Raw genomic sequence first — 233,455 nt, forward strand, 5'->3', positions numbered from 1 at the left:
TTTTTTTTTACCGAAGCACCGTCAGTTCCTTTGTATGTTTTCCTAGATATAGATATTGATACGGTACATAAAAAGTATATTCTCATGTGAGAATCAAACCTAGCACAATGATAGCCTATGCTGTTAATCAGAAATGAGCAGAATAATTATGGCGGCATCATCAGGTCCTCTTTAAGCTGGCCGATCCCAACTGATTTCAGCAATATATATTGGACGCGGAAACGGGGTGGCGTTTCAGAGAAAGACATACTTTAAAAGCAGCGGAGGATCGAGCACACTAGTTGGCCAGGTGAGTACTGGCCAAGTGAGTACTGGCGTCTTCTCTCTGTCCATAGCCAGTAACTAGTAGGTCTCCTGGGGAGCGGACAGGACGAAATCTCTTAAAGTATGTATGAGTCAAACCTACCGAGCCGGAATCATACTGCCCATGGATCGGCCAGCATGTATCAGCTGTCAGGTTCCCTTTAACATCGACTCGAGTGAATTTTTTTTAGCAGTAACGTTGCCCTGTATCTTTGTGATTATTAATAATGCAGGTTTGGCTTAAAGCGCATGGATGATAATGTGATTGCTAAAAGAATGAAATATGCTGTAAACTATAGAAGCGAGTCAGATGTTACTTTTAATGTCTTACAACAAAGGAGAACATAAAAGCGATTCATTAATGTTAATAATTAGGAGTCTGCAGCGTGAAATACCCAGTGGTGCAGCAGCTGTTGATACACTATATCTTACCAAGTGATAAGTCAGTGTTATGATATGATCAATGTGATCGGTGACATACATTAATTGCTCGTGTCATATAGGATGCTGTGGCTCATCCTTAATATAATATTCCAAATGTTCCAAATATTTGCAATGTCAATTAATGTTTCAAAATTAATAAGCACAAATTACCTTATTTTACGGATTATAAGACGCACTTTTTTTTACCTCAAACTTGGGGGAGAAATGTGGGGTGCGTCTTATAATGCGAATATATCTTACCGGTACCATTGCTGCAGGCTGGGGTGAGGGGGTGTCCGGCGGTGTTGCTGGGGTCTCCGATGCTGCAGGGGGCTCTTCTGACATTTTGTGAAAGGCCAGAGCCCCCCTGCAGTTCCGTGGTTTCCTGTGTGGGGCGGCGCATGCGCAGATGGAGATCTTGGCATCAAAATCTTGGGAGATGAGATTTCAGCGCTGAAATCTCATCTCCCAAGATCTTGATGCCAAGATCTTCATCTGCGCATGTGCCGCCCCCGGCGGCAATCTCATCTCGAAAGATCTTGATGCAGAGACCTCCTTCTGCGCATGCGCCATCCCCCAGCGGCCATTTTCCCGGAGTCCACCTCACAGAGAACCACGATACTGCTGGAGGCTCTGGCCTTCCTTTCACAAAATGTCGGCAGAGCCCCCCGCAGCGCCAGAGACCCTTGCAGCAGCAACGGAGACCCCAGCAGTAGCGTTGGACACACCCACAGCACCACCAGGCAACGCCTGACAGCCGCACAGCACCGGACACCTGCAGCGGCGCACTGCACAACGGACACCCCCTCATCTGAGCCTGCGGCATCGCCCCACTTCTGTCAGTGACCCTGGGACCCCGCTTCACCGCAGCTACCACCCCCGGTAAGCAATAAGATGCATGGATTATAAGAAGCACCAACATTTTATTTAAAAAAAATTTTCCTATTTTTCTCCTCAAAATTTGGGGTGCGTCTTATAATCAGGAGCGTCTTATAATCCGAAAAATACTGTAATCATTACATGTTCTTCAGTCCACTTTTTGCAGTATGGACGACCGCAGTAGTCTGCTGAAAGCAGCCACTGTCATTAAGAATGTCGCTGCTGCGAAGGGACATACTTGTTCTAGGTAGATGATAGATGTCAATTTCACATTTACATGAATGACAAGACCCAAGGATTCACAGCAGAACATTGCCCAGAATATTACACTTCCTCTGCCTCCAGCGCCACAGTTTTGGTGACAAGTTAGGACAACTGTTGGCCAACTTGGTAATGGGAAAAAGGATGGAGCCTCACATCCTAAAGTTGCTTAACTCACTGGGTAATGTATCATAACAGCAAACCCAGGGGAAGACAGCTAGGTAATTATTCTTCAGGGAATTCTAATTAAAATAAATGATTAAAAGTCCATGTCTATGGCTGCTCATACTTCATTTGGGGGTTATAAAAAAATTCTGATGGATTTGGCCCAATACAAGTTGGTGAAAACCTTTTAGACAAGGTTAAGAAGACCAAATAACAATTTACCAGACATTTTCTTCGCAGTTCGGCTCCACACTGTGTGCACTTGTTAATACAGCTCTCATGGCTCGGTTTGGGGATTCTATCCAGTGACCTGTTGCTTCGTGGTTGGTTCTTCTGTCTGTTGAGCTATTGCTCCTTTTCTTCCCTGTCCACATGCTGATTGTTCTTTTGTCCTTATTCTCTCTTCTTGGTTAGCTTCTTTCCAGATGTTTTCCATTTTTCACATTTTGGTGTGCTTTATGATGTTCTGGCTGGGGCTTTATATATTATCCCTTCACTGCACTTCCTTGCTGACTATACTTCAACGTGGATTTGTGCTAAGTGCCAGCCCTGTAGCAAAGGGATTTACTCTGCTAGACTTATACCACTTATATTCTTGCTGTGTGTCTGTTTAGCTAATTTCCCAGCACCTTTTCCTTTTACCACTTTAAGGTTTCAGTGAGGTTATTCTAGCTTCATTTATATTTTGGTTTTCCTTACTTTTCCTTATTTCCTTTTTATGAATATGCTTTAAAAGGGGATGTGCCATGAGCAAAAGTATATTTTAGTCAAAGATTAAAAAATGTTCCTGTGCTGAGATAATCTTAAAAAAGTGCCCCTATGTGATGGCTGTGTCTGACTATACCGTGCTGGAACATGGTCGGTTGGACCACACCTACTAGCCAGGGGAAAAAAGCATAAGACTATACAGACATTACATTACATTCTTTGAGGTAAAATATTGTTTAAAAACAGACCTGGGAATATTTTACTCACAAAAAGAAACAGCTGTGATCCCATGCTCTCATGTCTGTACACTCTCTTTTGCTTTCTCCCCTGCACAAGAGCTATGGTATGATTAGACCATGTCCCTGTACGGTCAGACACGACCATTACACAGTACACAGCAGGGGCACATTTATAAGATTATACCAGCACAGGAACATTTTTTTTATCACATCCAATTATGGAGTTTATTTTTATTCCAAGATCTGTTGATGAAAATATACTTTTGTTCTTGGCACAACCCTTTTAAGTTTCTCACCCCGGGTCTTCTTGTCCACCTGCACCTCTTCCTTTGCCATTGTTAGCAGTGTGTTGTGGCCACACCTCTGGTTCCTCAGGCGGCGTAAGACAAAGAAATCACTTGATGGCCTTTTAGGGAGTTAGGTCCGGGTTGGTGGTTTTAGTTGTACTTCTATGGCTTGACTACACTGTTGGGTGTAGGTGCAGTTTCTCTCTATAGTAAGTCTCCCCTACTCCATTTACCCGTGTGTGAGTGTGATATGTGCAAAACAGGAGCCCTCCAGGGTAAAGATGCGCCTGACAGAGTCAACATCTCCTACACAAAACTACTCCGAAAGCTGTGGACGGACTAGCTGTTATTAGTGATGAGCGAGTATATTTGTTGCTCGGGTTTCCACCGAGTATTTTGGCGTGCTTGAAGATTTAGTTTCTGTCGCGTCAGCTGCATGATTTATGGCTGCTGGACAGCCTGAATACATGTGGGAATTCCCTAACAAACAGGCATTCCTCACATGTATTCAGCCTGTCCAGCAGCCACAAATCATGCAGCTGCATCGACAGAAACTTAATCTCCGAGCACGCTAAAATACTTGGAGGCCACCCGAGCAAAAAGTATACTCGCTCATCATTAGCTGTTATCAAGGTTGTACTTAACTATCTCACTAATTAATGAAAAATCAAAATAATTGTAGGTAGGTTGACTAGTATACTGCCAGTTATAGTAGTCACCCAAGTAGGACTTTTCCACTAGTAGAAAAGTCTTGTCAATGTTGGATAGGGTCCAACATCAGCCCGAAAAAAGGGTGATGAGGAGTCTTTTAGCCCACAGTGAATGTAACTACTGAGTATACACAAGTTTTTTTTTAATTTACCTAATTTAAAATAATTTATTCAGGTAGGGGATCATCAAGGAGAAATATAGACTTAGGAATACACACCATCTACGATGTTTGCAAATTTAAGTATTCTGTAAAAACATATCGCTACCATTTAAGGCTATGTAAAACAAAAACCGCTGTGCACATGCTGCAGATTTTTCCGCGCAGATTTGGTGCGGATTTAAAACTGCAGCATGTCACTTCTTTTGTGCAGATCTGCAGCAATTTTACATCTGCTCCATTATAGAAATGCACAGGTGTAAAACTGCAGGAGAAATCCGCACAAAAACTGCACTAAATCTGCAGGTAAAACGCAGGTCATTTTACCTGCAGATTTAGCAAAATCTGCGAGGAAAATTCCACAGCAGAATCTGCAACGTGTGCACACAGCCTTATTTGCTGTTGAATAATTTATATGTTGTTCCAATAATTATGAATATGATTGATCACAATAATTACAGTGATTGAAATATGTACTGAACATTTCACCAACTTTCTAAGTAAATATATTTCTAAAAGGTGCTATTAACATGAAATTATCACCACATGTCAGTAACTCCTCATCCAATCCACACTGGCCAAGAAATCAAACTATAAATGTCCGTAAATTCAGTTATGTGTAATAATGAGAAATGACACCGGGAAAAACGTATTGAACACATGAAGAAAGAGGTGCAAAAATCCATGGAAAGTCATGACACCAACTGAAATCTATCAGTAATTAGAAAGTAATCCTTCCACTTAGTGAAAAATATCAGCTGGTTCAACTGATGGCCTAAAAAATGTGTCTCATTACCAAGGTGCCACACAAGAAACAACTCATGATGGGTTAAACCAGTGAACTGTCTCAAGTCCTTTGCAACCTTATTGTTGCAAAATATACTGACGGTTCCAGTGAGCACTGTTGGGGCCATAATCCAGAAGTGGAAAGAACCTCATTTCACCATAGACAGGCCATGACTAGGTGCTCCCCACAAGATTTCAGAGGCGTGAAAAGAAAAGAATCAGAATCCAAGTCTAATAGCCAAGGACCACCTATGGAGAGCTACACAGAAGGACCTTGGAATCAGTAGGTATAATTGTTTCAAAGAAAATGATAAGTAATGTACTCAACCTCCATGGCCTGTATGCACACTCAATATGCAAGACTCCATTGATGAACAAAAATCATATTCAAGCACATTTAAAATTTGCTCAGCAACATTTATACAAACCCATGAAATACTGGGAGAACATAGTCCGGTAGATGAGACCAAAATTTAACCCTTTGGATGCCAATGTACACAACATGTTTGGAGGCCAAAAGGCCCCTCATATCACCCCCAAAACACCATACGGCAGTGAAGTTTGAAAGTGGGAATATCATGATGCTGGGCTGTTTTTCAGCATACGGCACTGGAAAACTTCTTATAGTTGAAGAAAAGATGAATAAACCAATGTACCAAGACATTTTGGGTAAAAATCTACCAGGATGAGACAGATGAAACCAGGGTGGACATTTCAGCAAGACCATGATCCCAAACCCACGGCCAAGGAAATTCTCAATTGGTTTCAGAGAAAGAAAATAAAGCTGCTAGAATGGCCCAGCCAATCACCTTGCTGGGACCTTGAGCATGTGAAGAGTGTAGGTGTGGAAGAAGAGGCCATGATACCTGAGCAATGCGTGCGACTAGTTTATCCATACAGGAGGAGTTTTGAAGCTTCATCACCAACAAAGGCTTGTCTACAAAGTATTAAATATCAGTAAACATGTTCAATACGTTTTCCCTGTGTCATTTCTCATTATTACACATAACTTAATTTATGGACATCTATGGTTTGATTTCTTTGCTTGTGTGGATTGGATGGATTGTTACCAATGGCTGATGAGAATTGCAAGGCTGCTTTCTCCATGGATGCCTTACGATCGCGAGAAGATTAAAATCAAAAGGTCCATCAAAATATGTTCATCCATGAGGATGTGAGGACAACAGTCCATGACTTCAAGCTGAAAAGACATTGGGTAAAGCAACAAGACAATGATGCAAAACATAAGTAAATCAACTAAAGAATGGCTGAAACAAAAGAGTATTTGCATGGAGAAGTCAGAGTCCTGACCTTAACCCTACTAGGATGCTATGGAATGATCTGTAGACACCTGTTCATGCAAGGTATGGCAGAAACATTCTTCTTCGAGCTCCTTCGACACTTATTTGCAGCCTCAGCAAACATTTGATGGAGGGGATTGCAGCTAATTACTGATGATTAAATGCAATGGCTGACTTACTATTTTCGTCTTGCATTGTGGATGTGTTCAATAAAAGACAAACAGTGCAACTATTTATTGAATAGCTCACATACTGTTTTTCTATACCGGTGACTAAGGTGATAATCAGGCTACATTCTACTAGCAATCATTACAGCAATAGAGGAGTTCTGTGATGTAAATATGCAGGACTGGCAATGCACATCACCTTCTAAAGCCCCCGTTACACATAGCGATATCGCTAGCAATATCGCTGTAACGTCACCAATTTTGTGACGTGCCAGCGATATCGCTATGTCTGATACTTACCTCCGACAGGCTCCCCCGCTGCTCATCGCTGATCGCGCGAGAACGTCCTGGACCATTTCTCGTTGGGGGCTTCCTGTGGCGCCAACGAATGACGCGTGGACGCGGCCGGGAGGACGTCAGGATCGCCGCGTCTGACAGGTAAGTAGCGACCCCCGACCCCTACTATGTCACTGGTGAGATCTGCCTGTGTGGCAGCTCACTAGCGACCACTTAGCGATGCACCAGCGATCCATATCGTTGTTGGGATCGCTGGTGCATCGCTAAGTGTAACGATACCCATACCGATTTAACAAGCTGCACAGTTCGGGAGCTGATTGGCTAGTGACATCCAAAGGTCAGCAAAGAGGAATCTGGTTCCGTGAAGAGATTAGGGAAGTCATTCTCATTAGCATATAATGCATCGTTCAAGCACTAATTCTGACACATGCAATAACGTTCCACAGCTGTATACTTCTGGACTCTGTGTCGGACTGGACTGCCAAGGGCCCACCAGTAACCAACTCCCCTCTTTTCAGCTACATGCAAATGTGACATTATCCTCAATCACAAACTTTATATGAAGGTTCTGGGTAGATTGGTAAATGAATAAGATGCCGCCTTTGTCTGTAAATAAATTATTTTACTATATTGTGCCAAGTACTGCTCATATAAGAGGGGGCCCACCAGAGGATTCTCCTGTTCTCCTGTGGGCCAGTCCAAGCAGTCAACCCCAAATTTCACACGACCGTCTGTTCTCTTACTCATTTCCTTTCCCCAGCAGACATTTTTCTAAGCATCTTGTATTCTTTGCGTACTTGTCTGTAATTTTTATCAGTATATCATTGGATGTTTCTAGAATCTTATTGCACATGCCTATTTAGATATTATAATCTGATTGGTGTCATTATTTAAAACTAATGTTTTGCTTTTTTTTGCTTTGGGTTAGACAGTGTACACTCCCATTGTGGGTATATATACACTCACTGGCCACTTTATTAGGTACACCATGCTAGTAAGGGGTTGGACCCCCTTTTGCCTTCAGAACTGCCTCAATTCTTCGTGGCAGAGATTCAACAAGGTGCTGGAAGCATTCCTCAGAGATTTTGGACCATATTGACATGATGGCATCACACAGTTGGCGCAGATTTGTCGGCTGCACATCCCTGATGCGAATCTCCCGTTCCACCACATCCCAAAGATGCTCTATTGGATTGAGATCTGGTGACTGAGGAGGCCATTTGAGTACAGTAAACTCATTGTCATGTTCAAGAAACCAATCTGAGATGATTCGAGCTTTATGACATGGCGCATTATCCTGCTGAAAGTAGCCATCAGATGTTGGGTACATTGTGGTCATAAAGGGATGGACATGGTCAGCAACAATACTCAGGTAGGCTGTGGCATTGCAACGATGCTCAATTGGTACCAAGGGGCCCAAAGAGTGCCCAGAAAAAATTCCCCACACCATGACACCACCACCACCAGCCTGAACCATTGATACAAGGCAGGATGGATCCATGCTTTCATGTTGTTTACGCCAAATTCTGACCCTACCATCCGAATGTCGCAGCAGAAATCGAGACTCATCAGACCAGGCAACGTTTTTCCAATCTTCTACTGTCCAATTTCGATGAGCTTGTGCAAATTGTAGCCTCAGTTTCCTGTTCTTAGCTGAGAGGAGTGGTACCCAGTGTGGTCTTCTGCTGCTGTAGCCCATCTGCCTCAAAGTTCGACGCACTGTGCGTTCAGAGATGCTCTTCTGCCTACCTTGGTTGTAACGGGTGGCAATTTGAGTCACTGTTGCCTTTCTATCAGCTCGAACCAGTCTGCCCATTCTCCTCTGACCTCTGGCATCAACATGGCATTTCCGGCCACAGAACTGCCGCTCACTGGATTTTTTTTCTTTTTCGGACCATTCTCTGTAAACCCTAGAGATGGTTGTGCGTGAAAATCCCAGTAGATCAGCAGTTTCTGAAATTCTCAGACCAGCCCTTCTGGCACCAACAATCATGCCACGTTCAAAGGCACTCAAATCACCTTTCTTCCCCATACTGATGCTCGGTTTGAACTGCAGGAGATTGTCTTGACCATGTCTACATGCTTAAATGCACTGAGTTGCCGCCATGTGATTGGCTGATTAGAAATTAAGTCTTAACACACAGTTGGACAGGTGTACCTAATAAAGTGGCCAGTGAGTGTACAATCAACATCCAAATTGCAATTGCGCCAAAAATGAAAAGTTATGAAGGTATTTAAATCTCAGGATGGACAGATACGTTATTGAGGTGGAAATTCAGAAAAAAATGGAAGCAACATTTTCAGTATTGAATATGAGCGCCACATGCAGAAATACAGACATTTAAAGCCTTGGTATGACATATATGAGATTATTAATGGCTGTCAGAGGAAGGGTCTGTCACGCTGTATACATTTGGGTGCGTAAGTGTCTTTCGATCCTGACATTTCCATAACGCCACAACTTTTCCATCTTGGAGCTGCAATTTCAATATTGAGGAGTGTAGTTGAATAGACTCATTCTGGGGCCAAAACATTTGATGCAGAAGTTTAAAAAGGCAGCTCAGACCCTACTATTAAAAGTAGCACACAGTAGGTGATGGGGTAACAAAACTCCTACGATACAATGCAAAATAGAAAAAGACCCATGTATTGTGTTGATGAAAAAAAATATCCAATATTCTGTATTTTCAAACCCGTTAACATGTTTGCGAATGTAGATGTTTCATGATATGCCAAACACCACCATCTAGCGACTTTCATCCATACCACAAGCTTTGGCAAGCTAAGTGTTGCACATTTCTTGTATTAGGTTACCATCTAGTGGTCAGTTTTCATTATGCAATATAAAGTTACATGTTGGGGTATTATTACCAAAACCAAAAGAAAAAGGTGTTCTGGAATACTATGTTCGAGTCCCTGCGGTTGCATGTCTTATGTTACAGCTGTCGAACGGATACAGGGACTCCAACATATTTTTGGAGGATGTCAAAGACACTCGGTTAGCACCCGAGCATGCTGAGATAACATGTAAGGAGGATGGAAAGTGAAATCCCCCCATCAGTTCCATATTATGCAGTCTTATTATGAATCATTTCCATTACACTGATGTAGCAAATGTTAAATTGACACTTAAACACTTTGATACCATGGTGACATTTTCACTAAGATTAGCTTTGCCGCATCATTGTATTTTACGTTGAGTGTCAAGTTAATGTTTGCTACACCTGTGTGTTTCTTTAAGGGGTTTTGCAGCAAATATAACATATAGCTACAGTGAATGGCTGGTAATTAATAAGTTGGATAACTTACACTAGAGGCTGAAGCATTGGCTATGGACGCATTTGGCTCTTTCGGTCGTAGTTTATGGGAGAGTGCTGCCTAAATGTATGCGTTTCTCGGTCAAACAAAATCTCCAACTGTCAGAAATTTATGGCATTTATAGACAATCGGACAGTGTGATCGTACAAAATTATAATCCTCCCCTTAAGGGCTTTTGCACACAAAAATGTACACATTAGTGATGGGTGAGCATGCTCGGCCCTGCTCAATACTCGATTGAACATCAGGGCACTCAACCGAGTATCAAGCAGTGGCGAGTATCACGTGGTGTTTGGGTCCCTGTAAGCAGCTCATTTGAATCACCTGAGACGCGCGTCAGGGTATTCCTCTGTCAGCCAAATTCTTTGTGAGCTGTAGAATGAATGTGAAACTTCAGCATCTCTCTCACTTACGCTCTGCTTGTTACTCGAGTCAACAATGTCCGAGAGCAGGTGACTTGCTGAATAAGCATTTCAGTGCTTGATCATCACTACTACACATTTCTCACCTTGCCACAGTAATGGTTGCAAATGTATATGATTCAAGGGAGTCTGATGCTGGGGCCCCTACTGATCCCAAGAACAGTGGGAATGGAACTATAGCAAGCATGCCTGGCATAATTTCATTTACTTCTACGAGTCTATTTGGAGGAGTTCCCTTGTTTTTGTACGTAGGTGATAACAGGGGCGGACATATCATTGGTGCAACATGTGCAGCTGCACAGGTTCTCTACCCAGAACTATTGGACTACAAGAGGCCCATATGCTGGTCTTGCACAGTGGCCATTTTTTGTATGTGGCCAGCACTGAGTGATAAATGTAATTGTTGGGATAACATCTTTAAATATTATTAACCTGTTGCAGATTTTATCTTTCAGCAGAATCAGGACCATTCTGAAATTGTGTGAGAATTAACTGTTTTACTTGGGATGTAAATCAACCATTATCTACATTATCTCAACGTGGAGGACACAAAGCAAATCAGAGATGTCAAAAAAGGAACCTAGAGTAACTGCAAGCAATAAACAAGAGGGAGCGGTATAAGCCTGCAGCTGTTGTATACTCCAACAACTCCATAATTAGATCGCAGAGAGGTGATGGATTGTCAAAAGTAGTTATGTGTCCGTCATAATCACATAGAAGAACATTTGACACAAACGTTTAGGCCAGTTTACATATGTGAATTCATCAGATTTATTGGATGCAGGATTTATGAATTGACTACAGACAATGACAATCACTGTATGAAAAAGATATAAGACTAAAATATATCAGAACTTAAGATATTTGCTATAAACTTGTTCTTTTCTTGGTTAGGAATTGGATGTAAGGAGATAATATATAGCACGTCCCGTCATCAATCCTACAAAAAATGTACTTCTAGCTGGCAACAAAGAATAATTTTGGTTATGTTGCATAGCAGATGTATATAGAAAATGATGATCAGGTCATTGGAGTGAGGAAAACTAAACACGGTCAGCGGAGGAGTGGTTAATACTGAAAAAAGGCACATTGATACTAGAGTATTGAAATGCAGAGCATGCGGAGTCCACATATTAAATGTCAAAGGGGCTGTTCGATGACAATCGGTGGAGGTCCGACCACTGGGACTACATTAATCTGCAGAATAAGGAACAAAATGGAGCTGCCGGTTGGACGCGCCACTGTCGCTCCATTCATTTTTTAAGGGGCTGCTACAAAATGCCAAGTGTAGCATTCGACAGCCGCATATAATAATAATAATAATAATTTTATTTCTATAGTGCCAACATATTCCGCAGCACTTTACATTATAGAGGGGACTTCCACAGACCAAAGACAGCACAGCATAGCATAGCACTAAACACATAGATGAAAACAGATACCAATAGGAATGAGGGCCCTGCTCGCAAGCTTACAATCTATAAGGGAAAAGGGGAGACACGAAAGGTGGGTGGTAACAATTGCTTTTATTGTTTTTATTGTTTGGACCATCCCTAGTGTAAGAATCGGGTGTTCCTGTTGCTGCATGAACCAGTTAACAGTCTAAATATGTAACAGTACAGACACAGAGGGCTACTAAATGCAAAAAGCATGTGAGAACATGATGCGTGGAACCTGGTTATGGTAAAAAAATTTGAAATGAGCCACACAGGGATATTTAGGTTAATGCGTTGAGGCGGTAGGCCAGTCTGAACAAATGCGTTTTTAAGGCATGCTTAAAACTGTGGGGATTAATCGTACTAGCCTGGGTAGTGCATTCCAAAGAATTGGCGCGGCACGTGAAAAGTCTTGGAATCGGGAGTGGGAGGTTCTGATTAACGAGGATGTTAACCTCAGGTTATTGGCAGAATGGAGGGCACGGGTAGGGTGGTAGACTGAGACGAGGGACGAGATGTAGGGTGGTGCTGAGCCATGGAGTGCTTTGTGGGTGAGGGTAATAAGTTTATACTGAATGCTGGTGTGGATGGGTAGCCAGTGTAAGGACTGGCACAAGGTAGAGGCATCGGTATAACGATTGTTGAGGAATTTTATCCTAGCTGCAGCATTCAGGACGGATTGGAGAAGGGAGAGATTGTTAAGAGGGAGACCGATTAGTAGAGAGTTACGATAGTCCAGACGAGAATGCATAGAGAATGAATGGAGCGCAAGCCTTGCATTCAAACTTCTTATAGGGATAAACGATCTCAATCTTTGGATCAATGTGGGTCCCAGTGGTCGGACCACAACGATCAGTAAATTATCACTCGATAACCCCATTAATTCTTTAGGCAATGATCACATATCTTGTTTCACGTCTCTAATGTAAAGGTATATGCCACTTTAACAGTGGAATGCATGATACATTGGGCTCTATGTTAAAAATTGGGACATACATTTTTCTGAGTGGTGGCCAACAGTATAGGACTTCGCTTACAGATACAATTAAGAAGCATAGCTACATATACTTGGTAAGCAAACAAATACTCTTCTAGTGTCCATTGGAGTGGTAATAATTTACCATCCACACACGGTGTAAAAAGTTCGATATTTACAGTAATTCCAGTGGATTTCACTAGAGATGAGAGAATCTCTTGAAATTTGAATTTGGAATTTTTGCTCAAAAATTTGGTCTAGAAATTTATTTAATTTATTTTGCATTCAATTTATTTTATGAGATTCAAAAGACCCCAAAGCATACTAAACATAGGGTTGGAAGATGTTAAAAAATAATCATATATTACACTCACCTGGCCATCACCACTCCTACCACTCAAGCTTCCCCATTTGGTCCTCTGATCGCCACTTTCAGTCCTTCTGACACATACTGCTAGGACCCCGGCACATGACATGGTGGCTAGGCCGCATGCATATCCTAGACATCAATAATATGTATGCGGCCTAGTCAGCGTGATGCATGGCGGGAGAATGGAGGACTGGGCTGGATCTTGCCGTAGCAGGGCAGGTGACAATTGAGGGGAGTACGATATTTTATGTTTTAACTAAGTAATGACTGTAAAAAAAAATATTCAGGAAAATGGCAAACAGGTGGCCACTATTGTGCTGTAATCGAGCTAAGGGAGTTGCAAAAAAAAAAGAACAGTTATCACATTTTGCCAATTTTTGGGGTGAAATCTGTAGCAAATTAATTTAGCTTTGATATCTTTGCAATGCGTAATGTAAAATCTTAATATTAGGGCCCTATAGATATTGTCAGCACATGCTGAATAATATGCATGGGAGTATGTCTTAATACATGTCAAATGCTATGAAAGTAGCCTAGTACGGACCATTTTTCATCATCTGTGTCCTTTTTCTTTTACCATCCATGTGTCATCCATTTTTTTTCCTAATCATAAAAGGAAAATTGGGTGAAAGTTTCCTAAGTAGATATAAGCAAACCTGAATTGTTTGGGTTCTGGCTCAAGTTCAGGTACAGTTCTGGTATCCGAACCGAACTTTGGAATAAAGGTCGGGTCGGATACCAGAACCTAGACTTCCATGCGTCCACTCATCCCTATTCCTAAGCCCTCCCGAGCAACCGGTCAGTGAAAAATGGACACCACACACTAGCCTTCCATGTGCGGTTTATTTTTAATCACTGACCAACTGATTTGAATTGATGAGTTTTGCTGCAAAACAGACCAGAGTCGGACACACAATATTATATATATTATAATATAAGTATTTGATACGATGCCGATTTTGCAAGTTTTGCCACCTACAAAAAAAAATGGAGGAGATCTGTCATTTTTATCGTAGGTACACTTCACCTGTGAGAGACAGAATGTAAAAATAAAAAAAAACAGAAAATCCCATTGTATGATCTTTACATAATTAATTTGCATTTTATTACTGGAAATAAGTATTTGATCACCTACCAACCAGCAAGAATTCTGGCTCTCCCAGACCTGTTAGTTTTCCTTTAAGAAGCCTCCTACTTTGCGCTCATTACCTGTATTAATTGTACCTGTTTGAACTCGTTACCTGTATAAAAGATACCTGTCCACACACTCAATCACACTCCAACCTCTCCACCATGGCCAAGACCAAAGAGCTGTCTAAGGACACCAGAGACAAAACTATGACCTGCACAAGGCTGGGATGGGATACAGGACAATAGGCAAGCAGCTTGGTGGGAAGCCAACAACTGTTGGCACAATTATTAGAAAATGGAAGAAACACAAGATGACTGTCAATCTTCCTCGGTCTGGGGCTCCATGCATGATCTCCCTCATAGGGCAAGGATGAGTCTGAGAAAGGTCAGGAATCAGCCCAGAACTACATGGCAGGACCTGATCAATGACCAGAAGAGAGCTGGGAACACAGTCTCAAGCATTAACATTAGTAACATGCTATGCCATCATGAATTAAAATCCTGCTCATGCCAGCACATGTCCAGGCCCATTTGAAGTTCACAAAAGACCATCTGTATGATCCAGAGGAGCATGGGAGAAGATCATGTCCTCAGAGGAGACCAAAATATAACTTTTTGGAATCAACTCTACTCGCCATGCTTGGAGGAAGAAGAAGGATAAGTACAACTCCAAGAACACCAGCCAAACCATGAAGCATGGTGGGGAAATGTCATACTTTGGAGGTGCTTTTCTACAAAGGGAACAGGATGACTGCACTGTATTTAATGGAGGATGGATGGGGTCCTGTATCGCAAAATTTTGGGCAACAACCCCCTCCCCTCAGTAAGAGCACTGAAGATGGGTCGTGGCTGACAATGACCTGAAACACACAGCCAGGGCAACTAACGAGTGGCTCTGCAAGAAGCATCTCAAGGTCCTGGAGTGGCCTAGCCAGTGTCCAGACCTGAACCCAATAGAAAATCTTTAGATGGAGTTGAAATTCAATGTTGCCCAGCGACAGGCCCGAAACCTGAAAGATCTTCATGTGTGTGGATAAGTGGGCCAAAATCCCTGCTGCAGTATGTGCAAACCTGGTCAAGAACTACCGGAAACGTCTGACCTCTGTTACTGCAAACAAAGGTTTCTGCAGTTGTTTTTCTATTGTATCAAATAATCAATTTGCATTTTATTGCATGAAATATGTAAAACTCATGCAATGATTTTCTAGATTTTGTTTTTTAGATTCTGTCTCTCACAGGTGAAGTGTGCCTACGCTAAAAATTACAGATCTCTCCATTATTTGTAGGTGGGAAAACTTGTAAAATCGGCAGTGTATCAAATACTTATTATCCCCAGTGTGTATAAATATATATATACAGGATAGATAGATAGACTTATCTATCAAGATTGTCTAAAACAAAGACTGGTTTTATTACCCATACAACCAATCAGAGCTCAGCTTTCATTTTGGAAACACCCCTGGTAAAATGGAAGCTTTACTGCAATTGGTTGCTATGGTCGACACAGACATTTTTTCTTATAGACAGTGTCTGGATGGCGTTTGTGGTAAAAAATGGACAGCACACAGATGACAAACACTTATATGTGAGTAATGCCTAAAACAAGATGTTTTAAATGAGTCACGCATCTCTCAAAGTGCAGGACAGGTGATAATAAACACACTGCAGTGGGTATTAAAATTGGTGCCGAAAAAGTGAAGCATTTGCCCATAGCAACCAATTAGAAGGCAGCTCTCATTTTCCAGAGGCCTTTCTGAAAATGAAAGAAGCAATCTGATTGGAGGTGGCAGGAAACTGCTGCACTTACCTGCAAAATACAGTTCTTTATTTGTTAGCGTCACATATTACACTTTGTCTTTATTGCATGTCCAGTATTGTCTACTGAATGCTCAGTTTTGCTTATTTAACAGTCATGCAAAATAGGTTGTTGGTATACAGTTCACAATAATAGTCCGTTATATACATATAGATAATTTAATATTTGCCGTTTAGCAATATAAATTAATGGCTTCACGTACTATGCGAGATTAAAAAAAGGTGACCATTGCATACAACATGAGGTACAAAATCAAATCACAAAAAAAAATATCATATATCCACAATGGGAGTGACTTAATAAACGTAGTGCAATGAAAAGTGGAGTAGTTGCCGATAGCAACCAATGAAATCCCAATTCCAAAATGCCGTTTAAAATTGAAATCTAACTGGTTGCTATGAGCAACTAATCTAGTCTGCTTTACTTTTGAAAAGTGAGTACACCGGCCTCGTCCGGTCAAATAAATCTATGTCATCGTTCATGCCGTTTGAATAGTGAAATCAAAATCTGATGATAGATCCTCCTTAAAGGGGTTGTCCAGATCATATATTTGTTATTCCAAAAAGGCAGAGAAGGTAATAACATAACGAAATAATCAATTCTCACCCTATAAGCCACCATGGCTCCAATCCTGCCTCTGATAGTGTGAACATGTCCTTGTTGTGCGGCTGTGACTTCTGCCATTTGCTGTTATGTATGAACTCTCTACATTTATATACAGAATGCCTATATTCATGAAGGGTATAAAACAAACAAACACTACGTTAAACCATGGAGACTTAAAAATCACAAGTTTATGTATTTCTTTGCTCTTGTAGGCTGTCAGCTGAAGCACAGAAACTTAGGCCGGTTTCACATTTGCGTTACAGGCCGCAGCGCCGGCCTGCGCACGGCCGCCGCTAAGCCCCGCCCCCTGCCGCGCCTCCGGGCGCATGACGCTGCATGCGTCATGCGTCCCCTATCTTTATCACTGAGGACGTAGGCCGTGCGCGCGCCGAGTGCAACCAAATTGCAACAGGTTGCGTTTGGCGCTGGTCGGCGCACCATCAAAAGGACGCAGGCGCCGCCAAACGCATACTGCGCACGGCCTGCATCCTCAGTGATAAAGGTAGGGGACACATGACGCATGCAGCGTCATGCGCCCGGAAGCGCGGCAGGGGGCGGGGCTTAGCGGCGGCCCTGCGCAGGCCAGCGCTGCGGCCAGTAACGCAAATGTGAAACTGGCCTTAGAAATTGGAGTTAGGCTTCATTCACATGTCCACTTTTTCATGTATGAGAAAATTGGACTCATACTGATCAGACTCTGTTTAGAGTGTGGTCCGAGTGTCATGAGATTTTCTCGTACGTGGAGAAATAAAAATGAAAAAAAAATTCCACCTTCTTCATTCCAGTAGTTGTCATCCAAGTGCTGTCCAATTTTGTCCCAGACCCATTGATTTGCATTGCAGATTTAGATCAGACCCTCGGATCAAAATCAGAAATCTCTTCGATATAAACAATTTTCGCATACGAGTGCTCTCTGTGAACATCCAAATGAGGCCTTAGGGTTTTTCTTGCGCCTGGTAGTTTATTTCTCTAAATATTATCACATTCCCTGCTTTTTGGAAGAGAAAAAAAATGGATAATCCCTTTAAGTATAGCATACTATATGCAAAGTCAACTCTATCCTTAAGGGGGTTGTCCACTTTTGTGGACAATTTATTTTTCCCCGTTAAGTCTACGTATGAGAGGCAAATAGTGCAAAATTTTTAATGAAACCCAATTGTAAAAATTTTCTTTAGCCCCATAAGAAAAAAAAAATTGTCTCCAGAGGTGGACAACCCCTTTAAGAGCACAATAGATACTGTGCTTTTCGGCTAATAGTACCTAAAAAGGGTTATAATGGGCTCGTAAGTACATTTAGGAGGGCGCAAATCCCCACCGCCCACAAACATCCGTCTCTAGTGATGACAGCCCATCAGTCAAGGAGGAGGAAGGGCAAAATGTAGGGGGAGTGCCACACTCATGAATACAGCCCATTTCTAAATCTGCTATGGCCATGCACATCAGCCAAACCTTTGTTCAGCAAACTGTCTCCCATTTTCCCAAAGCAACTCCCCAAGAAACCTGAGCGCTCGGAGTTCATGGGTTTTCAATGGTCAGGGAGGAGAACGCCACAGCCAAACCTCTCAAAAGTTAAAATTCCCACTGCCTGATCTTTCTCTCTCCCAACATCATCCGTCAGGGAGAGTAGGGAGGCCCCCCAAACTCATCAGATTTTCGGCCAGTTGACCCAAAATTGGTGCATATGGCCAACTTTCATCTATCGAGTCAAGTGTATTCCTTTTTTTAGGTGCTACTAGCCAAAAGCATAAAATATCGTTTCGTTGTCTTATGGAACTTGGAATGTTTAGTTTATCTTGCGTCAACCGTTTGCATTCAGACCATACGTAGAGGTAGTTTTTTTTTTTCTTTTTATGTGAAGGTAATGAAACACCATCATGTATTTTTATTTAACCACTTTTTCATCCATCCCAGCAAATGCGTTACCGTACTAGCGACATCTAATTGTCGGAAATTTGGAATAAACATTTTGCAATAAAAAAAGGAATTAATGTTGGCATTAAAGACGTATGGGAAGGAGTCAGCTTCTCTTGGGCCGTCTGGATGGAAATTTGGATAGCCAAAAAACGGAGGCTGTCCCAGAGTGGCCTCATTGTCCATCATCTCTTTTCTATCCTATAGTCAGCCAATGTTTGAGCTGTAAGAAAGCACATAATATCAATTACTATGGATTAGTACATATTTTTTTTTTTACTAATTTCTAAATTTCATGGCAAGCAAGAATTTTAAGGGGACAACTTAAAGAGGTTGTGCACTACTTTTTCATTGATGACCTACCCTTAGAATAGGTCCTCAATGTCTGATGGGCCGGGGTCCGACACCTAGCATCATCTGTTATAGGTGGCGGCAACCACAGAGCGGAAATGCTCACTTGCTGAGCTGGCAGTCTTCTGATATTGGCCCCCAGCAGAGGTACTACACATTCACCTCCTGATTTGAATAGGAGGTGGATGTGTAATACCCGGCAGGCCATGACCACTACAAGAAGACGGCCAGCTACGCAAGTGAGTACTTCCGGCTGAAGGCCGTCACAAGCCGACACCGATAACAGCTGATTGGCGAGAGTGCCGGGTGTCAGACCATGACCGATCAGACATTGATGACCTATCCTAAAGATAGGTCATCAATGAAAAAGTAGCGGACAACCTCTTTAAGCTCAATTTTATAGAGATCAGTGGGAGACAGCACCCTTATCCTCAGTCATCATAACTTCTGTCATTTTACAATAACATTTAATTATCTAAAAGTCTACCAACTGTAGTGAGATGTGACTTATGCCGATGGGTGGAGTAAGGAGGCATGGATCAGTCTGCTACTTCTTATGGCCAAAATTCTGTGATGGCTTGGAAAAACTGGACCGGGGAGGGTAAGTAAAGCACAGCTTAATTTTTAGAACAAACTGCAGCTGTGGGACAAGGGTTGTCCAAAACCAGAAAAGACAATTAATTGTTCTATCTAAGAAACTGAGATGTGGAAAGGAGAAAAACCCACCTTAAACTGCCTGATGTCTCCTTGAGCAACAAGATGATATTCATTTTCTGGGGTGATGCAGTATGCAAGTCTCTAAAAATATTGAAGAACATATGATGACACTTATCGGCAACCGGTATGGGTACATATTCACATGCAATTCCGATAAAGATGGGTTCTTCATTCATGATCATCATCTCTTGGACAAAGTGAAGACCAGCTCTAAAGGCCTTTGTTGTCCTGCATTACTCTAACAAGCCATCAGTTTTAATAGTACTTGAGTAATACTTGAATTGCTACCAAATGAGAGAGAGGGCATGAGAGAGACAGTGCGAGAGAGAGTGCGAGAGAGAGAGCGCGCGAGAGAGAGCGTGAGAGAGAGAGCGCGAGAGAGAGCGCGAGAGAGAGCACACAAGAGAGCAAGAGCCAAACACAGAGAGAAAGCGCCAGAGAGACGGACACAGAGAGAGAGAGAGAAAGACACAGAGAGAGACAGAGAGACAGAGACACGGAGAAACAGAGAGATAGGGAGCTACACAGCCACAGAGACATAGACAGAGAGACACTGAGAAAAAGAGACAGAGACTCGGAGAGACAGAGAGAGAAGGAGACACAGCCACAGAGAGACAGAGGGAGAGAACCATTGGGCAGAAGCATTCAGCACCTGAATGGGTGCATATATAGTGGTGTATGGGCTCAAAAAGTCCACAGGGTCACTGATTAAGAGGTGCACACAACTTAATGAATTTGGTGCATCTTCTCAGTGTTGTGTGCCTCCGTGCACCATTCCAGAGAAGTTACACCATTCAGGGACTGGAGTAACAAATTTGTTGAATTTGACAGGCAGGTGTAGCCATACTCACATCATGATCTCCTGGCTCCTCCCCAGCTCTACTCATTTTGGCAAAGCTGCTTAAAACTGTTGTGAAAATGCCAAAAGTTGCAAAGATGTTGTGATTATATATAACATTTCACTTCAGCTTTCTTGTGACTCTCTTGGTGTGCGCACTCATGTGTAAGAGGGGTCTTTCTGCCTCATTATTTAAGAGATTAGTGGGGGTCTCAGGACCACATTTGTCATGAGAGGTCTTTCCTGTGGTGACATCAAACTTTAAAGGACATTAAGGAGGACAATCAGCACTCTAATCCAATCAAACGTACTGAAAACTTTCCAATGATATTCATTGGTTGAGTCACCCATGTAGTCCTCTTCAGTTTAATGCAGGCACAGGACTTAGGCCGGGTTCACACTTGCGTTTGCATGCTCTGCGTAGGGCTGTGTACTTCTTCCCTTAAGCTCCGCCTACTTCCGCATGCGTCCTGCGTACCTATCTTTAACATTGGTTACGCAGGGACATGCGTTGTATGCGGATGTGTCCACTTGCGTCGTTTTGATGTGCCCGACGAACGCACAGAAATGCAACATGCTGTGTTCGGCAGACACGTCAAAACAACGCATGCGGATGCATCCGCATACAATGCATGTCCCTGCATACCCAATCGTACCCAAAGTTAAAGATAGGTACACAGGATGCATGCGGAAGTAGGCGGAGCTTAAGGAAAGAAGTCCGCAGCTCCACGCTGCGGACTCAAATGTTAATATGAACCTAGCCTTTGCCTCTTGTTTTTCTGGCACAAAGTTTTTACCTCTGCTGTTTTGAAGCCTGACTGTGCTCCTGGTCTGAACCCTGGGTGATTATATGACCCTCTGACCCAGGATCACAATCGATTCTCCTATTCCTTAGTGAACTATATTGACCACCATTTTTCTAAGGCATTCTGTAATTGATGTTTATTATCACTTTGCTTAGGCCATAAGTGGATTACAAAGTCATACAAATGAAGTTTAAACTAAATTCTAAATAAATAACATTTAAAAAAAAACAAACACCTTTTTAGGTAACGTATCTTCTACACATGGTGTTTAATAGTTTACCTTTTTAAAAGACCCGCTCACTGTCAAAAATTTGTAGATAAAATAGATAGGCACTAATAACATTGATGATAAAGCAATAGCCCATCCAGTCCGATTAGCCCATGGAGGAAAGTGGTAATCATCGTAGTCCAGCGGTTTGTAGGTCACAATACTAGTAATCACGACAAACTTTCAGGAGAGATACAATAAGAGACATATGTTAATGGGACTATTCGTTATTGGGAAAATAAAACATCAGCAAACTCAATGTCGCACTTAATCTTTATTACGATAGCATGTTTCAGCTCTGGGGGTAACACCCTCCTCCTCTTAGGCTTCTTTCAGACATCAGTGAGAAAAAAATCACTGAGTTCACCGCAGTTTAGGGGTGAACTGACTTTTTCTCACTGTGTTGAGGTCACCAAAGTTCAGCAAGGCTGGAAACGCAGCCTCACTGACCAGCGCTAACCTCAATGATGTCAGAACTGGTCACTGATGCTGCCCTCGCAGCAGATCATTCCCCAGTGGTTCTCAGCCTGGAGTGTCGCATCTTGGCACTGTCCAGGTTGAAAACTATTTATTCCTCAGACAAGTATTACAGCGTGGGACACAACGACGGACAAGTGAGGGATTTTTTTTTTTATTTTTGTTTTATTACAGGAGACTCGGGATTCAAAGGAATGGGCATTAGACGAGTATATGTTATTTTTAAATAACAATAGAAAAAAGTGTTTTATTTCAAATAAAGGACTTTATACTTGCTGTGTCTTTATTTACCATGTAACTATAGGATCAGTAATGGATAAGCATCTTATTGACACCTCTTCACTTCTTAGCCGTGGGCTTGATGTCACCAGACATAACAAAGGAGACATCAACCCCACAAATATGAACCCCACTTGCCACCACTACAGGGCAAGTGGAAAGAGCAGGGCAAAGTGTCAGAAGTGGTGTATCTAATAGATGTTCATTTTCTGAGTGACTGCGGGCTGCTATTTTTAGGCTGTGGGGGAGGGTCAATATACATGGCCTCTTACTAGCCTGAGAATACCAGCCCCCAGCTTTAGCAAGGCTGGTTGTCAAAAATGGGGGACCTCACACCGTTTTTTACATTCTTTATTTAAATAATGTAAAAAATCAGAGTGGGGACCCCTCTATTCTTGATAACCAGCATTGCTGAAGCCAACAGCTGAGGGTTGCATTCCCCAGCTGTGAGTTTTGCCTGGCTGGTTATAGAAAATGCAGGGGAACCAATAACTTTTTTTAATAAATTTATTTATAGCGCAGATGCTGGCTGATGAATACTCCCATCAGCCACCACCCGCTCTCACTGTTATTAGTGGCAGCAGGTGTAGGCTGATGGGAGTAATAGTGCCATCAGTTGCCACCTGCTTTCTCTTATCACTTGAATATAACTCATCATTCTCCCCTGCTTGCGCTGATCGTCGACAGAGCAGGGGAGAATGATGAGAGCCAACTTCACCACCCGGCATCAGGGAACAGTGCTAACTGTACCACTGCTTCTCAGGTGCCGGTCTGTATGGTACAGATGTAGCATACGGTTACCATACGTGTTCCACAAGTACGACACACACAGAGACACGGCCACTGATATCTCTGGTACCATTTTTTTCAGTACTGGAAATATCAGGATGTGCAAAACAGACCTTACCACCAGTAGTCCCAGCATTGTTTTGCCCCTCACACACAAATAGTATGATTTACTTAGTGGGCTGCATAAAAAATACAACTGCTAACTAATGTGAATTGGCATTTCCTTTGCTACTATACCTGCCAGGAGGCTCATGCCAATGCTGCAGGGTTTTCATGTTCTGATGACCAGTACTGTCTTAGCTGTGACCTAGTACAGAACAGTAGTTCTGAGGAGATACAACTGCAGAAAAGCTAAAAGTTAAAACTTTTTTTTTATAAGGCAGAACTGGTCAAAGTTCATCCTGCAGGCCACTCATGGCCCTTTGGTTGCACCTGTGCAGCTTCCAAACCGAAACATCCAAAAGGCTAGATACGTTGATGTCCTGCACCATACGGTCACCCCCTGTGTCTCAATTTTAACAGTACCCTCAGGACACAGACACTGGCAAATACAATAATACATGAGTGAGCCAACAGCTCCTTGTGTGTTTGAGTCTGTAAGCTCAGCCGGTGTAAGGGGTGCACGGAGGCCAGTTTATGCCCCGCACTACTTGCCCACATTCCTTGTAAAACGGGTACATCCTATATGTCTTGTAATGTTGTTGTAATGTGAAGATATAGGGACAGTGTGAGACTTGGATCAGTAGGAAGAGCACAGTAGAATAGAATAGGGAATTAGTTGGACAAATAGGATTAGGATAGCTAGGAGTAGTTAGGGAGCTTCCTGAAGTTAGTCAGCGTGAGAACCGGGAACCAAGACAGGACAGTCATGCCGGGGAACGTTTAAGTCTAGGAGCCCAGCAGTCCAGGGCCTGGAGGCTGACAGTAACATGGTTGTGGAGGAATATCAGGGCAGTATAAGAATGGTAGCAGGTAACTTAGAGGGAACAACTCTTAACATCCGAGACCTACGGCCTGGAAAGGATTGGGATCGCCATCCTTTAACTTCGCCTTCGGAGAGGGAAGCGGGCAGGGAACTCCTGAAGCGGGTTAGTCTGACCAGTCAAGAAGCTGTGGTACTGGCGGATATGGTATGAAAATGGGACATTCCTGGAGGAATAAGGGACAGTACAGGGAACGGAATGGTAATATTCTGCAAGGAATCTTGTGCTGTTTCTGTGACTAAACTGGATGAGTTGAGTAAAGCTGTTTTGCTGAAAATGAACCTGGACTCTGACTATCATTGTGTAGTGCTGAAAGAAAAGGAGCCCCGGCCGTGTTTAGAGGACCCCAACTTGAAAGTGAGTGGACTGCATTGTGTTAATGTGGTGGGGAGCCAGGTTGTGCCAGAATTGCCACTACTAGTCACTACTACCGCCCTGGCCCCCATTTCACAGGCATGATGACGTCACTAAATCGTGCCAGCTGGATGGAGCTTCAGTACACAGTACGCACAGCAAAGCAGTGGAGTAACAGATATAGAGGAGTAGTATCTTTTTTTTTTTTAGTTCTCAGTCAGTATTTGTTTGGGGAAAGTGTGGAGTCTATCATACTTTATGGAAGGACTGAGTTGGGACATCATACTGTGTGGGGGACTATGAGGACCATTATATTGTGGGATGGATGTGGTGTGGATTGTGGGAGCCATTACATTGTGTGTGAGCCATGAAACTGTAGGGGGCATAGGGGATAATTGTCAGGGTAACGTCATATTGTGAGGGTCATAATACTGTGTGAGCAACTGTGAGGACATAATATTTTGTGGGAGCTGTAGGGTCCATTTTATTGCATGCGTGACGGACTGTGTTTGGGGGAGATGGAGTTTATTATACTGTGTGTGCGTGATGGCTGGGGGGGTCCGTCATACTGTGTATAGGGGGCTGTGCAGTCCACTATACGGTGTGTGTGGGGGAGCTAAATAACAGGCTAAATAATAGTAGCAATATGATATACTGTTTTTGATAAACTTTTTAAAAAGCAGAAAATGATATTTTTTTTCAATAAGGTAAGAAAAAGTTACAATAAGCCCTATCGTAATATGCATTAGCAGTAGCACTGCTTAAAATAGTTAAAGTGGTTGCCCACTACTAGGACAACCCCTTCCCAATCTTAAATTTTGCCTCCTTTAAAATAAAAACACATACTCACTTCTGGCGCCAGCGCTATCCCAGCGGTGTCAGCAATCACGTGAGGTTACTACATCACATGAGTCCTACGGCTAATCAGCATTGGCTTCACTGTTTATGGAGCACGCGCCAGGGCCGTGAGAATACTCCGTAAAAGGCCACTTCTTAAAGGGGGCAGTGTCACGGCAGCGGTGACCCGGTCCGTGGCCCTGGGCATCCAATAAAAGGGGAATATTTACAAGGGATGATAAAGTTTATAATAAAATGTTTGTGATGCCACCTGTGATTTCTGGTCAGAGGTGACCAGCGCAGCAGAGCAGATCCTCTGGGACTGGTGGTGATGCAGCATAGTTGGTATAGCTCTCCACAGGCAGAGCTTTGTCCCAGGGCAGTGGTGATAGCAAAGATGTTGTGTTTGGTGGTGGTAGATGTAGCAGAGTTGGGTAGGTGATGCAGGAAGAATTAAAGGGCACAGCTGGGTGCAGTTCCAAAAGTTTACTCACAGTTCTTATGGGCCCAAGTGCCCGCTTGGCGCTGTGTCCTCCAGGTGAGGGGTTCAGAAAACTCCCAGATAGATCAGGATCCACATTCCCAGGATTCCCTTCAGTGTGTCTTTTCGGGCCATCTCACTGTGCTGGTTTCTCGCCTATTCCTGCCCAACACCTCACAGTCAGTGTCCCGAGCCAGCAGCCTCGGACCTTGTTGGGTAACGTCCTCTCTGCATTCCCTTGCTCCTATATGGCTGCCTTTTCAGTGATGTAACTGTGGCTTGTGCTGAGACACCTACAGGTGCCTCTGCCTTCGGCTTGCTAGCTGAGCCTGATGATCACTCCACTAGCCTAGGGGTGCCGGTACCCCCACTGCGACCTGATCCCTCCACCCGACATTAGCAGGCATGGAACGAGCCCCATGGGCAGTATGATAACTGTGCCATGCCTCTAGGATCCCTTCCCTCTTCAGGGTGCTTCCTTCTGTCTGTTTCCTTCCCTGCAGCTCCTCCTGATGTGCAGCTGCTTCACACACGTCTATCCACTTCCTCCCCTCCTGGCGTTCTCCCCTTCACTCCACTCTCTTCTCCCACTCTTCTCCTACTAGCTCCATCCACCTCCCAACACCCCTTATTACCCAGGCAGGGATGAAATCCTCCTTCCGTAGCATACATCCAGATGCCCTGCTGCTATAGGGTGTGTGTTGGGTGCAGATGTTACAGTCCTGTGAGGTGCTCCCTCCTTAGTGGAGAGTGGGGTACCACACCTTTGGCTGTATTGAACCTCAACAGGAAGTCAGGGCTGTGGCATATCTCAGACTTCCGCTTGATGTTTGATTTGTACGAAGGAGTGGACAATGATGTCAGCACCAATTTGGCGCAGGGCTCATGTGACGCAACAACCTCACGTGAGCCCCGGAAATGCGAGTGCTGACACCGTTGGAACAGCGCCGGAGGCGAGTATAAGTGTTATCATTTTAACAGAGGCAAACATTAAGATTGAGAAGGGGTTGTCCTAGTAGTGGACAACCCCTTTAATTATGTTCAATATTAAGGCTGTGTGCACACACAGCGTTTTTTTAGCGTTTTTTTTTAGTGATGTAAATTAATAAAATAAGAAGAAGAATTAAGTTCAGTCTGTTGGTTCTCTTCACAACACTTACAGCCTCTCTGGTCTCCCCTTTGGAAAATTATTTGCCAACTCTTGTTATAAGGGGTTCTAAGACTCTAAAAGCTCTTTCTAGTCAATACTGCAACATTACTGTCATAATATACTGTATCTTAAAAAAAGAAAAACCCAGATACATCCGGGAAAAAGGAGTGTATATGTCAACAAGTAAAATAGACAAAATTTTATTAATAAATACGCAACACACAATAATCAATATATACGGAAAAAGTTAAAAAAAGATGCCTGTCAACATGGAGATGCAGCAGAAGATATAAGTTAGACAAAGTCATTTTATGATTAAATAATCAAGGTAAAGTATGCATATCGAGCTCTCATTGGTCCCGTGGAGACAATTCTGACTGCTAGCAGAAGGTAAAATTACTTTAAAAACAGGGATTGCAAAGCTATAAACTGGTTTGGCTATATGCCTTTTACTGCAAGAATTAGGAGTGTAAAAATCCACAGGATCATGAATAATTACAACTGCATGTATGTGTGGGTAGGGGTAAACTTGAAAATAAACAACAATAAGGTGCCTCAGTGCATTCGTTTACTACATTGAAACTGCATTCATTAGTATAAGAAGATTAAGATAGAATGATTGAACCCAGCTTCCAGATACATAACATGCACAGATTTGTAATATCATAGAGCGAGTAGTGAATATTTTTTTTTTACCAGATAGGAGGCAAGTGCTAGGTTACCACTGCTCTCCCACCCCAACGCGTGTTCTGCCTATTCTGCTTCACACCCCTGGGAGAAGAATGGGTGAAACGAGCCTGGGGGTTGAAGACATGTTCTGAGAAAATGCTGGCTGACGGACATGATAAAACCTCCACGTCAAGAGAGGGGGGCTCAGGCCACTCATCCGTTTTTGAAGACTAAAATGTGAAAAGGGTCCAAACCCTCCCTGATGGTATTGATATTTAGTTCTAGATACTCCTGCACCATCCTCTCCAGTCATTCACCACGTGTAAGACTTGGACTCTGTTGTTCTGGTGCACGAGCTGGTCTAAAAAATGTGTCAAAAGGACTCACAGAAATTTCTTCAGCCACTTACGTTACTGCTGCTTCTGTTAGTGGTTTGATGTTGATAAATTGACTTGCCGAAGGTTGTAAGTCTAGAGCTGCGATGCACACTGTGTGCCTTACTACGATCTTGGTGAAAACCACCCTTAGGCTATGTGTACACGTAGCAGAAAATTTATGCTTAAAAACCGGACTACCTTCGCAGAAACCGCGCGGTTTTTTCTGCGCTTTTTTTCTGCTTTTTTTTGGTTCCAGACCCATAGAAATGGCCAGAAATGCGGAAAAATGCGTGAAATTAATGAGCATGCAGCGTTTTTTACCGCAAAGCGGTTTTTCGTGGTAAAAAAACACATCAATATGCACAAAAAGTGCAAAATGCATAGAAATTAATGGGAAGCTTATTTTTAGCGTTTTTTTAGCGGATTTATTGGCAAATCCGCTAAAAAAAAACGCTAAAAAAATGCTGTGTGTGCACACAGCCTTAAGGTTTTGTAAAAGCATGTTTTGATACTCCAGCATTTGAGGGGCCCATTCCAGTGTGGGAAACATCTGACAAAATTTTGTCTTAACGTGGATCTAAGAGTGGCAACCCAGTAGTCAGCACCATTTCAAATCAGAACTGTATGAGGATCATGTTGCAGATAGTGCAGCAAGAAGACACTCATGTCGGGCATGCGGTTTCACATTTAGCAACTGAAAAAAAATAAGATTTACAAAGGTCTACTCATGCATGGAGCACTATAGAAGCAGTACACAACATACTTTTATGAAATGTACCCTGCTTTCTTGGTCTGTGGACTTCTATAATGGCATAAAAAATCTGTTGGGAGGTTGATTTCACAGCCACACATGACACTAGCTATCTAAACTATGTGACTAACATTTTAGCTAGTTAGCTAGGCGGTTGTTTCTATCAGCACCCAGGCCCAGCGTCAGGTACAGCCTCTCTGGGCTGTTATATTGACAAAATGGCCCTAAAACTAGCACGCCGCTCCACAGAGTTCTCCCCACCCACTACTGTCAAACATGTGCCCCACGCTCATCATACACCACCATTAAAGTGCTCAAAATACTTTAGTGGCAACGCAAATATTTTACTGCACTTTTTACCGAATGTTACAGATTTTATAAAAATTTGCTCTTGTTTCAGATCACATATCCGAATACGCCATATTCATGATGAAATTATGTTTGGTGATCTTTTTTAAAAATTATTAGCCCATCTCTACACAGCACCAACATTTACTGTCCCTTTAAGTGATTCCTACTCTTTACTGTATAGGGATAAATGGGATATTTGTACACATGTAAATAAATATAAAAATATGTGTTTGTTTGCAAGTGGTAGAGCAGGTGGCTCTGTAGTGCCCAGCATGTGTGAGGTAGCAAAGAGCCAAGAGCAGCAAACGCATGGCACCCTGCAGCGTGATACGGTGGTGCAGTCGACATAGGCAACCGGTCTCATATATGGACTGTTGAGATGCCCCGGAGTGTTCATTCTGTGAGTTGTTTGGACATTAAACGTTTCTGTGGTTCCTGACTATCTGTCACACTGCACCAACTCCGCTGTGCTGCACTATGATATATGCTGAAAAGAGAGAGGACAGCACCTCTAAAATCATATAGTGATCTAATGCCGCTAGGCGAAAATATATATAACTGAACATGAGGTTCTTATTTTAACATTCTGACCAGACTGTATGTAGCCTACTGTCACGTCATGGCAAACCTCATAGTGGATCCTACCACCCTAACGGAGGTTTTGTCGTGACATAGCAGTGGGCTTCATACAGTCTGATCAGAATGTTAAACTAAAAACCTCATGTTCAGTTATATATATTCTTGCCTAGCGGCATTAGATCATCGGCGCACGGCTCCGCTCCGTTGGGACGACAGGGACTCCTTTCTTTTGGTGTTGGTGCTGTGTGGCGGCCATTGTTGCTGTGGTTTTGTGCTTGTGGGGTGGCACGGTCTGGCGACACAGGGCCGTCTGCCCTGCTGGTGCATTGCCGCTGTGGCGGTGGTCGGTGCACAGCTCAGCTACATTAGGGCAATAAGGACCTACTATGAAGTTTGCCGTGAAGTGGCAGTGGGCTTCATAGAGTCTGATCACAATGTTAAACTAAGAACCTCGTGTTCAGTTATTTATAAATTTTTGCCTAGCACTGGCTAGCAGCATTAGAGCAACGTATGATTTTTGAAGGTGCGGTTCATGCTCTTTTTTTTTAGTGTACTACTACTAGTATATATATATATATATATATATATATATATACATACATACACATACATATATTTTATTAGTCGTGTGCTAAAATTTTAGGTAGACGTAGAAAACACCAAGGTTACTTACCGGTAGCCGGTTTTCCCGGAGTCCATGACGGCACACATGAGAGAGGGGATCTGCCCAGTCAGGACAGGAATCCTACTGAAGATAAAAGGGGCGGTACTTCTCCCTCGCTTCAGTTGGTTTACAGAGCATGAGAGGCCCCCCGGGTTAGTACAAATGGTAAAATTATCACCACATTATATCTAACTAAAAAAAAAAAGCACCCACACTATAGTGCACACCAAAGGAGTGATAAGGGGGGGAATATACAGGTACCGTCATGGGCTCTGGAAAAACCAGCTACCAGTAAGTAACCTTGGTGTTTTCCCGTCTCCCATGAGAGCACACATGAGAGACTTTTGTAGAATAAGACACCTTAGGGAGGGACCACCGCTTGAAGCACCCTTCTACCAAAGGTTAGGTCAGTAGAGGAAGATAGATCAAGTCGGTAGTGCATAAAAATGTTGAAGGTGAGGACAAAGTAGCGGCTTTACAAATCTGCTCAATCGATACCTCAGCCTTCTGTGCCCAGGAGGTAGCCACGGCTCTGGTGGAGTGAGCCTTGATGCCTTCTGGAACCGGAGCGCCACTTGCGGAGTAGGATAACATAATGGCCTCCCTGATCCATCTGGCAAAGGTACTCTTAGCTACCCCGTGCCCTTTTCTACTACCCTGAAAGGCTACAAAAAGGGACTGATCTTTCCTCCACTGACTAGTTACTGACATATATTGTACTATGGCTCTTCTTACATCTAATGTATGGAACTTTTGCTCCCCAGGGTTTCTAGGATTGTTACAGAAAGATGGCAAGGAGATCTCCTGAGTCCTATGAAACTTTTGGACTACCTTGGGGAGATAGGCCGGGTCTGGTCTTAGAACCACTCGGTCATCCAAGATCTGTGTATATGGAGGACATATAGCTAGAGCTTGTAGGTCGCTCACTCTTCGGGCTGATGTTAAGGCTACCAGTAAGACAGTTTTAAGTGTAAGTAGCTTTGGTGACAGCTCTAGTAGTGGTTCAAAGGGATCTTTAGTTAAGGCCTCTAAGGCTAGGTTGAGGTCACAGGGTGGTATCTTTGGGATAATGACCGGCCTTGACCTGCCACAGGACTTTATGAATTGGGACACCCACCTACTGGCTGCTAAGTTGCAGTTATATAGGGCCCCCAAAGCAGAGACTTGGACTTTGAGTGTGTTAGTGGCTAACCCCAGTTGCAGCCCCAACTGTAAGAATTCTAGCATAGGTCCCACTGGCGCTACATCCCCCAAGGGTTCCCCCAGGAAGTCTAGGAACTTTTTCCACGTTCTACCGTAGATTTGGGATGTTATAGGTTTCCTACTTTTCAACAGGGTGGAGACTAACCCTGGAGAGAATCCCTGGCGACTCAGTAGCACCCTCTCAAATTCCATTCTGCTAGATGGAAGCCTTTCACCTGAGAGTGGACCACTGGTCCCTGGGAAAGCAGGTCTGGAATCTCCGGTAATATCCATGGATCTGTCACCGACATGAGTCTCAGAAGGGAGAACCAAGGCCTCCTCGGCCAAAACGGAGCTATAAGAATTATTCTCGCTCGATCCTCCCTGATTTTCCTGACCACTACTGGGATCATTGTTATCGGGGGAAATGCATAGGCCAGGATGAACTTCCAGGGTATTTGTAGGCCATCTACTGCGAAGGAGTTTTCCCTTGGTTTTAGTGAGCAGAACTTCCTGACCTTCCGGTTGTGTGCGGTAGCGAACAGGTCTATTTCTGGTTTGCCCCAGGTCTGAACTATTTGTTGGAAGACTTGGGGGTTTAGGGACCATTCCCCTTGTCTTAGGTGCCTGCGACTCAAGAAGTCTGCCTGTATATTTTCTACCCCAATTATGTGCAGTGCTGTGATGGATAACAGATGTTGTTCTGCTAGCTGGAAGAGTAGATCCGATATTTGCATGAGGCCCCGAGATCTCGTTCCCCCCTGGTGATTGATGTAGGCTACTACTGCCTGATTGTCCGTCATGACTTGGGTCTGGCGACCCCGAAGTAAAGGAAGGAAATGTTTCACGGCTTTTTCCACTGCCCATAGTTCTTTTACATTTGAACCGTGATCCTTTTCTAGCGAGGACCAGGTCCCCTGTATTGAGTGGGATCTCAGGTGTGCTCCCCATCCTGTGGCACTCGCGTCTGTTGTAATGATGTCCTCGACTGGTTTTTGCCACGGGACACCAGCTGTTAGATTCTTTTCTACAGTCCACCAGAGCAGGGAATCTCTTACAGCCACTGAGAGACATAGTTTGCCTTCTAAATGTCCTTTTAATTGTTTCTGTGCTGACAGAACTTCCCACTGTAGTTGCCTTAAGTGGAACTGCACCCATGCTACTGCGGGTATGCATGATATCAACGAGCCTAAAAGGGACATTGCATTCCTTAGTGTCATATTTGGTCTTTGTATTGCTGTGCGAGCTAGGCCTTTTATCTTGGTCACTTTGCTCTCTGGTAGGAGGCAGCGTTGTTGCTCGGAGTCCAATATCAACCCTAGGAAGGATTGCTCTTTTACTGGGGTTATCCTTGACTTGGGGATGTTTACTATCCATCCTAGTCCTACTAGAATTGCTATCACTTCCTTCACTTGATGTGCGCAGTGGGACTCCGACCTCCCAATTACAAGAAAGTCGTCTAGGTATGGGACGATCACTATGTCCCTGGAACGAAGAAAAGACATTACTTCGGCCATCACTTTGGTGAATACTCTGGGGGCTGTAGATAGGCCAAATGGAAGGGCTGCGTATTGGTAGTGTTTCACCTGCCCCTGGACATAGAGCGCTACTCTCAAATATTTTTGATACTCCCGATGAATTGGGATGTGATAGTAGGCATCTTTTAAGTCTATCACTGCCATGAGGCAATGCTGGAACAGGATCTTTGTGGCCGTGTTGATTGACTCCATTTTGAAGGAGCAATTGTCTACCCACTGATTGAGTCTGCTCAGGTTGACAATGGTTCTCCAAGAGCCATCTGGTTTTTGTATTAAGAAGAGGGGGGAGTAGAACCCCCTTCCTTCTTCTTGCACTGGGACTTCCTGTAGGACTTGTTTTTTCACTAGTCCCAAGACTTCCGTCTCCAGGGCCAGCTGTTGCTCTTGGGCTTTCCTTCTGGGTGTCATTATGAAGGTATGCCTGGGCGGACGGATGAATTTTATTTTTAAACCGTCCTTTATTATGTTTATGTTTAGGACCCATGTACTGGGGGAGATATTTGCATAAGGCAGAAAAGGAAGAGAGAAAGCCTTCCCCCTACCTCCGGCCAGATGTCATTGGGGAGATTTTTTGGAGGAAGTGGAGGGCCCTTTAAACATATAGCAAGATCCTCTTCTTTCTTTAAAGTCCCAGCTTTTTCTATCTCCCGGGGGACGACCTCTGTTAAATCTCCTCCTCCGAAAGGGCTGCTTTTTAGGTTCTCCCGGAAATCGGGGAAAGCTTTTCTTCCTATCCCCCCGCATGTTCCAAAATCTCTTCTAGTTTTTTTCCGAAGAGGAATTGGCCATCGCATGGAATGGAACATAACCTATGTTTTGATGGTAAATCTCCGGGACACCCTTTAAGCCACAGGGCTCGTCTTGCTGCATTTGACAGGCTTGCTGCTCTAGCTGTCAATCTTGCGGAATCTGCAGAGGAATCCGCTAGGAAAGCTGCTGCTCCGTGTACCAGTGTCAGATTAGACAGAATTTCGTCCCTAGGAACTCTATTCCTGATCTGGTCTTCTATTTGTTGTAGCCAGACCATGAGGGCATGGGCGGTACAGGTACCAGCTATCGCTGGCTTTAATCCACCTGCCGAAGCTTCCCAGATATGTTTTAGGAAACCATCTACTTTTTTATCAAGCGGGTCTTTCAACATGCCCGAGTCCTCTAATGGTAGAGATACCTTTTTTGAGGATTTGGCTACGGCCCCATCAATTTTTGGGATTTTTCCCCAGGTCTCTGAATCCTTTTGTTCAAAAGGGTACCTTCTTTTTGATGTAGAAGGCAAGCCCCCTGACCTCTCAGGTTTTTTCCATTCCCTGTAAATTGGGGCCTTTATTTTATCATTTACAGGGAAGGTGTGTTTTTTCCTTTCCTCCAATCCTCCAAACATCATATCCTCCAAAGATTTAGGAGTCTTTTCCTCCTTAAGGCCTATTGTAGCCCTAATAGCTTTGACCAGCTTTTCCACATCCTCTGTTGGGAAACATGGACGGCCGCCTATATCGCTGTCCGAGGAGGATTCTGAGGACTGAGTAGAGGAAGAGGAGGTGGAGGGGGACAAGGATCTTTCCCGCCCCTTCTGCCCTGGCGAGGCCTCTGAATCAGAATCCCTTCTATGACCTCTTTTATCCTTCTTTTTAAGGGCTGCCTTTAGGGAACCTTTCACCTCATGCTGTATTAACGCCTTAAGGCTGGTTACCAAATCAGGGGTTTCCTCCTGTATAGTTTTATTTATACAGTCAGCGCAGAGGTCTTTCTGCCACTGATCTGCTAGCGGGTGTTTGCATAGGGCGCATTCTCTATTTTTGGTTTTGCTGCTGGCCTTCCTTGACCCCTAGTGATCAGAGAAAAAAGGAACCCCGTTACCAAAAGGGTGACCTTCACGTAGATCACTCACCACCGCAGTCAATCAGGGGTACTGATCTCGGAGGCTCCTCAGATGCACTCGTGACGTTTCTTCTGGACGTCTCAGAGTCATGCCGGTCACGTTTACGACTGCCGCTCCCACCACTCGAGCGACTGCTCCTGATATGCTGGCGGCCCGACCTGGCATCTGGCGAGAGCTCTTGCTGCTGCTGACGCTGCTGTCGCTGCCGCTGCTGCTGTCGCTGCTGACGCTGCTGCTCATCTTGCCCCACTTCCATCATGAAGCCTTGGGCATGAGTGCGTCTTCTGTGGTCATCCCCCTTATGTAAGGGAGATCCACTGCACTCTCCACCTCCTCCGGTTACCCCCACAGCCCCTCCCCCCCGCCATGCCGCCAGGATCTTATCTTGCCGGCCGGCGTTTTTCCCCATGGGCGCCGCCATCTTGGATCCTGGCGCCGCCTCCCGACGTCACGCGGGCACGCCCCTTCCCAGCGTGCCCTGCGAGTGACGTCAGAGGGGCGCGACACGGAAGCGGTCGCTCCTGACGCTGCTTTCTCCTCCAGGATGCGGCAGAGGGGGAGAGGGTGGCGCGGCAGCCACGGCAGAGCCAAAGGACCCCAGGCCGTGCTGCTTCTGCGCCCGCTCAGACGCTGAGCCCCCGGGGGACCCGCGGACGGCGCTTCCCTCTCCCGACGCACGGCGCCCAGGACCCTGCCTGTTCTTCCATGCCGGCACGAGAGAGGGGCATTTACGTGATCTTCAGTACATGGGTCCCTGTCAGGACAGGAAACCCAACTGAAGCGAGGGAGAGGTACCGCCCCTTTTATCTTCAGTAGGGTTCCTGTCCTGACTGGGCGGATCCCCTCTCTCTTGTGTGCCGTCATGGGAGACGGGAAAATACTATTATTTATATTATACTATCATTTATAGTATACTAGCTGAAGAGCCCAGCGCTACCCGGGCATAACTAACTACGGTTAGTTATAACAAATTATAATGATTATATATATATATATATATATATATATATATATATATATATATAGCTGAGTGTATAGCCCCACCTACTCCGCATAGCCACATTCACTATAATATCCCACATCATCCTGTCAGCCATAGCCACCGGACTACTACCCCTAATATCCCACATCATCCCATCACAGCCGCTGTATATGGACACGGGAGGGGGGATTCATTTCTGTCATGTGCTCTCTGCTCCTTTCTGGGGGGCAGACAATGGCTTGGAGCTTATGTTCCCAGGGATGCTAGATTTCTCTCACCATGTCAGTGTCTGCTGGGATGTTTTCTGGAGTGGGAAAACTGTTGCTCATAGCAACCAATCACAGCTCAGCTTCTTTTAAACAGCTCTGGTGAAATGAAAGATGCTTAGTGATTGGTTGCAAGGAAAACTGTTGCTCATAGCAACCAATCACAGCTCAGCTTCTTTTAAACAGCTCTGGTGAAATGAAAGATGCTACGTGATTTGTTGGCGATACACACATACATACATTTTTATATATAGAGATTTTTATAGTATATTTTGTTGCTAAGTGCACAAAAGAGAAATAATCAATTTTTCCTTTTGCCTTCATCAATTCTTCTAGATATATTTGCACACAGTTTTTGAAGGAACTTGGCAGTAAGGTTGTTCCAAATATCTTAACTAACCACAGATATTCCATATATATAAGTTTGCTCAAATTCTTCTGTGTCTTCATGCAATCCCACACACAATGATTTTGAGATTAGCTTTATGTCCTAAAAGTGTTTATCCACTACTAGGGCAGCCCCTTCTCAATCTGAATGTTTGCCCCTGTTAAAATAAAAACAATTATACTTGCCTTCTAATGCCCTTCCAGCGGTGTTGGCACTCATGTTCCTCGGGCTCATGGGAGGTTGCTACTTCACGTCAGCCCTGTGTCTAGTCACTGCCGGCTTCACTGTCCCCACCTTTGAACGTCAACAGGAAGTCAAGAATGCTGCCATTTCCAGACTTCCTGTTGATGCTCAATATGGCCATATGTGGGGATAGTGAAGCTGGGGCTAATTGAGTGCAGAACTCACATGACAATCTCACAAGTGCCCTTGGGATGCGAGTGCCGACACTGCAGGAACGGTGCTATATCTCGACATGTATACATGCAAGTATTTTTGTTTTAACGGGGGTAACTTTTCAGCTTGTTAAGGGGTTTTCTTAGTAGTAGACAACTCCTACAAGGACTCTCTAGTATAAAAAAGAACATGGAGTCCTGGAAGTGATGGTACGGTCCCACAGAGCCCTGATTCCACATCATCCAGTCTCTCTGGGATTAGCTGAAGAGACAGAAGGAGTTGCACAGACGACACCACAGAAGATCTGCGGTCAGTTCTCCATAATGTTTGGAACAATCTCCTTGCAGAGCTCCTTCAAAAATTGTGTGTAAGGTTACCGAGAAGAATTGATGAAGGAAAAGGGCAATCTTATATGTATTTTATGAATTCCATTTGCATTTTGATAAAATCGATAAAAAACTATTAATACTTTTATTTTTTCCCCACACCTGCCTAAAACTTTTGTAGTGTGACGTATATGAAAAATTTAAAACAAAAGCTGTAAGGATTAGAATCAGATTATATAATTTTATCCATCAGTTGACCAATCAGGTTAAGTAAAAAAAAAAAAAAAAGCAACAAAAAAAACCCTATGCTGCAACAAACACATTAATTTGGGCCCACGGTGTAAACTCCTATGTACCTAAAAGGTTAACAGAAGCAGTTTTACATATAAAACATGCACCATTTTCAACCTATTACTATTGCTTGCGGAAGATCACTAGGTTAAAAGCTACAATACTGAGCTCACGGTAGAATATATAGCTTTGGGCCACTCAACCTTGCATCGCTATGGAGCAAGATATCTGCATTACTTTAAAAAAAAAAAAAAAAATGATGTCTAAGGTCACCCTGCGAGAAGTGATACGAAATCTTTAAAATATCAAAAAGGCTAAATCTAATCCGGCAGGTGACCATTTGAGGTAATATTAGGGGGCACTCGTTGGTGGAGGTTATGGACGGAACAGTAATATGATTTTTTTCTTTTATCATTTTCTGTAAAATCTGCAGATGGGTACTTTTAAAATGAATCTGTCAGCAGGCTTTTGTCTGTAATCCGTGAGCAATACAATGTAAGGGCAAAGACCCTGATTACAGTGATGTGTCACTTACTGGGCAGTGTTTGCTGTTTCTATAAAATTAGTGTTTTATCAGAAGGAGATTATCACTAGAGGGACTAGGAAGGTGGCTTATGCCTCCTAGCCCAACCATGCCCCCACCACTGATTGGCAGCTTTCTCTGTATATTGACAGAAAAGCTGCCAATCGGTGTTGTGGGCGGGGTTTTACACAAAACTCTGCTAGATCTGCAGCAGAGCAAACTGGAATCTATCACAACTTCTGCACCCAGTGAACCAAGTGATACATCCTTAGAATCAGGGTCTCAGCCCCTACATCATGCTGCTGTCAGATTACATAGCAAAAACAAGGCAACAAATTCCCTTTAAATCAAAAAAGTATTCTGTAGACTATGTTATTTTTTTTTCAGTGCAAAGTAAAAATGTCAGTTTTTCCCAGTTCTTTACACCGGAATCTCAATAGTTGTAAACCTGTCGTGAGAATAACATCCCGTACAGTAGTTTCACATTAGCGTTTATGGCCGCAGCGTCGGCCTGCGCACGGCCGCCGCTAAGCCCCGTCCCCTGCCGCGCCTCCTCCGGTAGCTTCGCCTACCGGCGCATGACGCTGCATGCGTCCTGCGTCCCCTATCTTTATCACTGGGGACGCAGGCCGTGCGCAATATGCGTTTGGCGGCGCCTGCGTCCTTTTGACGGTGCGCCGAGCGCAACCAAATTGCAACAGGTTGCGTTTGGTGCTGGTCGGCGCACCGTCAAAAGGACGCAGGCGCCGCCAAAACACATACTGCGCATGGCCTGCGTCCTCAGTGATAAAGATAGGGGACGCATGACGCATGTAGCGTCATGCGCCCGGAGGCGGAGCTACCGGCGGAGGTGTGGCAGGGGGCGGGGCTTAGCAGCGGCCGTGCGCAGGCCGACGCTGCGGCCTTTAACGCACATGTGAAACCGGCCTTAGCAGGTGAAAATGGTGTTGGCACCAACCATGGCTGTTTAACCCCCTAGATGCTGCCGTCAATATTGATATCAGCATTAGGTGGTTAAAAGAATGTGAGGGCTCCCTCCTTAACCCTATCAGCACCCTGATATTGCAAATATGCGGTCTTGATGGTTGCAATGGAAACTCAAAGCCAAGTGATGGCCATAGAGTCTGCCAGCTATAGTGGCCTGTTCAGATGTTAGCAATGGTTTAGTGGTGAAAATTTGCTTTTTCTTTCCGGTTATTCCATTTTGCGTTAATTCCTGAAAAGGGTTAACAAACTACGTGACAGCAGTTTTAAAAATGTTGAAGGGTGCCGTTTCTGCATCTATTTGTTTTTTTTTTTCCAATTTATTGATCCCCAAAACTCACTGTAAAACTGAACAGGAAAAAAATATCAGTTTTGCAAATTTCCTTGAAAAAATGAAAAATTGAAGTTAAATTTTTAAAAACTTCTAACATCCTAACAAAATAAAAGAACATTTGACAAATGGTGTTGATTAGGGATGAGTGAGGGTGCTCGGATAAAATGTGATCTGAGCATGCTCGTGTGCTAATAGGGTATCTTCAGCGTGCTCGAGTAATATGTTCAAGTCCCCGAGGCTGCATGTCTCGCGTCTGTTCGACACATGCAGGGATTACCTAAGAGGAGATCCCTGCATTTGTTGCGGCTGTAGAACCACCGTAAAACCTGCAAAAGCGGGGACTTAAACATAGTATTCGAGCACGTCGAAGACACTCGGTTAGCACGCGAGCTCATCACTAGTGCCAATGTTCGATAGACATAGGGTAAATCCTATTTATTAACTTTTTTGTGGGGTATGACTATCTGGATTAAAGCTATAAAACTTCAAAGTTTGAAAATTGCTATTTTTCTTTACATTTTTGTCACAATTTTTGATATTTTCATAAATTAACGCAAAATATAATTGACCCAAGTTTAAAATTATAATAAAGTATAAGATGTCCCTCCCAAATAAAAAAAAAAATCGAGAAAAACAACAAAACAAAACACCGGGATATGTTGAAATATTTCAGAGTTATTGCCACATAAAGTGACATGTCAGATTCGAAAAATTTGACTTGGTCACTAAAGATTTTCTACTTAAATCTCTAAAAGCAGAAAACCCGTTAAGTGAACAAAAAAAAAACATGAAACTATACACTACAAAATAATTTAGGAAAATTATATGTAGGCAATGCTATTTTGTAATACATTAATAAACACAGAAAAATTTTAAAAAAAATATGGTGGGAAATTTATCAAAACTGGTGTTTTGTACAACAGCCTTGAACTAAAGCGTAGTAAAGTGCAGCAAATTAATTTGAGGCCCGAGTCTCAAATTTGACAAATCTTTGGGCTGTCTATTCTGTACACCAATGAAATATATGCCAGCCACAAGCTGCGGTAGATTTCGGCAACAATGTTTGCCATTTTTCTGCCATACATTATAATAAATCTGTCGTACAGCGGTAGACCATGTCCCTTTTGCTAAACCCTGTCCACGATTCGAAAAAGTGCTCAAAAGGTCAAAAAGTTACAAAATTTGCTGCGAACACCACCTGCGAAAAAATTTGCAAATTTTTTAATGCCAGTTTTCTGGCATATAGTCAATAGTCAGTGGTTTCTAATTTTTGCTTTACTGCAGACATATGGACATAAATCTCAGATGGAAAATTACTTCTTGGCTTTCGGTTCTACGGGATTGTGCTGTGGCTTTAGGCCTGGGTCAGACTTTCCAATGTGATGCGAGAATCTCTCACGAGTCTCTCGCATCAATACCCGGCACTCGGACCGGAGTGTGCGGCTGCATGTATTTTTACGCAGCCGCACACTCCGGTCACGAGTGCCGGCCGCAGTACCGGGTGTGATGCGAGAAACTTGCGCAAGTTTCTCGCATCACACTCGCAGGTCTGACCCCGGCCATAGTCTGTGACTTGTTTTCCACTGCCTAGAACAGTGACCTAAACACAAGAGCTGCAATCATCCTCGACTATCAATGGTGACATCCGGACTTATTTATGCTTAGGAGTTACCGTATTTTGCAAAATTTGTACAAATGGCCATTCTTGGGATTTTTTTGGGTGTTCCTAGATGGCTCTTAAAGGAATATGAGAGCCATTCCTGCCTTTGATGATGAGATGCCTGCTGAAATGTGATCTCCAGAGAACAGAACGTGTGACTATATGGTGAAGCTCAGTGTTCAAGTGAAAAATCCAAAATTTCAGGATTTGCGTCAAATTATGAAAAAAATAGACAATCCAACATATTAAACATTCATATTTTTTGACGAATGTTGTAGAATAAAGGGCAAAATAAATAGAAAATGGATCTAGAATTTCTCCTGATTATTGGTTTGTATTTATACTAACCAGGAGAAAAGCAGGACTGACAAATTTCCAGCATAGCCTCCAGTAAAGACCAGGCTTAAAACCAAGCATCCTGTAAATGTCATCACTAAAACGGTCCACACCTAAACAGAAGAGACAGTCATATCATAAGGTTACATTGCATTATGAAAAAAAAGCAAAAAAATGAATGAACGCATTTGGTTATGGCTCTGTTCTCACTTGTAGGGTCTGTTGTGCTTTTGAGTGTTTTGACAGCAAGAATCTACGCGGTAACATTTCTTTTTGTGGAGAGTGACATGCCAATGTGAGGAGACTTACAGGCCATGCATGCAAATTGCCTCTTCATAGAGGAAGAGGACTAGAACTCTAGTGCCACCTACTGGATGAAGCAATCCTAGAAGTCAATATTGCAATATGACATAGGGTAAAAGCCAAACCAGACACGCGTTTTGGGGAGACTGGTTAGAAAAGAAAAAAAATTATGTGGAAATATACTATACCGTAAAACCACGACACTCCAATGGCCTCTATTAAAACTGCAAACAAAATGGATGTCCCTGCAGCAAATGTATCCAGAAGGGTGACGACATAGATTCCACCCTGTAATTAGAGAGAAAATAAGTATACTGCACTTACTGTATATTGGGTATATAAGGATATATAAGGATCACCTTAATTAAAATATTGTTTTTAATTACTTTAATGACAGAAAATAGGTTTCATGACTTACATTAGTTATGCACAGCAAAGCAAAAAGGAACGTAATAAAAGCAACTAGCAAAGTAAACAGTTTCCGGTGCCTCTTCAAAATCGTAATATCATCTGCTAAGCCAGTGATCACTGCCTCCATACCGCCCATCTGCACCGCAAAGAAAAGGATGATTAACTTAGCATATCAAAGTGTCAAGTGTTCCTTAGCATATGTTCATTTTGTCAACTTTCCAACAATAGTGTCAATTGCTTTCCTTCCTTCAAGAAGAAAGCTAGACAACCCCTTACCGTTTGTCTATTAGTACATGGTGAGCTTCCCTGATCAGGAACCCCTAGGGTACTTCAAGATTCTACAGGCCTCCACTGAAAACGGATGGTCATCAAAGGCATCGTGTTATCAGAAAACAATTGTCTGAAGGTTTTTCTTATGTACATTATTTTTTGGTCTTTTTTTTAGTCCACATAGAAAAAAATTTATAACGTATTAACGTTTCCCCACTAGGCAGTAGAGCGTTGTGTAATGCCATTGTCAGTTTTTCTGTTTAGACTTGGACACAAAGAGCAGAGTCATCTCATTTTTCAGAATACGGGCAACAGTAATGATCGCTCTAGCGTTCTACTGGAAACCTAGATAAATGTAGGATACTGTAAGCATCAGTTGCAATAAGAACTGAACGCGTCATCAATTTTCTATGTAAATTTATTTAAAAGGTGGTATTAACATGAAATTCTCACCAGATGCCAGTAACAACCCATCCAAACCACACAGGCAAAATAATCACATCATAAGTTTTCGTAAATGAAGATATGTGCAATAATGAGAAATGACAGGGAAAAAGTATTGAACACTCTTACTGAAATTTAAGTAATACTTCGTACAAAAGCCTTTGTTGGTGATAACAACTACAAGACGCCTCCTGTTTGGAAAAACTAGTCGCAGGCATTGCTCAGGTATGATTTTGGGCCTTTCTTCCACACAAACATTCTTCAAATCCTGAAGGTTTTGTGGGCTCCTTCTATGAACTCTGAGCTTTAGATCCTTCCATTAATTTTTTATTGGATTCAGATCTGGTGATTGGCTGGGCCAGTCTAGTAGCTTTATTTTCTTTCTTTCTCTGAAACTAATTGAGCGTTTTCTTGGCTGTGGGTTTGGGATCATTGTCTTCCTGAAATGTCCACCCTCATTTCAGCTTCATCATCCTGGTAGATGCCAGATTGTTTTTTTTAAGAATGTCGGAGTACATTTTGTCCATGCATCCTTCATTCAAAGATATAAAGCTTGCCAGTATGGTATGCTGAAAAACAGCCCAATACTATGATGTTCCCAAACTTCACTGTTGGTATGGTGTTTTTGGGATGATATGCATTGCCTTTTGGCCTCCAAACTTGGTGTGTAATATGGTATCCAAAGACTTCAAATTTTGGAGTCTTGACTTTGGTGTCTTCTCCCAGTATTTCACAGGCTTGTCAAAATGTTGTTAAAGGGAATCTGTCACCCCTTTTTTGAGATATCATATAATGATATAATTCAATTGTGTGTCACATGAGGATTCCCTTAGTACTTTTGCTTCCCCCTGACCCCGCACCTTTCATGCATAAATACCTTTTTTATATCGGTTCAGATGTATGTAAACTGCCGCTGTCCGGTCCGCTGGGCGGGGCTTATTCAACTGCTCCCCCCCTCCCTGTCTTGCTCTATGCATTTCTTCTTGTGTAGAGCAAGACAGGGAGGGGGGAGCAGTTGAATAAGCCCCGCCCAGCGGACCGGACAGCGGCAGTTTACATACATCTGAACCGATATGAAAAAGGTATTTATGCATGAAAGGTGCAGGGTCAGGGGGAAGCAAAAGTACTAAGAGAATCCTTATGTGACACGCAATTGAATGATATCATTATATGATATCTCAAAAAAGGGGTGACAGATTCCCTTTAAGCAAACTTTAAACGCTCTTTGGAGTCTTGTGTGATAAGCATGCATACAGGCCATGGAAGTTAAGTACATTACCTACAATGTTCTTTGAAATAATTATACCTGTTGATTCCAGGTCTTTCTGTAGCTTTCCACAGGTGGTCATTGGCTTTTGGACAACTCTTTCAATCATTTTTTTCACTCCTCTGTGTGAAATCTGACAGGGAGCACCTGGTCATGGCCACTTTATAGTGAAACGATTTTCTTTACACTTCCAGATTATGGCCCCAACAGTGCTCACTGGAACCTTCAGTAGGTTAGAAATTCTTGTGTAATCACTGCTATAAGTATGTTTTTCAACAATAAGGTTGCAAAGGTCTTCAGAAAGTTCACTGGTTTTATCCATCATGAGATGCTTCTTGTGTGGCACCTTTTTAGACGGCCATCGGTTGAATCAGCTGATATTTTTCACTAAGTGATAGGACTGCTTTCTAATTACTAATAGATTTTATCAAGTGTCATGACTTTCCATGGATTTTTTGCACCTCTCTTTCTTCATGTGTTAAATACTTTATCCCTATTTAATTTCTTATTATTTCACAACTTAATTTATGGACATCTATGGCTTGATTTCTTTGTCTGGGTAGATTGGATGGGTTGTTACTGACAACTGGTGATAATTTCATGTCAATGGCACCTTTAGAAATATATTTACTTAGAAAATAGGTGATGTGTCCAATACTTATTTTACCCGCTGTAGACAGGCATGGCTCAGTATTCATCGCATCTATCACTACCTGTTGCCTGGGGAATGAGACTGTACACCATCATTTTCAAAACTCAGTAATAGCCTATGATATTTCTTTGGTAATTGAGCCTCATTTGAGTGTCCCTGAAGCACAAACAGGCAATAGAAGAAAGATAATCTCTCCAATATGGCAAGAGCAAGAAAGTTAAACTAAAATTCTAAATTAAAAATTTCAGGCCACACAATTCCTGAAAGTAATTGTAAGAACTTTTGGCCTTAAAAACAGGAATTTTTTATAATTCTCCCATTTTTGAGTTTGTCAATTTTCACAACTGTTTTGGAAATATTTGATTTGCAGCACATTTCAATACTGAAAAGCCTCCAATTGCCACAAGATGCAACATTCTGAGGTCTCCTAAGACATTATCCAACCTCTATGACACATATACAGCTGAAGTAATATCAAAGTGACCTCACTATAGAAACTAACAGTAACCTTAATAGGAACAAACAACCCAATTAATTAGTACAGCCCACAAACAGACATTTCATGTTTTTTTAATTAAAAAATGTTCCAAAAATGAAATTATCCCTCTTAGTCATTTGTGATCATGCAGATGAATCTGTGCATGACACTGACTCAAACTGATGGTGTCACTGTCAGAGGTAACATCCTGCTCCTATTGAGAATACATACACTATGTTTTGTAGAGTCAAGAAGAGTCCAATGAGCATTCAACCAACAGGTCCTTAAGGATTTGTGCAATTATAAAATGAACATTAAAATGATAACCGATAAAAATTAACTTCTCAGATATACTCACAGCACTGTCAATGCCAAGTGTAAGCAGCATAATGAAAAATACTATAGCCCAAACTGTTGATCCTCGGAGCGTAGATATAGCTTCTGGATATATAATAAATACAAGTCCTGGTCCTGAAAAAAAAGTAATAATTTCAAAGGCTTACAAATGTGGGAACAATTTAGTATATGGGGGAGTGGAGGTACAACCACACCAACCATTCAGATTCAGTGGGTCTTTGGTCAGATAGTGAATTAACTAGGACATGTTACTTGAAAATTTACACCCTCCCTTTTTGTGTCCTGAATGTAAATGTAGTCTACTTAACTAAGGGGTGTTAGCTGTAGAACTCCTTATTGAAATGGACAGCAGAAAAATAGAAAATCAACATGACCAAACGTGAAGACAGCATTACGGATGTTAAAACAGACCAAATTGCCAACTCTGTACAGATACATATCAGAACTTCCTCTCTGGGCAGACTAAGAACAAATTGATCTTTTAGATCCTCCAGCTAAGTATTTCATCTGTATAGCTTCCCATGGATGGGTCTCTCAGTCAGGGATCCTGTCCTGTTCTGCCCTTATTCACAATGACATAATCTGACATGGTAAGGTTTTAATACTGGAGACAGAAAAGGACTGTCCCGATGGGTACACCTTGTCTTGGTTGGATGGCTTTTACCCTTTTTGATCAAAGCCAAGAACTCGATATTATTTACATGCACTATTACCATTTCCTGACTTACCGTACTTGCTGTCGGGTATATACTCATTTTTTGAGTTTTTTTTCTTGGGTTTTGTCTATGAATTCGCCACAGTGTGAATGTGTTCTTACACTTCTTACCAGCTTATAGTCCAGCTCAGTATTTCTATTTTTCTTTTACATTTTTGAAGATATTCTTTTTGGAAATAAACTGATAAGTTTAGCGACTACCTTGCTGACAAACGCAACTGATTTTTTTTCCCTTATTTCTAAAAAACAAAACTGATATGTGTAAAAAATAAAAACAAAAAAAAAATGATAAGTATAAACCTATTTGACTGAGAAATAAAAATAATTTCATGAGAATGTGTAAAACTCTAAGGACTACTTGAACCAGTGTGGGACTGGAGTGCCAAGGGCCAACCAGTAACCAACTTCCCACTTTTCAGCAACATGTAAATGTGACATTATACTCAATTACAAATTTATATAACATGCAGTGTCAGGTTGGGGCAGTTATACTGGTTAAGATGGTACCTTGGTTGATGAAATCTGTCTTGTGGTTGTTGTTTAATCTTTATTTTCAGTTTTTAGTTAATGATATGCTCGTGTCCTAAGGCGGGGATCTGCATGTGGAGCTCTGATCATAATGCAGACTGCTGACAGGTCACTGATCGTTAAGTGACTTGCCCCCCTAGTTTGCATAATGAATATCTGTACATACGGTACTTAAAACCTTCTGCAGGCAGGCACCCGCCGTGGCACCTGCGCTGCAGCATAATCGCATGTTTCATGTCCCAATAATACATGTTCTTGATGTTATTCAGCTAGAAAAATAAAAAATTTTAACAGTATATATGAATCACTATGTACAGGCAAAGGCGGCATCTTATTCGCTTAAAGGGAACCTGTCAGCTGGAATGTGCTCAGTAACCTACACACAGTGTCGGGTCGGCGCCGTTATGCCGAATACAATGATACCTTGGTTAATGAAATCCTTCTTGTGGTTGTTGCTTAAACTTCATGTTCAGTTTTTAGTTAATGATATGCTCGTGCCGTGCCCCAGGGCGGGCCTGGAGTTGGGGGGTTTCATGTGGTTCTCTGCTTAGGTATTCATAATACAGACTGCTGACAGGTCACTGATTCCCAAGTGACTTGCCCCCTAGTTTGCATAATGAATATCTGTACATACTTAAAACCTTCTGCAGGCAGGCGCCAGCCGTGGCACCTGCTCTGCAGCATAATCTCAGGTTTCATGTCCCAATAATACATGTTCTTGATGTTATTCAGCTAGGAGAAAAAAAAATCAATTTGAAAATGGCACCCGCTGCGCCTGCGCAGTAGCTACTGCACGAGTGGCGCCATCTTGGAGGAGTATTTTTATTTTTCTGCTCCAGTAAGATGGCGCCGCCTGCGCAGTAGCAGCTATCATATCACAGCTATATACACACCGATAGCTGCTACTGTAGGCGACTCTGGTCAGTGGAATTGAGGTGACTCTTTCGGCAGTGTGATGTATGTGACTCTTTGGGCAGTGTGATATATATTATGGTGTATGTGGCTCTTTGTTCAGTATGATGTAGTTGACTCTTTGGTCAGTATGGTGAACGTGGCTCCCACATCGTACTGAACAAAGAGTCACCTACATCATACTGAACAAAGAGTCACCTACATCATTCTGACCAAAGAGTAATTTACATTATATTGATCAAAAAGTCACCTATATAAAAATTGACCAAAGAGTCACCAGGATCATACTGACCAAAGTCATTTATATCATACTGAACAAAGAGCCACAAACACCATACTGACCAAAGAATCACCTACATCATACTGACCAAAGAGTCACCTACATTATACTGACCAAAGAGTCACCTACATTATACTGACCAAAGAGTCCACCTACATCATAATGACCAAAAAGTCACCTACATCATACTGACCAAAGAGTCACCTATATCACTCTGACCAAAGAGTAATTTACATCATATTGATGAAAAAGATACCTATATAAATACCGACCAAAGAGTCACCAGGATCATACTGACCAAAGTCATTTATATCATACTGAGCAAAGAGCCACAAACACCATACCGATCAAAGAATCACCTACATCATACTGAACAAAGAGTGTACCTACATCATACTGACCAAAGAGTCACCTACATCATACTGAACAAAGAGTCACCTACATCATACTGACCAAAAAGTCACCTACATCATACAGACCAAAGAGTCCACCTACATCATACAGACCAAAGAGTCACCTACATTATACTGACCAAAGAGTCACCTACATTATACTGACCAAAGAGTCACCTACATTATACTGACCAAAGAGTCCACCTACATCATAATGACCAAAGAGTCCACCTACATCATAATGACCAAAGAGTCACCTACATTATACTGACCAAAGAGTCCACCTACATCATCCTGACCAAAGAGTCCACCTACATCATCCTGACCAAAGAGTCACCTACATCATCCTGACCAAAGAGTCACCTACATTATACTGACCAACGAGTATACCTACATTACACATAAATGAGTCAATTTCATCATTCTGGCCATAAATTTTACATATAGTAAGTGATATAAGTAGTGGATCAAAAATCAGGCCCTTTTGAGAAACTGATAATCACGTGTGACATGTATATATTTATTAAAAAATACATATTATACTAATGTGCTTTTAGAAGATCGTTGTAATGGATATAATAGTAAGCAGCACACCAAACAAGACAGGGAGGATGGAATATAACATTTTCTACACTGCATATATTATAAATCAATTTTAAGATTTGTGTATCTAACACAAAATGTATATATTTTGGCTTATAAAAAATAAATCCTTTTGAATATAGACATATAATGCTTTAACCCTTTAAGTTATCTGCTTTCAAGCCACACGAGGGCAGTCAAGCACAGGATTCTGCACCGCTTAAATTCTCATCCTGCTTTCTATTATAAGCAGAGATTAGCAAACAGCCGATCATAACTGCAAATTACGGGTTCCCAGAGCAAAACTTTAGGTAGACCACCCTGCATGTGGTTGCTATTGACTTTGGCTTATATATTAGTTATACTATTACAGCGTTATATTACAGTCTCAAGTGTCCCAGTAAGCATTACCAAATGGAGTGGTCAGCCTTGTTTATTATAACTTTTGCTCACTTCTTACCCCTCGTACTGAACTCCAAACAGTGGTAGTATACGTAATATTGAGTTACGGTAAAGACCTCCAGCTTTCCTGTATACTGGTAAAATCGTTTATTATGTGCTATATTCTAGACTATACATTTGTACATCGTACAAATAATCCCCTTAAAGATTGGACACTGGTGCAGATTTACTATTCAAAATACTAGAGAATTTAATCAGCGATTTGGACACTATTTTCACCCCGTTCATGAAGGAGACATGGCTTACCGGAAGGGAGCAGGATTAAGTAAAATGTTAAAAATGGTAATTTTGGCACAAAAAATAGCCTAAAGTAAGCCGATTAAGAGATAGTATTAAAGTTATACAAAGACGTCTAGAGATGCAGCCAAGTGATCATGCACAATAAGTCATGGTGATAAATTTGGCATCTAGTTTAATTTTAAGTAGTGTTCGAAGGGGCACCATGGAAGCAATCCTTGATAAAAATGGGGGCTGGTGAAACAGTCTGTGAGGGGTAGTATATGTAAGAATTATTAACGGTGAGCCAGATGCATTAAAAGCAGTCGGAGAGGAGGAACCACAAGTAGCAGTCGTGAGAGGAGGAACCATGATGAGAAGTCTATGAGAAAAGAGGAGCAGTCAGTAAAACAGGAGGAGAGCAATCTGAGAGAATGATGAGATGCAATCTTTGAGAGAGTAAGAACACAGAGGAGCAGTCTGTGGAGGAACCATGAGGAGCAGTCAGAGAGGGAAGCAACTAAGAAGTAATGAGCAAAGCCAGAGGAGAGCAGTCTGAGAGGAAGAACCATGAGGATCAGTCAGAGAGGGAAGGAACTAAGAAGCCATCAGCAAAGCGAGAGGAGAGCAGTCTGTGGGAGAGGACGAACCATGAGGATCAGTCTGTGAGCGAGAAGGAACCATGAGGGGCAGTCTGTGAGAGGAGGAACCATGCGGAAGTCTGTAAGAGAGGAGGAACCATAGAATGCAGTCATAGAGGAATATCCAAAAGGGGCAGTCTATGACAGATGAGGAACTTTAGTAGTAGTCTGTTGCAGTGAAGGAACCACGAGGAGCAGTCTGTTACACATGAGGAACCATGAGGAGCAGTCTGTTACAGATGAGGAATTGTGAGGAGCAGTCTGTGTAAGAGAGATTAAGTATCATGGGAGCAATCTATAACAAAAAGAGGGATGGCATGAAAAGCAGTCTGTAACAGAAGGGCATGCAAAGCAATATTTGAGTGAGGGGGTAACCATAGGAAGCAGATTTTTTTTACATAGATAGGGAACTATGGAAGCAATTTGTTGAAGGCAGAGAATGGGGAAGAGTCTGTAACAGAGGCATAGAGAGCAGTGTCAGTAACAGAGGGGATAAATCATTTAAAGGGAATCTGTTAGGTCCCCTATGCTCTCCAGCCCAGCAGCATTCACATACAAATTACAAAATTCCCTGTCTAGCCAGCCCTTTATAATGTTATTCATTTACATCCGTGTTTAAAAAAAGTATTTAAATCCTCTGTTTTTCTTATGCTAACTAGACCTTTGACTAGTTGACGAGGAGTTAGTTTCCCCAAACTAGTCGGCCGTTTGTAGTGTGACAAAGTCAATGGCAAAGCACTAGAGGAGGAGATATGTATAGCTGAGGTTCTTAGCTTCAGTGATTTGAATCTAGAAAAATGCTCCAGCACACTAAGTGCTGAGAGCGGTTAATCGGCCATGTTTAGGGCTAGGTTTAGTGAACAGCTAAAGAGTGGGTTGTTGGCTTTTCACCAAATCTCCACCCCAGGTTGGAGTCCAGAGGATAATTACACAGCCTTCTGGTTAATTTAGTGTTTGATAAGGATAAAGAAAGTTGAACCTTTTTTAGGTTTGCTTCCTGAGCAGGTGGATCCCCGCAGCAACATGGACTGTGCCATTTGTTTTTGTTTTGTTGTCTCGTTAGGCCAGAAAGGCAGTGTTTATGTTGCTAATCCTGCCCTGGTTTATGCTGTACCTCAATAAACCAGGGGAAAATTAAAAGAGACAGTGTTCCTGTGTCTACCTCTATGAGCAGCTGAGTGAGCCGATCTACTACAGTATGTTATCACGCCCCTTTGGGTATGATGACATGATTTGCAAGGGCTGGCATAGTCGCCAGCGTCATCGCCAGCTCCCTGCAGATCTCGCGCACGCGTGCAGCTCTATTCAGCAGCATCATCTAGCCGCTGAAACCGGGTATATGCTTTCCGGATTCAGAAGCGCACTACCCATGACCGAACATGCACAAGATGCACGTGAACCATCTTCTGCACATTCGGTCATGCGCATTGCAACTCTGAAGTCGGGAAGCGTACACCCAGCTTCAGAGGCTCATTGACTCTGCTGAATAGAGCTGTGCGCATGCGCAAGATTTGTAGGGAGCTGGCAATGACGCTGGCGATTATGCCAGCTCTTGCAAATCATGTTATCATACCCACAGGGGCATAGTAACATGCAAAGAGGGCCAACTAGTCTGGGAAAACTAACGCCCCACTGACTAGTCAAAGGCTAGAACATGGATTTAAGTGAACATTAGAATTCTGTGTGCCTACGACCAGGAATAGCAGCATTTTGGACGCAGCGTGTTTGCACTGGGTCCAAAATGCTGTGTTCTACATTACAAGCACAGTGGATGGGATTTAGCGAAATCCCATGTCCACCGTGCTTCCATTTAATGCTGCGTAAACTCGCTTGCAGTGTGGGTTTATGAGTCGCAGTATGTCAATTTCTATAGCAGAGATTCCAGTCTCCACTGCAAATTTTCGACAATAGAATGTCATTGGATGGGGTAAATCCACATAATTACCTAAACGCATGCATTTTAATAGAACGTAGAGTTTTGGAAGCAGCAAAAATATTCTGGGTTCAAAATTCTACTATTCCTCATCGTGGGCTCGTAACCCCAAAGGGCTGGTTAGGCAGGGAATTTAGTAATGCATATGTGAATGCGGCTGGATTGCAGGGCATGGTGGACCTGACCGGGTTCCCTTTAGGGAGTTGGGGGGCATTGATGTAGGGCTGGCATAAGCACCTAGTAAACCTGGACAAGTAGACCTCTTAATGAATCAGGATAGTCCGATTCCAAAACAACCCTTCATCAACATCGGCATGAATAATCGCTAGTCTTGATCAATTGGAGCAAAGTGTGTCTTCAAAGTTTTATTTAGTGTGACATTATAGCAAAGAAAAAAAAACTATTTCTTACCTTCTGTAGCGACATCTTCAATTTTCACGTTGTTTTTTTGCGCCATGTAACCCAGTATGGAGAAAATAGCAAAGCCAGAAATGAAGCTCGTCACACAGTTCACGGTGCTTGTGAGTAGAGCGTCCCTATAATAAGAATCATAACACAGAGGTAAATTTGTTCTTTCAGATGTTTAGGCAAATAGTAATGGCTAATGTATTAATATATAGTACAAGTAGAAGTAGAGACACTGAAACTGATCCACGGAAACCTGGATCCACTTTGTGCCAAATGCATCAATTATGAGGATTTGTAAGACACTATTTCTTTCTCTTGTAGTATTTGTTGACTTTTTTTCCTCCAAATTCTTTAAAATTACACATTTGGTTCATGAAGAATTTTGCACAAAATAAAAAAAAGCTCATTATTTTTGTCTTTGACCTTTTACGCCCTTACAGCTCAAAAATTAGCACTTTTTGCTAAATGCCGCAAAATTTTCATCAAAGTTTCATGCGGACATAAAAAGTACACTTGTGACTTTTTTAAAAAGTTGCAATCACCTGAAAACATCTGGAAAACAAAAACCCTGCCCACAATGGCTAAAATAAAAAAAAAGTAAATGAAAAAAATGTGAAAAAGCCAACACGTGTGAAATAGATTTTAAGAACTAAAGGGCAAATGAGAAACAAGCACAAAAAAAACCACAAAACAGATGCAAATACAATAGTGAATTTTGGTGTGTCTACTTTTCATACAGGGAAGCTCCAGTCATCTTTAATAAAACTGCCTTTCGCTATTATGCAATCACTGTATGGGAGTATTATTTAGGTAGTATTATTGGGCACTGCACAGCAGTAGATCAACGGATCGATTAGCGGGACTCCACTCCAGTGTCCAGGTCAGTTATACTTGGCGGCTAGATGGGAGGCCCACAAATGTCTTACCTTGCGAAGTCCCCGGCTCGGCATTTTATTCGTCAGGGCTGGTGCAACATCATCTGTAAGGACGTGGCGCACAGATGACATTGCATCAACCCTGGCTGATCAAAAACCGTGCTGGGGATGCCGCTTAGCAAGAGATTTAAGGGCCCCCATCAAGCTGCCAACTTACAAAGTCCTAGATGCTGGAGCAGAGTCCTGCAAATCGATCCACTCATCTCTAATAGACATTGCCAAATAATACTACCATACAGTGCCCATTATTACCACCTTCATTATGCTCCCATACAGGGATTGCATAATATAGTGAATGGCAAATTTTTCACTTGCGTCTAATTCTTCTTTTGTAATTTGCACCCTTTATATGTAATATTTGGATATTGTGTAGTTGTATTACGGTCACCATAATATTTTACACTGTATTGCAGTATTATTATTTTGCATTCTAATGCGGGTTTAAGCAATTTGTGGCTGCATTTTTACAAGTGCTGTTATAATATCATTAGAGCTATGTACAGCGCCAACAAGCATTTTTATCACTGTAAGGCTATTCAGATCTTTTGTGTCCTAGTAACACCCCTGACAAATACCCAGAAGTTCTAAGTGTTTGCAGAGACAGTAGATTAACCTTCTATGTTATGTACTGTACTTTGGTAATACAGCAAAATAATGGGTGCACATAATGACAAAGAGTCATCAGTTTATGAAACTGGGGGAAAGTAGACCATAAAAATAGACCACTATGAATGTTGATGGACTTATAGTACCGGAGGCAGTGCAATAAGAAAAATTCTTTAATGTACTAATGATGCTGTATGTGGCTACAATACTGCAAATGATCAACAGTCAAACAGGTTTATGGAACTCGTAAAGAAAAAACTGAAAAGCTTAAAGCTTATGATCAGGCTTCAGGCAATAAAATATGGTCTTCAAACCAGAAATGATGCATAAAACCTAATCAGGTTCTGGAAACACAAATATTTTATTTCCAATATATCCCTCAAGCAACAAGACTAACATTTTTGTACCTGAGCATCACCAGATGGAGTTGACTCAAAGCCGATTGACTATGTTTTCTATGACAAGCAATGGAAAAGCTTCATTTTAATAAAATACATATCCTGAAGGAGAAAGAGAAGCAGATCCCGAAGTTCTAATGTGCACGCTCCAAATGGAATGCAGACCTTGTGATACTTCATGAGGTTATCAAAGGAAACATCCAAAAACAGTTTCAGATGCTCATCCTAACTGATAAAAATTAGACATCATTTTTGAGGAAAAAAGGACATATGCACTTTTTTCATTGGAAAAAAAAATGTAAAAGAGTGCATCAGTGCAAAGAGAAGAACTTGCCCCACGTGATTTAGTCATATCTGTTTTGCTTTCTACGACATGATGACTTGTGAGCCTCCTAGATCAGAGTTCACATGTTCGTTGCGAAGCGTACTTTCTTTCCCCTTCAGATTTTTCAGTTCACTAGGTTTTAGCTCCTAGAAAGTTTGTGGCACAAGTCTAGGATATGTTTGCACATCCTGTGTCTTCGGGGGCAACATGAAAATTGCGATGCTGTTCAGTTTGCCATCATCAACCTGAAATGCTCATCTGCATGATGGTGGTCTCATGTATGCTCCATGTTAGACTGGGTTCACACAACAGTTTTCACTCCATCCGATAAAATCTGTCCGATTACGCTAATCAAACTCTGATCAGAGTGGGATCCTATTTTCTTGGAAGTAGAGAGAAAAAAAAAATCTCCACCCTCTCTATGCAGTCAGAACATGAAAAATGGAACCACACTCGGATGATCTTTTTTTTTTCCCGGACTCAGATTTGAATGACCAAGTGCCATCTGATTCTCCGAGGTAAATCATGTATGCAGCGACTTTTCTCCTTGGACCACTAGAACCAAGGGAAAAAGTTGTACATGTGTTGCCTCATTCCATAACATTGGTCCAAGTGCTACGCGATATTTTGCCGGATAGCTCTCGGACCACAAATACGGTCAAAAATACATCACCCTTAGAGAGAGGAGTAGTGGCACACAACTCAAGAGCTGGCTTGGGTAAGTACTAATGGTTCACTTTGGTACCACTACAGGATTTCAGGAAAATGAAGTCTTCTTTTAGGTACAGAAAATTCCCCTAGAGGTGTTCATTTACACCTTCCATAAATTATTCCCTTTACTATTAACACAATGATCGATAGGATAACATTTCACCTAAAACTAAAGTGTAATGTGCAAATCTCTCCCGAAACTTACAGAAATTGAGCAACAGATCTACAAAAGTCTTGCTTCAGCAAGCATTTCAGAGCCACTCGGGAACGACGAATCAGGAATTTTACAATAAAACCTATGTTCCGAGCATGACAAAGTCATTAACATCTAATTCTTCTGCCCTCTTCTAAGACTTAGCCAAGCTTTTGACTTAGAGCTTGAGAAGGGATATACAGTGTGTTCTTAAATTATGAAGACATTGTCCAGGGATAGCTCGAAACCTTTGAGCTTCCAGACTAATTAGACACTGCGCTTTGAACAACCGATTTAATGGTTTTCAACGTGTATTAAAAATGTTGAGTCCATTTTTCTAATTCCTAGATGGAATTTGAAGTATCCAAAACAGACCAAAGACTAAAAGGCAACAGGATACCCCCAGGAGGCTCAAATGCAAGGAGAGAATCCATGGAAACAAGTACTAGATGAGAAATTAAGTGGACACACTTTTGCATATTAGAATTTTACAGTCCGATTGAACTTCAACTTCAAGTACATTCGATCTACAGAAGATTTCTGTGTATGAAACCAGATCTCCTAGCCACCAGAAGTTGCCCGTTTGTGTGATTTTCCAGATCTTTGTTGTTTTCACACATATAAATACGGAGACAAATCTCAAAAGTTAATACTTGAATTTATATGAACATTAATGGTCCTCACTGCTTATTAATCCCTAGTATTTTCTACTTGTTCCTAGCAAGTCAATCTTGTGGAAATTCTGCCAACAATAAGGATTAATCTCTGGCTGATCAGTTATATCTTTGACTGGCTGAAGCCTTCTCCAAAGACAAGGTTGTCGAGGATGGGTCTGATCTATCGGTGTCCTACTGCAGATAGAGAAGGGGCTGGAAGATTCTGCTGCAGCCAGTTGTCTACAGCCAGACACAGGACCGTGAGGAGTAGAAAGTGGACATGGTCGAGTTCCTGAGACACACAGAATTTTCTTTGAGGTTTTTAATTTCTTTAGCTTTATGTATTTCTCAGATTTTATTCTAATGTAACAAATAAGAGGATCAAAAATAGGAAGAGATTAAGAGGAAAGGTGATGGGATATATTTCTACATTTTTTGTGTTTGGTGTTCCTTCAGTATCAAAGCCTTCAGTAGAATAAGCAAAACTTTTTTTTTTTCCCTAAAACCAGACATAAAATAACCGAAATGTACCCCATAACAACAATGGGGTCCTTCTGTTTCCATTTGCATCAGTTATGTAACGGATCCGTTTTTGACATTTTGTTTGTTGCTCCCTCCCTAAAATTAGAACAGGCAAGCGAAAAAACAAAACATAAGTGTGAATGTAGCCCAACGTATTTGCTGAGACAGAATACTCCCTAAGGCCTAATTCACAAGTCCGTATAAAACATGTACATGAAAAAACCGTACCAATGTCATCAGCTTTTGATTCGTAAGGAAGGATGCTTCTCCTATACTTCTGAATGTTAAACAAGGACAGCACTTGGATGGTACAGGAATGGTATCCAATGTGCTTTACATTTTTTTTCACAGACCCATAGACTTGTATTGGCCTTGTCATCCGTGCTGCCAGAGAAAACAGACATGCCTCCTTGAGTTTTGCACGGTGTAGGGATTCACGCTCTCAGGTGGCCACTAGAGTTCATGCAGGAAACGAATTCTTGTGTTAAAGCAGTGTGAGGTTTATTGAACTTCATAAACCTCTAAATGAAAACAGCCTTTTTCCAGCACACACCTTATAACAAAAATCACACTTATTTTCCAGGAAAAGACAAAGCAATAATAGGATTTCACCCAGACAGCAATTCAGGTCCAACTTTAGGCTCACATTCACTGGTGACTCAAATACGGCTGAGCTAGTCCCAGTTTGGTCAAACAAAATGGCTATTGTCCATAGTAACCACTGATACTTGCAGTATGGTGCACACAGGCTGTGCAGTCTCCTCTCAGAGGTATTCTGACTTGTCTCTTTCCAGCTCCAACATGAATCCACTCTGGTCAATTTCCCCCAGCTGACTGACCAGTGAACACATGGCTTGGATCTGGTCATAGCTATCCAGGTGCACCTAATCAGAACCTTATGTGCTTGGATTTATTCCTAGCCTACCTGACATTCCTACATCAGAAACACGGTCCATGTAAAAACAGACATGTGAGCAGTGTTAGGGCTGGCGGAACGAACCAAATTATAAAATAATAGTAGGTGCGTTCGCAGCCCGGGGTCCATCGTGCAGAGATGGTACACTGCTGCTACGTAATGGCGGAAGAATTAAGTGGTGTGAAACCAGTCACACGTGGGTTACGTCACCCAATGTGAACAGGGCGAACTCTGTTACTGCACAGAGCCGCACCACCGCTGAAAGTAGATGCCGGAGCCTGTTAACTCACAGAGCTCGGCCAAAAGAGCGCACAGTGTACGGCCACAGAACTCTACCCCAAGGACACGGGGATAGAGTCCTTCTAGACCCACTGAACACGTGGCGTCGCTGCCGCGAGCGCCGCTATAGACGCTGGCTATGGAGTACGTGCACTGAGGCGTGCCGAGTCCCTGGTGAGGCCAGATCCCTGACTCAACCTCAGACCTACCTATGCCTAAGCCTAGGCGCTAGCAGGCTAGGCTGCACAACACATGCGTACCAAGGGTAGGGGTTTCTTAATGAGTCATTCACCAGAGACATTCATACGTGCATACATCACTCACTCCACATAGTCTGTAAATACAGTCTATACTAGCGCATGGGTGAGCGGCCATGCGAACCTTTTATAGCCACGGGCGTCCGGGACCGTCCTGGCTTCTCGGATAGGCCAATCCGAACACGAGCAGGACCTGAGCACGTGACCCTCGATCTCCAATGGCAGATCACTCCACGGGCATGCTCAGTGGCCCGACATGAGGACTTAGTCCCTGGAGAATCTCGCTGCTGAGCAGCATGCATTGTCATAGCTCATAGAGGTGGCAGCAGCAAGCAAACCCACGGAGTTGGCCTGGGCAGAGCGCCGGGACTGATGAATCTGCTGAGCAGGCTCCACTGCGGCCGAAGAAGAATGGGAGACCGCTGGGTGCAAGGCTCTGGATTCCTGCTGTTCAGTGGCAGGAACCCGACGCCTAACAAGCAGCCCCATGGGTTTTAATAGGTTTGTGTGGGATCCATAAAAAAATCTATGACACACATTCTGCAAACGTCTCATTCAGAAGTCCAGGTTTGTTAACATAAGTAAAAATCTGATTCTAGTGTCACCAGTGTTTTGGATCCAAGGTTCATCAGTGTTTGGTCAGTTGTCCGTTTTGGCCATCGGTGTTTTTCACATAAGAATAAAATAAATTGCTAAGCTTCTACTATTCATTGCAATGTTAATCACGGCGAGCACATGGATTGTAGACTGTGCCACCTGTGTGCTATAGGTGATTTTCGTGGATCCATCAACTTGTATCTGGGCGATTTTGATCCATGATGCTGAGAAAATATGGACATGTTACCATGATTTTTTTGCGTTGACTAAAACCTACTTTGTGGACCACTATAAAAAATGTTCTTACTGTATAAGGGGTCGCTTTCGGTGGGAAACTTCACGTTATATGCTGGATTAATGGAATATTTCCAATTTATAGTCAAGATGGGAATGATTGAATTTGGAATATCTGTCTATGCAGTGATGAAAAAGGCAATAAACCTTTTCAGGTACGTCTCGCTAACACTGGTTGCTATCCTACTGGGCGACGTCTTGTTCGTTGTTCAGCATGTTTTCAGAGATTTAGTATTTTCTAAGAGCAGAGCTGTGGCAGCCAGGAGCCATCAATAAACAGTGCTGCTCAGCGAGATACGTTGCCTACCTATGGAGGTGGAGGTGTCAGACCCCCAGCTTTGATGACCTATCCAGTGAGTAGATCATCATCAACAGCATTGAAGTGGAAAACCCCATTAAAAGCAAATTATTCTGATTTTGCTGACAGATCTCTTCTTGCTTCCATTCTATGATGGTCTCACATAACCATGACTTTATAAATTAACTATTTCAAACTTCAGTAAAAAGTTTTTAACAAGTTATTACCAATCATCAGAATAGGTGATAACTAGAATTGAGCGAAACAGGTCGGTCAGATTCAAAAGTCGCCGACTTTCGCCAAAGTCGGGTTTCATGAAATGAAACCTGACCACAGTGTGAAGTTGGCCATGCGGTCGTCGACCCAAGCGCCAAAGTCAGGTTTCGCCGAATGCTTGCATGTGACTTTTCAGCCAATGAGAGAAGCGGAGCGTAGCTGGAGTGGGAGTGAGAGGGAGAGGGAGAGGGAGAGAGAGAAGAAAGAGAGAAGAGAGAGATTTTGCCGCCTCTAGGGTTAAAATTCATGCCAGGTGTGTTTACAGTCCTCCACTCACTGCCGACTTTTCTCCCCATTGACTTGCATTGGGTTTCGTGTTTCACGACTTTTCCCTATAGTCGGCCGATTTCGTTCGACTCGACTTTTGAGAAAGTCGGGTTTCATAACCCGACTCAACCCTAAAAAAGGCAAAGTCGCTCATCTCTAGTGATAACTACTGGATCAGTTGGGATCCAACCGCTAAGCCCCAACTCAATCTCTATAGGAATGTACACCACTATCTCCGCCTTTCTTGTAGGGATTGAATGGTACTGCCATGCATATGCTCAAATACATTGGATGAGTGCAGGTCTTAGCAGTTGGACCCCCATGGTCTATTAGTTATTGCCTATCCTTGTGGAGTCCACAGCAGCCAACATATTAATACACCACATGGCATAATAGAAAATGCTTTTATGTAGCGTAGATGGGTCACATATTTATCAGACAGTTAGGGGTTATGCTTTCAATAAGCCATAAATGTCCAAACAAGACCAGCCTTTTTATGATCCCATTTTATGCATAGCTTTCCTTTTGAAACTCAATGCGTAACTGCATAAAGTGTGGCCAATGCCATCAGTCTAATTTTGCCAATTTAATTTACCAAAATTTGTGTGCATCATTAGTTTAAAGCAGTGTTTCCCAACTCCAGTCCTCAAGAGCCACCAACAGGTCATGTTTTCAGGATTTCCTTAGTATTGCCCAGGTGATAATTCCATCACCTACACAGGCAATAATTACATCACCCGGTCCATACTAAGGAAATCCTGGAATCATGACTCGGTTGGTGGCTCTCGAGGACTGGAGTTGGGGAACACTGGTCTACAGCTTCCTCTAATAATATTGAAAAAGGTTTCGCTGTGAGGAACCTCAGCTTCCATCAACTGGAGAACGTTGGAGGATTCTCCATGCACATGTGTATTTCCCCTGCAGTTCCACCACTGGAGAAATAAAGTATTACGCAGTTCCTATTGAAATCAGTGATCTCTCCATCTAATGAATGGATACTCTGGTAACTCCAGAGTAAGGGCCCCGTCACACACAGCGATGCACCAGCGATCCCGACGATATTACCTTGTCAGGATCGCTGGTGTGTCGCTACATGATCGCTTGTGAGCTGCCAAACAGGCAGCTTCACCAGCGATCAGCAAGCGACGCACGTCGCTTAGTTACCCACTGTACACCTTAGTTACCAGCTCGCTGGTGCAGGGAGCTGGTAACCAAGGTTCACATCGGGTTTCTAAGCGGCGCGCGGCACTTAGAAACCCGATGTGTACCTTGGTTATCAGCTCCCTGCACCAGCGCGCTGGTAACTAAGGTACACATCGGGTTTCTAAGCGCTGCGCGCCGCTTAGAAACCCTGTGTTTACCTTAGTTACCAGCGCGCTGATCGCTGGTCTACCGCCTGTCAACGCAGCAATGCGTGCTGGCCAGCGGGAGACCAGCGATCAAAAAAAATGTCCTGGCCATTCCAGGACGATCAGCGATAACCAGCAGGGGGGCTGGTCGCTGGTCAGTGTCATACACAGCGATCTCGCTGGTGAGATCGCTGTTGTGTCACAAAACTTGTGATTCAGCAGCGAGATCGCTATGTGTGACGGAGGCTTAAGAGATGCTCTTTTTTGCAGCTTTGTACTTCAGATTACAGATAACATTGTGCAATCCCACTCTACTAAAGCAGAATTCCTTACCAGGGTAATTGGAAATTAGCTTTCTTTAAAATGGATCGGTCACCAGATTTTACAATACAAACTACGTACCTTAGTATATAGATCTCTAAGCCCTGATGAGCAGGGTATACTTACTATGAAAATGTAGGTGAGATTGCCTGTATAACTCTAATAGAAAGTTCATCTAAACAGCAAGAAAGTACGATTGTATTCAGTCTTCATCCATGTAGCCTGAATGACAGCTGCTGCTTGCACTGCCCAGGGTACGATCTCAGCAGCGGCAGGAAGGAGGGACATTGAGGATTTGTTCCTCAGGTTAGGCAAGAAGATTTAGCAGGGAGGGGGGACACTGGGGAGCGGTTAATTAGGCTAGGTGAGAGAAGCTTTAACAGGGAAGAGGGACACTGAAGAGCAGTTAATTAGGCTAGGTGAGAGAAAATTTAGCAGGGAGGAGGGACACTGAAGAGCGGTTAATTAGGCTAAGTGAGAAGATTTAGCAGGGAGGAGAGACACTGAGAAGCGGTTAATTAGACTAGGTGAGAAGATTTAGCAGGGAGGAGGGACACTGAGAAGCAGTTAATTAGGCTAAGTGAGAAGATTTAGCAGGGAGGAGAGACACTGAGGAGCAGTTAATTAGACTAAGTGAGAAGATTTAGCAGGGAGGAGGGACACTGAGAAGCGGTTGATTAGGCTAAGTGAGAAGATTTAGCAGGGAGGAGGGACACTGAGGAGCAGTTAATTAGACTAAGTGAGAAGATTTAGCAGGGAGGAGGGACACTGAGAAGCGGTTAATTAGGCTAAGTGAGAAGATTTAGCAGGGAGGAGGGACACTGAGGAGCAGTTAATTAGACTAAGTGAGAAGATTTAGCAGGGAGGAGGGACACTGAGAAGCGGTTAATTAGGCTAAGTGAGAAGATTTAGCAGGGAGGAGGGACACTGAGAAGCGGTTAATTAGGCTAGGTAAGTGAAGATTTAGCAGGGAAGAGGGACACTGAGGAGCAGTTATTTAGGCTAAGTGAGAAGATTTAGCAGGGAGGAGAGACACTGAGGAGCAGTTAATTAGACTAGGTGAGAAGATTTAGCAGGGAGGAGGGACACTGAGAAGCGGTTAATTAGGCTAAGTGAGAAGATTTAGCAGGGAGGAGGGACACTGAGAAGCGGTTAATTAGGCTAGGTGAGTGTAGATTTAGCAGGGAAGAGGGACACTGAGGAGCAGTTAATTAAGCTAGGTGAGTGAAGATTTAGCAGGGAGGAAGGACACTTAGGAGCTGACAATCAGACTAGGTGGGCGTAGATTGGATTTGAATTTTCAGAAAGAACTATACAGCCATCCTGACATAGATTTTCAGAATAATTATACCACCTTCATCAGATATGCATCTAATCAGTTAGATGTACTATTACTCCTTATTTACTTGCAATAAGGTATATGTTCATTTTTTTTGGGGGGGGGTTGTCTGGGAAATGGCCACAGTGGGAATGTGCTCTTATGCATTGTATGTATACCAACTTATTCTCCGGCTCATTTTTTTTGGTTGTGCCGTAGTTTCTTATACCTTGTTCAAGCAAGCATTTTGGCAGGCATTTCACCTATATAGCTTCTCCTGGGCAGGTGTGAACAGTCGGCCCCTGTCCTGGTCTGCCCTAATCTTTATTGAGGTCGGCTGCCACAAGGTGAAGTTTTAATACTAAAGACAGGATAGAACCGTCCCGATTTGTGTACTCCTTCTCATGGTGGGCTGGCAGTTAATCATTTTAGCTGTTAAATGAGTATTATGTTATTTATTGTTATTTCTCAGTTACATATTTATACAGGGAATATGCTTCTTTTGCTTTTTTTCTTGGGTTATATATCTAATAATGTATGCAGTCGATATTATGACATCTTGTGACAGATCTTCTTTAGTTTAAATTGTAAAGGAAGGAAATTGTGAAATTGTAACCTACCTGTAACAGTTGTTATCAAATTTGTTATAACTGGCAAATGCAATGAGAACTCCAAATCCTGCGCCAAGTGAGTAAAATATTTGTGTGGCAGCATCTATCCATACCTAAAAAAGAATAGAAAGAAAATGTAACCTACTCACAAGCAGAATCACATAATTTTAATGAAGAGCCATGTACTTCTGACATGTCTGTTTAAATAGGTTGTCCACCACCCAGACAGACCTTCCTCTATTATAATATTCAGAAATGTAAAATAAAAACAGCCTGTATTCCCCTCCAGTGCCAGTGCTGTTCCAGGGATGTCAGTCCTGGGAGGTCAGTCCTGAGTTTCTCTCCCGGGGCTCTCGTAACATTATGTCCAATGAGTCCTGCTGTCAATCAGTTGCCGCTAAAGGTCCACTTCACGCCCTTCAGATGAAACTGACGTCTGGAGGCTGTGAGCGAGCAGCAGTTTTCACTTCAAGATGTTAATTTCCTGGGAAGGAAGGAAGGGAGACGTGGACTATTTGTGGTCGCTGATTGGCTGAAGGACTCTTGACATAATGTCATGCGAGCCCTGGGAGACCTGGCTGGAGTCAACATTGTTGGAAAGGCCCCGGAGGTGAATATAGACTGTTTTTATTTCACTTGGGGAATAGAGTAATTGAGAGAGGGATCTCTGAGTAGTGGACAACCCCTTTAATCAATGTTTTAATTCCAGAGAAAATAAAATTCCGGAGTATCTTTTTTAATACTACTCTCCTTTGCTATTTCTTCTGGAAATGTATGAGCAAATTGTCCCTACACATCCAATCATCATTGGTTGTGTCACACTATGTAGGAAAACATCCCATTCCAATAAAATTCCTCCAAGACTCCTTAATTGTAGTGGACACTGAACACATGCTTTGTATAAGCTCTCTCCAAAAGCTCCAACTTCAGACATCAGTGCACTCCAATATCTTCAATGCTTATATATATGTTAAGATTAGGGTTGAGCAAACGAGCAGGGTGACATCCCCATGCTGTACAAGCAATCAGCCTGCAAAAAATGATATAGTCAAAATAGTGGGACAAAGTAAAAAAGTTAAAAATATATATATATATTTAATTGTAAAAATATTTTTTTTAAATAAAAAAAAAAAAAAAAAAAATCAAAATATATTGTATCTATAAATAAATTTGTATGAAAAAAATACAAACGATAAAATTACACATTTGGTATCGCCGCGTCCGCAACGACTCGACCTATAAAACTGTCCCACTAAATATCACCATAAAAAAGTAAATAAATAAATAAAAAGCAAGGCAAAAACCAATGCTTTATCATTAAACTGCTGAACAAAAAGTGCACGAAAACATGATCAAAAGGATGGATATAAATAAACGTGGTACCGCTGAAAACGTCATCTTGTAATCGCACCAAGCCGAAGAATAAAGTCGCCTAATCACTTATACCGCACGAGGAACGGCGTAAAAAAATAAATAACACCAATTCTTCACCTGCTGTTGATTTTTTCATTCTGCCTCCCAAAGATTGCAATAAGGTTCGGTGCACATTTATTCTTCGCTCTGCACTGAGTGCTTACACCGGGTTTCCATGTAAATCTCTGAAATACGTGATTCAGACAGAACCCCCGGCAGACGATTCCCTATAATGAGGCAGATAGAGGCACTGTGGATGCCGTCTGACCTGTGATCTGGCGGTGTCCATCTTTTAGGATTGCACAAAAGTGTCATTGGCCACAGTTTTGTGCACTTCTGAAAAGAAGGACAACGCTGAACAGAGGCCACACGGAATCCAGAGTAACTCTACTGCTTCATTATAGTGAATGGATCCCTCGGGGGTTTCATCTGTCTTATCACTTGGAGATTTAGATGGAAACCCCAAAGTTAGTGCTCAGTGTAGAGCGTGGGATCAATGTGATCCTAAACGTTGTGTAAAATGTTCACAATAAAAGTTTCAACTCAATCCATAAAAAAAGCAAGTCCCCACTCAGATCTGTCATATGTTAACAGAAATATAGGAGACTTCCACGTTATTGGTAGCCCAAAGGCTCTGGAAAAGCAAAATGGCTCCTTACCAGCCAAAAGAAATTCAGCAAATTCTCCGCTCCCAAATCCAAATGCCCCCTCCTTCCTGAGCCCCACAGTGTACCTAAACCACATATTGCGTCCACGTTTGGCATTTCTGAAGTGATGAGAGCCCGTCTAACTTACAGGTGCATGCCTCCAGAAGCACAGGCGGGCATAACATACTGGTGACTGCAACGTACTGGTCACTACAGCGTACTGGTCACTACAACGGCAGTTTGCCATTTTCACTCGGCAACATTCATTGCCGCTTGTGACAATTTTAACTCCATGGGTATTTTGCAGAAAGTACACCTGTAGATAAATTCCCCAAGGGGTATAGGTTCCAGAATGGGGTCATTTGAGGTGGCATTCTGCTCTTCTAGCAATTAGGGGCTCTGTATATTCAGTCTGCGAACTCTTCTAGGAAATCTACGCTCCAGGAGGCAAATAGCCCTCCATCCCTCCCGAGTCTCTCCCTATAGCCACATATGGGCTATTGCCACATTCAGTAGAAATTAGGTGACAAATTTTGATGCCATTTTTATCCACTTGTGTGAAAATGTAAAATCTGGGGCTAAAACTAAATTTTGGTGGTAAAAATGTAATGATATTTTCTTCACTGCTCAATGGTATAAAATTCTGTGACCCACCCGTAGTGTCAATATGATCACTGCACCCCTATATAAACTACGTCTAGTCATCACATGACTGCAAGTATGCAAATCTTATAGATTGCGAACAGGACCCACACTCCTGTAACTGTTGAAATGTGTTATGTTATGTTGTTTTTATTTTCTGTACATGTCCCTACTTAATTGTAAAGTGCTGCTAAATAGGTTGGCGCTATATAAATAAAAATTATTATTATTATTAGTGATGAGCTAGTGTGGTGTTATCCGAGCATGCTCGAGTGCTAATAGAGTGTCTTTGGCGTGCTCGAACACTATGTTAAAGTCATCGTGGCTGCATGTCTCATGGCTGTTTGACAGCTGCAACACATGCAGGAATTGTCTAACAAACAGGGAATCCCTGCATGTGTTGCACCTGTTGACCAGCCGTGAAACATGCAACTTCAGCGAGTGGAACATAGAGTATCTTCAGCATGCTCAAATACTATTAGCACTCGAGCTTGCTTAGCTAACACCTTATCCAAGCACCCTCGCTCATCACTAATTATTATTTAATCAAATACTTGTGATCATGCGCCTGCTAGCTCCAGCACCGGCATCAGAGAATACTGAGTGCGTTCTATGCACTTTCTGAGGTTTCACAAGTCTGCAGTCAAATAGAGCAATCACAAATTTGAACCCCAAGGCCAGACAACATCAGAAATCTTACTTCAATTGCTTCCTGGAGTAAGATTTGTGATGGACCCATAGAGGCACACGCCTCTTTTCAGACATACCTGATTAATGTCACTTAAAAGGGGCTATCCAGGCTTGGAGTTCAAGTCTGCATTCACTTTATGTGACTCCAAACTTCTGAATCCTCACAGAATGCACACTGTGCACTGTTGGGATTCTCCAGGGCCAGGAGTATAATGCAGCTCCCCCCACACACACACAGTATAGTGCAGCTACCCCCGCACACAAAGAGTATAGTGCAGGCACCGTTCCCCAATTCACAGTATAGTGCAGCTCCCCCAACACACAGTACAGTACAGTGCAGGCGCAGCTCCCCCAATACACAGTAAAGAGCAGCCCCCACACACACACAATAATGCATACACACACAATACTCGCCTCTCCTCCTTGTTCCCCTCACTGCTCCAGGCTCTGCTCCGGTCTCATCAGCTCCACTCCACTGCTGGTACATCGTGGCGCACGATGAAGTGATGTCATCACACGCCTGCTGAGTCACAAGCAGAGGGGGCGTGATGGGAGAGGGAGCCTCTGACGCTCTCTTCTCCATCACTGCTTTCAACTGTATTGGCATCTGTGATGCCTATAAGTTGAACGAGCGATGGGGGCGGCACACATAGCGACCATCGGCACACACCTCTGAATTGAAGGGTCTGCGGCCAAAAAACGGGCAAAGTGGCTGCGGACAGCACCAGATGATATCACAGGCATATACGGACCGTGGGCTGGACGATCCCCACCCCTGGTTTAGAGGAAGTAGTTGGCCATGAGTATGAGGAAGTGGTGAATTGATTATTAAAAGACAAGAACATTGGATATCTACAGTACTTCCACAGTAGGGATTACGTTGGTGGTTGTAATGACTGTTTTGCACCAAAATGAAGATTAGATTTGTAGGTCTACTGATGGAATGCCTACGTCTTCAATAAGCATCGAAGTTATCGAAGTGTGCTGCGAGAAGCATTTTGTTGACATTGGCAATAATTTATTAATTTCCTGAGGGAATAACAATAGAGATGGCAAAATTTTAAGAAAATATGCTCTAAATTATTTTCCCATGAAATACAATTACACAAGTACAGTGCTTTAAAGTTATTCATACCCAGTGAACTTTTCCACATTACATCCACAAACTTAAATGTATTTTATTGCGATTTTATGTAATATACCAACACAAAAGTAGCAAGTGTCTGTGAAGTGAAAGAAAATAACATAAGGTTTTCCAATTATTTAAAAAAAATAAATCTAAAAATTGTGGTGTTTACAGTATTTGTATTAGGTCCCCCTGTATTCTGATACCTTTAAAATACTGAATGACCAATTGCCTACAGAAGTCACATAATTAGCAAATTGAGTCCACCTGTGTGTAATTTCTTCTCAGTATAATGACAGCTGTTCTGTGAAGGCCTCAGAGGTTTGTGTAAGAACATTAGAAATTAAACAGCATCATGAAAACCAAGGAACACACCAGACAGGTCAGGGATAAAGTTGTGGAGAAGAGTGAAGCAGGGTTAGGTTGTAAAAAATAGCCCAAGCTCTGAACATCTCATGGAGCACTGTTCAATCATCTAAACATAGAAGGAGCTAGTTTGCAAAAAACAATGGGTAAAGCTGCTAGAGACAGACCCCAAAAGACATGCAGCAGTAATTGCAGCAAAAGGTGATCCTACAAAGACTCGTAGGGCTGAATACAAAAGAACATCACAATTTTCAGATTTATATTTTTTAAATAATTAGAAAACCTACACTTTGTGCTGGTATATCACATAAAATACAATTAAGATTGTGGGTGTAATATAACAAAAATGAGGAAAAGTTCATGGGGTATGAATACTTTATTAAAGCACTTTATCTACATACAGTGAAGAAATTATGATTTGATCCCTTGCTGATTTTCTAAGTTTGCCCACTGACAAAAACATGAACGATCTATAATTTTAAGGGCAGGTTAATTTTTAACATTGAGAGATAGAATATCAAAAATAAAATCCAGAAAACCACACTGTATAAATTATTCAAATTTATTTGTATTTTGCAGTGAGAAATAAGTATTTGATCCCCTTTCAACCATTAAGAGTTCTGGCTCCTACAGACCAGTTAGACGCTCCTAATCAACTCGTTACCTGCATTATAGAGAGCTGTGTACATAGTCACCTTTATAAAAAAAACTCCTGTCCACAGACTCAATTAATCAGTCAGACTCTAACCTCTACAACATGGGCAAGACCAAAGAGGTTTTTAAGGATGTCAGCGATGAGATCATAGACCTGCACAAAGCTGGAATGGGCTACCAAACCATAAGTAAGATGCTGGGTGTGAAGGAGACAACTGTTGGTGCAATAGCAAGAAAATGGAAGAAATACAAAATGACTGTCAATCGACATCAATCTGGAGCACCATGCAAAATCTCACATCGTGGGCTATCCTTGATCATGAGGAAGGTGAGAGATCAGCCTAAAACTACACGGGGGAACTTGTTTATGATCTCCAGGCAGCTGGGACCACAGTTACCAAGAAAACCATTGGTAACACATTACGCCGTAAAGGTTTAAAATCCTGCAGTGCCCGCAAGGTCGCCCTGCTCAAGAAGGCACATGTGCAAGCCTGTATGAAGTTTGTCAATGAACACCTAAATGATTCTGTGAGTGATTGGGAGAAGGTGCTATGGTTAGATGAAACAAAAATTTAGGTCTTTGGTATTAACTCAACTCGCCATGTTTGGAGGAAGAGAAATGCTGCATATGACACAAAGAGCACCATCCCCACTGTCAAGCATGGAGGTGGAAATATTATGTTATGGGGGTGTTTCTCTGCTAAGTGCACAGGACTACTCCACAGCATCAATGGGAGAATGGATGGAGCCATGTACCGTAAAATACTGAGTGACAACCTCCTTATCTCCGCCAGGACATCAAAAATGGGTCATGGTTTGGTCTTCCAGCAAAACAATGACCCAAAACATACAGCCAAGGCAACAAATGAGTAGCTCAAAATGAAGCACATTAAAGTCATTTAGTGGCCTAGCCAGTCTCCAGACCTTAATCCCATTGAAAACTTATGGAGGAAGCTGAAGCGCCGAGTTGCCAAACGACAGCCTCAAAATTTTAATAATTGAGAGATGGTCTGCAAAGAGGAGTGGACCAAAATTCCTCCTGACATGTGCACAAACCTCATCATCAACTACAAAAAAGTCTGACTGCTGTGCTTGCCAACAAGAGTTTTGCCACCAAGTATTAAGTCTTGTGTGTCAGAGGGATCAAATACTTATTTCTCACTGTAAATTACAAATTTATGTATATAATTTATACAATGTGATTTTCTGGATTTTATTTTTGATATTCTATCTCTCAATGTTAAAATTAACCTACCCTTATAATTATAGAATTGTTTATGTCTTTGTCAGTGGGCAAACTTACAAAATCAGCAAGGGATCAAATAATTATTTCCTTCACTCTAAGTATGCAAAGCTTACTTGTATGTATGATATAGAAAAAAAATAAAATCAATAGAACAGAGGGACTGCAGTATCCGACTACACAGGGTTTGTTTGTTGTCTGTTGCCATGAAGATGCAAACATCTGCATTGAAGATGTAGCCAGAAGCTTGGAGATTTCCATTGAGAATTATTTTCATAGCTGCTTTATATTTTTTGTGTCTTTAGACAAAAAAAAGTTTAAGCTCCCCTTACCCATGCAGTAGAGAAATGTTTTCTCATTACAATATTTTGACTACAGAAACGATTAATTACAACTGTGTCTAAATGAGAGATTACCCCAAATTATAAATACGGCAGCACTGAAATACAGTTGGGCTCAAAAGTTTACATACCCCAGCAGAATTTTGGATGTCTTGGCCTTTTTTTCCCCAGAGACTATGAATGATAACACCAAAACTTTTTCTCCACTCATGGTTAGTGGTTGGGTGAAGCCATTTATTGTCAAACTACTGTGTTTTCTTTTTTTAAATCATAATGACAACCCAAAACATCCAAATGACCCTGATCAAAAGTTCACATACTCCATTTCTTAATACCGTGTATTGCCCCCTCTAACATCAATGACAGCTTGAAGTCTTTTATGGTAGTTGTGGATGAGGTTCTTTATTTTCTCAGATGGTAAAGCTACCCACTCTTCTTGGCAAAAAAGCCTCCAGTTCCTGTAAATTCCTGGGCTATCTATCATGAACTTCACGCTTGAGATTTCCCCAGAGTGGCTCAATGATATTGAGGTCAGGAGACTGAGATGGCCACTCCAGAACCTTCACTTTGTTCTGCTGTAGCCAATGACAGGTCGACTTGGCCTTGAGTTTTGGATCGTTGACATGTCCAAGTACGTCTCATACGCAGCTTCAGGGATGATGAATGCAAATTTGCCTTCAGTATTTGCTGATAACGTGCTGCATTAATTTTTCCTTCAACATTTACCCAATTCATTTTTGGTCTCATAACTCCAAATTACCTTGCAGTCCATTTTTCTTCAAGTGCCTCCTTATTGTGCATCTTGAAACAGCCACACCACTAGTTTTCAGAGAGTCCAGTATTTCAGCTAATGTTATTTGTGGGTTTTTCTTTGCATCCCAAACACTTTTCCTGGCAGTTGTGGATGACATTTTTGTTGGTCTACCTGACCGTGGTTTTGTTTTTACAGAGCCCCTAATTTTCCATTTGTTAATCACAGTTTGAACGCTGCTGACTGGCATTATCAATTCCTTGGATATCGTTTTGTATCCCTTTCCTGTTTTATGCAGTTCAACTACCTTTTCCCTTAGATCCGTTGACAATTCTTTTGCTTTCCCCATGACTCACAATCCAAAAGCGTCAGTGGCTGGATGAAAGATGCAAGAGTCTGTCTGGATCTCAGAAACTCACTCAGCTTTTATGCACACACACTGATTACAAGCAACCAGGTCACAGGTGAACATGTTACCTTTAGTAGCTATTCAAACCCATTTGTGTCAACTTCTGTGCATGTTATCAGGCCAAAATCACCAGGGTATGTGAACTTTTGATCAAGGTCATTTGGATGTTTTGGGTTGTCATCATGATTTAAAAAGAGAAAACACAGTAGTTTGACAATAAATGGCTTCACCCAACCACTAACCATGAGTGGAGAAAAAGTTTTGGTGTTATCATTCATATTCTCTGAAAAAGGCCAAGAAAGCAAAAATTTTGCCGGGGTATGTAAACTTTTGAGCACAACTGTAGCTTAGGTAGACACTCACCGTAGATTCCTTTAGTCTTTTGAAGTCTATATGAAGGTATGAACTTATGCCTTTGGAAGACCCAGGCAGTGTTATACCACGTATAAGGAGTACAAATAGCACCACATATGGGAGTGTTGCCGTTATCCATACTACCTAAAGAGAAATACATGAAGAAGTTCAATAAAAAAGTTAAAGTTAACAAAAATTAGCATACTTTAATTGACCACTATATAAGATATACTGGTTTTCTTTGCTTTATTGTGAGACAATGTGTCATTCCTGTATTATTTTTTCTGATAAATCTATGAATGGAGGAGTTCCAACACATACAGTGCTGGCATAAAGCTGATTAAGCAGAACTACTGCATCAAAAACAGTGATCTATGTCCCTCCCATAGATCTTAACAGCTCATTTACATATTAAGAAAAGCATGGATTTCTTGGGAACAAAACATTGGATGGCAGATATCAAAGTATCATTTTATTCAACTTTTTAGGACCTGTGTGTCCATACAGATTTTTTTTCTTCTAGCAGGATAGATCCTACTCATTCCCTTTAAAGATTCAATCAGGACAACCACTCAAATGTGTCATGGATCATCTGAATGCCCATTATGAAATGACAGATTTTTTTTGTTAGCGGTAATGCTAAATATTTTAAACTTTATGCCAGTTCTAACACTAAACAGAATCTGTCAGCAGGTTTTTCATATGTCAACTGAGAGCAGCATGATGTGAAGGCTGAAACCCTGATTCCAGTGATGTCACTTTCTGGTCTGCTTGCTGTTATTTTGACAGAATCAATTTTCTCTGCTGCAGATCTAGCAGAGCGCCGAATGTGGAGCTGTATATAACCCCACCCACACCACTGATTGGCTGCTTTTCTGTGTACCCTGTATGTTGAGAGAAAGCATCTAATCACTGCTAGGGGAGTGGCTGGACTAGAAGACATTAGACACCTAGTCCTGTAGTGATAAAATCAATGCTTTATCAGCAGGAGATTATTAAAATCAGAAGCACCCAGCCCAGTAAGTGACAGATCCCTGGAATCATGCTCTTTGCCCCTATATCATGCTGCTCTCAGATTACATAGCAAAATCCTTCTTACAAATTTTTTTTTAAGGGAACAACTGCTTTAAAAATGGAGGACTGCTTTTCCCAACAGGTTATATATATATATATATATATATATATATATATACACACTGCTCAAAAAAATAAAGGGAACACTTAAACAACAGAATATAACGACAAGTAAATCAAACTTCTGTGAAATCAAACTGTCCACTTAGGAAGCAACACTGATTGACAATCAATTTCACATGCTGTTGTGCAAATGAAATAGACAACAGATGGAAATTATTGGCAATTATCAAGACACCCTCAATGAAGGAGTGGTTCTGCAAGTGGGGGCCACAGACCACATCTCAGTACCAATGCTTTCTGGCTGATGTTTTGGTCACTTTTGAATGTCGGCTGTGCACACCATTACTGACTCACTGCTAAACCGGTCATGCTGAAGGATGTTGCAGGCAGCAGATCGCTCTTCATGGCATCTCCAGACTCATGTGCTCAGTGTGAACCTGCTTTCATCTGTGAAGAGCACAGGGCGCCAGTGGCGAATTTGCCAATCCTGGTGTTCTGTGGCAAATTCCAAGCGTCCTGCACGGTGTTGGGCTGTGAGCACAACCCCCATCTGTGGATGTTGGGCCCTCAGACCATCCTCATGGAGTCAGTTTCTAACAGTTTGTGCAGACACATGCACATTTTTGGCATGCTGGAGGTAATTTTGCAGGGCTCTGGCAGTGCTCCTCCTGTTCCTCCTTGCACAAAGGCTGAGGTAGCGGTCCTGCTGCTGGGTTGTTGCCCTCCTATGGCCCCCTCCACTTCTCCTGGTGTACTAGCCTGTCTCCTGGTAGTGCCTCCAGCCTCTCGACACTACGCTGACAGACACAGCAAACCTTCTTGCCACAGTTCACATTGATGTGCCATCCTGGATGAGCTGCACTACCTGAGCCACTTGTGTGGGTTGTAGAGTCCGTCTCATGCTACCACAAGTGTGAAAGCACAACCAACATTCAAAAGTGGCCAAAACATCAGCCAGAAAGCATCGGTACTGAGGTGTGGTCTGTGGTCCCCACCTGCAGAACCACTCCTTTATTGAGGGTGTCTTGATAATTGCCATTAATTTCCATCTGTTGTCTATTCCATTTGCACAACAGCATGTGAAATTGATTGTCAGTCAGTGTTGCTTCCTAAGTGGACAGTTTGATTTCACAGAAGTTTGATTGACTTGGAGTTATATATATATATATATATATATATATATATATTATTTTTTTTTTAAGTGTTCCCTTTATTTTTTTGAGCAGTGTATATATTTTTTTTACACTAGGGCTCTGCTTTCACACTAGGATTGCAGTGTCAAGTTTGTCATATGCATCAACAAGGATCCCACTGCCTACATTAAAATGATCCATAGCCATTATTCCCCCAAAAAGGGTTAAAAGTCAGATGCCCCCATGGCCATATTTTTCTACTATCCACCCTCTAAGAATCAATTCACATTCACATACTTTGCCTGATGTCTTCACTCCTTTCCAGAGGCTGAAAAACAGTACTATAAGAACAGCAACCAGGCAAATCGTTAGCTGCCACCGTGGTTGTCCAATGTCATGTAATCCAGCACTTTCATGTACATGCAGCACCCCACGTCTATGGGAACAGATATAAAAAAAATGCATCCATTTGTAATATTTTTTATATTCTGTACATTAAATTACATGCCATATACTCTTCTAGGTAATATTATTAAATTATAAAATTTTAAAGAAGAGTCAACATTATGTTTAAAAATGGTAAAAAAAATTTTTTTTAACTTTTTTAAGGTTTGGGATCATATTGGATCCAGCAGAAGTAAAGAAAAACCATTCCGGAGAAGAGTTACAAGCCATTACCGCTTAATAATATTTTCAGCCGTTCTTGAGATATTAAATCAATTTCTTCTGTTTACAGTTCGATGCCTTGGAGACCGACCACAGTTGATAGACAGCAGAATACGCACTGTGCTTACAAGCTCTTTTCTATTGAGCTTGTAAGCACTGTTTTGATGCTGGCCAGGATTGCTGGAGTGCGCCATTATGCCCTAATCCTGGCCCATCTTCACTGCAGTGTGTACAACATGGTCGGTACCCTAGACAATGAGATGTAAATAAAAAACAGTTTAGATATCTCGTCAACACCTACAAATTTTAATAACCTGTAAATTGCAAAAGCAGAGAAAAAAGGGAAATGTGAACTGCTCACCTGGGCGAGTTGTGTGCAGCACAACTCCAAAGCGCTTGAGACCAAACAATGAAGGGCTGCTGCTCCAGCCGCTGCACTTGCACTCAGGGGGTGGACAGGAAGATTGAGGTAGGAGAGAAGAAATGGTGGTGGTGTCCGGGAGCTTCCAAGGATGTCACAATAAGTTTGTTTCTTCCCACCTGGTTTATTTTAAAAACAAAGCATTTCAGAGTTGGATCAAAAGACATTATACCTAAAGGAGTTGATCCAACTCTAAAACGCGTTATTTTAAAATAAATTTGCTTCTTCTACATCTGGTTCATCACAACATCTTTGGCAGCACCTGGACAGCACTGCCGTTTCTTCTCTACTACCTTGTTTTTACAAGCAGTATCTAACAATATCCATCCATAACGATGTGAATAAAAATCCTTTATCCTCTTGAGAAAGCAATATGTAAACATGCGAAACGTGCGTCGGGGAACTTTTCCTATCTATTGTTACTGACAGCCTGAGTTTCCTCTTCCGTATAGGTAATATGTACCCTTTCTAATGATATGTTAATTACGCTCACTTGGTTGAGATACTTTATAACATGCCATTTTGGGTTGCGTCTACCTACAAGTACATATTTTTCCTGATCACTTACTCATGCGATATCTCGTGACTGTTATTCTTTTGTTGGCCTTTTTCATACACTTTTTATAGATAGTAATTTTTAAAAATCGACAAAACTTAGACAATTTAAACCATTTATACTCCTTATCCTCCTGATTTTACATGTTGGGTGGTTTTCCTTTGTGTGATATATTGCACCAATTTTGGAGTTTTGTTTCACAATTAATAGGTAACTGGTTTGCCGTTTGCGAATAAAAATCCTTGTAGTATGCAATCGCATTGTGAACGGAATTTGTAACTAAGCACTTAAATGATTAAAGGAGTTGTCCACCTTTGGGATCAATTTTATTTTTTTTTTTACCTAAATGCATGCTCTTAGGGCTAAAAAAAATATTTTTTGCAATCGAGTTTCTTTAAAAAAATTTTATCGTTGCCTCCTATAGCTTTTATGTTGCACTGCCCATTACTGTTCGCAGAATAAGTTAAAGAGGTGTTCTCAAGTATGAAAGTTATCCGCTTTCCTATGAACTTTCCTATGACTGGGGGTGCGAAACAGAATAAAGCAGTGGTCAATCATGGGCACTACTGCTCCATTCATTCTTAACGGGAACACACTGGAAATTGCTGAGCGTAGTGCTCAGTTTATCTTCAGTGCTCCCATTAGAATGAATTGAGCGTCAGTGTTCCTAATCAACCTCTACTCCATTCCGACAAGCTCTTCAGAAACAGAGCCTATAAAAGCCAAAAAATTTGCAAAAATTAAAATCAAACCCATTTGCAAAAAATTTTCACCTGAAATTTATGCAATTAAAAAAATGACCCCAATGGGGGAAAACTCCTTTTTAGTTGACAGTAAAACTTAAAGGGGTGGTCTGATGCCCAAATTAATTTTCCTCCTAAATCCCTATTTATTTAATGATATAATCTAAACTATTTTCTAATGGGATCCAAAATTCCCTATCCTTCCCTAACTACACTAACTGCTATTTTTTTCCACTTCCCTTTTGATGGCGCTTTGTTGGAGAATCCATAAGTGTATGCGGTCATCAGGGGGCCAGAGACTGTGTGGAGTTCTGGACATCAGAACATAAAACCTTAGTAGAGCTTCTGTAGGTTCAAAGATGACCAACCAAAACAATGAACAGCGCAGATAAACTAGAGTACCCAGGAAGATGATAAAAAATTAAGATAATTAGTTTTAGAAGAAAGAAGGTTGAGAAGTTACCAGTGAAAATACACAATGGGTAAATTAAGTATTGAATGAACAAGTCAACAATTTTCTAAGTAAATATATTTATAAAAGGCGCTACTGACATGAAATTCTCACCAGATGTCAATAGCAACCCATCCAATTTTCACAGGCAAAGAAATCAAACCATAAATGTCCATAAATGAAGTTGTATGTAATAATGAGAAGTGACACATGGAAAAAGTATTGAACATGCTTACAGAAACGTAATTAATGCTTACAAAAAGCCTTTGTTGTGATGAAGCTTCAAGACGTCTTCTGTATGGAGAAACTAGTCGCAAGCATTGCTCAGGTGAGATTTTGGCCCATTCTTCCACACAAAATCTCTTCACATCCTGATGGTCCCATGGGCTCCTATGTACTGAGCTTTCATTCCTTTCATACATTTTTCTATTGTATTCAGGTCCGGTGACTGTCTGGGCCATTCTAGCAGCTTTATTTTTTTTTTCTCTGTGTGTTTGGGATCATAGTATTGCTAAAATGTCCACTCTGGTTTCATCTTCATCACACTGGTCAATGGGAGCAAATTTTTATCACGAATGTCTCAGTACATTTGTCCATTCATTTTTCCTTCAATTATGTGAAATTTGCCAGTGCCGCATGTTAAAAAACAGCCCCACACCATGATGTTCCAAACTCCAAACTTCACTGCCGGTATGGTGTTTTTATGGTGATATGCAGTACCTTTTAGCCTCCAAACCTGGTGTGTATTATGGCATCAAAAGAGTTCAATTTCGGTCTCATATGACCAGACTAAATTCTCCCATGAGGCAGGTAACTGGAATGGACCAGAAGGAGAGTACAGCTGGTACATGCAGGCACAACAGGAACCACAGGTGCTGGTGGGAAAGGCTGGTATACAGGCAGACAAGGGTGGTGTACAGGTAGGCACTGGCAGGTGCAAGATGGGACGGCTGATATACATGCAAGCATGGTAGTTGCAGGCTGGTACAGCTGGTATACAGGTGAGCATGGCAGGTGCAGGCAGGTATACAGGTAGGCACTGGAAGGTGCATGTTGACACAGCAAGCACGGCTGCTATACAGGCAGGTACTAAAACATGCAGCAAGCAGAGTATACACATTGCTCAAGTACCTCTGAACAGGTGGAGATGCCTTAAATAATAAGTGTCTCCCAGTCTTTAGCTGGGGGCACTTTAGTATGGTGCAATGTCCCTTTCAGAGCACTGCAGTGTGCCTCCAGCACAGTGCCTGGGGATCTGTGAGCCATGTGCAGACCCTGCCAGCAGCAGCAAAAGGAGGAATTGAGGGATGTGGGCCACGGCAGTGAGTAAGTCAGTGTCCCTGCCATGGGAGAGAGGAAACATGCAGGGATGCAGGCGCTTCACAGGCCATGGAGGTTGAGTGCATTACTTATTTTTTTTCTTTGAAATAATTGTACCTGCCGATTCCATGTCTTTCTGTAGCTCTCCATAGATGGTCCTTGAATCATTGTCAACTCTTTTGATAATTCTTTTCACTCTTCTCTCTGAAATCTTGCGAGGAGCACCTGGTCCTGGCTGGTTTATGGTGAAATAATGTTTTTTTTACATTTCCGATTTATGGCCCCAACATTGATCGCTGGAACTTTGAGTAGTTTAGAAATTCTTCTGTAAATAATGCCTTCAGTATGTTTCACAACAATAAGGTTGCAAAGGTCTTGAGACAACTTACTTGTTTGCGCGTCATGAGAGGTTTCTTGTGTGGTACCCTGGTAATGAGACACCTTTTTATAGGCCATCAGTTGAACCAGCTGATATTTTTCACTAAGTGCATGGATTGCTTTCTAATTACTAATAGATAATTCAGCTGGTGTCATGACTAGTGTTGAGCATTCCGATACCGCAAGTATCGGGTATCGGCCGATACTTGCTGTATCGGAATTCCGATACCGACTTCCGATATTTTTTCAATATCGGAAGTCGGCATCGGAATCGGAAGTTCAAAGTTGATTGACAGCCTGACGTCATCATGATGCGTGGTGTGTGCGCATCATGATGCGCCGTCATTTCGGGCCTTCCGGGGGTCTCTGCCGGCCTGCCGGGGTCTGTGTGGACTGCCCGGGGTCTGTACCGGCCTGCCGGGGGGCTGTGCCGGCCTGCCGGTGGTCTGTGCACCCTGTGGGGGTCTGTACCGGCCTGCCGGGGGGCTGTGCCGGCCTGCCGGTGGTCTGTGCACCCTGTGGGGGTCTGTGCCGGCCTGCCGGGGGGCTGTGCCGGCCTGCCGGGGGGCTGTGCTGATGTCCGGGGGTCTGTGCAAGCATCGTCCGATGGGACTACAAGTCCCATCTGGCGATGCCTGCTACCATGACAGTGATTGACACATTAGCCAATGATGGGACAGTAGTAGTCCCATCACCTGGCTAATGTGTTAAATGTTAAAAAAAAAAAAAAAAAATACTACATACATACTACATACATACTACATGCATGCTACATGCTACATACATACTACATATATACTACATGCATGCTACATACATACTACATGCTACATACATACTACATATATACTACATACATACTACATACATACTACATGCATGCTACATACATACTACATGCTACATACATACTACATATATACTACATGCATGCTACATACATACTACATGCTACATACATACTACATATATACTACATGCATGCTACATACATACTGCATGCTACATGCATGCTACATACATACTACATACATACTACATGCTACATACATACCACATATATACTACATACATACTACATACAATACATTCATACAATACATACATAGACATACAGTACATATAACATAGAGTAACATACTTACCAATACTTGTCACATTGTTCCCCGAAGCCATTGTCTTTTACGGAATAAATATTAACATAACAAACCACAAAAATACTCACCCACGATCCGAAGCAGTCCACGAGTGTGTCCCACGACGATCTTGGGTAGAGAACTGCAGCATCAGCGGTTGCTGCCGTTCTCTACGGGCTGCAGGAATCCAATGACGGAAGGTAGGTATCCTTCCGCACTGTATTCCTCCGCCACTTAAAAAAAAAAGTCCCTAGTCTCACTTTATGCCATTGCTGTGTGGGAAATTCCCACGCAGCAATGGCATAAAGTGAGACTAGGGACTTTTTTTTTTTTTTTTAAGTGGCGGAGGAATACAGTGCGGAAGGATACCTACCTTCCGTCATTGGATTCCTGCAGCCCGTAGAGAACGGCAGCAACAGCTGATGCTGCAGTTCTCTACCCAAGATCGTCGTGGGACACACTCGTGGACTGCTTCGGATCGTGGGTGAGTATTTTTGTGGTTTGTTATGTTAATATTTATTCCGTAAAAGACAATGGCTTCGGGGAACAATGTGACAAGTATTGGTAAGTATGTTACTCTATGTTATATGTACTGTATGTCTATGTATGTATTGTATTAATGTATTGTATGTAGTATGTATGTAGTATATATGTGGTATGTATGTAGCATGTAGTATGTATGTAGCATGCATGTAGTATATATGTAGTATGTATGTAGTATATATGTGGTATTTATGTAGCATGTAGTATGTATGTAGCATGCATGTAGTATGTATGTAGCATGCATGTAGTATATATGTAGTATGTATGTAGCATGTAGTATGTATGTAGCATGCATGTAGTATATATGTAGTATGTATGTAGCATGTAGTATGTATGTAGCATGCATGTAGTATGTATGTAGCATGCATGTAGTATATATGTAGTATGTATGTAGCATGTAGTATGTATGTAGCATGCATGTAGTATATATGTAGTATGTATGTAGCATGTAGCATGTATGTGGTATGTATGTAGCATGTAGCATGCATGTAGTATGTATGTAGTATATATGTGGTATGTATGTAGCATGTAGTATGTATGTAGCATGCAGTATGTATGTTGCATGTAGTATATATGTAGTATGTATGTAGCATATATGTAGTATGTATGTAGTATGTATGTAGCATGCAGTATGTATGTAGCATGCATGTAGTATATATGTAGTATGTATGTAGCATATATGTAGTATGTATGTAGCATATAGTATATATGTAGTATGCATGTTGCATGCATGTAGTATATATGTAGTATGTATGTTGCATGTAGTATATATGTAGTATGTATGTAGCATGTAGTATGTATGTAGTATGTATGTGGTATGTATGTAGCATGTAGCATGCATGTAGTATGTATGTAGTATATATGTGGTATGTATGTAGCATGTAGTATGTATATAGCATGCATGTAGTATGTATGTAGCATATATGTAGTATGTATGTAGTATGTATGTAGCATGCATGTAGTATATATGTAGTATGTATGTAGCATATATGTAGTATGTATGTAGCATGTAGTATATATGTAGTATGCATGTTGCATGCATGTAGTATATATGTAGTATGTATGTTGCATGTAGTATATATGTAGTATGAATGTAGCATGTAGTATGAATGTAGCATGTATGTAGTATGCATGTTGTATGTATGTAGCATGTAATTTTTTTTTTTATTTTTTTTTTACATTCAACACATTAGCCGGATGATGGGACTACTACTGTCCCATCATTGGCTAATGTGTCAATCACTGTCATGGTAGCAGGCATCGCCCGATGGGACTTGTAGTCGGACGATGCCTGCACAGACCCCCGAAGCCTGCACAGCCCCCCGGCAGGCCGGCACAGCCCCCCGGCAGGCCGGCACAGCCCACCGGAGCCTGCACAGCCCCCCGGCAGGCCGGCACAGACCACCGGAGCCTGCACAGCCCCCCGGCAGGCCGGCACAGCCCACCGGAGCCTGCACAGACCCCCTGGCAGGCCGGCACAGCCCCCCCGAAAGGCCCGTACAGACCCCAGAGAGGCTGTACAAGGGAAAAACAGGATTTTTCTTATTCCGATACCGGAAGTCCCATAGACTTGAATGGGACTTCCGGTATCGGAATCGGCGATACCGATACTTTTTTTTAAGATCGGCCGATCCATTCCGATCCGATACTTTGAAGTATCGGACGGTATCGCTCAACTCTAGTCATGACTTTTTTTTACCCCTCTTTCTTCATGTGCGCAATAATTTTTACCTGTGTCATTTCTCATTATTACACATTAACTTATTTGTGGTGATTTCTTTGACTGTGTGGATTGGATGGGTTGTTACTAACTTCTGGTGAGAATTTCATGTCATTAGCACCGTTAAAAATATATTTACTTAGAAAATCAATGACGTGTTCAATACTTATTTTACCTGCTGTATCAAAGTCAATAGAAAGCTATCCCATAATATATTTATACCCAGGACTGCAATTGTAACAAGTAGGAATGCATTCTTTACTTAACTGTAAGAGCACTGAGACTATAAAACTAAAGATACCATGATTAATTCCCTAAACAAAGTTCAAAAACGGGCATAATAGTACTAAAAGTTGTTGGCAACATATTGCTAGAGACCAGTAGTCGATCAAAGGATTTCTAGCTTTTTTTTATCTGAAAAGAGGAATAACCTCAAGGGTAAACTCAAAAAGACTGTTTTTGCTGCATGTGTTGAGACCATCAAGCAATAAGAATCATATTGGTAATGGCTTTTACCATTCAGCTCAAAAGGACCCCAAACCCTATCCATGGGTTAAATTCTCAATACTTGATAGGTAAAAAAAAAAAATGCAGTTTTTCTGGAGAGAGGAGATCGGCACATGATTTCACCAGCCAGTAGGAGACTCGACAAATTGTGATGGTGCCCCTTTTTCTAAAGGCCCCCAGTGATCGCCGCTTGATCAACTTCTATAAAAACACACTTAGCACAGAGAAGTACAAAACTGGCAAATAATACTGAACACAGAGGAACATTAAAGGAGTTGTCTGGTCTTCTGATAAAATTCTTCAGATTTCTGAAACCTTAGGCTATGTTCGTAAACCACATTTAACATTCCCATCAGTGATCCCCTCTCCCAATCTGCCTCTCTTCTTCTTTCTCTAACTTCTTCATTCGGCCTCTCACAGTTTACTAATTCTCCTACACATGAGGACGGGAATACTATGGACCTGGTTTTCTCCCGTCCCGGTTCACTGCATGACTTTACTAACTCCCCTGTCCCGCTCTCGGACCACAACCTTCTTTCCTTCTCTGTCAAGAATTGTCTCCTAACCCGGGACACCCCCACTTACCACACTTATCAGAATACACGTACCATTAATACCCAGCAGCTTATGGACAATCTCCACACATCTTTAGCCCCCATCTCCTCCCTCTCCTGTCCAGATTTAGCATTGTCACACTTCAATAATACACTGAAGAATGCCCTAGATGAAGCAGTACCTTCTACATGCAGAAAGACCCGACACAGACAACGGCAGCCCTGGCACACAATGCAAACACGCTTTCTTCAGCGCTGCTCAAGTTGTGCAGAGCGGCAGTGGAGAAAATCTCTCTTAGCAGAAGACTTCATCCACTATAAGTTCATGCTCAAAACCTATAACTCTGCCCTTCATCTGGCCAAACAATCCTACTTCACCACCCTCATCACCTCACTATTCAACAACCCAAAATTACTTTTTGAAACCTTAAACTCCCTCCTGAAACCTAAAGTACAGGCCCCCATCACCAACCTCAGTGGTGAGGATCTGGCCACTTATTTCCTAGAAAAAAAAATCAACCACATCCATCAGGATATCTCAGCCCAATCTCCTCAGTGCCTGGATCCCCTTCCCTGCCGCCCCTCAAGCTCACTAGACATCTTTGAGCCTGTTTCAGAAGAAGTTTCCAAGCTCCTCGCTTCTGCTCGGCCTAGAACCTGCAACAGTGACCCCATTCCTTCACATCTCCTGCAGTATCTCTCACCAGTGGTCACCACTCACCTGACTAAAATATTTAACCTCTCTCTTTCTTCAGGTATATTTCCCTCCTCATTTAAACATGCCATCATAACCCCTTTACTTAAAAAAACATCCCTGGACCAGAACTGCACTGCTAACTACAAACCCGTCTCTATCCTTTCCTTCATCTCTAAACTCCTGGAACGCTTGGTCCACTCCCGTCTAATCCGCTATCTCTCGGATAATTCTCTTCTCGACCCCTTACAATCTGGTTTCCGCTATTTACACTCCACTGAAACTGCCCTCACTAAAGTCTCTAATGATCTAATAACAGCTAAATCGATTCTCCCTGATCTCTCTGCCGCATTTGACACTGTGGATTCCAGCTCCTCCTCACTATGCTCCTCTCTATAGGCCTCAAGGACACAGCCCTCTCCTAGTTCTCCTCCTACCTCTCTGACCGCTCCTTCACTGTATCTTTTGCCGGCTCCTCTTCCTCTCCTCGTCCCCTTACTATCGGGGTCCCGCAGGGCTCAGTCCTAGACCCCTCCTCTTCTCTCTATACACTGCCCCTATTGGACAAACAATCAGCAGATTTGGGTTCCAGTATCATCTCTATGCTGATGACACCCAATTATACACTTCTTCCCCTGACATCACCCCTACCCTAATTCAAAATACCAAGGATTGTCTGTCTGTTGTCTCTAACATCACCTCTATCTGAAACTAAATCTCTCCAAAACAGAACTTCTTGTGTTTCTCCCCTCTACTCACCTCACTCTACCTAACATCGAAATAACCCTGGAGGCTTCAACCATAACTCCCAAGCAGCATGCCCGCTGTCTTCAGGTCATATTCGACACTGAACTTTCCTTTACTCCCTATATCCAATCAGTCACTCGCTCTTGTCACCTGCATCTTAAAAACATCTCCAGAATTTGACCTTTTCTCACCTTTGAAACTACTAAGACTCTTACTGTCACTCTTATTCATTCTCATCTGGACTACTGCAACTCTCTTCTCATCGGTCTCCCACTTACCAAACTTTCTCCTCTCCAATCCATCTTAAATGCGGCAGTCAGGGTCATATTTCTGTCCAGCCGCTTCACAGATGCCTCCATCTTGTGCCAGTCATTACGCTGGCTACCTATTCGCTACAGGGTCAAGTATAAACTCATCTCTGTCACCCACAAAGCTCTCCACAGTTCTGCACCGCCTTATATCTCCTCTCTCATCTCTGTCTATCGCCCTACACGTGCCCTCCGTTCTACAAATGACCTAAGACTAACATCCCCCGTAATCTGAACCTCACACCTCCGTCTCCAAGACTTCTCTTATGCTGCACCAGCTCTCTTGAATGCACTTCCCCAGATGATCAGACTGATACTTAGCCCCGACCTATTCAAGCGCGCTTTGAAAACCCATCTTTTCAAACAAGACTACCACATCAACTACTCAGCAAACTAACTTTGCCATGTTTCCTCCTTCTAAATATTATTCTAAATCTGCACCCTACTATTCATCTGTCTCCACACCCTCCATGCACACGATAACTGCACTTGATTCTTGACTATTGCACTTAAACACATAGGCTAATGACCGGGTCGTGCAGCTTTATTTGAAAATTCCTATTTATTATAATTGCCAGACCTGAAATAACAAGCACTTTTCACCTACTGTGTCCCCCCCATTTCCTTGTAGATTGTAAGCTTGCGAGCAGGGACCTCACTCTTAATGTCACTGTTTAAATTGTCTTAACTTGTATTGAATTTATTGTCTGTACATGTCCCCGCTTTAATGTAAAGTGCTGTGGAATATGTTGGCGCTATATAAATAAAAATTATTATTATTATATTATTATTTCCTGCAGTGAAAACCTGCTCTCGTCAGAAAAACACTGCATTGCTTAGTTTTCGCTGCACTTTTTGTCGTACATCTATAATAATAAATACTCTAAGCAGCTTCTGTCCGGTTGTAATGCAGCTTCCGTCCAGTTGTAACTTGGTGATGTCCCATCCACCACACACCTCTTGCCATGTTAACCCTCAACACACACTCCTCCTCAACACACACCTCTCACCTTTCACCATCTCCACTCACGTCCCCCCTCTTTCACTCCACATACGACCCTTTCTCTCACTCCGTCTCTCAGACTCACGTCATCGTTGCCGCTGCTCCACGATCCCCAACATCTTATTCCGCCGGTGCCATCTTGGATCCCAATGTCGTCCATGCCGGCGACATGTTCTTGCGGCGACGCCATCTTGGATCGGCGAAATCCCGCGATACTCAAGATGGCGTTGCCGCAAGAACATGTCGCTGGCGCTCCTCTGCCTGTTCACTGCTGGTGTCTAATTACAGGGCCAATTTGCCTCTACCACTTCATAACTACTGCTGCCTTGCTCCTCTATCCTCCCGATGCGATAGCATCGGGCCTTAATCTAGTATTTAATAGTTAGTTTTATTGACCCAAAACGTTGTAAAAAAAATTGTTGTTTTTGCAGTTTTTGCACTTTGTTATTGATTTCTGTGGGAGAAAAAAACTGAAATCTCATAGCTTTTTCTGGTGCTATAAAAAGCAGCTTTTAAAGTGTATGAAGAAAACCTTGCAAAAAAATGCTGGAAAAACATTGCATGTGAACATAGTCTTACAGCACATACTGGACGCTGTCAGGTTTCTCCGTTGTTGCTGCTGGAATCGGGCGATCTCATGACTGCAAGTATGTAATTTACATAATTTAATTCACATTCCTACTAGACGTGCTCAGCCTCGCTTACTTCAGCTGTGTTTAACGAGGTCGGGCACGTCTAGTCGGCACGTGACCGCTTGTATGCAAATTGCATAATTGTGGTCATGTGAGCGCCCAGTCTTGGCAGCAACCCTGGAAAAATCAAGCAGAAAGTGCTGTAAGGATTCAGAAGACCAGACAACCTCTTTAAAGTTCCTTAAAGTATAGACATGTATTAGAGAAAAGGGAAAGCTATTTTCAATGTCGCATGTAGATCGCCCATTATTAGCTTCCCACACTATGTACTTTAGAAATCTTTGAACCTTGAAGTTTGCTTAATTCTTTGCAATATTAAAAAAGCAAAAGTAAAAAGTGTAAAGAAAGATGAAACAAGAAACACTATGTTCAATAATGTATCAATATATCCAAAAAGAAATAAATCACAGATACAGTCTGAAAAGAGAAACTTACTCATAAAACTGAGCAGCTGGCGTTAGTTTGTACTTGGCGTATGTGGTCCCGTTAGTCAGAGAGACGTTGAGTTGATTCAGGTCTGTGCAGTTTTCATCGTTCCATGGATTCCCACATTTGGTCCAAGGAAGCTCCGAAGTGAAGGACGAAACAAGATAATATAATGACCACGCAATGATGACATTGTAGTAGAATCCCACATAGAGCGCGATTAATATCACACTGTATCCCACACCTGGACGGTGGGAAAAAAATAAAGAACGTCTGTAAGGAAGATCTGTTTGAAATTTACTACAAAGTCGGACTGCTGCTTTAATACATAGTAATTGTCACCATTGACTCTAAAATGTTGGGCAAAGAGTGTACTTTTACTTATTACATGGTTCATGATGGGTTATTAAGGGCTACTGAAAACCAGGTGAAGAAAAGATCAACTAAAAGTTTTTGGAAACATCAACATACAAAAAGGTTGCCCATCTTATGCAAGTCTTGGATTGCCATCATACCTGTCCCGCCAATGGTTTTTCTGGATTTGGGTCACTATATGTCCTATAATAAACTATGTTTGGGTCAGTTGAATAATGGGAGTTTTTAGTATGACCGCCATAATATTGCTGCTAAAACCACTGTGTTTTGCCAGAATTTTGCAAAAATCACTTCCAAAACTGCACTACAATTACCACGTGAGAACATGGCACTTGGCTTCTTGTACATCTCAGACATTCAGAGCATGTCCTGTGAGGAACCTCTTTAAAAGGGTTATTCTAAGGTGGATAAGAGACCATGAGTTCAAGGCTCTGATATGCGCCATCGCTCCATTCATAGTTGATGGATTTGCCATAAATGGCGGAGTAGAGCACATGGCTATCTCCCGAAGTCCAGACATTGAATGGAGAGGAGCTGCCAATGTGCATCCATCGTTCCATTCTAATGGGTCATTTCAGGGATTGATGGGGGTGCCAGTCATGGGGATCCTGTGGATTGATAACTTGTCCAGTTGGGAATGGCCCTTTAAAAAGGGTTGTCTGGTCTAAAATGACAAGTCCATAGTCACTTTATGCAACTGTAGACTTGTGAATCCTCACATCGCGCACACTGTGAGGCTTCTCCGGTGTTACCGCCAGGAATGACGGTCATGTGACCTCGAGTAAGAGATTTGCATACTCCTGGCTAGAATCCGACTAGTCTGTCTCCAGCCTCACGCAATACACTTCCATTGAGTAAGGCCAAAAACAGTCTAAACAGATTCTGCTCGGGAGTATGGATCACACATACTTACAGTCACATGACCGACGTTCCCAGTATTGGCACCGGAGAATCCTCACAGTGTGTGCCATGTGAGGATCCACAAGTCTGCAGTCACAGAGTGCAGTATTACCCTTTGAGATCCAACCCTTAGAATCACAGGATCCTCTGGGGCGTGTCTATAGGCTGCTTTGCATTATTACCCTTTGAGAGTCGCCCCTTGGAATCACAGGATCCTCTGGGGCATGTCTATAGGCTGCTTTGCATTATTACCCTTTGAGAGTCACCACTTGGAATCACAGGATCCTCTGGGGTCTGTCTTTCTGCTGCTTTGCATTATTACCCTTTGAGAGCCATCTGTTATGATTGGGTCACCGAGGAGGAAAGCAAGACCAAGCTAAGCCACAGAAAACCAGTGGTTGGTAACTAAGCAGATTGCAGACCCCTGATCCTATCCACACAACTAGCAGTAGCCGTGTAGCGTACCTACGATGATCCTAGATGCCTCGACACAGCCGGAGAACTAAATAAGCCTAAAGCAAGAAAGGGGAAATCTAAACTGCACCAGAGCAGACCCAAAAGGAATAGACAGCCCGCAAACATATATTGTCGGTGAGACAAGATGAAAACACAAATGCAGGTAGGAAAATAGACTGAGCAAACAATAGGGCCCACACTAACTAGACAGGACAAGAAAGGAAAGACTCTGTCTGCAATCACGCAAAAAACCCTGCAAAAAATGCCCAACACGTCTGATAGAAAAATACTGAAGTCACTAGACTTCGCCCACTATATCAGCACTGTGGTATATTCTGAAAGCAGAGCAAAAAAAGAGGCCAATCTAATAAGGGACAAAAACAAACTGGCACAAGCAGTAACATAAGGATGGAAATTCAGCAAAGCTGGAGCTTGCTGACCACACAAAACTGAAAAAGACAAAACCAGATCAAATGTGAACAATAGCAAAAGAACACTTAGCTGAGCATGCAGGGACTGAGCTGGAAACTAAGACCTCAGGAGGCAGGAAAAATTCACCAGCAGGGATAGAGGGAGTCGGCTGTCTTAAATCCAGTCAGAAACTCCAGATCTCCAGTTATCCTCCTCATTATCAGTTGGCAAGCATCTGTTAATTAGATCAGCTCCATTACCTCCAGTAACCACCAGAGGGAGCCTGGAAAGAGAACTCGCGACCCCTCTGTCAATATAACCAGCTCCACTACCTTCACTAGTAACCAGAGGTAGGCCAGAAAGCGAATTCACAACAGCCATCCCTTGGAATCCCAAGATCCTCATGTCTTTAGGCTGCTTTGCATTATTACCCTTTGAGAGCCACCCCTTGGAATCACAGGACCCTCTGGGGCATGTCTTTGGGCTGCTTTGCATTATTACCCTTTGAGCTCCACCCCTTGGAGTCACAGGCTCTTCTGAGACTTATCTTTAGGCTGCTGTGTATTATTACCCTTTCAGCTTCACTCCCTTGGAAAGACCACTAGAATTTGCACTAAGGAAAAAAAATATTATATCTGTGGAACAAAAAATAAGAGGCTAAATACTAAGGGGAGTAGTTGGAATAAAATAAGAGCAAAAACTGAAAACGTTTGACCTGGTGCAAATGTAGTATGGATATGTGGTTTTATTCAAGTACACTTCTACACACATGGTACAATATTTCTTTTGGTCTTTTCTGTATGCTGTCCATCAGGGTTTCAGATTGACTTTGTACAAGCTCTAGATTGGTAGCATAAGAGAGTTGATGAAAAACAAAACTTTTTCTGATTATTTTCCTTTTGATACCTAGAGAAGTTATTTTTCTTTTGCTTCCCTACTGTTTTTTTGCAAAGAAAAGGACATGACACAAAGGAAAGGAAACCATTACAGAATGTAAAGTATACAGTACATTATATAAAAGGCTCATACAGAAGACCATAGTTTCGGTCCAAGTGCAATCTGACTATACATCGGAACGCACTCATTCCTAGATGAACAGAAAATCCTCGTTATTAGTTGACCTAAAAATTAGTGACAAAAGATTCTTGTAAGAGAACCAGGACCTTACTGCTGAATATTTTGAGGATAAGCAGAAAATCCTCTGTATTAGTTTACTCTAATGTATTCTTTATTTGAACAGTAGAAGTATATCCAGAATTTTCATTCATAAGGTCAAGGAGCTAGGGATAAAGTAGCTCTGTCTAACAAACGTCTTTCATCACTAGTTCGTAGTTCTAAGATCTTCGCACTTCTGAAGATTAAGGCAAGGTTATTGTCAGATGGCTTAAAACTTTTACTTTGACTGTCTTATGCTTGTGTATTACAAATCTCATGACCATTTAGTCTTAATTCCACCCCGAGTGATCATGGAGACAACCTGGTTTATAGACCTTTACCGTTGAAAACCCAATGAATTGGTGGAAGTTTTGCAGCCTTAAACATAAAATACCAAAACATAGGAATGAATAAAGTGCAAACCTTTGGATAGTCCTCTTTTTTTCACCAGTTCAACTATACAAAAGAATAAAGTTGACTACTTGCCTTTGAAACAGGGGCAGATCTTCCATACAGTGGCAGCTCCTTCTCGGTTATATTGTCCAAGAGCTAATTCCATGTAGAATAGCGGCATTCCGGCAATGATTAGGAATAGTGTGTACGGGATTAGGAAAGCACCTGGAAGAAAGAAATAACTAATGACTAACAAATACTTTGAGTCAGTTTTCCAAGCTGCATTCATATCCCGCAGACACAACGAGTCACAAAGCTTGTCATTGAGTTTTGAAGGTTGAGGACATGGAAGCCAACAATGTGCAACGAGACGGATTTATGCAATTAGTTCTAAACAGCTGAAAAATGGCTAAAAAAAAGTCACAGGCTAGAAGAGCAAATACACAAGATGTACACAGCTATAAAAGACCACTAGCATTTAGAGGGCACTACCCAGGGGCGGACATACCGTAGGTACCACTTTTGCAGCCATACAGGGGACCAAAGAGAAGTGTCTTCTCTCAGAGACACATAAAAGTGCCACCATACTGTTTTTGCACAGGTGCCCTTTTAGGTCTGCATCCGCCCCCATGATACCATCACAGGGGACTTTATGCATCAGATCACTTTATTATAGGTCTGTATAGCACAACTGGCCAGATGTATAACACTGCACCATACAATGATTCTGTATATCAACCCCCTAACGACCAGAGGTATTTTTGTTTTTGCATTTTTGTTTTTTTTTTTGCTCCCCTTCTTTCCAGAGCCATACCTTTTTTTTATTTATCAATCAAAATGGCCATATGAGGGCGTGTTTTTTGGTGGGACGAGTTGTACTTTTGAACGACACCATTGGTTTTAACATATTGTGTACTGGAAAACAGGAAAAAAAAATTCCAAGTGCGGTGAAATTGCAAAAAACGTGCAATCCCACAGTTGTTTTTGTTTTGTTTTTAAACCATGTTCACATGTGTCATTATGATTTTCCAGGTCATTACGAGTTCATAGACCCCAAATATGTCTAGGTTCTTTTTTTATTTAAGTGGTGAAAAAAATCCAAACTTTGGGTGGAAAAATAAAACGCCATTTTCCAAAACCTGTATCGTCTCTATTTTTCTTGATCTCGGGTTGGGTGAGGGCTTATTTTTTTGCGCCGAGCTGACGTTTTTATTGATACCATTTTAGTGCAGACACGATCTTTTGATCGCCCGTTATTGCATTTTATTGCAATGCAGCAGCGACCAAAAAAAAATTAATTCTGGCGGTTTCGATTTTTTTTCTTGTTATGCCGTTTAGCGATCAAGTTAATTTTTTTCCAATAAAGGTCTTTTTTACAATGACTATGGGGTTAGTATTGGATAGGAGTCTTATAGACGCCTCTCCATTATTAACCTGTGGGCTTGATGTCACCTAACAATACAATGGGGACATTAACCCCACAAATATTACCCCACTTGCCACCAGGGGATACAGGGGATATGGCAGCCAGAATGGATTACTCGGCCGAATCAGGCAGTATACAGAGGCTCTTACCTACACTGGGTGAGACCATTCCAAAACCTTTATATGGTTATTGACCTACATGTGGTATATGAACAACCTATTAGGTTTCCTTTCTCAGATATTAGTGGTACTGACACAATTAGCCATTTACAGCAAACTCTTGCTTCAGCCGGCTGTATCTACAGGACAGGCCTGTCTGGGTTCTTATCCAAGTGTCTTGTATTGCCTTTATATTTTAATGATATAATACTGTAAATGTTAAAATTTTATTATCCCCACCTTCGCTTCCATCAATCCGGTTATATGCTTGAACGTATTGAACATAAGACATTCAAATAAAATATGTCCTCTATTTTCAATGGCTACAGTTAAACTAAACTTTTGGGGTTTTTTAATACCTTAAAACAAACTTGAGGCAATGTAGCGTGGAAATGTTAAAAATGGGTATTTGGGATTAGCAATCATCCTGTACATCTGGAGATAAACTCTCTATATCCCGATGACTGTAAATGATTCCATTATTCGTGCTGTGTGGACGGTCATGTATTAGTCATCTGGAAAACTGTAGCTGTGCAGACACCTATTAAATTTATTTGTAGGGAACACGCTAGTTTAAACAACCAGACAAGCCTTTAACCAAAAACGTCATAAGAATATTTTAATAAATTCTTGAATTGCCCACAAAATAAAACATTTTTAGACTATGTTCACACCAACATTTAGGATTTCATTTCCTCTGTTCTAACATATGAACAGATTAAAAAAAATACTGGAGGCCAAGAGATTCATCACATACTTGACACAAACAATGACAGACAGTCCTCATTTCTGTTAATGGGGTCTATCCGGTTCCCATCATGGGGACTGTCATTTTAAATATAAAGTGGTCTCAACTGAGCAATATTCCTTCTCTGCTTTCCAAAAAGGGAAGAAAAGTCTATCAATAAATGATCCTGCATTTGTAATGTAGCTTTGTCAAAGGTCACGTGGAGATCTAAAATGGCTACCATGGACAAGCTTAGTTCAAGCTAATCCACTTACTAGATCCCAGGGGTTGCCCTGGACTTCACTCTTTGACACCAACAAAAGGATCTTGATTTAAAACACGGGAACCCTGGGCTGGAGCACTGAATAAGCTGCTGTACAGTGCTGCAGGCTTGCAGGAGTGGTAAGCTAGCCGGGTCAGAACCAAGAGGGTTGGAAAAGTACAAGATCGGAAGATGCAAGAATAGACAATAAAACAAACCATGGTAAAAGAAAAAAGCAGGAAACAAGTACACTGTACTGGAGCTGAACAAACAAGACTGAACCACAGGAGAACAAGACTATATGGCAGCTTCCAGCAGTAAGCTGGAAGCTTAAGTATGCTGTGGTGCCATCTAATTGAATGGGGCAGGAAGCTGATAACGCCAGGTGGACAGCACACACCCACACTGACAGACTGACAGGTCGCAGCCACCCTAATCTTAGTGGCTGGACCAAGCCTGCACTGTCCAGAGGTTCTGGTTCCAACGTCTCTTCTATCAGCAGCGCCACCCACAGAATGAATAAGACAGCAGCTAGCAACAGAAGCAAACATTGCAGAGTAGGTCCTTGTGGAGATATGGCAACACTGTAGAGATGAAAGGGTCCGTTACACAAATTTCTGCTGTTGCTAATGGTACTCATTTACCATCAGAACTTGGATTAAAGCTGCATTTTTAAACCAGAGTGTGATTTCTGGACTTCCCGTGGGTGTCCTAGGCCTGACCTCCCTAACCTCATAGACATACGTGATTACTTAAATCAAGTGAGAAGACCTATGGCCAGTCTGGAAATCACGGTATGCACACAGACCGTAAAACATGGACATGTGAATGCAGCCTAAGACTGTGTTGGGCACTATGTGGAGTAGGTGCATGTGTAATGGTTAAAGATGTTGTCCACTATTGCAGAACTCTGGCTTAATTCTTTCAGTGCCCCATATAAAACAAAAACAATCAATATTCCTCTCCCTCAGCGGCACCATGCCTGCGATGTTGGCACTGCTTTTCACAGTGGGTAACACGATATTGTTGTGTCACTTGACCGCTGCAGCCAATGATTAGCTGCAGGCCTTTACTATTGCATCAAAGCAGTCATCTGCTCAAACTCCAATTTCAAAATTAGGGTCAGCACGGTGGCTCAGTGGTTAGCACTGCAGACTTGCAGCGCTGGGATACTGAATTCAAATCTCACAAAAGACAACATCTGCAAGGAGTCTGTATATTTTCCCCGTGTTTGCGTGGGTTTCCTCCGGGTTCTCCGGTTTCCTCCCACACTCCAAAGACATACTGATAGGGAATGTAGATTGTGAGTCCCACTGGAGATTCTGCTGAATATGATAGCGCTATACAAACAATGCATAATTAATGAATAATAAACTGATTAGTAAAGGCTGTAGTCGGTTAGCAACTGTTCACTGGCTGCAGCGGTAAAGTGACAACATCACCCATTGAGAATAGCAGCGCTAATATTGTAAGCCACTTTCTTGTGTGGGAGGTGATGTTTGATTTATGCATTTGTTCATTTGCTATATTTCATTTAGGGCTCAAACTCATCTGCGTGAAAAATGGATTTAAAAAAAATGCACAGCACACAGATCACGCGTGTACCATCTGATTTTAACTCGCCCATCTACTAGAAAACCCCTCAGCCGAGAACAGTAACTTCGTCAATTCTGACACTTGGCCTCAGTTTTTCCCTATTGCCCCAATGTGAGGACAAGTGGGGTAAAAGTATTGGGGTTGATGTCTGCTTCATACTGGCAGCTGCCAATACAATGCTGACAAACCCCAATACTATTACCCCACTTGCCACCGCATCAGGGCAAGTGGGAAGAGCAGAGGATAATACTATTTCTGGGGCGACTGAGAGATGATGTTTTCAGTCTGTCAGGGGGCAAATATCCACGATCCCTTCTTAGCATATTAATGTATCAGCCCACAGCTGTCTGCATAGCCTTTGCTGGTTATTAATTATAGGAGGGGCCCCCACATTATTTTTTTGGGGGGTCTGTCATTTTAATAGCCTGTAAAGGCTAAGTATACAGCTGTGAGCTGATATTAATAGCTCGAGAAGCTCCATGTTTATTACCCAGCTAACAGGCTATAAACATCAGCCCCCAGCTGTCCATTTTCCCTCAGCTGGTTATTTAATTTTTTGAGGCGAACCCACGCCATTTTCGTCTAGAATTTATTTCTGACTTAAATGCACGCAAAAGAATGAATATATATCTCAGTCACATATTTATACCTATCTATTGAAGAATATTTTGTTAGAAAACTATCTTTAAATGACAGAATTTTACTCTATGTAAAAGCGAATGTTAAAATCGCACTGCATACGATGCGCATGTCATGTCATACGGATGTCATATGGATGCTATGTGACAAAAATCGCATTGTACTTGCATGACACACGTCTGACTTTTCAGGAACAATGGACCAATTTTTTTAAAGCTGATTGATAGGAGCCCTTATTGAGTGGTATTTCCAACTCAGATCTTTTTGACAAATTTCTAGAATATGCCATATGTGTTTGATAAAGTATTTAAGGCACCAGAGTAGTTTAGTTTTTGTACTGCCCAAAGTGCATCATCGTGCAATGTTTCAGCCAACAGATGACCTTTATTAAGCCAAAGTGACAAATAACATAGGTATTTAGTTTTGTAATTAGCTTGATAAAAGCAGTCTGTTTGCCGAAACATTGCTTGATGATGCACTTTGGACAATAAATTAACAAGACAACTATTCTGGTGCCTTGGAAATACTTTATTCCTTGGATGTGTTGGCAACTTGGTGGTGTGAGAGCAGGATTTATTTATCTATCTGGACTCTATTTTGGTTATTCTACTTGCATCTCCTTTTTTGTGGAATGGTATCTGAGCCAGTATGGGTGTTTGGAGATAAAGAGTCATGTGCATTCCTTTATCTAATGGAACTTTGAGATAACACATAGGAAAGTGAAAATAAAGCCCCCATCTCACATAGCGAGATCGCTAGCGTGATCGCTGAAACGTCACCGATTTTGTGACATAACAGCGACCTCACCAGCGATCTCGCTACATGTGACACGCAGCGATGACTGGCCTCCCCGCTGGATATCGCTGATCGTGCTCAAATGTCCTGGGCCATTTTTTCATCGTCGGCATCCCGCTGGCCAGTAGGCATCGCTGTGTTTGACGCCGACGAGCGACCTCGTTGTCGATGCAGAATTCAGGGACGCAGGTGGGAATCGTCAGAATAGCTGCTGTGTGACAAGGTACCAACGACCGCCGAGGTCGTTATAGGGATCGCCGGATCATTGCTGCATCGCTGAAGAGATCTGTCCGTTTGGCAGCTTACTAGCGATCATGTAGCGATGCACCAGGTCGTATCGCTGTCGGGATCGCTGGTGCGTCGCTATGTGAAACGAGACCCTAAGAAGTAGAACCACACCTAAGGCCAGGGATCACACATGCGAGAAACACGGCCGAGTCTCGCATGTTAATACCCGGCACTGCCGCCGGCACTCGGGAGCGGAGTGTGCGGCTACATGCATTTCTATGCAGCCGCATGCTCCGGTCCTAGTGCCGGCGGCAATGCCGGGTATTAGCATGTGAAACTTTGCCATGTTTCTCGCATGTGTGATCCTGGCCTAAAGTTTTCAGTTGGGTGTAGATAGTATTAACTTTAGTCAATGGTATGCTAATGCCAGCACATATGTAGCGATAAACTGAGTCATTTATATTGTTACAACACATGTCCAGTAAATGCCTATATATGAGTGACCGACGATGTAATAAACAGAGATCTGTCTTCATGCTCCATGTATCAGTGTGGCTCTCCGTGCACGGATTTGGAATTTACAATTTAATTTTAGAACAGGCGCAATGTCTCAGAACGTCCCACACCAAGTGGTGATGACAGTGGGAAGTTGTCTCGAGAAAGCAAGGGGACTGGGGTGGTGCAACTTAAAAACCACTATGGACAATATAGGTGTCATAGATGGGCGTCCTACCTTGAGAAAAGGGTCCATGGCTCTGCCGTTTTTGTGACGCCGAAAGAAGTGAATGGAGAAAACCACACAGCTTTCCATTTTTGTGGAATAAGACAGTACGTTCTGAAATAATTCTCTAAATTAAGGTGCACCGAGATCTTTCTTATAAGACGGTAGACATAGTGGTAATTTAGGCACACTTAGGAGGGCACAGAAATGCCTTTGTGAGCCTTTATACTGCCACATCCAAAACAGCAGGAAGAAACAGAATGTAGAAAACGATGAATAAATGGATACATTCCCCCAGTCCATGAATGTCACAACATTACTCTATGTAATGTAATTAGACGCAGTTAGGGCCGGCAGACGCAGAATAAATTTCATTTTGGTTACATTCGGCCACAGTAACTAATAGTGCTCTATACTGATTATTTTATTCTGCCTGCAAGGGTTTGTTCTGCAATGTCCCACTTTAAGATTAAAGGTGATTTTATTGATTGTTTCTGGAAATTAAATTTTTTTTTCAACAAAACTAAAAACATCCACTCTGTGTAGGATTAAGACAAAATTGGCAATGATGTTAAGGATCTGTGTGGGTTCAGATTAGGAAGGAACTCAGTCATCACCAAACCAAGATTGAGTTTATAGTATCTCCGTTTAACAACAATCTTCTGAAAATACATTGATCCTATAAAAAAAAATTATATATATATATATATATATATATATATATATATATATATATATATATATATATACACAGATATATGAAAAAGGCACAGCAGCACCCTGTGAATGCCAAGACATATGATGTCAATGGAAATAACTTCCAAACGCTCTGTCCCTCAGCAAGATGAACTTACAGAAGCGAAGGTTCTTAGCGCATGATTTGGCCAATTAATGTGTGCCCGTCAACCGCGGCAAGGTGACACTTCTCTGACAGGTCCTGTCTAAACCCTTCCATATTCTACTGTATATGCCGCTTTCTGGTTAAAAAACCTACTATAATGGACAAACATGTCTCTCCTGGGCTGCAAGCCTCCAATTTGAATGGGCAAGTAGAACTGGTTGAGAACACCTGCAGGTCAATGGGAGGAGTGGAAGTGTCAGAGCAGACACACACATATATATATATATATATATATATATATATAATATGCAGCAACTCTACGGGGTTGGACCACAAAAAAAAAACAAAAAAACTTATAATCAATCCACAGGATAGGTGATAAATGTATGGTTTCTGGGACTCCCATCATTCATGAGGCTGAAGATCCTTTGAAGGGAGTGGTGGTCACATATGTGCACCATTTCTCCAACCAGAGTACTTATCCATCTCCATTGTCAAAAAATGACGTGGCAGAGAGCAGGCGTGACGCTGGACCCCCATTCACATTTATATGGGATCCTGTGGGACACCCACCATTCATGAGACAGAGGGTCCTTTAAAGGGAGTGGTGGTCACATATGTGCATCATTTCTCCATCCATAGTACTCATCAATCTTCATTGACAAACAATGATGTGGCAGAAAGCAGACGTGACACTGGACCTCCATTCACATTATTACGGGGTCCTGTGGATAAGTCCTAAAAGTGGTCCATGTTCTAATCTGTAATAGTTGTCCCCTTAAACTAATAGTGTTCAAAAAATCTATTTGCCAAGGTGTTCCTGTTTTGGGGATCCATCAACTCATGAAAGAGCTTTAAAGACCAGACTTGGTGCATGCCACTCCATTAACCCAGGTCTCAGGGAATGTTGAGGTATTCATCCTTTCTCTCTTATACTGGGATCTGGTCTGCACTGCAAAGGCCTCGGGGTTGCATCAATAGAAAAGCTGCTGGCCGGTGTAGCGAGGCAAGTCAACTAGACAACTCAGAAGACCAAGACGAACTCTGGTAAAAAGCTGGGGTCAAGTCTAGGGAGGTCATTAGACAGTGACACAGAAAAAACACAGTATGACAAACGTGCATGAATACTCTGTTGTAAAACATATGTAACAGTAAGCAGCAAGTGCTAGTGAAAGATGATAACAATAACAGGGTTTTTAGTTGATACGTTTTTTGCAAAAAAAAATGTATACAAAGCCACTCCACCACGTCACGGTCACCCTTCCCAGTCCTATCTAATGTATTTAAACCTGATCATGTGAACAATGCCTACATGAGCAGGGTTCAGAAAGGTGCTGCCCGGTATGGGCACGCTGGGCAAAATGACTCTTTATGTGCAAGTCCCACAAGAGAGAGGCTGGGATCTCCCAAAGCTAGCATGAGCAAGAAAATAATAAATTAAAAACACATGGGACATGCACAAAAATGAACAGGTCAATAAGACAATGTTCACACCACCCAAAGACTGAGACACAGAAAAAGCACACAGTATGACAAACGTGCATGAATACTCTGTTGGGTGGTGTGAACATTGTCGTAGAAGGGGACATCACTCCCCTTGCGGAAAAATAGTGCTATGTGGTGAGCAATGCATGCCGCTCAGCAATGACACCATCCCCGACTCCCCTGCGGTCAGCGCTGGCCACGGAGCTAGTTCTACATTTATTATTTAATGTCAGAAATCTTTGGCTCTCGCAAAAATCTTCTTATATTATTACAGCTAGAAACAATGATATACATAATTATCTGTCACCGACTGTAAAGCAAAAAGTAAATTACAGGATGAAATTCTTCAAAAGAAATTAAGGAAAAAGTATCAAGAGTCAGACTTTAGTTACTGGTGATCAGCAATGTTAGGCTGGAGTCACACTCAGGCTGGTTTCACACTTGCGTTTTTTTCGCGGTATTTTAGCGCTAAAAAACGCATGCGTTTTTTTTCCTATACTTTGCATGGGATGCGCTTATGTGCGCATACACATGCGTTTGTATGCGTTTTTCCGCGCATGCGTTTTTTTGCGGTATGCGCTCGGGCGCACAAAATGCATCCTGTTGCATTTTTTGGGCGTCCGACTTGCCTCAAAAAAATGCATGCGCACGCAATGCGTTTTTTTACAGCAAGACACCCATTATAAGTCTATGGGTGCGCATATGTGCGCATTGGCATGCTTATGTATGCGTTTTTTTGCGCATGCATTTTTTTTTTTACCATTAGTTGGACAATGGAATTTAGGGGTTTGGGTTAGAGTTAGGGTTAGTTAAGGGGGTTTAGGGCTAGGGTTAGGGTTAGCTAGGGTTTAGGGTTAGTATGGTTTGGTTAAGGGTTAGGGTTAGGGTTAGTATGGTTTGGTTAAGGGTTAGGGTTAGGGTCAGGGTTAGGGTTAGGGTCAGGGTTAGGGTCAGGGTTAGTAAAGTCATGGTTTGGGTTAGTGTGAGGGGCCACCTAATGTTGGAAAAAAACGCAAACGCGGTAAAAATGCAGTAAAAACGCATACAAACACATAAAAACGCTGCATTTTTTCATGCATGCTCATAAAAATGCTTGAAAAAAACGCAGCATTTGTATGCGTTTTTTCAATGCGTTTTTTGCGGGAAAAACGCGCTGCAAAAAAAAGCAAGTGTGAAATTAGCCTAACCGATGCAAAATACGGTCAGTATTTTACATGCGTAATACGGATGACAGACCCCTAAATAGTGCTCCGTATGTCATCCGTAATCAAGGTGTGGTCGCGTATTTTGCGCATGTCAGCATCCGTATGTAATCCGTATGGCATCCGTATGACGAGATTTTCTCGCAGGCTTGCAAAATGGACATATAATGGAGCCCTATGACAGGGTTTATAACAGAAACCAAAGAATAGATATAGACACATAGAATGCATATATATATATATATATATATATATATATATATATATATATATATATATATATATATATGTATTCTATGTGTATATATCTATTCTTTCGTTTCTTTATTAAACCTGTCAGCATAAGTTTACTGTATCGTGCACTGAATTGCCGGCTTTGCTAAAAGACACTGGGTGCGTATTTCTCGCAAGTCACATGTGTGGTCCGTGTGTAATCGGTATTTTTTGCGCACCCACAGACTTGCATTGGCGTACTACGGGCGTAGTACGCTGACAATCGCAGCGCACGGAGCGTAGGATACGGAGGAGAAATATACGCCTGGTGCGAGTGACCCCATAGAAAATCATTTGTCCGTGTCTAATGCGTGCTTTTAGCGCCTCTCACTCTCCCGTATTCCTCGCCAGTGTGACTCAAGCCTTAGGCGCAATCCCAAATGACAAGATGCAGTGAGAACGAAATATACAATTCTATGGGGCATACATCACTTGTTTGATTTTCTCAATAAATACACCAAATGTGGGTTACATCACTTTTAATATGCAATTTGCCTTTTCCCAGAGGAGCATCCATGGCCTATAAGTCTCCTCACTCTGGCATGCCAGGCCTGTCTTGTCATGCTCCACAATGAGAAACGTTACCCCTTAGATCACTTTTAATGCACCTTAGAAGTGTGCAGAAGGCAGCTATTACTAGCAATCCCATATTCCGAGTCTTTGAGCCCATGACCACAGGAAGGTAGTTGACCACTACTGTTCTAACTCGCGTACCTGGATCTCTCCCACTATGACATAGCAGTGGAAGATTTTGCTAGAAATCATCTCAGAAATATAAGGCTATGTTCACACGTAGCGGAACTCTCGCGGAAGTTACCGCGATAATTCCGGAATTCCATTCCGCGGGAAAATCGCATTTTAAATACCCACGATTTTCCCGCGGAAAAACTAGCGAATTGCAAGCGTAATTAGCTTGCAGAATGCTAGCATTTTCCAAGCGATCTGGAGCATCGCTTGGAGAACTGATTAACAGGTTGGACACACTCGTCAAACATAGTGTTTGACAAGTGCGATCAACTTTTTACTACTGATGCTGCCTATGCAGCATCAGTACTAAAAGATAGGATGTAAAAAATAATACAAAAAATAAAAAATATTGTTATTTTCACCTTCCGGCGTCCCGCGCAGCCTTCCCGCTCCCACGAGACCGCGACGCCATCGTGGTCATTCTCGCAAAGGATTACTGGGATCGGGAACGTGGAGAGAGGCGGTAAGGCTGCGCGGGACGCCGGAAGGTGAGAATAACAATATTTTTTATTTTAATTCTATTTTTTACAGGGATATGGTACCCAAAGCCCGGAGGACAGTCTCCTCTCCTCTGTACCGTGGGTACCATCCGCAAATGTTCTATTTACTTTTCGCATGGTGGGCACAGCCACATGCGGAAAGTAAGCAGAACAATGCATTCCTATGTGGGCGGAATCACCGCAATTCCGCTAAATTAATGAGCATGCTGCCTTTTTTACCGCGAAGCGATTCCGCCACGGAAAAAAGAGCAGCATTAGCACAGCATTGCGGAATCCCATAGGATTGCATGGGATGCTTATTTTTCGCGTTTTCGTGCGTTTAAAACCGCCGCGAAAACGCAAAAAAAGCAGCCTAAAAGTATGTTCTGACTATCGCATTCGGCCAGCAGCTGCATCTTGTGACAGTTTCACATGCATGCTCGACTTATTAATTACATATGCATGCTTGCCTAAGAACTGTGGAATAAGCCGCTGATGGAGAACAAGCCTAATCCATCACTCCTTTGTTACATCATAACAGGAGAGCATTGGCAGGCCGCTTTACAAATTAGATGATCTACAGCAGGGTTCCCCAACTCCAGTCCACAAGGGCCACCAACAGATCATGTTTTCAGGATTTCTTTTGTATTGCACAGGTGAAGCAATTATCACCTGAGCAATACTAAGGAAATCCTGAAAACATGATCTGTTGGTGGGCCTTGAGGACTGGAGTTGGGGAACCCTGGTCTACAGGTCCCTCTAAAGTGGATCGATTGCCTTTAAAGTTTCCATACATGTTAGTCAGCCGAATCGGTTTTGCCATTTCATCTGAAAGCAGCATAATGTAGAGGCAGAGACCCTTATTCCAGCAATGCATCTGTGGCGCCCCTGATGGTTCAGTTGCCACAGAGGTACTGCACCTCACCAAGAGGTGCGGTACCCCACTCTCAGGTAAGGAGGGAGAACCACCCAGGACTGTAACACCTGCACCCAACACACACTATAGCAGCAGGGCACCCTGGATGTACCCTACGGGAGAATGATCTCATCCCTGTCGGGGTAGTAAAGGGTGTTGGGAGGTGGGTGGAGATGGTAGGAGTAGGGGAGGAGCTTAGAGAGCAGTGCAGAGAGAGTGAGTCATACATGAGGAGAAAGTGAAAGTGGAGAGACGTGTGGTGAAGCAGCTTCCTGTCAGGAGGAGCTGCAGGAGAGAAACAGAGTCGGTCGGCAGGAGGAAAAGCTGGAGGAAGGAAGGAGCTGACAGGACTAGTCAGTTAGAGTGCTGACATGAAAGTTAGAGAAGACGTAAAGAGGGAGAAGGAAGCTCCCGGGAGGACAGAAAGGAACCTAGAGACACGGCGCAGCGACCATACTGCCTGTGGGACTTGTTCCACGCCGAAAAGGTCGCAGTGGGGCACCGGCCTCCTAGCCTAGTGGAGAAATCATCAGACTCAACTAGCAAGCCGGAGGTAGAGGCACCTTTAGGTGTTGCAGCCACAAGCCACAGTTATCTTCACCGAAAAGGCAGCCATATAGGAGCAAGGGGACGCAGAGAGGACATCGCCAAACAAGGTCTGCGGCTGCTGGCTTAGAACACTGACTGTGAGGTGTTGGGCAGGAGAGGCGGTCAGCCAACACAGTGAGACGGCAGAAGAGGCATATACTGAAGGGAGTCCTGAGAAGGTGGATCCTTATCTACCTGAGCATTTGCTGGACCCCTCACCTGGAAGACACAGTGCCAAGAGGGTATCTGTGTACACAAGAACTGTGAGTAAAGCATTAGAAACTGCACCCAGCTGTGTCCTCTGAATTCTTCCTGCATCATCTACTCAGCACTGCTACATCCCTTGCCAAATACGACATCATTACTATCTAGAACATATTACAACTGCCCTGGGACAAAGCTCTGCCTGTGGAGAGCTGTACCAACTTTGCTGCATCACCATCAGTCCCAGAGGATCTGCTCTGCTGTGCTGGTCACCTCTGACCAGAAACAGTAGCGTAGCTACCGGGGGGCAGAGGGGGCTGTGGCCCTGGGCCCCGAGCTCTGAGGGGCCCACTGAGCTTCGCTACTGTAACTGTATCGGCGTGCACAGCGCGCCCATACAGTTACATTCTGCGGCAGAGCAGGGAGAATCGATCTCCCTACTCTGCTGTCCAGCCGCTATGGGCCCCTGAGAAGGCGGTGGGGGGCCCTGGTGCCAGCAGTGGGCCCCCCACCTCACAGCCAGCAACGTCGTCCTGAGCTTTTGTGCGCACAGGACCTGTGATGAGGTCACAGGAGGGGCGGAGTCAGGGGGTCACATGATCAGGGGCTTCAGCACAGGGCTCTGCTGTGCTTGTTGTCATGGTGCTGGATGAGGTGAAGTAAGTTTCAGTGTGGGGTCAGGATTGGTTTACAGGGTGGATGTAGCAGAGCTGTGTGTGTATGAGGTGTACAGAGCGGAGTCGTGTGTGTAGGTGTAAGGAGCAAAGATATGCATGTATGAGGTGTACAGAGGAGTGGAGCCGCGTGTGTATGGGGTGAGCAGAGCTGTTTGTTTACGGTGCGGACCCAAGTGTGTACGGGGTGTACAGAGCAGAGCCATGTGTGTGCGGCGCGTACGGAGTGGAGCCATGTGTGCAAGGTGTATGGAGTGGAGCCGTGTGTGCAAGGTGTACAGATTTGAGCCGTATGTGTACGAGGTGTATGGTGCGGAGCCGCGTGTGTAAGTGGTGTGCGGAGCAGAGCCTTGTGTGTACAAGGTGTACGGAGCGGAGCCAGGTATGTACAAGGTGTACGGAGCGGAGCCGCATGTGTACAGAGTGTACGGAGCAGAGCCGTGTGTGTATAGGGGGTGTGGAGCAGAGCCGTGTGTGTATAGGGGGTATCAGGTGCAGTAACAGGGACACATACGGCAGCAGAGGCTTAGCATTGGGGTATCAGGTGCAGTAATAGGGACACATACGGCAGCAGAGGCTCAGCATTGGGGTATCAGGTGCAGTAATAGGGACACATACGGCAGCAGCGGCTCAGTATTGGGTTATCAGCTGCAGTAATAGGGACACATACGGCAGCAGAGGCTCAGTATTGGGGTATCAGGCGCAGTAATAGGGACACATACGGCAGCAGCAGCTCAGTATTGGGGTATCAAGTGCAGTAATAGGGACACATACGGCAGCAGTGGCTCAGCATTGGGGTATCAGGTGCAGTAATAGGGACACATACGGCAGCAGTGGCTCAGCATTGGGGTATCAGGTGCAGTAATAAGGACACATACGGCAGCAGAGGCTCAGTATTGGGGTATCAGGTGCAGTAATAGGGACACATACGGCAGCAGCGGCTCAGTATTGGGGTATCAAGTGCAGTAATAGGGACACATAAGGCAGCAGTGGCTCAGCATTGGGGTATCAGGTGCAGTAATAGGGACACATACGGCAGCAGTGGCTCAGCATTGGGGTATCAGGTGCAGTAATAAGGACACATACGGCAGCAGAGGCTCAGTATTGGGGTATCAGGTATAGTAATAGGGACACATACGGCAGCAGCGGCTCAGCATTGGGTTATCAGGTGCAGTAATAGGGACACATATGGCAGCAGTGGCTAAGTATTGGGGAATCAGCTGGAGTAATAGGGACACATATGGCAGCAGCGGCTCAGTATTGGGGTATCAAGTGCAGTAATAGGGACACATATGGCAGCAGCAGCTCAGCATTGGGGTATCAGGTGCAGTAATAGGGACACATATGGCAGCAGCAGCTTAGTATTGGGGTATCAGGTGCAGTAATAAGGACACATACGGCAGCAGAGGCTCAGTATTGGGTTATCAGGTGCAGTAATAAGGACACATACAGTAGCAGAGGCTCAGTATTGGGGTATCAGGTGCAGTAATAGGGACACATAAGGCAGCAGCGGCTAAGTATTGGGGTATCAGCTGCAGTAATAGGGACACATACAGCAGCAGAGGCTCAGTATTGGGGTATCAAGTGCAGTAATAGGAACACATACGGCAGCAGCGGCTCAGTATTGGGGTATCAAGTGCAGTAATAGGGACACATACGGCAGCAGCGGCTCAGCATTGGGGTATCAGGTGCAGTAAAAGGGACACATATGGCAGCAGCGGCTCAGCATTGGGGTGTCAGGTGCAGCAATAAGGACATACGGCAGCAGAGGCTCAGTATTGGGGTATCAGGTGCAGTAATAGGGACACATACGGCAGCAGCGGCTCAGCATTGGGGTATCAGGTGCAGTAATAAGGACACATACGGCAGCAGAGGCTCAGTATTGGGGTATCAGGTGCAGTAATAGGGACACATACGGCAGCAGCGGCTCAGCATTGGGGTATCAGGTGCAGTAATAAGGACACATATGGCAGCAGCGGCTAAGCATTGGGGTATCAGCAGGATGAGGAGTTTGTGCAGGTTGGAGATAGATGGTGATGGGGCTGGAATATGAGAAGTGAAACGTGTCATTGTTGTATTCTCTGTAGCCGAGTCCTGGCTGGAGGAGTTGTAATGTCGGTCTAGGCCAGATGGAAAAGACGTGAAAAGTGACCGATTCCATCAGAAAGAACGTCAGCGGTAAGACACCAACTATACCTGTGCAGTAATCACATATGTTTTGTAGGACTGGTATTTACCACTGATCATATTACGGTAATATCCATGTTGGTCTTTATATAGGTATTATTTTCAGTAACAGCGCAGTCATCTCCTACATCCACTATTAGGGTGCGTCACCGAGTTGTAATCAAAGTTACCTAGTTAGGGGCCCACTCAGAAGTTTCGCCCCCCCCTGAACCGAAACCCTAGCTACGCCTCTGACCAGAAACCACAGGTGGCGTCATGAATACTTTAAAAACTTTATTACAAACTCATCCCTTGTAAATATCCCCTTTTATTGGACACCCAGGGCCACAGACCAGGTCACCGCCGCTGCGACACTGCCCTTTTAAGAAGTGGCCCGGTACAGAGTATCCCCACTGCCATGGTGGGTGATCCATATCACTTGCTCAGAAACTGGCTGTAGTTGCAATACAATCAATGTTTTATCAGCAGAACATTATCGCTCGGTGTCGTGTGCCAGGCAGTCCACCACCTGGGTTGACATATTGCTGGTGCAGCTGCATCAATGCCCTTCCAGCACCAGCGACTATTGAAGCTGAATGTGTGTTCTCGGACGTACATTCAGTTGAAATGTATTGCGTTCAGGGAATGACTGCTGGTGGAGCAACATCTGACTAAATTTGGCTATATACTGTATTTGAAGATATTTAGAGTTTGTGGCCAAATTGGAAAAGACAGAGCCTTTTTTGTAGAAATTTAGAAAAAGCATTTAAAATATTTATAAATAAAGATGTTAGAAATTGCCACTTTTTAGATTTTGGAGACAAACTACCACTGTTGTTGGAATAATGAAGCTACTTATGTAATTGTCAATTGAAAACATTTTATAATATTGTGACTACAGGTGAGATTACTCTATATGACATCCTAATATTTTTTTTAGTACTTGACCAATGTTTAATTAATTACCTCCAAGTTATTAAGCAAATTAAGTCACTGATTACGTAAGAGTCCTTTGGCACAGCTTAGAGCAAGTCTGAAAATAAATTTAATTCGTCAGTGTCCAATCCAGTCAATGTCATCAAATGTGAAATGTCCAAAAGGAAGTTCCAGGAAAGTTTAAGAGAGTTCAGGAAAATAAACCCTAATTAATGATCAGAATATGATCATCACTGAACGACTCAACCAGTAGGGATGAGCGAATGTGCTCGGTGATACTCTATTAAGGTGCTCGGATGCGCTCATTACTCGGCGAGTAATGGGCGGTGCTGGATGTAAATCTCGAATCCCCACTCCGCATTTTTGGCACCTGTTGCACAGCCAATAAGCTTGAGGGGGTGGGATCACTGTAATCACTGTAATGCCATAGCCATCTTGATTGTGGCATTACTGTGATTGGCTGGCCCGTCAGGCCTCAGAAGGACAGGCGCGACTGGCTCGGCATACTGACGCCATTGCACGGCTCTGTGACTTCATATTGGAGGGAGAGGGAGCTTGTCTAGGCCTGTGTACACAGTATAATGATTCAGAGGCCTGTAGTGTTGATACTGGTGCTGAAGCATCACACTAACAGTACTTCTAAGGGCTAAGAGAGAGAGAAAGAAAGAGAAAGAGAAAGAGAAAGAAAGAAAAAGAGAGAAAGAGAGAAAGAAAGAAAAAAAGAGAGAAAGAGAGAGAAAGAGAGAGAAAGAGAAAGAAAGAGAAAGAAAGAGAAAGAAAGAGAGAAAGAGAAAGAAAGAGAAAAAGAGAGAAAGAAAGAGACGAAAGAGAGAGAGAGAAAGAGAGAGAGAAAGAGAAAGAGAGAGAAAGACAGAAAGTGAGAGAGAAAGAAATAGAGAGAAAGAATGAGAGAAAGAAAGAATGAGAGAAAGATAGAGAGCGTGAGAGAAAGAGAGAGAGAGAAAGAGAAAAAGAGAGAAAGAGAGGAAGAAAGAGAAAAAGAAAAAGTGAGAGAGAAAAATTGAGAGAAAGAAATAGAGAGAGAAAAAATGAGAGAGAAAGAATGACAGAAAGAAAGATAGAGAGCGTGAGAGAGAGAAACAGAGAGAACGATGCAATAACAAGTTTAAAAAGTTTATCAGCCATCTCATTACCATTAGCAGTCTGAATAAAGATTTTTTTCAGGACTGGTGTGTGTTTTCTAGTAGTTTTGCAAGGAAATACATTGAATCAGCCATCACACTGCCATTTCTATGCCCCAAAAATTATTTTTTCTGGACTGGTGTGTGCGATGCTAACTAATCAGTGAAATAAATAATTGGCAGCCGCCATCTAGTTGCCATTGCTAGGCCAAAAAATTATTTTTATGGACCACTGTGTGTTTTCTAGTACTACTGAAGTAGCAGTAACTTGCCAGCGTCTGCGCAGAAGAACAATGAAGGCAATGCTCAGAGCAGGACGAAAAAGACAAGTATAATCCCGTTATTCCGAGGCCACTAGTACATGTCACAGGGTACTGTGACACTGATGGGAGGGGTGTGATATGGAAATGAGCACTGGAGGCAGGAGTTTTCTTCCAGGCACTGCACAGTCCAGAGCCTGGAAGAACTCATTAACTTAAAAGGATCAAGAGATAATTTCCCAACAACAGGACCGCAGCTATGAGGCACACAGATATGACTATTTGAGAAAATTACATCACTTGTATGCTCATAGTAATAGCTTGAAAACATCCCAGGGGGTGACATACTCTGACATTGTTTTCTCGTGACATATTGTACTTCATGTTAGTGGTAAAATTTTATTCATATAACTTGCATTTACTTGTGAAAAAAATGGAAATTTGGCGAAAATTTCGCAATTTTCCACATTTGAATTTTTAGGCCCTTAAATCACAGAGATATGGCACACAAAAAACTTAATAAATAACATTACCCACATGTTTACTTTACATCAGCACAATTTAGGAATCAAAATTTTTTTTGTTAGGAAATTATAAGGGTTAAAAGTTGACCAACGATTTCTCATTTTTACAGCATCATTTTATTTTTACGGACCACATCACATTTGAAGTCACTTTGAGGGGTCTATATGATAGAAATTACCCAAACGTGACCCCAAAAGTGACACCATTTTAAAAACTGCACCCCTCAAGGTGCTTAGAACCACATTCAAGAAGTTTATTAACCCTTCAGGTGCTTCACAGGAATTTTTGAATGTTTAAAAAAAAAATGAACATTTAACTTTTTTCACAAAAAAAATTACTTCAGGTCCAATGTTTTTTATTTTACCAAGGGTAACAGGAGAAATTGGACTGGAAAAGCTATTGTGCAATTTGTCCTGAGTACGCTGATACCTGATATATGGGGGGGGAACGAACCACTGTTTGGGCGCATGGCAGAGCTCAGAAGGGAAGGAGCGCCGTTTGACATTTTCAGCGCAAAATTGGCTGGAATTCATACCGGACGCCATGTCACGTTTGGAGAGCCCCTGATGTGCCTGAACAGTGGAAACCACACACAAATGACACCATTTTGGAAACTAGACCCCCCAAGAAACTTATCTAGATGTGTGGTGAGAACTTTGAACCCCCAAGGGCTTCACAGAAGTTTATAACATACAGTTGTACAATTAAAAAATCTTATTTGTTCAACAAAAATGATCTTTTCACTCCCAATTTTTATTTTCCCAAGGGTAACAGGACCCCAAAAGTTATTGTGCAATTTGTCCTGAGTACTTTGATACCCCATATGTGGGAGTAGACGACTATTTGGGCGCATGGCAGAGCTCGGAAGGGAAGCAGCACCATTTGACTTTTTGGTTGGAATTGAGATTGGACGCCATGTCGCGGTTGGAAAGCCCCTGATGTGTCAAAACAGTGGCAATCCCCCACAAATGACACCATTTTGGAAACTAGACCCCCCCCAAGGAAATTATCTAGCTGTGTAGTGAGCACTTTTAACCACCAAGTGCTTCACAGAAGTTTATAACGCCCGGGTGTGAAAATAAAAAAAATCATATTTTTTCCACAAACATGATCTTTTAGTCCACAATTTTTTATTTTCCCAAGGGTAAGAGGAGAAATTGGACCCCAAAAGTTGTTGTTCAGTTTGTTCTGAGTACGCTGATATGCCATATGTGGGAGAAAACTACTGTACGGGCACACGTCGGGGCTCGGAAGGGAAATAGTGACGTTTTGGAATGCAGACTTTGATGGAATGGTCTGCGGGTGTCATGTTTCCTTTGGAGAGCCCCTGATGTGCCTAAACTGTGGAAACCCCCCACAATTGACCCAATTTTGGAAACTAGACACCCCAAGGAACTTATCTAGATGTGTGGTGAGCACTTTGAATCCCCCAGTGCTTCACAGAAGTTTATTACGTAGAGCCATAAAAATAAAAAGATATTTTTGCCCCCAATTTTTTATTTTTCATGGGTAACAGGAGAAATTGGACCCCAAAAATTGTGGGACAGTTTTATAGGGCGGGTCGTTACGGACGCGGCGATACTAAATATGTGTACTTTTATTGTTTTTTTTTATTATTATTTCCAAAAAATGAATTAGGGATTTTTTTTTTTTTTATTTAGTGATTTTTTATAAAATTTATTTTACACTTTTTTTTTTACTTTATTTTATTGTCCCAGGTGGGGACATCACTATAAGGTGTCAGATCGCTGATCTGAGTTTGGACAGCACTCTATCAGATCAGCGATCTGACAGGCGCTGCACAGGCTTCCTCCCTGCCTGCTTTCAGCAGGCAGAGAGGAAGCCACCGCCCTGCAGGCCCCCGAAGGCCCCCGCGGCCATCTTGGGAAGGAGACCCTCCAAGCAGCGCAGCACATCGTGCTGCTCAGGGGGGCTCAGGGTAGCACGGAGGGAGCACCCTCCCTGCCGATGCTTCCCTAATCCCCCGGTACACTGCGATCATGTTGCCGGGTGTCAGCTGCCGGGTGATCATAGTGCCGGGTGTCAGCTGTGATAATCAGCTGACACATGGCCGCCATCAGCGGTGTTCCCCCCAGGGGCGCCGCTGATTGCGATGAAGTCCCATCCTTGGTCATAGGGGCCCGGGTACCGTGGACGGGATAGTACGTCAGATGTCAGAAAGGGGTTAAACTCTTGTTTGGGGAACAAATCCCAAAACACACGAGGTGTGAACTGGGATCAAAAAGCAGACAAAGCATACATACAAGTGGTTGGTGCCTGTGAAACTCAAACCCGACCTGGCAGTGTGCAATAATGGGAGAAATTTCATAGCAGGTCTGGGGCTATGCAGTTTAAAGCACATCCCCTTCCTGGTGCATGTGCTAAACTTAGAGGTGCAGAGCTTCCTGAAAAAACTATCCACAAATCAGAGCTACTGAAGAAAGTGCAGGTAGTGTGTGCACAATTTCGGTGTTCTCACCCCCTGATTACCGCCTGTCTATGCTGCATCGACACTTCTGCCTTTCTGCTCATGGGCTGATATGCGACGTACCAACAAGGTGGAACTCCACCTTGCACATGCTGGAGAGACTGTGCGAGCAGCAGAAAGCATTATTGGAGTTTCAGCTGCAGCACGGACGAGTCGCTCTGCAGTACAAAACCACTTCACCACCAATGACTTGGCCTCCATGCGTGACGTGTGTAACGTTGCGCTGCTTCAAATATTATACCATAGTGGCCAGCACTGATGACACCATCATCAGCATTACAATACCACTTATATGCCTGCTGGAAAAGAAACAATTCAGGCCATGATGGATAAAGTGGTGACACAGGAGGAAGAAGAGCTGGAGGAAGAGCAGAGCCAATTCACACCGTTATCAGGACTGTCGTCCACACATTGCTCAGAGAGTGGGTTACTTTCCATACCTTTGAACGACTAAACAACTAGCTGCACCCAGCCAGTCTTCAACTCTCTTTACTATTCGTTTCATTTGTGTGTCTCCTCCACAAATTAAAAAATAGATAAAAACTGTGTTGGCTACCTCCTACTTGTTAGGCGTCGGATTCCTGTAGATACACAACAGGAGTCCAGAGCCTCACATACTGCATTGCAGCAAGTCATTCCTGAGCCTAAGTCCCGCTGCCGCTCCACTGAGCATGCTCATAAGACGATCTCCCATTGGAGCTCGGGAGTCACATGCTCAGGTCCTTCCCCTGATCTGATTGGTCCATCTCAGAGATCTGGAAGGTCCCGGCAGCGCACGGCTATAAAAGGACCGCATGGCCGTTCGGCCATGCGCTAGTATAGACATTACTTGCTAGATGTGTGAATGGTGACGGATGTATGATTCTGGTGACTAACTCATTTGAAACCCCTTCCCTCTGATATTTCGCTTGTGGATAGGGAATTAGTTCAGCAGTCAGCGCCAGTCAGTGGCAAGCCTTAGGCCACTGTGCATACCGCGCCTCTATACTAGCGTCCGATTGTGCTACTCCTCATGGCACTATCGTCTCGCAGCAGTGTCCTACGCCGCGCTGCAGTTGCAGCTCTTTGGCGCCTGCAGTAGCGACGCCACGCACACGGACGCAGTTCCTTCTGCCTTTGGTCCTGCACTTGTGACCTGATACTGTGTGTGCATATATCTGAGACCTGTGACGCTAACAGGCTCAGCCTTTTTGTGTTTACCCCTACTGGCATCTCTGTGATTAAACAGTGATTGCTCTGCGCACCTGGGTGACGTTTAACCCCGTGCGCATTATACCGCCATATAGCACGTCTGCCATTACTCAGCAGCAGTTATAACACCTTCTGCACGGTGGACCCCAAGCGGCGAACGCACTTTATTATTTATTTTATTTAGTGCGTTCCGCCGTTCCTAACACTCCTCCTCTCCAACTCCTCCACCTACACCACCATGTTCACCTCCTCCTCCTGTTGGACCTCTGTTCAAGCTGGTCGTAGCTTGTTAGTTTATTGTGGATTCATTCTATAAATTAATCTTTGGAGTCAGTTACTTTAAAGAAAAAAAATAAACTGCGTTGGATTATGCCTCCCTTGCCTCTTCCACCCATACCGACACGTCCACCTCTTCCCCCACTTGGACCTATGCCTCGTGGTTCGAGATAGTTTCATTTTGTAAATTGTAGGCTGTTTAAGTCAGTTCTCACTGCGGAATGCCAGCTCGATCCTAGATCAAACCAATAGCTTTTCATCAGTGGCATTTGTAATGTACACTACTGGAGCAAACATTTCGGAGCTGTGGGGGTACTGTGCCCCATTGTCTGGGTGTGAACGTTTTAATCAGCTTTCTCAGGGAAATGGGAAAACATGATCTGCGGATGAAATTTGTAAGCTGCTAATATAGGTGTACTCTGCCCCATGTTCTGGGTGAAATTTGTAAGCTGCTTCTGTGGGGGTACTCTGCCCCATGCTCTGTGGGTGATTTTTTTTTCTAACTGGACTGAGAGTAGGAAGCCTCAGTCTCTGTGGACACTGCTAAAATTTTTATTTTATGCATTTACTTCCTATTTTACCATTATTTCTCTGGCAACAGAACCCCTTTACGTAATTTGCCTATCCACATTTGTTTGCAGGGTAATTGTCCTGATCTTACCCCCATTTAGCTTCTTTTTGCAGATCCCTAGCCGTGACTATGACCATTTTACAGCTAATTGAAAGCATCGAAGTTCGGATCCCCATGAACTTCTATTGGATTCGGGTCAAGGTCAAGATCAGACCGAAACCGAACTTATTACTGTATGTTCGTCAAATCCGGACATACAAGGGTCCACTCATCACTAGGCACTGATTTAAATCGAGGAGCAGCCATGGAGAAGATTTCCAAAGAAAAGATAACCAGCATATAGATAGCAGTCCCTTGACCCAAAAGAATTGTCAAACTGCACCATGTGAGCACCATGACGCTTAAAAGAATATGAAATGAAGGCCACCCATCCATTCAAAAGTCAAGAGGTGGACGTCCAAGCAAAATATCAAAGTCAACAAGTTGGCCCATTACATGGTCTGTCAGTTCTGGAGAGACAAACAGCAGTGGAGGTGGCTCACATGCTTCATAATAGTAAGATCACAAAATCCCATGCAAGCATCGTGCAACCCACATTATACAACCCTGGAATGGTGACCTGAAAAAAGGTGAAAAAGCCTCAACTTCAATATCAACATAAGAAGCTTTGCCATGCGTTTGCAAGAAAGTAGGAAAAGTGAACACTAGAAGATTGGAAACGGGCGATTTGGAGTGATGAGACAAAAGTCTATAGACTAAGCTCTGATGGGTGCAAATGGGTCTGGAAGAAACAAGGGAAAAAAGGGGCTAATGAACCGAAAAATTTAAGGAACGGTCAAGTTTGGTGGAAGAAGCCTGATGATATGGGGTTGTCTCACAGCCAAAAGATTTGGATGCTTGACCAGGATCGATGGTGGTCTCAATGTTGAGCTACAGTATATGGGAGTATCATACAAGATGAGATACTTCCTCCATTCAACTACTACGGGTATGAAAAGAAAGACAATGTTCCAGCAGGACAACGACCCGAAACATACGACAATAAATTGTTCAGTGACAATAAAGTAGAGGTGATGGTTTGGACCCCGTAGTCCCCAGACCTCAACCCAATCAAACACTTGTGGGCAGAGTTTAAGAGTACTCAAGTGAGTCATCTGGTGTGCGCCAACATTGGGAACGTGTAGAAGAGAACTGGGATCAGAATTTGTTCAAGACATGCTTGAATCTGATCGAGAGCATGCCCGAAGGATTCAGACATTGTTGAAATCCAAAGGGTGGATTTACAAATTACTAACAAAATAAAATATTAAAATTTAGATTTTTAGGAGCAAAACAGTAACAACGCAATGACATGACAAGAACCTGCCTAACTAATCATATGCAAAAGAGTTACAAGTCAAATTTATGTATGAGGTAGCCAAGATGATTGTCTATAAAATGATGGTAGTCTCACATTCGAAGCAGTAGAGAATGGTGAGATATGGAGCCTGAAAGTTAAAAGTTCAAAGCATTGTTACCCTTTTGCTCATCAGTGTAACTAGGTATTGTGGGTACATCAGGAAAAAGTAGCAATGTGAAGATTACTTTATTTTAGAGGAACTTTAAATGCAGTATATTTACTTGTGGATAATCTGTTGCCATTTATAATACCAGATTTGTGCATGAGGTTTTTGCAATGCCAACGGTAAAATGTGCAGCTCACATGCATCATTTTGCACAATATCCGCAGAGGTAAAATATTGCTTATTCAAGATGTTCCATTAGAATGGACCCAAAGGAGGTTTTCTCTCTAAATTGTTTAGTTCGGATTGAGACCACATATGGTGTATTTAAATTTTTAGATTTGGGTCTATAGTCGTGGCCTAATATAGAGACCAAATCAAATTTTGGTATTTGTTTTGGTTTGCTGCCTCCGTGTTCTTATATCTTCTAGTCGATGTTCTGTTGATACTGAAGTACAGTTAGCATTTCATACATTTTTACACTTCTATTGACAAATGCATAAAGTTTATGCTGAGAATCAAATTTTACAGGGTTCTCCCTTATTTTTCAAGATTTCTGCCATTTACCCTGGCAGCCGGATATCAACTTCTAGGCAAAATCCGGTGCTTGAAGATTATGAAAATTTGTGTGTTTGTTTGTCCTCCCGGTTTAAGGATTGACCGCAGGTTCTTAATGGGATTGAGATCTGGGGAGTCTTCTGGCCATGGACATAAAATATCAACGTTTTGTTCACTGAACCACTTCGTTATCAATTTTGCCTTGTAACATGGCCGCCATCATTCTAGAAAAAGCATTGTTCATCACCAAATTGCTCCTGGATGGTTAGGAGAAGTTACGTTTGGAGAATGTTTAGATCCTATTTTTTATTCATGGCACTTTAGTAGGCAAAATTGCGAGCGAGCTCCTCCATGGATGAATTGGAGATCTCAGGATCCTTTAATGTTGTCATGACACAGGAAGCCTGGTAGTGCTCACATTTTCATCTCCAGAAAATCATTCATCCAGATGTCTCAGTCTGTATAGAGGGCTTCATCATAGAAAATAACCTTGCAGCAAGTGCAGGAATTGGACTCCAGAAGACTGGAGAAAAGTTATTTTCTCCGACGAAGCCCCCTTTGGTCTAAGGTCAGAGGAAGTCATCCTTACTGCACCTCTCACCCAGTTTTATACAGCTGAATAAATCAGCATAGAAGATTGGAGCGTGCCATGGTCTTTTTCTTCATTTGGAAACACTGTTGTGCCATGAATGCACCATGATATTTCTACGATACAGTATATGTCCCCAAACTTCTGTGCTATGAAAGCAACTGAGGTTTTGTCGTAGTCTATTTTTCTTTTGCGCATATGTTTAATATTGCACAATATAGCTGTTCATAACCACTACTGGCCAGCTAGATCAGATGTTTGGGACAGTAGCCTAGTTCTACCATACACATTCTGAGCACCATCATCTCATGGTCATTTGTCAGCAACCAGATGCCACATTTTGATAAAAAGAAGTGTAATACCTCATGTGCTCCAAGTCTTACCTGTTTTCCGTCAAGATGGTAGAGATGGTCAAACAAATCAAAATGGCAGCTCCTCAATTCCACCCAATGTGGCTAGACTGATGTCCTTGATGACATGATATGTGTTTCCAAGCCGTGTCCTCAGACATCCATCAAGCTACAGTAGATTGGGTGGGTTTAGAGTACAACCGGGTTGATCAGGTTTACTTGTCTCCACCTTTTTAGACTGCAAACAGGTCATTTGCATATGACACAAGAAGATATTAAAATTGGTTTCCTTAAAAATAAAGCATCTGCTTTGGCTACTATTGACACCTAGTAGTAGTTGCAATTTGTCAGACAAAAAAAAAAACAAATTCATCAAGACTGGTGATTTTCTCGCGTGTCTTTATAAGAGAGCTTGTAGGAGTCACGCTCCTGGTTCATTAAGCACAAGTTCCTAATGAATCAGGAGCATGCAAAGAGAGACAAGTGGCTCTTTGCACCATACCAAGAATCTTACTCCAGTCCCTGCTGTGCCCCGAGTCCCAACTCAGCTCTACCCATTTTGGAGAAGTTGGGAGAAACTTGTGTGAAAATACCAAAATTTGCAATATTTAAAGCATTGTGCTAACATTTTTCAACTTTTCAAACCAATTCATGCCAGAATTCGGGTGATATTCCTTTGATGAATTGGGTCCAAAAGGTTTATAAAATAAGAATTTACATGCTCCTCCAGATACGTAATTTATAGCTCACTTTTATAAAAGAACATAAGGCAATTTTTTTTATCAAATATGTATCTCGTGTATCTCGACCTTAAAGCAACTGCTAAGTAATCAGCTCAAAAATCACATGCACGTCAATACATACAGATGATGATTTCTCTCAATTTTCTCCCTCAGTGCTTGTTGCTTGTCTAAATTTTAGTGCATTTTCATTACAACTCAGTAATATGGGACTACATTGTGTGGACACGGTCTACTGGGAGTCCGAGGAGGTCTGAGCCACGCCTCCTGTCTCGTCATTGGTTCAGGCTTCTGCACTGTCCCCTCCCACTGCTGTTTTGCTTGTTCAGATTGGCTGTTGTGTATAAACACAAGCTCACCACCAGATCACAGGGCAGGAATGAAATGCATGGAGAACCGGGATTCAAAGCACAGGCATAGAGTTACACATGCCGATAGAATCCTATCCTACAAAAAATGGTTCTGTAAGCTTCTACCTTAGGGCTCTCTCTTCACAGTATAGTAATGTGGAATTCTGCATCATATTTCATAGAAACTGGTTTGGGCATCCATCAATGGTATACACTCACTGGCCACTTTATTAGGTACACCATGCTAGTAAGGGGTTGGACCCCCTTTTGCCTTCAGAACTGCCTCAATTCTTCGTGGCAGAGATTCAACAAGGTGCTGGAAGCATTCCTCAGAGATTTTGGACCATATTGACATGATGGCATCACACAGTTGGCGCAGATTTGTCGGCTGCACATCCCTGATGCGAATCTCCCGTTCCACCACATCCCAAAGATGCTCTATTGGATTGAGATCTGGTGACTGAGGAGGCCATTTGAGTACAGTAAACTCATTGTCATGTTCAAGAAACCAGTCTGAGATGATTCGAGCTTTATGACATGGCGCATTATCCTGCTGAAAGTAGCCATCAGATGTTGGGTACATTGTGGTCATAAAGGGATGGACATGGTCAGCAACAATACTCAGGTAGGCTGTGGCGTTGCAACGATGCTCAATTGGTACCAAGGGGCCCAAAGAGTGCCCAGAAAAAATTCCCCACACCATGACACCACCACCACCAGCCTGAACCGTTGATACAAGGCAGGATGGATCCATGCTTTCATGTTGTTTACGCCAAATTCTGACCCTACCATCCGAATGTCGCAGCAGAAATCGAGACTCATCAGACCAGGCAACGTTTTTCCAATCTTCTACTGTCCAATTTCGATGAGCTTGTGCAAATTGTAGCCTCAGTTTCCTGTTCTTAGCTGAGAGGAGTGGTACCCAGTGTGGTCTTCTGCTGCTGTAGCCCATCTGCCTCAAAGTTCGACGCACTGTGCGTTCAGAGATGCTCTTCTGCCTACCTTGGTTGTAACGGGTGGCAATTTGAGTCACTGTTGCCTTTCTATCAGCTCGAACCAGTCTGCCCATTCTCCTCTGACCTCTGGCATCAACATGGCATTTCCGGCCACAGAACTGCCGCTCACTGGATTTTTTTTCTTTTTCGGACCATTCTCTGTAAACCCTAGAGATGGTTGTGCGTGAAAATCCCAGTAGATCAGCAGTTTCTGAAATTCTCAGACCAGCCCTTCTGGCACCAACAATCATGCCACGTTCAAAGGCACTCAAATCACCTTTCTTCCCCATACTGATGCTCGGTTTGAACTGCAGGAGATTGTCTTGACCATGTCTACATGCCTAAATGCACTGAGTTGCCGCCATGTGATTGGCTGATTAGAAATTAAGTCTTAACACACAGTTGGACAGGTGTACCTAATAAAGTGGCCAGTGAGTGTATATATATATATTTATATATTCTGGTAACTTTCCTACTTTGTGTTTTGACCTGCACTGGGGACATTTTTCCCCATAGAGCCCGAGACAACCTCCTCAGAGGGATACTGGTGTAGTAAAGTGATTATTCACAGTCAAAGGAACTCAAATATTAGGTTTAACATATGTATTAGGTAAAATTTACAATCATCTCGCCCTTGACAAGTGGTAACATTCCAGTAAGAAAGCTAATCTCTTCAACCAAGAAGCACATACCAGATTATGAGAGCCAAAAAAATAAAATCTGCAATGCACCCTATGATTTATGAATGATGACTTGAATTATTCTCTGTCAGTAGATCAATACTTCACATCATAGCGGATGACTTTCCTGTGTATTACAGAATTTTCTTATTTTTTTTATTTTGAAAAAACACAATCATTTTATCTGGATTCATGAGTGGTGACTCCATGACCCATTCTCCTCCAAAGCCCAAGTGAAGTACTGTCTGTTACCACAACAATAAAACTTTCCCAGAAAGTAGACTCCTGGGAAATTAAAGGATATATCCCCTGGATTCCCAGAAATGTAGGCATATTTCCTGTATACTTTGACGTCTGCATTGATGCCTGGGAGATAGAATGACCACAGGAATGGGGAGACAACATCCTCATGATACTTATCAAAAATAAAAACAGCAGTGGCTATCCTCTTGGGTAATACCAGCAAACAAAATCCAAGATGATCAAAACGTAAACAAGTGTATTCCTTACATAAATGAGAGACAAACCTCGAAATTTGAGACAAATGAAATTTAAATTTGCCGATTGACGGCCCAAACTACATCTCAAACGACTTTGAACAATATTAGTCACATAACCAACATGTGTGACTTAAAGAGAATCTGTCGGCAGAATTTTGTTATGTAAAACTACAGCCAAGGCCATATTAGTGTGGTAATACTGACTAAAATGATATCTGCTGTGAAGGAATCTGTCTTGTGGTTCTTGTGTAAGGAGTGTTTAAAGTTTTGCTGCAATTTGGTCTTCGTGCATCGTGATGGGACTATGAGTAGTGTATTTTCTTGGTGTTCTGGCCTCTCCAGTCTACATGACAGGTCAAATATCTATCAGTGACCTGCCTCCTATTTTAAACATCGCACCTACACAGTACTTTATTTTGTGTCCAAAAAAAAAAAAACATTAAAGACTCCCACAAAATGGCCCTGGGACATGCATGCATGATCACATCTCAAAGTCTATCCTAATTCCCAATCTTTGTATATGCCACCCACAGTACCCAGAGAACCAGCACGATGTTTCCAGTCTCCTCTTCTGTGTGCTCTTGTGCTGGTCCTCTGGGCACGATGGGCGGCACATGCGCAGATTGAGAATTAGTATAGGCTTTTAGATGCGAATGCGCCATTGCCATTTTATGGGAAACCTAATGTTTTTTGGATACAAAATGAAGTACTGCATTGGCGTAAAAACAGGAGGCAGACAGAAGGGCCAGAGAAACAAGAAAATAGACTGTCCATAGTCCCGTCCCGATGAACGAAGATATGATTGTAGCAAAACTTGAAACACTCATTACACAAGAACCGAAAAACGTATTTCTTCACCGCAGGTATCATTGTGCTCAGTATTACAGCACTAATATGGCAAAGGCTGTAGATTACGTAACAAAATAGTGCCGACTTGTTCCCTTTAATTTGTCACCATAATACATGCAACATTGGTTGTGGTGTCTCACTCCCTCCCAAATACGTGTGCGCGCATCCACCTATTTCTCTTGGAATAGGTTACTACATATTGGCCTATGAAATGCTCTGACACCTACTTAATTCCTTCTTCTAACAAATTGTTAATATTCCAACAGCAGCCCTAAAAGTCAAAATGCCATCAGGCCTTGAATATAATAGAACGTCAAGCAAAATAATTAGTAAAACTTGCTTAGATATTTGGCACAATTTGGTTTCTGGCTTAGAGTCTGATTCATACAAAGCCTTAAATGCACAAAAATTATTAGAAAATGTTAAGGTCAAAATGTGCAGGCCTGACTCTTATGCCTTTGTGCACAAATCTACAAAAAAAAAACAAAAAACACCTGACTAGAGCAAAAAATGTAGCGGCTCCCCATCTATACAGTCAACTAATCCTGGAGCCAATCAGTGGACAGGTGACCAAATAGATAGAACATTATCACTTCCATTCCCAGAATTGACCATCGGGGCAGCTGCACTGGACTTTAATAAAATTGTTACAAAAAAAATTAAGTTTTGCAGGAGAAGTGGGAACCTTCTCCAACGTAACTTACGAACACCCTTAAAGGAAGTCTTGTCATTAGATCCATGCTGCTTAAACTACAGGCAACAGGAATATGGGCCTGGATGTGGCATTTCAGGGAAAACAGATTGATAATGTCACGGAGTTACCATGACAGAGAGGAGCCAGAAGACCGCAGTGTCTGATTACTCCTACTCCTGTGATGAAAAGAAGCACTTCACCTTCTTTTTAAACGATGTTAATTTCTTTTGGCATTACAGGGGTCAATCGACCTTGTTGGGAGCTCTGGGAGTTGAGCTCTCAGCTAAGCTCAGTTAGCCACTCCTATCCCCTATATAATCTTGGTTCTGTCAGAGATAGCTTGTGCTGCATGGCTGGGAGGATAGTTGTTTAGGAGTTATAGTAGAAGGCGTATGGTGGGATTATCAGTGACTGTTGCGTGGGTTTGAAAGTGTGATAATTCCCTTTCCTTCTCCTACTTTGGTTTTTCACCATCCTCCACTCTCCGATGCATTCCTCTGTTATATGTGAGTGAATATTTGTATGTTTGGTATTTTCTGTTGCACCTGTTCATATTAGTTTGATTGTCTGGTTGTTGTACTCCTGTGGACAGCTGCTCCCCTCTTCCCTGAGTTTGAGAAGGGTACTGTCAGAGAGCGAATACTGGAGATAAGGCAAGGTATGTGGCCCCAGCATCTTCACCTTCAGAAGTAACCCGGGAATAGGGCAAGCTAGGGCACCCCTTAGTGTTTGGGACCGGAAAGGAGCCCCTGGTCCCAGGTCACCCGACATCAGAGTCGTGACAGATAATCAGTCCATTGACTCTGCAGAAAAGGTAGGAAGAAACATAACTATTCCAATGACTTCCCCAGTGCGTTTTCCCTGCCCCACCACCTTTCATCGACCAACCTCTCCCTTCGTGCACACATAGGAGGGACCCTATAGTGGGGTATGGAGCAGCTGGCTGGAGTCCACATCAGATCAGATCTCTTCCTATATTTTCACCGAAACAACATAAGCACATCAGAATAAAAAACATACCTGGCCATAATCACACAGCCAGACTTTAAATTAAAGAACCACAGGCCCATGAATCCAACAACAGCTGCCCTTTAAATGCGAGTTGACAGCCAAACCCCATAAACTTCATAGAAACTAGGCAAACTGGTAAATATGCAAGACCACAATGCTAAAACTATGCGACATGTAGTGATTACTGTATTTTTATTTTTCCAAGACTTGCATAAAAATTGAACTAAGCAGATCTTTTATCACCAAAATTTTGTGTGTTAATTTTAAAACACGTCTTATTTGCCCCCCAATGGGTCAGGAAATAACCAATTCCAAGAGTTAGTATTCCCTCGAAATTCTGCCGGTGGAATTCAAACATTTTAACCCAGTTTTCAGGCTTGCAAAAAAATTCTGCACAAATTTTTGCCTTATTTTTAAACCAATCCTTCAACTTTACAATTTTATTAAGTCATGTACATTCATAGCCCCCCATCATCCAACCTCATGACAAAATTAAAAAATAATGTATGAAAGCTGCTAAAAAAAAAAAACAAAGGCTCCAAGCAGAGGCTTGCACAAAATACAATTAGTAAAATTTTATAAAATAAAATGACTGTTCAAACTAAGCTCATTCGCTCGGTTGCACTCTTGGAATAGCTGAGTAGTTCAGTGCACCTTTTCACCTACTTGTTTTTACCTCCCATCTTTTTCCTTGATTGACAGCTCTGGCTTTATAGGAGCCAAAAGAGGATGGAGAGAAATGGAAAACAAGCAGGTGCAATGAACTGTTTAGTCATGACAAGGGTGCAACACACACCTATGCTTGATTTGAACAGTCATTTTAGGTTGACAGACTCCCTTTAAGGAGTGAAGAGTTTGTGTATGCCAGATTTACACTGGCGGACACAGGGCCCCTGTGCAAGAACTATAATACATGGGTCCTTTGCAGCCCAAGATCTCCAAAAAATGCAAAATTGCACTTGCTTTGGAGGTATAATGGTAAGAGTACAGAGAACATTTCAGTACAATTTTGCCATGTAGAGTAAAGACAATGCAGTAATGGCATTGTAAAGCCCCCGTCACACACAGCGATCTCGCTAGTGAGATCGCTGCTGAGTCACAAGTTTTGTGACGCAACAGCGATCTCACCAGCGAGATCGCTGTGTGTGACACTTACCAGCGACCGGCCCCCCTGCCGGGTATCGCTGATCATCCTGGAATGGCCAGGACATTTTTTTGATCGCTGGTCTCCCGCTGGCAAGCACGCATCACTGTATGTGGCAGGCGGGAGACCAGCGAGCTGGAGCTGGTAACCAAGGAAAACATCGGGTTTCTAAGCGCCGTGCGGCGCTTAGAAACCCGATGTGTACCTTAGTTACCAACGCGCTGGTGCAAGGAGCTGGTAACCAAGGTACACATCAGGTTTTCTAAGTGCCGCGCGGCGCTTAGAAACCCGATGTTTTCCTTGGTTACCAGCTCCAGCTCGCTGATCGCTGGTCTCCCGCCTGCCACATGCAGCGCGGCGCTTAGAAACCCGATGTGTACCTTGGTTACCAGATCCCTGCACCAGCGTGCTGGTAATTAAGGTACACAGTGGGTAACTAAGCGACGTGCGTTGCTTGTTACCCGCATGTTGCTGTCCTAATCGCTGGTGAAGCTGCCTGTTTTGCAGCTCACCAGTGATCATGTAGCGACACACCAGCGATCCTGACAAATTCACATCGTTGTCGGGATCGCTGGTGAGTCGCTATGTGTGACGGGGCCCTAACACAGATTAATGTAATACCTTTCGTCAAGAAATCCACTTTGTTGTTCTTCTCTAATCACCTATTTGGAGTTTTCTGCTAATTAGATTTTAGTGTACAAGGTCTGCATTGTGCACCGTGTCTCCTCCCTGTCTGCGATTCCCTGGCCCCTCTGCCTGCCTCCGTTCTTTGCATGACCTGCTTCTTCTTTTTGAAATCTCAGCATGTCATTCAAAAAGGTCAGAGGCAGGCGGAGGGGCCGGTGAATCATAGACAGGGTGGAGAAGACCCAATATACAGTCCAGCCCCTGTACACCAAAATCTAATTAGCAGAAAACTTCAATGGTGATTTAAAAAAAAAAAAAAAAACCACAAAGATTTCTTCACCAAAAGTATCAATGTAATCAGTAATACAACTGTGTATTTATTTTACGGTATATTACAAAATCGTGAAAGTAGGCTCTCTTAAGAAAGGAAAAAAAGTGCATTTTGCACTATGCGCAAAATTCAAGAACCACATGCATCGTTTTGATGAATTTAGCACCAAAAATGTCAAGCACCACAAAATAAAAAATAAAGCAAATGATAAATCAAGCCCTTAGCCTTTTTTCTCTTCACCTGCATATTTGTGAATACCTGGAAACCATTTATTTACAAGCTAACTGGAATTGCTGATTCACCTTAACATTTAATAAAAGGCTAACTCAATGCAGAATGTATTTATGGTTTACAGTGTTTTTATAAAAGGGACATGACAGGTGATACAATCAATTATATTGTGCTGCCTATAACATTTACCAGTGATTTTCTATTTCACACTTCTGGTAAATTGGATCAAATAACATTTTTTAATGAACACATCAGAAATTATTGTTATGAAACATGGCAGTTTATTGAAATGGCTTCCAAACATTATTGTAGTGTGAAAGGTTCGACGTTCGATTGCTTCCCTCATTAGATCTGCATTATCAGCATTTAAATTTAATATATACAATTACTTTAAGATTGCAATAAAAGACAACAGTGTAAACAAAGTCTACCCTTGTACAACATTTTAATTTGATCAAAAAAGCTTTCAAATTATTTTATTAACCCCTCACTACCTTGCAATTTTCCGGTGGTATTTTTGTTTTGTTTTCGTTTTTTTTCCTCCACGAGCCATAAAAAAAAAAAAAAAATTTCCACACGGCCGTATAAGAGCTTGTTTTTTTTGTGGGACGAGCTGTACTTTTGAATGAAAAAAGAAAAAGATATCAAGTACGTTGAAATTGCAAAAAAGTGCAATTCCACAATAGTTTTTCGTTTTTTACCACGTTTGCTAAATGGTAAAACTGATCGATTCTCCAGGTCAGTACGAGTTCGTAGACACCAAGCATGTATAGTGTTTGTTTGTTTTTTAGTTAAGTAGTGGTGAAAACAAAATTTAGAAAATTGTAAGACAAAAAAAGAAAAAAAATTTTTGATTGCATCGACATTTTTCAAGACCCGTAATTTTTCCATTTTTTCGTGATCTAAGGCTGTGAGGGTTTATTTTTTGTGCCCTGAGCCAACATTTCTATTGATACCATTTTGGGGTAGATACCATGATTGGATTGCCTTGTATTGCATTTTATCAAAATGTTGCGGCGGACAAGATACCATAATTCTGGGGTTTTGGTATTTTGTTTTCGTTAAGCCGTTAACCGATTAGAATTAATTTATTTTTATATTTTAATAGATTGGACTTTTACGAACGCAGTGATGCCAAATATGTGCATTTTTTTAAATTGTTTTATTTTTAATGGGGCAAAAGGGGTTTGAATTTGTGGGGGGTTTTATTTCATACTTCTAAAATAAATTTCTGACTTTTTACTGCATGTGTTAGTCTCCTTAGGGCAGGGTTCCCCAACTCCGGTCCTCAAGGCCCACCAGCAGGTCAGGTTTTCAGGATTTCCTTAGTATTGCCCAGGTGATAATTGCATCACCTGTACAATTCAAGGGAAATCCTGAAAACATGACCTGTTGGTGGGCCTTGAGGACTGGAGTTGGGGAACCCTGCCTTAAGGAACTTTGGTTAAGGGGTAGAAATGAGCAAATATTTCAATGTTCGGTTCGGATTATGATCGCTGAATTTGCAATATTCGCCGATTAATTTGTCGAATATTCGCCGAACATAATCGAACGCCATTCACTTCAATGGGAGGCAAAAACAAATACATGCACAACACCTTATAAACGGCCCCAAATGCTGCCAAAACACATCAAATGGGGGAAAGACACCAGGAAAGTGGCTTCAATTCACCCACAGTACAAATTTTAGCATGGAACTGCAGCAATCAGCCAGGCTTGAGGTATCGGGGGCTGGCACAGCATTTACAAATTTCAACTGAACGTCACAGAATTGTGGCAAGGCACAGATCTGGCCAAGATTACAAAATAATTTCTGCAGTACTCAAGGTTCCTAAGAGCACAGTGGCCTCCAAAATCCTTAAATAGAAGACGTTTGGGACCACCAGAAGTCTTCCTAGACCTGGCTGTTCAGCCAAACTGAGCAATCGTGGGAGAAGAGCCTTGGTGAGAGAGGGAAAGAAGAATCCCAAGACCACTGTGGCTGAGCTCCACAGATGCAGTAGGGAGATGGGAGAAAGTAACACAAAGTCAACTATCACTGCAGCCCTCCACCAGTCAGGGCTTTATGACAGAGTAGCCCAACGTAAGCCTCTCCTCAGTGCCAGACATATGAAAGCCCACATAGTTTGCTAAAAACACATGAAGGACTCCAAGACTATGAGAAATAAGATTCTCTGGTCTGATGAGACAAAGATAGAACCTTTTGGTGATAATTCTAAGCGGTATGTGTGGAGAAAACCAGGCACTGCTCATCACCTGCCCAATACAATCCCAACAGTGAAACATGGTGGTGGCAGCATCATGCTATGTGGGTGTTTTTCAGCTGCAGGGACTGGATGACTGGTTGCAATTGAAGGACACATGAATGCAGCCAAGTACAGAAAAATCCTGGATGAAAACCTCTTCCAGAGTGCTCTGGGCCTCAGACTTGGCCAAAGGTTCACCTTCCAACAAGACAATGACCATAAGCACACAGCTAAAATAACAAAGGAGTGGCTTCAGAACAACTCTGACCATTCTTTACTGGCCTAGCCAGAGCTCTGACCTAAACTCAATTGAGTATCTCAGGAGAGATCTGAAAATAGCTGTCCACCAATGTTCACCACCCAACCTGACGGCACTGGAGAGGATCTGCAAGGGAGAATGGCAGAGAATCCACAAATCTAGGTGTGAAAAACTTGTTGCATCATTTCCAAGAAGACTTCTGGCTGTACTAGCTAAAAAGGGTGCTACTACTCCTCAATACTGAACAAAGGGATTGAATACTTATGACCATGTGATATTTCGTTTTTTCTTTTTTAATAAATTTGCAAAAATGTCTACATTCCTGGGGCTTTTTCAGTCAAGACGGGGTGCAGAGTGTACATTAATGAGGAAAAAAATGAACTTATTTGAATTTATCAAATGGCTGCAATGAAACAAAGAGTGAAAAATTTAAATTGGTCTGAATACTTTCCGTATCCACTGTACTTCTTCCTGCCCTGGATCCAAGCTAAAAAGATTTTGGACATTGATACAGATACCCTCCTCTTGACTCTGCTAAGCTTTTGAGTACACTTCTGATGAACATAGCATAGATTGTGTGAACAGCTCTTCCAACTCACCCATCTGTGGTTCCATACAGTCAGTTGAATGGTTGGATAGTTGGGATGCGGGGGGAAGCAAGAGGAATTTGGGTGCCTCCTCTGTGGACTGTACTGGGTGTGATGTTGAGGTTGAGGAAGAGGAGGAGAGGTCACTTGAAGCTGCACTTGCCATCCACTCGAGTACATGCTCTTTCTGGGCATCATCGATAAGGCGTACCGCTGTGTGCCTGCCAAAAAAAGGTAGTGGTGTAGCCTGTCCAGTAACATACCGTAAGTTGTCAGTTGTCTTTGCATAGGATGTGATGTTGCTTCACTAGTGCTTTCACCAACATTACCACATACCCCAAGTACACCAAGCCTAATTCCCCTAACACAACGGCATCGCTTTTTCCCCAGTCATGTTGCTCATATAGTGTGGTAGAAGCACAGTATTAGCAACGAAAAAAAATATTAAACTCTGCACCACCTCTGCAAACAGTTGAATTTCAGCTACAGTAAATTCAAAGTTGAAATATGACATGCTGTATCGTGTCACAGAAAAAAAGTTGTTTGAGTGTGGATGAGGCCTGAATGAGAAAGAAATTATGCTACAAACAATTTTAAAAGAAAGGTCCCCTACTGTATGACACTAGGAACAGAAGAATTTTTTGTGGCCTCTGGATCAGGCCTCTACAGCATAATTTCAACCCAAAAGACAAAGTGTGATACGGCAGGTTGTCTAAATTTTTGCAAGTGAAAAATTATCATTTTTTTTAATGTACCTTAGATCTGCAGACAGTTTTATTTCCCAACAGCACTAAATGACAAGGTGGGATACAGCAGGCTGTTTAATATTTTTTCCACTAGCTACATGTGAATTAGAATGCTATACTCATGCATGGAGCACAATAGAAGCAGTGCATAACACGTGCCCTGCTGGGGTTGCCTATGGACCTCACTAGTAGCCCCCAAAAAAAAAATTCCAGAAGGTAAATTTTTACAGCCACACTAGACACTATCTAGCTACACTTGCTCTTAACAGTGCCAGCGTCAGGAGCAGTCTCTCTGCACTGTTATATTGTCAAAATGGTGCTAAAACAAGATATCCGCTATTTATATGGAGAGAGATATGTGATTTCCGTAGCCAATGACACAAGCTGTGGTGTGAGGACATTTAGGGAGTTAGGGAAAAAAAATGACTTCTGTGCTGTACTTATGAGAACGCCGTGCCTCTGAGCTCTACAAACCCCCTTCCCCTCATCAAACAAGTGCCAAACGCTCATGATACACCACCATTATTGCTGTTAAAGTGCTGAAAATATTTTTGTGGCAACTCAAAAATTTTACTGCACTTTGAATGTTACCGATTTTATAAAATTTTGTTTGTGTTTCCGATCATGAATCCGAATGTGCCATATTCGTGTCAAGTTTATGTTTGGCGATCGTTGTCTGAAGAACTTCGCTCATCATTATTGAATTTAACCAAAGGTTAACTGAATAAGAAAAGGATCTCAAACACGAGCAGCAACTAGTCTCCTCTTACAATTGAATCAGCATGACAAAGTGATAGCAAGAACAAGTCAGCTGATTACACTTCATCCTGAGCCAACGAGAAGATCACTGAAATGATACAAGCAGGTCATTTTGTGGCAAGGTTGAAAATCAGAATCAATAGGGTTTTTGTGATTACGCTAATTTTCAAGGAATGATTTTGTATTTTTTGGGGGGCTATTCCACCAAAAGACTGTTTAAGCATTGGGCATCTACATGAATATTGTAAAGCATACGTGTCTTTTTGAAGTTGGAACCATAATGCTTAGGTGTCTCTTTGGAGAAATCGTACAGTTTGTTTGACTTTGAAAACGGTTTATGGGACTTGGTTGACCAAATTTCTTGAGGAAATGCAACCTATTCTATTATCTTGCACCTTTTTAGTTTTTGGTGCCTGTACTTGGCTCCTACTACTGGCTAATATACCCTTGGGCCATTAAACATGGTCAGGGTACGTCTTCACGAGACAACCATTTACTATTTAAGTTGTTTGGATGGAATCAGTTATTATAAAGGGCATGACTATAAGAGTACCAAGGTTGGTTGTAGACCTTATACCTTGGAGCCAAAATGGCTTTTCCCCACATGAAGGGACCATTCTTATAAATGATACCTCATAATTTTGGGGGGTCCGGTTCAAGATTTTACAATGAGGACTGGGAAATACAAGGTACTTAGCATTTACTACAGCAATGTGTTCCATAATATACAGTATGTTAGAGAAACCGAGATGCTTCAATATATTTTCCAGTCTTAGGAATGCATTTTACGCACAGAACTGAATGAGCTGAATCACAGACATAACACAGTCACATAAATTGTCGAAATAGTTGTCAAAACCACCAGCTGTTGATAGTAGTCTGCTGAACTTCCACAGCTTCGAAAATGTTTATGGTCTCCTCATTGAAGTTAGTATATGGTATGTGGACCTTTAAGTCCTGGGAAGGGGGGTGTTCACACATGCCATGTTAAGGTTTTTTGGAGCAGTTTTTCCTTTAAACCAAATACATGAGTGGATGCTTTACTTTCTTTTATATTTGCACTTACATTTTTTTCTAAAAATCTTAAATCAAAAACTTTACCAACTTTGCATGAAGTAGAATATTTAGTCAGCCTAAAATAAGCTTTTCGATGTAAATTGCCATTTTTTCTGTTGACTTCGCCATAGGACTCTAAAAATTCTCCCCAAAAAAATACACATACAAAATATTCCAAACTGAAAAATAACACCACTTAAATGAGCATATTAGAAGGAATCTCTATAGTCCGCGGAGTTCAGATCCTACACTCGCCCAAAGTTATGTGGTACACTAAATCCCAGCCAGCCTCAACGGCCCTATTACACCTGTGCATAGAGAAGGTCCGGATTCTCATTTTCATTCAGAAACCTGCACAGTGGACTTGCTAGGACAACCACTTTTTGATCTAAAGGTTTGGCCCCAATAAAAAAAAAAAAAAAAACTTATACTCAGCTCCTGTGCCGACAGCTCCCGTGCGGTTGTTATGACACATGAGCCCGGTGTCCAATCAGCGCTGGCGTTACTGTCCCCGCCTTTTGTCGAATTGATCATGAAGGGGAAGTCATGGCTTAAGCTGATCTCAGACTTCCTCAAAATGTTCAATTCGACAGAAGGCGGGGACAGTAACGCCAGTGCTGATTGGGTGCTGGGCATCACGTGTCCCAAAAAAAGCACAGAATCTTCCAGACGTTTATAAAGAAACTGAGGAAATTTTGGACTCAAATTCCTTTCGAGTTTAAGTCAGCAATTTTGCATTTCTCATTGGGATGGAAAAAAATGAAGGAAAGATTCCAAGTAGGTTACATTTTATGACAAGATTCCTTTTGGTTAACAAGCGGATAGTTAAAGAAATCCCAGATGTTACGCAATGGAAAAATAGGGTGCACAGTTTTGCTCCTTTGGATATATATTTGAAAAATTGGAGAGGACTTGGGGGGAAAAATCTTTTTTTATATATATATATATATACACACATACACACACCGGTAGTTAAGAGGACTAAACTGCAGGCAAGAGAATGCACCAAATGTTGTCCGGTCTTTTTGACATTTGCGTGCTTTCTTTCTTACCTCCCAGAAGTGGAGGAGGGGGATTGCGATTATGACTAATTCTTCTACTTGTTAATTTGTATATCATAAAGATTTAAATATTTTTTCTTAAAATTTAAGCGAGAAGGAATAAATGATCATATGAATGATCAAAGCTTGATAAAAATTCATCAACATCCTAGAATTTATTTTTTAGAATTATTTTCCTCACTTATACAGCGCCATTGGTTCCACAGCGCTTTTACAGACAACGTAATCGCTGTCCTCATTGGGGCTCAAAATTTAAAATTCCCTATCAGTGCTTGTTATAAGCAGAGAATCTGCCGTGAAATTATACCCGCTCCTTTCATTCTCTATGCCAGAAACAGTTGTCAGTCCCATAGGGAATGACTGGATCAGCCATCGGGCAAGTGCACTGGATAAAAGTGCCCTATTTTGCCCCTCCATGCGAGTCCCAGTGGTCGAACCCCCACCAATCTACAAGTTGTCAAATTCTTTGTTCGGATCACATTGCTGTTCATCATTTATAACATTTTATTGTATAATACATATTTTCTACTGGAGAGCCAGTCTTTTTTTTTTCTATTCTAAATTAAGCATGAAGAAAAGCTTAAAACAAATATATATTTTAGATCTATATCCTTGTAGGAGTTTCCATTGGGAATATTACATTTAATTTCCAATCTAACATTCCAGAATATATTGTTTTCTTCTAATGGGTCATGTTCCCGAGCACAGTAGGATATGATGCTTTGACATGGTTTCAGATTTTCCTGACTTTAATATTTTTATTAGACTTCATATAACTGGAATGGGTAATGGTTCCATTTCTTACACTCTATACTACATTATCTAATGACATAATGCCTTGTAACAATGGGGTACCGGGTTGCAATCCAACTCCATGGCAGAATCTACATGGACTTGGTAGGTTTTCCCTCTTGAGGGTTTCCCTCACATACACTAATTTGCACAGCTAACCAAGAAATATGGGTGCTTGACATAGGGAATCTTAGATTTTCAGGGGGTGACCTGCAAGAAGCCCAGGGTCCAACATAAAGCCCCACCCACAGGCCACCCCGTAGCAAAAGAATCTACTTAACTGAAAACTACAGATGAAGATTAAACAAGAACCACAAGACGGATTTAATCAAACAAGGCATCATTTGAATCCATATAACAACGCCGACCTGACACTATTTGGTCAGGATCTTACATCAGTATTTGTAAACCAAAATCAGGAGTGGGTGATAAATACAGAAGTGGTGACGTGTTTCTATTATTATACTAGTAACCACCGACCCACCAAACCGCTGCACGGCCAGCTCTACCCTCGCCTACTGTATCCTCACCCATCCCGTTGTAGATTGTGAGCCCTCGCGGGCAGGGTCCTCGCTCCTCCTGTACCAGTCGTGACTTGTATTGTTTAAGATTACTGTACTTGTATGTATTATGTATACCCCTCCTTACATGTAAAGTGCCATGGAATAAATGGCGCTATAATAATAAATAATAATAATATTTTGCTCTGATTGTTCCTCTCCTGATTTTGGCTGAAAAATACTGGAGATAAATACCGAGCATGTGCACAAGGCCTAAGAGTGGTAACTGGAGGAGAAGTTAGGTCATCATGATTGACAGATGTATTACAATATATTCAGAATAAACCAAAAATCTGAAATAAAAGCAGAAACAGTATAACATGACCATGCATAATGAACAATAAAAAATGCAAACAAAACACAAACATTGCTTGCAATAATAAAAAAACAGCGTTCCTTCATCAAATGGAAGTGTTCCAGATAACTTTTACTTAAGATATTTTACAGTCATGAGGATTTTACCCAGGGTCGGCTTCAGGTTTTCGTGGGCCCCGGATAAAAGAGTAAGTGGGCCCCTTTAACACATACCACAATTCATGATGCACAGATAAGGCAGGGAAATAGAGATATAGTACAATGCCAAAGATTTCAGTTTTTACGTTACATGAGTGATATCAATAGTTCAGAAACCGGACAGTATAGTCCTCCATACAGAAAAATGAGCTCCATATATAATAGTCCCCATAAGAATCTCCAGTATATCATAGGCCCCATATTATGCTCCATATATAATTGGACCCATATTTTGCTCCAAACATGAAAAAAAAAAATTTATATGAAATTCTCACCTCTCCTCGCCGGTCGTTGCTCTGCTCCGGACTCCTCACCGTTGGCATCTTCCTGCTCTCTGCACTGTGACTGCTCAGGCAGAGGGTATAAGAAACTAGAAAAACGATGAATACTGAAAATATGCGATCCCGAAATTTTAAGCAAACAAGGATTTATTTTTAACAAATGCAAAAAAAACAAATTAAAAACCAAGAAATGGTTAAACAACAAGTTATTTCCAAGTTAATGATTTGTTTTTTTAATGATTTTTAAATTTTGGCTTTTTTGCATGTGTTATAAATAAATCCTTTTTTGCGTAACATTTTGTGATCCCTGTTTTTCAGCATGCATCTTTTTTCTAGTTTCTTATATACCGTGCACTGTGTGCTAGCATGCTGTAGGTGATCCCTTTTCTACTCTCATTTTCTTCACTTAGTGGTGCCATCCTTTCTTAGTTATCCTCCTGCTCAGAAAAAGGGTGCACAGACATGACATCATCGCGCCCTCTGACCGTCACGATCAGGAGACGCAAAAGATACCATAGCAGGGAGAGGTATTGCAAGTGTCAGGGCCCTGAACAAGCTGGGGGGCCCATTCGTGGGCACTGGCACCATGCCCCCATAGTGCTCCATATCCCTGATGGTGAGTGGGTCCCCCAACATCTGTTCAGGGCCCCGGTACTTGCCCGAGTGCAGACGCAGGCCCTGATCTTACCTTCTGGAATATGTCATATTATAAAATGTGTGCCACCCGATTTATGGTGAAATCCATCTTGTCTATACGAAAACCTAAAAATGAAAGATGTGGGATCTCATCTATCATAGATCATGGCATGTGGGATTGGCCATAAATATGTAAGAATAGAATATTCCTGTCATTTGAGGCCAGAAGAAAAAAAATATAAAATAAAGTCAGGATAATCCTTTTTTTTAAATTGAGGTCAAGATGACCTCGATTTTAAATTAAAGCTAACCCCAAGGGTAGCTTGAGGAATCCACAGAGGCAACCTATGCCTCCAGTGGAGGCTGAGGTCAGCCATGTAAGTCTCCTACTACAGAATATCCAATAATCCAGAGGAACGGGAGGATTATCCTTAAAAAGTTAGATCTTCATTCCATAGTTTTAAAATATCACAACAATAGGAAGACAAGTCAACATTTCGGTCATATCTGACCTTTCTCGAGCGTCAAAATACAGCTTCGATAGCTTAAGGCCAGATATGGCCGAAACGTTGACTTGTCTTCCTAATGATATTTTTTTTTTAATTCTATGGAATAAAAGATCTAACTTTTTTTACCAATTATGCTCTGATGCTTTAAGATTCTTGGATATTCTACTGTTTTGGTCCTAGTGGGGCATCTTACCAAGCAAGCACATAATTGGTCAATGGTGTATGGGCCTTGGACACTAGATTAAGTAAGTGTCCTACTGCAGTTCAAATAAATATCTAACCATGTAATACAGACCAAGAAGCAGACACCATTTGTTAGTTGCTCCAAGCATCTGGTTAATAGAAGAGGGGTCCCAAGTAAGGGACCCCCACTGTGATGTCCATCTGCTTGAATAGGAAAATGGGATAAATTAATGAAGCAACATCTTTAAAATCCCAGTTCATTTATAAAATGTATCTTCTCTATACAAATCAGCCTTCACTTTCCCGATGCATGTAATATACGGTACATATTTCTCTCTATATTTTCAACCTTGCTGCTTTCTTCTGTGTTATGGGAAATTCCATCTTCTCACTTACAAAAGGAATTTGGCATACATATGGTACACTTCTTATGGTAATTTCACATTTGCAATGAAATCGAGGATTTTACAAGAAATGTGACGGGCACAATTCAGTATTCATTAGGGTTTCAATATTACAGAAGTCGAAAACTGACATGCAAAAAGGACTTATTTCTATTAATTATTAAAAAAGTAACACTAAAAAATAAACTTAAGTTTAAGAATTTTCCCATCACAAAAATTGCTTCCACCATTTTACAAATTTCAGAAGAATATATCAGAGAAAGCTTGCATGACCTCAGACATGACAACATAGGCTTCCCTTTAACGCCTTCTGGGAAATGATATGGTACTATGGTCATAACCTGCATAAAAGCAAAGGCAGGAAATGCAGCAGCCACTATCTGGTGAATCTGGATAGTGATAGGATGTCACAGCTCGCAGCTTAGTTAGAGATAGGAAGAGAGAGTAATAAAACACTGAAGAAACTGTACTGATAGTGTGTAATGGCATAGAAATGAATAACAGTTGTTTATACCATCAGGGAAAATCACAAGGGAGTATCTTAGCCTGTATAAAAGCAAAGGCAGGAAATGCAGATGCCATTATGTGGTGAAGCTGGATAGTGAGAAAACGTCACAGCTTAGCCATAGAGATAGGGAGAGAAAGCATAGAAACCGTGAAGACACAGTTCAGAATTAGCTAATCACATTTAGACTCATTTTAAAAAGTAGTTAGTAAACAAATGCCATCACTTACAGCGATTGTGATTAACTACATATAAAGTTTGGCTAAAGAGGATTTTCCTGCTTTTTCTAAGTTATATTTTACATCAAAATCCAGGATAAGCAAACAGCTTACAACACAGCAAAAGGATTTCATTGCTGAAAGTTTTTCAGTCAAGAGAAGGTACAAAAAATGTCCAATGCATTAGACAGACCATGAAAACACTGAAAATGTCATGAAGTAGCTTCAATTTAGTACAGCAATGACATTACCTAGAACTAGACGTCCCTCGTAAAATGATTAAAAGACAAGACAAATTAGTCTGGGAGGCTGACAAGAGGCAATGTTGAAGGAGCTGCCAGAATTTCTGACAAGTACTTGTTGAGTACAGCATGTGACATCTCCTTTATTCTTCATATGTCTGGCCTGTGGGCTAGGATGGCAAGAAGGATACAAGCCTGGATAGGTTTTGTGAAAACCTACATCAAGTCAGCCAACATCACCTGAAGATTACTATACCCACAGTGAAGAATGGTGGAGGCAGCAGTATGTTTTGGAACTTGTTTTTTTGGCAGCTGGAACTGGCGCTTTAGTTAAGGTGGAGGGAATTATGAACAAATCCAAGTATCAGTCAATTTTGCAACAAAAACCTTCAGGTCTTCACTAAAAAGCTGAAGATGAAGAGGAATTTCACCTTTCAGCACCACAGCCACCCTGAGCATACCTTCAAATCAACATAAAAATGACTTCGCTAGAAGAAGTTCTACATTTTGGAATGACCCAGTCAGAGGATAGTTCTGAATCCAAATTGAAGATCTGTGGGTGATCTGAAGAGGACACTGTCAGATTGTGAGGTCATGTCCTGTGTACAGATGTGAAGCTACTGCAAGGAAGACCAGGGTCACACTTGCGTGAGAGCATCGGATGCGACATGTTATTGACCCTCGGTTCCTGCTCTGCTGCGAGTAGGAGCCAAGTGTCATGCTACTGTGCTCCAAGCCTCTCACACAGAGCGGATCGGGGCACAGCTGCGAAGGAAGCAGAGAAACTAATTTCTCCATCTCATCCATTGCCGGGGTCAGTGTATACCGCACAGCACTCGGATGATATCCGAGTGCTGTGCACTGTGTCACTCGCACCCATAGACTCATATGGGTGCGAGTGCGCAGAGACTGGGTCGATTGTCGGTGACAATCGCAGCATGCTGCGATTTCACTTGCATGTATAATACGGCCGAGAAAAAAACGGTGATGTGAGATGCCCCATAGATTAATACTGGTCCGAGTGCTATGCGATGTTTTATTGCATAGCACTTGCCAAAATTCATCGTTAGTGTGACTCCGGACAAAGAGTGAGAAAAGATTGCCTACACTAGTTGTGCCATGCTGAAATTCAAAGGGTACATCACCAAAGTACTAGGTTTAAGGGCGTGCATATTTATGCCACCACATCAATTTATTTTTATTTTTCCACCAGAAAAGATTTCAGTTAATATTTCATTGGATTATATTTTTAAACAGTGGTGTGTAGACTTTTTATATGCACTGTACATAATATTATTATTAATAATAAAGGGAACTCATCAAAGCATGGATCAGAGACCAGCTCTAGGATTACAAACATGTATGTTTTTCTCTGAATCTGCTCCAAAATCAGCAAACATTCTTCACTTTATTTTTTCTGCTTTGTTTTTAGTTTACTTTTTTTCTGACAAGGTCTTGAAAACTGCGCAGTGGAAAGACCTAGTTACTTACTGGTAATGGGATTTCTCAGAGCCCATGAAAGCACCACGGAAAGAGGGGCTCCTCCCTTCAGGAACAGGAAACTACAGATAAAAAGGGCGGTACCTCTCCCCTCACATATGAGGACCTCCAGGTTATTATCAAGAGATTAAAACATTTTTATCATACTATTTTATGAGAAACACTCCATGTCTACTGTATACATAAATCACACCACAAATGTGAAAACATGCTCACCCACATGTGACGGGAGGGAATAAATGGGTGCTGTCATGGGCTCTGAGAAATCCTGTTACGGTAAGTAACTACGTCTTTCTCCTTCCCCCATGACATCACCACGGAGAGAATTACACAGACATGTATCTTAGGCAGGGATCACAGCCTGAAGAATCCTTCTCCCAAAGATTAGGTCAGCAGAAGAGGCTAGGTCCAGCCGATAGTGTTTGAAAAAGGTAGAAAGCGATGACCAAGTGGCAGCCTTACAGATTGATTGCCTCTGACCTTTCTGCCCAGGAGGTTGCCACTGCCCTCATGGCATGAGCTCTCAGACCCTCCGAGGCGACAATCCCACTAGATGAGTAAGCCAATGAGATTGCACCTCTTATTCATCTTACCAAGGTAGTCTTGGAGGCCTTGAGTCACTACCTAGGCCCCTGAAAGCATATAAACAGAGATCCATCCTTCCTACACCACAGGGTGGACTCTAGGTACTGAACCAAACATCTTTTTACATCTAAAGTGTGGAATTTCTCTTCTTTTGCATTTTTGTGGTTGGAACAAAAGGAAGGAAGGACTACCTCTTTTGACCTGTGGAAACGAGATGCAACCTTGGGCAAAGAAGCAGGGTCAGGTTTCAAAGTAACCCTGTCTTCTAGGATTTTAGTGAAGGGAGGGCCTGCAGATAAGGCTAGTGTGTTGCTCACTCTCCGTTTTAAGGGACAGAACCTTGAGTGGGGCCAAATCTAACGGTTCAAAGAGAGAACCTGTTAGGGCTGATAGAACTAAGATTAGATCTCATGGTAGCAATTTTGGGCTGATAATGGGCCTAGATCTTGCAGAGGCTCAAATAAATCTTTCTACCCATGGATTGCCTGCTATATCATGATTGCATAAGGCCCCCAGAGATGCTACCTGAACCATTCGGGTGCTAGTAGCCAGGTCTCATTCCAACCCCTTTTGTAGAAACTCCAGGATTGCAGTAATTGGGACTGCATCATGGAGTCTCACCCCTGAGGTGGATAGGAATTTCTTCCAGGCTTTACCATAGGCTCTGGTAGTGACAATATTCCAACTCTGAAGTAGGGTGGAAACCAAGTTTGGGGAAAGTCCCTCAAAAGCACCGTTTCAAATTCCATGCTGTGAAATGTAAGTTTGCTGCCTGAGGGTGAAACACCGGTCCCTGAGAAAGAATATCAGGGATTTGCAGTAATACCCAAGGATCGGTTATAGACATAATCCTCAGCAAGGAGAGTCAAGTTCTTCTTGGACAAAAGGCGGCTATCAGTATCACTCGTGCCCTGTCCTCCCTTATCTTTGTTAGGGAAGGCATAGGCCAGGCTCTGATCCATGGAATCATAAAAGGAGTCTATCTTTGTGTTGTCGATGTTGGCAAAGAGGTCTATGATGGGGAGACCCCACATTTCCACAATCTGTTTGAAAAATGGACTCCTTTAGCACCCACTCGCCCTGTCTCAACTCAGTGCGGCTCAAATAGTCTGCCTTGCAATTTTCTACCCCCCAAATGTGGAGTGCCATCAGGGATAGGAGATTGCTTTCTGCCAACCTGAAAATCTGAGTTGTGTTCATGAAGGCCCGTGACCTATTTACCCCCTGATTGTCTGAAAATAGTCGCACGTGATGACCCCGAAGGGTATCTAAGAACTTTAACAAGGAATAACTCACTGTCAATAGCTCCTTTTGGTTTGAAGATACATCATACTTCTGCCTCGTCCAGACCCCCTGAGTAACCTTGCTGGCCAGGTGAGCCTCACACCCAGTGGGGCCTGCATCCGTGGTAACTAGTCAGGACACTTTGGTCACCCAAGGGACCCATTTGATTAGATTGCTCCTCTCTTTCTACCAACCCAGGGTACAAATAGTTGCTGACGATAGAGTCATTCGACTTTCCAAGTGACCCTTTAGGGAGACTTTGTTTTTAAAATGTCCCACTGGAGACCCCTGGTGTGTATCTGGGCCCATTGAACTGCTGGCAGACAAGAGGCTAGGGAACCTAACAAGGACATGGACTCTCAAAGTCATGGATGGCATTGTGATGCCCTCAACACCTGAATCGCAATTTTTTTCCCTTTTGTCCTCTGGGAGGCGACACTCTTGTTTCTGGAAGGCTAACATAAGTCCTAGGAACTTCTGTGCAGTCTTTGGCCCGATCCTTGATTTTTTGGGGGGCAATAGCAAGCCTAGGTTTACTAAAGAAGTCATTATACTGTCTAGTTGTGTTTTGCAAAGTTAGGCGACTCGGTCCATCACCATGAAGTCATCCAAGTAAGGGATGATCAAAATGTTGTGTTCCCTCAGGTGCACCATTGCCTCCATCCAATTTACCGTGTTGCGTGGTGGTAACCATGTACCATTATTTGGGAGTAAAAGCTGTTCAGGCAATGGACTTAATAAAAGTACAGTCTCAGAATATTATGTCTGTTGAAGTTTCCTAGGATATACCAAATCCCAAACTCAACGCAGAGCACAACTTGGATATTCAGAAAATAAAAACGAAGTATGCGGATTTATTTGAAGAAAAATATAGGCTAGAAATTGACAACACCGTGCAGCCTACCAAATTACCTACAAGGAGAGTGCCTTTAATGCAACTACTGAAAGTAGAACTGCAAGATTTACAGAGAAGAGGCATGATAGCACCAGTCCATAAGAGCACAGATTGGATCAGCAGTTTGGTCATAGTGCAGAAACCATCTGGCAAGTTAAGAATAGGCATTGATCCTAAGCCACTCAACAAGGCACTGAAAAGAAATCATTACCCCATGCCGACATTAGATGATGTTCTACCAGATCTATCAAAAGCTAAAATATTTTCTGTATGTGATGTGAAAAATGGATTTTGGCATGTGGCACTGACTGAAGAATCAAGTTTATTGACAACATTTTCTTCACCATTTGGACGTTTTAAATGGCTGAGAATGCCAATGGGACTAAAACCTGCCCCAGAGGTGTTCCAGCAGACATTAATGCAGGCTTTGGAAGGACTTCCTGGAGTGAAGATGTGGCGCCCCAGGAGTCGCCACAGTAGCATTACCTTCCTCCTAGGGAGTGTGATGTCATGCTTGGAAGCAATAAAGGGTCTCTCTATCAGTTAAATACAACACACAGCACAGTTCCCACTCCAGGCCAGCAGAGGGAGCTCTGAACCAAAACTGGGGGAGCTGCTCTCTGAGGGCCAGGAAGGGGAAATTAGTTAGTTCGTGTGAGGAGAAGAGCTGGAAGATTGAGGAGAGTTCAGGCTCACGTCTAGCTGTAGCGCATGATCTGGAGTCTGGTCTCCAAGGTTGTATGGATACTGATGTTCCTGCAGCAGAAACCGGAGGAATAGGAAGCTATAAATGCTCTGTTCCCACATAAGACTCAGAGGCACAACAGCAACGTGTGAGCCAGAAGATGGCTACAGCTGTCTGCCATACGAGGGAGTTCTAAAAGAGAACAAGCAAGTGGAACTTCAGTGCAACACAGTACTGCAAGTGGGTCGCCCTCCCAGGGCTGCGGGGTACTCGGTACCGGGCTGGTGTCAGGGGAATGTGTCACATTTGCAGTGACCCGGACCGTGACCCTGGGTGCCCAAGTCAATGTCAATGGAATGTATATGTAGTTAATGGAATAGTTTGTGACGCCACCTGTGGTGTTTGGCAAGCAAGATGTTAAGCCAACGCTGCGTGCAGATCCTCTGGGGCTGATGGTGTGTGCAGCATAGATGGTGTAGCTCCCCACAAGTGAAGCTGTAACCCAAGGGCAGTGTAGAGGTGGATGGCACGGGGATGTAGCGGTGCCGGAAAGGTAGGAAGCAGACAAGACATAGCCGGGTGCAATTTCTACCTTTATTTGATAACTGCACTCCAGGGTCCTGATTACAGATGGTAACGGAGCAGGCTAGCCTGGAAGCAACTAAGGGATTCTCTCTCAGCAGACGGGCTGTGCAGTTTCCTTCCTAATGCTGGTTTGAATGAAGAACTCCAGTACTAAGTTACTCTGAAGTTCCTCCTGTCAGATGTTCCCAAAAACCTTACTTGTATGGCAGACAGCTGTAGCCTCTCTCGGGGACTCCTCTCAGACTGAGTCCTGGCTCTGTATCCAAGCTGCTGTTGTGCCTCAAGTCTTAGATGGGAGTAGGGCATTTACAGCTTCCTACTCCTCTGGTATCTGTTGCAGGACCGTTAGTGTCCGTACAGCCGTGGAGACCAGGCTCCAGTTTGTGCGCTCTCAAGCTGAGGGAGCTCTCCTTCCTAGCTCAACCTCCAGTTTCTCTCTCCACGTCCGCACACTTCACCCTCCGCAGACTAACTAACTACCCCTTCCTCCTGGCCCTCAGAGAGCACTCCTCCCCTTAATCCTGGTTCAGAGTTCCCCTTGCTGGCCTGGAGTGGAACTGTATTGCATGTATGGATTGACTGCGAGAGAGACCCATCATTGCCTCCAAGCCTGGCATTACCCTTCCCTGGAGGAAGGCAAAGCCACTGTGGCGGCCATACTCCTGGGGGCGCCACACAAGTACCTCAGATAAGCGCTAGAAAGGAGACTACACAACCCATCTGCATAGAGAGATTCCTAAGTTGCTTCCAGGCTGCCAACTCCTGTCCCATCTGTAATCTGGACCATGGACTGCACTTACAAAGCACAGTAAAGGTAACGGAAACTGCACCCTGTTGTATCATTGCATTCTTCCTGCAAACCCTCCAGCACTGCTACATCTCTGTGCTAGACACTGCACCCTCTTCCTCAACCCCTATTACCACTGCCCTGGGACTACAGCTCTACCTGTGGGGAGCTATTACATCTTGCTGCTTTATACCATCTGTCCCAGAGGATCTGCCTGCAGTGTCGGCTTAACCCCTTCATTGCCGAGCACCACAGGTGGCGTCACATATCATCCACTTATAAACTTTAACCAGCCCCTCTTAACCCCTTTTACATGGACGCCCAGGGCCACGGACCGGGTCACCGCTACTGTGACACTCCCCTCTGAGATACCGGCCCGGTACCGAGTACCCCACTGCCTTACGGGCGGTCCATTTTGGCGTCACAAACAGGATTTACGGAGCCCAGCGTCCCCGGGTCCTGTGTGCCAGAGACTGTTGTGTGCCATAGACTATCTGTGCAATTGCCGCCATTGCCCCACCGCTTGGCGCACACGGGAAGCCGAAGGGGTGGGCCGTCGTGGGCGGAGCCAGCTGAAAAGCGCAAAAAAGTGAAGTGCTGCGCGGGAAGAGGCCAGTGCGCGGGAAGTGAGAAGCCGAGGCCTGCAGTGCCGGCGTCCCCCTGATCATCCAGCCTGCAGAGCGGCAACCGGTAAGCCAGTGCAACCCAGGGCCTGGCCAACGTTAACTAGGGGGGAGGAGAATGTCTGAGGCAAGAGCAGATGCAGCGGTGGACGCCCCGCACCCCCCACAGCGCCGCAAGGTGCAGCGGCCAGCGCAGCTGCGACGCCAATGGCACCGCAGAGTCCAGCAGCCAGCTCTGCCTTCAGAGGTCCGTGGCCCTGGGGCTTCATTGCAAAGGGGGTTGTTGCAGTGTGCTTATGGTGGTGAAAGTTTATAAGTGATTCGTGACGCCACCTGTGGTGTTCGGCAATAGAGATGTAAGCCGACGCTGCAGACAGATCCTCTGGGACAGATGGTGTGTGCAGCGGTGATGTTATAGCCCTCCACAGGCAGGGCTGTAGTCCCAGGGCAGTGTAAGTGAAGTGACACATAGATGGTGTAGTGTCAGGCGCAAGGAATGTAGCAGTGCTGGGCAGATTGGCGCCGGAAAAAGCGGAGGACACCAGGGCATGTAGTTCCAAAGCTTTACTCACAGTCTGCTGCAGGTACAGGTGCCCGCGTCTGTGCCGTGTCCTCCGGGTCAGGAGCTCAGCCAACTTCCAGACAAGATGAAGTCCTCCCTTCCAACACTCCGCCAACATATGTGCCTTTTCTGAACATCTCCTCTTATACCTTTGAATGAAGTACTCTCAGTACTGAGTTACACTGGAGTGCCTCCTGTCAGATGTTCCTATGAACTCTACTTGTACGGCAGACAGCTGTAGCCTCCTTCGGGGACTCCTTGCTACTAAGTCCCGGCTCACTAATATATTGCTGTTGTGCCCCCAAGTCTTGTGTGGGAATAAAGTGGTCACTACTTCTATTCCTCCGGTGTCTGCTGCAGGACCATTAGTATCTGTACAACCTCGGGGACCGGGCCCCGGCCTTGCGCTTAGAACTTGAAAAGGGTTCTCCTCTAACCCTGGTCCTTGTTCTCTTATTCTCCTCACGTTCCATTCTAATCCATCTTCCCAATGGAGAATCAAGCTTCCTTTCTCTGTTTCCTTCCTGTGCCAGCAGACCCAGATCACTGTGGCCTGCTGCAGCACTTCCTTCTTCCATCCCTCTCCCGGGGATCTTCTCTGTCTCACACTCCGTCCGTCTACATCCTCACTCACTGACTGAATGACTGACTGAACCCCCTTGACTCAACTCTTCCCGCTCTTTTATGTGAACTCAACTCCACCCACCTCCCAGCACGTTTCGTGTTCCAAGCAGGGAGCCACCAAGGGGTGCTATGCTATACTCCAAGAAGGGAGCCGCCGAAGGTGCTTTGCTACACTACTTTGTGGTGTGGGGTGCAGGTGTTGGAGTGTGGTCAGGAGTCTCCACCTTACCTGGATAGTGGAGTACCACACCTCAGGAGGAGGTGCAGTACCTCTGTGGCGACTGAACCCTCAGGGGCGCCACATATCCTCTGTCTGAAAACCAAAAAGTGAACATCCATATTGGGCAGCTAACTGGTGCAGCGCAAAGGGAAGTAAAAGCCTGGCAGAACACTGATAAAGAGACTGTTAAAAAGATCCTGGCTAAGCTAAGAAGCACCTTTGACACCCGCACTGCAGCTGAAATAAAAATGAGATTCTTTGGGTGTAAGCAGAGAGCACAGGACAGTATACGGGACTATGCTCTTAACCTGCAGGAGGCGCTGGCAGCCATAAAGCAGATTGACCCAGACAGTGTGAAAGATGGAGACAGACTGTTAAAGGAGCAGTTTATTGAGGGACTCCTATCCAGTACCCACAGAGCACAGCTGCGCATCAAAGCCCTACAAAACCCTGACCTAGACTTTGCAGACTTCAAAGACAGGGCTATCCGGGTGCTGCATGAAACAAATGTCAGCCGTCCAGCGCCCCCTAGGCGCCCAGCAATCACATACCACCAAGAAGCAGCATCTTTCCCTTCCAGCCCTGTGGGGGCTGATGCACAGACTCTGGATAATGATCCATCTACAGAACTGCGCCTTCAGGTCCAAGAGCTGACCAAAAATATGGCTGCACTTGCCAAAACTGTGCAGTCCCTGCAGGTGTCCTCAAAGGAGAAGATCCAGCTGGCCTCCAGTCCAGAGGATGAACCGTGGCTACGGAAGAAGAGGATCCCGCCACGCTGAGGGAGAGACCACGATCGCTATGACCAGGACGGACGTCCCATCTGTCGTCGCTGCTGCAAGGCAGGCCACATCGCAAGATTCTGCCACCCTGGGGCAGAGGGCCAACCCCCAGGAGTAGGACCACCAGGCCCAAAGAACTGGCGAGCCAGGTATGTTGGAGGGCGACCGGTCCTCCCAGTGGTGATTGACAGCATCCCCATGAACGCTTTGCTGGACACTGGCTCTCAGGTGACAACTATGCCACATATCCTTTACAAGCGGTATTGGGCTGACTCTGAACTTACTCGCAGCCCAAGTGATGAACTGACAGTAGTTGCCAGCAATGGTCAGTCTTTGCCGCAAGTAGGATGTAAAGAGATTACCATTAAAGTGGGGCGAGTAGAGTTAAAATCTCAAGGTCTGATAGTTGTAGACATTGATCGACGAGAATGTAACCCAATGATGACCTTAGGTACTAATGTGATTGAAAATTGTCTTGCCGAGGTTATTGTTTTGTTGCAACAGGTAGCCGAGACTGCTGGTTCCAGTGAACAATGAGTCCTGCAGAAGGAGATAAAGGCCCTGATGCAAAGACAGCAGGTAGAACTGTCTGGCAGAGAAATTGGCAGCGTCAGAACGAGTGATTCTTTCCCATTGCGATACCTCCCAGATGTGAAATGTTAATTTGGTGTCGGGCAGCCATAGGCCTCAGAGGAAAAGATTACCATGCATTGGTAGAGCCAGTGTACTCTGATAGCCGGCCCACTGTCCTGACAGCCAGAGGGGTAGTTGATGTCCGCAAAGGGAGAGTACCTGTACACCTCTTGAATTGTGGGGAAGAGGAGGCCACAATACCTCGGTATGCCACAGTTGCTAAGCTGCTTACTGTCAGTAACAACGCAATACAGGCAGCAGAGCCCTTGGTCTCATCCGACCAGGTGAAGGACAATGGCTCTGTAAAGCAGCTGGAGGAGTGGTGTCAGCAGCTGCATGTAGGAACTGACTCCACCCCTTCATACCAAAAAAATGGGGTTTACCAAGTGACTCAGGAGTATGAGCGGGTATTCAGTAAACACCCTCTAGACTTTGGGAAGGCAAAAGGGGTTCAACACCATATCCCCACTGGAGATCGTCCACCCATTAAAGAAAGGTACCGGCCTATACCCCCAACACAATACCAATGTGCCAAAAGTATGTTGCGGGAAATGAAGGAGGCTGGGGTTATCAGAGACAGTTGTAGCCCCTGGGAGCCCCAATAGTCTTTGTGAAAAAGAAAGATGGTACCATGAGAATGTGTGTAGATTACATGAAAATTAACAGAATTACACATAAAGATGCATATCCATTACCCAGAATTGAAGAGTCATTAGCTGCACTTAAAACTGCTAACTATTTTTCCACCTTAGATCTCACTAGTGGGTATTGGCAGGTTCCCGTGGTAGAGGCAGACAAGGAGAAAACAGCGTTTACTACACCGATGGGTCTCCGCGAGTTCAACTACATGCCGTTCGGGCTCTGCACCGCCCCAGGGACTTTTCAACGGTTAATGGAGTGCTGTCTTGGACACAAGAACTTCAAGACAGTTCGGCTGTACCTTCATGATGTCATTGTTTTCTCCAAGACTTATGAAGACCATCTGGAGCACCTGGCCGAGGTGTTCGAAGCCTTGTTCAACTTTGGACTGAAAGTGAAGCCATCCAAATGCCACCTCCTGAAGCCCAAGGTACAGTACCTCGGTCATGTAGTGAGTGCAGAAGGTGTGGCACCGGATCCTGACAAAGTCATTGTCATCCAGGACTGGCAGAAGCCCAGCAACCTCCATGAGGTACGTCAATTCCTCGGGTTGGTAGACTACTACCGAAGGTTCATCAAAAGCTTCACTGAGATAGCCATGCCTATGCAAAATCTTCTGGTGGGCCAGCCCAAGAAAGCCAGGAAAAAGAGTCCTACGTTTGAATGGAATTTGGAACTGGAGAGGTCCTTCACTCGACTGAAGATGGCTCTCACAGGAGATGAAGTTCTGGCCTACCCAGATTATGACCAACCATTTGTTTTGTATACTGATGCCAGCAACGTGGGACTAGGAGCAGTACTGTCACAGGTACAGAATGGCAAAGAAAGAGTGATTTCCTACGCCAGCAGGAAGCTTCGTCCCACTGAAAGGAACCCTGACAACTACAGTTCCTTCAAACTGGAGTTCCTCGCCATAGTCTGGGCTGTGACTGAACGATTCAAGCATTACCTAGCTTCAGCCAAGTTTACCATCTTCACGGACAACAACCCGTTAACTCACTTGGAAACTGCAAAACTAGGTGCACTTGGGCAGCGATGGATGGCCCGGCTGACTAACTATGAATTCACCACCAAATACCGAGCGGGGCACAAGAATGCCAATGCTGATGCGCTGTCCATAATGCCCAATCTGCCAGATGCAGGAGAAGACCCTGAGGCACTCGAAGAAATAGAGTTACCTGCCTTCCACCGGCCAATTGCGGCCCAACGTGCCCAAGGAGTGAGAAACAGATGATCTATCATGAAAGAGGCCACCCTAAATCCATTGCCTTATCATGACTGGGCAGAAACCCAGGATAGCGACCCCGCAGTCCGCCGGGTAAATGAGCTACTGTCACAAGCTGACCCACACCCAGGTCCAGATGCTCCTGAAGAAACGCAGCAGTTGTGGAAGGAAAGAGGAAGGCTGTTCATCTATGAGGGAAAGCTGTGTCGGAGGAGTATCAATGCCCGCACTCATGAGTTGGTCTGGCAGGTGGTAGTCCCAAAGAGGGAGGCATCAATGGTCTTGGAAGCATACCACAATGGAGCTGGACACTTCGGATGGAAGAAGTTGGAGGCCTTGCTCCGGGAGAAATTCTATTGGGCTGGTATGAGGAAGGCCATTGAAAATTGGTGCCGGGAGTGTGGACAATGTAACCTGCGCAGAAAGGACCGTAACAGCCAGCGAGCTCCTTTGCAGCCAATAATAACCAATTTACCACATGAGTTGGTCGCCCTGGACCATGTGAAGCTGGTCCCAAGCCGTTCAGGCTACGTTTATGCTCTTACCATCGTTGACCACTACTCGAGATTCCTGGTAGTCATACCTGTCAAGGATCAAACAGCCAGGACAGCAGCCAGAGCATTCCAACAGCACTTTTGTTGACCACACGGATATCCCGAGCGAGTGCTTACAGATCAAGGTCCAGCCTTTGAGGCAGAAGTGTTCCAGGAATTCTGTAACTTGTATGGTTGCAAGAAGATCAGGACAACACCGTACCTTGCCTTTGGAAGAGAGGAATCTGTGGCCAAGGAAGTTGCCAGATCTGGTAGACCTCTACAATCACATTCCTGTGAATTCCACCAAGTGCACTCCAGTCTACCTAATGAGAGCGAGGCCTGGCAAGCTGCCTATTGATTTGGATATGGGAGTCCTTACACCTGAGGTAACATCACCAGATGCTGACTGGGATACAGAACGGCAGCAACAGTACCGTTTAGTAAAGATGAGCGACTTTGCCTTTTTTCGGGTCGAGTCTCACGAAACCCGACTTTCGCAAAAGTCGGGTCGAACGAAATCAGCCGATTATTGTGAAAAGTCGAAGTCCAACTGAAACACGAAACCCAATGTAAGTCAATGGGGAAGAAAAGTTGGCAGTGAGTGGAGGACAGGAAACACACCTAGAGTGCCCATTTTAATGCCAAAAATATCAATTCTTATTCCTTAAGCTTGTCAACCTTAATTTACTTTATAATAGTAGTTAGGCATTGAAAACTGGGGGTTATTTGGCTAAAGTTGGGGGGGGAGTAGTGCTGGCTCCAGATTTTCGTGGGCCCAGGGCCAAAGAGTGTCACTGGGCTCCTTTAACACATGACAATTCATGATCCTTTGATACGGCAGAGAAATAACGGTACAGTACAATGAAAAATACTTCAATTCTTACATCACATGACTGATATCTATTTTAAATTCTCCAATAGCTCCAAAAACAGACAGTATATTCCTCCATACAGTATTATGGCCACCGCATAGTGTGCCATACAGAGTAATGAGGCCCATATATTTCTCCATACAGATCCATTGGTCCCATATAATGTTCGATACAGTATATGATGAGCTCCACATAATGCTACAGTATATGTTGTTCACCATGGTTGAAGCTCCAGTGTCTTATGGGCCCAAATAATGCTCCATATTTAATGGGCCCCATTTCTAATGCTCCAGTGTATAATGGGCCCTGTAAATGCTGCTCCAGTGACTGATGTCCACCTTTGGAATGCGCCAGTGTATGGTGGGCCCCAGATATCATTCTCCAGAGTATCGTGCTCCCCAAAAATTGCTCCCAACCTTTAAAACAATTAAATAAGTCTCCTTGCTAGGGAATCCCTGTACTCTGGACTCCTCGTCGTCCCCATCTTCCATCTCTCTGCACTTGGACTGTTTAGGCAGAGGGCGTACAGACGTGATGTCATCGCGCTCTTTGACCAGAATGTCACTGTCAGGAAAAGTGTTTGGTTTCCGGGGGCAGTATGGTTGCAAAGCTGAACCTTAAAGGAATGTCCAGAAGGGCACCACCAGGAGTGGAGCCTGCGGCTTACTTGGAATCAACACGGGCAACCTCAACCATGCCATCCACAAAAAAGCAGCACAGATTGCAAGCTTAATTCCGTTAACGAACGAGACTCAGGCATGCCCCTGCGGTCTGCGTACAGCTTACTAGAGGGACACGCGAGGCTCTGTCACGCGAGATCGGCCAATAACAGGTCTGTCATGCCCTTATATGTCCGGCGCTGCACGCGTGCTACAATGAAAGGACCAGCGGGTATCGCTTACAGGTGCGGATAACACGCTGAACCCCATTAGTGATGGGGATGTGGGATTACAATTCTTCCCCGCGAACAAGCATTTCCCAGTAAGTGCAGGTCAACCGTAATTCCGGAATTAGGCCTAAACGGCATTCCAGAAAGAATGTGAAAAAATTAAGTGTCCAAACCACAGGTGCTGTAGCTTGCTTAACAGCTGGGCTCCTCTGCTGAGTAGCACACAGTTCTTACTTAAACAGGCGGCATAGCTTGGTTCACGGGTGGCCAACTCTGCTGAGTAGCATACACAGTTACTAGGCCCAAAGTATTAAGTGGTGTAAATGCAGTCAAAAACTGGTTCTTTCATAAACAGGCGGCATAGCTCGGTTCACGGGTGGGCTCCTCTTCTGAGTAGCAGACACAGTTACTAGGCCCAAAAGGATTTTCAGGACAATATGCGGTAAAAAATTATTAGAAACACACACGGTGTAGCTCCTTCACAGGTGTACTACACCGCTGGCTACCAGACACCGCTACTATGCCCTAAAACTGTCTATTATCATTGAAAACCATTATTAATGTGAAAAAAAGATACACTTTTGTTTAACGAAATGTTCTCGAACGGAAACTCGAACAGCCGAATTTTAATCAAAGTGTTGTAGTTCGACGAACGGATCTAACACCGCCCAAAACAGCTAGAATTTGAACTTGGCCAACAGTTCCACTCAAACACCACTCATCTGTAGTCAGGAGGCAGACTCGGACGGTCTCAGGCACAGTATGGATTTGACAAGATTGCAGAAAGTTGAGAAAGGGTACAGTATCACCGGATAACAGGTATATATAGCATAGTTTAAACATTTAAAATCTCCGTGTTTATTTCCGAAGTCCGACAAAGACACTCACAGCCTCAGTAAGGATTAGACAACAATCTAAAAAGTAGAAAAAAGGAAAGGTTTTTGAAGCGCACACCAGTATACACTGTTGGGGTATTTTTAAATCTTCATATATATTTCTGTCTCAGTAAGACAGTCCAGACTCTCCGCAAGAGGAAACGAGATGGATAAAAGTACAGACATAAAGTCGAGTGATTGCAGAAATTTAGGAATTACTAATCACGGGAAAAACTCCCGGGAGAATTCTCAGAGGCGATGCTGACCCTCAATTACTTTGTGTGTGGAGACAGCGAAAACAGTTCTTTGTGAAGAAAGGTTTGCGGTATCGCAGTACCGTTGATCCCATCACCGTTACTCATCTCCATCAAATTTTGTTCACAGGGAGAGATGTAGACATGGTCCTCACTGCCTATCATGATCTGTCAGGTAACTTTGGAGTGCAAAAGACAGAAGCCACAGGCTGTAGGCGATTCTATTGGATTGGCATAAGAGGGCACATTTAAAAATGTGGGCAGGAATGTCACACGTCTGTGAGTAGGAAAACTGTGAAAGCTGATGATAAACCACCACTGCATCCAATTGTGAGTCGACGTCCATAAGAAATGGAAGACATTGATCATCTGAAGCTAGAGCCCGGCCAGCAGGACAGGGCATAGCTACGTCTTAACCATCATCTATCAGTTCACCAAATTTGTAGTGGCAGTCCCAGGGAAGGATTTGACAGCCCAGAAAACACAGCGGAGGAGCAGGGAGAGGCAAATATTGCAAATGCTGGGGCCCTGCCCAAGCAAGGGGGGCCCACTCGTGGGCGTCGGTACTGGCACTGGGCCCCTCATAGTACGCAGGATTGAGCCAGTAGCACTGAAGACTCTTTCCGATAGCACACTAGCAGCAGGGCAAGCGAGCTCCTGTAAGGCATATTGTGCCAATTCAGGCCAGGCGTCCAGTTTAGAGGCCCAATCAAAGGGGAATGACCTGTGAGGGAGAACATCGATATGGGAGGAAAGGTAGTTTGTAACCATAGTTGACAACTGCTGTCTCCTGTCACTTTCAATCGATGCAGTATTACCAGTCGTGTGAGCGGCACTTGAAAAATCAGTCCACAACATGGTCATAAAACCCCTGTCTCCAACGCCACTTCTGATGTGTGCATCACGAACACCTCTTCCATGTTGCCCCCTACGGCTCGTTGGAGAACCATCACCGCTGCTGTGTGCTGGGAATGCCTCAAACGGTTTACCAGAGTTGCTTGTTTGTTAGCCAATATTAGGTCAAGGCACTGCTGTGGCATGATGTTTTGGAATTTGCATTTATAGCATGGATCCAGGATGCTGGCCAACCAGTAGTCGTCATCGTTCATCATTTTGGCAATGTGGGGGTCCCTTTTTAGGATCTGCAAGGCATAATCTGACATGTGGGCCAATGTTCCAGGTGTCAATGATGCACTGCGAGTGCTAGGTGGAGGAGCACTTTCTGGCAAATTCACATCCCTCCAGTCATGCACAAACCCTGTACCAGACCTTGCCACGCCAACATTTTCTCTTCCCCACGAGAAGCATCCTCCTCCCCTAAATAATCATCCCCATCATCATCCTCCTCTTCCTCTTCTTCCTCCACCTCGTCCAGGAGAGGTCCCGGAGCAGACAATGGCTGACTGTCATCAAGGCTTCCTTCCTCCTCTTCCTCAACCTCCTCGGCTACAGACGCCTGCTCCTTAATGTGCGTCAAAGTTTGCATGTGCAGACGCATAAGTGGGATGCTCCTGCTGGCGTCGTCTGCTCTTACCAGCCGTGTGCATTCCTCAAAACACTGAAGGACTTTACAGAGGTCTTTCAGCTTAGACCACTGCACACCCAACAACTCCATATCTGCCTGAAAACTGCCTGGCCGTGTATCCTCCCACAAATGCATTACAGCCTACCTCTGTTCGCACAGCCTCTCAACCATGTGCAGGGTGGAATTCCACCTTGTTGCAACGTCGATAATTAGGTGGTGCTTGGGAAGTTGGAGCAGTCGCTGCAGCTTCTGCATACGACTGGAGTGTACGAGCAACCGGCTGATGTGCGAGCACAGTCTTCAGACCTTCTGGAGCAGGCCTGTTAAATCCGGATAATTATTGAGGAAGCACTGCACCACCAGGTTCAAGGTGTGAGCCAGGCAAGGTATGTGTCGGAGTTTTGAAAGGGCTATGGCTGCCACAAAATTCCAGCCGTTATCACTAACTACCTTGCCTGCCTCAAGATGTAGACTGCCCAGCCATGACTCAGTTTGTCGCTGCAAGTAGTCGGACAGTACCTCCGCGGTGTGTCTGTTGTCGCCCAAACACATCATCTTCAACACAGCCTGCTGATGCTTACCACTAGCTGTTCGATAGTGGGACACCGAGTGTGCAACACTGGCAGCTGCGGATGGAGTGCTCGTGCGACTGCGCTCTGTGGACGAGCTTTCGCTTCTGGAGGAGGAGGAGGGTCGAACGCCTACACCCAACTGTTTCCTATAACGTGGGCTAGGCAGCACTGTCCCACCACCGCTGTCCCCTGTGGACCCTGCATCCACCACATTAACCCAGTGCGCAGTGATGGACATGTAATGGCTCTGGCCATGCCTACTGGACCATGCATCTGTTGTGAGGTGCACCTTTCCACTCACTGATTGCTTGAGTGCATGGACAATGCGGTCTTTCACATGAAGGTGGAGGGATGGGATGGCTTTGCGAGAAAAGAAGTGCCGACTGGGTAGGTCATAGCGTGGTACTGCGTAGGCCATGAGATCGCGGAAAGCTTCGCTTTCAACCAACCGGTAGGGCATCATTTCTAATGAGATTAGTTTGGCAACGTGGGCATTCAAACTCAGTGTATGCAGATGAGAGGATGAGTACTTTCTTGTCCTACTCAGAGTCTCTGGTAGGGTGAGCTGGACTTGAGAGCTGCACATGGTGGAACTAGCGGTGGACATGGCGGACTGAGAGAGGTTTGATAATGGTGATGGAGTTGGTGTTCTTTCTGATGGCCTAGATTCAGTCTTTCGTAGCAATAACATTGTGATTCCCTGACTGCTTCTTTCCTTGCAACGACACCTCAACATTTGCTGCTGGTGATGTGCTAACCGGTGGGCTTACAATGGGGGAAACGATGTAGCGTTGCTGACTACCTTCATTGGGAGCAGTTGCACCTGTGGTACGTGAGGTTTGGTAGTCCGTCCACGCTTACAAGTGCATGGTGGTTAAATGTCTAAGCATGCAACTGGTATTCAAATTTCTCAGATTTTTCCCCTCGGCTAAAGGTCTTTGCGCACTTCTTACAGATAACCTTTGCCTGATCATTAGGATTTTGTTCAAAAAAGTGCCACACTGCACTCTTCCTACTATGGAAGACATTTTGAGGCCTTGCACGCTGTGCTAATTTGACCGTCTGGCCAAGCTGTCCTGCAACTCTTTTGGTTTTTGTAACCCGTTTTTGGACTGCTCTGGGCCTGCCAGATAACAGCTGTTGCGATGTCGATGCCTGCTGCGGATGCTCCTCCTCCTCTTTTGAGCTATTGGCAGCGGTACCCTCTTCCCCCAAAGGATGCCAACCTGGGTCAACAACTGGGTCATCCATCACCTCCTCTTCAATGTCATGTGCACCTTCCTCTGTGTCACCATGTAAGGTGGTATAGTATGCGGGAAGGGGCACCTGAGTTTCATCAGGGTCAGATTCTGGCTCAGTACACTGTAAGAACAATGTAGTGCTCTGAGTGAATGTACCAGCAGATAAATCTAGCAGTGGCTGTGCATCAGTGCACTCCATGTCAGATTCTTCTTGGACTGGGTAATTCATGATTTGACTTGATAACCCAGGCATGGTTATGGTATGTGAAAAGAGCTCCATGGAGTTATCTGTAGTGTGGCCTGCAGCATCCTTTGCTTTTGGTAGGGGTGAAGGACACAAGGAAAGCTGTGTTTCCTGACCATGAGCCTCCAATGACGACTCAGTGCTTTTATTTTTTGAAAGTTCAGAAGAGGAGGCGATAGAGCTGGAGGCTGTGTCAGCAATGTAAGCCAAAACTTGTTCCTGAAGCTCCGGCTTTGAAAGCAGTTTACCTACTCCCAGAAAAGGGAGCCTTCGAGGCCTTGTGGAGCCAGACAATGACGCAGGCTCAACACCTCCTGCATTAAGTGCTATTGTGCTTTTGCCACTACCAGCAGATCCACCAACACCATCATTACGAGCTGGCAACCCCCGCCCACTTCCATGGCCTCTTCCAACACACTTCCTCATTTTTGGGAAAAAATACCACCAGCAATATGGTACTGTATAACAAGGTACAAGGTGTATATAGTATTGGGAAGAATTTGAATCTCCCTACAGACTTGAGGACACTGAACTATTATCTCGGGCCCAGTGTAGATTACACCTCAATATAACAGGCTGAAATTGGATGGTGTATAAAATGTCTATATAGGACTGTGGAGAATTTGAATCTCCCTACAGACTTGAGGACACTGAACTATTATCTCAGGCCCAGTGTAGATTACACCTCAATATAACAGGCTGAAATTGGATGGTGTATGTGGCGCCCCTGAGGCTCAGTCGCCACAGAGGTACTGCACCTCCTCCTGAGGTGTGGTGCCTCACCATCCAGGTAAGTTGGAGGCTCCTGACCACGCTCCAACATCTGCATCCCACACAACACAGAAGTTCAGCAAAGCCACATTGCGGCTCCCTGCTTGGAGTGTAGCAGAGCACCTTTGGTGGCTCCCTGCTTGGAACACGAAACATGCTGGGAGGCAGGTGGAGTCAGAATACATAAAAGAGCGGGAAGGATTAGTAGCCAGGGAGAGTCAGTCGTGGAGTCACTCAGAAAGGAGAGCGGAAAGAAGATCCCTGGGAGAGGGATGGAGGAAGGAGGTGCTGCAGCAGATCTCAGTGACCTGGGTCTGCTGGCACGGGAAAGGAAAGAAGGAGAAAGACATTGAACTGAAACCTGATCTTCCATGAGAAGGAGAGATTAGTACGGAACGAAGAAGTAAAAGGGAACAGAGGACGTGGGTTAGAGGAGAACCCTGCCTAGAAGTTCTAAGCGCAAGGCCGGGGCCCGGTCCCCGAGGTTGTATGGATACTAATGGTCCTACAGCAGACACCGGTGGAGTAGTGGGCTGTAAATGCACTACTCCCATTAAGACTTGGGGGCACAACAGCAACTTGGATAGTGAGCCGGGACTCAGGAGTAAGGAGTCTCTGAAGCAGGCTACAGCTGTCTGCCGTACAAGTGGAGTTCTTGGGAACATCTGTCACGAGGCACTCCAGTGTAACTCAGTACTATGAGTACTTCATTTAAAGGCGCTATAAGAGGAGACGTTCAGAAAGGCACATGTTGGCGGAGTGTTGGAAAGGAGTATTCCATCTGGCCTGGAGGTTGACTGAGTCCCTGACTCGGAGGACACGGCACGGAGAAAACAGGAGAAGAACTACAATCAACATGCACCTGCAGTTCCCTTGTCACCAGAAGAACAAGTCCTAAAGAGGAAAAGAAGGATGCATAAATTGGATGACCAATGGGAAGCTGAACCCTACATCGTCTTACCATCAAACTTTGACAACACCAAAGTGTGCCTTATCAGTAAGGATGGAGGAGAAACCTCATCAGCAGAATCGAGGGATCATCTGAAATTGTGCCCTGACCAACTAAAGGACAGAATGGAAGAGCAAAACAACCTTCAGGCCATAGAGGAAGAAGAAGAAAAGGTCAGCACTGTACTCGGGAGAATTCCCTGAAAATTGGACTAGAGCGAATCAAGCCATAGTGGTGCCAGTTTTGACATTTCCCCAACTGGTAGTGCAAGAAGAAGTGACTCAAGACCACCCTGAAAACCAGCAAGTACAGGTAGCGGATGCCACACCAGCAGTGGAACAAGAGAATTCTCACCCTGCCTGTGGTGAATCTGTCATGCCCACAGTGAGTAGAAGTGGTCCTAGGAAATCTATTATCCCTGTGCTACGCAGAACCACCAGTAGTGTAGCCAGTACAACACACACTACACCAGTAGTTAACACAAGGCATCCAGTAAGATCCCCAACACCAGTGCTACGTAGGTCTGTCCGTAGTACCAAAGGTATACCACCCATAAGGTTTTTATATAAATAAGATAATGTAAATGGTAAAATGTAAATATGCAGCTTTTCAAGCTTATGTACCTACAGAGACTCTGTAAGAACTCTTTTTGAACAGTCTGTTTGTGTTTTTGATGGACAATTGGGCCACAGGGCTATGTGTGGTCAAAACTAACTTGAATATAGTTACCAACTTGCTCAGGAATTAGACCATGGACATTGACACATGGACTAATCGTCATCAGGACTGTTTTTGAGCTTTGGTTTTTGTAATTTTTCATTTTTTTGAAATCTTGTAACAGTTACAATTGTTCAATTGTTTATAAGTTTGCATGTTTTCTTCAGTCCGGGAGTACTGAATTGCACTGCACTAGGGGGGAATGTGGCGCCCCAGGAGTATGGTCGCCACAGTGGCATTACCTTCCTCCTAGGGAGTGTGATGTCATGCTTGGAAGCAATAAAGGGTCTCTCTATCAGTTAAATACAACACACAGCACAGTTCCCACTCCAGGCCAGCAGAGGGAGCTCTGAACCAAAACTGGGGGAGCTGCTCTCTGAGGGCCAGGAAGGGGAAATTAGTTAGTTCGTGTGAGGAGGGAAACGTGTGTGGATGTGAGGAGAAGAGCTGGAAGATTGAGGAGAGTTCAGGCTCACTTCTAGCTGTAGCGCATGATCTGGAGACCGGTCTCCAAGGTTGTAAGGATACTGATGTTCCTGCAGCAGAAACTGGAGGAATAGGAAGCTGTAAATGCTCTGTTCCCACATAAGACTCGGAGGCACAACAGCAACGTGTGAGCCAGAAGAAGAAGGATACAGCTGTCTGCCATACGAGGGAGTTCTAAAGGAGAACAAGCAAGTGGAACTTCAGTGTAAAACAGTACTGCAAGTACCTCAGATAAGCGTTCCTCCCCTTAATCCTGGTTCAGAGTTCCCCTTGCTGGCCTGGAGTGGAACTGTGTTGCATGTATGGATTGACTGCGAGAGAGACCCATCATTGCCTCCAAGCCTGGCATTACCCTCCCCTGGAGGAAGGCAAAGCCACTGTGGCGGCCATACTCCTGGGGGCGCCACACAAGTACCTCAGATAAGCGCTAGAAAGGAGACTACACAATCCATCTGCATAGAGAGATTCCTAAGTTGCTTCCAGGCTGCCAACTCCTGTTCCATCTGTAATCTGGACCCTGGACTGCACTTACAAAGCACAGTAAAGGTAACGGAAACTGCACCCTGTTGTGTCATTGCATTCTTCCTGCAAACCCTCCAGCACTGCTACATCTCTGTGCCAGACACTACACCCTCTTCCTCAACCCCTATTACCACTACCCTGGGACTACAGCTTTACCTGTGGGGAGCTATTACATCTTGCTGCTTTATACCATCTGTCCCAGAGGATCTATCTGCAGCGTCGGCTTAACCCCTTCATTGCCGATTACCACAGGTGGCGTCACGTATCATCCACTTATAAATTTATCCAGCCACTCTTACCCCTTTTAAATGGACACCCAGGGCCACTGACCGGGTCACCGCTACTGTGACACTTCCCTCTGAGATACCGGCCCGGTACCGAGCAGGGCTGCCACTAGGAATTTTGGGGCCCCATACTGGCAAAATTTTTTGGGCCCCCTTGAGACTCCACCCAGGTTCCACCCCAGCCCCACCCTCCACCCCTCAAACTGTCCACAGCCCCACCGCTCTCTCTTAGAAAAATTCCACTTCTCACCAATCACACATTAACAGTTCCCATCTCCAGATCACACACATAGCCAGCAGCTCTTGTTATGACTAGTGTTGAGCATTCCGATACCGCAAGTATCGGGTATCGGCCGATACTTGCTGTATCGGAATTCCGATACCGACTTCCGATATTTTTTCAATATCGGAATTCGGCATCGGAATCGGAAGTTCAGTTGATTGACGGCCTGACGTCATCATGATGCGCGGTGTGTGCGCATCATGATGCGCCGTCATTTCGGGCCTTCCGGGGGTCTCTGCCGGCCTGCCGGGGGGCTGTGCCGGCCTGTCGGGGGGCTGTGTGGACTGCCCGGGGTCTCTGCCGGCCTGCCGGGGGGCTGTGCCGGCCTGCCGGTGGTCTGTGCACCCTGTGGGGGTCTGTACCGGCCTGCCGGGGGGCTGTGCCGGCCTGCCGGGGGGCTGTGCTGATGTCCGGGGGTCTGTGCAAGCATCGTCCGATGGGACTACAATTCCCATCGGGCGATGCCTGCTACCATGACAGTGATTGACACATTAGCCAATGATGGGACAGTAGTAGTCCCATCATCCGGCTAATGTGTTAAATGTTAAAAAAAAATAAAAAAATACTACATACATACTACATGCATGCTACATACATACTACATGCTACATACATACTACATATATACTACATACATACTACATACATGCTACATACATACTACATACATGCTACATACATACTACATGCTACATACATACTACATGCATGCTACATACATACTACATACATACTACATACATGCCTCATACATACTGCATGCTACATACATACTACATACATACTACATACATACTACATGCATGCTACATACATACTACATGCATGCTACATGCATGCTACATACATACATGCTACATACATACCACATACATACTACATACATACTACATACTACATATATACTACATGCATGCTACATACATACTACATGCTACATACATACCACATACATACTACATACATACTACATATATACTACATGCATGCTACATACATACTACATGCTACATACATACCACATACATACTACATACATACTACATACATACTACATGCTACATACATACTACATATATACTACATGCATGCTACATACATACTACATGCTACATACATACCACATACATACTACATACATACTACATGCTACATACATACTACATATATACTACATGCATGCTACATACATACTACATGCTACATACATACCACATACATACTACATACATGCTACATATATACTACATGCATGCTACATACATACTACATATATACTACATGCATGCTACATACATACTACATGCTACATGCATGCTACATACATACTACATACATACTACATGCTACATACATACCACATATATACTACATACATACAATACATTCATACAATACATACATAGACATACAGTACATATAACATAGAGTAACATACTTACCAATACTTGTCACATTGTTCCCCGAAGCCATTGTCTTTCCGGAATAAATATTAACATAACAAACCACAAAAATACTCACCCACGATCCGAAGCAGTCCACGAGTGTGTCCCACGACGATCTTGGGTAGAGAACTGCAGCATCAGATGATGCTGCCGTTCTCTACGGGCTGCAGGAATCCAATGACGGAAGGTAGGTATCCTTCCGCACTGTATTCCTCCGCCACTTAAAAAAAAAAAAAGTCCCTAGTCTCACTTTATGCCATTGCTGCGTGGGAATTTCCCACACAGCAATGGCATAAAGTGAGACTAGGGACTTTTTTTTTTTTTTTAAGTGGCGGAGGAATACAGTGCGGAAGGATACCTACCTTCCGTCATTGGATTCCTGCAGCCCGTAGAGAACGGCAGCATCATCTGATGCTGCCGTTCTCTACCCAAGATCGTCGTGGGACACACTCGTGGACTGCTTCGGATCGTGGGTGAGTATTTTTGTGGTTTGTTATGTTAATATTTATTCCGGAAAGACAATGGCTTCGGGGAACAATGTGACAAGTATTGGTAAGTATGTTACTCTATGTTATATGTACTGTATGTCTATGTATGTATTGTATGAATGTATTGTATGTATGTAGTATATATGTGGTATGTATGTAGCATGTAGTATGTATGTAGTATGTATGTAGCATGCAGTATGTATGTAGCATGCATGTAGTATATATGTAGTATGTATGTAGCATGTAGTATGTATGTAGCATGCATGTAGTATATATGTAGCATGCATGTAGCATGTAGTATGTATGTAGCATGCATGTAGTATATATGTAGTATGTATGTAGCATGTAGTATGTATGTAGCATGCATGTAGTATGTATGTAGCATGCATGTAGTATGTATATGGCATGCATGTAGTATGTATATGGTATGTATGTAGCATGTAGTATGTATGTAGCATGCATGTAGTATATATGTGTTATGTATGTGGTATGTATGTAGCATGCATGTAGCATGCATGTAGTATGTATGTAGTATATATGTAGTATGTATGTAGCATGTAGTATGTATGTAGTATGTATGTAGCATGCATGTAGCATGCAGTATGTATGTAGCATGCATGTAGTATATATGTAGTATGTATGTAGCATGTAGTATGTAGCATGCATGTAGTATATATGTAGTATGTAGCATGTAGTATGTATGTAGCATGCATGTAGTATATATGTGTTATGTATGTAGCATGTAGTATGTAGCATGCATGTAGTATATATGTAGTATGTAGCATGTAGTATGTATGTAGCATGCATGTAGTATATATGTGTTATGTATGTAGTATGTATGTAGCATGCATGTAGCATGCATGTAGTATGTATGTAGTATATATGTGGTATGTATGTAGCATGCAGTATGTATGTAGCATGCATGTAGTATATATGTAGTATGTATGTTGCATGTAGTATGAATGTAGCATGTATGTAGTATGTAGTATGAATGTAGCATGTATGTAGTATGCATGTTGTATGTATGTAGCATGTAATTTTTTTTTTTTATTTTTTTTTTTTTTTTTTTTTACATTTAACACATTAGCCGGATGATGGGACTACTACTGTCCCATCATTGGCTAATGTGTCAATCACTGTCATGGTAGCAGGCATCGCCCGATGGGACTTGTAGTCCCATCGGACGATGCCTGCACAGACCCCCGGAGCCTGCACAGACCACCGGCAGGCCGGCACAGCCCCCCGGCAGGCCGGCACAGCCCCCCGGAGCCTGCACAGCCCCCCGGCAGGCCGGCACAGCCCCCCGGCAGGCCGGCACAGCCCCCCGGAGCCTGCACAGACCACCGGCAGGCCGGCACAGACCACCGGAGCCTGCACAGACCCCCTGGCAGGCCGGCACAGCCCCCCGAAAGGCCCGTACAGACCCCAGAGAGGCTGTACAAGGGCAGGAAAGGGTTTTTCTTATTCCGATACCGGAAGTCCCATAGACTTGAATGGGACTTCCGGTATCGGAATCGGCGATACCGATACTTTTTTTAAAGATCGGCCGATACCATCCGATACGATACTTTGAAGTATCGGACGGTATCGCTCAACTCTAGTTATGACCAAAAGATTTTTTAAATCTGCCACCACTAGGTAGACTCTTTTGGCTGAGCCCTATTCTACTCTAACCTATTAAACATTTGCTAAAATACAATTTAGGTATATTTTTTTTATTCATTTTTCAATTTTTAAAATGACCAATAATATCACATCCAAAGGGACAAATACCACCACACCATGCCCAGACACCATATTACCACCACATTGTGACCAATAATACCACATACAGGGAACAAATACAGCCATACCATGTCCAGGCCACATATTACCACCAGTGACAGAATAATAGCACATACAAGGGACAAATACCACCGCACCATGACCAGACCACATATTACCAGCACATGGTGACTGAATACTACAATACTGATCATTAATAAAAAAACATATTACTATCACCATAAGTGCCATTATACACAGGAGATCTGTACTTAGTATGTAGTGTGTGTACAGGTAATACAGTGATCACCAGTGACATTATACACAGGAACTCTGTATATAGTGTCAGTGTACAGGTAATACAGTGATCACTGGTGACATTATGCACAGGACCTCTGTATATAGTGTCAGTGTACAGGTAATACAGTGATCACTGGTGACATTGTACAAAGGCACTCTGTATATAGTGTATAGTGTCATTGTACAGGTAACACAAACTCACCAGTGATGTCTCTAGGTGAAGTCCTTCATCTTTGCTTTTCATCTTTCATCCAGCACAGATCGCCATCACGTCTTCCAGCCAGGGCTTGTCTCTGGAGGAAATAACACAGTTATCTAGAGCTCCTCTTGCAGAACACATTACTTAATTTTTTTCCCAACTTCTACACTACACCAGATGAAGAAGAAAAAAAGGCGACATAGTGTCGCTCTGCACAGTAACAGAACCTCCCCCCATTTAAAACAGTATCCTCAAAAAAATAAAATAAATACATCACTGCAGAAATAATATCCCTTAATTAGCCCCTATGGTAATAATATCCCCATCCTGGCTCCAGCCATATTTTCTCTCATCCTGCCCTCATGAGTATCCATTCTGCCCCCATATGATCTCCAGATCCTGCCCCATCTGTCTACATTGTATCCATCCTGCCCCATGATCCTGCACCATGTGTCTCCCATCCTGTACCCTGTGTCTCACATTCTGCCCCCTCCTGTGTCTCACTGTCACATTCTGCCCCCTCCTGTGTCTCTCTGTCACATTCTGCCCCGTGCCTCACATTCTGTCCCCTCCTGTGTCTCACTGTAACATTCTGCCCCATGTCTCACATTCTGCCCCCTCCTGTGTCTCACTGTCACATTCTGCCCCCTCCTGTGTCTCACTGTCACATTCTGCCCCCATGTCTCACATTCTGCCCCCTCCTGTGTCTCAATGTCCCATTCTGCCCGCCCTGTGTCTTACTGTCACATTCTGCCCCCATGTCTGCATTCTGCCCCATATCTTGCATTCTGCCCTCATGTTCTGCATTCTGCCCCATGTCCTTTCTTCCCCATGTCTCACTGTCACATTCAGCCCCCTCCTGTGTCTCACTGTCATATTCTGCCTGCCCCCATGTCTTGCATTCTGCCCCCATGTCTGCATTCTGCCCCCATTATGTGTGCATTCTGCACCCATGTCTGCATTCTGCCATGTCTTGCATTCTGCCCCCATGTCTTGCATTCTGTACCCATGTCTTGCATTCTGCACCCATGTCTTGCATTCTGCACCCATGTCTTGCATTCTGCACCCATGTCTTGCATTCTGTCCCCATGTCTTGCATTTTGCCCCCATGTCTTGCATTCTGCCTCCATGTCTTGCATTCTACCCCCATGTCTTGCATTTTGCCCCCCGTTTCTACATATTTGGCCCTGTGTGTCTCTAATCCTGCCCCCTGTCTCCATATTTGCCCCTGTGTGTCTCCAATCCTGCGCCCTGTCTCCATATTTGCCCGTGTGTCTCCAATCCTTCCCCGTCTCCACATTTGCCCCTGTGTGACTCCAATCCTGCCCCCTGTCTCCACATTTGCCCCTGTGTGACTCCAATCCTGCCCCCTGTCTTCATATTTGCCCCTGTGTGACTCCAGTCCTGCCCCCTGTCTTCACATTTGCCCGTGTGACTCCAATCCTGCCCCGTCACCATATTTGCCCCTGTGTCTCCAATCCTGCCCCCTGTCTCCATATTTACCCCTGTGTCTCCAACCCTGCCCCCTGTCTCCATATTTGCCCCTGTGTGACTACAACCCTGCCAGCTGTCTCCATATTTACCCCTGTGTCTCCAATCCTGCCCCATCTCCATATTTACCCCTGTGTGACTCCAATCCTGCCCCCTGTCTCCATATTTGCCCCTGTGTGACTCCAATCCTGCCCCCTGTCTCCATATTTGCCCCTGTGTCTCCAATCCTGCCCCCTGTCTCCATATTTGCCCCTGTGTCTCAAATCCTGCCCCCGTCTCCATATTTGCCCCTGTGTGTCTCCAATCCTGCCCCCGTGTCTCCATTCTGCCAGGGATACATATTGCCCCTTTCAAAAATAAAAACTTTCTTCTTACCTGACCTCGCTCCTGCGCTGAAGATGGAGCTGCTGCTGTGTGAGCTGAAAGGACCTGTGGTGACGTCATCGTCATGTGATCAGGGGGCGGATCTGATCAATGCTGAAGGCCTGTGATAATGATGACATCACCACAGGTCCTTCAGCTCTTCTCTATCTTTCGGATGTCGGGCGCTGTAGCGGCTCTGCTGATGTGTGCGCTGCAGGCCCGATCGCAGCACACACTTGGGGCCTGCCCGGCGCCCCTATGACGCACAGCACTTGGGGCCCGATGACTGGCAGCACAGGAGCGGGGCCCCTGATCTGCGGGCCCCCTTCTGTACTGATGTTCATCAGGCCCCATACAGCAGTAAGGGCTGTCATGCCCTGATGGCGGCCCTGGTACCGAGTACCCCACTGCCCTGGCGGGCGGTCCAAAGACAATAGCAGATGATATACTAATAGTGGGAGAAGGTGAAGATATGGAATCTGCAATCAAGGATCACAATCAGAAGATGATACAATTTTTGGACAGATGCAGAGCAAAACACATAAAGCTGAACTTGGACAAATTCAAACTGAAAATGACAGAAGTGGCCTATATTGGACATCGTGTGACTTCAAACGGTGTAAAAGTGGATCCTGAAAAGGTGAGAGCAATACAAGATTTGCCTACCCCTACTGATGTTTGTGGAGTACAACGATTTTTGGGCATGGTAAATTATCTCTCCAAATTTTGCAGTCATCTGTCAGACATGTGTGAGCCACTGAGACAGCTAACCCCCAAAGATCTGCTCTGGGAATGGACGGAAAGCCAGGAGACTGCTTTCCAATCAGTAAAGAAAGCTATTGCAGATGCAGCAACCCTAAAGTATTTCGATCCAGATCAAGAAGTAGTGGTACAATGTGATGCTTCAGAAAAAGGCCTTGGAGCTACATTAATGCAGAACAAACAGCCACTCACAAAGCAGAGCCCTTACAACAACAGAGCTTAGATTGAGAAGGAACTACTGGCTGTGGTATTTGGGTTGGAGAAGTTTCACCAATACACCTATGGTCGACGGGTAAGAGTAGTCGGATCACAAACCGTTGGAGAGCATTACAAAGAAACCACTAGTGAATGCCCCAAAGAGACTACAGTGCATGCTCTTACGACTTCAGAAATAGGATTTTGACATCGGGTACTGTCCAGGAAGAGACTTACTGATTGCAGATACGCTAAGCAGAGCTTACCTTCCCTATCACAAATGATGAGGAGAAAGACACTGAAACCATCAATATGTGTAACTATCTTGCAGTGTCAAGAGAAAAGTTGAAGAAAATCCAGACTTTCACAGAGAAGGATAAAAGTCTCCAGAGTTTAAAGACTGTCATCTTGCAGGGCTGGCCAAAATACAAGCAACATGCTCCAAGGGAAGTTTCACCATTCTTCCACATAAGAGATGAATTGTCAGTGCAGCAAGGGATCATCTTTAACCCCTTTCTGCCATTAGACGTACTATCCCGTCCATGTGCCCTGGGACTTAATTCCCAAGGACGGGATAGTACGTCTAATGCGATCAGCGGCGCCCACGTGGTCACAGCTGACACCCGGCACAATGTGTCAGGGGTGGTCACGGACCGCCCCCGACACGTTAACCCCTTGTACACTGCGATCAAACACGATCGCGGTGTACCGGGGTTTAAAGGGAAGCATCGGCAGGGAGGGGGCCCTCCGTGCTTCCCTGAGCCCCCCACGGCAGCGCAATGTGCAGCGCTGCTGCGGGGGACTCCTTCCCTACAGGCCCCCGGATCCAAGATGGCGACGGGGGCCTGTAGGGAGCTGACTTCCTCACTGCCTGCAAAGCGCAGGCATGAGGAAGTCTGCAGAACTGCCTGTGACAGATTGCTGATCTGTCACAGTGATCTGTGATGTGACAGATCAGCGATCTGTCACAGGACAGTGATGTCCCATCTGGGACTATGTAATAAAGTGAAAAAAAAAAAAGTGTAAAAATAATTAAAAAAAAAAAAAAAAAAAAATCGCTAAATAAATTAGTAAAAAAAAACAAAAAATATTCCCCAATAAATTCATTTTTTGAAAATAAAAAAAAAACAATAAAAGTACACATATTTGGTATCGCCGCGTCTGTAGTGACCCGCCCTATAAAACTGTCCCATTAGTTAACCCCTTTAGTGAACCCCTTAAAAAATAAAAAACGAAGCAAAAAATAATGATTTATTATCATACCACCGAACAAAAAGTGCAATAATGCGCGATCAAAAAGACGCATATAAATATCCATGGTACCACTGAAAACGTCATCTTGTCCCGCAAAAAACGAGCAGCCACACAGCATCATCCGCAAAAAAATAAAAAAGTTATAGCTCGCAGAATAAAGCGATGCAAAAATAATTATTTTTTCTATAAAATTGTTTTCATTGCAAAAAAACGACAAAACATAAAAAAACGACCTAAATGAGGTATCGCTGTCACCGTACTGACCCGAAGAATAAAACCGCTTTATCAATTTTACCGCACGCGGAACGGTGTAAACGCACCCCCCCCCAAAAAAAAATTCATGAAACGCTAGTTTTTGTTCATTCTGCGTCCCAAAAATCGGAATAAAAAGCGATCAAAAAATGTCACATGCCCGAAAATGGTATCAATAAAAACGTTAACTCATCCCGCAAAGAATAAGACCTCACATGACTCGGTGGGTCAAAATACGGAAAAATTATAGCTCTCAATATGTGGTGATGCAAAAACCATTTTTACAATAAAAAGCGTCTTTTAGGGTGCGACAGCTGCCAAACATAAAAACCGCCATAAATAGTAAATCAAACCCCCCGTTATCACCCCCTTAGTTAGGGAAAAATAATAAAATTAAAAAAAAGTATTTATTTCCATTTTCCCATTAGGGTTAGGGCTAGGGTTACGGTTAGGGTAAGGGCTAGGGTTAGGGCTAGAGTTAGGGTTAGGGCTAGGGTTAGGGCTCAGATTAGGGTTAGGGGTGTGTTGGGGTTAGGGTTGGAGTTATAATTGGGGGGTTTCCACTGTTTGGGCACATCAGGTGCTCTCCAAATGCAACATGGCGTCTGATCTCAATTCCAGCCAATTCTGTGTTGAAAAAGTCAAATGGTGCTCCTTCCCTTCCAAGCTCTGCCATGCGCCCAAACGGTGTTTTACCCCCACATATAGGGTATCAGCATACTCAGGACAAATTGCAAAACAACTTTTGGGGTCCAATTTCTCCTGTTACCCTTAGGAAAATAAAAAATTGGGGGCAAAAATATCATTTTTGTGGAAAAAAATGATTTTTTTATTTTCACGCCCAGGCGTTATAAACTTCTGTGAAGCACTTGGGGGTTCAAAGTGCTCACCACACATCTAGATAAGTTCTGTGGGGGGTCTAGCTTCCAAAATGGGGTCACTTGTGGGGAGTTTCAATAGTTTAGGTACATCAGGGGCTCTCCAAACGCACATGACACCCGCAGACCAATCCATCAAAGTCTGCATTCCAAAACGTCACTACTTCCCTTCCGAGCCCAGACGTGTGCCCACTCAGTAGTTTTCTCCCACATATGAGGTATCAGCGTACTCAGGACAAATTGGACAACAACTTTTGGGGTCCAATTTCTCCTTGTACCCTTGGGAAAATGGAAAAATTGGTGACTAAAAGATCATGTTTGTGGAAAAAATACGATTTTTTTATTTTCACGCCCGGTCGTTATAAACTTCTGTGAAGCACTGGGGGGTTCAAAGTGCTCACCACACATCTAGATAAGTTCCTTGGGGGGTCTAGTTTCCAAAATGGTGTCAATTGTGGGGGGTTTCTACTGTTTTGGTACATCAGGGGCTTTCCAAACGCGACATGGTGTCCGATCTCAATTCCAGCCAAAAACGTCAAATGGCGCTGCTTCCCTTCCGAGCTCTGCCATGCGCCCACATAGTCATTTACACCCACATATGGGGTATCAGCGTACTCAGGACAAATTGCACAATAACTTTTAGGGACCTGTTACCCTTGGAAAAATAACAATTGGGGGTGAAAAGATAATTTTTGTGGACAAAATATGATTTTTTAATTGTACCGCTGTACGTTATAAACTTCTGTGAAGCCCTTGTGGGTTCAAAGTTCTCACCACATATCTAGATAAGTTCCTTGGGGGGGGTCTAGTTTCCAAAATGGGGTCACTTGGGGGGGTTTCCACTGTTTAGGTACATCAGGGGCTCTCCAAACGTGACATGGCGTCCGATCTGAATTCCAGCCAATTTTGCATTGAAAAAGTAAAAAACGGCGCTCCTTCCCTGCTGAGGTCTGCCATGCGCCGAAACAGTGGTTCCCCCCCACATATCAGGTATCAGCGTACGCAGGACAAATTGCACAATAACTTTTGCAGTCCAATTTCTCCTGTTACCCTTGGTAAAATAAAAAAAATTGAACCTGAAGTATTTTTTTTAGTGAAAAAAAGTTAAATGTTCATTTTTTTTTTTAAATATTCAAAAAATTCCTGTGACGCACCTAAAGGGTTAATAAACTTCTTGAATGTGGTTTTGAGCACCTTAAGGGGTGCAGTTTTTAGAATGGTGTCACTTTTGGGTATTTTCTATCATATAGACCCCTCAAAGTGGCTTCAAATGTGATGTGGTCCGTAAAAATAAAATGGTGTTGGAAAAATGAGAAATCGCTGGTCAATTTTTAACCCTTATAACTTCCTAACAAAAAAAAATTTTGGTTTCAAAATTGTGCTGATGTAAAGTAAACATGTGGGAAATGTTAGTTATCAAGTTTTTTGTGTGCCGTATCTCTGTGATTTAAGGGCATAAAAATTCAAAGTTGGAAAATTGCGAAATTTTCAACATTTTCGCCAAATTTCCGTTTTTTCACAAATAAACGCAAGTTATTTGAATGAAATTTTACCACTAACATGAAGTACAATATGTCATGAGAAAACATTGTCAGAATCACCGGGATCCATGGAAGCGTTTCAGAGTTATTACCTCATAAATGGACAGTGGTCAGAATTGTAAAAATTGGCCTGGTCATTAACGTGCAAACCACCCTTGGGGCTTAAGGGGTTAAAGGTGACAGAGCGGTTATACCAGAAGTTCTCAGAAGAGACATACTGAAAACATTGCACTCTTCCCACTTAGGCATGGAAGGATGTCTACGTCGAGCGCGAGAATCTGTTTATTGGCCAGGTATGAATGACCACATTAAAAATTATATAGCACAATGTGAAATATGTGCATCCTGCAGTGATAAGCAACCAAAGGAGACATTGCAACCACATGAAATTCCACATAGGCCATGGTCAAACATAAGAACAGACTTGTTCACATGGAATGACAAAGACTACCTGATTACAGTGGACCATTTCTCTAACTTCTGGGAGGTTGATTTGTTGCAGGACACAAGGGCGGGAACAGTGATTAAAAAACTCAAGGCCCATTTTGCCAGGCATGGCATTCCAGATGTCGTTTTCTCGGACAATGCGGCGCAGTTTACTTCGGAAGAGTTCAAAACCTTCAGCAAGAAATGGGAATTTGAACACCAGACATCTTCTCCCAGATATCCTCAGAGTAATGGGAAAGCAGAGCCAGCAGTAAAAACAGCCAAAAGACTCATGCAGAAAGCAAAACAAGCAGGTACTGATGTATATCTGTCTATACTGGATCATAGAAACACACCCACCCAAGGCCTAGACAGCAGTCCGGCACAGAGGCTCATGAGTAGGCGTACAAAGACACTCTTACCAACTGCTAGTCATCTGTTAAAGCCAAAGTTGCTGGGAAACATCAAAGCTAAATTACAGAAGAATCAAGATAGGCAAGCTTTCTATTACAATAAATCTGTAAAGGATCTGCCTGAGCTCCAGAGAAATGACAACATTCGGCTGCAGCCAAGCAGCACGTTTGACAAACACTGGCAAAAGGCAAAAGTTGTCCAGAAACTAGGACCTCGGTCCTACGAAATTCTAACAGAGGAAGGATGAAGACTAAGGAGAAATCAGAGACCCCTAGAGGCCACATCAACATATAACATATTGCTACATCCTTTCTCTTTTAACTGAAAGAACAATAAAATTAATAAACAATGTATACCATTTTAGGGTCGAGCTGGACCGGGCTGGGGGTGGTCCCTCTGTGTACCGCACAGTGACGTACAGACACAAGATGGAGGCAAGTTTCGGGTGAAACAGGTCCTGGATCTCTCTCCTGCATTGGAGCAACACCGCCATCTTACACCGGATCTGGTACCGCCCCTGATCCTCTGCTGGCAACGCAGATCCGCCACAGCGTTCCCTATTTGTAATCCACAGGTTAGTAATTTGTATTGTTAGCAGACATCTTGTAATGGAGAAATGTATCACAAGTCTCATGTAATAAACAAGCCTGGAGATTTCCAAGGAGTGGACAAGCTGAAGGGAAGGCCCTTGTATTGAAAGAATTTTGTATCCCTCAGAAGGAACCTTTGAGAGTCTGTGTATGGGAGCATGGTATTATGCATTGCTCAGATCCAGTACTATCATGAAGCAGTTGGGAAACAATATTTTGATGGCTGACTTTATTGATTCCATCTTGAACATTTGGGTTGTTACATACTCGTTCAATTTTTTTTTAAAGTTTATAGTTGTCCGGAATGACCCATCTGGTTTATTTACCAGGAACAATGGGAGTAGAAACATTCCATCCTTTCCCGAGGAGGGACTTCCTGGAGAACATCTTTGCTCACTAGGTCCAGTACCTCACACTCCAAGGCATTTTGTTCCTCCAGGGAGGATCGAAGGGGAGTCACAACAAAGTTCTGGGGAGGGAATGAACGGAAGTCTATTCTCAGTCCTGACCCGATTAGGTTTAGTATCCAGGGACTGTTGGAATTATTTTTCCCAGGCCGCAAGGAAATGAGATAGTCTGCCCCCACCTGGGAGGGACCGTCACTTGGAGGGATTCCTCTCATGAGAGGAGCTTCCTCCCTGCCATCTACTGTGTTCTTTTGGGGGTCTCCTACAGAAAAATGCTTTACTCCGAAAGGACTGTTTGTATGTGGGAGTGTCCAGGTTAGGGAAACCCTTTTTCTTATCCCCTACTTTCTGAATTATGTCATTTGATGTTTCACCAAATAAAAATTCTCCTTCACAGGGGATCAAGCGTTGTTTTAATTTAGTTTGCAGGTCTCCCGGCCAGCATTTAAGCCAAAGTGCGGGCTGCATTCAAGAGAGCTGCCGTCTTGTCCACTGATGAATCGGCCAAAAAGGCTGCTGCGCCCCCCCCCCCGTATTAAAGGAATGGACTTGAGTACTTTATCTCGTAGATCCAACCATATCATGAGGATCTAGAGGTGCATGTTGTTGCTATAGCGGGCCTAAAACTACCCCCTGATGTTTCCCATGTGCCTTTAACCCCTTTGCAACTTGCGCCATACTAGTACAGTGCATGTCGCTTCTCTCCCTTTGATGTAGGCTCCGGCGGTGAGCGCACATCTTTCCTGGGACATGTCAGCTCTTTTGAACAGCTGACATGTGCCTGCAATAGCCATGGGTGGAATTGTGATCCACCCGTGGCTATTAACCCATTAAATCCCGCTGTCAACCTGACAGTGGCATTTAACGCGCGCTTCTGGCCATCGGGCTGGAAATCTGCCCACCAGTGACTCCAGTCATGTGATCGCAGGTCACCTGTGGGTTGGCATGACAACCGGAAGTCTCCTGGAGACCTCTATGGTTGTCACTGCCGGCTTGCTGTGAGCGCTGCCCAGTGGTCGGCGCTCATAGCAAGTGAGTAATTCAGCTACATATAGGTGAACTGATCATCGCCTATATGTAGCAGAGCTGATCGGGTTATGGCAGCTTCTAGTTTCCCACGGAGACTATTGAATCATGCCATAAGTATATAAAAAAAAGGTTTTAAAAATAAAATATAAAAAGATTAAATCACCCCCCTTTCGCCCCATTCACAATAAATCAATTAAAAAAAAAAAAAAATCAGACATACACATATTTGATATCGCCGCATTCAGAATCGCCCGATCTATGAATAAAAAGAATTAACCTGATAGATTAATGGTGTAGTGAGGAAAAAAAAAAGTCAAAACGCTAGAATTATGTTTTTTGGTCGCCGCGACACTGCATTAAAATGCAATAAGGAGCGATCAAAATATCGTATCTGCACCAAAATGGTATAATTAAAAATGTCAGCTCAGCACGCAAAAAATAAGCCCTTCTCCAACACAAGATCACGAAAAATGGAGACACTACAGGTAGCGGAAAAAAAAAAAATTGGAACAAAGTTTGCAATTTTTTTCACAACTTAGATAAAAAAGAACCTAGACAGGTTTGGTGTCTATGAACTCGTAATGACCTGGAGAATCATAATGGCAGGTGAACATGGTGAAAAAAAAAACAAACCGAAAGCGTGGGATTGCACTTTTTTTGCGATTTCACTGCACTTGGAATTTTTTTCCCGTTTTTGAGTACATGATATAGCAAAACCAATGATGTCATTCAAAAGTACTATTCGTCCCGCAAAAAACAAGCCCTCACATGGCCATATTGACAGAAAAATAAAAAAAATTATGGCTCTGGGAAGAAGGGAAGTGAAAAACAAACGCAAAAACGAAAATGGTCTGCAGCGCGAAGGGGTTAAGGAATAGAAAAGGGGACCCCAATTACTAGGTGAACTTTCACGAAGATCACACACCAATCAGACGCAGCTGCCCGGCATCCTCTGTACTACTTCAGGTTTCACCCTGAGAGTTCCTCCTCGTCATGTGACCCCCCCGGCCACGTCATCAAGGGGTGACTTTGGCGGAAGCCCTGCACCGAAGTATGGTGCGGCGGCTGCGCTACCCCCCGTTCCCCCCTGCAAGACCCCTCTGTCCCAGAGGTGGCAGCTTCAGGACACCTAACCAGCTGCGACAGGGGCCTCCCTACTGCCTGTACCGGTCTGGCCAAGCCTGGACGTCATCTTCTTCCTGGATCTTCTTATCTTCTGGTACTCCATACTGAAGGTTCCCAGTCAGACAGGAAATCAACTGATGCGAAGGAGAGGTACAGCCCTTTTTGTCTTTAGGTTTCCTGTCCCTGAAGGGCAGCTCCCCTCTCTCCATGGTGCTGTCATGGAGGAAGGAGAAAAATAAGATGTGACAAGTAGCTTCTTTGATGCGCATTTTTTGTGAACTGTGCACCATACTTGATATTGAAATCATAATGCTACAAAAAAAGCTAGAATCGAAAACTGAACAAAGTTACATAGATTTCCGACATGGATAAATCTTTAAAACCACAGCAGATTTTTCCATCTCCAAAAACATCTGAACATGCTCTAAACCTAAAAAGGACTAGCAGAAGTCAACTCATTTCAGAGCTTCCTTTGAAGCCAAAAAGTTGTCGGTTACACCCAATGGTAGCACACATGGATTTGTGAACCCACAGTGCCACAGGACCTGGCTTGCCTAGGAAGGGTGTAGCTAAGCGACTATCAGGTGCTCACTGGAGCTGCTGATGGCGGAGACAGACTGCTCTGCTGGTAGCCACCAGGTACCATTCCTAAGCAGTTCCCGATAGCGAACTTCAGCAGCTGCACTGACACGGACAAGGGCTATGTTCAGACACACAGTTCTAGGATACTGAATCAGGCACTGGGACCAGGGGACAACGGTCAGGCACAGGGCGCAACAGGGACCACATTCAGGATGCTGGCAGTATCGGGGACCAGAGATATGGGTTCAGGACACTGGCTGCACCGAGGACCTCACAACTGCACTAGTAGAATGCAAACTACCTAATGACTCAACTCGTTGCTTGGTGACTCCCTAAGGAAGAGGGCATCTATTATACAGAATGACTCTAAGCTATTGGCAAGTGTACAAATAATGCTAAATCCCTCTCAGCAAACCAGGGACAACGCTGAGGGCCAGGGGGCGGCGAGTAAGCCAGCATACTTGCAGGAAGCGAGATGGCGACACTTTGCAGGAGTGCCGACTGTAAGGAAGATCAAGCTGTGGGTAATGACAGAGCACCGGGACCGGAACTGCTGAGGCTGCACCCATTGTTGCAGGGGGGAAGGAAATTGAGGATGGAGAGGACCCATGACCTACAGAAAGGGGGCGTGGTAAGCAAGGGAGAAAAGGAGGTTTTGCGCAGGAAGCGAGAGTTCCCACCAGGGAGTAGCAAAAGTGCAGACCTGCTGTGCGCCGCGGGTAGCTTTAGTCCATGCAGTAGCAAGAGACGAGGAGTGCAGGAAGGATCGGGGAATGCCGCCGGGCGTGCAGGACAAAGCACGTCGAGCAAGAGATTGTTGTGCGAGACTCCTGACTGCAGAGCACGTTGAGCGGAAGATTGTTGTGAAAGGCTCCCGGCTGCGGAGTGTAGCATGATAGACTAAGGGTTTGGCGGGTCAAACCGGCGACTGTCCGTTGCCACCAGACGAGTTCAAACGGATCTGTTGGGTGGGGAAGCCTGAAGACCTCAACACCGGCATAAGCTTTCAGCTTTCATCTTTGAAGAAGTGACCAGCATCAGATTCACGCTAAGTGAAACAGATATACGCATAAACTTTTGCCTTAAGTTACCCTGTTCTTTGCAGTTCATAGCTTAAAATCTGATTTACCCCTGTTGCTCCCAGCAAGGAGATTCCTCCCTGTAATAATTAAACCAAATCCCTGTTAACCCTTGCTCTGCGCATCTGTGTTCCTGCATCCAATTACCTGCTTTACACCAGCAATACCGCTACATTGTCTTGAGGGTTTAACACTCCTTATGGGCCGAGTCACAAAATAACCCGTAGGACCCTATAGACCTTGGTTCTATATGGATTGAAAGTGACCCTGAGAATTATTTACTCCCGAGGGCCAAATTCCAACATGTGCTTATATTGACTGTTGCGCTGCAAGTTTTACCAGCAACACAAGTTAAAAAAATAATATACATGTTCATGATTAGTAAGCAATGTTGTATGCCTAACTATCTCTGAGGGCCTCTTGATCACGTGAGCCTTGTTTCAGTATTTACTTGCCCTCTGTAAATCTTCCAAGCTCGCGGTTAATGACTTCTTCAGTCTTAAAGACCAACTGGAGGAACGGAAGGTCAGCCTGCGCTAGCTCCGAGCCTGCTGGTTGTCACATTGATATATCGAGTGTTTTTGTTTCTTTTTTTTTTATCTGTGGGTTTTCATCTTTTTACTGCATTTCTACATGTTGCACATATTATGGGTATTTTTTCCAATTCAACTTTGTATTTCCTCCTTTTAACATCAGTTTGAATTACAGTCTTTCTACATTTCCAGTTAATAACCTTTTTATTGGTCAAAAGGGCATCCATGGAACATGTCAGAGCAGCAAAATACAGTTTGGCATTACTGATGGGCGTGTAGTCGTGTTACAACATGAAATTATATAGAATAGCATCAAATTACTTTATTTTTTCAATGTTAAACCCTTCGAGACTTTGCATAGGATTTGGCTTTGGTCTTATTTTTTTTTCTAATCTTGTCAATTGACCACGTTTGGACTTTTCTGCCTCCAAGTGAACAAACTGAGTGGAGCTGATCTGCGGTACACACAATCATAAAGATGTATCCTGTGCTGTAGTGAAGTTTCGTTATGGGCCCTATGGGGAGAATGCTGTTAAAATTGGTATGAAAGAAGCATAAAAAAATATCCTTCCCATCATTTTCTTTTGACTTCATACCCCCCCTTGGTGAACCTGCTAATCTGTACTGTTGGGGATTGACTTTGTGAAAAATCAGTTTCCTTCCCCTTCTGGCAGCTGACAATATAAATTTGTATTTTCTCTGCAGAAACTGTAGGTAATATGGAAGCTGGAATAGTGAAGCTATACAACACATAGTTTAAAATGTTTTTTTTTCCCACCAATAAAGATCCTATTATAGGTGCGGGATTTAATAAGCAGTTCACTTTTGTAACAATATTTCTCGTAACCCACGAAGTGAGAAAAAACACACTGCCTGCTACTGGGTTTAAATGGCCACAGCAGCCATTTCTTATTAACGCATTATACTAATGACTACATACATCTGGATACCATCTACAACCCTAATGGTGCAGACTCCAGACGTTTCTAAGAGAAAATAAGAAAATTAATAGCATCAATAGAAAACTTCCATTCCTATCAAAATATCATACTTCTTGTAGTGTAGTAAAGGTCTTAGCACAAGGCAAAAAAGAAAGACGTTCTGCAGATGCACAGCACTGACTGAGGGTAGATTAGCCTTTGACACCACTCCGCTACCCATGTACCCACAAAACCTAAGTAGCGTAGGTTAATTCCTTTGTTAGACTCCTATGTCGAACCCCTTTGCAAAATGTAAGGTGGGATGCTGGGCTGTACAAGCCAAAGGAGAAGGTACATACCCCACTGCATTCCTTCGGAATCACCTTTACGCCATCCCCATTCTGTATCTCTTCCAGTAATCCTCCACCATAACCCTATAAACCCCTTAGTCTCCCTACCCTCTACCTTCTCATGTATGTGCCGTCAACATATTTTTTTTAATGCATTAGCGCAAATTTTCACATATTTAGTTCTTAATGACACTGGCTGTATGTTTGGGGTCATTGTTCCGCTGCAAAATAAATTCGGAGCCAAGCAAAACGCCTCCCCTGATGGTATTGCATGATGGGTATGTAACTGCCTGTATTTCTCCATATTGAGGACATCATTAATCTTGATCAAATAAACTCCATTTGCTGAAATACAGCCCCAAATTTGCAAGGAATTTTCATTGAAGTTCAAGAGTTGCGGCCAAAAAACCGTACCTTCGACATGGAATAAAAGGCCAAGTGACTCAACTATGTATGAAAACATAGGAACTGGGGTGCAGGAAAATGGCAGCAGGACCTTTGAACTGATTAGTCAAAATGTGAAATATTTGGCTGTAACAAAAGGCAGTTTTCTACAGGAAGCTTGGAGAGTGGCACAATTATGAAGGACTGCAGGCAACAGTGAAGCATGGTGGAAGGTCTGGCAAAATCAGGGCTGTATTTCAGCAAAAGGAGTTGGAAAAGTTGGTTAAGATTAATGGTGTCCTCAATGCTGAGAATAGACTCAGATACTTATCCATCATGCAGTGTCATCAGGGAGGCGTTCAATTGGTGGTCTTGGTATCAGTTGACAGGTTAACTAGTTTAATAAATGTATGTACTATTAGGAATTTCTGAATTCCTGCCCTATATATACACACTAGGAGGCAGCACTTAACCCTATGTGTCAAATTCAAAGCTTTGGGATTGCACGGGCACAGAGTTTGGAATCATTTGTGTTGAGCAGGTATGGTTAATCGATACTGCACCATGGAAATGGGAGCGTTCCACCCCCCAAAATCTGCAAGCATTAATATAGTAATACATCTGTATTTCTTGATAGGATATAGTAATTGGGATAAAATGGACTTTTATTAAAATAACTTAAAATACTAAACTGCGCAAGGTGCAAAGACTAACACACCTAGAAGAATGTATGATGTACAATCTACGTGGTGGAAATGCATTAAAAAAAAATAAACCACCTGTAATCTGTTCCCAAGCATGTCAATAAAGTTTTTTCAAAGCCAAATAACCTGGAAGTATCAAAACCAAAGAAGCTTTATTTAACACCCGACAACAACAGACAAAATCTGCAGCGTCAAAAACGGTTGCAAAAACGCAGTGAAAAAAGACACAGACGAAACACTGATGAAAATAGTTCAGTATTTCATTTATGCAGAAAACAGACACGTGACACTTGGCCTAACTCGCACTACATGTCTTTTATTCTAGGAGATATACTGGAAGTAAACGGAATTTTTTAGAATGTTCCAGCCCATCAGACGGCCTATATCAGTGGTGGTGAATCTACGGCACGCAATTCAGTCCATAATCGGTGGGATACTCTGACTAAATAACTGTTCACAGGCTGCCACGAGAGGTGGTGAGTTCTCCTTCAATGGAAGTCTTCAAACAGAGGCTGGACAGACATCTGACTGGGATGATTTAGTGAATCCTGCTTTGAGCAGGGGGTTGGACCAGATGGCCCAGGAGGTCCCTTCCAACTCTACGATTCTATGATTCTATATTGCACATGGCAACCAATCACAGGACAACTTTCATATTGTCAGCCCAGTTTGAAAAATGAAAGCTGCGCTTTTGATTGGTTGTTATAGAATTGGTTGTTATGGGCAACAAAATCAATGAGGCACATTTATTAATATTGTCTATGGCCGGTTTTAGATATCAACTTTCAAGGTCTGAATACAGATTGCGATGTCCAGAACGGCTGCAAGGTCTTCAGACCCAAACCACCTCGTAAGCATGCATAAGGTTGTCGAATCAGGCCAGGAGATCTGCAGCTGGTCCGGACATCACAGATAGATCTCTGAAACCATCCTAAAGCCACATTCACACGTTCAGTGTTTGGTCAGTTTGTTACTTCAGTATTTGTAAGCCATAATGATGAGTGGAACAGACGTGCACCACTTCTATATCTTTCACCCACTCCTGGATTTGGCTTACAAATATTGAGGTAAAATACTGACCGAATACTGGACATGTGAATATGGCCTAAGGGGATGTGCAAAACCTTTTTCTGGTGGATTACACTTTGAAATCTGGGAAGCAAAGGGGGTGGATACATTTGAGAACACAGTTGGTGAAGCCAGCAAGGTCTGAGTGCAGACACAGTATGTAGGGCAGGGGTGGGAGGCCGAAATTTGAGGGCTCATGGAGAGTGAGGAAAGGGAAGGGTGCGGACACAGTATGGGGAGCAAGAAATTTGAGGACAGCATGTCAAAGGAGGGAGGGGATGGGTGCAGAAACAGTATGAGGAGAGAGGAAGGGGATGGGTGCAGACAAAGTAGGAAGGGAGAATGTATGTGGACACAGTATGAGGAGGAATGCATGCGGACACAATATGAGGTGGAGGAGGATAGGTGCAGACACAATATGGGGAGCAGGGGGATGTGTGAGGATACAGTATGTAGAGTGAGGGGGTAAATAATTGAGGAGACATTATGGTTAGCAGGGAGCATATGAAAGGAAACAGTGTTAATGAAGGGGAACTATGTAAGGAGACTATTGACAGGAATAGTGTAGGAGACAGTATCACAAGAGGCACAGTGTGTGGGTCATATTTTGTGCAGGAAATAGAGTAAGGGGCAAATATTTATTAAGGGGCTCAGCATTGGGAAGATATTTTTATTAAGAAGCATTGTAATGACACTGCTATTCTTAAGGGCATAGTGTCAAGATGTGCTGGGAGAAGAGGGAAGTCTGTAGAGACATGCTATGGCTGTGGAAAGTCATCATGATGTTTGGACAAGATGATGAAAAGAAAGAAAGAACATCTCCAATATGAGACAACATCATCTATAAGGTACCTTGATGTAAAGGTTTACGTTTGATCCTACCTGCGCCTCATCAGTACTGTGGTCCCTCGTATATGGGGCGGACTGGACAATACATTTGATTTACCATGTACTGTTGGTTCTGGTGCTATATTTCTGTACTCATGTTCTGCTGGTGGTTCTGGTATTGTATTTCTATATTGATGAGGGTTTTAGCTGATAATTTAGTACGGCCTCTAACCAAGTTATAAATATTCAAATGGGCCTTGGCAGGAAAGAAAAGAAAAAAGGTTCCCCACTCCTGGTCTAGCACAAGATGCTTTAGTGGTCTCTAGCAAGACAGGAAGTAATAACACCCATTCTTTGGTCACCTGACCGCTAAGACCTCAGGTAACTAGAACAAAGTATCATCAGATGCACTCCTGCTGGTGCCATGCAACAGGCCTCAGTAGTCAAGTTGCCAGAGAATGAGATTATGGCTTCCTGTCTAGCCAAAGACCACCAGAGTGACTTGTGCTGGAGCCAATGAGTCAGTATACATTGCCTTCTGAAGAATACCCATAACAGTGCCTTCCAAAGTGTACCTACAAGTTTTGGGAAGATATTTTTATTAAGAAGCATTGTAATGACACTGCTATTCTTAAGGGCATAGTGTCAAGATGTGCTGGGAGAAGAGGGAAGTCTGTAGAGACATGCTATGGCTGTGGAAAGTCATCATGATGTTTGGACAAGATGATGAAAAGAAAGAAAGAACATCTCCAATATGAGACAACATCATCTATAAGGTACCTTGATGTCAGAGATTCATGTCAAATGCAAACTTTTACGTTTCAAGAAAGTTGTTTGGATCACTGAAAATTCTAATGTTTTTCATTCAAGACAAAAAAAAAAGTTAATGAATGAGTTGTTGCTCTTTTTTTTTTTTTTTTTTTAAACTAAAACCTTAGTATTCAGGTTAAATTGCCATGCTGGCACTATGAGATAAGTGGGTTTTGGGTTGTAGTTTGGGCATTCGAACTCGAAAGGGTTCGCCATCACTGGTCTATATGGTGTAGTGCAGCGGTAGCACACAGTACACTATATCCTCCGGATCGCAGCCGGGCACATTTCTTCTGGATTACAGTCACTAAACACACCAGCCCACCTCTTGGAGACCAGTTCCCGTGGGTGACAGCACCACCGTGTGAATGTTCTACATTACACAGTACACGATATCCTCCGGATTACAGCCGGGAACCATATCCCCTAGTTTACAGTAACAAAACACACCAGTCCACCTTTGGGAACAGGACAGTCTACCTCCGGTTTACTGTCGGGCACAAGACAGTCAACTTCCGAGACCAATTGCCATGGGTGACTGCACCGCTGTGTACGCTGTGGGTGTCAGGCTTTTCAGCTGCCTTGGCTCCACTGGCCTGTGTTCCATCACACAGGTGGAGCTCTGAAGAGCCTTCTGCTCTCTGCTCCTCCAAACACCAGACTGACACCGACTCTGAACCTGACAAACCCAAACCCTACACTGCAGGGTTTTTAACTAGCAACCTGTGGCCTTCAGCCACCTGGAAAACCCGGGCCAGGAATGAAACGGACTGCACCACTACCATCTGCAGTCTGTTTCAAAACACAAAAGCCCAGAGCAGGTTTTCCCTAAATCTGCCTTGGACAACCAGCATGTCCAAGACCTATACTCACTTTAGTATGCATTGCAACCACAGCTACGCCTGTGACTGCAATGCCCTCTCCTGGCCTCAATACGCCTCCGTGCGCATTCTGGGGGGGGGGGGGACATACAATGACCTCACATATAACACCAGTCACTTCCACACAATAGTCATATTGCTTGCTGAAAGAAATTGTCATCTGTACCTTTACTTTTGCATTCTGTTGCTCACTGCCTGGAAAAAACAAAAATATGAGTCTTAAGTGCTTTGGGAGTATGGAAGCAATTCTCATGCCATTTCTTCCCTGGCTCTATTCCTCACCCAGCTCTACTTTCCTCTGCTTGACAACACAGGTAATGAGCTGTCAGTCATACAGAGGAAAATAGAACTGGGTGGGAAATAGATCCATGGAGGTAGTGTCTTTGGAAGTGCTTTTAAAATCCCAGAGCATTCAAACCGCATTTGCATATTACAGAAAAATATGCTGTTTTAATTAAGGGAGCAACAGATAGCATCAGGTATGTGTGAGGTTATCTTACAGAGCGTAAAAAAATTAAAAAAAAGTTTTGGGGGTGGATTGCTGATGTGACCGCTATCCAAATCATCCGGAACGACGTGGGATAGTATGGATTTACAATGTAAGGTGAGTATAGCTTCTTCCTTATTTTTCTTTCAAATAAAAGGACTTTATGCTTGTGGTGTCTTTTACAATCCTACTATGGGGTTAGTAATGCGGCATCTTATAGACGCCTCTCCATTACTATCCCCTGGGCTTGATGTCAGCCAATTACCATACAGAGCTGAAATTGATGACTGCGTGGCAAGCAAAGCATGTGCGGGCCCCTCCAGTTATCTGAATGGGGTTTGAGTACTGTTCTGGTACCTGAACCAAACTTTTTTTTTTTTTGACGCTCCACCGGACCCAAACATCCACTAGTTTGCCCGTCACAAACTAGAACATCTTTAAATGGTGTCTGTTGGAAAAATCCACCCCAAAAACTGAAGTGGGAACCGCAGCTTTCTGAATGGCGGTAATGATCTTACATTTATCAGAGCTGACGGTGTTTCTCACGTTGTCATGCTGATGACAGCGTGGGTAACAGCTGGTGTTTGGATTGCGAAACCCAAACACTAAGGCTAGTTTCACATTATTGCTTTTGAGCGCAGCGACGGCCCGCGCACGGCCGCCGATAAGCCCCGCCCCCTGCCGCGCCTCCGCCAGGTAGCTCCGCCTGCCGGCGCATGACGCTGCATGCGTCCCCTATCTTTATCACTGGGGGCGCAGGCCGCGCGCAGTATGCGTTTGGCGGTGCATGCGTCCTTTTCACGGTGCGCCGACCAGCGCCAAACGCAACCTGCTGCAGTTTGGTTGCGCTCGGCGCACCGTGAAAAGGATGCATGCGCCGCCAAACGCATACTGCGCACGGCCTGCGCCACCAGTGATAAAGATAGGGGACGCAGGACGCATGCAGCGTCATGCGCCGGTAGGCAGAGCTACCTGGCGGAGGCGCGGCAGGGGGCGGGGCTTAGCGGCGGCCGTGCGCGGGCCGTCGCTGCGCTCAAAAGCGCTAATGTGAAACTAGCCTAAGATGGACTTTCTGGAGAACACCTCAATCACGGTCCATACCTGAACAGTAGGTGTTCAGTACGATCCCTGACCTTTACTGTTCGGGTTCGCCCATCTCTAGTTCATGTGTTCAACCAAATATTTTGAGTTACCTTCTCAAGAAAATCTTAATAAATAAAACCTAGTTACACAACTATTCTTTTTCATCAGGTTTCCATGTCTCATGAATGCCAAGCACTTCTGTCCAGTAAAAAGAATGGAAACCAGAGACATAATGAACGTGGTCACAGAGGTCGCGACCGGGCCCATGCCAGCGATGACAGCAGAAACTTCAACTAGATGTGCCTCCTCGGACGCATACGCAGATGAAGAGCATTGAGTTGCACAGACCCATGGAGTCCATGCACGGCAATACATGCTGCCAGCCAATCAGAAGCCAGCAGCTGACAACTGCGTGCACGTGACTGGGGGCAAATGGCAGTGACATCAAGCACTCCCGTCACCTGCACGCTGAAGTCAGCTGCCGGCCTCGGAAGAGGACACCGTGGGGCAAGGGAGTGGATGTAAGGAGAGTACAATGTTGCGGTTTTTCTAAGCATTAAAGAAGAATGGCAGAACGGAGGACGTATTACCAGGATAAGGGACATATCTATATAATATCAGGATGGGTCCCAGGATAAGGGACAAATACATCAGGATAAGAGATATATATCAGGATGGGGGTCCTGTTCAAATCTTGCACCGGGGCCCATCAGACTCTAGTGACATCACTGATGTAAACTCATAATTGAAGTAAGAGAGATCATAGCAGACACATCACAGGCATCATGGATTGATATATATAAAATTTTGTTGAAAAAAAAGAATCAACTAGAACTCATTCTGGACTTAGTCAAATGGGCGGTCTTAGTCAGCGAGATACAGTCTTCTCTGTCTAAATGTACCTGCAGAGATAGCTGTCAATCAATGATTAAAACCACCCACTTGACTTCCAAGCCCAAAATGAGCAGGGATTTCAATAAACAAACAAGTCATTCTAAATATTCTCCCTCATTCCTACACATCAGTTTTCTCAGCTTCCCTTGCTGTATAACATGCGGCCCATAGATCAGCAAGTCAGTGGTGGGGGCAAGATTACACAGTAGTTGACTAGGAGGCACACAACAGCTAGTCCTATAGCGATAATTCCATATAGGAGATTATCACTATAGGACTAGGTGTCCTGTGCCTTCTAGTCCTCCTGCTCTCTGTAACCCCACCTACACCACTGACAGCTTTGTGTAACCCCGCCCACATCACTGACAGCTTTCTGTATAGCCCTGACCACATCACTGACAGCTTTCTGTGTAATCCCACCCACATCACTGACAGCTTTCTGTGTACACTGTATATTGACAGAAAGCTGCTAATCAATAGTGTGGGTGGGGGTTACACAGCTCTGCAGCAGAGAAAAACGGGATTATATCAAAATGACAGCACGCTGCCCAGTAAGTGATATATTGCTGGAATCAGGGTCTCTGCCCCAACATCATACTGCTGTCAGATTACATAACAAAAACCTGATGTCAGATTCTCTTCAAAACAGAATACTTTACACCAGAATGAACGAATTGTTAAGCAGACAAGGACTTCTTCAGTATTATGTAATTGTATATTTATATATACTTAATATTAGCTCATATTTAAGAACGTGCGTAATCCTTCAAGTCTCCACAATGCCCAGATCTCATGTTTCTCTTGAACTGGTCATAGGCCAAGGGATTAATGTTGATGTAAGTCCTGGTCAGTAGAATTACTGGGGTTCTGGGTATTTAGTTTTTTAGCCAGTCTAAATTAGTAAATGGTTGTAATGTTTCTTTTTTTTATGCTTTTCTGCATATACTGTATATTGATCCTGATGGGGAAACTCCGTCATAAAAAAAAAAATTCTAAATGTATTTGTACTTGATCGTACACTGGACGCGATCATGTTTTTCTGTATTCTCTATTGACTTTGTTTTTCATTGTTTTATTATATTTAGCTACATTTTAACCCCTTCACAACATATGAAGTATATATACACACACTACGTATGTTGTGTCTCCCCCCCTTTGACGCGGGCTCCAGCGCTACATTTTCCGGCAGGTACATGTTAGCTGATTTGATCAGTGGTCATATGCCTTTAACAGCAGTGGGTGGAATCGCGATCCACCTGTGGCTGTTAACATGTTAAACACCGCTGTCAGTCTCTGAGAGCAGCACTTAACATGATAGTGACGCACTTCCAGCACAAACTCCGCCCCGTTACATGCTCTTTTGGTGGTTATATATATATAACAAGAGAGGGAGAAAAAATAATGGCCTGGGGTGTAGGGGTTAAGATTGGTTACCAGTTCAGAAACATGCCATGAAAAGTCTACATTTGCGCATGAGTCTAGTCTGATCGCTACATAGAAAAGTTTCTGAACTTTTTAGAACTACTAACTTGCAGCTGCCCGTACATATTGGGAGTTGTAGTTTCCCAACAGCTGGAGAGATGCAGGTTGAGTAGCACAGATATAAAGAGACCAACAAGAGGAAAACCCATCAGAGTTAGTGAAGCCATACAGAGAATTCCTTCACCGAAGAAAAATACAGTGTGACCACTGGATTAGAATAGGTTATGCTAAATATGTGAAAGGGAAGGCAAATATTTCCCGAGTGTATATTTTTATAATAGTAGTGTAAGGTTGCTAGGAAAAAATTTTCATGTTTCAGCTGTGAAGCTTAAAAGGAACCAAACAGGGTTGAAGAATGAGTTCCAACAACTGTGTAGGTGAAGCTATGTTGAAATGTATAAAAGGGTATTTTTTTTCTTTACTTAAATGCATAAAAATAATTTTTAGATTTAGGTTTTATCAAAATTTTTGCACCAATTGGTTTTTACATTCTCTTTGCTTCACTACACATTTTACTTTGATTTGGTCTTTGATCATACGGTAAATCATCTCGGAAAAAGACAAAAGAAAATTAGCTGCAAACTCTCCGGTCTGACATTCATAGGGAGCTCGCTGATTGACGCTCAGTTAACTCTTTATACGCAGCCGGCAACAGACAGTGCAGCCTGAAGAAACTAAAGGCAGATGGTGCTTGATTTGTAATGAAACCCAATTGCAAATATTATATATATATCACTAAATATTATATATCACTTAGGGCATGACCGACCTCCCCCAGAACTAGAGGACTTTATGCTTGTGCATTGTATAAGAATGTACAAATAAAGATTTCGATAATCATTACTGTATTAATGGTTTTCATGCAAATTCTGAAAAGTCTCATTCTTACCTCCTCCATTTTTATAGCAGAGGTAGGGAAATCTCCAGACATTTGCCAGATCCACCGAAAACCCAACCACCGATAGCAGAAAGTCTATTTTCTTGCCCCAGTGTTCTCGTTCTTCCTCTTCTTCCCGGATGACAGGGGTCTCGTATTTCCCAGAGGCGTCGGGGTCAACGATTGCGTTATTGGTGTACTGGACTCCGTTCTGTTCCTTTACAAGTATCAGCTCGACCTCTTTCTTTTCGGGGACGGTCTCTTTGATGGGGACCACCGCTGACAGTTTATGGTCGGACTGACCTGGTTTGAACATTTTGGCTTTTAACATCTGAAAAATCGGAGCTGGGTAGAGATTACCTGTCTGCGATGGCCACGGGGTGGGACTTTATGATCGAGGGTTTACCTTTTCTAAAAAAAACAAAAACAACAAAACAATTACTAAAGTCATTAATCCATAGTGAAGGAGAACATTGCTCAGAAGAATATTAACAGTGACTTAACTACTATTCCCACCATGATTATTTTTTCTTCATTTTTTTCGAAAAAAAAAAAAGTGAAGAAATGGTACAGAAAATCTGCATCATCAAAAAACATCGTGTGAATACAGACTTAGGGTAAGTTCACACTCTACAGTTTTCTTTTCAGCTTTTTTTTTCTTCAGCAAAACCTGATCCCTTGGCAGGGAAGAAGCTGCAGAAGAAAAAAAAAATTCCTTGGTTTTTCTTGCATTTTTTTTTACCACCCATTCAAGTCAATGGGTGAAAAATGCTGAAAGAAGTGACATGCTCTATGGCCAAAAAAAAAACAAAACAAAAACATGCAAAGCCCAAAATACTGATGACATAAAAAAAAAAAAGGGTGTGTGCATGAAATTTCAGAAATCTCATAAGCTTTGCTGGTACTGTAAAACACAGCTGAAAATTAGCACAAAAAAAATAAAATAAATTGCAGCAAAAACACCTTGTAAAATGCAGCTGAAAATAAGCAAAAAAATAAAAAACTGCATCAAAAACACCTCGTGTGAACTTAGCCTTAAGCTTAAACTTCCATACCATATATACTATATAGTATGCAAACTTACCAACTTGAAGCAGGTAGATAGTTGAATCCAGTCATTTGCGTGCTGTCCCCTCTACCCTTTCCATCACCTTTTTTTTTTCTTTTATAGGTGACCTTTTTTTTTCCCCCCCTCCGACAAGTGGGACGTTAGTGATTTCTCGGAGAAAACTGCGAAGAATAGAAAAGATGCCAGCTTTTTAAACCATGCTCCCCTCGACGCACGTGCTGCCTGTTAAATCAAGACACCCACTGAAGACATTGGAAACTGAGCAGTGCCACCTGCTGATGATAAAGCAAACGATAAGCGGCCGGGAGATGTTTATTCGTTGTGTTTATAAAGTAGGGACGGAAAAGAATTTAAAAAAAAAAAAAATTGGGGTTTTCTTCATTACCGAAAAGCAATCAGGAAGTAAATGAAGGAAATTGTTCTGTATCTCTCAAGCATCGCGCATTACGGGGGGACATCTAGGCAATCTGGCATATGTAAAACAGCGTGCCCTAAGGGGGTCTTGGCCGATTGCTTTAAGAAGGAAGTGATAGATCATCTGGCTCATTTCAAGGATAATACATATTGACAGCCATAAAGGAACCAAGTAATATTTCAATATTGCAAAAAAAAAAAAAAATGATATACCGTACACGCTTTCGATATGCATGGGCTATACGGCGCCATCTTACCGGGAGCTGCGAGATGCGTTCGATGATCGCCCCCATTCTTGTGTTGCTTCTTTATAGTTGAGATTTATGATAGCGTCGATAACCATTCTAAGCACATATGGTATAAACTCATAATACATACATATGCTCAGTCATAATTTAAAGCAGATCCTCCCCTGGAGACTGTGGGAGAATTAGAGAACATCTTGCAGTTTTCTACTTTTGGTTTTTCCATCTCTTTTCCATATATTTCTATCGATTCAAGAATTAACTGGTTGTATGTTGGAACACACTTTATAGCAACGCGTGCGTCGGCCAAGGGGCGCTACATGGTAAGGAATTTCACGATAATATTTCGGAATTATTGATATTAAACCCCTTCACCTCCTGGAACATTTTCCGTTTTTTTGGGGGTTTTTTTTTCGTTTTTTGCTCCCCTGCTTCCCAGAGGCATAACTTTTTTTGAAAATTTTTCCATTAATGTGGTCATGTGAGGGCTTGTTTTTTGCACAATGAGTTGTACTTTTCAACGACACCATTGATTTTACTGGAAAACAGGAAAAAAAATTCCACGTGCGGTGAAATTGCAAAAAAAAAAAAAGGTGCAATTCCACAATTTATTTATTTTTTTTTTTTTTAGTGTGGTGCCCCTGAGGCTCAGTCGCCACAGAGGTACTGCACCTTCTCCTAAGGTGTAGTGCCCCACCAACTAGGTAAGTTGGGAACTCCTTTCCACACTCCAACACTCGCATCCCACACACAGGATAGTTCAGCAGGACCACATTGTAGCTTCAGGCTCAGGGTAGCAGAGCACCCTTCGTGGAACACTGCTTCATAACACAAGATGTGCTGGGAGGTGGGTGGAGTTAGCATAAAAGAGGGGGAAAGTGTACATTTGCAGGTCAGTCTGACAGAAGGTCAGTCGGGAAGGAAGTCAGACAGGAGTGAGGATCCCTGGAAGAGGGATGGAGGAAGGAGTGCTGCAGCTGCCTCAGTGATCTGAGCCAGCTGGCACGGGAACGGAACAGAAGGAGAAAGACGTAGAACTGCAACCTAAGCTTCCATAAGAGAGAGAAGGAACAGGACGGAACGAAGGAGTAGGAGAACAGAGAGGAGTTGTGGGTTGGAAGAGGAACCCTGCCTATAGGTTCTCAGCGCAAGGCCGAGGCCCGGTCCCCGAGGTTGTATGGACACTTATGGTTCTGCAGCAGACACCGGTGGAGTAGTTGGCTGTAAATGCATTACTCCCATCCAAGACTTGGGACACAACAGCAACACGGATAGAGAGTCGGGATCCAGGAGGTCCCTGATCAGGCTACAGCTGTCTGTCATACAAGTAGAGTTGTTAGGAACATCTGACAGGAGGAACTTCAGAGTACCACGGTACTGGAGCTCTTCACACTAATAGGCGCAATAGAGGAGTCGTTCAGGACAGGTACATGTTGGCGGAGTGTTGGAGAGGAGAAGCCTGACTTGCCCGGGAGGTTGAGTCTCTGCCCCAGAGGACACGGCATGGAAGCGGGCACCAGTGGTTACCAAGAACTGTGAGTAAAGCTTTGGAACTACAAGCCCTGGTGTCTTCCAGTCATTGTGCGCCAACACCGTCAGCACCGCTACATCTGGGTATCATCCCTTACACTACCTGCGCCTACACACTGCCCTGGGGTTACAGTTTCACCTGTGTGGAGCTATACCATCTATGCTGCAACACACCATCAGCCCCAGAGGACCTGCACGCAGCGTTGGCTTAACATCTTGCTTGCCAAACACCACAAGTGGCGTCACGAACTATTCCATAAACTATATTACAAACCACCATCGATATTGGGCGCCCAGGGCCACGGACCGGGTCACCGCTGCCGTGATACTTTCCCCCTGACACCGGCCTGGTACGGAGTACCCCACAGCCCAGGGATGGGGGCGACCCATTAGCATGTTAACTAAATCCTAAAGCTGACCTGCCATTATGATTCTCCAGGTCATTACGAGTTCGTAGATACCTAACATGTATAGGTTCTTTTTTATTTAAGTGATAAAAAAATCCAAAGTTTGTTAAAAAAAAATGGCGCTATTTTCTAAGGCCCGTAGAATCTCCATTTTTCAGGATCTGGGGCTGGGTGAGGGCTTATTTTTTTGCACACTCAGCTGACTTTTTTTATCCCAATTTGGGGTAGATTCGATGTTTTGATCGCCCGAAGTTTGAGCAGCATGAACCAGTTGACAGGTTCTCTTTAAGGAATTTAAGTCCAAGTAGCAGACAGGGATTTCTCGGCAGACATCATTTATAGCAGCCTGTATACTGTGAATCAACCAGCCAGAGAAAAGCTGCTTTCAGACAGTTGCAAAAAAGGTAAAATCAAAGAAACTAGCTGGAAAACAAGTTGGTATAAGTGCAATTTGTAGGTGCACATTTACACTGTGGCAATTAACAAACATAACCTAGGATAAAATTAAAGAGAGCGCAAATATTTACTTATTGCAGGGTAACAATACATTGAGATAGTAAAGGGGACTTAGTTGACACTATTTTGATTTAAAAAAAAAATGTAAATGTCATCCCACCACAACAAGGTGACCCCACTCAGGATGGTCCTATCCCTAGCATTAAACCTCTCCATGTGCCAGCAGACCTCAATAGATAGGGACAGAACAGTACCCAGGCCAAACAGTTTTGCACCTGCCTGAGGAAGCTTTATTGACTAAATGCACAGTCCAAAAAGGGGACGCTATACCTCTATATGTACAAAGTACAAAAAACTAAAGCAAAAACAAAAAAATGAGCTGGACCACAACTTGGTTTAAGTGCAATCTGTAGGTGCACATTCACACTGTGGCCATTAAGAAACATAACTTATGATAAAAACTAAATGATCAAATACTGTGAAGTAAATAGTAATAGTACATCATAAATAACTACGTTTTGCTCTGCCCCCGTCTATTGATGCCTGCTGCCAATATAGAGAGGCTTAATACTAGAGATACATCCTGATTGGGTACACCTTGTCGCGGTGGGATGGCTTTTCCATTTTTTTTTATTTACAATTGTGTCAACTAAGTCCCCTATGTTATTTACATGTATTATTATTATTTACTTAGTGCAGGGTATTTTCTCATTTTATTTACATGCCAATTAAAAAATGGTATAGGGAAGGAGCAGTAGGTCATTAGTGCCAGGAATGGGTTTGGATCACATTTGGAAATATAGAGGAACTTTCCTCAAAACATTCTCTCTTTCAACTGCTGTGTACTACACCAAATTTGGACAAAATGCCATAAAGGAGTCACAAAGCTGATAAAAAGTCAATTTTTATTGTACATAATGAAGATAGCTGTTAAGCTCCTAGGTGGCGCACGTGGTTCGTGTACCCACTATACCACAGACCAGACTTACCCTAGATTGGAGTGACTAAGTTACCTTGGTGTTCCCTGGAACCTCTAGTGGCGAGTTCAGACTTGTGCGGTAGCTGCCAGGTGCCACTCTGGGACAATATCCCGCAGTAGCTGCTGACCCCAAAGGGCAGAGACATTATTTCAGATTCTAAGACATTGCAGGACAGCCACTTGGGACAAGTTCAGACAGGACAGCCTCTTGTGACAATTTCTGATAGGATGGCCACTTGGGAGAAGTTCTCACTGTGCTAACAGGACAGCCACTGGGACAGGTTCTCCTTGTGCAGACAAGGTGGCCAAAGGGACAAATTCACATGGTGCAGGACTGGAAGGCCAAAGGGATAGGATCATAGTTCTGACCTGAGTATTCAGCCCCCACGGTGGCAGACAGGTATTGCCGATGCAGCCTTGGGGTACAGGTACTGCAAGCACGGTTTTGGGATTCAGACACCGCCAAAGTGGTCGCAGGAAGCAAAGACTAATTATGGTGGACCAAGTGGAATACATGATACAGGACACTAACAGACTAGGGAAGGTGGACCTGGCAACATTGCATACCAAACCACCTAACAGAACTATAGGGGTTGCTCAGACACCTCCCAATAGGGGAGGGTGCCTTATATATATGATGTCTTCAAGATATTGGCTGGGAGACACCTGGCAGGTGAACACACATTAACCTAAATGTCTCCCTGCAGTTGCTGGGAGCATTTGCCACGTGCGCGTGTTGCCCCCTTAAGAACATGGGAGCACGCAGAGGCGTATCCACGGGGGGCAGCCAGTGCATATTCCCTGGGTGCATACAGCAGGGGGCGCAGTCCCCTGGCGGCTGCGTTCTGCTGCCTCCCTAGCCTAAGAGTCCGCGGTTTTCTGTGTTGGCTGTCAAGCTGACAGCTCACACAGAGAAGCTGCAGCGCCAGCTCCCAGGGATCAATTGTACTGGCGTCTGTACAAATGCCAGTGCAATTGAAGCTCTGACCACCAGGTCAGAGCGACGCCAGCAGAGTGATAAGGTCATGTGATCACGCTGTTGACGTCACCGGCTGGCACCCAGGACCCTGGTGGTAAGTGTGCTCCACTCTGGAACTGAAGAACCACCAAAGATTAATGGGGAGGTGTTATGAATGAGTCACCGTAGGAGGCAAAAGCAGAAATACAAGCTAAGTCCAGAAAACCAGAGAAGTTGGCAACTATCAGATTGCAGACCCCTGAACCTATCAACACAACTAGCAGTAGCCGTGGGGGGTTCCTACGATGCCCTAGACCCCTCGATCACAGCCGGAGAATTACATAGGTCTAAAGAAAGAAAGGGGAAATCTAAACTGCCCCAGAGCAGACCCCAAAGCAATAGGCAGCCCCCAACATATAATGACGGTGAAGCAAGATGAAAATACTAACACAGACAGAAAGATAGACTGAGCAAAGACGGGGCCCAAAACTACCTAGATAGGAAAGGACAGGAAGGCTGCTGTCTGCAATCTGCCAAAACCCTATCAAAGACATAAGCCAACGAGCTGATATGAAAAAGGCCCTGAAGCAGCTAGGCTTCAAAAACTAAAATAGCACTCAGGTATTTTCAGAAGACAGAGCTAAATGAATTCAGCACACCCCAGCAGGGAATGGCAGAAATCCAGAAAAACAAAGCAAAACAAAGTCAAAGCACAAAAGCAAAAGGCCGAGCAGCAAACTTAGCTTTAGAGGAGCAGGAATTCAGACTAGTCTCCAAGGATCCCACAGAGAAATCACCCGCAGGGCAGAAGGGCGTCGGCAGCCTTATATCCAGTCAGTAACTCCACTCAGCCAGTCATCATCAACAGCCTCAGGTGTTTGATAATCAGGCTCACTACCTTTCTTTACCAGAAGAGGGAGTTCCTCGGGCCTCAGTAATGAAGGGGAAAATGAACTCACAACAGGGGGGATTTGGAGTGGGGATGGAGGGGTTATTTAATGTGTGGGGGAATTTGGAGTGGAGATGGAGGGGTTATGTAATGTGTGGGGGCATTAGGAGTGGGGATGGGGGTTATTTAATGTGTATGAGGCATTTGGAGTGGGGATGGGGGTTATTTAATATGTGAGGGCATTTGGAGTGGGGATGGGAGGTTATTTCATGTGTATGGGGCATTTGGAGTGGGGATGGGGGGTTATTTAATGTGGGGGGGCATTTGGAGTGGAGATGGAGGGTTATTTAATGTGTGGGGGGATTTAGAATGGGGATGGGGTACTTAATGTGTGGGGAGAATTTGGAGTGGGGATGGGGGGATTTATTGTGTGAGGATTTGGAGAGGGGGGATTTAATGTGTGTGGGGAGAATTGAGGACACAAAATGAAGAGTATGTATGTATGAACAAACAGTATGGGGAATGGGTGCAGACACAGTATGATGGGTGCAGACAGTATGGGGAGCGAACAGGTGAATGTATGTGGACACAGTATGAGTAGCAATGGGAAAAATGTGTGTGAACACAGTATGGGGAGTGCGGGTGATGGGATGTGTGCAGACACAGTATGGGGAGTCAGGGGTATGTGTGAGCAGACAGTATAGAGAGTGAGGGGGTAAATATATGATGAGACAGTATGGTGAACAGGTGGGATGTTAGAGGAGACAGTATGAGGAGGGAGGGGAATAGTGTGAGGCGACAGTATATTGCAAATATTTTTATTTAGGAGTATTATAATGACACTTATTTCTTTAAGGGCATTGCATGGAGAGTTGGTGCAGAAGACCAGAGAAGATGGAAGTCTGCAGAGACGAGATGTGGGGTCTGGACAAGAAGAAGGAAAGAAGGAGAACGACTCCAGAGACGACGTCATCTATAAGGTACCTGCATGTAAATATTATTTGTGAAACTGACTTATTCTCATGTTTTTATTTATGTTAGGAACATTAAAGGGGTTGTCCAGGTTTGTGCTGAGTCTGCAGTCATTCTATGTGACAGCAGACTTCTGAATTCTCACAGTGCTCACTGAACGCTGTTAGGATTCTCTCGTGCCGGTAATTTACATACATGCGGTCACATGCTGACTAGACATGTGTGGCCTCACTCAATGAAAATGAACTGAGCGAGGCCGGGCACGTCTAGTTGGAATGTGGCCAGAAGTATATAAATCACATACTTGTGCTGACATGACTGTACATCGGCAAGGGAGAATCCTAAAAGTGTGCAGTGCATTAGTTGTGAGAATTCAGAAGCTGCAATGTCAGGATTCAGCTCTGCAGGTTCCAGTGGCATCACATAGACACTTCACTCATATGCAATTTTCATACTTATGGTCCTGTGACAATGAGCAGCTCATCCTGCTTCTCTCAGTTTTTCACTGAACATTGAGAGCATTAGGAAGAGCAGCTCGTCGGCAGCGTCGGACTGGAACACCTTGGGCCCACCAGAGAAAATCATTCTTGGGGCCCACTATGTAGCTACATAGAAATAAATTCAAGACCGCCAATTGTGTGGTAAAACACGCTAATATCCAGGTATAATATAAGGTAGTACATGTCTTAATTATGTGGCAGGAGTTGGGGTAGCCTACCTCATAGAATAAAATGTAGCCAACTCATAGAATATAATGTAACCCTCCATAGAATATAATGCTGCCCCCCTCATAGGGTATAATGCACCCCCTCATAGGGTATAATGCACCCCCTCATAGGGTATAATGCTGCCCCCCATAGGGTATAATGCTGCCCCCTCATAGGGTATAATGCTGCCCCCTCATAGGGTATAGTGCTACCCCCTTATAGCTTATAATGCTGCCCCCATAGGGTATAATGCTGCCCCCCATAGGGTATAATACACCCCCTCATAGGGTATAATGCCGCCCCACCATAGGGTTTAATGCTGCCCCCTCATAGGTATAATGCACCCCCTCATAGGGTATAATGCTGCCCCCTCATAGGGTATAATGCACCCCCTCATAGCGTATAATGCTGCCCCCCATAGGGTATAATGCTGCCCCCTCATAGGGTATAATGCACCCCCTCATAGCGTATAATGCTGCCCCTCATAGCGTATAATGCTGCCCCCCCATAGGGTATAATGCTGCCCCCCTCATAGCGTATAATGCTGCCCCCCTCATAGGGTATAATGCACCCCCTCATAGCGTATAATGCTGCCCCCATAGGGTATAATGCTGCCCCCCCCATAGGGTATAATGCTGCCCCCTCATAGGGTATAATGCTGCCCCTCATAGGGTATAATGCACCCCCTCATAGCGTATAATGCTGCCCCCCCATAGGGTATAATGCTGCCCCTCTCATAGGGTATAATGCTGCCCCCCATAGGGTATAATACACCCCCTCATAGGGTATAATGCTGCCCCCTCATAGGGTATAATGCTGCCCCCTCATAGGGTATAATGCACCCCCTCATAGGGTATAATGCACCCCCTCATAGGGTATAATGCTGCCCCCCATAGGGTATAATGCACCCCCTCATAGGGTATAATGCTGCCCCCTCATAGGGTATAATGGACCCCCTCATAGGGTATAATGGACCCCCTCATAGGGTATAATGCACCCTCTCATAGGGTATAATGCTACCCCCCATAGTGTATAATGCTGCCCCCTCATAGGGTATAATGCACCCCCTCATAGGGTATAATGCACCCCCTCATAGGGTATAATGCTGCCCCCTCATAGGGTATAGTGCTGCCCCCTCATAGGGTATAGTGCTGCCCCCTCATAGGGTATAGTGCTGCCCCCTCATAGGGTATAATGCACCCCCTCATAGGGTATAATGCTGCCCCCCATAGGGTATAATGCTGCCCCCCCTTAGGGTATAATGCTGCCCCCTCATAGGGTATAGTGCTGCCCCCTCATAGGGTATAGTGCTGCCCCCTCATAGGGTATAATGCTGCCCCCATAGGGTATAATGCACCCCCTCATAGGGTATAATGCACCCCCTCATAGGGTATAATGCTGCCCCCCATAGGGTATAATACACCCCCTCATAGGGTATAATGCTGCCCCCCATAGGGTATAATGCTGCCCCCTCATAGGGTATAATGCTGTCCCCCCTCCTAGGGTATAATGCCCCCCCTCATAGGCTAGAATGCAGCCCCCTCATAGGGAATATTGCTGCCCCGCTCATAGGGTATAATGCTGCCTCCCCTCATAGGGTATAATGCTAGATAGATAGATAGATAGATAGATAGATAGATAGATAGATAGATAGATAGATAGATAGATAGAAATGGATATAGAAATAGAGATAGATAGACAGACAGACAGACAGATATCAAAAAAACAAATCACAATACTCATCTCTCCTCCTCGCTCCCAAGCTAATCCCGGCTTCAGTGACAGGAGCTGCCCCGTCTGCCAGACACACAGCAGGTGCGTGATGAAGTGATGTCATCGCGCACCGGCTGTGAGTCAGAAGCAGAGGGGACTGATGGGAGAGAGAGTGTCATTTGACGCTCTCTCCCATTACAATTGAGGGCGGCACGAATCGGAGAGCGGCCCCAACTTAATGCCGCATAGCGGCTGCCTGGGCTGGGGGACGGGGCCCCTGGGGGAGTGGGGAGTCGAGACCAAGAGTGAAATGATATTCACTGCTTCTGAAGCAGTGAATATTAATTTCTCTTTAGTAGCGGGAACAGGGGCTCCTGCCTCCTGTCATCCGCTGCTGCTCAGCTGGCAGGGCCCCCATAGCAGCTGCGTGGTGTGCCGCTATGAGCGACACACCACTGGTTGGGGGCCCCTGAAGCAGCGGGGGCCCTAGGCAACTGCTGGCCATGTTTGACAGCAGGTGCCAGGGCCCACCGGAGAATCCTCCAGTTCTCCGGTGGGCCAGTCCGACCCTGCTCATCGGTACATGACTAAGTGTGCAAATCGCATGTGTGCTTTGGGGGGGGCACCAAACTGAATTTTTGCCCCAGGTGCCAGAAAGCCTAGATACACCTCTGCGCACATGTGCGCCCTAGGCACGCTGCCGACACACAGTGAGGCATGCACAGAGGAGGAAGGAGCAGGAGCATGCCAGGACCGCATCACGAGGGGTGATGAGTGAGTCGGCATCCCCGCATGGAGGGAAAAGGGGACACCATGCAGGGGCACCAGTGTAGCTCTTCAATAGCCACAAGTATAGGAAGTATTTAAGACAACATTCCAGATCACAGGACAACAGTATAGACATAAGTTACATGGGGGGTGTAGACCCTAGATTCAACAAATAAGTAATCAACTCAGTAATGCTCAGATCAAATACACACATCAATGGCCTACACATGCTTTTATCATCACTGGAATTGCATTTTTTAATTATGGATTAAATAAAGGCTTTTCTTAATTTTTTCACATCGTGTGCTGGAACTATAAAAAACTTTTTTTCATTGAGCATTTCTCCCAGATGGGGATGGATCCACTCCGTGCACCGAGATTATGGAAAGGAGGACTGGGCAGGCTGAACCAGGTGAGCTGAAGATCTATCCTACATTGTTTGACACATCAATGGTAAAGTCAGCCTTACCCATAGAAGGATGTGCTATACAGTGTGTCCATTACTGCATGAATTTTGGTAGCAAATATACAGATCCTACATGTCATTCTGAACGCTTCCATGGTCTCGTTATGTGCTGACAGACTGTGAAAGCCACTGTGAGAACTACATGTACACAATTAAGGGTGTTGTGAATAATTTCTGTATTCTGGCATATTATAAAAAACAAGTACCTTAATCTCTTGAACCACTTTTTCTCCATTCTGCATCCTGAACTCATTATCCATTCTGGAAAAAAAAACAGGTAAAAGCTGCTCTGCACAAAATACGATGGACTGCTAGCGTACTGAAGTATCCAGTTATAGTTGTCTATTAAAGCCTATGGAGAGGGAAGAAGGAGGAGCAGAGTGAGACTATGCAGAGGCAAGCAGATGTGCTGAAACTAATAGTGATTGATCACATCCCAGTGCAGGATTCACAGCTAGACTGCTCAGTACTGCTGCATAATCTGCTCTTTACTGCTGCTGCTTCTGAACATGTCCTATACAGAGAAAGATGAGCAGGAATCCCTCGTCTCACTATACACTGTGTAACCCACACATAGCAGCTAGTCTCCACCTACTAGTTCATCGACAACTGAAACTTAGAGATAGAAGCCACAGGGGAGAAAACTGTTGAAAAAAATTAATAATAATTTACTGACTGCAAATTGTGTTATATCTCTGATACACCCATAACATCTTATTCTGAATGGTTACATAAAAGTGCAGGTACAGTAGAAGACGCTATTAAGGTTGTATTTCTGGGATATAGAAATTATTGCGATGAGTACAAGGCTACGGACCCTCATGCATAGCATGGAGTAAAGTGTCAATGTAACAGGAATGTTTCTCCTCGTGGAGAGTGACATACCAGCTCTGGCATGCCCATGTAAGTAGCCTTATTTGCCTTGAAATGCTCCTCCTGGAAATTTAATATGCAAACTGCCTCTCCAGAGAGGAAGAGTACTTGAAATCTATAGCGCCACCTGCTGGAAGGAGCGATCCTACAAGTCATTATCGACCCTTTAACGAGTTTTGCAATGTGACGTGGGATAAAAGCCAAGTCAGAGTCTCAATTTGTAGGGACGGGTTTTTTGTTTTTTTTTTAAACCCTTCAAGTTAGTTATAAACAACTCAATACAGTATAAGCTCATCAAGTAAAACATCTTTGTTTCAACTTCTCATCATCATGGTTCATATTTATCCTAGTATAACAAACCAAAGGTATACACAGAAAAGACATCCTAAAATCTCTAAGAAAAAAAAAAACCCTCTATCGCTAAACATCAATCAGGTGCCGACATTTTTTTAAACTTCCAAACGCCCTCTGAGTCAGTACCGCCACCGCCTTTGCTGTCCAGTTTAGAATTCAAGGATAACCTAGAAAGGATCAGCCTGACACACTCATTGACAGGAACATGCTTCTCTTTGAAAAGTCCTAAGTTCCTCACATCCCATAAACTCTCCATCACACAATCCATAATTAACCATAATGCTCTATTCACACGACTGCACACCCCAATCCTAAACATCGTAACACGCCAATCAATAAAACTCGCACCCTCTTAGGGCCCCATTACACGCTTCAATGTCCCAGCGATCCCACCAACAATCTGACGTGGATGGGATCGCTGAGACCTAGCTGATCGCTGGTGAGCTGTCACATAGGCAGACTCATCAGCGATCAGGACCAGCGAGCACGCTGGTATCCAGGGTAAACAGCGGGTATCTAAGCACCGCACAGCGCTTAGTTACCCGCTGTTTACCCTGGATACCAGCTCCCAGCATCTGCTGTATGGCGCTGGGAGCTCGCCGATCGTTGGTCTCTCGCTCTCACACGCTGCTGCCCAGTGGGAGACCAACGATAGATTTATGGTCCAGACCATTAGGCAATGATTAACAATCAGCCAACTGATCGTTGATCACTGCTACGTGTCACATGCAACGATGTTGTTTACGACAACGCTGCAACGTCACCAAACTGGTGACGTTGTAACGATAACGTTCACAATATCGTTGCGTGTAACGGGGCCTTAACTCTTTACACAAACCACCTACACTCTTCCACAAACTGTCCGCATAATCACAGTCCCACATCCCTTATTAGACATCCTGTGCGTTCCCAAACTCTTCCATGCAACCGAAACTTCATTCCCTCTCAACCCCACAATATTAAACTCCACCTCTTTTCTACATATTCTTTTCATCACATTCTTAGTCATTCTAAAATCATTCATCGGCACACTCAGTAAATCACGCTTTGTCACAAACTTCTCAATCACCTCATACTAGACCGGACACTTGAAAGCAACAGGCACTCTAGCATCCCTCTTTCTCCAACATAAACCATACAACATCCAGCCAGCTGAGAAATTTGCCAGATACGCTTCCTTACCCTTTTTATTCAGCAACTTAACTACCGTTTTAATATACTGAAGCCAAAAAAAATCTGAATGATTAGAAAGCCCGTGCCACCATGGTGACATGCCTTATGAAGACTCTCTCAAGTTTCTCTATTTTCCTGCTCCAGAAAAAGGTAAAAACTAAATTCTCCATTCTTTAGATTTTTCTGTATTTCGGGGGAAAAACTGGCGCAATAAAAAGCAAAATGAGAAGATTTACAGCTTTTATTATCAAAATTTTCATAGACTCATAGAATGGTAGAGTTGGAAGGGACCTCCTGGGTCATGATGTCCAATGCAGGAGTCCAATGCAGGAGTCACTAAATCATCCCAGACAGATGTTGGTCCAGCCTCTGTTTGAAGACTTCCATTGAAGGAGAACTCACCACCTCTCGTGGCAGCCTGTTACACTCATTGATCACCCTCACTGTCAAAATGTTTTTTCTAATGTCTGATTGGTATCTTCTCCCGTTCAGTTTCATTCCATTGCTTCTCATCTTTCCATGTGTAAATGAGAATAAGAATGATCCCTTTATACTGTGACAGCCATTCAGATGGTCAACATGGTGAAGGTCAAGTCTCTCAGGTGCCAAAAATTTACCTTATATTCCATGCACAATCCACACTCCTCCCAGCTCTCCTTACCTTCTAAATCCTGATAAAATAATACTCCCAGCGCTTTGATTGCACCCTCCTCATACTTTACCCCTCTGTTTAAACCCTGTCATCTCCAAAACATTTAAAACTCCATTTACTCCAATTCACTCCAAAGCCAGATGCGCCACAGAAAAAATCCAAAAGCAACTTAACCCTACTCATAGATGCAACCCTTTCACACACAGCCACAACATCATCCATATATCCAAGAACTTTCACATGCTTCCCACCACTCCCAGACACTAACAATCCTAGCATCATTTTATAACGTCTCACCAAACATAACAAAGGTTCAATCACACATACAAACAAGACAGGGGACATGGGACACTCCTACCTTACACCAGTCAAAATTCACTTTCTCCCTCAGCCACCAGTTGACAAGAAACTCACTTGACCTACATACAACATCATTTTCCCATTCATCCCCCAGAATAGCCCATTCATTCACATGGAATTTTACCGGCAATCCATCTTTACCGGGTGTCTTATTCTTTTTAGCACTATTAATCACTTTTTCCACTTCATGCAGAATCACATCCTCATTCAAGATATCTGTCATGCACAGTGTAGGAAATCCAAGTGCAACACAATGGGATGAGGGGACAGGAGCCCAAAACTAGGGAAGAGGGGAGTGGAGACCACTAAGCAGATCTAGTAGAACCTCGTCTGCCTTAATCGTCCCTATATAGGTTCTGCACCTATCACCAAGCAGGAACCTATCCCTGCCTGACACTGGCAATGAGTCCTGCTTAGGGAAGGGCGGGGTTGGCGCTAGCGGATCTCCACTACCACTAAAGACAGCTCGGATAGATGAACAAAGGGAACACTTATCTTGAGTAGACTCAGAGATGTAACACAGAAGTCCACCAAAGAGGAAGATAGCCGACAGCTATAGATCAAAGCCTCAATAGGGGGAAATAGAAATATCACTGGCAATTCCCAGTAGCAGCCTGATAGCCTGTAAGCACCCAGGTCCAGGTGTGTCAATTAGAGCTGGAGAAAGATTGCCACTGGGTCCAAGAGTCAGAAGGGTTAAGAAGGTGTCTGCAAAGCTAAACGCAGAGATCGTCTGCAGCTTCTGAAATAGCCATGCCAATATCATATTCACCACTATACAACTTATTCTCTAACCCATTCAGTACTTCTGTAGCAAGACCAAAATCAATCCATTTTTTATCACATAGCTTGCTTAAGAAGCCATTCACCGCCTTTATCCCATTGTCACCCGACACACAAGCCGTTTCGATCCAGAACTTCATTCATATCAACCTTCCTCCCATTCATTTTCTTTATAAAGAACCTCGTGCTTGTCTCATTTTTCTCAAGATGTTCTATTTTGGTACAGTCAATGATTTATTTTACTTTTTCATCTATAATATACCTTAATTCATTCTTCGTCCCAACCAGGTCAGACACATCCATCCCACTTGCTCCACACTTTCTGAACCGGTTTAAATAATTAAATCTGCTCTGATAAATAGCAACTTTTTTATAGACTCATTTTTTTGAAGAATTGTTTACAACACAATCCAGTCCTACCATTCAAGCACACACGTAAAATCCCTCTTACACCCTCTCCACTCTTTATACTTTATTTTCAATTCATTCATCACATCTTCATCTTCTAACAATCTTACATTCGACTTCCATACTCCACCCCCATACACTCATGATCAGAAAAAGGTACAACATTTTGTTCGAAATTCATACACAACATATTTTTATAAATTAACAATGTATCTATCTATTCTGCATACAATATCACCCCTATCAGCATGGTATGTCGGCGGTGGTGGGATGCCAAATTCAAGAACAGCAGCATCTAGAAGTGAGGAATCAGAAATAAGATTGGATAACTTTTCACCAGTTATGTCACAATTCCCTTCCATGATGCAACTAAAGTCCTCAACTAAAACTGTAGGTATTTTTCCCGGCAGAAACAAACTTAATTTTTCCAAAAGAGCCAACTGCTCGATTTTTTTTTGTCCTTCCCTGATGGAGAGTACACATTAATAATTTTAACCCGCCACCCCTGATAGCTAATGTGCAATTATACATCTACCCACCCCTACCACCGTGTAGCTATCTAAACTAGTCTCGTTACCCATTAATATCCCTACGCCATCATTTCTATTAACCCATAAGCTGGACCAGACATGTTGTCCCTAAGACCATTCCTTATCACTTAAAGAGTCCACAATCCTGCATTCCTGAAGACAGAAGATATCAACATTCATCTATTTGATATAATCTGGGATGGCTGCCCTCCTGGATTTTTATTTAACTTGCGTTACATTGAGGTACGCAATGCCCCAACCAGCCTGGGGAGTCATTAACATGATGGTATTATATACATGACGACAAACAGGCCACTTCCTCTTCAACCATTTTCGTCTTCATTCTGGAACTGCAAATCTGTTTACATTTGCGGGAATGCCTAAAAAAGCATTGGTGTCAGTAGGGAAGACCTTCTGAGGGTAACTACATTCACTCACCAGACTTGCACAATCTTCACCTTCGTCTGACCAAACTGTTCTGGGGTTCTTACAGGAAGTTCCGGGCTTCTCGTTCTTGGAGGACCTCGCCGAAGTGAAGTCACCTTGACCTCCAAAACTGTCCAACGCCACCACAGTAGCTATTCAAGATACACTGGTGGACTTACCAAGAGAACCATTCAACTCCCCCTCCCCGCAGACATCAGTCTGATGAATGAGCTTACATGCAATTTCAGCAAGTTCCAAACTCACCGCCTCTGGGCTGGGAGATTCCGTTTGGGGCAGGACCTCCTCATGTGCATTCATGATTTCAGGAGGCTCAGGTTCCTCATTAAGACCCGGGACTGTCACTTGTGGAATGTCTACAACAGCAACAGGGCTCACTGGCACCCCACCTGAGACTTCAGCATAATACCTAGGATTGGGCATGGCCTTTCAGTCCCGATATTTTCCTCCTCACCACAAGCATTTCACATAACAGGATTTGTTCAGTATTTTGCCATATGGCTAGAACCATTGCTATTCCTGCAAGTTGGCATCTCCCGCAACTATTCTGAGTATGCCCCGAAATTCTTACACCTGTGGAAAAATTAAAAAAGACACTATTCTTCCCAATTGAAAAATTAAGGGAAGGGGTAATTGATGCCTCTCCGGCTTTGGGGATACATCCCAAATCTCACAAAAAATTGTACTTCCCGGTCCAGAGCCCTTCTCCATTCAGGACCCTGTGGAAGAACAGAACATGAATGCAATGTCTCTTTAAAAATAAAGTAATGTCATCCAGTGAAATAAAAGGATGTGCATAAAAACTACAAGTGACATCTCCCTTAGAGTAAAGCACAGGAAAGGTAAGACCTTTGAGCAAAGGATTTGCAACTCCATTTTTCAGAGCAGTAAACAAATTCTGGGAAGCAGCCATAGAAGATAGCACCAGCACATACCTGCTTTCCCTCCTGCACTCCTACAGGTATATTATCTCAGACTTCTGAATCTTCAGGATGTCATAAAACACCATGTTGACCAATTATCCGAGAGAAAAATGCATCTTCTTATCTTCATCTATGTCCATCCTGAATCCATTTTTGACCCAGGTATCACTGGTCCCAGGTAATTGAAGCTTGACTCCCATCATCGACAACTTCCAGGATCTCCCTCCCAATTCCTCCTGGCAGTCCCCCAAAAGCAGCAATCGGCTTAAGCCACCAAAGTGGCGATGCAGGAAGGCCAAGAGACAGCACTGAAGGTGTTTCGAAGTCTTTGCACCTTGCCTGTGCAAAGTAGGAGAACTGGTTTGGCTAGGTGAGAGGCTGGTATGTCCCTCTCCACAAAAAGAAATGCTACCCCTTAAACCTCAGTCAATTGCCTCTCACCTACTCAAATCAGTTCTTATACTTTGCACTGATGAGAGGCAAAACACCGAAACACTATATCTGTAAATTGAGATTCTGATCTGGCTTTTATCCAAAGTCATATTGCAAGAGTCGTTAAAGGGTCGATAGTGACTTCCAGGATCGCTGCTTCCAACAGGTGGCGCTATAGACTTCAAGTTCTCTTTCTTTCTGAAGAGGCAATTTGCACTGTAACAGCAGTTCCTCTTTGGCCATTTTTATGCTACATGGTTTCCCATTCAGTGAATGGGTGCTGTTGTGAAATAGTACACTTCTGCATGAGCAGCTGCACCAGGATTGAAAGAGCGGGACAAGAAGTGATCAATCTTCAGGCAGCTTCATGACCAGCTGCGACAACTCCATAAGCTTTGGAAAATCTTTTGGGAATTGTCATTTACAATTCCAGTGACAGGTAAGCAGATCCCAGACTTAATGTACAGTTTTCACATAGGCATCGTTAGGATGTTCGTCTGGGAAATGCGAGGGATTTAGAGTGCATATTTTCTGGTTCTTAACTGTACCTCATGTATTCTTAGGTTAGATGTTTAAATTTGATGATATAATTAATATACACTTTTCAACACAAATTACAACACCAAGAAGGAAAAGTCGTGGAATTATGGAAGGATGGATAGCCATGTTAACGATATGCAAATGATGAAAAAATGGAAAACGGGAACAAAAATTTCAAAACATCTATATATTCAGTATTGAGTATGAGATCCACGAGCAGAGATCCCTGCACTTACATCCTTGGATAATAATAAATTAGGTTATTTATGGTTGTATGAGGAATGTTTTGAATTTGGGCAAATCATCAAGATCCGCTGCCAGCAGCTCCCTATGCAATTGCAGGAGTGGGACTTTATCTTGTGAATGCCTCTTCATGATGTTGCCCACATGGTCTCCAGATGGAGAAAGGAGGGTGGAATAGAGCAATGGAAGCGATGATAACCAGAGGTTGGCCTGGAGACCATGTGGGTAAAATCATGAAGAGTCCTTTATAAAGGAATGTCACATTGGTCCTGCTCCCCTGATTAAGATGTCAAATGGCATAAGGTACAATATCCGGTCCTCTCGTTTTCACTCCAGGCGCACCAACAGCTTAATCTTTACATTGATTTGGTTGTGAAACTTCCATTTGTCCAAATTGTCCCAATAGCCATTTTTCACCACAGCAACATTTGAAATAAAGGTGGTATTACCAGTGTGAGACATGTAATGACTGACAGTCTGTTCTCCTGATCTACATATCTCACACTGGTAATGCCCCCTTTCATTTAAACTAAGCTCTGGAGGCAGATTCTCAGGGAGATATAAGCTCGGCCCACGTGATTCAATGTGGATTTCTCTGGAATAAAACATTGGATCACAGATATCAAGGTATCATTTTGTTCAGCTTCCTATGATCTACTTGCCCATATAGTCCACTTAGGAGCGTTGATCCTACTGACAGATTTCCTTTAAGCATGAGAGTACATCAAATCATTATGACCATCGTGGAGGTTGATCTTTAAAGAATTCCATGAAAAACTACTACATGTAGGTAAGCCCACTGCTCTTCTTTTTCGTTTATCCTGGAACTAGTCCACAGTACCTTTGTAGTGATAGTGATAGTGAAAGTGTGAAAAGGACCCATTTTTAAATTTTTGGAGCTTGACCATTAAAGGATTAGGCCTGCTTGAGCTTTAAACGCCAAAAAGGGTTCGATTTTTGTTTGTTTTTCATCTTTTTTATTTTTTCCATTCATTCCATTCACATTTTTCATCATATGGGGGCATGGTTTTTCAGGATAAGTTGTATTTTTCACTGGACACCTTTTAGAGGTACATACAACTGATACGCAAATCTTTGCAACATCAAAGAAATGAGTCGGAACATAAGTTGGTATACATGCAATACATAAGAGCACATTCACACTGTGGCCATTTCACAGACAAAACTGACAAAAAAAACAAATTGAACATATATCCTATAGTAAGTAAATAAGTAAATAGTAATAGAACATATAAATAATAGAGTACTGAGTTAACGCTGCTTTGATAAAAAAAAAAAAAAAAAAAAAAGGATGAAAGCCTTCCTACTTTGAGTCGGTTGACCCCAATGTGAAAAAAGGCAGAGCACGACAGGGGCCCAACTAATATACACTGCTCAAAAAAATAAAGGGAACACTTAAACAACAGAATATAACTCCAAGTAAATCAAACTTCTGTGAAATCAAACTGTCCACTTAGGAAGCAACACTGATTGACAATCAATTTCACATGCTGTTGTGCAAATGGAATAGACAACAGATGGAAATTATTGGCAGTTATCAAGACACACTCAAAGGAGTGGTTCTGCAGGTGGGGACCACAGACCACACCTCAGTACCAATGCTTTCTGGCTGATGTTTTGGTCACTTTTGAATGTTGGTTGTGCTTTCACACTCGTGGTAGCATGGGATGGACTCTACAACCCCCACAAGTGGCTGAGGTAGTGCAGCTCATCCAGGATGGCACATCAATGCGAGCTGGGGCAAGGTTTGCTGTGTCTGTCAGTGTAGTGTCCAGAGACACTACCAGGAGACAGGCCAGTACACCAGGAGACATGGAGGGGGCCGTAGGAGGGCAACAACCCAGAAGCAGGACCGCTACCTCTGCCTTTGTGCAAGGAGGAACAGGAGGAGCACTGCAAAATGACCTCCAGCAGGCCACAAATGTGCATGTGTCTGCACAAACGGTTAGAAACCGAATACATGAGGATGGTCTGAGTGCCCAACCTCCACAGATGGGGGTTGTGCTCACAGCCTAGCACCATGCAGGACGCTTTGCATTTGCCACATAACACCAGAATTGGAAAATTCCCCACTGGCGCCCTGTGCTCGTCACAGATGAAAGCAGGTTCACACTGAGCACATGTGACAGACGTGACAGAGTCTGGAGACGCCGTGGAGAGTGATCTGCTGCCTGCAACATCCTTCAGCATGACCGGTTTGGCAGTGGGTCAGTAATGGTGTGGGGTGGCATTTCTTTGGAGGGTCGCACAGCGCTCCATGTGCTCAACAGAGGTAGCCTGACTGCCATTAGGGACCGAGATGAGATCCTCAGACCCCTTATGAGACCATATGATGGTGCGGTTGGCCCTGGGTTCCTCCTAATGCAGGACAATGCCAGACCTCACGTGGCTGGAGTGTGTCAGCAGTTCCTGCAAGATGAAGGAATTGAAGCTATGGACTGGCCCGCCCGTTCCCCAGACCTGAAATCCGATTGAGCACATCTGGGACATCATGTCTCGCTCCATCCACCAACGTCACACAGCACCACAGACTGTCCAGGAGTTGGCGGATGCTTTAGTCCAGATCTGTGAGGAGATCCCTCAGGAGACCATCCACCGCCTCATCAGGAGCATGCCCAGGTGTTGCACAGTAGGGAGGTCATACAGGCACGTGGAGGCCACACACAATACTGAGCATTTTTTTCTTGACATGAGGCATTTCCAGTGAAGTTGGATCAGCCTGTAATTTGATTTTCCACTTTGATTTTGAATATCATTCCAAATCCAGACCTCCATGGGATATTCATTTTGATTTACATTGATAATTGTTGTTTTATTGTTCTGAACACATTAAACTATACAATGAATAAAAATTTGCAACTGGAATATTTCATTCAGCGATATCTAGGATGTGGTATTTTAGTGTTCCCTTTATTTTTTTGAGCAGTGTAGATAAATGCCTAGCTTAGAAATGGTGGCCTCCGGCCACACCCCTGAACAAAGTACAAGAAAAAACAAAAAATAAATAAATAAATGAGCCGGAGCATAAGATATGTTGTTTTTGTCACCATTGTCTGACTGCTGTAACTATAACAAAGCTTTATTCCACTATGTTAAAATATGACGTTTCAACCCACAATGACAAAGACCCACTGTGGGTCGAAACGTCGTATTTTAACATGGCGGAATAAAGTTTTTTTCTATTATTTCACCCGAATTGGACGCTGTCCTTTTTCTTATTGGATTGCTGCTGTTTTCAAGTGGGTTTCTTGGACCAGGAATTGGTGTCCTTATCTAGTGAGTGCTGTCAGCCCCTTCTGTATACGTTTGCTATAACAAAGCTGTCCAAGGGCTTATTTTTCCTGGGGTGAATTGAAGTTTTCATGGGTACTTTTTTGTTTAAAATTTGACTTTTTTTATATATTCTATTTTTTTAAGGCAGGAATAATTTTTTCTTTGCCAATGTTTTTTTGGTGGAAGGTTCGGAGATCACAGGGCAGTATATATGACATGTTAACGTTATTCTGGGGGTCCGTACAATTATGGCAATACCACATTTATATTTGTCTTTATGTTTTACTAATTTAGCACAAGGAAACACTTAAAGTTGACAATGCTCTGCTGACTTAATAATTTCAGAGTTCTGAACTTCCTCTGGCATTAACATCAGCGCCACACTATGCAAAAGAAGCTTCATGGTTGAGCAGCTGCATGCAAACTTTACATCACCAAGCACAATGCCAAGCATTGGATAGAGTGATATAAAGCCACCACCACTAGACTCTGGAGCAGTGGAAACGTGTCCTCTGGAGTGATCGGTCACACTTCTCTATCTGACTTCTGATGGATGAGTCTGCATTTGGTGAATGCCAGTATAACATTACCGGCCTAATTGCATTGCGCCAAATGCAATGTCTGATGAAGAAGATGTAATGCCATGGAGAGGTTTCTAGAGGACATCCTAGACCCCTCAATTTCAGTGAACTTTAAGAATTGTAGCTTCTATCTTTGTCGGAACAGTTTGGAGAAGGCTCTTTTCTGTCCCCAACGACTGTGCCACACTTTAGAAAGCAGGGTACCTAAAGACATGGTTGGAGGAGCTTGATGAGGAAGAACATGACCGGCCTCAAGTTTTGACCGTAACCCCATCCAACACGTTTGGCTTTAACTTGAGCAGAGATTGTGAGCCTGGTCCTCTATTCCAACATCAGTGTCTAACTTCACAAATGTTCTTCTGAATGGTGTAGGAGTTCATTCTCTCAGGAACATGAAACCACAGCAATTTTTCTATCACACACGGTATAGTGTTTATTTCCACTGGTTGTACAGTACCAAAAACAAGACCAGAAGCATAAAAGCCCTAGCCTTATCTAGGCACTAACTAAATAACAGAGACAGAGTGGCCTTCCGGAGATGGATCCTAGGAGAGGAGGCCTAGCCACGAGACCTTGAGCTTATAACGCAGAAGTCAATGGGTCGTCACAGGACTGAGAGACTGGGACTAGTGAAGGGTTCCGAATGGGAGTTTCAGGGCACCAGTAGTGGAAAAAATAGGACGTGGAACCAGTGAACAAATAAAGGAGACTTGTTAATCAGGACTGTAGCATTAAAGCCTGGTTGTGGTGAAGTAGGAAGGAACAGTGGTTATAGAATGCCCTGGAATGTCCCACAGAGGAAAGATACTGTGTGGAGAAGGCTTCATACTGTAAAATAAATGTCTATAAGACTTTCTACCCGTTATCCCTTGTACATATGTAATCATTGTCAAGTTACCGCTCAGTAAAGAGTTGATCTTTGGATGGTGGTCTGTCTCATTGAACTGTGAAGCATCAGGGCCTAGAAAAATAATTTTGAAACTAAGCACCACATCGGCCTTGCTCCAAACCCTTGGCACTTTAGTCTGTTTTTCCTCCGAGGGTTCCTCCTTCCTCTTTTGTTGTTTCTTCTTTTCTTCTTTATTTTCCTCGATTATTTAGCTGCACAGTTGGCCTCTGCACTATTTTTGTCTTTGCTAAAAAAAAAAACCAGAAAACTCCACAAATTATCGTTGACGTCCTCTTCACTCAACCACATTCAAAGGTCTTATTGCTCAAACTAAGTTTCCTTTTCTTTATTTAATAGAAAGTACGTCATGATCTCATCTGTTTCTCATGAAAGCTCTGCTTTGAATAAATGTTGAATATAAGTAAGATTGTTTGACAAATAAAAGTGTTCATAGTTTATTTTAAATCACTTGATAAATGCAAACTAAATTAACAAAAGAGAAATCTAAAATCACTATTTGGTGTGACCATCCATTACCATCAATTCTTCTAGGTACACTTGTCACTTGCACACAGTTTTTGAAGGAACTTAGCAGAGAGATTGTTCCAAACATCTTGGAGAACTGACCGCAGATCTTCTGTGGATGTCGCTTGGATAAATCCTTTTGTCTCTTCACGTCATCCCAGACAAATAAACTGATGTTCACAGCAGGGTTCTGTGGGGCCGTATCAACACTTCCAGGACTCCTTGTTCTTTACACTGGAAATAGTTCTCAATGACATTGGCTGGATGTTTGGGGTTGTTGTGTTGCTGCAGAATAAATTTAAAGCCCATCAGATGCATCCCTGATTGTTCTGCATGTTGGAACTGCTTATATTTCTTAGCACTGAGGACACCATCAGTCCAGAGCACTTGCTGCCAATTATCAGCACCCCAGATCCTATGTTCTCATGCATGCATAGGTGAGTCACTTGACCTTGGCCACTATTCTACCATGAACTAGCCAGACTTCTCCAAACAGTAGATGGTTGTAGTTTGGTTCCACTGGTTGCTAACAGTTCTGAGCTGATGGTACTGCTGGACATCTTCTGATTTCAAAATGAAATAAGCTTGATGTGTCTTTCATCTGCTGTACTAGAGTTTCCTGGCCAATCATTGTGTCTAATGTCCTCAAAATTGCTTCTTTCTTGGTGTTTCTACAAAAAAAGTGAACAGCACATCTTCAAACCCCAGTCTGCTTTGAAAACTTTTCAAGAAAGACACCTTGCTGCTGCAGACACTCAATATTATGTCTTGTTTCTGTGATTAGTCTTGCCATGCTATATGACCTGTGACATGTGTAATAGTAGTAGTTTAAAGATCAGCAAAGTTCTGCTGTAACACAATTAGCTGTTTGTTCTGCGTCTACACTCCATTTACACAGAGATAACAGGGCATTTGAGCAAGCCCATAGCTCAGGACAGTGAAAGCCATGATGCTGAGTGCAGGCGATTGTAATTCTACAGGATTGATAAGAGCAAGATTTATAACAGCAGCTTGTTAGGAGCTGAGAGTGAGGAGGGGGCAGGTAACTGCTGTATAGAAATCAATGTGAGGTAGAGAGCTGACAAATATGTTAAGAGTTAAAACCTCTCTTGGAAAGTAACTACTGCAAACACTTGGCCAGGAACTGGGCACTCTTTAGTGGTCAAGCTCTATGGAAACCAGCTATATACATTATGAAGAATAAAAGCTGTCATTGTAAGACAATGAAAGCAGATGGAAAAAAAACAAGTTACCATAATTGCAAACTCCTTTTTATGTAGGCTGCCTGATTAAAAAAAAAAATTAATAACTTTATAATATCCCTTCAAGTTTGACAAAAGATAATTTTCACACTATTTTTACCAATGTGTACAAGAAAAAGTAAAAGGCGCTTCAACAGTGACATTCAACATTCTGTTGCAAGTTTGGTTTATTGAAAATTACAAAATGTTGTTAATAAACCTATCAAGAACAATGTAAATAGCTCAACACAACTAGTACAAAAGTGGTTTCTCCAAATTCTACAAAAAATGCCATATTTACTAACATGCAGTCTCAGAATTATTCACCGTTCTCGTTACAAGAGTCTTTAGTAGTGAAAGGTGAACCAGAACAGTAAAGTTCAGGGTCCGGAAAGAATATTAAAAATAAAAAAACACAGTTAAACCCACCTAATGCCAATTCCATTGAAGCCATGGTCTCCTGTAAAAAAAATATAAAACAACAATATCCTTCACCTGTCCAACATACTGTCCAACGCCGTAATCCATGTCTGTGATAATTAGTTTTCAACCTGCATGGTGCCAAAATGCAACCATCCAGGCCGAAAACCACGAGGGAATGAGGTGCTGCGAGACCAGAATCAGTGACTAGCGGCGGTGACATCATCGAGGTTACCGTGGGTCACTGAGGCTGCATTCCCAGCTTACTTCAGTGTGAGCCAGGCCGGAGAACTGCTGTGACCTCAATGAGATCTGTTTGTATGCAAAGTGCCACCCACAGAGCCTGTTTTCAGAGTACCCCAAAAATTAAATAAAACAAAAACAGTGTTGGCTAGCTCCTTCTCTGCCTCTTCCACCTACTCCACCACGTCCACCTCCACATTCTCCTCTACTTGGATCGCCTGGTTAAAGATTATAATTTTTTATTCCATGTTATTTTAAGGCATTTCCTATCCACATTTGTTTGCAGTGCAGTTGTCCAGCTCTTACCCCCATTTTGCTTCCTTTTGCAGCCCCTTAGTCCTTACTGCAACCATTTGACAGCACCAAATTTTGAGTCCCCATTGACTTCTATTGGGTTCGAGTTCGGGATCAAGTTCGGATGCTGAACCGAACTTTGAACGACAGTTAGTCGGAACCCGACGAACCCGAACATCCACGTGTCTGCTCCTCCCTATTCAGAGTGCTCACTACATGAAAAAAAATTTCCACCAAATAATTTGATCAAATTGACTTTTTTCCCATAAATATTTTATGGTGTCACATACATCTTGCATTGGTGTCCTAACACTTCGCATTATTCATGTTTGCATGGTGGACGTGTGGTGCCCCTGAGGCTTCAGTCGCCACAGAGGTACTGCACCTTTTCCTAAGGTGTGGTAACCCACCATCCAGGTAGGGTGGGAACTCCCTTTCACATTCAAACACCTGCACCCCCCACACTGGATAGTTCAGCAGGGACCCATCCATGCTTTATGCTGGAAAGGTCATAGGGTGCCTTTTGTGGTCCCTGGCTTCGTAACACGGGAGGTGCTGGGGAGGCGGGTGGAGTTAGATATAAAAGAGAGGGAAGGTGTAGGATTTGAGGTCAGGTCAGTCTGACAGAGGGTGAGAGAGAAAGGAAGTCACTCAGACAGGAGTGAGTATCCCTGGAAGAGGGATGGAGGAAGGAGTGCTGCAGCTGCCTCAGTGACCTGAGCCAGCTGACACGGGAAAGGAATAGAAGGAAGGAGACGTAGACTGGAGACTACAGATTCCATAAGAGAGATAGAACAGATCGGAACGAAGGAGCAAAGAAGGACGGTGGGAAGCAGGTTGAGAAAGAGAGAGAACCCTTTCAGTCCAGAGCGCAAAGGCCGGGGCCCGGTCCCCAAGGTTGATTGGATCTTTATGTCCAGCAACAGACACCGGAGTAGTGAGCCACTAACGCCTTACTCCCATCATAGACTTGGGACACAACAGCAACTGGATAGTGAGCCGGGACGCAGAGAGGAGTCCCCGAAGCAGGCTACAGCTGTCTGTCATACAAGTAGAGACTAGGAACACCTAGAGAGGCATTTCAGGTTAACTAAGTACTGGAGGTGCTTCGCACCTAAAGGCGCATTATAGAATCATAGAATCGTAGAGTTGGAAGGGACCTCCTGGGCCATCTGGTCCAACCCCCTGCTCAAAGCAGGATTCGCTAAATCATCCCAGACAGATGTCTGTTCAGCCTTTGTTTGAAGACTTCCATTGAAGGAGAACTCACCACTTCTCGTGGCAGCTTGTTCCACTCATTGATCACTCTGTCAAAAAGTTTTTTCTAATATCTAATCTGTGTCTCCTCCCATTCAGTTTCATCCCATTGCTTCTAGTCTTTCCTTGTGCAAATGAGAATAAAGTTGATCCTTCTACAATGTGACAGCCCTTTAGATATTTGTAGACAGCTATTAAGTCTCCTCTCAGTCTTCTCTTTTGCAAACTAAACATTCCCAAATCCTGCAACCTTTCCTCATAAGACAGGGTTTGCAGACCGGTCACCATTCTGGTCACTCTTTTCTGAACTTGCTCCAGTTTGTTGATGTCTTTTTTAAAATGTGGTGCCCAAAACTGGACACAATATTTCAGATGAAGTCTGACCAAAGAGGAGTAGAGGGAAATAATGACTTCACGTGATCTAGACTGTATGCTTCTGTTAATACATCGTAGAATTGCATTTGCCTTTTTTGCTGCTGCATCACACTGTTGACTCATATTCAGTCTGTGATCTATTAGTATACCCAAGTCTTTTTCACATGTGCTGTTGCTTAGCCCTAATTCCTCCCATTCTATATATGCTTTTTTCATTTTTATTGCCCAGATATAGTACTTTGCATTCTTCCCTATTAAAAACCATTCTGTTAGTTGCTGCCCACTTCTCCAGTTTATTTATATCTTTTTGAATCCTCTCTCTCTCTTCTCTAGTATTAGCTATCCCTTCTAGCTTTGTGTCATCAGCAAATTGAATCAGTTTACCCTCAATTCCTTCATCTAAATCGTTGATAAAGATGTTGAACAATACAGGGCCCAGGACAGAGCCCTGTGGTACCCCACTTGAGACATTCTTCCAACTGGATGTGCAGCCATTTACGACCACTCTTTGGGTCCGATCACTAAGCCAGTTATGAATCCACCTAACAGTTGCCTTGTCCATTCCATACTTAGTCATTTTTTCAATAAGGATTGTATGAGATACTTTGTCAAATGCTTTGCTGAAGTCAAGATATACTATATCTACAGCATTTCCTTGATCCACCCAATCAGTGATTCCGTCATAGAAGGAAATTAAGTTAGTCTGACATGACTTATTAGTTACAAACCCATGCTGACTCTGTTTAATCACTTCATTCTTATCCAGTTACTGACATACATGTTGTTTAATAATTTGTTCAAAGATCTTTCCTGGTATAGAAGTCAGACTCACCGGCCTATAGTTGCCTGGGTCCACCTTCTTCCCCTTTTTGAAGATAGGAACAACATTTGCTCTTCTCCAGTCTTCTGGGACTTCTCCTGTTCTCCAAGAAATTTCAAAGATTATGGAGAGGGTTCAAAAATTTCTTCTGCTATCTCTTTCAGTAATCTGGGGTGTAATTCATCTGGACCTGGAGACTTGAATTCATTTAGGTTAGCTAAGTGTTTCCTCACTATCTTTCTGTTTATAGATATCCTGGATTCTTCTATTCCCTTAATAGGACAGTGAAGAACAGTTGATGTTACATTTCCTTTCTGAGAGAAAACAGATGCAAAATAGGAATTTAAAAGTTCGGCCTTCTCAACATCCTGTCTTACCATTTCATCATTTTCATCCTGTAAAATTCCTGTAGCATCTTTGACTTTTCTTTTACTTTTGACATATCCCCAAAATCCTTTATTATTGCTTTTGACATCTCTTGCAAGCCTCAATTCATTGTCAGCTTTAGATAATCTGATTTGTGCCCTGCAGGTTCTGCAAACAGCATTATATTCTTCTTTAGATATGCCTCCCTCTTTCCATTTTATAAACATTTTTTTCTTCCTTTTTAGCATGTGCTTAAGTTCTGTGTTCATCCATCCTGGTTTCCTTAAATGCTTCCTATTCTTCCCTCTTTTCGGAATTGTTAACAATTGTGCTTTGAGAATTTCATTTTTCAAGATTTCCCATCCTTCCTGGACATTTTTGTCTGTAAGAATATCCAGCCATTGGATCCCTCCAATTCTCTTTCTGAATCCCTTAAAATCTGCCTTTCTGAAATCTAACCTTGACGTCTCAGTCTTCACAGGTCTTCCGCCTCTAGTTATCCAAAATTCTAAAATAGCATGGTCGCTACCTCCTAGGGTCCCAGCCACTTTTACCTCCTCAACCACTTCCTCCCTGTTTATAAGGATTAGATCCAAGGTAGCAGTTCCCCTTGTTTTCTCCCCTACTTTTTGGAAGATAAATTTGTCAGCAAGAGAGGATAAGAATTTCCTTGACCTGTTAGTTTTGCCTGAGAGAGATTCCCAACAAATGCCTGGATAGTTGAAATCTCCCATGACAACTATGTCATATTTTTTGGAGAACTTGGCCATTTGATGCATAAAGAGTTCATCCATATCTTCAGCTTGCACAGGCGGCCTGTAGTAAATGCCTACAATGGTGTCCTTTCCATTGTTCTGTCCTTGTATTCTTACCCAAACAGTTTCCACAGAACTCCCAGTCTCTGAAGCTTCAATCTCTGTGCAGATATACGTGTTTCTAACATATAATGCGACACCTCCTCCTCGTTTATCAAGTCTGTTTCTTGCAAATAAGTTGTATCCTTCTAGTCTTGTATTCCAATCATGTGTATCATCCCACCAAGTTTCAGTCATTCCAATGACATCATATTTCTTTTCCTGTGTTAGTAGTTCCAATTCTCCTTGTTTGTTGCCCATGCTTTGTGCATTAGTATAGAAACATTTTAGTTTGTGATTGGTTTCTCTTTCTTCAATATTTTTATTAATTAGATTCTTTTGTCTTTGTTCTTCCTTTCCACTTCTAATAGCAGAGTTCTCAATAGCATTTATCAGGGCTTTTTCTGGTCTTGCTTCCCTTCCCATGTTGTTCTAGTTTAAAGCTCTCCTTACAAGTGTAGCAAGGCGACCTCCAAATACATGTTTTCCAGTCTTCATAAGGTGCACCCCATCTCTAGCAAGTAGTCCATCGTAAAGGTAATTCACTCCGTGATCCATAAATCCAAATCCTTGCTGATGGCACCATCGACGTAGCCAGTTATTCACCTGCAGAATCTTATTCCACCTCCTTGTTCCATGGTCATCCACTGGGAGGATGGAAGAGAAGACCACCTGCGCTCCCAGTTCTTTCACTTTCTTGCCTAAGTTTTCAAAGTCTCTGCAGATGGTTTCCAGATCGTTTCTTGCGGTGTCATTTGTCCCCACATGTAGTAGCAGGAATGGGTAGTCATCTGTAGGTCTGAAGAGTCCTGATATCCTGTCAGACACATCTTTAATTTTTGCACCCGGAAGACAGCACATTTCTCTTGAAGTTATATCCGGTCTGCAGATAGCGGCCTCTGGAGGAGTCGTTCAGTAAGGTACATATTGGCGGAGTGGGGAGGGGAGAATCCTATCCTGCCTGGAGGTTGGCTGGGGCCCTGACCTGAAGAACACAGTGCGGAGGCAGGCATTTGTGTGAACTGCAAACAGTGAGTAAAGCTTTGGAACCGCATACTCTGTTGTCCTCCAGTGATTCCAGCACCGCTACACCTGGGTACCAGCCTCTATACCATTCTGCTCCTCTCCTCATCCATTGCACCTACACTGCCCTGGGACTACAGCTCCACCTGTGGGGAGCTACACCATCTTTGCTGCACCACACCATCAGTCCCAGTGGATCTGCATGCAGCGTTGGCTCAACATCTCACTTGCCAAACATCACGGGTGGCGTCACGAACTATCCAAATAAACTATTACACCATTAACATCACCGCCATTGATATTGGGCGCCCAGGGCCACGGACCGGGTCACCGCTGCTGTGACACACATTCCCCCTGACACCGGCCCGGTACCGAGTAACCCACTGCCCTGGGTGTGAGGGGCGACCCAGAAGCAAAGCTGAAGTCTAGGATCCTAAAAAATGCAGCAAAAAGCAAGCTAAGGGTATGTGCACACGCTGCGGATTCTGCTGCGGATCCGCAGTGGATTTGGCCTCTGCAGTTCCGCAGACAGTGTACAATACAATGTAAGTCTATGGGATTTACAATCCGCTGTGCACATGCTGTGGTTTTTTCACTGCGGAAAAGCTGCGGTTTTAAATCCGCAGAAAGAATTGACATGTCAATTCTTTCTGCGGATTCCGCTGCGGTTTGCCACCTATTCCATTGTCCAGGTGTCAAACCGCAGGGGAAAACCGCAGGTCAATTTACCTGCGGTTTTACCTGCGGATCGGCATGGAAAAATCCGCTGGTGAATCCGCAGCGTGTGCACATAGCCTTAACCTTCGTTTTGTCTGCAGCTTCTTTACAGCCAAGAGATCAGGTTTTCGCTGCAGAAAAAACAGCAGCAAAAAAGCAATGTTTATCTCCCTTAGCTTTGGGAGGGGCTCTCACTATATAAACCCCTAGCTCCTAGGCTCTGATCACCAGTTATAAATTATACTTGATCCTGTCTATTCCCTACACCTCTGCTGTCCTGATCCACTGTGTTATTTTGTTGCAGAGTTCGGCTGGAGACCATAACTGACTAGCCCGCCTCTGCCACCGGTCTCGTCTTTCCAGCACTGCTAGAAGTGATTGTCAGGTCTTTTGCGATCAACTCTGTCTATGGTCCCAGGCAGGATGTTTAATGTGTATGTTTTCTGAACTACCAGAGCATTTCAGGGAAAATGACTGTCACCATTTTCCAAGACCCATATGGTTTTTTTTCTATGGATGGATCTGTGTGAGGGGTTTTTTTTTCCACGTTCAGCCATTTCCACGGCTCCAACGGACTACAGTGGACAGAACCGCACAGCCAAATGTTCCAACCCCTTCTCAGTACAGTGATTTTGGGCAGTGAAATCTGACATCTGTAGATGCTCATAAAACTCTTTCATGAGTGCGGCCATGACTTTCCTTATGATGCGCTATCAATGCACCAACAATTAGGAGAAGCTTGGCAATCTGCATCCCTGTTATTGTTTTTTTAAGCACTGCACCATAGGAGATGACTGTGCCCACTACTTGTGGACCTCAACCCAATCATTTGGTCATGATTTATGACTCCTTTTACTTTTATAAGCTAATTACTTTTCTAATATACTTATATTTAAAATTCCTTACCTGCAGTCACTGTCACAGCTGCTGTGGCCACCCTGAAATTGGAGGTCATCAGTGGCGCCTGTTTCAGGGGCCGGGCTAGTCAGTTGTCAATTTCAATACATGCTCTCGGTATGTGCTCCCTGCTGTATGTTCCCTTTAATGCACACTGATATTACGCTCCCTTACCAGGTCTAAAGAGAAGTGTTGAGCTGGCAAGAGAGCGCACTGTCAATGTACATTGAAAAAGGTAAAATGCTCCAAACAGAGACCAGTCCAGCCCCTGAAATGTGCGTCACCACCCAAAAACGGGATGCCATCAGTGAGGTCTATTTCTAGGGTTGGGCAGGCTGGTTTCTGCTCTCACTGCTTGATGTAATTTCTCATTTTCAATGCAGTTTGACTGTACGCTCTCTCGCCATCTTAACACTTCCATTTACGGTAGACCCGGCGAGGGAGCGCAATGTCAGTACACATTGAAAGGAATACATAACAGTGAGGAGGAAGTGCAAACTGAGCATGTGTCAGAATGGACAATCGGCACATGCTCAGTAAAGCAGGGACTAGTCCAGCCCCATGAAGCAGACATCACTGATGATATCCTATTTTAGGGTGGTAACAGTAGCTAGGACAGTGACTGCAGCTCTAGTTCCCTAATAACTCATTTGAGAATCCCAAATGCATGCTGGGATGCGCAAACAAAACGTCCTCGTAATTTAAAAAGAAAAAAATTAAAAGTTAAAATAGAGAGGAAAAGTATACAATTTAGTACATTAGTAATATGTTTAAATTATATAGTTAGACATTTAGCATGAAATTCCCTGTTGGTTTCGGACAACCCCTTTAAACCAGTGGTCTAAGGACAGACGCTGATATAGAAAGATAAGGACAAGCTTAAGGCCAAATCTAAAGAAAGCGGCAAATGAACTTTTCTATCCATAATTAGTATTTGTCATTTCGATTAACATCAGTGTCAGTGACTATGTACTCGGGGGTCAAAGTAAAGGAATCGATGCTTCAGGGTCAAAATTTAGAAATAAGGGTGGTTACGAAGCCTGCCTGCTCCGATTCCTTTGCCATAGGGATTGACAGCTGCCTGCTTACTGATATCATACATAAATTATAGATTGGACATGCTTCTTGTGATTTCGGTGTGGAATCTTTTGTAGCAATTCAGTCATTTGCAGTTTTTACAGCTTTAATTTAACATCAGTATTTAATAGATTTAACCCATTGAGAGAAAAAAAAAGATTTATAATTTTCCGACAAATGTGAAAAAAAGCAAAACAACAAAAAAAAGAAGTGTTTCGAAAGTTATGAGAACATAAGTATTTGTCAGAAATCAATCCGACTTATATTTTAATATGGACAATATTGAATTATTGCCCTTAACATAAAGGAATTATATTTATTTAGCCGGGTTGTGACAAGGAAAAATTGAATTAAGTTCTGCAATTACTTAGGAAGCATCAAGACAAGCTGTCCCTCAGGCAACGCTGTAACTGGCATATTAGGGTTTGGAAAAAACACAGAGAAGGTATAATTGATCTAAGGTGACCACACCGGCCAAAATTCAATAAAGACATGCTGATAAGCTGGAAGGTTACAAATAAGGAGCAGCAAAAAGAAGGATGGGAAGCTGAAATGAAGCAGAAAGCTTTTAAGGTACCTTCAAGTCTGACAGCAACTGATAGTGTCACTGCAGACTGGACAGGAGAGATGGAACAGGCCGATGTGCAAAAATATACTTGGAAAAGTTTTATGAAAACTTTTTTTGCAACCATAAAATATGGATTATTCAGATTTATACCGAGTCAATAGAATAATTGCGAATCAAGATAATTAGCTTTTTTTCCCCAACTTGGTATTTCCTCCCCTTACTACTCTAGTGAGAATAAATTGACACGTTATTGTAGATTTACATATCGCCAGTCATCATCTAATTAATATGGGCAATTACCCAAAAGGCTGACAGACAATGAGTTCCTGGTGCTTGTCATTTACAACAGACCTTTAATGCATGTGCAGCATATAAGTCTCCATCTCGAGGCTTATGCTGAGCGTAAGGAGACTTATAGGCCATGCAATGCTTTTTTGGGGAATTTAAACATGCTAATATCCTTTCACAGAGGAAGAGGACTAGAACTCTAATGCCACCTATTGGAAGTAATAATCCTAAAGGCAAATATCGACCCTTGTTATAGGACTTAAGATGAAAACCACACCAGACACTGCATTTGTAGATTCGTGTTTTGGGGTGTTTGCCTCTCATCATTGCAAAACAGGAGATTATATTTAGGCCACCCTCTTATTGGGGGCCTAAAAAGAAACATTTGCGGAGAGTGCCATGCCTGGCGTAAAGAGACTTATAGGCCGTGCAATGCTTTTGTGGGAAATTAAATATGCAAAGAGTCTTGAGATCTTCTGCATTGCACTGAAGAGGGGTAAACACTCCAAACACATCTTTGCAAATAGAATATTTGGTTTGGATTATTTTCCTAAGACCTCTGGCAAGGCTTGTTAAAGGGCGGACATTGACCTTTACAACTTTCAGTAGGTGGTGCTTGAGTTCAAGTCCACTTCCCCTCTGAAGAGGAAAATACAAACTGTGAGGAACAAAAAGAAAGTGTATTGGGGCATTACATGGGATTATTGGGGTACTGTGCAGGACCACAGCATAACACTCTTAATTACATTTTCTTGTCACTGTGTGGTATTTTTTTAATCTTGGCATTTTTGATACTGTCCAGATACTTTATGGTACTACTTATCTGGACACAAATATTGGATTTTCTGTATCTGTGCACTGTATGGTCACTATTCAGTAAAATGTGACTGTATGCATGGAGATAATGAGTGCATAGTTTGCTCATTATGTGAAATATATTGTTTAAAACAATAGGGCAGTATGGTGGCTCAGTGGTTACAGTGGTTAGTGCTGGGGTCAAAGGTTGAAATCCCATCAAGGACAACATCTGAAAAGAGTTTGTATGTTCGCCCAGTGTTTGCGTGGGTTTCCTCCGGGTTTTTCTGTTTCCTCCCACAATCCAAAAACATACTGATAGGGAATGTAGATTGTGAGCCCCAATGGCGACAGTGGCTATAAGTGTCTGTAAACAGCTGCGGAATATGATGAGCTATATAAGCAAAGCATAATACATAACCTACCATTTTTGGCAATTTTTTAAATATATATAACCATTATTTATTAGATTGCTCTCAATTTCTTAGCATTTATTTAATGAGAATATACAAGCCCAATGTTATGCTGCAGCTATGCAGGTAGCTGCAAGCACAACTAGATGGCAATAGAGTGAAAGAAGGATAGCACGTCTGCAAGAGCAGACCTGCAGCCCTGCAGTGGGGCTACCACCAGGTGGCAGCAGAGTAGTTAAACAACCCAAGTCAAAACCTAGACCTTCACGCAGTACAAAGGGAAAAAACAAGCAGAGTCAGCGGAGCGCCAGAGGCTCAAAACCAGTCCAAAGCAGAAGTACCAGAAGCAAGAGACAAAGTCAGGTCAGAGTGAAAGCCGAGTCAAACACTAGGAAATCCAAAAACAAAGGGAAACACTAAGACGGGATGGGCAGAGAGGAAGGAACGCACATGGGGAAAGTCAGTAAGTGCAGCAGGACAAATCATGGTACTACCAGAGACAGATACACACGCTGTAGGCAGAAAATTTAAATGACATCACCTGCAAAATGCAGCAGGGAGAAATAACTGACCCCCCCAAAAAAAAGAGGTAAGGCAAAGTTAACCCCTGACATGACCAGATCGGGAAAAGGGGCAGTCATGACTCAAAGCCCAGGCTGGATCATGACAATACTAGTGATGAGCGAGTATACTCATCGCTCGGGTGATCACCGAGTATTTTGTAGTGCTCGGAGATTTAGTTTCTGTCGCCGCAGCTGCATGATTTGCAGCTGCTAGACAGGATGAATACATGAGGGGATTGCCTAACAAACAGGCATTCCTCACATGTATTCAGGCTGCCCAGCAGCCGCAAATCATGCAGCTGAGGCGACGAAAACTAAATCTCGGAGCACTACAAATACTCGGAGGACACACGAGCATGCTCTGGGAAACCCGAGCAACGAGTATACTCGCTCATCACTAGACAATATCCCCCTCAAGGGGGCCACCGGACCCCCAGGTTTCCCGGGATAACGTGCATGAAACACCCAAACCAGACGATCAGCATGGACGGATCGTGCCGGAACCCAAAATCGATCCTCAAGACCGTAACACCTCCAATAGACCAAGTACTGAAGTGAACTGCTAACCCTTTGACAATCCATTCAACTTCATACTCAGTTTGACCACTCACAGAAACAGGAGGCGGAGGGGGTGGAGACCGAGCAGAGGAAGGTACACATGGCTTAAGAAGGGACTTATGGAATACATTGGGGATCCGAAGCAACAGAGGTAAGCGTAAACGGAAGGCAACTGAGTTAACAACCTCAATGATCTCGTAAGGACCAATAAACTTAGGACCAAGCTTAACGGAAGGAACCTTCAGACGTATGTTCCTGGTAGACAACCACACCTTGTCTCCCACCATCAACTAATGTCCCACAGATCGTTGCTTATCAGCAAAATGTTTTTGAATTGCCCTGAGCCACCCCAATGTTCTTCTGAACCTCTCTCCACACCTCCTCCAACCGTTGGACTGCCGAATCAGCCCCAGGACACCCCGAATCCAGCCTGGAAAATTCACCAAAATGGGGGTGAAAACCATAGTTACAGAAGAACGGAGAGGAATCAGTGGACTGATTAACCCGATTATTAAATGCAAACTCAGCCGCCAGCAGGGAGGAGCACCAATCATCTTGCCGAGACATGGCAAGACACTGCAAAATTTGTTTGTGACTGGTTGGTCCTCTCCGTCTTGCCCGTTGGTTTCAGGATGGTAGGCCGCGGAGAAGGTCAAGTCAATACCCAATCTCTTACAAAATGCCCTCCAGAACGTGGACACAAATTGTACCCCTCCATCAGGCACCAAATTTAGAGGCACACCATGCAACCACACAACATGCTCAATAAATAACTTGGATAACGTTTCCACGTTAGGTAGTCCTGCCAATGGTACAAAATGCGTCTGTTTGCTAAGGCAGTCAAAAATCACCCAAACCACAGTCTTGCCATTGGAAGGAGGGAGATCCATGATAAAATCCATGGACAAATGAGTCCAAGGTCTATCCGGAATTGGCAATGGCACCAATTCCCCGGCCAGCCGGTTATGGGAGCTTTTAACACGGGCACACGTATCCCAAACAGACACAAACATGGTGATATCAGAAGACATGGAGGACCACCAGAACAGTCTAGTAATAGCTCTCTGGGTAGCCGAGACTCCTGGATGCCCACTGAGAGCAGAGTTATGAAACTCCAGGAGAACCCTCAACCGATACTGAACAGGAACAAAGAGCTTATTATCAGGCAATGATGGAGGAGCAAGAGACTGAGCCTCACAAATCTCCCACTCCAATTCGGAGGACACCTCAGCAACGACCACCCTGTGCTGAAGAATGGAGGAAGGAGGGTCAGGAGATGATACAGATCCAAACTGTTAGACAAGGCATCGGCCTTGACATTCTTGGGACCAGGCCGAAAGGTGATGGAAAAATGAAAACGTGAAAAAAAGCGACCACCTCGCCTGTCTAGAAGTTAAGTGCTTAGCAGACTCAATGTAAGACAGGTTCTTGTGGTCCGTAATCACCGTAATCCGATGAACAGCCCCCTCCAAAAAGTGCCTTCATTCTTCAAAAGCCAGTTTTATGGCTAATAACTCCCGATTTCTGACATAATAATTTCTCTCCGCAAGAGAAAATTTCTTGGAGAAAAAAAGTACAAGGTCTTAAGTTAGTCAAAGTGGCGGGTCCCTGAGACAACACTGCCCCCACCTCCACCTTCGATGTGTCCACCTCAACAATGAATGGTTCAGACAGATCGGGCTGGACCAATACAGGAGCAGACATAAAACATTTTTTCAATAAAGAAAAGGCTGCAACTGCCGGGACAGACCAGTTTTTAAGATCAGCACCCTTATGAGTGAGATCAGTGATAGGCTTAACCACTTGAGAAAACCCTTTAACAAATTTACGATAGTAATTGGCAAACCCCAAAAAACACTGAAGACCTTTAAGGTCTTTGGGTTCCACCCAATCAGCAATGGCCTGTACCTTTTCAGGGTCCATGCAAAACCCCTTAGCAGACAAAATGACCCCCAGAAAGGACAGTTCTTGGACAAAAAATACACACGTCTCAGGTTTAGTGAACAGCAAGTTTTCCCGTAACTTCTGAAGGACTGCACACAGATGACCCATGTGAGATTCCTTGTCATATGAAAATACCAGGATGTCATCTAAATGTATCACCAAAAACCGACCAATGAAGTCAGAAAAAACATTATTAATGAAATCCTGAAACACCACTGGCGCATTAGTGAGACCAAAGGGCATAACCAAGTTTTCAAACAAACCTTCAGAGGTGAGAAATGCTGTTTTCCACTCATCCCCCTCCCGAATACAGATAAGACTATACACTCCCTGGAGCTCTAACTTGGAAAACCACTTAGCCCCAGACAACTGGTTGAATAGATCAGGGATAAGCTGGAGGGGGTAGGTAATTCTCACCGTAATCTTATTAAGTTCCTGAAAATCGAGGCAAGGGCGTAAACCACCATCTTTTTTCTTAACATAAAAGAATCCAGCAGCCACCGGAGAGACAGAGGGATGGATGTGTCCTTTACATAAACTTTCAGAGACATACTCTTTCATAGTGGAAAGATTGTACAGACGGGCCTTGGGCAATTTAGCACCCGGAACGAGATTGATAGCACAATCATAGCAGCGATGTGGTGGGAAAACCTCAGCCTCTTTTTCAGAGAATACGTCCTTAAAATCTTTCAGGTACTCCGGAATACCCTCTAGACTAAGGGTACTGTCACACTTAGCGATGTACCAGCGATCCCGACCAGCGATATGACGCAGTCAGGATCGCTGGTACATCGCTAAGTGGTCGCTAGTGAGCTGCCACATAGGCAGATCTCACTAGCGACATCGCTGGGGACGGGGGTCGCTACTTACCTGTCACACCAGGCGATCCTGACGTCCTCCCGCCCGGCTCCACGCGTCGCTCGTCGTCACAGCAGGAAGCGCTGCAGGAAGCTGACGACGAGAAACAGTCCAGCCTGTTCTCGTGCGATCAGCAATAAGCAGTGGGGGAGCGGGTCGTAGGTAAGTATCAGACACAGCGATATCGCTAGCAATATCGCTATAACGTCACTAGTTATAGCGATATTGCTAGCGATATCTCTTAGTGTGACAGGCCCTTAACAGACACCAGTACAGCAGAAAGACAACCTTTAGAACAATTAGGACCCCATATCACAATATCCCGAAATTCCCAGTCAATAACAGGATTATATAATCATAACCAGGGGAATCCCAACACCAGTCCCACTCGAAGATTGTCCAGAACATAACATGAGATGCGTTCCTGATGAAAAGAACCCAACTTGAGGAGGAATTCCTCCGAGACAAATTTAACAATATTCTTAACCAGCGGAGTCTTATCAATAGCAATTATATGAACTGGTGTTTCAAGCCTAACTGTCCGTAACTGACATTTGGACACCAAATGTGAGTCAATGAAGTTCATGGACGACCCACAGTCCACGTAAGCCGAAGTTGGTGTGAAACAATTCTCATAGCAAAGTTACACCTCCAGCAACATTTTGTAACATGAGGAAAAAGGTACCTGAGAGTCTGGGTGACCTCCTCGATGATCACCCAGACTCGGCAGCTTGTCAGTCGGTGGGCAAGAGGGGCAGTTCTTTTTCCAATGTCCAGTATTTCCACAGTAAAAATATAGTATCCCCTCTCGTCAGCACCTCCTCTCCTCATCATTTAATGTTGGTGGACCCAACATCCATAGGTTCAGTATATGGTGCCACATCAGAATTATCCGGAAGTAAACGAACCTATCGCTGCATAACACCGCTCTTCCGTAACCTCTGATCCATACAAATGGCCTGAGTAATAGCCTCCTCCAAGGAGCTAGGTGGTGGGTGAAGAGCCAGCACGTCCTTAAGATGATCTGACAGTCCTATCCTGAACTGACATCTTAGCGCAGAGTCGTTCCAGGTCACTTCGGTGGACCACGGCCTGAACTCAGAGCAATACCATTCAGAGGTGAGTTTACCCTGGGAGAGACCCATGATTGTGTCCTTTGCCACCCTGACCCAGTCTGGTTCATCAAATATCAGTCCTAAGGCCTTAAAGAACCTATCCACAGACAAATGTTCAGGGGCAGTAGCAGGTAACGAAGAAGCACAAGTTTGAGGACCATCCCAGAGTAATGAAATAACTATCCCCACCCATTGACTCTCATCCCCAGAGGATTGGGGTCTAAGGGAGAGAAGCAACTTACAACTCTCCCTGATGTACAGAACGTCTCCTTCTCCCCGGAAAAAGTATCTGTGAGCTTGACTGTAGGTTCACGAGAGTGGAGCGAGACATCTATAGGTTCCAAGTGCTTACAAGCATATTGGATAATAGAACCCTAAAAAGACCTAACCGTCTCGGAGAGCTTTCTCTCAAAAGTTAATTATGGGAGGTGGCCAGGGCTCTATGTTCCATAGACAAATGTTGCATCATTTGAGTCAGACTAGACACCTGATCCACCAGCGTGCAAAGCGGATCCATAAAGAGAGGAGTAAAGAAAAAAAACTGTTAAAGGTCAACTATAATGTTACGATGCAGCTATGCAGGTAGCTGCAAGCTCCACTAGATGGCAATAGAGTGGAAGGAGGACAGCACGTCTGCAAGAGCAGACATGCAGCACTACAGTGAGGCTACCACCAGATGGCAGCAGAGTAGTCAAACAAGCCAAGTCAAAACCTACACCGTCACGCAGTACAAAGGGAGAAAACAAGCACAGAGTCAGCGGAGCACCACAGGGTCAAAACCAGTCCAAAGCAGAAGTACCAGAAGCAAGAGACAAAGTCAGATCAGAGTCAAAGCCGAGTCAAACACCGGGAAATCCAAAAACAAAGGGAAACACTAAGACGGGACAGGCAGAGAAGAAGGAACACACACGGGCAAAGTCAGTAAGCGCATCAGGACAAATCATGGTACTACCATAGTCAGATACACACACCATAGGCAGAGATTATAACTGACATTGGCTGCAGGATGCAATGGGGAGAAATAGCCGACCTGAAACCAAAACGAGGCAAGGAAAAGTTAACCTCTGACATGACCAGACCGGGAAGAGGGGCAGACAGGATTAAAAACCCAGCCTGGATCATGACACCCATATACCTGCTAAGTCAGGGTCACAGAAGTCCCACTGTAGTGTCCAGGAAACTTTCCCTGATTTGGTAACTTTTACATAAAAAGTTCCAGAGAGGAATGTTGACTATTTATCATACTGAAGCAGTTACATTTGTTACTAGTTTTGTGACATTTCTCTGTCCTTGCGCTCTTCCAAGGCTGAATCTGCACTAGTTCCTGACTTTGCAAATGTTGTTTTTTTACATGGGTTTATATACATTGTAAGGCATATTAGAAGCCTCCAAATGTGTAGTGATAAAATGCTATATGCATAAATACCAAGAGTTTAAAAAGCTGCAACTAACTACAAAAATGGCAAAACAACAAAAGAAATCAAAATTCTGAGTGCAGACATTCTGTAAATTACCCCATGGCCTCATTTTTGGCCAATATTAGTATTTTAGCTTATATAACTATATATAATTATGGCATTAAAAAAACAAAAACTTATTTCCTATGAATGTAGAAACTAAATATTCTTTTTATTTCATCATAGCAGTTATCACTAGGCAGTATTGCTTTGGTTAAGTAATGGATGGGTTAAGCTATTCTGTATAATTAGGAGGGTGTGTGTGCATTTTAAGAGACAGAATCAATACAAAATAAATAAAGAGTTCCAAATGTATTTAACCAAGACCATGTTGTGCCTTAGGCCATATATCGATCTACACAAGTAGTATCAATCCTACGCTCCACTAAACATCTCTATGAAGACACTGGGACATGTAAAGCTTGGATAAACACAAGTTTGGTTCAAGGTGAAGTGGCTTTAAAGAAAAAAAAAAAAAAAAGCAAAAACATTTTCACAATTGACTGGTGTGGGTTTTTTTTCTTTGTCCAGTTTATGGCAAGAACCAAGCTTCATAGGAGAGGCTTTAGCGGTCGCAAGGTTGTATAGGAAAACAGACCACCTGCTCTTCCAATCCCATTGTCAAATTTTATGTTCTGGAAGGAAAAGTGACCTTTTCTTACCTGTGACTCTGCAAAGACTCTTATTGTAGCTCTTATGCATTCCCGTCTGGACTATTGCAACTCTGTGCCATTTTGTTTCCCTCTTACTAAACTCTCCCCTCTCCAATCAATCCTGAATGAGGCAGCCAGAGTCATATCTGTCCAGCCTCTACATAGTTGTTTTCATCCTGTGCCAGTCATTGCACTGGTTGCCCAATTAGCTAGAGTACAATACAAACTTATCAGTCTGACCCAAAGAGCTCTCCATAGTTCTGCACTGCCCTACACATGCTCCTTCATCTCTACTCGCTTCCCGTGCTCTCCACAGTTTTGCACCGCTCTATATCTCCCTCTTCTCTGTCTACCACCATACTAATTCTCTAGTTTTCCTTGCAACCAATCACTAAGCATCTCTCATTTCACCAGAGCTGGTTAAAAGAAGCTGAGCTGTGATTGGTTGCTATGAGCAAGTTTTCCCACTTGACAACACCTCAGCAGACACTGACATGGTGGGAGAAATCTAGCATCCCCGGGAACATAAGCTCCCAGCCATTGTCTGCCCCCCAGAAAGGAGCAGAGAGCACATGATGACAGAAATGAATCCCCCCTCCCATTCCCATATATACCCATCACACATCCTCCATCCAACAGGCACATCTTCCCTCTTAAAGGGCTCATTGGTATGGAAGTCAGAGCAAATCCATCCAGTGCTGTGGTTCTGACCCCAGGGTCTCATAAAGGGATCATTGGTATGGAAGTTAGGGCAAATCCACTCTGTGCTTTGGTACTGACCCCCAGGCCTTTCTTAAAGGGATCCCCGGTATGGAAGTCAGGGCAATTGCCTTAAAATGCTCGGGTAATGACCCCAGGCTCTCTTAAAGGGATCTCCTGTATGGAAGTTAGAGCAAATCCCTCAGCCCTCTGATTCTGACCCCAGGCTGATGGGATGATGTGGGATATTAGGGGTAGTAGTCCAGTGGCTCTGGCTGACGGGATGATGTGGGATATTATGGGTAGTAGTCCGGTGGCTCTGGCTGATGTGGGATATTATGGGTAGTAGTCCGGTGGCTCTGGCTGACGGGATGATGTGGGATATTAGGGGTAGTAGTCCGGTGGCTCTGGCTGACGGGATGATGTGGGATATTAGGGGTAGTAGTCTGGTGGCTCTGGCTGACGGGATGATGTGGGATATTAGGGGTAGTAGTCTGGTGGCTTTGGCTGACGGGATGATGTGGGATATTAAGGGTAGTAGTCCGGTAGCTCTGGCTGACGGGATGATGTGGAATATTATAGTGAATGTGGCTATGCAGAATGGACAGGGCTCTACACTCGGATATATATACAGTATATATAATCATTGTAATTTGTTATAACTAACCGTTATTAATTATAACTAGTTACTATGCCCGGGCAGCGCTGAGTTCTTCAGCTAGTCCTCAATAATCTGCACCTCCAAATCCCATCTCCAAGACTTCTCTCATGCTGCACCAGTTCTCTGGAATGCACAACCCCAGACCATCCAGTTAATTCCCAGTATCCACAGTTAACCCCTTCACCACATTGGGCTATTCCATTTTTGAGTTTTCATTTTTTTTTTCTCCCCTTCTTCCCAGGGACATAACTTTTTTATTTTTCTGGCAATTCAATATGGTCATATGAGGGCTTGTTTTTTGCGAGACAAGTTGTGCATTTGAATGAGATCATTGGTTTTACCATGTAGTGTACAAGAAAATGGGGAAAAAAAAATGAAAGTGTGGTGAAACTGCAAAAAAAAGTGGAATTGGAAAAAAAATGTCGCCATTTTCCAAGACCCGTAGTGTCCCTATTTCTTGAGATCTAATGCTGGGCTTATTTTTTGTGTGCCAAGCTGACTTCTTTATCAATATCATTTTGGGGTAGATATGATGTTTTGACTGCCTGTTATTGCAATGTTGTGGTGACCAGAAAGACGTCATTCTGGCGTTTTGATTTTTTGTTCTCCTTACGCCGTTTACTTATAGGATTAATATATATATATATATA

The 233,455-nt window shown here is 43.4% G+C and overlaps 1 protein-coding gene across 1 annotated transcript; it reads right to left on the reverse strand.

The window, feature by feature from the left end:
- Positions 1-18,618: 18,618 nt before the first annotated feature.
- On the reverse strand, positions 18,619-189,370 carry SLC6A2 (solute carrier family 6 member 2). The gene is made up of 15 exons (XM_073581679.1): positions 189,157-189,370; positions 188,085-188,483; positions 91,408-91,539; positions 87,634-87,868; positions 75,057-75,195; positions 72,499-72,633; positions 63,863-63,966; positions 52,728-52,852; positions 45,657-45,769; positions 42,195-42,323; positions 41,965-42,064; positions 41,486-41,586; positions 21,663-21,830; positions 19,748-19,819; positions 18,619-18,893 (listed from the first exon to the last, which is right to left on the reverse strand). Exons 2-15 carry the CDS (start codon positions 188,401-188,403, stop codon positions 18,867-18,869), a joined length of 1,899 nt encoding a protein of 632 aa, XP_073437780.1. The 5' UTR covers positions 188,404-188,483; positions 189,157-189,370; the 3' UTR covers positions 18,619-18,866.
- Between the last annotated feature and the right edge of the window lie 44,085 nt (positions 189,371-233,455).

The sequence above is a fragment of the Dendrobates tinctorius genome, unplaced genomic scaffold, assembly GCF_039654945.1.
Source record: "Dendrobates tinctorius isolate UK_male_01 unplaced genomic scaffold, ASM3965494v1 ptg000009l, whole genome shotgun sequence".
NCBI classification, from domain to species: Eukaryota; Metazoa; Chordata; class Amphibia; order Anura; family Dendrobatidae; genus Dendrobates; species Dendrobates tinctorius.

Bases quoted from the DNA above. Each gene is read 5' to 3' on its own strand.
- SLC6A2 (XM_073581679.1), bottom strand. From the start codon at position 188,403: ATGTTAAAAGCCAAAATGTTCAAACCAGGTCAGTCCGACCATAAACTG. The intron at 72,634-75,056 runs GTATGTGAATGT...ATTTCTCTTTAG, and splicing joins GAGTGAAGACATCAGGCAAA to GTAGTATGGATAACGGCAAC. The intron at 19,820-21,662 runs GTAAACTATTAA...CAATATTTTTAG, and splicing joins TGAGCGGGTCTTTTAAAAAG to AGACTTGCATACTGCATCAC.